This window comes from Diaporthe citri (genome assembly GCF_014595645.1).
Source record: "Diaporthe citri strain NFHF-8-4 chromosome Unknown scaffold_5, whole genome shotgun sequence".
NCBI lineage: Eukaryota > Fungi > Ascomycota > Sordariomycetes > Diaporthales > Diaporthaceae > Diaporthe > Diaporthe citri.
Window position 1 is genome coordinate 4023672 of NW_025064850.1, and position 277424 is coordinate 4301095.

Genomic DNA, 277424 nt, shown 5'->3' on the forward strand with positions numbered 1-277424 from the left:
CGATAGGGTTAAATTAATTGCATTAAGATGGATTTTATCGTTAAAATATGGTTTTAAGGTATTATATGGGTAGCAGGGCGGATTTTAAATAAAACCGGCTTTTTCTTAATTAAAAATAAGAAATTTAAAATAATTATTATTAATTAATATTAATTTTTATTAATTCTTTTATATTAAATAAATATTAAAGTTAGCTAAAGTTAAATAAAGTTTAAAAAACTAATTATTTATTAATATTAATTATTTATTAATAATTTATATTAATAAAAAGTATATAAGTAATATTATATTTACTTATTATAATAAATAATTTAAATATTTTTAAATATTAATATAATATTAATTAAATATTAAAGAATTAAAATAACTTAAATATAACTTAAAGAAATTTTTATAATTAAGGAATTTTAAGCTTTTATATAAAAGAAATAAAAAAGGAAGTAATTAATAAATAAAATAATTAATAATATTAAAAAGTTAATTTGCGGTAAATTAATTAAATAATAATATAATAATTATAATAAGATTAGTTATAATATATAAACATATAAGAAAAATATAAAAGCCTTTGATTAATTATATTTTAAATAAATATAATTTTCTTTCATTTATTTAATATTAATTAATATTAATATATATAAAAGAGTAATTTATAATAAATTATATTTTTAATAATATAATTAGCATTAATTAATATTAAATGTATGTTTTTATTAAAGTTTAATTAATTAAATTTATTAAATATATTTATTAATTACTTTAAATTAATTAAATTATTTAAAAATAAAGAATTAAATATAATTAACATTAATTAATATTAAATTTAATTAATTCCTTTATATTAAATAAGTATTAATTATTAAGGTTAGCTAAAATTAATAAATATTATAAAAGTGCGCTACTTATTAATAAACTTTATTATATTAAATAAATAATTAATAAATTTATATATTTTTTTTTAAGTATTATTTATTTTTTATAATAAAAATAATATTTATAATAAAGGGTATATTAAAAGAAATAATTTATAATAAATTTATTATATAATATGGTTTATTAATAAATAATTAATATTAATAAATAACCAACTTTTCTAACTTTACTTAATTTTAATTAAGCTTAATACTTATTTAATATAAAGAAATTAATTAAATTTAATATTAATTAATATTAATAATAATTAACTTTTTAATTTTAATTAATTTTATTAATTTAAAAGGGTTAATAATATTATAATATAATTAAAAAATTAAGGTTTATATAAGTTAATCTTTTTAATATTAATTACGTTTTATTTTTTTATATTAATCTTGCTTTAATTTACTTATTTAAATATTTAATATATTAAAAATTAATAATTATAATATATATCTTTTATTAAAAAAAATAATTTTTTAATTATTTAAGTAATTAATAAATTTAAAAAAAAATAATATAAAACCTTTTAATATCCCTTAAATAATATAAATTTTTTATATTTTAAAATAAATTTTATATAAAAAGATAAATTAAAATTATTATAATAAATTAATAATTAATAATTATAAATTTAACTTAATTAAAAAATAAATATTTATTTAATATATTATTAATTAAGATAGTTAAGAATTATTTATATAACTTTTTAATATAAAAAATATATTTAATTTATTCTTAATATTATAAAATATAAAACTTATTAATAAATATTAAACTTAATGCTTTATAAATTTATAATTTAATTTAAAAATTAAGTTTAATTATTTTTATAATTATTAAAAATTAATTTATATTACTTTATAATATAATAATTAAGTATTAAATTATTAATAATAATTTTTAAAACTTTAATAAAATTAACTTTATAATAAATATAATAATTAAATTAATAATTATATTAATAATTATATTAATAATTATATTAATACTTATATTAATAATTATATTAATACTTTATATTAATAATTATATTAATACTTATATTAATAATTATATTAATAATTATATTAATACTTATATTAATAATTATATTAATAATTATATTAATAATTATATTAATAATTATATTAATAATTATATTAATAATTATATTAATAATTATATTAATAATTATTATATATATTAATAAATTTAAAAAGATTAAATTAATTTAATTTAATAATTAAAATAAATAATAATAATTATTAAATATATTAATATAAATAAATTATAAGTTTTATTATTTATAATTATTTAAAATACTTATTATTTTATTAATTAAGTAATAAAGTTAACTTTTTTAAATAATTAAATTATTTAATTTATTTTTAATAAATAAATAAATAATAAAATTAATTTAAAATAAATTTAATACTTTAATAAATATATTAAGTTAAAAAATATTAATTATTAAATAATAATTATAAATAATTATAAAAGTTTATATATTAATTAAGTTTAATTAATATTATAAAAATATATTATTAATATATTATTATATTTATTTTTAAAATATATATATAATAATAAAATTAATTTTTTTATTTAAGCTTTAATTAATTATATTATTAAGTTTAAATTTTTTTTTATATTTAAAATAGCTTATAATAAAATATTTATAATAAAAAATATTAAGTTTATATTTAAAGAAGTTATAATTTTTAAGCTTAATATTTACTTTTAAACTTTAATATAATTCCTTTTTATTTTTCTTTAAAAATAAAAGTTTTAAATATTATTAATTAATTAATAATAAGTATATAAGTAATAATATATTTATGTATTATAATAAGTAAATAAATTTATATATTTTAAAATATTAATATAATATTTATTAAATATTAAAGAATTAAAAAAACTTAAATATAGCTTAAAAAAATACTTATTATTAAGGAATTTTAAGCTTTTATTTAAGAAAGATAAAAGGGAAAGTAGCTAGCTAATAAAATAAGTAATAAGATAAAAGAGTTAATTTATAGTAAATTAATTAAATAATAATATAATAATTATAGCGAAATTAAGTATAATATAAAAACTTATAAAAAAGATGAAAAAAGGTTTAATTAATTAAATTTTAATTATATTATAATAAATTTAACTTAATTAATATTAATTAATATAAATATATTTATTTTAATAATGCATAATGCATTATATTTTTAATAATATAATTAATATTATTTAATGTTAAATATATTATTTTTATTAAAAGTTAATTAATTTAAATTAATATTATATACTTATTAACTACTTTAAATTAATTAAATTAATTAAAAATAAAGAGTTAATTATAATTAGCATTAATTAATGCTAAGTTTAATTAATTCCTTTGCATTAAGTAGGTATTAAGCTTGATTAAAGTTGGGTAAAGTTAGAAAAATCGGCCATTTATTAATATCAGCCACTTACTAGTAAACCACGTTATTATTATAAATATATTAATTATTTACAGCTTCCTTAACAGTAGATTTACCTTGAATTCCTGATTAAGAATTTACGATGAATTTATATAGAATTTACTAATAATAACAATAAACAGAATATTGCAATTCATTACATAAAACCTTAACATGAGCCTCGCGCCTGGGCTCCCGAGCCATCGGAGCTTTCCGTGGCTCTCTCAACGAATTCTTGGGCGCATCGCTGTTCTTTAGCATCGCCATGCTGGTTGCCGCCCTCTGCATGTCAGGTAAAGGAACAGCACAGCGGAGGTCACCGCTGGCCGGCGCACAGGTTCCCACAGATAGCGTGTTGTACGATATGATGCTCTCCATGCTGGCGGCGACTTTCTCCATCTTCCCCTTGACGATCCTGTACGCGATGCAGAGACGCGAGAGCGACTGCTCGTTCAAGAAGAGAGAGAACCAGGTCTGGGTCCGCAGGGCGGTGCTGGTACTCATATGGATGCTCGGTGCGGCCGAAGTCTACGCGTCCCTTCACGGGAATTTTGACTACGACCACAGAAACTACTACGACAGTGTTGACTAGAGGGAGAATTGCGACTGGAGAGGTTCTGTTCGCTACTGGGACGGGAGTAAGTCTTTTTCCATGTCCAGCAGGTCGACTATCCTAGAGATCCCTACCTAGGCAGCAAGCCCTCCTGACATATTCTCGTTCGCAAATTTCGCTGACGCAACTGGGTTTAGTGATAGCCACATGGTACCTCATTATCTGGGCCCCCGTGATATGGCTCATACTGACAGTCTTCGTACTCACTGGCTTCCGCATACCCGACATCCTTCACAAGCCGTGGATGATCCGTTGGCGGTCTTTCTGGCGCCTCGGGATCGCTTGGTTCAACTTGCTCGCTATGTGGGGAATACTAGGGTTTTTCACCTGGGTGAGGCACAAGATTGATGTGACGGTGGGCCATCTGAACGAGGCAAATAAATAAGCGCATTGAGCCTCAGCCTCAGCCTGAATAGGTTCTGACCTTGAATGACTTCAAAGCTCGAAATTCGGGTAGGTTCTTGCTCTGGCTACTTGGGCACCTGTCCTCTTCCAATTCATCTACACCTTCATATGTAGGTCTTTTGCTTATAAAAGGCCCTTCTGATAAATGCCTCATCTGCGCACGAGCTCGAGATCTGCCATTGACCAACTTCCAGGGGGCATTAAGGACGGTCTTGGGAAGAACGTACCTGCAGGTTATACAGTGCAACGAGCCGATCGGGCGCCCAGTAATCAACGTACAACCAGTGGAAAGGACAGATCGAACGACCCTCTAATGTCTAGATCCGAATTCGCAGAGGGCTCCCTAGACAGGGGATCTGAGCTCGAGATGGGGATTAGAGTACCGAACACAGGCTATCAGCCAGATTACCATGCGGCACAGGAGACGGAAGATGATAAACCCCAGCAACAAGCGATGGAGCAGTGGCACAGGACCGGCTGGTAGGCTATAGGTGTTGGACGGCACGGGTTCTACACATACTGCTAGAACTTTGATCTCGTACGACCTAAACCTTGGAAGCCTTGAAATTTTTGCCTGTTCAACAGCCGTCCGAAATGGGAATAGAAGCAGTGTTGTAAAGATCTGAAGTAATCGTGCTAGCTGGGACGCGAGTCTTTGATATTAAGAACCAAGTCGGCCGTCAAATGATTGCTGCTGGTTTTCGGGTACCAAACGCAAGAGATGCCGCTTTCGAGGGCGATACAGTGGAGATTACATAGCAGCCCCGCTATTTCAGATTGAACAATGCGCGTCGTGGGGTGGCGGCTAGCCAAAGGTGCGAGAGAGCCTTGGTGCCTGTCAATCGGGGTACTGCTAACATAACCAGCTAGAGTTCAAAGCTTTGCGGTAGTCGATCTCACTGTCGGGGCACGTTGACGGCCAGGGGACGTTGTAGATCCATGGGTTCCAGCTCAACGGCAAATATAAAGTGGGTGGCGATGGATAATATACTGCCGTGGTGTAGCTCGTGGAAATGGTTTGCCCTCAGCTGTCGATAGTATTGGTACCCGGAATGCGACCAAACAAATGCAAGCCGCTAGGAAAGCTTGCTCCGGATCCACTCTAGTGCCTCATCTGTAAAGGTGAAAGGGCTAGAGGGGTTAGAGAAGAGATACTGGGGTTTGTGCTCTGTTGATATTTGCATCAGTTCTACCACTCAGGCAGGGTGGGGAAGGGCATAGGAACGGCTAGAGAGAACTCCAAGGAAGGCTTCAAAGGATAAGATTGATGTCTTGGTAGTCTCATCCAAGGAAACCATAATTGTTGTTTCAGGATGGCCTCAGCACACAATCTTTGTCGACTTAGACCATTAGCCGGTTCAAGTAGCCCGGATAGGCAGCTCAAGTGGGGACGGGATCTGCATGGTTGCAGCGCGCCCGGCTCCCGAGAGGGTGACGTCTCTCACCCTCCAGGGTTCCGTGGTCGCCCAACGCCACCCCCGGATCCCAGAATCCCAGATATTCAGCCACAGTTCCCTGTTCATCGCTCGTCCCACCCCCCAAACACCGTCTTTACTCTCACGCGGTTTCCTCCCTCACCAACTTCCCGTTCCTGTCCTTACCATGTCAGTGTCACTGCGCGGCTGCAGAGCCAGAGAGAAGGAACCAGAAAAGTCATTCTGGCTCGAGTTCCAGGTCTGCAGCGACGCCCACTACGGCCACCAGGCGCCCCGGCCTGCTGCTGCGGCCGCGGCCGCCCCAGCCACATTCACATGCTTCGGTGACCTGCCCGTGGAGCTGCGGCTCAAGATCTGGGAGCACCTCCTGCAGCCGCGCGTCGTGATCGCGGCCTGCCTGGACGAGGAAAACGCCGCCGACAAGCGGGCACAGCTGGCCCGGCGGCCCAGCCTGCCCGCCACGCCGGTGCTGCTCCGCGTGTGCCACGAGGCGCGCGCCGTCGCCCTGCGGCGCTACGAGCGGGCCTTTGCGTGGCGCGTGCCGGCGATGCTGGTGCGGCCCCGCTCGGCCCCGGCGCGCGTGTGGTTCGACTTCTCGCGCGACACGCTGCTGCTGCTGGGCGAGCTGGAGCCCTACGACAGCAGCAACATCAACGCGCCCATGGTCTACTTCCTCGACCGGGCCGACGCGCGCCGCGTCAGGCACGTCGCCTGCGCCTTCGAGGAGCTGCGCTTCGGCGAGGTCGAGAGCGAGCAGATATTCGGCTGCCTGTTCCACGTGCTCGACTCCTTCACGGGCGCCGGGCGGCTGCTCATCACCAGCACCGACGACGACCTGCGGACGCACACCATGATCGGGTGCCTGCCGAGCTCTACCGACAATGTCGTGCAGAAGATCTGGTGGGCGTGGATCAACGGCACGAGTATTGTCACCAGCAGGATGAGGGACCGGCAAATTCTAATGGTGAGGGAGGACGGTCTTGCGGATTTCGTTGCCGAGCATATCTAAAGGTGTTCGGCGTTGCATCGAGTGGTCGGCCTGGGTTTCACATTGCTATCTAGCATAGATGGGAGCATCTGATGGCGTGCATATACTGTTTTTTTTTTGTTCTATCTGCCATAACAGCGCTTAGTGGATAGTGAGTGATGTGAGGGGATAGGGATGTCAAGCTTAGTCTATTTCCTTCACAAGGTTTGTACAGTGTTAATGGGTATGAGTGGCGTGAGAAAAGGAGTATCAATCATACAGGAAGAAAGGTTCCAGGGACCCCACCCCCGGACGCCGGCCATCCAAGCATCGCTTCTGTCATCTGCGCCGTTGCGGACGCTGCTCCTGATGTATCTCAAAGGCAGGACACCCCTCCCTCCCTCTCATGCCTCCAAGGAGCCAGTCAGTCAGGCCGACAAATTTTGCCCCGATGCCCCGGTCCCAGTCCCCTCCAGACTGGACGTGCTCGATCGTATGACTTAGCACCCTGCCTTCGCTGTCGAACTCGAAGATAAATAGGCCCCAGAACTCCTTGACCGCCTGCTCGCCGCCCAGCCGTAGCATGTCGCGGAAGGGCAGCCTCCACCCGATCCCCTTGCCCGTCGTCCTCCACCTCACCACCAGCTTCTCGCTGACGGCGCCCTGCCGTGTCCCTGGCTGCTTCACCATGCGCTCTGACATTATCTCGAGCTCGACGTCGCCGATGATGGGCAGGCGGTTCCACGCCACGGGTGCCGTCCACAAGGCGGCAATGTAGGCCACGCGACCGGACACGGTGGGGAGGTGTGGGTGGGTTGACGGAAAGAGGTGCAGGGAGATGTTGGGCGCGAGTATCTCTTGTGGGAGGGGAGACTGGAGGAGCGTCGGGAGTCGTTCTTGGAGGATGCGCAGAGCTGGGAGGCCTGGGTCAGCATCTCCGGGTTGGTAGCTATCTGTCGCATAGAACTGGGCGGTTCTGGGCTCACTTTTGCCTAACTTTGCTTTGCGATCATCTGGTGGTTTGCTGGGTCCTTGGCCCAGAGGTGGCGTGGTGTTTGCATAGGGGAAGGTCGGGTTGAACCATACTTCTGGCAGGTTCCGAGTGTTGGCTTCTTGGAGTGTGGTAAGAGACTTTGAGGTGCTGGAGGGGGGCACTGGAGCTGGTGCCGATGTTGCTTGCGACGCGGTGGGGAGGAAGCCTGCAAGAAAGGACCTCGACCGGCGGGCGGCGGCCCTTGTCACGACATTTTTGGGATGGGCTGAGGCGGTCCTCGAGAGTCGGGGAGCGGACATTTGGTGTTATTGCTACTACATGAATAGGGACAGCGGCCTAGTAGTAGCAGAGGTGTGGGGGTCCCGGTGGCCTGGCTGCCGCTGGGGTCGCTGTGATGGTGCAGAGCTCAGAGGTTTTGCTGCACAGGAGAAGGAAGCATTTGGTGGGCTTGGAGGAAATTCGGACGACGATGCAGATGGAGTTTCTGGTTGGATGCTGTTGAGGTGCAGCTCGGGGGAGACATGCACCCACCCATGGCTGTCTAAGCGAGCTCCAAAGCCCAACGGGGCGGACACTACAACCCTCCCTCTGCAAATCCGGCGATTCTGACAGGCCCCAAAACAGAACATGGGCACCCTGGAGCGCCCCGCATCTCCACTGCTTGATTGAATGAGATCTCCAGGTTCTTGGAAAGAAAACATGGGCCATGTCAATCCTCTACCGCTCTGCACAGCAGTGTCGGCTGGTGGGATGGTCTTTACAAGACCCGGAAACTGACCACTTGATCATCTACGATGAATCAACAGTATCATGAGCCGGTGCCGCCAGGCCGTGATGAAGTCTGCGCGAACTAGAATGGGCTTCGTCAAGACTGGGCCAAGTGAAGTGAGACAGACCATGGAGACTGACCTGCAGGATGCCCAACGTTCAGGCCTGAGGACTCGTAAAAAGAAGAGAGAAGTGTCCAGCATATATTGCAGGCTCAACGGACAGCGCAGGAAGTGCCCGGAATGGTTACGGCAGGGTTGCAGCTAACAACTGGCACCTTGCTCACGTCTAGTCCAGCCACTTCCAGGTAAGATAATTGGCTAGGTACCCAGTCACTTCTCTCTTCATCTGTGCTTGTCTCCTGTGGATGGGACGTGATAATCATCGTCGAAAACTGGTCTGGCTCAAGGAGATAGGCACAAAGACAGTAGCTGGCCTGCAGATGGTTGATCCCTAGCTGTCCAACGCTGGCTCTGGCTCGTCAGGATCGCATTCCAGCCAGGCCATTCACGTGAACCGCTCACAAAGCCCGAGGCAGGCCGGCCCCCACGTGGAGTGGCAACCGCAGTCAAGTGTCCAGTTGACAAAGAGTCCCAGGGTGTGGTGTGAGTGAGACACGCGGGATCATCAGCTGTACCCCTTGGCTCAGCCTGAGATATGATGCGGCAAGCGGGCCTTCTTTCGTCCTGTTTGCGTGCCTCTGCGAGCGCCATGCGGTCCCAGACAGCATATGCCACAGATAGTTATCCCACAGGAAGTTGTCCTATAGGAGTTTATCCTACATAGAGTCATCGCACTGAAGCTTATCCCCATGTATCAAGGGCAGACTTTCCGTGACGGAACCGTCGGGCTGTATGTACCCTGTAAGGTTGTCGTCACCACCCGGGCGTTTAGTTGTGTGGTGTGAGCAGTAGAGTGAAAGTAGAGCGGCAAGCAACAAGTTGAATGCGTGCATGGGGATTTGGACGAAGCTGCGACCATGCTATTGTTAGGAATGAGACACAGCTGCCGAAGACGATGTGTGAAAGACTGACTGTCACGCGTTACCAATGCACTCACTCACTCACTTAGGTTGTTATGTCTTCCTGCCCGTACTTGACCGGGCTGGCTGGCTGACGGACTGGCTGCAGCGATCGGTATGGGTACGTAGCCTTGCATCATCACGTGGAAAAGCGGGAATGTGGCCCGTGCCCAGGCGTGTACCGGTCTAGAGCAGCCTCCAAACAGTCAGTCAGTCAACCGACCTGCGGTTCCTGATGCAGCCTGTCCTGTCTGCCACCCTGCCCGTCGTCCTCCTCCATCAATCCATCAACCTTCCGCCATCCCCTTATCGCTGCAGTCCTCACTCCTCCATACCTACCTCAGTGCATACTCCAGAACCCACATTTGCCCAGCGCTCCGCAACACAGTCACCATGAATCCCGAGTGGTATGGCCTCCTGCCGACAACCTCCCGTCTCTGATGTCCTCGTGTGCTGACCGACTCCCAGAGCCTCTCCGCCCCGCCATCGTCCTTGCAACCTCAACAGGAATCACACGGGACCGACTTGACTATCATGAATGACTTTATTGACATGAACCAGATACGACTACCTCTTCAAGCTGCTCCTCATCGGAGACTCCGGTGTTGGAAAGTCCTGCTTGCTCCTGCGATTCGCCGACGACACTTACACCGAGTCCTATATTTCCACAATCGGTGTCGACTTCGTACGCTCTGGTCATCACCGCACCCAAGGCTCACCCCGCTGACGCTTTGGCAGAAAATCCGAACGATCGAGCTCGATGGCAAGACGGTAAAGCTGCAGATTGTGAGCCAGCCCAGGCCCATCCCCAACAACTGTAACGGCCGAGGGCCCAAGAGACAGCAGCTAATAAGGGCTCACCGCCACATAGTGGGACACCGCAGGGCAAGAGCGTTTCCGAACCATCACCTCCTCCTACTACCGAGGTGCCCACGGCATCTGCGTCGTCTACGATGTCACCGACATGGATTCGTTCAACAACGTGAAGCAATGGCTACAGGAGATCGACAGATACGCCACTGAGGGCGTCAACAAGCTCCTCGTCGGAAACAAGAGCGATATGGCGGACAAGAAGGTCGTGGACTACACAGTTGCCAAGGTGCGATTCCACCGTCAAGCCGCGACCGCTGCTGTGATGAGCACACATCATCACATGCTGGCGCTGCTATCTAATCGAGACTACCCCCGAGACCCACTTTACTAACTACAAAATAGGAGTTCGCCGACAGCCTGGGCATCCCCTTCCTCGAGACCTCGGCCAAGAACGCCAGCAACGTCGAGCAGGCTTTCCTGACCATGGCCCGGCAAATCAAGGAGCGCATGGGAACCACAGCCACCAACAACACCAAGCCAAACGTCCAGGTGGGCCCCGGCCATGGCGTGTCGCCCGGCTCCAGCAACAGCTGCTGCTAAGCGCCCGCGCCTCCCGTCTCGACAACTTTGTATAAGTACCGCGACCATCGCCAAAGCTTTTTTTGGGAGTCCAAACACTCACGACCGTCACGAGATGTGGGATATACGCGAGACGTGCAGGGTAGTCAGGAGTGCTGGTTGGCGGTCATTTTGGGATCCGGATTGCGACTTTGCCCCGTTTCGTGGTTTTCCCGCTGCTGTTTCTGCGCATAGATTGAAGTGATGGCTGGCAACTGGGGTTCTCTTCTACCGCCCGGGGCCCCTGTGCACGCAGCATAAGGCGTCATGATGGACGGGGAACCAGGTAGCTCCTAAGACGTACTGCTATGTCATGTCATCCTTGGACGGGCTGGTGCATGGAAGAGGAGGTCCGTTCCGAGTGGCGAATCATCACACATAATACATACACCACAGCTGGAGTTCTTTTTGTCGTTTTGTCTGTTGTGACTTTTTTTCTTTTTCTTTAATGCGTCGTTCTACCTGTTTCTAGGAGTGCTTTTACGACTTGGTCTTCGAGGATAGGATCATAGCAACGTTCAATGCGATTGGGCATCCCAGAGAAGTTTCGAAGAAAGCCTGCATGGCATCCGCATACTCAAGAGTCTGGGAAAAGGCCCGGGAATCCTCCTATGAGGCTCTTCAGAAAAGGTGGCAGGAGGCTCCGTAGAGCCCGTGCTTCGCCGGAGTCAAGGGTTGGTCCGACTGAACTGTTTGTCGTCGGTCCTTGTAGTTGCTGAATACATGAGACTGTGCGCAGTTGGGCCGGCCCAGAAGCCACTACCCACACTGCCACGGGAGATCAACATCCAGACACACGCGAACTCGCTCTCGTAGCTTCAAATCGATCTGGGCACGGAGCCATGCGGCCGGCACGTGCGTGGGGCCTCAACCTTCAGGAAAGCATATTGTAGACCGACAGTCGGTTGGAGAGGGGGGACGTGATTCGTTGACTGGAACGAAACGCATCTTGAGCCAACATCAACAAGGGAGCAGGCGAGGAGTAGACAGTTGGTGTCGTGACATCGGTTGACGGCCTGGACCGGGACTGTCACGGAATCAACAACGCGCGGGACCACGACTAGCGAGGCAAGGGATAAAGAAGTAGAGCACCAGGATAAATGATTATCATTGCCGCCGCGCCGACAGAGCCTCCTGGCCCTCCTCACCCAGCTCGCGGCTCATGTGGCGCGGGACCAATCCAGTCCACTCCATCTCTGTTCCTTAACACAGATGCTACCTTACTACCAGTACTAGTAGTACTACCACTAATACTACTACTATCACACAATACAATTACTAGTTAGATTGCTTTTCCCCTGTTGCAGGCGCAACATGAAGCAGTCAGGCGGCCAAAAGAGGGCGACGGTGCCGCCTTCTCTTGGGCCCGCCTGCATCATCGTGCACCCGAGCCTGTGTCCAGCTCCGCGGTCATTAGGTACAGTATTCGCGCAGCCAGTTGCAAATAGCTCCAAAAACACCATCTCAGGTTATCCAGATCTGACATTCCATGCGTTTGGTGCAACAAGCATGCGCAGGCAGAGCATCTCAAAAAACACGCCTTCCATCCAGTTCATATATGCAAGACGGGAGCAGACCAAACGTCAGCACCTAAAACCCAAAAATCAGTACTCCAAGAGTATTAAGCCATCCGGTTGTCTCAAGAGAAACATTTCGTCCCATCGATTGCATACAAACAGCCTTCTGCTGCCTCGCAGACGCCTTTTCCGTGCACGTCGTCTTCAGTTGGGGTGAGTCATTCCTTGCTGGGTGAGTAGTCGTCACTGTTGCTCGCCTCAACGGGCATTAGGCCAGTCGCTTTCTCTTTCGGTCATCGTCTCCTCGAAGGTCATCCCCGTCATCATTGTTCAAAATATGGGCCATGCTTCCGCGCCGAGTTGGTGGAGCTGAGCTGTCTTGAAAAATACTCCTTCGGCTCTGTGTCGCCGAGCCCCACTCCCAGTTCCTCAGCTTCTCAAACCCGTCACCATTCGGGAAGTTGGGTTGTGGCGGTGGTGGGCTCGATGGTCGAGAGTGGGACTGATGAGTTGCTGGGAAGGGATATTGTGAGAACGATTCACGACGTTCATCGGGTGGGCCAAGGTGACTAGGTGAAGACGGGAGATGGCTGGAGGGTGGCCCCGAGGAGAAAGGGGGCGGCTGGGGCTGCCATCCGTGAGCGCGTATATCTGCTGAGGTATGTCGCCGAGCGAGACTGCCCGGATGCTCTACAGCGGCGAGTGGGTGAGGCGCCGCAGGAGGGGGCGGAGGGGCTTGTGGACGTAGGGCAGACGGCGATTGCGCCGGCGGGGTGGAAACTTGGTTCATGGTGCTGCCGCCAATGGAGCCATACGGGCGACGTGTGGAAATAGAAAGATTGGAGGGGACTGATGGCCGGTAGTCGTACGGCGCACGACTTTGGCCTGGTGGAGCAAGACTCGACCTTCGCTGGTCGTCCTGTGGCAACTGCCGGGGCGAGACCGGCGCGTTCTCCACACTGCCGAGGTATGCACGGCTGGTCGAGTACGGTGCTTCGTGAGGATCTTCCAGACCACGGATGATCTCAACCTGACGCTGTATGTCTCCCCGTAATGCAAGGGCTTCAACAATGTCAGCTGCGTCTCCAAAGGCTCGACAGCGGTTGCGAAAGCTTACCGTCTCTGTGGATGGGGTTTTCGGGTGACACCAAGTTCATCAGAATCCGCGACTGTTCTTGATTAAAGGACAAGAGTCGGTTGACAGAGTCAAGGAGTGCCTGGTGTTTGACCTGCATGTAATGCGCGTTTGACTCGGAACGGTCAAGCCTTGCATAAAGATCCTGAACACTGCGCTCGATTCCAAAGAGCCTCGGGTCACCGCCAGCGTCTTGTATGGGCTGCATTGGCTCGGCGGGCGTCCCAGGCTGTGATGGCGGTGCCTTTTGGGTGACGAGGGCGTGGCGCGAAGCGCGCCGCTTGATCTCTCGCAGTCCGACCAAGTCGCCCCTCTTGAAACTGTTGTTTCCATGCTTGAACTCCCACAAGGGGTGCTCGGGGCTGCCATTGTGGAACACGTCGCTCACTGGGGCCCAATCAATTAGCTGTGATAGCGCCCCTCCTCTCAAGAGACAACGTACCCTTGTGAAAGCCATACATGTTTAGCTGGCGGACGAATGAAGAAATATTGGTGTGTTTGAAGTATTGCCTAGGGAGCTTCACGTCAGTGGGCGTGAACCCTGAGGAGTTGAGCGTCACAGGTCGACATACGCAAGAACCTTGGAGAATTCCGAGGTTGGCGACATGACAAAACTCTCTTCAGTGCCTGACCAAGATATGAGATGGGAAATGTTGCTGTCCTCGAGCATACTGTAAATAAGTCAGCATTGGCATGTTTGGGCGCCGGGAGGCAGGTAGAGAGGTGGCGCACTTATATAGCTTATGTATAAAAGCTGTCTGAACGATCTTGGGACCATGGACTGCTGCCGCTGCCGCTGTCGGCGCAGGCATTGTCATGGAGCCGCTTGCCCCTTGACCTTCTGACCGAGAGGGAGTACCATTGGTGTCTCGGTCCCTCTCCCGGTCGGGGCTCTTGGTGGCAGAGGCAGGCGCGGATGAGTTGGTAGGAGTTGTGATGTCCATGGGCTCGCTATCCGGGGCCGACATCTGGATGGTTGGCGTAAGAATAGGAACGGTTCGCGGGGCCATGGGGTCGTCTTTGCCATGCCCGTCCCCCAGTAGCGATCTATGCGGGCTATCCATCACCTGTGCCATCTGCGGGTAGAAAGGCAAGGCCGTCAGCATTTGGTCCAGAGCGGCGGGCGGGGAGCGGGAGGATGGGCGGTGATCGGCAGAGCGAAAGTGGACCGGAGGAGGCAACGAGGCTGCCCGGGGGTTCTCCTGGGCCACGAGACCTGGGGCCTGGAAGCTGGGAGAGGGAGGTGGGCTCTGCAAGGGACGAGGCTTAAACACACCGCATAGCTTCTCATATGGGGCTCGGAAGGTTAGGTGTTGGTTCAGGTCAAGGCCCGTTGAAGCGGCCCCTCTTTGTCTGCCAGAAAGACGGGCTTCCTGCCGCCTCCCGAATGACCTGGGAGCTTGATCCCGGGGCCCGTTTGAAGCAGCGGATTACCCAATGTGGAAATGCTGGGCTGGGCTGGGCCTCACAGGTATGCGCCGGTAGGTACTGCGTGTGTATGTGTGGTATATGTGCTGTATGGCTGGCGTGGGTGGGCAAGCTGTGGCCGACTGTCGAGCACACACGGGTGCGATCGGTCAATGCACCCCGGTCACAGGCTGGATGGAGGTGGGCACTGCAGGGCTGGTGGGTATCATGCCTTTCGAGCTTGGGCGTCGCAGCCTTCGCGGCCTTCGCAGCAGTCGCCGCAGCTGTGTCGGAGGGCGCGCGTGGTTCAAGTTGTAGCAAGAGGAGGCCAGGCTCGGCCTTGGCCCCACGGGCGCGTGTGTAGGTGGCAGAGTGCAGCGGAAAGGCGGTAGTATCTGGAGGGCGGGATGGCAGCCCAACCAGGCGTCGCGACAGAGGATGGGACTGGGAGTCGCAGGTCGAGGGCGACTTCGAGGGCGGAGGGCGAGAGGTCGGAAGTCGGAAGGGCGCTCTGGCTATGGCTCTTGCTCTGGTGGACTTGGTGCCTTCGTGTCGTCGAGTGCGTGGCAGGCAATTGGAGGGCGAGCTTGAGATTAGGTCGTCGAAAAGGAGCTGGACAATTTAGAGCAGGCCCGCTCGAGGTTATTAGGGGGGGGGGCCAAGGAAGCACGCCCAAGGATGGTGGTGGAGGGGGGGTAGGCACGTACCACATGGGCACATGCAGGAGAGGAGCACGGGGAGGAGCACTGGGCCAAGTCCAGAGTCGGCTCCCCACCCCGGCTGGGTTCAATGGTGGTTAAAAGCCCCGAGCAGAACTCTGAAGAGGCTGCTAGTGCTATATCTAGCATGCACGAGTGCCCACCTGTGGAGCTTGGGACAAGAGGGGAGGAGGGTACCTGGCCTCACCGCTTCATGACACGACGCTTGCAGGTAACTGGCTGGCGGGCTGGCAAGCTGACAGTGCTGTAACGGTACAAGCACGAGCAGGCCGGATACCCTCACCACATTAGGCGTTGCGCAAGAACGCCGTTGTCAACCAAGTACGCACTTACCTACAGCATGTAGACCATGTACGTGGTCGGCTACCCGAGTTACTATGTAGGTACTCGGGTCTGTAGTGTAGACTGCACACAGCACGCATGTGCCGTGCTGGTCTTTTCGTCTTCACCCACGCGCGTTTCCAATCCCAACCCGCGTTTTGCCTGATGAGGTGAGAAACAGCGGTGCTCTGGGCTGGGCTCCATTCCTGACCCGACGTTTGAGCCACCCACCAACCCACCCTTCCATTCAATCCATCCACCCAGCCCAGGCCAGCCAACCATCCAACCATCCAACCGTCCACCCAAGCAAGTATCCAACCCGTGGGGACGGGGCGGCAGGGCAGGGCAGGGCAGAGCAGGGGTTGCAGCTGATCGTCAACCCCACCTGCATCCCCCCAATCGAACATCTGGAAACTCGGGGTCTGGCCTTCCAGAAGCTGCGCAGGGACGAAGAAGCAGAGCGCCAGAGCGCCAGAACACCAGCTACCACCCACCCATCCACCCACACAGACACCCTGACACGGACGGTACTCAGTCTGCCTCTGCATCCGCATCTGCATCTGCTTCTGTCTCGTGCGGGAGGAGGAGGAGGAGGACGATGACGATTCCTTCACCACGTTCTCCCAACGCAAGCAAGTGGGCCAGATGGATTAGATGGACCAGACGGACCAGACGGACCAGACGGACCAGACGGACCAGACGGACCAGACGGACCAGACGAACCACCCACGGTACAACCACGCCACGAGATGCGATTTGAGCGATCTCGCTGCTCTTCATGCACTTGCTGCCTCGCAACCGTGTCAAACATCCACCTCCAACCTCGCCGCGACGGGATGATCTCGAGGGGACTCTGCCCGTCGGACTGCTGGCACGGCGTGGTCTCGTCTGTTGAGTTCTGAGGATTGAGGATCGGCCGGCCAGCCTCCCGCGCACCGTCACCTGCACACCACAGACTACACAGACTACGGTACCCGAGTAACTACTACGCGGTCGCACATGCCGTTTGACGCACCTTGGGCCTGGCAACTTCAGATTGTCCACCACCGGACGCACCCCAAGATACGATTCGCCATCACCTGCGCCTCGCTTCAGCTGCGACTCTGTGTCAAAATGACTTGCAGGAAACACGGGTGGAAGCATCAACGTCGCGATCGGCCCGCCCAACAGCACCCTCAAACTGCAAAGCACCGAAGGATGCGGTAGGTGTCACGAGCCGGCCGGCCCCCATTGTGTTACCGTCGCCTTCGCAATGCCTCAATTGCCCGTACAAGGACATCCATCCACCTAGCTACATCATCTCATCTTGCGAGTAAGGGACGGCCGGCCAGCCAGGACCGTTAAGTGTACATCCATATCTCACCTGCGGGTCTGGGAAGCCCGGGCCAAAAACCGACCCTGATGAACGCACCGGGGCAGGCCGCCGCACGGGCAGAGCTCGACCACTGCCAGGTGGCAATTGGACAGCTTCTCCGCCCGGGAACTAACCCGCCCGAACGAATCCAACACGCCCAACATCTGACATTCCCGGACAAGCCTGGCAAGCCAGAGCTCCCAGTCCGAATCAGGAAGCTTGGTGTTTCTGCTGGCCTGAAGGAGAACTAGCCTGCCTGTTGCTGTTCTGTATCCAGACCAGCCATGAAACCATGACCCCCCTGGTTGTCTCCCGTTTCTCAACGTCCAAACAACAACTTGGGGCACAGGCAGGCCACGCCAACCTTCACTCGGCCGACGGTATATTATATTGAACGAGCGGCATGCTGGCAAATATTGCATGTTTAAACTTTGGCGCCCGTACGATGTCGTGCAGCCCTGGTGGCCCCGGCCCAGCTGACTCTGACCAGCATGGGATGATGGATCAAGCTTCCCGGGCCCTCAGACAGAAATTTTCCCAACGGCAGTAGTAGCAATAATGGCAGCAGTCGCAGCAGCAGCAGCGCCACCAGCGCTGCACATCTTGAGCTTCTCGCGTCGAGTCCGACGACGCTGGCGCTGTGGCTGGGGTTCATTTCACCCTTCTGCATGTGCGACGCCGAGGTTTCGGGATGATCGTCTCCCTGACACACCGTTGAAAAGGCAGAAGCGAGGCAGCTCTCGGTGATATTCCACTAAAAGTTTCATATGTCATTGTCGAAACCTGGCATCTCGTCTCCCACGGGTTCGACCCGCCTCCGGGGGCTATCCTGGCGGCGATACTTGACCGTGTGTCACCTGAACCTGCACGCAAGAGTCCACATCCTGGCTGCAGTTCTCTGCATTCCCGAAACTCCCAATCTACTTCCTTTGATTGAACGTGACCGCTCTTTTCCACCGCGTTGTCATCAGCGAGGAGAAGTTGAAGGACGCAGCACCAGCATCGGCGCGCAGGATCGACGCGAGTGGTCGGCCTGGGGATGAATCCAGCCCGGTATCCGCGCTGCACACGCCTATGCGTAACATCATGCCAACAGGGCTGTCCTGAGGGCTCACAGACTATGCGTTTCCATGTCGTTGGCCGTCGATTGGGCGGAGCCTCAAACGCGCGAAAATAACCATGGGCAGCATGACCCAATACCACGGTAGATTCTCCCACCCTATAGCGCGTTCGGTATCTTCCGCCCGTCGTGTGCGCCTCAATCGGCCGTCCAGAAGGTTTCCAACTACAACGTTCCGTGACGAACTTGTTTCTGTTCTGTTCCTTGTGTGCGGGCGATCGCTCGTCCTGGTATGGCGCCCCTGGGTGGCTGATGATATGCACGACGATCGCCTTCCTTTTGCTTCTTCTCCTTCCGCCGCTACGTGTAGACTGCCGCACAACAACCCAGTCGTCCCCAGGCCCTCCCACTAATTCATCCTCGCTCCCCCGGCCGTCCTCCGCGATCGTCAGGGGCTAGAACGACGCCAAAGGCGCCGGACCCCTTCCCCCGCTCCCTTTAATCATGCCCGGCGACCTTTCCACGGTTTCTGGCAGCTGTCATAGCGCGCAAGATCGCCAGCAGATGGCCCATCTGGTTTCACGGTTAAAATGCACGATGCCTCCTGCATGCTCGTCTGTCAGGCCGGGACCCCTACCCGGCTGAGCCCATTCCAAATCCTGGCAAGATTAAACTACAAATACGATCTGCTGTCTGAGTGCCGTCAGCGGTGGGCCACGAATTAGGTTTGATGGTGTGTACACTCCCAGCTACGGCACCTTGGTGGGAGCCTCGACTGTGTTCATCGCGAGAGCCGTCTGTCATGACGAGTTTCATCGCAGTCATTGCCCATTGTGGCCTGTTCTCACTTCAGCAGACGCGCACTAAGAATCCGTGTGGCAGGAGCATGGGCAGGAGCATGGGCAGGAGCATGGGCACGCCCGGCTGTTTTCTAGCTGCCCGGTCACCTAGGTTCGTGCGGTCCAAAAGCTAAACCATACGTGGTGGGTATGTATGCCTCAGCATAAACAGTAGTACCGTCGTAGAGAGGCGCCACAGAAATCGTGCGTACGCCACCGTAGACTATATGTATGTCATCGAGTAGAGCAAACAATGCGCAGACCCGCCCTCCTGTCATTCCAGTGCCAGCAATGAGATAGTCCAAATTTGTCACCCAGTCACGCCTACGAGTCGTCGAAGTCCATCCCATTAGCCCTCTTGTCGCCGAGCTCCCTGATCTTCTCGCCCAGGATCGCCCTCCCGTACCTCTCGGCCACCTTGCCCGCGGCCTCGACCATCCTGCCCGTTCGGTCCCGCATGAGCTCCACCATCTCCAGCGCGCGCATGCCGCGCTCCTCGCCCTCGCGGCACTCGATCGCCAGCAGCTGCAGCAGCGCCTTGTCGATCTCGATCTCGAGCCGGGCCAGCGCCGTGCGCTGCGCGTGGCTGCCCGACGTCGACTCAACCAGATCCTGCACCTGCGCAGCCTGGATCCCACGCAGCATGAACTGCTGTTCGAGCCTGCGGGACTCGGAAGACTCCTCCTCGTCCGCCTTGAACGCGTCCTCGTCGTCGTCCTCCATGTCCTCGTCACCGTCGCCGGGCCTGGTCCTGGTCTTGGGCGGTGCCGAGGTGAGCGGTACGGAGAAGTCGAACTCGGAGAGGAGGGGTCGCGGGAAGTAAGGATACTGGTCCCCGCCCTTGAGGATGATGCAGTGGAACTTGTTGTCCGCCACCGCGATGGGAAAGTAGCTCTCGTTCTTGCGGCCCGAGGCCAGGCGCGGCAGGAGCTTGGTGTCCAGCAGAGGGGTCCATGATGCTCGTGACGGCTGGCGCCAGTGCAGGAGCGTCAGGAGTGTGCCTGTAGAGTCGTAGATGCATGGGTCCTTTGATTCTTGTCAGCTTGTCCGTGCACTTTGGCGGCTGGCCGTGACATGGCAACTTACCCCATTGTCAGAGAAGAAGACGCTCTTGACGGTGGCGCCCTCTGGTAGAGCAACCGTGTCTTCATTCTGACAGATTTCATCGCGTTTGACGTTCTCGATCGAGTAGAGAAGCCTTGTCCTACCATCGGCACCGCAAGGTCCGTTGCCTATGGTCAGAACATAGTCCCGCCAGCTGGCACACGTCACCATCGGAGTGCTTTTCGGCCGGTAAACTCGGTAGGGAATCCCGAACAAGGTGTAGACTCGCACGTAATTCGCCGACGTTGTCACTGTTATGAAGGAATCGCCCAAGGACATGGCCAGCACGGCCTCTCCCCTAGGAAGCTCTGTCCTCCAGTCATTACGCTGTGTCCATGTTTCATGCGGCCGATAGAAGATCGACGCTGGCGCATCGTCTTTTGGAGGGCATGCAAAAAGGGTTCCATGGTCGCTGAGGCATGCCTTGTCGTAGAGGAAAGTGTCTGTGAAATGGAAATCGCGGTGGAACTCATGATCATAGAACTCCACGGTCACTGTGTGGTGCGTGTCCTGGTCGACAGTCCAGACGAACCCGATCAAGTTCAGACAGAGGTACTTCCGGTTCCCACGCCAGGGAGTTGCGCCTGGTTGGAACGGCTCGTGAAACCGCGGCTGGAGGACATTGGCCCGCTTATTTGGATAGTCGCCGAAGATGTCATCGTCGTCAGCCGGCCTCTTGCGGCCTAGAGTGTATCCAGCGCCGTCGTCATCAATGACGAAGTTGTCGTCGTCTTCTCCAAAACCATCATCAAGCAAGGAGTCCAGATCGTCCGTCAACTCTGTCCGAGCTGCTTCCGGGCGGGTCTTCTGACCGTTCACTTGCGGTCTTCGGCCGTTGGCTGCTGTTTCGTCCAGAGGGTCGTGGATGAATGGTGCTGGCTGCCTTGACAATTTCAGAAGAATGGAGAATTGGCTTGAGATAAAATCAGGGCAGATATAGACCTCGCCGTCGGTGGTGGTCAGGGATAGTAAGTTATTTGTTGGATGCCACGCAATGTCGATGACATTCGGATATTCGTATCTTCCGATGACTGTCTGGTCCTTTGTCTGCCAGATGAGGACCTTCTTGTCCTTGGCTGCCGTTGCGAGCATGGCTCCGTTTGGTGACCAGGCGATGGCAGTAATGTCGCCTTCGTGCCCGTTCCTGAAAGATCGCTGGTTATCCCAGTCATTTTTGGAGACGACCTGGATGTCTCGAATTGGCGTGGGAACTGCGAATGCCCTCCCGTCCGGGTGCCAGGCGACGGAGGACGACGCGTCCTCATTTGTCTCCAACGACCCAATCGCCCCGTCGACCTTCCTTATCAGCTCGGGTTCTTCTGCCGTCATTGAGTAGACATAGACAACGCCGTCGGTACATGAGAGGGTGAGTATGCTGCCCTTTGGGTCAAAGGAAACATGCTTGGTCGGCTTCCCGTGCTCCTTCAGGTGGAATATCCTGGAGTTGTCGGCGGTTCCGACGACCTTGACGGTGAGCTCGTCGCTGGCCACAGCACACAGCTTCCCGTCCGGAGAGAGCGCAACATCACGCACAGGGAGCGTGCAGCGCGTCAGGAAGCGCTGGAATGTGTTGGTCTCCAAGGAGTACAGGCTCACAGTGCCGTCCTCGGAGCCGACTATGAAGAAGTCATCATTGGCGGCGACACTGACATTTTGCTCCTGGCACTCGTCGATGTTGGTCGGCTCTCCATCAAAGCCAGTCTTGTAGATGCGGATCGTGTTGTTGGATCCGACGGTGACCAGCTTCGATCCGTCTGGCGTGTATGCACAGCGAGTTGTGCCTTGTGTATGAGCCGGCCGAGGTCGAACACGTTGCGCAGCCGAAGCCATGATCAGAACTATTCAACCAATGAAGACCTCCTGCGCTGTTGTTGAACGGCGGCGACTTGGTCAAATGATGGATCTTCGAAACATTTGAAGTCCATGGGCTTGAACGCGCCCCGAGGGAGCGAGACGCGACGTGGGGCCCCAATTAAGGTCGTGTTGACAGGGGTGCCATGCTCCACGGCAGGGGTCTGCTTACTGCCCCACTGCAGGTCCTCATCGTGCGCTACAGCATTCACAAACAGTGATCTGGGACCCTCTCCAGAGCTAATAGCGACGACGTATTCCTGGCCTACCAGGTGTCGGAAAATCCCACATCTTCCTCGATATATCGGCTTGTTCCTCTCCGAGAAGCATCTCGCCATCAGCCAGGCTTTCTCTCCTTGTTCAAGGGGCGCTATTTGTCATCAGGAACTTGATCCGCCCAGGCTACAACGGCAGCGACACAAAAACGCCCTGCAGCTATCACCTACATTTCCAGCTTCCCCGGATTCAGAGGAGCACAGGTATTGCCACATACAAGCGGGATCCCTCGCCTCACCTGGACAGGCGCCTGCAATCGCGGCGCAGGTAGCAACACAAGATGAACTCATCGGATCCGAGGCACTTCTTTGAATCAGAGTGAGTATAACCACACAACCCAGCAGGCCGGTCTGTTGGAGAAATCAAGGAACAAAGGCCAAGAAATGCTGATCGGAATAACAGTGCCCAACGGAGCAAGAGAGAGCGGCGGGAGGCCAAGTCGAGCAACAAGTTCGGCAGACCTGTTGTTCTCAAATCGAAGATCGCGGCAGCCTGTGTGAACCCGCGCTCCTCCTCGAACAGCGTCTTCGTTGCTGAATCGGCAGGCTCTGTGAGAAGGGTCGACGTCGATGATCAAGACTCCAAGCCTGTACTCTACCGCGGCCCAGCCGCACCAATCACCTGCTTGACGGTGGGCGGCGCTCAGGACGGAACCTTGCTTGCCGGATCCTGGGACAGGAATGTGTGGTCGTGGGACGTCGAGACCCGTCAGCATGATCACAAGTACGTCGGCCATTCCGACTTCGTCAAGGCCGTCGCCTGCACCAAGGTTGGCGGCAAGGATGTGCTCATCAGCGGTGGTGCCGACAAGAAGATTATGGTGTGGGACATGGCCACGGGAAGCCGCCTGCACATCCTGCAAGACTCGGTGACGGCCATGCTCGCCGTGCAGTCGCTCGCCGTGGACCCTACACTGAGCTCCGGGGACGAGGCTGTGATTGTCAGCGCGGGCAGCGACCCCTTTGTACGGAGGTGGAAGGTCCAGTTGGACGGGTGGGAGCAGCTTGTGGATGCCGAACCGGGGGCTCAAAATGTCGAGCGGAGGTCGATCAAGGTGCACGAGACTGGTGTTTACAAGGTGCTCTTCGACACTTCAGGCGACGAGGCAGATCTATGGACGGCAAGTGCAGATGGCTCCTCGAAATGCTTGTCGCGTGGCAAGGGCTTCAGTACGGAAGACAGCTTCGAGCATGGCGACCACGTCCGCGCTGTGGTTGTCACAGACCATTGGGTGGTCACGGCGGGCAGGGATGAAGACATCAAGGTCTGGGATAGGGCATCTGGGAAGCTCTATTGCTCTCTGGAGGGCCACTACGATGAGGTGACGGATCTTGTGCTTCTTGATGGCGGTCATGGACAAGAGAAGAGACTGGCTAGTGTCAGCATCGATGGTACCGTCCGCACTTGGCCGCTTGACAAGGCTGGCATCGATACTGCAGTGAAGGAACAGCGAAAGGCTGTCACCAACGGGGCTGGAGGCGACCAGTCAAAGGAAGAGCCGGAGAAACTGCTCACCGCAGAAGAAGAAGCGGAGCTGGCGGAGCTCTTGGACGATGATTAGATCCCGGCAGCCTTGAATTTCACCTCAGCGGTATCACCTCGGCCTCTTCTAAGCACGGTCTCCTATTGATACAGGTTCAAGCGTATGCCAGACGATCCAATACCCGCAACAAAGCGCACCGCATTTGATGTGCGAAAAATTACGCCCAGGCGACTCCCCCTTAGGCAAGCATCATATGCCGAATTCAATCTTGACGCGCTGGTCGTCTATCGAAAAGGATCTTTGGCATTCGAGTCTGCAGGACTCGAAGTAATCTCAATTTCCGTGGAGCGGTCATGCATCGGCAGCTCGCATGCAACGGACACAAACTCGAGAAAGCCCTACGGTTGGTCTCTCAACCGGAACATATGAGATCAGACTGATCTCATCATTCTTTGCATCAAAAGCGTCAGAAAAGACAATGCGCCCTCCCCCCTTGCCACGAGTCCATTGTTGACCTGTCACTGGCTTTTGCAACAGGCGCAAACGGGCCCCGAGTGGAACCCAGTGTCCTGATGCCTTACCATCAATTAGTGAGCGTGCCTTTGACCACGACCCTGAAGGACGGACTTCAGCCCAGCGCAAAGCGGGCGAATGTCTCACAAGTACAGCACGGCAACCCGCAACCAATGCAGGAGAGCGCAGGGGTTCAGATTCTCGCAGATACTCCTTCTCCGCGCCACACAAAAACGAGAAGTCGGTAAATGATGGGTGGGAACCGGAGCCAAATTGCACATGTCTGCAGACACCAGTTTTGAGAGTTCCTGAGGGAAGGAGGGCTACACACGCTCTCATGGCAGCTGTCTAACGCGAGGATAATCAATCCGTGACCTAGGGCTCCCAATTGTGTGAGACGGGTCGGCCACCTGGTCGAAGATATATGGGAGATCCTCATGCAGATCCTCGTGGCGCTGGGTTTATCATCATCCCCGCTGTGCCACATTCCCACCACGGACAGTGCCTGCCTTTCAGCTCGCAAACTCATGACTGTTTGAAACGGTGCTTGGCAGTACACTCGTTACGCGCCAATGCAGTGTAAGACGCGCACCCACAAGGAAAGGCGACGGCAAAACCTGTTCGAATCAGTCTACTGCGTAAGAACACGAGTGCACCGTCCCTCAGCCTTCGGGTCTAGACATCCTGCCATTGGCCGACGGTAATTACGGCTCGCCACACATCAGACATGATTACCTAGTACTTCATCTCTCCGTGTGCGACCTGAGTTGCCTATTCTCTCTCACACCTCACTTCTGCGCTCCCAAATGAACGTCACCATGGCCACCCGCCCTTGTCTTCCTCCGCCTCCGACGTGGATTTGCCCTGTACAATATATGTACATTACACTGTACACCCCGTGTGACATAAGCCAACCTGGCAGCATAAGAGAGGGTCATGTACAGGAGTTGTTCTTCCTTTTGGGGGAGGGGGTTCCCCGGAGAATATCGTACCGGAGGTCATGATGCCACAGGAGATTAACCCACAGGGGGCATCCCACAGGAGGGTATCACACAGGCGGGTATCCCATAAGAGGTTGGGAAGCTGTCACAAGGAGGGCATTCCAAGGAGGGCATCCAAAAGAGGGTGTCCCAATCGCTTGTCGAGTCACAGGGTGCATCATCCTGGAGAACTTCCGCCTCGGACCCCTCGTCTGTCTCCTTGCAGCAAAACAGACGAGCTAGTTCAGAGGCAATGGACTAACCAACGAGGTATACTATTGATGATCACGCATCCGGCGCTTGCGTGAGAAGGGCTAGCACATTGCGGGAAGGGGACTGCAGCAGAACCAGCAAGCTAATGTCGTGCGTCATGAGGCTGCGGCTGCCATAGGCCACACCACATGTGGGCTTTTGCTAAGTGCAACCATCCCAGCGGCCCTGGCGGCCTGCGAACCAATTCCCAGCAGGCGTTCGTCGGAAGGCCTACGGACCTGGCGCTGGTACCTTGCTAGACGCCTTCCGGCAAGGTCGAATCTCGGACCACCCAGCGCCCAGTCCATCTCGCGTCTTTAGATCGATCTGAACGACTACTGACAACCTCTACCAATCCAACGCTCGGACGGATGTGAGCTGTGACCTGCATGCTGCCCTTCCTGTGCCTCACGAGCGCTCAGGCGCGGCCTGTCTCTTGCTCATTGGCTGTCGGCGAGAGCGATGTCGTCTCTAAGCTGTCCAAGGAGCCGGAGCCGGCCTGGCCTGGACCGTTTGCCGTTAAAGCTCGAGCCATGCTAGACCAACATGGTTGGCATGGGTGCGCTTCTGCATCATTGCCATAGTCATTCGCCCATCCTTCTCACGTTGAACGAGCGAAGCCACTGCCCGCCCATCTTTGTCCTCGGGAGGGACCTCGCTGTGGGCCACCCGCTCGCCGCCCAGGCTCAAGAGCCAGCCAGAAAAAGGAAGGGGTGGGAGGAGTAGGTAGGACAGGTGGGATTCTTGTCTTTCCTCGCGTCTTCTTTTCGTCTTCTCTGCCACCTTGTCTGGCCATCTGCGCTGCTCTCATGCAAGGTATTGAGTTTGTCGGCTCCCTGAGCATCAACTTGACCCTACGCATTCGGTCATCATTCACGTTGCATTCACCAATCTCACCTTGTTACTTCCTCGACCTGCGTGATTACGCCCGCTCCAGATGAACACATTGGGCACGGACTGAGTCAAGCTCCTCGTCACTCGCCACCCTTGATATCTTGATTTGGTCATTCACGAGCATTGCGCCCGGCGCTGTTATAAGCATAGAGCAAAAGTATATCACTTTCTAAAGGCACCAGCCTCCGCCAACACCCAGTACTCAGTCTTCCGCTCACCGAAAATCAAAGGACGACTCGGGCGACCCCTTGAGGCTTGGGGTAACCGACATGGAAAACCGAAATCATAGCTATGGGAGCTTGATAGCTCTCGAAGGGTCCCCCGATGCCGTATCAACACAGTTGCGGCTGCTGCCAGTGTCTTCTCAGCTTTTGGTCCTGCCCAGTCTCCAGGGCTACATGGGAGAGGCCAGTGATGGTCCAGTTAAAGCCCGCTCCTTGATCAAGCAAGTACACGATGCGGCTCAGAAGAGGCATGAAGCTGCCGTCCAATTCCTAAAAGACGCGAGTCCCACCAACAAAAGGCTTGTTTTCCTGAATGGGGGAACGGCAGGCGCCGTGACACACTGTATAGCAGCCATCAGCGAAAACCAGACGGCCGGAGACATCCACCAGGCAGAATTGATGTTCAGGAATATTGCTCTCGAAGGGCTTAGAGGCTTGGATCGTGAAGACAAACAATCGGACCAGGCGACACTGTGGATGTTGGGCAGGGAACAGACTTCTGGCGACTCAATCTTGGATAGTGAGGAGCCCGAGGATCCGATAACCAAGGCAATGAGGGCGGCTGATCTCCTCTACAAAGAGACCGATTCCCTGCAACCGATCGACTGTTATATAAGAACACGTCCACGGAGTCTGAGCCTGCCCATGTACGGATACTCGGATGGGATGGGCGAACCGTCGCCCTTCTTTGTTTTTGGACCGGCACCTCACGAAGAGACTCAATTTCACTCGGATGCCGACGACAAAGAGCCGGGAGGCCATCAGGGCATGGCAGAGGATGAGTTTGCGAAGCTTTGTGCGATCAAAATCCAGCCCGGCATTTCTGAAGACAATCCGCCTGTCCACGAGCATGCAGAAAGCTGTGCAGGCGAATCGTACAGCCACCGTATCGCAGAGGCAAGATCTTCAACGCGTAGATCGGATGCTTTTCTGTCGCCTCCTCCGACTCCTGATGGCGTTGTCTATGGCGAGGCACGGGTGGTGCAGATGCGGGCGTCAAAGACACAGGTGACATTGAGAGAGACTCGGTCACTAGACGACCTGGAGTTGGAGCAGACTCGATCCCGTCGTACTGACTTCGACGTGGCCTCGATAACGGAGCAGGTGGCACCACTCGCCGATAACCCAGAAGCCAAAAGCCGGCACTTGTCCATCGCCGACAAGCCATCTTCAGCAAACGCCCTTCTTCATTTGCCTCAGGCCCGGTTTGTCAAAGCTCACACGACGACGATCCGAAGGTCTCCCACGTTTGTGAGGCGCCTGCCAAAGCCTGCGAGGGATTCTTACGTCCACCGAGGGACGGATGCAGCAGACTTTCGGGAAGAGAGACACGAGCTAGACGAGCCATTCCAACCTGTGCTGCCAGTCGTTGAGGACCTTGTGATCCACATGACTGACCAGACTCCTGATGCGATTCTGGGCATGGTGGTCCAGTACTTCAAGGCCGGGGCGTTTCCTGTCGTACCATTTCCTGCTTCATTGCAGACTGCGCCAACCGACTCCTGCCCTTCAACCCCCCGGACGGCAGACCTGTTCGATCTGGAAGATGTAGATGCAGGCTTATCTCCGGTGATTGAGCATCCAGGGGCCGAAGAGATAGGGGAGTACGACCCGTTTGCGGCGCGGGGACGCGACGTGCGAGCCTCTAGTCTTGCCCTTCAACCACCGAGCCCACCCCCTCCGGCAAATGTGCCACCGGATTCGCGTCAGCCACCCATCACAGCTCCGACATCTCCGCCGACACAAAGAGAGAAGGAATCCAGGTTTCATGACTTCTCGACAGCAGGACGACCGAACGCAGTCGCAACGCAGAACGCACTCAGGTCTGTGTTGGAGGTATACTTTCCTCCTCCGGCAGACAACGGGTGCGTCCACCATCTCGGCTTCCCAATGTTTCGCGACATTGGTAGCCTGTGGCGGCCAATTTTCGGGAACAAAGAAGTCTGTGATGGTGACCGTGATGAGAATGCGCCGGATATGATTCTGGCGATGGGACGCCAGAAAGGTGTAAAGAGGGAGTTCCTGTTCACCCTCACCGGCCAGGTTGAAAAGCTTGGCGCAACGTCAAGTGGCATGTCTCGAAGCGGCCGGTTGGATCTGAGGTATGGTATTTGCCAAGATAGATAGGATTGTGTGAGACTTGGTTGCTGATGCGGTCGCAGATATCTGATAGCCAACGCGATGCAGTCCCTTGCTGCCCAGCCACTGGCTCACCAAGCGCAGAATAACCGGTTCGACGACCACTACCTGCTGGCCGGCCTCATAATCCCTCACCTGGAGACGTTCCTGGCAGCGAACTATGGTACCCGCTTCCTCCTGCTCGACTATCCAGCCGAGCATTTAGCTACGGTCCTGGCTATTCAGAAATTGGTTGGCGCGGCGGTCTTCAAGGTCGCCGGTATAATTGACTCCGAGGCGACTTCTCCTTCCCCATCTGGCATCTCATCCCCGACCTCGAGCAGACACAGCTCTCACTCCGCCGCCCCGTACGGCAATGCAGACACCAATGGCCTGGACTCGTTCAACCTGCCGGGCTCCCCCTTCCCAGATGAAAGAATAAAGACATCACTAGCCCACCAGAGGAAGTGCTCTTTCTCCGAAGCCAACTACCTCCTCACCAGCTCGGCCACCGAGTCCGAGATTTCAGTCTTCATCGCGACCATCCTCAAGGACCTCACCGACGCCGACCCCTTCTACACGCCCGAGATCAGCATCCCTCCGCCCGCCCGGCCCGGCACAGCCAAATCCACAAAGACCGCCGCCGCCCCGGGCCTGCCAACCCTGATGAGCAAGTTCACCCTGCAGGGGCCCAACGGATCGCCCGCATACACGCACACCGCCGTCTTCGGCCCGCCAGCGAACCTGCCCGTGTCGCCCCCGTACACCAACGACGGGGACGGCGGGTCCGGGAGGAGCACGCCGCGTGTCGTCACGGCTCCTGGGGCCGCGGCAGCGGCGTACAACTTCCCCTTCCCGCCGCCTCCGGCCCCGCGGTCGCCCTCGCCGGCCCCATCTGCCGCCAGTTCCAGGTCCCGCGGGCCCGGCGCTGGGCCGCGGGCGCGGGCGCGGTCGCTGACCCGGAGAAGGCTGGGGAAACTAGGTAACGAGGGCGGCCCTGACGATGGGGCTAGCATGTACGCCGTCAGTGTCGTGGAGGACGGGGAGTTCTATGACGAGGAGGAGAAACGGCTGATGCCGCTGTATATGCGGCAGAGCGAGTTGAGGAAGGGTAATAGTCGAAAGGCTTTGAAGTGGCTTGGTTTGGCGTAATTTGATTTGGTGATATCCCTTTGCAACGAGCATTTGCTTTGTTTTGCATTCGATCTTTGCTGCTTCGAGCAATCTACCCAGGGGGCAAGGACGGACTCGATGAATGTTCACTGCGCGGCGATCACATGTATAACATAATTAGCCCTGTCGTTTGTTGTTGTACTATAACTATGGGGGAACCCGGCCAAGTGGCAAAGTAAATAGCGATTCAATGACAGAAGCAGCTGGTAGAAGTTGCATGAAGCGCGGATGATACCTACCTGCCTTTAGCTAGCACTCGACGGAACCATTCAACGGCAGAACTATCCAAGTTCTGCTGCTGAAGAGAGAACAAAAGCGTCCATTTTGACATCCATACCGTTGTGAGTGGATACGCGTGAGCACTACTCGCCAGACTGTGTTCTCTTCGCCCTCATTCCAGAGTCGAAGTGCTTAGGGGGCAGGTGAGGCTGGCCAAGTAGAATGATCTGAGCAGTATTTGGAAGGCGTCCCGGCTGCGTCACGCCAAGATTATTTGCTACTCCGCCTTACAGCTAGTGGCAATCGAACGGGCACATCTGTGAGGTCATCACATGGTGTTGACTGCAATGTTTTACACTGCTGCCCTCCATTCTGAAGTTTAAGGAATTACACATCTAGGATCTATTCCAACGGCGGACTGTTCAGACGGGAATTAATCCCAGGATAGTCAACATGGGACGAGTCCACTCATAGCTAGGTGCTCTCACTTTGGTCTGACTCCGATTAGTTACGTATTGAGGATATGAATTTCACTCTCGAGGTACCTCGGGCTTTCTGTATCAAGAACATTTGCATCATTCGGTGGTGAATTGGCCGAGATACGCTAGCAAACACGGGGTCGATTGCATAATATCAACCGCCGGCTTCTGAATATACATAATCTCTTTTCTGAGGTGTTCAAATTTGACACTGATCTATCATTTTCCTGCGTTATTAATTAAGCTGTATCTGTGAGAGTGATGTACTTGGTTTGTCGGAGACTATATCATGCTTATGTTCTCATACTTAAGCATATCAAGCAGGGTAGGCACGCACGTAGTGAACACCCATCGTGGCATGCTGATGTTATTGATACCGGTAGATATCGCAGATACTAAGCTGTCTGATAAGCATCCAGGGCAAGCTCCAGGTACCAATTAGTCTCGGGTTGGTAGTGATTGATCGGCCAGAAAGGTTCCTTCACAGATGTCTGGCATCCGCCACTGCCGGCAGTTGGCACGCCGTCGAACCTGGCGTTTATCCAGCCTAACCAGTCTCGCTGCGTCGCGAACAGCGTCGGCACATGGGTTGTTCCATTGACCAGCAGGTACTCGAGCACGCTGTCCGGATGGGCCGAGCAGGTCGCGTTGACCGTCGCTGTTGTCACCACCTCGGGGATAGACTGATCCGCCGTGCCCTGGATCACTAACACAGGCCCCGCGACGCCCCGACCGCCGACCGACGATGTCGTCAAGTAACCCTGCAAATACGAGTTGTCGTACCAGTCGTCACGCAGAAGGGGCGGCTGCGGCGTGCCGTCGCCCTGCAGCAGCGCCGTCGTCACCGCCTGGCAACCGGCAATCTCTGCCTGCAGCTCAAGGCGGGCCACCCCCAGCGGGGTGAGCACGTCGGACAGACGGAAGTCTGGGAACATGCTCCGCACCGCCCATGCCAGGAGGGTGGCCCCGGGGACCTCGGTTGCACCGAGCGACAGGGCAAAGTCCACGACTGCGGAGAAGTTCGCGGCCGGGCTCCCGGTTACGGTACCGAGGTACCCCGAGACGGGTTCCGTTACCTGTCGCTCTGCTGCCGCCCATGCCGCGCCGCCTCCCTCGCTGTGGCCCATGATGACGAACTCGTCGGACAGGCGTGACGGAAACGCCCGAAGGGCGGCCTCCCGGGCGTAGAACAGGTCGTTGGCAAGCGATGGGCTGCCCACGAGCGGGTGGTGGAGTGGTTTCCGTGCCCCCGGCTGTCCTGTCTCGCTGTCGAAATCGAGCGTGTAGTTTACACCCAGCCCTTGGTAGTCAGGCGCCACCACGGCGAAGCCCGCCAGGGCGAGAGCGTACGGCGCCTGGAACTGGTACAGAAGGGTGCGCATGTGGGACGGAGTGCAGTCACCAAACCCCCCTGACGCACCGTGGGCGAACACAACCGTCCTCGCCTTGTTTGACCCAGGCTGGAGGTTGGGGGAGAAGGGCCATAGTATGTACGCCGATGCCGGGACTACCGTCTTGTTGTGCGTTTCGGTAGTGAATAATATACGAGACAGTGCTAGATTGGGCGCGAGGGTGTAAAATGTGGTATTTGTCAAAGGCTCGACCTTGAGTAGGGTTCCGGGTGGTGTGCTGGATGTGAAGTTCTCTGGCACGGTATAGAAGACGTCCTCTGTGATGGAGCCGAAGGCCCAATTTGAGCGTTCATAGTTGAGCGCGACCTCGATATTGTTCGCCAAAACCGACGATAAGTTGGCCTTCGTGATTTGCTCAGCGCTCAGCCTGAAGCTGGAGTTGAATGTATTTGTCTGTGGCTCAATAAAACCCTGTCCACTTAACAACAAAGTGTGTAACATAAAGAGCGTGCTACAGATGTGTTTCAACATGACGGGCAACTTGTTCCCAAGTACCCGGTAAATGCAGGAGGAGAACCAGCCTCCTCAATCGAGGGGGTAGGAAGAGGTCAATACAACAGCGCCTTCATTTAGTCAGCTTCCCCGCATAATCAAGTAGGATTCCGACGGTTGCCCTGCCCTCAAAGCTAAATAGTGAGACCCCTGACATGCTTCATCAATTGCTCGAAGACCACTGCAAGCACTTGTGATCGATCGATCGCGCACTCGATGCCAAAGACCTCCGACGTCGTGCCTCTCCTAATGTGTGGTCATGTTGGGGGATATCGGAGCTTAGGATACATTAGCAGCGGCCTAGGCGATCAAATCACTCGAAGACGGGAAACGTTACGGAGCCCTTGAAAGGTTACACCCAAACCATTAGCAAACCATTAGCACTTTATGGGCAATGATCTTGTCCAAGATGAGCGACTGGCACCCACTGCCTGGTATCATGAGCTACCACCCGCAAACTCCAGGAATACTTTGCGGACGTGCTGATTTCCCGGGCCTCTGGTCCACAAGGAGACCGTGGTGAAGATCAAAGCCCCACAACAATGCTTTATGCCCTCACTCGACGAGCAAGCGAGGATCATCATCCTGAAATCGCAAGTAACGGCGAATGCAGCTGAGAAGCAAGCAAGCACATCGTTGAGAGAGAGGCACAGTGTTCAAGGCCGGCGGGACAGCCTAGCCCAGAGGACTCTGGGGTGGACTCGGAGGGTCATCAGAACGCACCCTTCCGTCTCTTGCTTTGATGATCTGGGCGATGACAAGGCGACTGCCAGTCAATCAGCATCAAGGTCAAAGTCCAAGGTTCCCGCAAACGTCCATCCCGAGGGATGTAATCACGATGTGATAAAGGAGTGAGAACACATGACCGCCGTTCCCGGTGAATTGAGATGCTTTGTAGGATGCTGCAGAACGGCTCACCATCAAGACATCGCGGGCTTAGGATCACGCGAACCTGTGCAACCCCCTCAACCCCTTCTTCTACCCCTTCCCAAGAGGCCAACAGTGTGCACACCCCAATGAACATCTCAAGAAATGCTCCCAGGGCCATTTCTCCCTGATAGACCACTGTTCCCAGGAAACAAACAGAAATCCGGCGGGGTTGTGGCACAATGGCTAGCGCGTCGGATTCCAGTCCCGAAGGCTGCCTGTTCGACTCGGGCCAACCTCATGAATACTTTTGCTCATCGTTTGTCTGTCTGCTTTGTCGGTAGCGGCAACCAGCACACCATCCAAGCAGCTTTCCTGCCCGATGCGGCATGCGGATGTGTGCAGCATGCGAAGGCGCCTTCATGTCCGTCCTTCATTCTCGAGCCAATGCACCCAGCCGGTCGCGGAGACAGTCGTGTTGTTGTTTGGTGTTTTGTGTCGTGGCCTTCGGACTCCGTCCTTGTTTTGCCTCAAGCTTCTGTGCTTCCACGGATAATACTTCCATCGCTCTCGTGACCTTGAACAAAGGGCCGTTGTATGGGGTGGAAAGGGACACTGTGCTGCTTGCAACCTTGCTCAAGAGGCTTCGCCCACCCTGTCCGTCCCACCTGCATTCGGCACGTATTCGCCTCTCAACATCCGTCCAGCACATCGTTTGATGTTGTGGATCATAGAACATCCAAACCCCCCCCCCCGGGCGCCAAAAAAAAAGAAGGCCTCTTGACGGCTTGACACCGGGCCGTATCTCATGGTGACAAGGCTGCAGGCTTTCAAAGCGCCGCAAGCCATACACTCAGTGGACCTCTCTCAATCAGCCCCTCCTTTCCTCCCCTTCTTCTTCCTACCCTTTCCAACCGCCGCGCTTCGCCCCTCTTCCTCATCACTGCTGTCCGGCTTGGCCCTGGCCCTCTTCTTCCGCGCTTCCTCCCTCTGCTCCAGTGCCCTCTTCCCCAGCAATTTGCCCTTCAGATCCCTCGTCTCAGCCGCCCTGGAATCGCCCGCCGCCTCCTCGCCAGAGGGCACGTGCCCTATGCCTGAGTTCAAGGGCGCTTCGTTGTCGTCGTCGCCATCCTTTTCCCTAACACGGGGCTGGGAGAACGTCTTGCGCTGCTGCTGCGATTTCTTTAGGCTGGTGTGAGGCGAGGGCTTGTTTGCGAGGGAAGAGAAGGAGAACCTGGGTTTCTCCGCTCCGTGGTCTTCCAGCTTTGGCTTGGCTGGTGACGAAGCACGGGGTTTTAAGAGGTGGCTTAGGTTGGCGCTGCGTTTGGAGAAGGCAAGATTGGCCTTGTTTATAAACTGGTCGATGTCTACGGCCTTCCAAGGGGGAATCTCATCTGTCTTTGGTTGAGTCATTTTGACTTTCGTCGGTGATGACTATCAAGGAATGCGAGACCATCAAATAGAGCAGAGAAAAGATGAATGCACGGCTTGAAGTCATGGAAGTGATAGACCCGAGGCGATAAGCAGTCCCACTGGCTTATCGAACTAGGAGCTCGGGCCACCGGCAGTCCATCAAGGTTTGCACTGTGTGTGGAAAACGAAACGCTTGCCCCCCCCCCCTTGTCATTTTGACTCACGCTCCCCCTTCTGCACAGAAAAAAAGGCCTTGGCGCGCGCGCCTGCGCAGCGTTAAGTCAAGCCCTCCTCTGCCTAAGCGCGCACACGTAGCGTTTTCGCGCCTTCTTCGCATATAATGCGCATCTTGCATTTCTCACCTTTTTCATAATTACTTACATTATTATGATAATTAAAAAAGCATAAAAAGGTATTGCTTTATATATATCTATAGTAATTATAAATATAAGCCTCTTCTTTTTACTATAATTAAGTTTTTTTTAAGAAGTGGAAAGTAGCGCAAACGCTGCGTAGTCGCGCGCTCTAAGGTCTTTTTTTTTTTTTTGCAGAGGGTCACTGTGAGTTCCGTCACACCAAGGACTGAAGTGGTAGTATTCAAATTTTCGTATACATTGATTCAGATCAGTCTACCAGTTGGTACTGGTGCTTCCAGCCTGCAATGGCGCTGTCATCCGCTATCGTGCTAGGCATGCACTGAAAACCGAATTACCAATTCACTCAAGCCATATCGCCCTTCTGAGCTTCGTGAAATGCCACCGGGACCCCTTCTCCCGGACAGCCCACGATCTCCGCCTTGTGATACTGCGCATACCAGTCGCCCCGGTACTCAACGCGATCGTATTTCTGTAGAATTCGCACCACTGGGACATGGTCGATCAGAAAAAAACGTCCAACAGGCGCATGTGGGAGGTTCAACTTACAAGCGAAAGCCATCTCGGTCATAGCAAAGTTTTGGCCTACGCAGATCCGCGGCCCACCATTAAAGGGGACATATTGCCAGGCCTTTGGCGTCCAGTGGTCCCACCTATCGGGACTGAACACGACCGGGTCGGCGAATTTCTCACTCTGCGGCGGATAGAGGTCTGCACGGCGTTGCATCGACAGGGTGCTGTAAATCACGATGTCTTTCTTCAGCACAGCAATGTCGGGCTGGCCTGGCTGTCCTGGTAGGGTCGTGTCCTCGAGAGCCGCGCGCAGGTTATACGGCACAGCTGGGTAGAGTCGCAAGGTCTCGTTGAGTGTGTGCGTCAGGTAGGTCATGTTTTTCAGGTCCTCGTATGTCGGTGCTCTGTTTTCTCCAACAGTCGAGAGAATCTCGTTGCGTAGCTTGGTATATATGGCCGGGTAGTGCGCAAGCTCATAGATGGTCCATGATAGTGTTGCGGCTGTCGTGTCACGGCCGGCCAGCAGGATAGCCATGATCTGGTCGCGGAGGACCTTTGGGTTCCTCGAGTAGCGGGCAATGCTGTGCAGGAATGTAGCGCTCTTGTCCGACTTGGAGAGCTTGTCGAGTTCGGATGGTGGGAGTGCCAGTGCCTGCTCGATGTAGGGCTTCATGAACCTCTCAAGCACCCGAATGCCCTTATTGTACCGCCGCTTGGGAACCAGCCATCGGAACGGGCTGTCACAGTCGAATCGTGTCAACCATCCATACTCTGCAGTTGAGGGGTTTTGACTTACGCGAGAATTGTGAGCATCATCTGGACCCGCTGGACTTCGGTAAACGCTTCAACAAACTCGTGCTTAGGGCTGAGACAGTCAGCTCGTATCCCACGTTGGCCAGTGCCTGAACTTACTTGTTCAGACTGTTCACGCTGGTCCCGAGCAGAAAATCGGTTGTAACATCAAGGGTCATTCGATAGAACAAGTCACAAATGTCAACCGTCTCCCCCGAGGAGGGTATCTTGGAAATCAAGGTCTGCGTCCACCTCTCGAAGATTTCAATGTCCCGGACCTTCTCCTTGATGAACATTGGGCGAATGAGGCCGCGGCTGTCTGACCACAACTGGCCATCGGTGGTGAAGATGCTGTCACCCAGGAACGGGCTCCACGTGTCGTGGAACCGCTCCCCCTTTCCAAAGTCCGAGAACTTGGTCGTCAGTATGGTCTTGACATGATCGGGGTCTCTGGTCATGATGAACCGATGCTGTGCCGAGATGGATATCTCGACGCAGTTGGGGCACCCCGGGGGTGACGACTTGTACAGCCCATCGTAGAATTCCAGCAGCTTATTCTGGCCCTGTTTGATGGCAGCATCGATGAAGAAGGGAAGTCCTATAAGCGGGTTCGTGGCCAGGACGGGTGACCTGACAGCCCCGAGCTTCCTGATCTGGTAGTCGACGTAGGCTGTCCTCAGGACATAGTAGGAGAAAATGACGAGAAAGACAAGCAGGCTCAGGTAGGCTGGCCCGAGGGCAAGGATCTCCCGAAACATGGTTACGATCGGGAATGGCTGGCTTGTGACAGTGAGGTTGCACGGTGCAAGATTCAGTTTGGCGGGTGTAGTCAGACAGGTTGGCGAACTCCGTCCGGCAGGTTTTCCAAAGAACTACTGCGGATGAGGGCCGGGCGAAAGAGGGGATGTAAGTCTTATAGCATGTGCCGTCTGATTTATCACGGGTCTCATACAAGCTCAGATGTTGACAAGCATCGCATTGAAACCTCGGCTGGATTTGCAGGCCATGCAAGAACAGTCGAGGCTGGGTGCTGCAAACCATACAAGGGCAGCCCATCCCCAGACTGCACCGCACCGCACAGCTGTGGGCTGGCGGCTTCGAAACACCCTTGGATGGACTGAGAGCACTAGTCGCCGTTGGTGAGATGAAGTGACGCCCACCAGCAGCCACTTGGCCCAATGGCGGCGACGCATGCATGGCCCATTGACCACTGCCGCAGCTTCGCAGTGCAGGCCAGCTCATCCGATAGATGGATGGCGGGACGAAACAGCCGCAAGGATATGCCAAAAGCGGAAATCGAAGAGAACGGGTGGGTGGGCATGGCAGGGGAGGCCGGTACAAGATGTTGCTTGGACGGGGTCCTGACGATGAAATGCTCCCCGAATTGGAGGGCAACCCCGCAAACTCAAAAGGCGAGATCGTCGATGTGACGGCGAGGGGTGTGCATGGCTCACATGGCCCTCACCTGACAGCACCCTACTGTTAATAAGTCGAGCGAGTGCTGCTGCTAGTAGCGCCGCGGTAGGATGGACTTGAAACGGCCATGAGGGAGCCCGAGGTTGCCCAGAGAGCTGCCCGTTGCTGGCCCGGCCTCGGGTTGCATGAGCAGGCAGTGGAGCTTAACGACGGGACGGTATTCACATGGTCGACGGTGAACTTTATTGATCTGTCAGCCAGTCCTGCCTCCAGTGCGTGGTGCTTGCCGACACCCAAGGTTTGGATGAGGTTGAGGCTTCCCAGACACCACGAGGGTCGAGGGTTCAGACTCGAGGGTCTAGGACATTGGCCCAGCAGGACCAAAACATGGGGCCACCCGAATGAGCATGAGTTTGACGGATCGGGAAGAACTGAAATCCCATCGATGAGGATGAGTACTTGTCCAGCTTGAGCGAGGTAAGCAAGGCAGGATGAGAGCACGTGAGAGAGACCGTGAGGTTGTGAGCTTCCTCAAAGACTCGAGCAAGATTGCGGCTTGGGTTGGGACATGCACAGCTACATGGTAGCCAAGTCGTCCAGACTGGACTAAATGCTTACCATACAAACAGGCGGGCAAAACAGCCAAGGTCGCCCAGCCAGCCGAGGTGTCGCCAGCTTAGCTCCAGGGTTCCTGTGTCATTGGGCCGGAAATTCCCGCTGCTGCAAAACGGTTTGCTGCGGCAGCTGGCAGCTGTTCTGAATCGTCACTCGCTGTCAGCAGCAGGTACAACTCGACCTCACCTGTGCTGGACCTGGCAACCTCGCGATTTTCGATCCTTCTCTTCACACCTCAGCCTTGCCTCGCCTTGCCTCGCCTTGCCTCCCCCTGCCCTGTCTCTATCCGGGAGCCACTCCGCACGCGCACACACACACACACACACACACACACTAGCCGTCAACATGTTCAGGCTCGCCCGCAGTCGAGCTGTGGCTTCGGCCTTTGCCGCGCCAAAGGTAAGTCTGCGCCGTTCTTATCACATCCCCCAAGAGACTTCTCGAGCTCTGAAACCGCGCTGCTCGGGACACATAGGCTGATATCAACCACCTGCAGGTGTCTCCCTCCGTCAGATTCCCCGGCCTGGCCCAGCAAAAACGGAACCTCTCCATCCACGAGTACCTGTCTGCCGACCTCCTGCGCCAGGTATGCCGCACCTGACAGAACCCACCCGTACCCATCAAACGCCTGCGCCGCGGTCCGAGCTAATAATAACCTCCCCTCCCAGTATGGCATCGGCGTCCCCAAGGGTTCCGTCGCGAAGACGGCTGCCGAGGCCGAGTCTGTCGCAAAGCAGATCGGCGGCGAGGACATGGTGATCAAGGCCCAGGTCCTTGCTGGTGGCCGTGGAAAGGGAACCTTCGACAACGGCCTCAAGGGTGGTGTTCGTGTCATCTACTCGCCCACCGAGGCCAAGATGTTCGCCGAGCAGATGATCGGCCACCACCTCATCACCAAGCAAACCGGTGCCGCGGGTCGGCTCTGCAACTCCGTCTACATCTGCGAGCGCAAGTTTGCCCGTCGCGAGTTCTACCTCGCCGTCCTCATGGACCGTGCGTCTCAGGGCCCTGTCATCGTCTCGTCCTCGCAGGGCGGCATGGACATCGAGGGCGTTGCCAAGGAGAACCCTGATGCTATCAACACCAACTACATCGACATCAACGTCGGCGTCACCGACGAGATCGCGACCGAGATCGCCACCAAGCTTGGTTTCAGCGAGCAGTGCGTCGACGAGGCCAAGGACATCATCAAGAAGCTGTACCAGATCTTCCTCGAGAAGGACTCCACCCAGATCGAGATCAACCCCCTGTCAGAGACCTCCGACCACAAGGTCATGTGCATGGACGCCAAGTTTGGCTTTGACGACAACGCCGACTACAGGCAGAAGGAGGTCTTCTCGTGGCGCGACACCACCCAGGAGGACCCCGACGAGGTCCGTGCCGCCGAGTCCGGCCTCAACTTCATCAAGCTGGACGGCGACATCGGCTGCCTCGTCAACGGTGCTGGTCTTGCCATGGCCACCATGGACATTATCAAGCTGAACGGTGGCCAGCCTGCCAACTTCCTGGACGTCGGTGGTGGTGCCACCCCGGCGGCCATCAAGGAGGCCTTCGAGCTCATCACCAGCGACCCTAAGGTCTCTGCCATCTTCGTCAACATCTTCGGTGGCATCGTGCGATGCGACGCCATTGCCCACGGTCTTATCAACACCGTCAAGGCCCTGGACCTCAAGATCCCCATCATTGCCCGTCTGCAGGGCACAAACATGGAGCAGGCTCACGCTCTGATCAACGATTCCGGAATGAAGATTTTCTCTATTGATGACCTGCAAAGTGCTGCTGAGAGGGCTGTGCAGCTCTCCAAGGTCGTGAAGATGGGTAAGTTGGAGGCTACAGCCGCCCGCCGGCCCCCGGATTCCCCGCCCCTTTTCCCACAAATCTGCGACAGTCAAGGCTAATATCTGCTAGCTCGTGACATTGACGTCGGTGTTGAGTTCACTCTGGGTATCTAAGGAATCGTGTCGTGGTGCTTCTTTCTCTGTATTATCTCACATCATGGGCGGTCGTCTTCCTACGCAAACCGCAACGTGACCGCGGAATGGATAGAGTTCACAACATAGCATCGTCTTTTTGTGCATAACACCGTGTTTCCTCAAAATTGTTCTACAAATGCCACTGCTCGCAGCACATGTGCGCATGAGTTTTTTCTCTTATGATGTATTGTGGTTGCTGCTACAGAACCCGTGTCCACTGCCTTCGTCTCGACCAGATTATACTTACTCGTCGAGGCCGTCGTTCTCACTAGGGGATAGTTCCAAATCAATTGCTAACGCTGCTCCCAAGGCCCAGATTGCTGCAGAGACCAGCGCGATAAGCACACCCCACAATATTGTCCAGACTGTACGAATTGGGGGCAAGCTAAGAGGGAAAGGCAGGGTAAATATAGTGATGTCTGCGGAGGATAAGGCCGTCGCTCCGTATGGTGGGCCCCGGATGCCATCTCCAACCGGACATACCCCCGGCTCAAGGAAGGCCATTCCGGTTACGGCTCTACTCATGTACTCTGGACGCAGCGTGTAGCTGACCAGGGCGGCCCGCGGCCATTTAATGCTCACGTCGAACGCCCAGGCCAGCACCTCCAGCAGCGCCACGAGGAACACCGCGAAGGCCCTGTGCACGGCCAAGGCGCGCAGGACGGTGGGGAGGCTAGTCCAAACGGCAAGCGCGGCGAGGAAGAGGAAGATGGCCCACCGCGTGGCCAACTGCACCAGGGGCCCGGCCACCTCGACCACCGCCAGCACGACGGCGTTGATGAAGCCCGCGACCGCGGCGACCACGGAGCGCACGTAGCCGAGGAGGTCTCCTCCTAGGTTGTAGATCGCGATCAGCGGCGGCACGTTCAGCTCGCGCGCTGTGCCTGCGTTGCCGTTCCGGCCGAGGAGGATCACGGGACGCTCTGCTCCTTGGTTCTGGCCCGGCTGCTCCCTGCCCGCTGGTGCTGGGGCCGCCGGGGGTGGAGGAACCGCACCGTTCCCGGTTGGAGGGGACGACGCCAGGTCCTCGCGGCACCGGTGGTGCCGGTGGTACTGGTTGTGCCGGTGGCGCTGGCTGTGCTGGCTGTGCTGGTGGCGGCGGCGGAGGAGCACCGTTCACGGGTGGAGGCGCGACATTGGGTCCTTGCGGTGGTGCCTGCGGCAGTCCAAGTGCACGCGCCTGGAACCGCACGTACTCCTGGTCCGCTTCGTAGGCGGTGGCCCTGTTTGGCCGGCGCTGTACGTTGATGTTCAGGCCCCACTGCCCGTCCCTTCGCAGGTTCCAGCGTGGCTCTCGGGGCTGTTGGTTGAAGACAAAGGGGGGGTTGATCCCCGCTGGTCTGTTTGCTCTGTTTGCCCTGTTTGCTCGGTTGAATGGATTCGGCCCGTAAGTTGGGGCCTGCTCAGGCTGAGGAGGTATTGGTGGATTGTTGTTCAGTCTGTCATTAGCGAAGGGGTTGAAATTGCCAAACGGCCTGTTTTGACCTGGGTTTGCCATCTTTCAATTCTCTTGGGATTCTGCTGGGTTATTATTAGTGATGAAATGACTTGGAACGGGGCAGAGTGGCGCTCTGTAATTTTCTGTGCGGAGGGTTGGGTTGCTTCTGTGCTACTTCTCAAACGCGGGCTTTCTCGCATGGACTGGTCCACAGTCTCACAATGCTTACTTTCCAGAAGTTGGCAATTAGGTTGTGAAATCTTGATGATGATTCTGCTTTGGAATTGCACAGGGGCCACAGCCGCCCCTTTAAACGGCGATTATCGACAATGTGAGCTGTGACGAATGGGATTTTCTTCCGCCAATGCCCTCGGGCGACCCCAAGAATAGGATCATCTTGGTACCATCTGGTAGACGGCTCGTGTAAAAGCAATCACAAGGATGTATTCCCGGGGCTCTATTGTCCTCGTCTCAGTGGGCGGCCCATGGCTTTGTGTCCATGGACGTTCAACCCTCCACGTGCCGCCTGCTTTTGTATTCTCTGGACACAATACAATTGCTCAACACGGCACGCTTTCTATTGCCTCGGAATAGCAAGCAAGCATGAGGTCGAAAGACTGTTCTATGAATAGGCCAATAGACCCTCTTTGATCGGGCGGTTAAACAGTCACATTAGGTTGTGATGGTGACAGCTGTGGATAGAAACTTCTTGCAATCTGCAACAAGCTACTGCGTGCAGCTCTCTACCTGGACCTCAAAAGAACAAGGCACGTATCCATTCATAGGTTGGGCAGTGTTTCAAATTTTCAAAGCAATGCTATACTTCATCGCTGTCTCTATACGACGAGGATTTCAAGTTATCCTTGCTTCAAAACCACCAGCGGACCAGTTTAGCTAGAGTTTATGCGTAGGGGCTTCGCTTTGTTCCTGTGTCTTCCGTCAGTAGTTTTGGATCTCGGCTTTCTCTCCAGCTACTGAGGCAAAGATCTTCCGCTATTGAAGCTTAGGCTGACTCCTTTGATATATTCTCACCTGTAAGATCGGGCTGTTCACGTCCAACACGATTAATTATCTCTGCGATAGTGCAGGCATGAGGACCGGAAAGAAGCAACAATTTGATATCACATCGGTAGGTGAATTTTACCACGAAAGAGGGATAAGAGCTGGAATTTTTGAAAATTGGGCTTTAAGAAATTTAATGCGAGGAGCATAGTGGAATGAAACCCATCTGTGTGGTATTTTGTGGAAGGCGATAGACTGTCAAGGCCAAGATCAAGTTGTCGTGGTTTTACGTTTGTCCTCAATTCTCCGTAGTCACTCCATTTGAGAGCATTTCGTTGTTGTTTTCAATAGCTGAGCGGAAGACCACCTGATGCTGCCATATCACTGACTTAGCCTGTGATGAGGAGGCATGTGGATTGAGAAGTGTGTGGAGGCGAGGTAGGATCGAAAATGACATGGACAACAACAAAATGGGAGTGCTGAAAAGACACGCTCGACATGCGTTGAAGTATGCTTTACTAACCCTTCGGGACCATGTATACCTGCAATGCTTCCTACATTGGCCAACAGGACCGGCCGTGAAATGTTCCATAACATTACCTCTCGGGTGAATCTGGATATGCCCGGTATTGAACGTCATGTACGTCATTTTGCCTGACCACCAAGTCCCTAGGCTCAGATGCAAACCAGTCCCTCTCGGAAAATTAGCCGTTGTCTGTTTTACTCTAAGAGGCGTCATCGTACGCTAACTTCAAAACCCACGCCTGGTTGTGTCACACAAGACCTTCCTCAGTCCAATTATTAACTCTCCGAAGCCGTCGACTCGTCGTCCGCTGGGTCCGGAACAGGTTTCGGCTTTCTACCGAAGGGCAGTGCCCTCGGCGCGGGCATCTCCTCATTTTCATCATCAGCCGCAACTACGGGGGACTTGCCGCGCAGGTTTGAGCTGGGCGGCTTGTTAGACTTCGTGGTAGCCTTGGATGCTGAGGGCGAAGAGCCTTGCCCAGCCTTCTTGCCGGCCGATGAGCGAGAAGGATTCTTAGACTTCGGCTTGGGCTCGGGCTCAGGCTCACTGGCCGTCTCCTCGTCTTCAGTCGTCTGCTCAACATCAGACAGCTCCTCGCCCGGACTGACCGACTGCTCGTCGACGTCCATCTCGTCAATGTCATCGTCGTCGGTGTCGTCAGCGGCAGACTCAGCCTTCCGCTTGCCCTTTCTGGAAGACCCAACAGCATCCGGATGCCTCGAGGCGACTTCCGATTTGTCTGATCTCGCCTTGGCCTTGAGGGCTGCAAGCTTCGCCTCATCTACGCGTGCTGTGGACAAGATCTGTTCCTGTGTGCGAATTTTTAGTTTCTTCTCGTTCAAGAGATCCCTGAAGAATGAGTCGTGCTCTGACTCAAACTGAGTTCTAGTACGCTCGAGCGCTTTGAAGTGCGCCGTCTCCTCGGTAACGCGCCTCTCGAGCTTGTCATGATTGAGCTTCAGCGCGGCCAGCTCCTCGGCCAGCTGAGCCTGCCGCAGCACGGCCTCATTGGCCCAGTCGAACATATCTGCATTCTTGGTGCCAGACTTGCTGAGTCTCAGAACAAGAGTGCCGGCGATAACCTGTGGGAAAGGGCTCGCGTGAGTTTTGGTCTGTTCTCGAAGGTTTGGTGGGGACCAGGGGCATTTGTGAGGCGAGGTCCAAGCGGGAGATAGCAACGTACCGTGGCTCCGGAAACTCTGTTCCCAATCTCGATTCCCAGATTTTCGTCAGTGAACTGCGCGGCAACGTGAAAATTGGCGATCGGCTGGGTTCCCAGGAGCAGGGACGTCAGGCAGGACTCCCATTCCTCGTCTGTCGTGTCCTCGGTCTTGTAGCGTGAGATCTTGCCGTGTTGCACTACCAAGGAGTTAGAAGCTGAAGATGCCCAAAATTAGACACCCGCCCCAGAGTGGTGGAATGGTGGCCGCATCTGGAGTTGCAGTTTCGCAGGTCCTGGTGCGGGCCGCGGAGGCTGAACGGGGTGGCACATGGGGTGAGGCTGCAGGATGATGACGGCCCGCATGGAGGCCGAGATGCAGGCCCGGATGCGGCCCACCGGGCCAGATTGGCGGGGGCCACCGGCAAAGAATAGACGATGACAGGTGTGGGTGTGAGGGTCCGGACTCACGTGGGAGCACAAAGGCGCGCACATCGTCTGTGGCCCTCAACTCGAGGTCTAGGGGGCGCGACTTGGTGGAAGATCTGGCCGTCACGCGAACAAGGACAGGGCCTTGCGGGTGCGGCACCCTGAAGAAAATTGGCAGTGGAGACATTTGGCAGTGGCTTGTCGGCCCTGGAGATCGAGGGCAAAAGGCAGGAGGCAGGAGGCAGGAGGCAGGATACAGGCGGCGCTACGAGACGGTGGTGTTGGATTAGCAGAAGCCCCCGTACGAGTCGCGAGGTGACATCAATGGGCGCAGGGTCCAGATGGAAGGTGGTTGGGTCGAGGTGAATTACGTATGAACGGCCAGATGGCGCGGCGTGTTGGGCCACAGCAGGCCTCACCTGGCACCACGGCAGGAAAAATCTAGATACCTTGCCCGCTGTCACAGTAACAGCATCGATTCAGGGTCAAGACCCTGGGCGCAGGAACGGGTCCCGTATGGTGCAATTTTATGAGATGAAATGAGACAAGAGACAATACAGGAGTGCGAGGGAGACGGATGGCCGATGGCCGATCAGAGTGTGGTCGAGGTCCGCCGTCCTGCTGGTGACGTCCCTCGGTGAGGCGCTGCAATGATGCAATGGGGGAGCAGTGCGGTTGTGCGGTGGCACCGTGTGTATGTGTGCGAGATGAGAGGTGAGAAATGAGATGCCTGGCTGCTTGGTTGCCCGGACAGAAGTTTGAATTTTATGCAGTCAATCTCACCATCCTGTGACCTCGCAAGCAGGCAGTTAATGGCTTCCCCGTCAGGCTCCCGTGGGGATCCTCTCCTAGGCAGCAAGGCGGGCTGGGTGCGACACCTTTCCCGAGGAACGAGGCCTGCCGTCGCCTTCACCTACCAAGTCAAGCTCTCCGTCTGGAAATGGGAATATGGATGTGAGGGGTGATTGCTCCCCTTAGAGTTTTACAAATTCAAAAAAATCTTGACGAGTTACGAGGTCGCCTGCAGCGCCGCTTCTTCGTGTTCCTCGTCCCCATTTGCCACAGCAACGGGTTTGACCTGACGGCAACCGGGAACGGGGCAGAGTCCGCGACGCGCATGGACGGAAGCTCTTTGTCTCTTACAAGCGGAACCAAAAGGACAGTGGTGATGTTGGTGGTGGTGGCGGTACACAAAAGTACGTAATGGTCCTCACCACACAGCCAGACAGCTTGCAGGGGTCCAAGCGGCCTACCGGACAGCCGGACTGCCAGGCACCCATCTGGCATCTGTACTTCAAGTGGAAAGGGACCAGGGAAATCCACGCCCGGATACAGGTATCAACGGATCATCTCACCTGTTTCAAGAGGTCATCCCATTCCGCTGGAGATTTGTGCCACTGCAGGTCAAGTTACACGCAGACATTTTGCACCCTTGTAAGTTGTAAAAAGCTGTACACGGTGGGTGGTGCTGCTTGCGAACTTCGGATTCTTGTTGGGGGTGCGCCGGTCCATTTGTTCCGAGAGTGCCGGAAATGACTGTGGCGAGAATCGGCAGATGGCTCGGTCATCTCTGTCTTCTTCACGCATCATGATAATCAAGGAAGCTTGGAAGCCTGGGCGACACATATCTTCCTTGCTCCTTTTTGATAATGATCACCAGCGGCAGAGTACCGCACACTAAGTCACCTATATCCATATCCAAGGTCGAGAGGCGTTGACATGGGTCCCGGCTGGTCCGTTCGATCATTCCACCATCTAGCCTGGTGTTTCGGCCCTCTGAGGTTCCTGAGCTGGACTGTGTAGTAAACACGATGAAACAACAGTCCAAGAAGTGCCTGGACACACTGACCACCAGGCACGCGTCTTCGGCACGCCTTGCACGCGTCGCACTGGCATCCTAGCTCCCTCGGCCACCAGCTGTGATTGGCCAGGGGGGGCTTACCCCGGGATCCACTCGACCGACCTTTGGTCACGCTCGGGCCACACGTACAAACCACAGGGTCCAGGAGGCCAGAAGGCCAGGAGGGAGGGAGTGAGGGAGGGAGTGAGGGAGGGAAGGTGGGCCCAGACGGAGCTTCCTCCCTGTGGGCTCTCGCTTTCCTCCAAAGCGGCAGAGCGGCTGGGGAGCCATACACACTGCTCCGTCCCTTGGCAGGTGTGCGTGCAGGTACCTCGTACCTGCCCCCAAAAGCCTGCAAGCCCACCTCGGGGCCAGCTCGGGCCACCTGGGCCTCTGTGCTTCCTCGCGCTCCCCTGTCCCAGCCTCTCACTGCTCCTCTCACCACGCACCTGCCGCGTCCTGCATGGCCCGCCCATGCCCCATTCCCACTCTGCCTCGTCTGCAGGTTCAGGTTTCCTCCACTCAACACCCGACGACCTGCTCTAGTGTCACCCTCACCACCACCCACCACCCCTCGTCTCTCCTCTCACATCCAATTTTTCAACCTCCCCGTTCATCGTCGCCCCATAGCGCCCCCCCCCAATACATTCTCTTTCTTACACCGTTTCTGAACATAGGAATCGCATATTTCCAGAAGACTTCCATTTGTTTACCTGTCGATCACCTGGGTTGGACTGGACTGGACTGGATTGGACTGGCAACGCACTGGACAACCCACAGCTGGAAATAAACCCTGGCCCCGAGTCCCAGAACAGATACAGACTGCTCCACTTGGCTGGTGGCCTCCGTCGAATATCTCACTCAATCCATCGCATCTATCCACCTTGTTTCCCAGCCAGCCGCGCCCCTCCACCGAATTGACGTGCATTACGCAACCTTTTCTACGAATTCCCACTCTCCACCCCCCGATTCAGATCCAGGGACCCGACTGCCATTTCTCGTGGAATCAGTCACAGACATCACGTCCAATTTCGCCTCTTTCACCACCTTCTGCAAATCTCGTCACCCTCCAGCGTCACTCATATCCACATTCCCCGAGAAAGATCAGCCTAATTCCATCTGGACATTGCATCATCCGAGCATCCGTCCCCGAAATCATGTTCTGAAGGCACGCGAATTATCGCTATCTATGATCATGCTCTGTGATCAATCGCCCTGTATCCAATCTCGCCAAACTTCACTGTGCTCCCGCCAGTGACGTTCCCCACAGATTATCCCTTTGTGTCCTTCTCGTTCACCATCTATGAAGGCTGCCCAGGCACAATCGCATCATGGAGACGTTAAGGCTGAAACCGCGGAAACCGGTCGAAGACGATGTTGAAAACTGGGACGATGACGACTTTTTAATTGATGGCGACGATCTCGCCCTTCGAAATCCTTCCGCCATGGTCAATGCGCCCCCGCATCGACGAGACAGCCTGTCGTCACATGTCTCCGTGCGGTCGGAACTAGAGTCGGTCCAAGGGGAAGAGGAAAGAGTGGTTCACCTTCCCGGCGAGGATGAGAAGTCCACCTCGCATGCTATCGCAGTCGCCGCAACCGCCGGCATCCCGATACCAAGCAGCGTGCCCTCGACAGCCCTGGCCGGCACCATTAAGAGACTCGGCGGCCGGAAAGTTAGGAAAATATTGCAGGAAGACTGGGGAGACGACCTCGAATTACCTGACGGATGCGAGACCCTGCGCATCAAGACGCAGGATCCCAATAATTTCCCACAGGCTCTGAGGCAGGTCAGCTCGTCATACCTGAGCCCAGCCAAGCCGCTCAATTCACCACCGGTGCTGCAGCCAGGACAGTCCAGCAAGACTCCCGTGCAAACCCTTGGCGCGCCCATCAACCTGGAAAGATTCAAAGACAGAGACGACGACGACGACTTGTTCGGGGACGGCAGTGAGACGATCAAGGTGTCTAAGACTCGCCAACCACTCAAGCCCGCACTGCCGAGAGTACCAGCAAAAATGCCCGAATCACGCGGCCAGGCGGACAACGACTATGAACAGGACCTGGAATTGCCCTCGGACGGGACGTTGAAGCTGTCATCCCGCCGCGACATACCGAAGACCCCAGTCAGCGCTCACGATGATTTCGATTGGGGAGAAGGAAGTCTTGGAACCCGCTTCGGAGGCACGCGGAGAGACGGCCGGTCCAACCGGAGCTCTTCTGCCTCGGCATTCAGCCCGAGCATCTCGAGCTCTATCACGGCCGAGAGCGAAGATGAGGCACAGCTGGATGGCATTGAGCTTCCCCATGGACCGCTGGATTTGAAGGAGAGGCTGAGGAGGAAGCGCCAGAACCGCTCCCCGGAGCGCACCATTGAAGAGGAGCCCGCGCCGCCACCAAGGTCTGTACCACAGCCCGATGCCGATACCAAGGACTTCTTCCTTGATTTGAACGTGGGCGATGGTTCTGTCTTCGACTCGGGGAAGCTGAAGCTCCACACCAATGTGAAGCTGAAGTCCGCGCGGCCTACGAGCCCCGTGCGCCCGAAAACAGCTGTATCGCTGACGTTCACGAATAAGCCCGTGCAGACGACATCGCGTCTACCGCGGCCGACGAGCAGCCACCACGAGAGGACTCATACTCAGTCGTCTCTAGAGCCTGTCTCGGAGAGCGGAGGCCCAATTGTTTCTCGCCCGACGAGGAGGTCCCAATCCCGGCTTGGCCACATGTCACAGTCCTCACAATCATCCACCGCGAGCGGCAATACTCCTGTCACCCCTTCCGCACCAAGCTTCTCTGGACCCACGACACCGCAGAAAAGACAGATCGGCCAGAAAAGCTCGACCGCCTCCCTTCGAAACGAGCCGACCACCACCAATGCTCAGCTTCTACGGCTGAAGCGGTCGCTGCCGGCCATGAGGCCGTCTGGGTCCCCGGCAAGGCCGATGACGGTAAGAGGCGCCGAGCGCCCTCCATCAAGAACGGAACCGGCCTCTCGGCCTACGTCTGGCATCAGGCCCAAGACTCCCGTCGATCGAACCCGTCACTCTTTCGGAGAAAACTCGGCCGCACAGGCGAGAAAGCCGTTCTTGCCCGCAGGCGGCTCAAGCCTGCAGTCGTACAATGTCAACGCCAAGAGGCAACTCCGCCGTCATGATTCAGACCTTTCGAACGACACAAGACCGACTTCGCGCGCGTGTCGCGGTCGACTGTGAGATCGCCCAGTCCAGTCAAGCGGGATCGGAAACTCGAGAAACTCGCCCGTGCAGGAGTGCGGTTGCCGCTGAGTCTCCCGAAGCGCCCCAGGCACTTCGGGGACGGTCACGAACTTGACGCGTTTGACGACTTGCCGACGTCTGCGAAGACGGAATCTGAGTTTGTCAAGCAGCCCAAATACCCCAGCCCGCAATACCCAACGCAGTTCCGGAACAAGGTTATGCAGCATTTGTTGCCGGGGAGGACGAACTCCCCTGCACCGTCCTCGCCCCACTCACCTGCAAGGCCCGACTACCAGCCCCGGTTTGCACGTGACACGGCGTCGAGCAGGATCGCCAGGGAGACAAATCTTGCGCATCGAGTTCCCTCCTCAGGTCCGCTCGCTCCTCTAACGTCGCAACGCGTTGCACAGCTTTCCACGAGAAGCAACTTGCACCAGCCACAACCCAGCGTCAAGCCGAAGAGGGCCGCTAAAAAGCAGCCCCAGCTTAAGCCACATCTGATCGCCAATCTCAATTCCAACAACGAGTCAAAAAGTAGGTCCGACCCCTGCACGCAAACCGTGCACGTATGCTAACGCTGCACAGTGGTCAATGGCATGTTTTACAACCCCGAGACTTACCAATGGGAGGGCAATGACAACGTACTGAACTCTTTTGACGTACCTGCATCGTCGCCGTCGACGGTGTCGGTGCCACCCTTCTCAGTCCGGGAGAAGGAGAATGCCACGCCCAGACCTGCACTTATCACTAATATTAGTACCACGAAGGGGGTGCAGGTCGTCGGAGGCATGGTCTTCGACCCCCAGAACATGTGCTGGCTCAAGCTCGGGCCACAATCAGCCCAGTCGGAGATCACGGACCCCCTTGAGGGGTTCAATGCCATTGATGACGAGGACGATGTGTTCAAAGACATCCCCGATCTTGACGACAATACTGCTGACACGACTGAGACTGGCCGCGTGAGCGAAGTCAAGGATGACTGGCTCGTCGGCGAAGAGTTTGACGTTGGCCCCGAGTTCATCAGAAGACAACGCGAAGAAGAGGACAGATGGCGGAAGAAGTGCGAAAGGTGGCTCGGTCTAGGTAACCGGGATCGCGAGGCCTGGCGATGGACCATTCGTGGTGTGATCACCGAGGCCACCGAGCGGTAATGGCTCACCGCCATTTCATTTGATCTGGCTGGTTGGGCGGGTGGCGTTAAAAGGGTTATCACTTTTCATGATCTTCGTTTTCTGCTTCTATTACCTGTTTTGTTTTACCATGTTTAGAACGTTTTATTGTTTTCATGACGAATTGTATAACGAACGACGCAAAGACAAAAGTTTACGGAAGCGACCCGAGCCGGAGGTGGCTGGCTTACGAACCAAAAGGAGGGGAAGGGAGGACGACTCACCCAAGGTGGACGACAGGACGCTCCACGAAACAACATACAGACGGTCAACGGCATGTTAGACCAGATTGGGCTCTTGCACCTGGCGGGCAAGTGATCTGGATACCACGATCAGGGTGTTACCTGCTGATCCAGGAGCTGACCTGAACACGGATGGTCACGGGCTCCAGGGGCTCTCATAACATGTTACGGATGGATGGAATGGGTTTGGCTCAACAATTGAAACTAACGACGGAACGACTATGACCAGAGATATCATTGATGACAATTAACGATGGGCGTTTGTTTTTGATCACTTATTTCTTGTCACTTGTGCATCATGACGGTGGGACGTGCTTGGCTTGTTCCGAGGACGAGTCACATTCGACGAAGAGGAAGGAAATCAAAAAATGAACAAAATATGAATCAAAAACCAGATGAATCCAGTGCCAGAGACTGGTTGAGCACGGCGAGCAAGACGATCAAAGTCGGGCTCGGGAAGTCATGAAGTGGGGGCGGTCGATAGTGTTTGAGGCATGGTTTCCGAGTAACACGCATGTAAGACGAGAGACAGAGGGAGGAGGAGACTCTGCTACGGGACTAAAGGAAAAAGCAACGGGTGTTCACAACGCTGTGGCCTTTTTTGTTGCCGTGATATGATTTGATGAAGACGAAATAATGTTTTCATGACTTTGATGTCCGTACAAAGCACAATAATCATGACAATCACGACTAAATGAGGCTTGCTCGGCTTTTCCTCTTCCACACCTCCCCTGTACCAGACGTCAACGAGTTCTAGATAATCCTAATGCAACATAATATTACGACTACCGCTCAGCCAAAATGAATCTTATCTACCCTGTCCCTATTTGGACGTCTTTTTGGATTTAGACTTGGTCTTGTTCTTGGCTGGGGCGGGAGCAGCAGAAGCAGCATTGGCGTCAGAGTCAGTGCCGGTATCAGCACCAGCAGCGGTATCCTTCTTCTCCTTGTTCTTGTTCTTGTTGAGCGCCTTGGGGTCTAGACCCCTCCTCCTCATGGCGTTCCTCTTGGCACGCTCCATGATCTTCTCATCCTCGTCCTCGTCGAACCCGCCGAAATCATCATCCACCTCTTCCTCGTCGTGGCCGATGGGCGTCTTGTCAACGACCTCCTCGTCCTCATCGTGCTGCTGCTGCTGCTGCTGCTTGCCGCCGTTGGCCCTCTCCTTGGCTGTGCCGCTTCGGTCCGCGAGCACGGCATTGACCGGGGTGGGCCCAATCTTCTTGAACTTTGCGACGAAAAAGCCGTCTACATTGTACGTGTGCGGGTAGTAGCGGCGGGAGAGCTTTAGCGAGGGGTGGAACGTCTTGCCGCGGTAGGACACGAACCCTTCGTTCCCGAACGGCAGGTTGGTGTCGACGAGCTTGACGTTGGGGCGTTTGGCCAGGGCATACGCGACCACCTGCTCGTTCTCTTCTACTGAGACGGAACTGTGATGGTACCCAAGTCAGTCTGAGGGAACCCGAAAGGGAGTCAAGTGTCCTCAAATGTGTGTCCCGGACTTACCATGTAGAATAGACAATATAACCGCCCGTCTTGCTATGATGGTTCACCGAGTCGATGGCAGCAAGCAGAAGCTGCTTCTGAGTGTGCGGGATGGCCATGAAGTCCTTCTCCGTCTTGTTGGTCTTGACGCTGGCATCCTTGGCAATGACACCGGTACCGGTGCAGGGCGCGTCGAGCAGGACGCGGTCGAAGCCGCCGATGGGCTTGGGGAATTCCCTCGCGTCATAGTTGCAGACTACCACGTTTCTGCAGCCCAGACGGTGGATATTTCCAATCAGACCCTTGGCACGGGACTTGCTCATATCGTTCGCAAAGATGCATCCTGTGTTGCGCATCAGGGCCGCCATGTGTGTCGTTTTACCACCGGGCGCAGCGGACATGTCGAGCACTCGCTCGTTCTCTTGGGGCGCAAGAGCCATGACGGGGAGGAAAGAGGACGCTGCTTGGATGATGTAGTGGCCCGCGAGGTACTCTGGTGTTGCTCCGAGGGGCACGTTGCTCTCGAATATTTGCAGGCCGACCTTTGACCATTTTCCAACGGGCTCGAGGGTGACACCACGGTTGATGAGAGCACTCGCCAAATCCCTTCGATTGGTCCTCAGGGTGTTTGTCCTGATGACCATTGGCCGAGCGCTCTCGTTGGCCTCGAAGAAGTCGAATGCCTCTGACGGGCTGAAGAGGTGATAGAGCTTCTCGGCCATGTATTCTGAGTAGCCGTAGTAGGCGCAAATGTCCTTGATGAGCTGTGCGGTGTATTCAGCCCTTGATCTTCCTTCCTCGGCCAGTTTTGAAAAGTCCTCGAGTATGCGAATGTTTTCCGTTATCCTGTTCCTCAGGAGCTGCAAGTCGGGTGCCAGCAAAGCCTTGTTCTTCGCGTCCGTTGCCTCTTCCTCCTCTTCATCGAGCACCTTAAGCGGGTCGCCACCGATGTTTGTCTGTAGCGCAGCCTCCTCCAGCTCTGCTTGTGCATCGGCAGCTTCCTCTTCCATTTGCTTGTCGAGCTTCCTCGACAAGCCCTCAATGTTGGCAGCCGTCAGTTGCTCCTCCGCGTCCGAATCGCCCTCGTCCTCAGAGAAGACGAACTCCTCCTTTTTTCTGTCATTGTCGGAGTCGTACACCGAGTCGCCCGAGTCGGATCCCAAGAAATCGTCCCCCAGCTTTACAGGCTCGTCATCATCTGAATCCGACAGGTCCTTTCCTTCCAGGTCCGAGTCGCCAAACTCGTCGTCGATCTCGATATCAGAGTATCCTTCGGGTTCCGGCACGGCAGCCTTCTTTGACCTGGAGGGTTGCCTGTTGCTCTCCTTGCCCTTGAGCTTGGGGCCGTTCTGTTGCCGGGCAGATGGCTTCGCAGCCGTGGCAGCCTTCTTCGCCCCGTTCGATTTTGGGGCAGAGTCGGCCTTGTTCGTCCTTCGCTTCTTGGTTGGGGCTTCTTCTGGGGTGTCGGCTGGGAGGCCCTTCTTGCGCTTCAGCTTCGCGAAATGTTCTTCGGACAGGCGCTCAGGAGGGCCCTGCTTCTTCATGCGACGACCGGTTCCCATTTTGGATTGATGACCGTTTGTTTACGGCACGAGCAGTAGTAACGGGGGTATAAATCCTGCAGGTCGGGTCGCAGATATTTACCAGGCCGCGCGCAAGGGTTTGGGGAGAGGGACGGGACCAAAAAATTTGGGCTTATCTTATCGCCTTACAAGGAGGATGGAGCAAGAAGGAAGAGCATTCCGGGCCTGGAGTGGGGCACGCCTATGGGCGCTACGTAACGGCGACTTGGAGCATGCGTCCCAGCTCGAGCAGTACCAAGCACCACTAGCCAAGCTGCAAATCACCGCCTCGTCTCTCGTACAGCCGTGCTTTTCTCCCTCCTTGTCCCCTAGAGCCCCAGATCACCATGACAGAAGTTATCTTCGCCAGATCCTTCCTGACAGCGCTGGACTCGCGTCCGCAGAAGCTGTCAGCCGACCATGTCGAGGACCCAAAGAGCTACCCGGCCCGGCCGCCTGTAGGTCTCTCCACCTCCAGGCGCCCTGCCATGCCACCATGAAGCCGCTGCCGAAGCTGACACCGGCCGTCTAGTACATCCTGCCCCGGATGCCCAAGCCTATGTCCAAGGCGGTCTCGCTCGCGCCGGGCCAGGAGCGCAGCATAACGGTGCGCATCAAGTCGCTGCGCAACCCGCCCCTCGACATCAGGCTCAGCTCCCAGCCGCTCAACACCTCCATCCTTGACGTCAAGACGTCCGTGTCGACCGAGACCACCATCCCCGTCGACAAGATCAAGGTCCTGCACAAGAAGAAGCCCGTCGCCGACAGCAAGGTGCTCAAGGACCTGCTGGGAGAGGACGAGACCAGCGTCGAGTTCTCCGTCATGGTGCTCGGCGGTGCCGCGGCCGCAGCATCACCGGCCCCCAACAACGAGGACGGTCCAGCCGCCGCCGCCGCCGATGCTGCCTCGACGGCGCAGGGGACGAGCGGGGAGGCGGTGTTGCAGACGGACGCGTTCTGGACGGACCTGAGGGGTTTCCTGTCCCAGAGGATACGTGATGAGAAGATCACCGAGGAGCTTTTTGGCAAGTTCCTCTCGAGTTGGGAGTCAGGGCGGTAGCGCGGGCGGTAAGAGGGCGGGCTGTGGAATGGGAGAGATAGCCACGTAATCTTATACGCGAAATTGCATTCATCGCGCGGGCCAGACACCAGCAAAACATGTGCCTGCCTCCTATGTCACGAGAGAGAAGATCCATCAAAGAAGATCACATCAAATAATTGCGGATGTGCACGTCAAGATTGTGGGTGGGCCGTTGGGAACATTTGGAAGACGCCCGGACAACCGGTTGATTTGCTATGGTAAAGCAACGCCGACATCGACCACCTAGGATCGCCTCATGTTCTCCATCATGGACAAAGACGCGCAAAACTGTCCCTCCCATGCATGATATTTCCGCGGTCCCTTCCTGTGGTCGGAGCCTTGACTCTATTGACGCAACGCAAGCTTGTGATGCTATCTCTACGGGCTCGCTTAGCCGGCCATGCCCTTGCTGACCTTGGCCAGGATGGAGTCGTGCTCGATGTCGTCGGCGTCGTTGGCTTGGATCTCGACGGCGATGCCGCTCAGTGCCCGCTTCAGGGCGTCCTTGGACGAGGCGTACACCATCTTGGACTGGGAGAGGGTCAGTCGTGACACGTTCGAGGGGGCAGACTGGAGGTTCCGGGCTCACCTTGATTCCGGCATCGTCAGGAGACCAGGCAATGAAGGTCAGCTTGTTCCTGCAAGATCGTCAGCGCCGGTGGTCCTTGGTTTCTTGTAGGAGGGGGATATGCATGGCACGCACCGGTCACCCTCACCAGACGAGAGGCTGTACTCGAAGTCGTAGACAGCGTATCGGGGGCCGATGCCCTCCTGGCCCTATATTCGAAGGCTTTGGTTAGTCGCGCGAGCATAACAGTCTGAAGGGACAGCCGAAATCGTACGGTCTTGGAAACAGTCTTGGCGTTGACGAGTCTGTTGCGGAACTCCTCCCAGTCCTTGTTGTCGCTCGTGTGCTCGACGACAATCTCCTTAAGGTCGTCCGACAGCTTGAAGATGATGTACTTGTGCTTCTTGCTGAGCTTGAGGTCGTTCCAGGTGGAGACGCACTCCTCGTTGACGGTTGCTCTGCCCGAGGTCTCTTGTCAGTCTCTGGCCTCTTGCGGGCGGTCGAGCCTCGTCATTGCCTTGACCCATCGCACGCCGGATGGGTCGAAAGGGGCAGCCGTGGCGTCAACTGTGATAAGGGGGGGGGGGAGAAACCAACCCGGATTGCGACTAGAAAATCAATGGATTAGTACAAGCCCTGCAGACATGTCATCGAGATTGGAACTCACCATTGTGGCTGTAGTGTGTTGGTTATCGGCTTGGGGTCGATGTGTGGAGCGTCAAGTGCTCGACAGATAGGTAGGCTGTCAACGGTGAGGGGTCGTCAGCAAAGGGGCACGGTCAAGAAGATGACGTGACTCGAAGAAGCTGAAGCTTCAATAGCAGCAGCGGCAGCGAGGTGGGAAGGGAGAGGAAGCATACCAGCAAAGGGGGGTTGTTTGGTCAAAGGACGAACGAACGCTAAGATGGAGGTATTACAATGGGAGAGTGAACAAGGCCAGATGAGTGCACAGAGCAAGGTAGGTGGATGAGGAATCGGCGGGCAGAAGTTTCCAAGGTTACCTGGAAGTTGACAGCATTTGGGTCCATCCAACCGGGGTGGAGAGGGGGGTTTGTTTGGTGGGGCACAATCAGATTGACGCCTGCATTGGTTGTGCTAGCGACCGCAGATTGGGGGGGGAGGGGTGGGAGCGGGATGAGTGTGGTGCAGGCCGAGGACAATCACCAATCCTTGTTCGTCAACTTCCTGTTTATCTCTAATGCCGAGCATCCCAGAGCACGCCGAGGGTTTTTGACAGAATTGAGAAAGACTCGAAACGACTCACCTGGGCCGAGGCGTTACTCTCTATTACCCAGCAGCTGTCTCAGAAGCTTATCCTACGCGCGGTCATGCCACAGGACAGTACCCCACGGAAGGCTATCCTTTGCCCACCGGGGATCCCAGGAGTATACTTATACTGCCCAGGTGCAACACATACCCAAGGCATTTGGGATCGCTTCGAGCTGTAAGAGAGTAGATAGATAGGTTATTCCGTACACCATGACATGTGTGCACACGCGTCCGGCTTGGTTGATACTCGATGCCTAATGCTCAAGCGTCTGCCTGGCCTGGTACGGCATGTTGGTTTTGGCGCCACCATGCCCCAAGACCTCGATATCTTGGGGGCCTGGACAGGTATTGATGCCTGATTCTGACCTTGAGCATTCATGATCACCGGCGGCGTATTCTACACACATCAAGGCAGCAGGAAAAGCGCAACCAATTTGTCAGTGCAGCGTTAGAATTTCTCTCCGTCGCTCTATCTCGGTGTGGCCCAAGAGGTAGTGTAATGTACAGGCCCAGGAGCTGATCCCAGGGTATCGCGTGCAATATGCGAGGTGAGATAGAGGGGAGATGCTACACATGACCGCCATGATTCCGCCTTCAACACCGGAACCCAATATGCCCAAATAAGTCCGAACCGCTTGAATACAAGGAAGCTTTTAACTTTGCCCTTCAGAAACGTCTCACATCATCCCTCCCATTCCCCCCATCCCGCCCATCCCCCCCATACCACCTGGAGGTCCGGCGGGCTTCTCTTCAGGTGCCTCGACGATGGCAACCTCGGTGGTGCCAAGCAGGGAGGCCACGCCGCTGGCATCGATCAGGCCGGTCCGGACAACCTTGAAGGGGTCCAGGATACCGGCCTTGATCATGTCGACGTACTCACCCTTGGAGCTGTCGAAGCCCTTGTGGAAGTCGCTGCCGTACTCGTCCGTCAGCTTGCCGACCACAACGGAACCCTCGAGGCCAGCGTTCTCGACGATTGTGCGGGCGGGGCGAGTGATGGCGTTCTTCACGATGCTGATGCCGAGCTGCTGGTCAAAGTTCTGCGACTTGACGTTGCCGAGGGCCTGGCTGGAGGCCTTCAGCAGGGCCGTACCACCACCAGGCAGGATACCTTCCTCGACTGCGGCGCGGGTGGCGTTCAGGGCGTCGACGAAGCGGTCCTTCTTCTCGCCGACCTCGACCTCGGAAGAACCGCCGACCTTGATGACGGCGACACCGCCAGACAGCTTGGCAAGACGCTCCTGGAGTTTCTCCTTCTCGTAGTCTGAGGTGGTGGGGTCAGAAACGACGCCACGGATCTGCTCGCATCGCTGCGAGATGGCGTCCTTGGTACCCTCGCCGTTCAGCATGATGGTATCCTCCTTGGTGATGGTGATGGAGCCGGTGGAGCCAAGCATGTCGGCAGTGGCCTTCTCGAGCTTCACATCGAGCTCGTCCGTGAAGACGGTGCCGTTGGTTAGGACGGCGATGTCACCAAGGATGGACTTGCGGTTGTCGCCGAAGCCTGGGGCCTTGACGGCAGCCACCTGGAGCTGGCCGCGAAGCTTGTTCAGGATGCAGACAGCCAGGGCCTCGCCCTCAATGTCTTCAGCAATGATGACGAGAGGTCGGCGGCTCTGGGTGGAGATCTCGAGGGCGGGGATGATGTCTTGGACAGCGGAGATCTTCTTCTCGGACAGAAGGATGAGAGGGTTCTCGAACTCGACCTTTTGGGACTTGGTGTCGGTGATGAAGTAGGGAGAAATGAATCCGCGGTCGAACCGCATACCCTCGGTCACCTCGAGCTCGTCGCTCATGGTCTTGCCCTCCTTGACAGTGATAACGCCCTCCTTGCCAACCTTCTCCATGGCATTGGCAATCAGCTTGCCAATGTGTGTGTCGCCGTTGGCGCTGATTGTGGCAACCTGGGCGATCTCCTCGCTGGTGGTAATGTCCCTCTTGTTCTTCTGCAGGTACTCGACGACAGCCTCGACAGCGGCCTGGGTACCGCGGCGCAGGTCCATAGGGTTGCACCCAGCAGCAACGTTCTTGACGGTCTCGGAGAAGATGGCTCGGGCAAGCACGGTGGCGGTTGTGGTACCGTCGCCAGCGACCTCGTTGGTCTTGGAGGCTACGTCTTGTAGCAGCTTGGCACCGAGGTTTTCGAACTTGTCCTGCAGGGAAATAGCCCGGGCGACAGTCACACCGTCTGGAAATGTCACACGTCAGCATTTGATCCAGGAGCGTGGGTGGCAGAATATCACAAACCCTTGGTGATCTTGGGCGAGCCATAGCTGGACTCGATCAGGACGTTCCGACCCTTGGGGCCCAGTGTGGTAGCGACTGCTTTGGCGAGAGTGTCAACGCCAGCCAGAAGAGCGGCGCGGCCCTCCACGCCAAACTTGAGCTCCTTTTTTGCTTGCTGTCAGCTTTGTGACCGGGGGATTCTGGCCTGTGCGCCAGCGTTGTTTGGCGGAGGGTGCAACAAACCTTGTGGGCGAAGCGAAGCTGTTGTGTGAGAGCACCGCTTGAACGGAATCTGGAGGCGGCCGAGGGGGACAGGACCGAGGCGGCCGTCCGACTTGTCAATGCTCGCTGCATGTTGGGTAATTGGATAGCTGTACTGGACTGAACACACGAGGACAAAGGAGACTCGTCAAAGGGTATCTATCAGGCCGTCCGTCGGAAAAGCTGGGAGAGGAGAGGAGAAAGTGGTTGCCAAGGTCGCGGATGAAGTCAAATAGTGATGCGGACCTGGAGCTCAAAAAAAATTGGAGTTGCCGCCCCAGCGACGAGAAGAGCCGGCACGGGGCAAGCTTTATGCACTAGGCCACGGCTGGTATAAGTCATTGGTTCCACGCCTTTCTGTGCCCCACAATAGAACCTGCACCCGGACTGTAGGAGACATTTGGCCCGTCGGCCTGCTCATCGCATGGACGTCGCCGGTAGGCCGCCTTACTCAGGTGCTGCCCGACAGCAGCAAGATCCACCGAAGTTTGTAAGTAGGCCTATTTGCCCACGCGGTTGACATTCACCTCATCGCTTCGTTGCTCCTGGCCGTCACCATGCAGCCACAGCCTCCCAGAAACACCAAGCCCTGAGCAGACAAGATTGAGGAAGGGACTGAGGAAGTCCACCCACGCGAGGTCCTCCTGACCGCTAATGCCGTCCATGCAAATTTTTCCAAAACGCTACATTGCGATAGAATGGATCAAAGGCATTACTGCTTCATCCTGCACAAATCACGGTTGGGAGGCGAGAGAGCGAGAGTACGGCGTGAGGACAATGGGATTATGTGACTATCTGGTCCCAAGTGGTGGAGCAGAAGTCAAGCCGTTGCTTGGACGAGCCGAGGTTTCCCCGGCCTTCGACGACGCCAGACTTGGTCCTCTCGTACCGGCATCACACAGTTCATCATCACAGCATCGAGCATGGGCACATTGCGAAGAACCAGTGCTTGATCAACGTGTTGTGTTCCAGGAGTTGACTCGCTCTCAAACTCGTGACTCGGGTCTGCCGAAAGGAAATCAACAAATTAGGTGCCTCTCCGCGTGAAGACCATCAGTAATGCAATCCTTCTCCCCCAAGTCTGCCCGAACTTTTGACAGCCTGTCATCCTTTCCCACCCTTTCCCCCTTACTTCAGAGCTATGCCTCAGTCGTGCTTGATGTCGCCGTGCAGTTCCAAGTAGGCATCACTCCAGAAGAAAACCAGGTTGTGATGGTGAAGCCAGTGGCGCCCATCAGGCGGGAGTGTCGCCGCCATCGTCTGTGTTGCATAGTCAGCATGGCCGTACTCGTACCGGATCGGGACATCGGTCGCGGCAATTGGGTGCTGTGGTAGATGATGCACGTTGGTCGCGGGGTCGACGAAACCGTAGAAGCCCTCGGTCGGGGGCGGCAACAGCACCTGGTGAGCAAATACCACGGGTGCCGCGCCGTCCTCTCTTCGAGACTCCGAGACCAGTAGTACATCATCGTTGTTCTCGCCATCATGCTTGGCACCGTCGGGTGTCCTCACGAGCGTGTCGGCCGCGGGAGCCGCGGTTGGGGGATTGTTCGGGTCAATAATGTACGAACCGTTAGGGGTGTTGGTCGACTCCTCCAGCTTGGCCTCCTCCTTGATGTCAAGCTTCATGTCCTCCTCCTCGTCGACATCGTAGCCGGGAGCAGCCATCTTGCGCTTCTTGCTGGCCGGAGTGGCACGGTTGCTGGCGTTCTTGCGACCAGTGGCAGGCGTCTTCGGGGTGGCTGGGGTGCTTGGGCCAGAAGCACCAGCAGAGTTGGCACCGCCTCCGTTGGACTTCTCGATGCCATGAGCCTTCATGAGACGCTCGTACCGCTTGGCACTGTTTGTTTGCCAGTCAACAAGGGGAGTCTTGGCAAAAAGGTAGACTTCAATGCTTACGCGGCGCCCTTGGTGACGATGCTCAGCTCCTCAGCGACTTTGCCAAAATCAACCTGCCATTACTGTTGTTTAGTGACGGCAACAAATGGAGTCACCTGGGAATACCCACCTTGCCAGCATTAGTGTGCTTGATGCAAGCGATGAGGAACTTGAACTGAGACTCGGTGTCGATCGGGGCCATGATGGAAGGTGGATGAGAATGACGAAATCAGATGGGTTTGGCTGTCAGGCGGGCGGAAGCTGTCAGCGTTATGTGACAGGTACGTTGGGCAGCCAACGGCCGTGCTGGAAGCAAAGGGAAAGACACGACCAGGATTCGAGCCGTCCGGGGTAACTGGGCCATACGGATGATTTTGGAGGCTTGCTTACCTTGACGAGGAGATGTTCGGACCTGCAGTGCCGGATGTGATGTCTTGTGAGGTGGCTTGTCAATATCCTACTTGCTGAGGTAACTGAGGGAAAAGGTTGGGTCGGTGGGCTTGGGACTGGACTGCAGTTCTATGGCAAAGGGAGACGGTTTTGTGGACCACAGGACAGGACGTCAAGCAGCTAGGACTGAGCAGACGCCAATGGTCTGCTGGCAGCATCGCCGGGTCTCTGTCTGTCCAGTGGGCTCCAACCAGAAGGGGACAGGGGACAGCAAAATATATGGATTTGTCCCAAGAACGTCTTCATCTGGTCAGGGGCAAAGCTGCCTGGTTTTGCATTCAGTCTTTACTCTATTATTAATGACATTGCATATGCTCCATTTGTCTCTTCTATCCGATCTTCCAGAGTCCTGACAAGGCCATGGGCCCATACATCAGACAGTCTGATGCAGACTTCGATCTACATCTTCATTCAGTCCACACATAAATGGTACAGGCATAGTCAGTCAGGTGGGAACTCTCATTGCCTTAGAGTGTTGTCTGAAAGACAAAGGCACATGGGCAAGCTTGAATAATCCAGAACAATGCTGGCCAATGAGTTGATATGGAGACCTCGGCTGCTTCCCCCTTTGATCCCTTCCCTGATACGGTCATCTGTCCCGTCTAAGCATCAGGTGCTTAGCTCTGACTGACTGGGTCGGGGTACTATTTTGTTCCTACCAGAAACCAATCTCAAGCCTTTGATGTTGCTTGGAAGTCAGGATTGAAAAGGAGAAGGGAATCTTGTCTTCTTCCCAGGAAGCAAATCCACTATGAAACTGCGGCCCATCGTTTTGAATTTTCAAGGACGTACTTTGCGTTTCTGCTCGAGAAAAAGCCATCAGACGAAAATGCAAAAATCATTCAACAACACTTTGCGTAGACAGATCATTCCGTGCCTTCTTCAGCGCTTTTAACTTCTGCAAATTCCACCCGTCGCCGTCTTTTCCTTCTGTCCTTCACAGCCTAACACCGACAGCATTTCACGATACTACTTGTCTTGGATTCGTGACCCCCTCAACCAACTATCTTCGACCACCAAGTTCACCTTCAAGCATTCACGTGTAAGTTGATGCCTTCCAAACAAGTCCTTTTGTTTCGTAGCCATTCATGCTCATGACGCATGCCAACACGGTCATGAGGTATCTGCCCGGCCGAAGCAACCGCGATAGCTTGCTAACCGTTGACAGATCAAACTGACTCGCCATCATCAACCATGTCTGACCCAATCGATTCTCCTGAGACCCCCAAAAAGGGCCAGTTGAACGAGAAGCAGACCAAGCTCCTCGCCGCCATGACCCAGAATACCATCGGCAAGGTTGAGTACAACGTGAGCCTGACAGAACCGCCCGATATACCTTGGTCCGCATCCTAACCTGGCTTTGACGTCTTCACAGTGGGAGAAAATTGCCATCGACACGGGCTACAAGAACGTGGCCAGCGCGAAGAGTACCTACTCCCGCCTCTGCTCCCAGCTGAACGGCGGCGGCAGCAAGAGCTCTACCGATAAGGGCGACACCCCCGTCTCTGGCGGCCCCAAGACCCCGACCAAGGTCTCCAAGCGCACCGGAAAGGTCGGCAGCTCCTCGACCAAGAAGCCCCGTGGCAAGAAGGGCGCGGCTGCGGCTGCGGCTGCGGCTGCGGCTGACGCCGGCAAGGATGGTTCTCAGAAGGAAGAGCAGATTGAGGTAAAGGGCGAGCCCGAGGATGAGGACGAGGTTGACGCTATGATGAGCGGTGCGCTCTAAACCAGGCAAACATGGTTTCCTTGAATGTTCTCGGGGTAGTGCGGAAGAACTCTGGATGATTGGATGCTTCGCCAGCTGGGAGTTGCACGAGGACAATGGGCCAGTACATACGTTGATTATGCTAGCCTACAATACCGATCAACTTCAATCATGACATCTCACGATGCATTGAGATTTTCTCTTTCTACGATAATATCATTTCTTCAGCTGGAATTACGACCTCAGGTGTTTGCATAAAGTGCCTCCAACCTTTGGGGATTCAGGATCAGTAGCCCTCTTGAGCTGGCCGCTGAATACAACTCAAGCGTAGGCACATCACGGTCAGCAGCGTTGCCAAGCAGAGAGTTCTAGGTCAAACCATCAGTGATTTGTATCTGGGATGTCCACGTTTGATGTTACAAAGCCCTGCATCTAGCTAGCATGGCCACCGGGCAGGCAGCAACCAGTACCGATGTCAGGGGCGACTGAAGCTTATTTTGCTTCCCAGTGTGTAGACATCCCTTTTCTCATCCCCCCCCCCCCGAAGATCAGAAGCCGACCTGCAAATTCCTTCCCCAAGCATAGTGTCCAAGACTCCTCCAACAGAAAGATCATTCCATCCCTGGGTTAGGCGCAATCGTGAGAAGCAGCTATGGTGACCTTGTCGAGATGCTGTCGGTGTTGAGCCCTGTAGATGCGGGATGTTGTGGGCTTAGATGCCGTCGTGCTCCCTGTGATTGATACTTGTAAGTCCAGGAACTCGATTGTAGCAAGGGAAGATACTTACTCCTCCTCGTTCTTGAGCTGCAGCTCGACGCCCTCGTCGTCATCATGGTCGTCTGACTGACCAGAAGCGGCCTTGTTGGGCGCCTTGCGCTGCTTCTTCTTCTTCGGGGACTCGTCATCGTCACCCTCAGTGGCGGACTTGGTGCGCTTGTTGGAGGTGGTTGTCTTCTTTGGGGCTCCGCCTCCCTCCTTGCGCTTCAACTTTTGAAGGTGCTGACTAAAGGAGAAATTAGCAGAAGTACAATAGACCCAGGCAGTGTTAGTCTCGTGACTGCGTGTAGGCTGATGAGATCAACTTTAGGCTCCCCACTTGGAGAAGTGATTGCGGTGAAAAGTCTTGTGGAGTAATGATTACAGTCTGTGAGAGGCAGCCTTCTTGGTGAAGCGCTCTCCGAAGTTCTCCTCGAGGATTTCCATGGCCTTCACCAAGGTGGCACCCTTCGGCTCGTCAGCCGCGACGAGACAAGCAGCGAAGAGATCGCGCTCTGAAGCAGGATCCCACTTGAAGGCAGGGCCCTTGGTAGGAGTACCCATGATGATGGTGACAGGGTTTTTGGAAGTGGTTAAAGTGGGAGAATGTTGAAGAATGTGATGGAAATGTTACGGTGTAGAGGGTTGGGGCTGGAGGTTGAAGATTCGTGTGTTGTACAAGGGAGCTTCTTGTAGGAAGGCGGTAGGACCCGATGAGTTGGGTGGAAAGCGCATACAGAGCAGCCGAGAGGGTGTAAGTGTAGCCCTTGGCTCGCAGCTCGGGCAGGATCTTACTGTCCCAGTCTAAGTTGGAGATTGCGATGTGATTGAGAATCGCAAGCAGCAGGTCCACATGGGCCTTCTCGCCCCAGGTAGTGCGGTCAGACATCTTGGAGGTGGAATGTAGGGAAGAGCCTTGGAATCAAGGAATGTGGGTGCTTGTTGAAGAAGGTGCAAGGAGTGCGTCGAAGGAGTAGTGAGTGGGTGGAAATGGAGTGTAAAGGACAACGGTCAGGCATAGAAGGGCGAGTGAGCAGGAAAGAGAAGGGTGGAAGAGACCAGGCACCGCTTGGAAACTTTGGATGGGGAAATTCCTCCACACTCTAACATGCACCCTCGGTGAACTGCCAGCCTCCCATGGCCTTCGCTTTGTTGGCAATCTGCAGTATGTCCTGCTTTGATGGGTTGAGGTGATTGACCGTTGCAGCGAGCAGGTCCTCAACGAGTCCAGGCTCGTCCCAATTTTGGGTGTTCTTGGGACTCATTTTGGATGCCTTGATGATGTTATAATGGAGCAGTTGTGGTTTGAAGGTAGGAACCAGAATGAAAAGACACGTCGAGGCCAAAGCGGTTGAAGTTGGGAATGAGAAGGTGTTCGGGCAGGGGAAAATAATCAGGCGAGGCTGTCAGCTTTGCTGGACTTGAAAAGCAACTGACATACCGAATCTTGTCCCAAGACATAGAATCGTAGCCACGCTTCTGCATGAAGGCTACTACTTCCTCCTTCTGCGCACCACTTACGTCTGAAAGGACAGAAGTAGCGGTAATGAATGCGACCAATAGGTCACTCATCATGGTGCTATCCCAAGTTTTTGATTGAGACATGTCGCCAGGGAGTTGGGTGGTAGATAGATGAGTGAAGGTTGAGGGCATCAAGGAAAAGGCGTGAGTGGATTTCGGGATCGAGATGTGTCAAGGGGAAGGTAGCTACTTGGTACGACTGTCAGGGCAGCTTACCAGATACCCTCCCAAGTCGCGTCGGTGTGACCGCGACTGTGCATGAACGCGACAATGCCTTCGCGGTCTGCAGCCGGTATCTGGGTCAACGGCGGCGAAAAAGCGAGCACCGCCTGGAAAAGGCCGGCCTCAGCCCCGGCATTCCAGGCCACACCCATACTGCTTGATCAGTCGTGACATGGGTCGTGATGTGGGTGGTTAGGGGTTTGGTATTTTGAAGACGTAGGTAGTGGCAGGCAGACGCAGACACAATGCCACTGGGCAAGGGCCTGGGATCTCGCAAATGTGTATCTTACCGAATGGCGTTCCACGTGAGGTTCTGATAGCCTCGCTGCTTCATTCCCGCAGCAACAGCATCCTTGTCCTCTTGGGACAGCGGCTGGCGGGAGGACAGTACAAGGTAAATCTCCTCGAGCAGATCTCGCTCGCGGGCGTCATCCCACACGGCAGGCATTTTGAGGTGTTTGGGGTTGCGACGGTCAATGCTTGCTCGGTGCCTGTAGGGCTGGTTGTCGCTTGTTTTTGTTTTGCTTTTTGCGGCGCAGGTGCTGGAAAAGTGGGAAACGCACGGTGTAGGGGAATGACTGCTGCTTTTCTTGGATTGTTCTTGAGGGACATGAGGGGAGAATGGAAGCAAAGTTTGGTGGGTTGGTTCTGAATGATCAGACAAATAAAATAGATTGACCTTACCGAATGCCCTCCTTGGAGAACTGCTGGCCTCGCTCTGCCAGACTCTCGACCATAAGGTCAAGATGAGCCCGCCACTTCGTGTCAGCGGAGTCCATGACATCCAAGAGGGTACCGATGAGGGCCCGGTGGGCCTCCTCGTTCCATTTTGTGTTGGCAGTCTTTGGGCTGCCGGGGCTGCTGGTGACACCGGCGACAACAGCCGCCTTAGAGGTGGCTCCGGCCATGGTGAGGAAGGGTACGATATCTTGAGAAGGCGTGACTTCAAGAAGCGCAGTTGATCTTTGCGCTGTTGTTGAGTGTGGACGGTGAGATGTAGTGGGCTTGGCAATTGGTATCAGGGTGGGAAGATTTGGGTATTTAGGACTCAACTGGACTCACGTTGCCTTAAAAACGGACATTCGGGCCTGGAGAGATGAACCACCCTGCCCAGGCAGGACTCACAGAGTTGGATGACTGGCAATGCACAAATCTAGCCGGTTCGTCCATGGACAATCCACTCAGAAGCCAGGGTGACTGAACAAGCACATGGGCAAGGCACGTGGGTAGATAGCTCGCCAGTTTGTAGCGGCACATAGGCAGTCATGATATCCCAGGATAGCCTTGAACGTATCCCAGGACAGGTCAAACGCAAAAGCAGGACGTATAAAATTATGTGACTTAGAAGTGGGATTGCGTCGATTCCAACGAGTCTTCGCCTGGACACAGGAGCTCCGTTCTCCTAGTTAACATAGTCCGGATTCCCAAGCCAGATCGGGCTTATAACGCTGGTGGCACTGGCCACGTCCAAAGCCGAGGGCATCCTGAATGACAAAAGATACCAGAACACCAAGAGAAATTGAAGCTAACACACCACCGTAACACCAAAGCAACGCCAATGAGCTCAACGCCGGGCAGCCCGGACTTGTCGTAGCCAAGACTCAACACTCTTGTGTCCATGTCCTTGTGGTGCCATCAGGCCTCTCCGTAAAAACTTCCACACTGTCAGCAAAGGCTGCAAGGGGCGCACCTGGCATGGAAGATGCTTACTCTGGATTGTAGTGGTCCACACCTGGGCTGGTGTGGGCCGCCAGCGCGCTCAGGATGGCCTCGTCGTTGAGGGCAGGATCGTGGTTCTCTTCGAGTTTAGGACGCTTAGCAGCATGCTCATCAGGCTCCTCACTCGCACCCTCGAAAGACACACCCTCTGGCTGCAGGACCATGGGCTGCGGCGGCTGCGGCTGCGGCGGCTGCGGGACCGGGTCCTGGTCCTGTGTGGGCGCAGCATCCATCATGGGGGTCGGTGCAGGGCCAATCGTGGGATCCATAGGCGGCTGGGGTTGCATCGATTGTTCCAGATCCAGTGGTTGTGCCTGCGATGGTTGCTGCTGCTGCTGAATGTGGGATTGAGACGGCGAGGAGGGACTGGCGCTCTCGGAACCCTGAGCATCCGCAGAGGCACCGCCAACAGACTTCCTGGGCCGTCCTCGTCCGGGGCCCGGCCGTCGGGTGATGGGATTGAGGGTAGGGTCGACCTTCCTGGGGTTGTCGCCCAAGGCGCCATTTGCCTCAGCCTTTTGCTGTGCTCGGCGGAGACCTTGGAAGTGTTGGCTAGCACTGCTGTCAGCCGTATTCTTTAGAGCGAATCGAGAATCCCACAGAAATACAGGCCCGGCAGAGAACACGGTTCCTGGAAAGAAGGAGCTGGGACGACGAGGCGTTTTCATATTCACATCATCAAGTTGGAGAGGTCCGGGCGAGGATGGGGGATGGGACACGAGAGATGAGGGGGGTGGATTGGCACGAAAGAAGACATGGCAAGGCCGAATGGCTGCTCGGGACGAGGACCGCGTTGAATCAAGCAGAATCAAGCTTACCGGCAGCCTTCATTTGTGAAACCATATCCGAGAGACCGCATATGGTTTCCAATGGTGGTCCATTCCGAGCCACTTATGACACCAATGTTCTTGACGGAGAGTATCGTGAAGAACAGATCCTTATCGGCTTCTGGAAAGACACGATATCAGTGGAACGCCTGACAGTGCTGATGGCGGCAGCGGCAGCGGCGGAATTCATGTTCACATGACGATAAGGAAAGAGCAGCAGCAGCAGCAGCAGCAGCAACAACAACAACAACATCATCATCATCATCATCATCATCATCATCATCAGACGCCACAGGGCCGTTCGGTTGGCAAGCCGGGCACAAGAGCTAGAAGAGGGACAGAGGAGAGAAACACGGAGAATGACAGGATTGAGCAGGCAGGAAAGGTACTGACTGTCGCCCCAGTTTTTGCTGTTCATCCTCGCGGGCTCCAGGAAACAGGCGCGGGCCTAATTGCGAATAGCCTCAAAAGGCGTGGACGACTATGGACCGATGGATGGTTGGAGCGAATGGGTCTGGTTGATCTGATTGACCGGATCGAGATGGGCAATAATTGTTAGACCGGTACCTGGGAGCCTCTGGCAGAAGGGAGGAAAGAAACGACCTGTTGATAGCTGGCTATCTGGGGACTTTGCAAGCGGAGGGAGGAGCTTGGTAAGAAATGCGCGAGCGGAGCTGCCAGCCAGTCACCGTTGGGGCAGACGGAGGGGAGCTGGAGAATGTGGGGAGGGGGCGGGTAGTGAGCTGTGCTTGCCTCTCCGTCCCCACCCCAGGCCGTCTGTGCAGATGGACGCAGGCTGGGCAGGACGGCAAGAGGCAGACCAGCCGCCCGGCCGTCACGTGCACTCGTGAGCCATTTCGCGTTTCCAGTCCGCACTGTCCTGTCGGCCAAGCCCCGCTTTCCAGGATCCAGCGCGCAACTTTGCAGCTCGGACGCGTAGCTCGGCACCTCTCTGGCCAATCGAGGTGCCAGTTCGGCGCAAGCCCCAGACAAAGTTCCCAGACGGAGGCTCCAGTGTCTTGCGTCTCCCTCTGAACCAGAGTCATCCATGAGTCGCTCGGTCCTATGGCACGCAGCAGCCCTGCCTTGCTCATTTCCCACTGCACAGCTCTGCAGCCCCCATGCCGCATTCGTCGCCGTCGCCATCGCCATCGCCATCGCCATCGCCATCGCCATCGCCATCGCTGGCAAAGCAACGCCATCGAGCGGCGCCTCGAGCTTCGTCTGGTGGTAGGCTCAAGCTTGGTGATACAAGGCGGGCAACTAACAAGCACCAAAGTCTTTGCCACCGCATCAGCACACCTCCAAGTCGGGCGGAGGATCGTCCAACGGTTCGCATCCTCGGGCTCCCTGCAGCCTGGACTGGCCTTGCCCCCACCGCCATTCGTCAATCCGACAAGATAATAAAAAAAAAGTCGTCCGTCTTGGCCCATCCAGAACCTGGTGGCAAGGCAAGGACAGAAAAGTAAATCTTGCAGTGCTTCGTCGTGACTTGGCCCGGCTGTTCCTGGCCTGGTTCGGCATGGGTGTGGTGCCCACCGGGGAAGAGACGTTTCCCGTCGCGCATTGCATCGTGTTCCAATTAAGATCCCTGAACCGACAAACGACCCTGTCTCGTGCGATAACTATGACTCACAGTCTTGTCTTGCCTGCGTCTAGGGTGCCACCAGCTGTTGGCTTCCTTCGCTCTGCCCCTTGGCCCCTCGTTCTCATCGATGCAGCCTCGACATCTCGGCTGACTTCGACCTGGGTCGCTCGTCGGAACTCTCGAAGGAGGGTCCGGGGAACTTACGACATTGGGAGATCAGATCAAACGACAGCATGCCCCCACCCCCCGGATTCTCCCATCATTGCCAGCGTCAGCTTGCAAACGGTCACTTTCTTGTGGTAGTGTACCGTGTAGAGGCACAAGGCAGGGGCAGGGGTCAGGGCGGGATGCCAGATGCACGTTGCAACCTCGCTGTTCCGGAATGCCACTTTACGCGAGTCCTCCGCGAGATCACGTTGAACCCACACCACCCTCGTGTTGGACCTTTGATTTGTTGGGCTTCCTAGCTGACCAGGCAACCACAGGCATCATTCTCGCGGATGACTTTACCAATACAGACAAGCCCCAGTCAAAAAGCAAGAAGTCCCGAGAAAATGAGCTCAGAGCCCCTCTGCATTCCTTTACTTCTCGGCTTTGTCAGCCCCTCTGCTCAAACAAGAGCAATCAGTCTTTCATGCAGAGGCCTTCCCTTTGGTCATTGTTACGAACTTTTCAAGCATCTCCGTGGCCGATCATCAGCACATTGTTGCTGAGATCCTATGTGCTTAGCCGGCTTGCTGCCGACTGTGCCCAACCCAGGAGTTCTGGCTATCAGAGGGTTGCTGGCCCTGAGCAGCCACTTGATCTCAACTCCAATCGCCTAGGCTGCACTATCAAGCCATCCCTCCCCAATGGTACATGGTGGCATCGTCTGGCAGCCCAGACTTATAAGACTACCCTCTTAAGCTTTGCCTCACTGATCTTCACACACCCACTAAGTGACTCACCCCACACCCTCCACCCTACACCGAACATCTTCCACTATTCAAACTGTGTGAGATCCTGGGCAGGCGGCCCTTCCAGCGGAGCTAGCAGTACACCGTGAAGCTCAAATTGGACCAGAGCCCCCTTCTCCTCCACTGTGGGCAAATCTTGCCGTTCCTCTTTGGTTGGCCCTTCAACGGACTCGTCCGAGCACTCGCCGTTGACATTGTCATCATGTCTTCCAACAATGACAATATCATGGCTCGATTCCTCTTCGCGATACTGCAGCAGAAAAACCTCAAAGATGTAAGGGCACCCCGGGGACATTGAGGTGGACCTCAAAGACCCAGGCCGCTGACCCTGATCAGATTGACTGGAATGCTGTTGCCCACAACCCAATATTGGCCCAGGAGATCACAAACGGCCATGCTGCCCGAATGAGGTACTCCCGATTCCGTAATTCCCTGCTGAATATTGAGCCTCAACGACGAAACCGAGCGGGCGCCAACAAGTCGAAGATCACCAAATCCAAGAAGGAAAAGACAAAGAAGGAGAATGATCAGCCCATCAAGCACGATCCGAGCGCATCACCGGACACACAACAGCAAGAGTCCAAAGCGCCGTCACCAAAGGTCAAGGGCGAGGCTTTGGTCAAGAGAGAAATCCAACAGACGCCCTCCGAGGCTTGCATCGCTCCAGCCGAAATGCCACCCAACTCCCTCCCCGACACCCATATGGAATTCCACAACCGGCTCCTAACGCCTTGCAGCGATACCGACCTCTTCGCCATGTCTCACGGGTATGCCACTAGCCCTGCGAGCGATGTGCTCCACCAAGAACCAGGACACTACGACTACACGGGGGCGACTGCTCACTGCGGCCACGACACAGCGTCCTGGCAGCCAAGCCCGTCCTACTCGCCCTTTGCGATGCCGTCGTACGACATGGACAGCTACAATGCTCCCGCTTCTGCGTTCTGTGAGCATCATCACACTACTCATCCAGACGGCTTCGGAATCGCCCCGAGTGTCATGATGGCACCTGACCAGTCTCATGCTCTTGTGAAGCATGAGGAGTGGGACAGCCGCTTTCACTAAGGAAACGACTTTGTTCCATCAGCCCGGCCTCACATACCATCAGGAATACAAAGATAGATCCTGAGAGGACGCAGTGCTCAAAAAGTAGCATCGACTGCCATAATTTCATTCTGTTATTCTGGAATTGGTCTCGATTTATTGGTCTGTCGGGTACGAGTCTGGTTGTGCTTTGGAAAATCTCACGTTGAACGTTGTATCTTGTGGTTTCGGATCTTCATAGAATGTATTACTCCCCGCTGTCTTTTGTGTTGGAATGAGTTATGATAGGTTGTTGTGGGCATCTTTCCTCTTCCTCTTTGCTTCCTTTGAACACGGTTCAGGACCTACACACGCAGCTAGACTGACTTGCTGGAAAAGGGGATCGATGGTTTCTCGAAAAGCAGCAACGAGCATCCGATTGCTGTACATCATAAATATTGGTGCCATGCCTACTTATCGCAGTGACCAGTTTATCCCCTCTGTCATTCTAAATGCCCTTCAAACTCAGCATTATTTCGCCTCATCAGATACCCTCAACCCTGCGACCAGCCCGAGTGGGAATATCTCCTTTCCTAAGCCTGCCGGCCTGTGACTATCAGGCGACATTGATTATCCCCCGGCCTGCTCCGGTTTGACACATAAATACACACGCAGAGTACCTACTTCGTGCAGACACGCACATTTATATCACTTAAAAGACTCATCTCAGTCACCAGAAGTTTGGACCTGGCTCATAAACTAGATAATCTCTCTAGTGTGTCATTAAGGGTATCGAAGCCCTCCTCCGATTCAGTCGGCGATGAGCATATTCCCCTTCCGTCCATCAAAAACGTTTTCCATCCAATCGTACATCGCATTGAGACCATGAAAAAGTACTGAGTGATCCTGAAAGCTCACTGCAGTCAAATCAAGTCCCTAGGCCACCGCAGATCAGCCTTCAAATCGCTCCTTCTCACCTTTGTCGACCGATTGCTATGACCCGTCCTCGATACGTATCTGTCTGTTGCAAAGTGGACTGATGAGGTGTTTCAGCATTGAATAGCCTTGTGTGGAAGGCGAAGTATCCTCTTCACCAAGTCAGGTAGTCTCCATCAATAGTACTCGGCCATCTTAAATCTCCTCGAGCTTGAGCTTGCCCTCGTGCTCGTGGTTGAACTCATCTCCCTCCTCATGCTCGTCCTCCTCCTTGGCCTCTGGTGTGACCTTTCTCTTGACTTCAGCGCTCTCAACGTCCCACTCGTCCTGGCCATCGACATCATGGCCGAGATGTGCTTGGTCGAAGAAAGTGCCGCCTCCGTTATAGATGTCGGCTGGATACTGCTCGCTGAATTGCATCTGGGTCATGTGACCAAAGGGAACATTACCACCAGGCATGTCTATGCCACGCATGTGGTAAGGGGACATCTGCATGAACTCGAAACGGTTGAACTGCTGCGCCTGAGCCTCCAGCATTAGCTGGTGCCGCTGCCGCTGCTCGGCGGTCATCTGCTGTGGCTGCATCTGAGGAGTACGGGGCGCCTGCAACGCGGCCAGTTGGTTTGGGTTTAACGGTTGGGGAAAGGCGAAAGAACGGTTGCCATCGATGGAGTTAGGGAACATGCCGGGTTGGCGGAGCTGGAGCTGCATCATCTGGGCCTCGCCCATGTTGGATGGAAGAGCGGTCTGATGATAGCCTGGGACCCCGAGATGGGCACCACCAGCGCTGAATCCTTGGGGAGCCTGGCTGCGGGAATACTCCTGAGGGCTTGCGCTGTCGGTGCCGTCAATGCCACCTGCCACACCGTCATCGTTGGGCAGTGGCATGATTTTACTGCCAGGTTCAGACGACTCTGTCTTTGAATCCTTGATCTCGGTCTCGGGGTCAGTCTTGGGCGCTGAGGCAGGAGATCCGACGATGCTATCGGCAATTGCCTCCTCATCGTCCTGCTCATCTTCGGATTTGACGCCCAGCTTCTGTCTCTTGCCACGCCCACAGCCGGCGCGAGCAGATCGCTTGCGCACACTCGCCTTCGCGGCGACGGGGCTGGGATTGTAAGAGGATTCGCCGTCCTCATCGTCATCTAAACCGTCAGACTTCGGCGCAGCCTTTCGCTTCTGAGCCTGGGATCGAGGGGTCTCAGGGGCCTGGTCCATCAGGTCATGTTTTTTGAGTATTTGACGAAAGCGAACCTGTTTATAAATGAGAAGAATGAACTATAGATTAGATACGGGTGAGAGGGCATTAAAAAAAATACCTTCGCACTCGCAGCGTTCTTCAGGTTGGAATGAGAAGCTACCAAATTCCAATCGATCTTGTCATGGTTGCCGTTGAAGCGTCTAGTATGCGTCAATCATCTGCTACAGGTCCCAAAGTGATGCATTCTGGAACATTCCAAAACATAAGAGACGAGGGGGGGGGACCACAAGAGGAGAAGAACAGTGCTTACACCATGTTGAAGAAGAGCAGGGACTCGATGGGAGTCAGCTCGATCTGGGTCATGTTCTTTCTACCCTTCTCAGCACTGGTAGGAGTCTTGGGGCCGCTGTCCTTGGTGATGCCATCCTTGGTGCCACCTTTCTTGGGACCGCCACTCTTGGGCAATGCGCGGGGGGTTTTGTTGTCTCCGTTATCAGACATCATCAAGACTGAGGAAGGGTCAGACGTGCGAGAGAGTTGAAGAGTCTACAAGCGAGACTTACTTGTGATTTGGTTGGACTGGAGCGTTTTGAAAGAGAATTGGCTGATGCGATGAGCTGAGAGGAAGATTAGGATCAGACGGAAACTCAAGTAAAAAGCGCTGCTGCGATCCAGTTGAAGTATCAGGTGCGGGAAGCATGAAGGAGGAAGGAAGAACCTGGACAATGACAGGTCGCAGCACGACCCTGGGATGGTGTAGGATGGGATAAATGGAGAGGTTGCTGTAAGTACACTTTGCAAGGCCATCCTGGCATGTGTGCATGGAGCTTACCTACCGACAGCCTGGGACAGATCAGGAGATCGACTGGTGTGAACTAACACGGCCGTATGCTTGAGCACGCCAGAACAGTATGTCGAGGATTGAATTCGAGATCCCACTTGCTAGTGGAAGGAGTGAGCAAGGGGAAGGGGGTGTGAAGGAACGTATCAAGTGCGTGGTGTTGATGGCTACATGGGGTGGAAGGGGAACAGCGCAGAAAGAGATTAGGCGGTACTGTTGCTTGTTTCTCATCTGGCCGAGTTGTCTTACCTGAATATGTACTTGGTGGACGGACAGGACAGTGGTCTGTTTCTGGTGACGTGTGAAGTAGGCGTCGATGGTCTGGACTGGGCAAGTTCTGGACGAAGTCGAATGTGTTGCCCTGCCCAGAATAGCTGTAGATGAGTCCCAGAGGAAGATGGACGCGTAGGGGAGAGCTGGGGGAAGGACAGACTCCCGATGAAGTATGGAAAGGTAGAGAGAGAGAGAGAGAGAGAGAGTGTGTGTGTGTGTGTGTGTGTGTGAGTGAGAGGTGGAAGGAGGGAGAGCTCTGGGGCCTTCATGCCCATGTGGAAGATTGACACGGCTGTGCAGTCTTTCGCCCTACAAGTCTTGGACACGGTCACCATAACAACATGACACTTCGCAAGCAACACCCAGTGCCTCTGAACACAGAGCATGGTATTACTGCCTGGGGGACGTCTACTACTTAGGCACTCCATCCTGCCCCTCTTACTCTTTCCATTACCAACTTTCCCTACCCCCAACATCACAGCGAAAGCAGCTTCCACCCACCTCAACCAGAGGGACCTCATACCACTCAGCCATTCAGCAACATCAGCTACACTTTCTTCGACATCTTGCCCATCATGAACACCAACAAGAAGTGTATGTTCCCTTCCTCTTCCCCATCCCGTGCAAAAACGAGGCCCCCTTGCCGCACGGTGGCAGTCTGCGGTGGAATGCATCACACGCCCGCCAGGGCTCACCTTCCTTTGTGGTACTTAACGTGATGCTGACGCGTTCATTAGGGGACGATACCTCTCAGAAGGATCTCGTTTTCGCTATGCTGATGTCAACGGGTGACGGCAACATCAAGGCAGACTGGCAAAAGGTTGACAAGATCATAAGCAGCTGGGGTTACAACTTCACCATCGGCGCAATGTGTAAGTCCTCCTGCCTTGACGTGCCCACCTGTGGTTCCCTATCTTTCCACGCTCTGTCGCGTACGCGTCGATTGGGTCTTTGGTCTTTCACGCGCCGCCCCCGCGTACCATCGATTGAGGCGATCCGGCACCATACCGTAATGTCCACATGAGATTCGCTCCAACAACACCCCTATGTGGTATTCCATTACCCCAAGCATCGGAACTAACGCCACTGCACACAGCCCAGCATTGGTCCAAGACCATCCTGAAGGCCTTCAAGGAGCGCCACCCGGACAACGCGAAGGATGGAGACAACACCGACCCCGCCACCCCTTCGAAGGCCGGCACTGGCCCTCGCACTCCCAAGACCCCGGCGTCCACAAAGGGCAGTGGAAAGGGCAGGAAGCGCCCTGCTTCAGATGCCGAGACGTCTCCCGAGAGCGGTGGTATGAAGAAGACTACCCGCACCTCCGCGAAGAAGATGAAGTACTCCGAGGACCCTGACGAGGATGACGAGGAGCCGGCCGTGTTCAAGGGCGAGACCGTGGACGAAGACTACGATCACGCCATCTAGGCTTGCCGGGTGGTCTATTCGCTTGTCGACCTTGTCGTCAATATCCTCACGTGGGGGGATTGAGACAGGAGGGGGAGAAATGGTGTGGAGTGAATGATCCGTCAGTCCTGAATCACTGGCATTGTCTGTTGGTGCTCGAGCTTTCTTCAACGTCGGGCTTGCACATCTTTGCAAGCAATACCGCCTTGCCGACGCTTGGTAGGACCCGACTTTCGCGTCGCGTTCTGGGTTACTTGATCCTCATTTTGGACGGTTCAGATTCCATAGGAAATCTTCTCTAGGAGTCAGAGAGGATCACCCAGGATAGAATCATCAATACCCGCACACCCTGATACTATACTCGCGTGACATGCGAAACGTGAACACAATTTTCATAAACCTGTCTTGTCCTGTCTGCCGTAAGGTTGCACCCCGCAACGCCCTTGCCCTGAACCGAAACGCCTGGCTGTCCACGAGCCTTGAGGACCAAAGAAAGAAATCACGTCTACTGGACACTCTTGCCGTCCAAACGATGACCGACTTCAGGTTTCTTCACGACTTCTGGCTTCTCCTCGACCTCGGCCTTCTTCTTGACTCCTCCCCTCAGCGTTTGGCCCTGGCCTGCAAAATGGGGTTTCTGTGAACCTTCAATCTCCTTCTCCTTCTGCTCCTTCGACTTGTAAGGCGTGATCTCGTAACCCAGGAACAGCTTATTCGGGGGCAGCCGTAGCGGCAGCGGCCCGTTCGTCCGTCTGCGAGGTGCGCCAGAGTCCTTGTCCGCCGGAACTCCCGGGACGGGTGTGGCTGGCTTCGGGGTGGGGGCCTTACCGCCCTTCTTAGCGCCGATACGGTTGCCCTCGCCGTGGAAGTTTGTCGCCTGCGCCGCGGCGGAAGAGGGCGCGATGGAGTCGTAGTTGATGGCCTGAGCCATGGTGCCCTGGTTGTGCAACAATCCTCCAGCTGGCAGGCCGCGGGTGCTTCTCGGCGTGCTGGTGCCGCTTCCCGATGACTTCGTCGGCTCCACGTATCCCACTGGAGGGGCAAACTCCACCGACACGTCCGTCTCGATCATGCAGACGCCCATCTTCTCCGTCTCGGGCTTCACGTCCAACACTGCCACATCGTAGACTGTGTCGTTGTACTCAAAATTGAAGACGTCGCCCTTGGTAACGGCAGCGAAGTTCCGGAAAGCACGCTCAAGGACCGCCTTGGGATCGCTGATTTCGAGGAAGTTCACAGACTGGGGCTGGAGCTTAACCAGCCTGGCGAGCTCGAGGGAGGTTGTCTTGATCTGGATCATGTCGCCGACATCCAGGAGCAGGGTTTGCATCATCCACTGCGGGAGGTATGCCCTTCCCTCCTCGGCCACGAACTCGAGCACACCAGCATGAGAGTGCCTCTCCTTCTCGCCGTTGATGAGTTCCATCAGCAGAGGCCACTGCACGTGAAGCTTGGACACCTTGTCGAGTGCCGACGGAGGCAGCAGGATCTTGGAGCCATAGTTCAGCTCGCTGCGCTCGGGACCGGGATGCATCACCATGGGGTAGCAGCGGTAGTACTCGTCGAATCGTTGGGTGACGGGCCGGCGCATCGACCGCGCCATGTTGAGGAAGTCTTGCGGGTTGGCCGGGTCCATTCCGTATCCAGGGGCGAACTACAGGTTGTCAGAGCCAAGTGTCAGCGTTGGAGGTCTCGTTTTCGTTGAGTCACGACTTGGACCACATGTGAGTGAGGCCGGGAAGAGAGGGAATAGAAAGAAGCTCGGTGTCGATCGGTACGGGCGTGACTTACCATGTTCGGCTTCTGCGTGCCAAATGAGAGAGGTGTTGCGATCGATGCTTGCCACCAGAAAGAAGAAATGGCAGATCCGGGGGGTGGGAACCTTTTGGTAGGAAACGGAGTGCGAGGGTGTCCAGAAGGAAAAGAATGGATGCTCGTCTAAATAACGTGGGGAAAGCTCCAGCTCCAGAGCGAACGGACGTTGAAGCTGTTAAGTATCCGGCAGCGGCAGGCAGCCTGAATGACGAAAGTGGGTGACTTGCCTCCATCCCCAAGCACTCCCCCAATTCAAGATTAGATAAGCTCATGCAGTTGGACCCAGCAGCCTACCTAGGTACCTAGGTATTCTGGGTGCCTGGAAACATGTAACAGTATCCCCACCAGACAGACAATGTTCGCCCTCACCCCACAAGCAAAAGAGAGGTAGTCGTGCCTGGAGACAATCTTCTTTGAACACCATTTTTGAAGCTCCCAGACTTGTGCAGAATTCCTATTGAATTATCACAGGCTATTTGCAGTGTGCCGTGCCCGCTACGTGCAACCAAGAAATTAAACAGACAAAGTCCAGGGTATCTCTAATAGTGCTCCAGCAACCATGGTCAATCTTTCAGAAGCCTCTAAAGCAAGTCCGGAATTGTGGCAAACACACAGATCTTGTATGATTCCGTCACACCTCTCATTTTTATCCCAGTGCACGCAAGACGGCGAGGTACCAGGGCACCAAACCGTTCAATCCCACGGCAGAGCGTTCCATACAGAAAAGAGGAAAAACGAAAACTCTCGCGTGCAGGCCATTATGGATGGACGTAGCCATTGCCATAGCCATTCACGCCATTCTGGCCCTCGATTCTTGCCCGCTTGTCATGATGGCCGGGGAATTTTTCCTCGGGACCCAGGCCTCGTTTAGGTGCCTTGGCGATATCGTCGCAGACGGACTGCATTCCCATGGACAGGTTCTTGCGCTGCTCGCCATCTTCTTGGACGAGTTTCTCCACGTCTGACAGCCTCTCCTGGAAATGCCGTATCTCAGGCACGAGCTGGGCGGGCTGGAGTCTACTGAGCTGCTCCAGGATGGCATGAGCCATTTGGGTAGTGCTCGTGTTGTTCCACTGACTACTCAGGCTTTCGACCATCGTTTCCAGAGCTCCGTAACGCCGGTCCGCCTGGCTTCCGAGTGCGTTGATGCTGTCCTGCGAACCAGCCACGATTTTCTGCACCTCGGTCACAGTCTCCTGTAAAGCTGTGACCTTCAAGTCGATAGCGACGGTCTTGGACTCAACTTCCGTCAGGCGAGATTCCGCGGACGTCACACCAGACGCAACGGCTTCTGACTCCGGGGCGAGACTTGTGCTGATTCTGGGAGTCGACGCCGTCGCAGGGCGGCTGGCTTGTGCCACGGCAACGGTACCCGTGGCCGACTTGGAATCCTGCAGGCTCTTGATTTGCGCCGTGTGTTCATCCAGTTTTGTTGCGAAAACCTGCATAAACCTATCAGACCATGCCCTGAAACTCGCAGGGAGATCCGCGGGCATCTTCTGAGGAATCCTCGCAAGGCATTCGGCCACGGATCGCTTGGCACCTTCAATGACCATATCCTGAGCGTCAGCTCGGCTTTTCAGCGCAGCGTAGTCCGCCATTGTCTCATCGAGATTCTCGACATCGATGTTTGCTAGCAGAGCCTCGTGGTCCTTCACACCCGTGTCCAGGGCCGCAATCCGTTCAGTGTGGCTGGTTGATGTGTCCTTCAGATTCTCGATCTCTCGACTCAGCTCGCCACACTTCTGTCCTAGATCCGCCATGTCCTGGAGCAAACTCCCGTTCTGGACTGCGCTCGGCTTGTCCTGCGTTGTCTTGGCAGTCGAATCGAGTCTCACTTCCTCCACGATCTTGCTGAGTTCGGCTTTGAGCTCGCCTATTTGTTTGTCAACGTATGCCCGGAACGATTCGGTCGGTTCGACCGCCCCGAGGCGCTGGGCCAGGCTTGTGACTTCGGATCTCAAAGAAGTCACCTGCGCCCTCAGCTGTTCGTTCTCTTTCGCCAAATCTGCACGCAGTATATCTTTTTCCCTATGCGCGGCCAATTCGGACGCCTGCTTGTCTTGAGTTTCCTTCAGCGAAGCAATCTGCTTCTTCCATGTCTCCTCGAAGCCAGCCTGTCGCTGATCTAACTTCTTGAGTCGTTCTTCTTGGGCTGACTGCGATGATGTGGTGACTAGGCCCAGCTCTCCTTTGGAAGCTTCCAAAATCTGGCGGATCTTGATCTCGTCGAATGGCAAAGCCCTCACGAGCGTCTGGGCGTACTTGTCGAAAGCGACAGTCTCCTTTGAGGCTAGCACGGCAAGTTCCTTATCAATGCCTGCCAGAGTCTGTTTGTGGTGGTTCTGGCTCCCCTGGAAGGCGTCATGCACAGCCGGAAACTGCACGGGTTTTGAGATCTGGCAGTCGTAGTCTTGTTTTCTCTTGTGATATGCCTTGAGCTCGGCGTCCCTCTTGAGCGAGAGCTGGGTCCTCTGGGTCATGAGGTCGGTGACTTGATGGAGCGCCTTTGCCAGCTCGGCCGAGGCCCGGTCCGGGTCCATCTTGGCTGGCTGGTCTTGTGGTGTGTGGATGGTGCGGGCCAAGTCTAGGTCGCGGTCGCGGTCGTTCCTCCGATCGCGATCGCGGGGTTCGCGCTCGTGGTGTCGATCTCGGTCACGCTCTCGATCACGGTCCCTCACATGGTCCCCTGAGGCAATGCGAGAAGGACCTGGCCTAGAAAACCGGTCGCGGGAGCGGGAACGGTTTCGCCGGTAGTTGGCAAAAGGAGCGTTGAAGTCCCGTGAAGAAGACATGTCGAGGCAAGGTGTGCGGTGCAGTGTGGCACCTGCTCAAGTAGCTAGACGATTCAGAGACATATGGCGTCAAGGAGGTCAGGACGGGAAAGAGCAGGTGCTGCACTGATTAGACTGAGGGGCTGCAGCAAAGCTGGGTTGATGGGGAAAGTACGGGGTATGGCAGACACAGTGGGTATGTGTCTCCTGCTGTTCTCTTAGCAGATGCCCATCCCATACATCATACATACATACATACATGCATACCTAACTTGGTAGCGCGTACTGCTTGGGCACATGCGCGTATGTATGCAAGAGGTAGCAGCATAACCCGGGCGTGCAGCAACGATGGAGGCTGTGCACTGTGCCGTCTGAAGTGTCTTGGGTTCCCCGCCAAACCAAACACGCCTGGACTTCGTGTTGTTGGTGTAACTCCAAGCTGTATGTCGAAGGTGGAAAACAGTAAGGGGGCAGGGGTCTCGCGCTAAGGCGGGCGCGTAAAGTGCTTTTCTAAGGTTTTTTTTTTCTCTCTCCCTCTCTTCTTCTTTTGGGGTCCCCTCAGTAGGTACCCACTGTGATGCTTTTCGTCCGTCCGTGCACAGTTGTTTATTGCGGATTGTAGATACCTAGGTAGGTGCTCTCGAGGTGCTGTTTGACTGTCGGGCAGCAAGCATTCGAGAGGGGAGGAAAACCCCATTTGGGCATGGTCCACACGTATGTAAGACAGGGCACGCCTTAGCAGGGTAAACCCAACAAGAACCTTGAAGGTGATGTTAAGGCCGAGGAGGAGAGCACGGAGAGTACGCAATACTTGGGGGCCCCTGCCCTGTCTCTCTGACCGTTTCTGCCTCCCATGGCTGCAGGGCTGTCAGTCTACTAGTGCTGAGCAAAACGGCGGCAGCACTCACTGACCGTTCGTCCTACTCCGTATCTGACCTTGGTAGAAAAGCTACCACCCTACAGGAGCATACCTCTCTGCACGTCGCGCAAACAACCATAGCCGCTCGTTTTGTGTCTCCGTCGCGACCCGCCTCATTCAATTGCCTTCAGCAAGTCGAGACCATGGCTGCGGTATGTACTTCAGCTTGCTTGCCCCCATCTCCCCCTTGGCTGTCCGGCTCTCCTAACGCGGTCGATCGCACATAGCCCGTCGTCACAGTCTCTGAGAGCAAGGAGCTCCGGGGCATCAGCCTCATAGCTGCCCACTCGCACGTCCGCGGCCTCGGCGTCGATGCAGACACCTTGGAGCCTCGCGCCGCCTCTCAGGGCCTCGTTGGCCAGCAAAAGGCACGCAAGGCCGCCGCCGTCATACTCGAGATGATCAAGCAGGGCAAGATTGCCGGTCGCGCCTGTCTGATTGCCGGCCCACCAAGGTAAGTCGGCGTGGACACCTCACGGACCCTTTCTTTCGCGCGCCGCTGACGCACACGGCCTACCAACCAGCACAGGAAAGACGGCCATCGCCATGGCAATGGCCCAGTCCCTCGGCCCCGACGTCCCCTTTACATCGCTGTCGTCTTCCGAGATCTTCTCCCTCGAGATGTCCAAGACCGAGGCGCTCACCCAGGCCTTCCGGAAATCCATCGGCGTACGGATCAAGGAGGAGAGCGAGATAATGGAGGGCGAGGTGGTTGAGATCCAGATCGACCGGAGTGTCACCGGCGGTGCCAAGCAGGGCAAGCTGACCATCAAGACCACCGACATGGAGGCCATCTACGACATGGGCGCCAAGATGATCGACGCAATGACAAAGGAGCGCGTCATGGCTGGCGACATCATCTCGATAGACAAGTCGTCCGGAAAGATCACCAAGCTCGGCCGATCCTACGCGCGGTCACGCGACTACGATGCCATGGGCGTCGACACGAAGTTCTTACAATGCCCCGACGGAGAACTGCAGAAGCGCAAGGAGGTTGTCCACACCGTCACACTGCACGAGATCGATGTCATCAACTCGAGAACACAAGGCTTCCTGGCTCTTTTCTCGGGAGACACGGGTGAGATCCGTAGCGAGATCAGAGACCAAATCAACACCAAGGTCGGCGAGTGGAAAGAGGAGGGCAAGGCCGAGATCGTGCCTGGCGTGCTCTTCATCGACGAGGTTCACATGCTCGACATCGAGTGCTTCTCGTACGTCAACCGCGCCCTGGAGGACGACCTGGCTCCCGTTGTCATCATGGCGAGCAATCGCGGCCAGTCGCGTATCCGCGGCACCGACTACAAGAGCCCCCACGGTCTGCCGCTGGACTTTCTCGACCGGGTGTCAATCATCCAGACACAGCCCTACAGCGCAGACGAGATCAAGCAAATCATCTCCATCCGAGCCACGGAGGAGGAGGTCGACCTGTCTCCCGACGCCTTGGCGCTGCTGGCTAAGATTGGCCAGGAGGCTGGTCTGCGGTATGCCAGCAATCTCATCACGACGTCACAACTGGTCGCTGCGAAGCGACGGCAAAAGCAGGTCAGCGTGGATGACGTACAACGTAGCTTCAAGCTCTTCTACGATTCTTCGAGAAGCGTCAGCTTCGTGGCGGCATCTGAGAAACGACTCATCGGAAACGATGGCGCGGTGGATTTCTCGAATGGCAACGGGGATCAGGCTGGCGGGGAAAGAATGGATACGAGCTGAGGGGACAGTAATGGAGCTGGGTGAAGGCGTTCCGGTCGTAGAACAATGTCACGATGACACGAACGGGAAAATTGCGGTAGATGCTTTGTGTGGGAATTTCGGACGGCGTCATATGGATATCCAAAACATCCTTGCTGGTTTGAAGAGCTTCATCAAACTCGTTCCATTGCCATTGCCCTAGGTATGCTGCATTTTAGGCGCCTTTGGTTCGTCTTGTGGCGAGAGCTGAGTCCAATATGGAAGAGACTCCGAAATAAGACGGAAGCGACCTGATCAGCACGCCGGAATATATATGCCGCTTAAATCGAGGCTGTGACTGCCCATTCACGCCGACCTCCATTTAGCCGGAGCGCATCTGGGAGTCCACAAAAAGCCATCTCTGTATCTGCCGAATCCATAGTAGAGTCTCTTAATATTCGACCAGCACAACCTACCTGTGCGGGATGAGTATGCTTGTATTTGTATATAAATGCTTAGAGTCTGCCATGCCTCCTACCTCCCTGTCTTGAGAGACTCATCCTCGCGACCTGTTCGCCCACATCCTTGAATGCCCCATTATGATGTTTCTCAAGGCTCTTATCGCCGGGTTGCTGGCCTCACCGGCTACTCTGGCTGCTCAGCTTACCAAGGTCAACTATCCCAACGATGCGATGTCAAAAGTAGATATGTACATTTATGTTCCCGATAAGGTCGTTGCCAACCCACCTCTCGTCGTCGTCATCCACTCTTGTCAGTCCTCCGCGCAGGCCTACTTCCAGAACAGCCTGATCCCCTGGCACCGCGGCTCCGATAATAAGGGGTACATCACCGTGTGGCCGAGCAGTCCTCACAGCGGGACGTGTTGGGATGTGTCTAGCAAGGCGACCTTGACACACGGAGGCGGGGGTGATACCCAGGCTATCTCTAACATGATCACGTATGCGATCTCGCAGTACAAGGTGGATGCGAGCAGGGTGTTCGTGACGGGAGGAAGCTCCGGAGGTAAACATCAAAGTCCTGTTTGGGCCCCAAAACAAGAGATGAGGGGAGGGTTTTCCCCCCGGTGTGTCGAGACCGCATCGGTGGCCTTTGGCTAACAGTTATCCCGGTATCCAGCTATGATGTCCAACGTTTTAGCGGCGACATATCCCGAGCAGATCAAAGCACTTTCGCTGTACTCTGGGGTGCCAGCTGGCTGCTTCTTGTCGTCCTCCGGGGGCGTGGACCAGTGGAACTCCTCTTGCGCATCAGGCCAAGTCAGCGCCACGGCAGAGGCTTGGGGAAATGTTGCAAGGAACATGTACCCGGGGTATAATGGGACCCGTCCAAAAATGCAGATATGGCACGGTTCTGCGGATGGGACGCTGAACCCACAGAATTACAAGGAGGAAATCAAGGTAAGAAAAGCCAGGAACCCAGACCCGCACTTCCAGTTCGCTACGGAGGCACGTGAACACACTCTAGTTTGCCCAGCCAGGGCATCCGAAGCAGGCTCTGTGAGAGCAGCAAGTGCCCTGGGGCTTCCCCTACTGAGTGTGAAAAGCGTTTCATGATTTCTGACCCGGGACAATTCAGCAATGGACGAATGTCTTTGGCGTTAGCCAAACGCCCACTTCCTCGGTCAAGAACTACCCACAGTCAAACTATCAGACTGATAACTACGGCCCAAACGTTCAAGGCATCTATGCCACGGGGGTCGGGCACAGTGTGCCATCTAACTTGACCGCGAGCGAGGAGTGGTTCGGTCTCTAGGGACCTGTTCGTATCCGCGGCTATAGAACAGCAAAGTCAGTGATGGTATTTGAAGACAAGCTTCAAGCTCAGCGAGAAGTTTATGCTGGACAGAGTTGGTGCGAGGCATCTGTTGAAATGAAGCGCCACGCGAAATGAAAAGCCATCTCTCGACTACTTACCATAGCCAATAACAATATATATTATCGTGAGGCCTTGTAGCCCAAGGCTTAGGTTTAGGCTTAGGCTTAGTAGCAAATAAATGGCTACACGCGTGTGCCGCACGCGCATTGCGGGCATTTCAAACATACGGGGGCGTAAGATACTCAGGAGAGCTCGGATCCTGGGGTTCCGCGTTCCTGGCCAACGGCACCCAGCCTCCCTCTTCCTTGTTATATGCAACCTCCTGGCCCTGGTTGTTGACCATGGTGAATTTCCGCAGGTCTGGATTTGGGTGCTGCATGATCTGGTCAACCTCGGCCGGCTCCCAAGCGTGATTGCCTCTGATCAGCTTGGCGAGTTCGACCTTGTCGTGTATGGACATGGCAGCCCGCGGGACGCTGAGGAGCGGTTGCCACTCGGGGCCCAGGTGATCGATGATGTCTTGAATACTCCTATCCCCGATTCCTAACATCCACCAGACACCTTCGACCATTTTGAGGAAGGAGAGGTAATGAGCCAGGATGACCAGGGCTCGTGGGCGTCGTTTCCTGCCGAGCTCTATGAAAGGGTTTTGGGAGGAATGTGAACCAGGTGATGATGCGCATGCTCAACACGGGGCTGAAGCCGGTCTCCAGCTCGAGGTACAGGCCGCCGAGGAACTTGAGGGTGCTGTAGTAGGCCTCGACGTAGGGGTAGTCCTCGTCGTCCTCCTTGATCGATGTGATCATGAAAAAGAGGTTGTTCGGGATATGTAGGGCAGTCTGATTGAGATTGAAGGCCGGGCGTGAGAAGAGCTTCTCCAGGCCGGATGAGACAAGTATCTCGATGGGGATAATATCCATTATGAGGCCGATGCCGCGCCAGAGCACCATCCAGTCTATGATGTATAATGGCTTCATATCCGGCTCTCGGAACGCCTCGGAGGAAAGCATGCACAGCAAAAGGGAACAGGCGAGGAGAGCTGGGAAGTCTTTTGGGTCAGCCCTCTCGATGGCCCTGCGATAGCCGGAAAAGGCCCGTGCCCTGTAGGTGATTGCCTTGGACACGGGTACCGTCATGTGCAAAGATTGCATGTGCAGCGCAGAGAGCCCCAGTATGCAGTCCATCAGGAAGGGGCTCTGGAAGGCGAAAGTGATGATGTGAGACTTCAGGATCTTGTCGATGAAGGGTATCCGGCCGGCCTCGATGGAAAACGAGGCATAAGTCTCTGTAGAGTAGAACCACAACAGCTTCATGTCGTACTCGTCAGTACCTGCAAGCTTGACTGGAGGCTCGTCGACGATGATGAGCTCGGTGCTTCCGCTGCTGTTGGAGGCGTCATCTTGGGAACCGCGGCGACAGTCAGAGGGCGGGCCTGGGGAGTAGTGCTGGTAGGGCAGGGCCGGGGAGGCGGCCGTGCGTACCGAGAGCGGCGAGCCGTATGCGAACCGGACCGAGGTGGAAGCCGCAGATGCGGACGACGAGGGCTGGACCGGGAGAGGAGCCGGGGGTGGGGCAGCGGCGATGCCGGACGAGGACGAGGGCTGAGCTGCGGGAGCCGCGTTTTGGGGGGTTGGATAGTTGCATGTGTCCTTTCTCAGGCTGCAGGTCCCACAGCTCGGTTTGGCCTCATCGCATTTGACCTTGCGAGCCTTGCAGTTCCGGCAGCCTAGGCGAGACTTGCGATGAGGCCTTTTGGCATGGTATGGTCGCTCCTCGGGAGGCGGCGGAGGGGGTGGAGGAGCAAGCGGTGCACCAGGAGGACGTAGTGCTGGTGGCGGCGGCGGTGGTGATCCGTCAGAGTGCCCCAGAGTGCCCATTGTGGGGGCCAAGGGCGATGATCCCAAGGGTGGTTATCCCAAGGGTGGTTGTCCCACTGGATGACTATCCCAGGACACTGGGGCGATTATTTCATTGGATGACTACCCAGAGCGAGGTTGTTCAAAGGGCAGTCGTCCCAAGAGTCGTGAATCTGCAGTGTCGCCTTGGATGCATGTGAGATGGTGTGTGCAGCCTGGTTGGGTTGGCGGCGCTGGCGACAAGTCCAGGACGGGGAAACTGGAGACTCACTCGGGGTTGAGAGTTTCATTAAAGGGGGCCAAGGCGTGGCAGGAACAGGAACAGGAACAGGAACAGGAACAGGAACAGGAACAGGGAAAGGGCCATCGGCTGAGCCATCAAATAGACACGTTAACGGAGGGCATGTGTGTCTCGTGAGAATCGGACGGGAGGTGAGAGGTCAGAGGTGAGAGGTCAGAGGTGAGAGGTCAGAGGTGAGAGGTCAGAGGTGAGAGGTGAGAGCGAGAGGTGTCGATGACGCTACACCTGGTGGTGGTGGTGGTGGCAGGCAGCCAAGGGAAGGGGACGATGAGAGGCTGGGCGAGAGGCTGCTGCAAGGTGGTGTGGCAGGTTGACGCGTTGCGAGGAGATAGCCTAGAGCATATTCTATCTAAGCAACGAGGGTGTTGTCGCGAAGACCTCAATGACACTCCCACTGCGACGGCGGCGCCAGGCGTGGGCGGGGCGAGACGAGACAGAGACAGACACAGACGTTGGACTGCAATCACTGGCCAAGCTGACCCAGACGGAGCGGCCCTCCCAGCTTGAGGTATCCCTGTACATGCACTCCTGGCCATGTACAGATGGCACCTGGGGGATCGCGGCATCATGGATCGAGCAAGATCCCGAGCCAGCCAATTCTGGACAAGCCTATTCCCGTTTGCATCGCCCAAGCTGTCCCTGCAATCGCGTCCCCTGGCGGACCTGGTACTTGATAGAGCCTCGTGCTGTCCCACCCTGGCAGCCCTGCATGTGGCCCCCCGAATAGACCATTTGGTGTGATGGTGCTTAGCCCGCCAAACGGAGGCTTCATTGCATAATCCTAAGGTACCTAGGAAGACAGACCCCTTGCTAAAAGTACGGTAACAGTATGCATGTGTCCACGGGCACGACCTGAATGCAGGTCCTCCGTCTCTGTCCCCTCTCCCTGGGAAGGCCTGGCCAGGATGATGCAGTGGCAGTGGCAGCGGCAGTGGCAGCGGCAGTGGGCCGCTGTCCTTGTTGCGCGGGAGTGCAACCATGTGAGTTCCCGAGCGCCCGCAGACCTGGCCCCACAGGCAGGTGCACGTTAGCAATAGAAGGCATTCAACGACGGCACAGTCTTTCGAAGCAAGGTCCTCCTTGCTCAAAGAGGAGAAATGCGGCAGAGAGTGACTGACTATAACAAATCGATCGACCATGCTATATACTACCTAGGCATTAATTTGCATTTTTGGCCGCCAATCTCGCAAACAAAACCCTAACCCTGTGGTCAGGCGCCAGACACACCCTCCCCCACCGACAACCTCGGGCGCGTCTTGCTCGGTTCTCACGCGTCTCGCTCAGCCTAAGGTGATATCCCATGGGCAAACCAACCGCCCACTTGGTGTGACATGACAAGAAAAGACATGCCATGACAAGAGCCATACACTGCACATAAAAACTCGCAATCATGGCCCAGCTCCCAGACGAACTCGTTTTGTCAATCCTTGACCAAAGGTTCCCCTGCCGGCAGCGGCAAATCCGCGCTCTGACGACCTTGATATCCGTGAGTCTCAGCAACCGGCTTAGCATCACTTCCATTCTCTCCCTCAGATCCCTGCTGACCTTCGCCCAGCCAGACGTAGCACCATGTCGGAACTGTATTGTCTATGGCACCGAAGCCAGTGGGAAAAGTGCCATTACTGAGGCTCTGCTCCAACGGCTTGGAGACACTCAGCCCACCGCCCTTGCAGACTCGCCCGCATTTCAGTATGCCATCGTCAACTCGGGCGAGTGCGTCACAGGACGACATCTCTTTGAGACGACCGTCCGGAAAGTCTCCAGCGCTCTTGACTTCCATGACTTCGCTACGCGTTGCGAGAGCCTGGCGCAGCTGAATTTTGAATTATCCAGGATGCTCAAACAGGTCGTCCAGCCCGAGCGCCGGCATTTTGTGCTCGTCTTCGACGCCATCGATCGTCAGAAGGAAGCCCCGCCCACTCTCCTCCCTGCCTTGGCAAGGCTCTCTGAGATGGTAAGTCTCGCCCTGTGGCATGGTCATGCGCGGCCCATGTGCTAACTGCATCACACCCAGATCCCCAGCCTGACCACGGTCTTCATCATGACCAGCCCGCCACCAGGCTGTCTCCGTACTTCCCAGGTTGCCCATATCCACTTTCCTAACTACACCAAGACAGACTTTGTCAGAATCCTCTCCGCCACACCGCCAAAGCCCCTCCCCAACACCACAGCAGCGGAGACAGCCGACCTCTGGGCGCGCTTCTGCGGCGCCGTCCACGACGCCCTGACCAAATCCGCGGCGCGCACATTACCAGCATTCCGCGGCGCCTGCGACTCGCTCTGGCCGCGCTTCACAGTTCCCCTCCGCGAGGGTAATCTCCGGCCAAAGGACTTCACCAAGATGCTCATCGCCGCCCGCGTGCACTTCCAGGATGAGAGCCTCCTTGACCCGGGCATCATAGGGCGTCCTCCCCACGAACATGCTGCTGCCAAACTCCCCATCCAGTCCGGGGAGACGAACGTCAAGGCACCCGCCCAAGGCAACATCGCGCCCGCAACGCCAACGACAAGCCTTGCCGCGCTCCTCCCCACGACGGCCCGCGTCCTCCTCATCGCGGCATACCTCGCCTCGCACAACACCGTGCGGCACGACCTGACTTTGTTCTCGACGCACCACCACGGGAGGCGCCGGCGCCGGGGCGGCGCCTCGTCCGTCGTCGCCGGTCAGAGGAGCAAGCACCGTAAGATCGCCCGGAAGCTGCTGGGCGCGCACGCCTTCGTCCTGGAGCGCATGATGGCCATCTTCACCACCGTGCGCCACGAGTGGGGCATCGGCGTGCGCGGCGGCGACCCCTTGGACCCCAACGCGGGTGCGGATGCGGACGTCAGCATGGCGCTCGCGACGTTGTCATCCCTGCGCCTGTTGGTCCGTGTCGGCGCCGGCGGGGATCCTCTGGATCACGGCGGCAAGTGGAGGGTCAACGTCGGGTGGGAGGTCATCAGGAGCCTGGGGCGGAGCATGCATGTTGAGGTCGAGGAATGGCTCATCGAGTAAGCCACCAAGAGTGCAGTGTTTAGTATCTAAGTGAGAAATGTGTATCATTAGCCCAACTTGGGCAGAAACGTGTTGCCACAATAGTATCAGAGTTCGCACATTTTCTGTCTCTGTACTAGGTCATTTTTTTGCAGGTAAATGACCCGTCAACGGGTTACAGATAGGTTTGCATGACAATCGTGCGAGTGTTCTTTAGTTACGAAACCTGGGCAGGATCACAGGGACCACACACGAGCTCAGCTGAAGGCGGTCAACCATGCACGCCTTGGGCGGTCATGGGCACGGCACTCCGAAGTGCATGCAAAATAAATGGTTCGAAGAAAACACCTGTGGAGCAGAGATAGCTCCATGAGATGATTGTGTTTGTACATAATGCTTACACCTGTAAAGACCCTTATCCAATGAACGCCAGTCCTGTTATAGTTCGTCACCATATCCCATGTCTATTTCCTCGCTAGCCATATGTACAACCGACACATTGCCTCATGTCCCCACTGTGCTGGCCGAAGAGTGAGAGTTACCTGACCTGCAGTCTTTGAAAGCCTCCGAACACGCAGACAACAATCCTCGTCAAATCACGCCGGGCGACGAGTATCCTGATCACCCAGCCGCCAAGTCTCTTCCTGCCTCGTTCCCGGCGGCAACCACTGCGCGTTGCTCTGGGCTCTTGTCCGTGCAGTGCCAGGGTCATCCGACTTCTTACTGTCGTCACTGTTACCATTGCTGTAGGAATAGCCGTTTGTGTAGGGATGCGCGGTAGGGTTTGGTGTGATAGACACAGGGCTCTCGAAGACGGTGGCGGGCTGGCTCACTCGCAGCCCATCTGCCGTGTTGAGAGGTAACAAGGGGGTCACCTTGCTTTCGGTCATATTGCGGGCCCTGCGGTCCGCCTTGTTCTTCTCGCTGCTCCTGTCGTAGAGGTAGAGGCCAAAGAAGGTGAGCGCGATGCCCACAGCCTGGAGCGTAGTTGTCGGGCTCCGAAACCATAGGATGGCAATGACAATGACAAACACTCGCTTGAGGAGACTCGCGACCGAGTATGTCACAGGTGACACCATCGAGAGGAGGACGAAGGCCAGTATGTTCTGGCCGAAATGGAAGGTGCCATTGAAGACGTACTCAACGAACAGGCGGCCATGGTCGAAAGTGTTGGGTCCCTCCTCGAGATCGACAGCGCCGTCATGGAGGAAGTCGCCGATGATGCCGATCCCTTCGCTCCAGAACCAGATTGGCGCGGTCAAGACAAAGGCAAGGCCGGAGGAGTAGCACAAGAGGTTCAACTTGTCGAGCTTTCGTGTCGTTGCTGTCAGCCCCTCGGCCTCGGCCCGGGCGGCCTCGTTGAAGAGACGTTTGGAGAATATGTTCTGGGTCACGAAGATGAGGGTGGCCAGGAGCGCATAGACGATTCCAAGGATCTGTCCGCCGAAGTTGGAGTGTTTCCCAGAGCATGCAAGCATGACGCCGGCGGTGAGGGGAATCAATGACAGGTAGGTGGCGGACGGGTACCTGATGTCGTAGATGAAGCGGTAAGCCAGGACGGTGAACAGAGGCGAAAGCCCCTTGATTGTATGGACAAGGGACACGGGTATCAGCGTGGTCGCGTTGGAGCTCAACAGATGGCCTCCTATCTGGAAGAGGGCCAACGGCATGGTTGAGCGGATGACATCCATGCTCGGCGGGCGGATGCCATACTTCAATGCCGGCACGGCTGACCTGACTGTTGAGGACGAAGCCGCGAGCCATGAGAACAGCAGGCAGTAAGCGGATACGAAAAGGAACTGGATCATGGTCAAGGTAGCGGGTTTGGCGAAGGCGTTGAGGATGGATTTGGCCGAAGTATTGGTGAGCGCAGATGACGCGTACCACATGATGCACAGAATCTACAGATACAAATCAGCACAAAGGCACATGCTGCAGGCGCCCCCCGGGGGAGGCATCGGCATGGGAAGGGCATACGATGAGTCTCGGAGAGACAGGGGCCTTAAGGGCGCCGGCGATCTCGTGGGCGTTCTGGCTGACACTGCCGCCTCGAGCCCGAATATTCCTAACAGCTTCGGTGATGCTCTTTTGTCGGCCGTGGCCGCGCGCCGGTGTGCCCGTGGCACCCCACTTGACACCCCGCGCTGAACTGTCTTTCCTAGGGGTCCATCGCTCGCCGCTGGACAGTGCCGAGCTGCCGTTTGAGTAGCCATTCTGCCTGCTGCCGGGGCGCGCTTGGGCGAGGGCAGGGCCGGAGCCGGAGGTGTAGAAGCCGGAGGACGAGTCGAAGTCGGGGAACTTCTCGGTGGTGGCTTCGCGGGAGTCAACGCTTGCGTCTCGGTGGCCCTTGGAACGGTTCTGCGAGTGGTCGCGCCGCTCCGACGCGGAAGACGTCGAATGCGGCATCAGGTGAGGTTGGCCCAAGAGCTGAGGCGATGCAAGGCGAGGCGAGCAAGAGAGAGAGGGCGGATGATTGTGGTAAAACGAGTGACTGGAGAGGCAAAACGAGGTGTCGTTGTCTCTACCGGATCATTGCGTTGACAGCAGATGCCATGGATCGTTGCGCTGGTTTGGGCCGGTGTCGAGGTGCACGCGTGTGCCTTGCTGTCGACTGAGGGGGGGCACAAGGCGCAGGCTTCGGCTTCGCAAGCAGCGATGATGCGATCTTGGAGTGTGTTGGATTGACGGGGAGGGAAGCTGATGTTAGACAGAGTGGAATTGCCCATCCAGTCTACTCGATACTTAGATAAGATACAGCAGCATCACTAGAGTGGGCTAAGTACCAGTATCCAGAAAAAAAATCCCGGCAGGGGCTGGTGCACGCAGGGTGGTTCCGCAGCTTGCAGGCTTGGCATCTCGCTCCATGTACCGCTGCGGGTCTGCTTGCTGCAAAGATACATCCTTGTGGCCCTTGGGTGCTCTGGTCCATCCCTTGCCGCTAAGCACCCGGCCCAGAGCGATACAGTACCACAGTGCCTACAGCAGTAAGTCAGGTACCTGGGTACCTAGGAACCTAGGTAGGTAGGTGGTCTGGCTTGGAGCCACTCCACGCCCGATTTGCTTGAGGCTAACAGCAAATCCACCCGCGTCCTTGGCGCGAACTTTCCAGCCGAAGCTCATCGACATCCTGCACTCAAACTGCCACCACGCGCCTGGCCGGGCTTGACTCTCCCAGCGCAATCCTCTCTCGCTCGAAAGGTCAGGCTTGTCGCCACAGACAGACACCCAGTCCCTCAAGATGGCGGCCCCAAAGATGAGCAAGAATCAGATGCGCCGCGCCAAAAAGAAGGAGCAGAAGAAGGCACAGCCCGCGGTCAGCATCCAGAATACTCCCCAGTTTCCCGTTTCCCCAGGCGCTGACCATATATCACAGTCAGCCACAGAGCCCGTTGAGAGCAGCGAGGCACCCGCGAATGGACAGGAGAATTCCAGCAGCGAGGACGCCCCTGCCAAGGCAGACGACTTGGAAGTGAAGACAGACCATGACGCGCGAGACGCCGCTCCGTCCGATGGACCCGTCGATGTCGCCTTCGATGACGAAGACCCAGCTTTTGCCGAGTACAAGGATATTTTCCAAAAGTTCGGACCGGCGCTGGATGAGACCGAGGTTCAGCGAGAGGCGAATGCCGGCAATAAGGGCGATGTCTTCTTCGACCAGGACGACGACATACCCAGCGAGGAGGAGCAGAGCGGGCAACAAAAGATGTCCAAGAAGAAGAGGAAGAAGCTTCACAAGCTCTCTATCGCCGAGTTGAAAGCTCTTGTTAGGAATCCTGAGGTTGTCGAGTGGCAGGACCCGTCGTCCTCTGATCCGCGGCTACTAGTCCAAATCAAGGCGCAACGAAATGTCGTGCCCGTTCCTGGTCACTGGTCCCTGAAGCGGGAGTATCTTTCGAGCAAGAGGGGGATCGAGAAGCCTCCCTTCAAGCTGCCCAAGTTCATTTCCGACACTGGCATCACCGAGATGCGGGACGCGGTCCTTGAGAAACAGTCCGAGCAGACAATGAAGCAGAAACAACGAGAACGGGTGCAGGGCAAGATGGGAAAACTCGATATCGATTACCAGAAACTCTACGACGCCTTCTTTCGGTTCCAGACAAAGCCAGATTTGACGCGCTTCGGAGATCTGTACCACGAAGGCAAGGAGTGGGAGGCTGATTACAGGTACTTCAAACCGGGTGAGGTCAGCGACTCTCTGCGGGACGCCCTAGGGATGCAGCCAGGGTTCCCACCACCATGGCTCTTGCAGCAACAGCGAGTGGGCCCTCCTCCATCATATCCCCTACTCAAAATACCAGGCCTCAACGCTCCCCTACCAGCTGGGGCATCTTGGGGTTTCGGTCCCGGTCAGTGGGGCAAGCCGCCTGTTGACGAGTACAACCGGCCGATCTACGGTGGTGATATCTTCGGCGTCACGGCCGGCAACCCCGGGGCTCAAGCACAAATGCAAGCCGCGCAGCCACAAGCAGAGCCTATCGACCGCACACTCTGGGGTGAGCTCAAGCCACCGGAGGAGTCTGAAGAAGAGGAGGAGTCCGACGAGGAGGAGTCCGACGAGGATGAGGATGAGGATGCTGATGTTCCGGGTGGCCTTCAAACGCCCGGGGGATTAGAGACTCCTGGCGGTCTGAACAGTTCCGTACCAACGGATTACGGTGGGCCTGGTGGCGTTGAGAGCAGCATGGCGGGCGAATTCGACCTGAGGAAGCAGCGCCGTGGTTATGAGACGGAAGAGAGTGCCGGGCCACGATCAGCATACCAAGTCGTTCCCGAAAGACAGGCCCGGGCCGAGGGCTTCTTTGGAAGCGATAGAGTGTACGACCTGTCCAAGAATAAGACCGGCGTGCCTATCCTTGGCCAGGATGATGAGAGTCGCAAACGAAAGAAGCCAGGCGATGTGGACGTTGCTCTTGACCCAGAGGCCTTGGCAAGCCATGATGGCATTAGCAAGGATGAGCTGCGCAGGAGGTTTGAGGAGGGCCGCAAGGAGGATGCGATCGGCAAGCAGTGGCAGTATGATGACGACCTCAGCGAAATGATCGCGCAGGAGAGTCGCAAGAGGGTCAAGCGGGATGAGGAGAAGCGCGGCGGTGGTGACAAGAAGAAGGAGACGAAGTACCGCTTTTAGATTTGTGGTAAACTGTCAACTCTTTCAGAAAGCAATCGCATTGGGGACGTGGAGAATTGTGTCAGCCCATTCCGTCCGTATTGGCGATGAAAGTGTAACACGTTTCCGTTCAAAGTAAATTCGCGGGTTAAGGAACAAACAGCACCCGAGGAAACGGTCGCTTGGGCAGCCATAATAGTGGTGACCAAAATTGACATCGGTGGCTTCGCACACAGGAGGATCGCCATGGTACCTGGACTCGTTGCAGCAAGACCCGGCAGGGTAGCCACGGAGCAAGCCATGCTAGCAGTAGTTTCCGGGATTTTGACATCCGAGTGCACGAGAGGAAGTATTTCAGAGAACAATCAAGTACTCGTTGTTAAGTTGTCGACGACATACATATGCTGTAGTGAGATGCTGGTAATGCCGCAGGATGTGGAAAGTCACAACGTCCTTCTTCGGCCCGGTGGTTGACGTCCAATCCTGCGATATGTCTGTCACAAGGCCGTGGACTTTACGTTGTCCGCTGCACAATTATGCACGCAAGAACCATTCTGCGAGCGCTGCACGATCTACCTAGATTGTTCACGGGGCCCTTGTAACAGCCAACAGGTGCAGACTACAATATGGTTAGGCGTGCACGCATGATAAAAAGAGACAGTTCATTGGACCAGCAGGAATGGGTCATCTACTCAACTATTTCCATGGTCGTAAAAAGACTCATTGCTGCTCAGGATCCAGGGAAGACTGTCCTTGCGCAACAGACGGCGGTGCTTGTGAACTCTGAGCACCTTGGAGACCAGCTTCAACACACTAGTACGACAGTATCTCTGACGAATATGTCGAGAACGCGAAGTCAGGCTTGATTTCCAGGTCGGCGAAAGGAGCCGGGGCAGTATCCAGAGACATGGGAGGCTTTGTGGCATACGGTTGCACATGGAATTTGGAACACATCGATATCGGAGATATATCACGCGACAAATTAATAACACGGTCACACTTGCATAGTTTTGCCACAACCTGGGGATTCAGATGCTGCGACAATCTCATTTTCGAGCTCGAATTTGACTTTGCCGAATTGTGCTGCCTCAGACAAGGGTATGCTGGCCAAGTAGACGTGATTGAAAAGCTCTGAGAATATTCGCCTTGCAACACTCCTTGCCCGATTGAAACACTCATGATTTGTAGCTCCCTTGTGTTAACATAGGAGCGAACGAGCGCACGCCCGGGAACATCCAGTGTCCCCTCATAGATGACCTTGGGAATCGCACCCGTTCAGGCCGGCTATTAAATATGACGCAGGCTCTGAATCCAGGATCCCTTACAACGGAGTGGAGCGCGAATCGGAGAAAAGAACTCAATAATTCTACTTGACACACTGTCTTTCTTCCTCGTACTTTCTCTGTGGGTTTTCTGTTTTTCTCGCCTTCCCTTTCACCCCATCCACACACGTTGTTTCAAAGTGCCTGTACTCGTAGCATGGTCACTGTAGCAGTGCATCTCTGGAGTTGAGCATTCTTGGATAACAACTTCCATAGTGACGATGTTGACTTATTAATTGTTGATGCACCATAGGAAACTCGGGTCAAGAGGACAAGGCCAGCCGTTTTCACAGAACAATTTCAATTTTGTGGTAGTAAATGGGGGTCACAGTTAAGTGGGAGGGGAGGGGGATTGTACATCTTTAGATGACATGCTCTCTGGCCCTTCTGCACTCAGAACCTGGCCATATGTCCTCTTCGAATCGCGCATTCTGCCAGACTTATGGTGCCTTCCACAATTTCGGACTCTGTTGAGTGGTTCGTTTGTGCTTCTTCTGGTTATCTCCACGTTGTAGCGGGAATGAAACTTTGAGGGAAACACAAGTCTCAGTCCAATCATATTTAGTTCCGTCTTACTTTACTCACATCCCTTTCAGTACAAAAGCATGTTATATCCAGTTCTGTCATTGTTTTGGAAGTCTCGGGTTAATAGAAGCCAAGGGCACTGCAGTGTATCTACTCATAGATGCAATGGTTTCGGGCCGGTATTATTCGAAAGAAGTGATAGGATAAAGCCACTCTCTATTCTCCTCTTGCACGAACAGGGAGCTTGCTTGAAGAAGTGAAACGGCTTCACGCATTGTGGAAACAGATCCCCGAGTCCGTATTTCCTGGGCTATAAATTGTTGCACCTAACTTCCAAGATCACTCCCAGAAAGCGGGATTTCTAAAACAACTTCGTTCCAATAACGTCGATATAGAGTTCCGTGTGCACACAACTCTCGCGCACTGTTCAAGCCGGATTGCCAACCAGGATGACTATCGGGAATCAAAAACAACTAGAGACAACAATTGAGATTGGTTGAGGTGGTGTGTGATTTCTTATGAAAGGATATTGTACGCGTAATTTCTCGCTACCTTAACATGCTATAACCACGAGTCCCGTAGGGACTTTCCTAGAGGTCTGTTGCCGTCCTGACTAGGCGATTAAATAGCGTGATGAAAGTATCACTAGACACCGAATTCGCCATAGATGAGCTTCGATGCAGCCATGAACGACGATAAGGCACAGTCGGATCTGCATACATGGCTTGCTCTGGCCGTCCGTGCGTATGGGGGAATGAGGAAGTGAGCTCTAGGTAACCCCCGGACCAGCGGTGTGCAAGCGGTTCAAGATCAGGAGTGAAGCTAGACCGGTTGGCAGATTAAGCGGTTCGAATTCCTGAGCGGGTTAGACCGATCTAAACGGTTTGAACAGTCAAGCGTCTAGGGGGAAGGAACAGGGGGAAGCAGAAGACCAATCCAGAGGGCCTTCGACATGAACTGGAAAGAATCAGATTCTGAGCTGGAACCATGTTCTGGAGATCCCTTCTGAAGTTCCTTTTAGGAGCTCTTTTCCCTTCCCTTTCCCAGCCCGGCCGGTCGACTTAGTGATACTCTGTACGGAAGGAGCGACTTCCTCTTGAGTGTGTGTTGAACCGCGCTAAACCTGAACACCAGCTTTAAACCGCTTAGGCATTCTAAATCGCTTCATCTTGTGAGCGGTCCAACTTCCTCTCTCAATTACCCGCGCTTTATATCCCCGCCCAAACGGTGACTACACCGCTCAACCACCGATTAAAGGAACCACCAAGCCTCGGTATCAAGCGCGAATATATCGACATGGCCAAGTAGACAGGACATGCTATGCCCCTTGCGTCCACCAGTGCACCGTGTTCCACCACAGATGCTGCACCCAAACGACACAGGAGAGACTCGCAACGTCCCGATTCAAGATCATGTCTTGCATTGAGTAATCTCGAGCAACGAATATGGTGCGCAACTTATATTCGACCTGACCTGGACAAACCCAGACAACTTTAGAAGAGATGCTCCGCACATGCTGCCGATATGAGGTGTATTATCATTGACTAGTAGGTTTGATGCTATCGCAACTGTAAGGTGAAGATGCTTTTACAGATCAGGCTGTCTCAGACGCCATGGAGACCAGACACCACCGGGGTGGGAGCCGCTTCTCTCGACTTTCCCACATCTCGCTCGCAGGGTTCGTGTGTGTGGATGGTGTGATCTTGTAGATCACCTATGCGAAATGTCTGTTGCCACTGTGCTCAATGTTGCAATCTTCAACGGGAAAGTATGCTGTCTGCTGCCCACCAAAGCTGCAGAACCTGTGTCCTCCAGGACATATCGGCAATGGAAAGGCTCATTTGACTCCATCTGTCAAAGCTATGGCCTTCCCGGGCTCTCATTTCTCGAATTGAGCTGCTTCTGATCAGGCTGGGGGAGTGCGGACCAAGCGTCTTCGCCAGCTTGAGCGTCCACGCAATCCAAGCCTGGCGAATTGCTCCATCGTGCCGAAACTCGCTGCAGCGGATGTGGTGATCACGCTTCCTGAAGCATCATGCCTAGACCACTCAACTCCCATAGCCAGCCTGCGAAGATGCGCATTCATTACATCGCCAATCTTGGTGCTCAACTGGAATCTGCGCCTTGTCCTTGACGCAGTCCTCGTGATACAGAGGTTTCTTGCAGTCCTGTGGATTTTGCAATTAGCCAACGCTGACATTGCCTTCTAAAGGATTCGTAACTTACCTCGTTCGAGCAGATAAGCAACTGCGGGCCGCGAACATTCCGCCCACAGACCGCGCATCCCTTGGAGCTACGGTGTTGGCCCTCCTTAGGAGGCTGCTGCGAAGACACTTGTTCTGTCTCTGGCGGCTTCTGACTCCGGGCTTCTTGTATGCGAGATTGTACCTGCCTGACGGTGTCATCATCTAGACCCCTTGCGATGAGGACCGTGAGATGTTTGCCGAATTCCTGTATACGAGATTGCGAGCTGAGAAGCCACTGCATCTTCTCATTCACGAATTCAAGCACCGCGCGTGAAATGAAGGCATCCGAGCTTATGTGTCTCTTGTGGATGAACGCGTCCCACTGCTTGATGTAGTCTTTCTCGGCAGCATCGACGTCAATGAAATCCTGGACAATATCTCGATGCTTCTGAATGAGCCACGTATCATCGGCTACAGACTGTCGAACCTCTGTACCAGGTATCAATTTGGCCTTGCTCAGAGAGTCAAACAGCGGCTGCTTGGTTTCTGGAACAAGAACCTTCTTCTCCTTTCGACGGCCTCCAGATCTCTGCAACTGTGTCAGTATTGAGTCCTCGTGCAGGTGGCTTCGTGGGGCCCTTCTTCCTCTTCCACGCTTACCTGTGATGGCCTCACCTGGCCCGTCCTTGTCTGTGACGCTTTGTGGGCCGGCACGACTGGCCCATCGTCGTTATGCGGCCCTAAGCGGGATTTGACCCAAGAGTCGTCACCCTCCACGTACTTGTCTAAATCGAAAGCTTTGGTCGGCTTGCCCAGCTGGTATATCGTGGGCCGCAGTAAAGGGCCCCCGTTGACGGGTACACAAGACACGTCCACTGGGCCTCCCGTCTTCACAGACGAAAGACTGACCTCAAATTTATATTGCGGATGGCTGGGAAGATGTGCGCGAAGCTGAGCCAATGACTGGTGCGAGGCGTGACAGAAGCAGCAAGCGAAACCTAGTACGAGAACTTCCTTGACCGGCCCGGATTCTCTGGGAAGATGGTAGAGAATGCGATCTGCGTCAGCCCTCCTCGCTTCCGCCTTTGCCAGCCGATTGCGGCCTTTTCTCCCCTGTGCTCGGTTGCTGAGGTCTTTGAGGTTATAATTTTTATTCCCCCTTATCCTGAGCGAGCGGCTAGGTGTCAATTCACCTTCCGCTTCCTCCTCCATGTCATCCTCGACAAGGCTGGGGTGCCCATTCGTCAGGTTCCCGTTCAACAGGTTCCCGTCGACTTGGGCTCCGTTGACATGACCATTTGTGACTGGCGGGGGCTCATCTTGCTGATCTGCAAGGGCTGCAGAGTAGGGGGAAATCCTCTCCCGATTGTTCCACAAAGGCCGCTCTGGGAGTGCTGTCGTCGCTCTCACATCAATGTCCAGAACAAAATCGGTTCTGGCACCTTGACCAGCTCCCTTATGTAGCCTCAAGAATCCCGACCTCCGACCTCCATCAATGATCTTTGGGATCTCGGCCGCAAGCGTCCAGTGACGTGATGTTGTGGAGTGGGCAAGAAACACGTCTTCGTCGGAGTTTGTGTTCACCAGGTTCAAAGGTGGCCAATTGCGGTCACCGGCTGATTCAAGTTCCAAAAACATTGAGTACTGGTCCGCAAGGTCGAAGACTGCGTCGTCGTCGCGCTCCACGTAGATCTTCTCTTCGGGAATGTGAAATGGCTGAGGCAGGTAGACTCTGGCCATCTGGGACAAACCAGCCAGATTCTGAAAAGTTTTGATGGTGCATATTTGGCTGTCACAATAGAGGCTGCGAACCTCACCAGGCGTGTGCCTCGCGGTGGTGATTGTGATTTTGCAACGGGCTCTGATGCTTGTGGCATCCTTGGTAGCAGGAGGAATGGTTCCATTCAGAGCTGGGTTCAGCCTTGGGTGAGCCAAGTCCTTGTGGGCAATCTTGAGGACCTCGATCCGAACTGCGCGTTGAATCTCGCCTGGCTCACTGGGCAGCAGGAGGCTGTCAATATCCTGGCCTATGCCGGAGTCCGGAGAACTCTCAGCAAAACGACGTCGCTTTGCGGGGCGCGCGTAATGATCGTCATGGCCGTTTGTTAACTTGGAGTGACTGTCGTCGGACTTGAATCCTACAGTTGCGGACTGTAGATAGTTGATGGCGATAATCCAGTTCCTGTGAAGAAAGGGAAGACTTCGGGTGCGTGCGACAGACTTCGTCATGGTCGCGCTGAGGCATGCGAGCCGCAGGGCCGAGGCTGTGAGGGCCGATCTAGGATCTTGAGACCAGATGAGTGGTCTCGCGTCTATTTCGTGAGTGGGAGCCTCGTTGGTGTCAGACTGGGAGTCTGCGAGGCAAATTGCGACGCGTCGCGCTTGCTGTCCCGGAGAAGTAAAAGAAGGATGTCCGCAGACGGCACGCTATGCAGCCCCAATACTTTGATGGACGAGCAAGGGCCGAAATGGACAGGTCCGGGTGAAGACCGGCTGGATACCAAATTTGACGCTGACGATGTTTTTGCAGGGGCCGGGAGCGACGGGCGACGGGCGACGGGCGACGGGCGACACAGCCGGCTGCGAGTGGCGGGTGGATGACAGCTGGCAGGGCTGTAGAGGGAACAGATGATGAGGCAAGATGGCTGGCTGGTGATTTGCGGCTTGGGAGGGTGGTGGTAGAGAAGAGGCCGGGCCAACCTGAGATTGAGGTCTATTGACAGACTGCCTCTGGGGATCCCATCCTCAGTGCAGGGCGACCCGTGTTCGTGTTTGTGCCTGGGCCTGGGTCTGGGTATCAGTGTGGCGCGGGAGTGACCAGAACAACAAGGCCCAGGGCAGCAGCGGAGACGGGACCAGTGGCGAGGCGACCTGTCTGAAGCGTTGAGGCTGGCGATCAATTCATCGAGGCGCGACGCGTGTCTGATCTTTCACTCTCACGCACTCGCTCTCTCACTCAACTCGCTCACTGCGGCGCGGTAGGGAAACAGCCTGGAAGAACCCATCGCGATTGCTACTGCTACTGCTGGAAATGGGCTGACCCTTGTCATGCTTGGTGGCCAGTGCTCCGGCCAATTGCAGCCCACGAAACAGGGTGGGTCTCCAGATAGTAGACTACCTGTGCTCCCGCCAAGAGGGAATGAGGAACCTATGTCCTTCGCTAACTTGCTGGCCCCCCAAACAGCCTGGCCCAAAGGGAAACCTGGGCTGGAGAAGCCCGAGGCAGCAGAGGAGTGTGAGTTGTCCAAGCAAGCAGGCGGCAGTAAGAAAACAGTTGACCGGATGCTTATGCCTGTCCTGTTCAGCCTTTGTTCTTACATTGAAACACGCTTCTGCCTGGCGCAATCGCCCGCCAAATTGCGCGGGATTTCACAAGAAAAGGCCAGGGCTGGAGCCTTGCTAAAGCCGTCCAACTCGCGCAACACTCGGCATCTAGCCGTGCGGGATTCAAAGTATAAGTATAGTCATGTTGGATCAATCGCATCTGGAGGCCAAGCAATTGATACGATCCGTGTCGAATAGAAATAGAGCGGGTGGTTGCGATGTCTTCTATCCTTTTGCTACGGGCGCTGACTTCAAGGATCCCGGCCCAGGCAGAAGCACAACAGTAACCCGGGTTGATCCCACTGACTGCAACGCAGACCTCTTTGTCACAGCGTGCACCCAAATTCCTGCAACAGGTGACCGGAAGGTCGTTGGGAAGGCAGGAAGGCGATGCGATTCTGACTGCTGGGAATGGCCTTGTCTGCGCCAAGAACGGGGCCAGAAAAGCTAAAGGCTACAGTTCTCCAGCCTTGCTTGAATGCCGATAGAGCAAGCTCCTCTTCGGCACGTACCACTACCTGTGGAATACTATTTATGCTCAAGTTGGTCTTTTTCGTTTGTTTTTGAAAAACACCCAGTCCAGGCGGCGACGTGAGGAACATTTCAAACTAGCTGTCCATGCCGACCAAACACTAGCGACTATTTTCGCCAGCCTTGTGCACAGGTGCTGGGAGATTTGGGAATAGAACTGTACAGTGATCTTCAACGCTCAATCGAGCGGTGTACCAGGCGCACAATTTTTTTTTTTTTCAAAAAAATAAAATATGGCAATGCATGATTAGATTGATCGGTAATTTGATGATGTATTGGTCCGCTGCCACTTCTGTGAGAATAGAAAGCTAAAGCAAATCTGAGCCAAATCTCCAACCCCCTAGGTAGTAGACTTCTTGGTGTTGATCTCCGAAGCCGACAATTCTCCCAACGGCTTTGTTTGAGCAGCGAGGCGTGCTGCTTTCTTCCGCGCATACCTCTCACGACGCCTAGCTTTCAGCCTCTCGTGTTGCTCTGTACTCATATTCTCAACACGTTGTGAGGCATTCTTCTTTTCATGTTGCTCCATACTCAGATTGTCAATGCGATGCCTATCCTTCACCTTGTCATGTTGCTCCGTTCTCATATTCTCAACACGTTGTGAGGCATTCTTCTTTTCGTGTTGCTCCGTACTCAGATTGTTGATACGACGCCTATCCTTCACCTTGTCATGTTGCTCCGTACTCAGATTCTCGACACGATTTCCAGCTTTCTTCCTGTCGTGTTGCTCCGTACTCATATTCTCGACACGATCTCTAGCTTTCTTCCTGTCGTAGACCTCAGTGCTCAGATTTTCGACACGTTGTGAGGCCTTCTTCCTTTCGTGTTGCTCCGTACTGAGATTCTCGACACGGGCTCTAGCCTTGTTCTTCTCATGTTGTTCCGGACTTAGATTCTCGACAAGTCTTTTGGCATTTCGTAGTTCAGGAGTTGAAACTCCAGTGATGGTCTCAGCCCATGCCGGTCTGCTGCAGGCTCCTTTCCAAGACGGATTCGTGGACCATATCGGAAAATTCCAGTAGTCTGCCTTGTGTCCGGAGGTGCACATTGTAAGGAGTACCTCAGCCAGGATCGTCAGGACGCGGAAGTGAAGGAGTTCTTGGACGTCGTCCAACTCTGTTATTGGTACCATCTTGTGAACACCATCCACGATCTTGGGAACCAAGATCTCCAACTTGGAGGCTTGAGCCCACTGAACAGGCTTATCTTGCTTCTTCGCCTCCTTGATGATCGCCAACAGAGTGTTAGTCGAGTTGCGAGAAGTGTTCCGGTCGTTTTGGCGTGCAAGACCTCCCGAACTTGAAGGAGAAGAACCCAGGCGGGTCCCTGATCCGCCGTAAAAGTCATCACCAGCTAGGCAAAGGTAGACGCTGAATGAGGCAGAAAGTTCTTGGACTTCAATGGCGTGCAGGTTCTGTGGAGTTTCTCCGGACTCAAGCCAGGTGACGACTACTGGTAAGACGTAATGATAGATCTCCGCGGCCCAGTGAAGTGAAGGAGAGCTGGTAAGAATATGGGTGTTTAGCTCATTGGAAATCTTGTCTCCCCTGTTGATAAGAATATTGACGAGAAACGTAAAATGCTGGACAAGCTTTGGTGGATGTTCCAGGATCTTGGAGTCATGGACGCGGGCTTTGAAGATGACTGGGTTTGCGTTAATGTAGGCCTTGATGTAAGGAAGTTGAGCTGGCGTCGGGTCGGTAGTGAAAGAGATTGGATGGTTCTGGATGTCGACAATCAGTTTGCCGTCAACGGACGACTAATCCGAAGACGGCTCCATGATCAACGCCAGGGTTCGAACGCAGATGAGTGCCGTGATGATGCGTCTGAGTTGCCAAGTTGGGGGCTGAATGCTGAAAAGAGTGGGGCTTTGGCTGCAGGCAGCGGCGGAGCGGAGTTATTCCTTCCCGGCCCGCTCTTTCCTTCATTCTCACCAAAGGACTGGCAGCACGAGAGCACCTAGCAATGTGCGCTATAATTTTGTTAGTTCGGCAGCAAAGTGGATTTAATATAGCTCTCCAACCTGCAGGTACCTTTACACCATAACCACACCCAACAAGTACTTACTGCAATGGGGATGCGTTTTAACACTTAAAAGAAATTATAATTTTCCTTAATTATATAAATAATATTAATAAAGGAGTCATTGAGGATTAAGGTGTGTTTTTTTGCATTACCAGCTAAATTTTAATGTAAGAGGGGAGAGCTGATCTAAACGACAGGGGGGGCATCACTTCATTTTCCACACACAGCGGAGAAACGTCAGTATCCTTCCCGTCTCTCCTCGAATGTATGTGCGATATCTACGGGCACAGGCACTGGCGAAGGCGAAGGCGAAGGCGCAGTCACTGCGGTGTGAGGGCCTCTGTTCGCCAGGGCTGCGACCACCGTTTGGTGCATGGCTACGCCCTACCCAGGCTCGTCCTGTGTCCAGCAAACCCAATGGCCCAGGTTCGCCCGACAAGCCGGGAGGGAAAGAAGGCGAGGAAGGAGAAGACAATAGCGAACAGGCACAACCACCCGGCGTATCCGACACGAGCGAGACCAAGCGACAGCAGCTGTTCTCCCCACTCCCCTCCGGCAGAGGACGTGCGACCAACTCCGCGACGAGCAACGGGCTCCCTCCACTCAATCTTCCCCGCTGGTTCCTGGACGATCATGTACACATCTCGGATTCGAAGGACGCAACGGGAGATCGACTGTGGGACAGCCTTTGGCGCTACTTCCGATCCGAACGCCCTGTGTCCAGCCCTGGGCAGGAGCTCGGCGGTATTTGGGCGTCCGCCTCCCAAGAAGCGAGCGCACCGTCTGCTGAGCGGGCCATCGGCCGTGAGCTCGTATCGACCATCTCTGCCGAGCTGGGCGCAAAACCTGCCCCAACAAGGGCTACCAAGGAACCCAAAAAGCGCCCTATCTCGCTACTGTACGTGCACAATTACAAGGGCAGCCGGGTCGCGAATGACATTGTCGGGCATGTTGCTACGGAGTTGTCCGCCGATGTCATACATCTGGACGCCGCAAGATTGGCTAGTATTGTTGGGGCATACCTTGGGTCAACTCTGTACTTTGGACGCAGCCAAATTTCGATGCTGGGCTATGCCGCAGCTGAAGCGAATGGCAGATCCTTCACCACGCCCTCGACGTCGGAGGGTGACGACGATATCCTAGCCAAGGGGATGAGCGTTGTGAAGCTGCTATCGCCAGCCAGAGACGACCGCGCCACCTGGGATGATCTGAAATCAACACACGCCCTCAAAGAGATTGTTGGCTCGGCTGCTGCCAAGAGGAGGCTGGGCGGGCAGTTGGACAAGCCGGAGCGGCTCATCGTACATGTGCATAACTATGTCGAGCTCATGATGACTACGGAGGGTGCATCAATCCTCGAGAAATTGAGGACCGTTGTCGACCGTCTCTGGCAGGACGGATCCAGCGTCGTCATCGTCGGCTCTGTTTCCAATGACATGAATGCCTCCAAGCAGTGGCACAGCAAAGTCAAAGAGTTGAGCAGCGGTGACTGTTACCCTATCGTCTTCTCTTCCAGCACTGACGAGCTTCCAGAGCTCAAGACATGGGAACAGCAGGACAATGTCCTCGACAATCTGAGTAACATCAATTGGATGCTGGAATGCCTCAGAGGTGAGCAGGCACATATACTGCTGCTCAATGGCTCGGAGTCTGACTCTAACGAGGCTGTACGCGAGCTTGTCATCCATCTTTCTAGCGGCATCTACTCAAACCACTGGATATATCGAATTTGTACTCAAGCCATTGGTTTGGAAAGATTGACTGGCATTCTTGATGCCTCGACGCTTGCAGAGGCTCTCAAACAGATGAAACTGGTAGATCGGGCGCGCTCCAATATGTTCGGAGACCTCGCAAAGTGCTCCGCCGTTCCTACACTGGCCCCAAGCTCCCCAATTCAGGATCTCATATCCTTGGGCAACAGCATCACTTCTGAGGCCACATCTTCATCCGGCCGACGGAAAGGCCCCCCCGGGGATCTTGACGATGAGGAGAAGAAGCTCCTCTCAGGCATTGTCAACGTGGACGAGATACATACGACGTTTGACGAGGTGATTGTGCCTCCAGAGATCCGCGAATCTCTGATGGCCCTTACGACCCTCTCCATCCAGCACCCCAAGGCATTCTCATATGGAGTACTCGCACGTGAGCGCATCCATGGATGTCTGTTGTATGGCCCGCCCGGCACCGGCAAGACCCTGATGGCCAAAGCAGTCGCAAAAGGCTCCGGGGCAAACATGCTCGAAATTAGCGCAGCTTCTATTAACGACATGTGGGTTGGAAACAGCGAGAAGAACGTGCGAGCCGTTTTCTCTCTTGCTCGAAAACTGTCGCCCGTGGTCGTCTTCCTTGATGAGGCGGACTCACTCCTCGGCTCGAGGGGGCGCCAGCCCAACAGGGGCGGATACAGGTAGGCTTCCAGATGTCCTTCTCCGAATTGTAGAAGCCTCGTGAGAGGGCATGGCGAGGAGCAATCGACTGACAACCTTCTCACAGAGAAACAATCAATCAGTTCCTGCGAGAGTGGGATGGCCTGACCAATGCACTAAACACAGCAGATATTCGTTCTAGTCAGCACCAACGCCCCACAAGACCCTTGACGAGGCTGTACTGAGACGACTTCCAAGGAGGATACTACTGGATCTTCCGTTGAGAGCCTCGAGGCTGGCGATCCTTCAATCGCTGCTCAGGGATGAAATGCTGGACCCTGCTGTCTCACTCGAACAGCTCGCGTCCGACACAGAACTCTACAGCGGCTCGGACCTGAAGAACCTCGCCGTAGCGGCAGCTATGGAGGCAGCCAAGGAGGAGCTCGCGGCGAAGGAGGTAGACGTAGCGTACGAGTTCCCAGTAAAGCGTATCCTGACCAAGGCGCACTTCGAAAAGGCGTCCAAGGACATTAGCGCCTCCATCTCAGAGGACATGCAGAGTCTCAAGGCTCTTCGCAAGTTCGACGAACAGTACGGGGACGCCAGGCGGAAAAAGAAGAGAAGTCGGATGGGTTTCGAGGTTGTACCCCAGGTTACCAAGTCCGAGGACGCAATGATTAGAAAGTAATGGGTCGGATTCCCGAATCATTTACTTGTAAATACAAGATAGACTTCGTGTATAAAGGACTTCACGGTGGCTTACTGCTTGCTGGATATCGCGGCATCATCTACTGGGCAAGGACCAAATGGCCCCGGTGTGCTGCTTCGGGGGCGCTTCTGTATTGATATTCTCCCCTCTCAGCAGTGGTACACTACTCCAGTCAATCAGGGTTAGTTGAGCCTCCAAGGGGATGGTAGCCAAATAGTGTCTTGTTTTTAGGAAAGACTCCCCCCCCCGGGGCTTTGTTCTCATCATCATACCTCATCACTCGTCACGTACCGAGCCCATTTACTCACCCGCGCCCATATAACCCTTACTATTTCGCGAGCAATCCTCACACACTCGCCCATAATGGTCACGGCCAACCAGCTCAGCGTTACAGGAGGGAACGCCACCAGACGGGTCGGCTGGTCTTTAATGCAGCATAATTCGCAATGGTTGCCTCATCTGGCGCATGGGGACACTCATCACTGGCTATTGGCAGGCGTGGTCATCGTTACTCAACGTCGACGCCTGGAACAGAGAGCCGGTGCGCTACATTTATCAGGAAACGAGAACTCAATGAAACTTCTAGAATGCAGCTCGAGTTACATGACACCAAGAGGTTTAACAGATGCTTACTTGCTGGGCCTGGTGATAGCCCTTAGTGGGTACAGCATTTTCTAGGTTAATCAGAACGGAACTAAGTGCGGCTAGTTGATAACCTCCATTTTCACGCTACGCTCTACCAAGGCCGAAACCCTCCTATTACAGTATTTTCTGTTCCGAGTCGGGCCAGAGTTTGTTCGCTCTTTGCTGTGTAGATCTGGCGCATGTGTTGTCTGTTATCGAGCGGTTATATGCTCAAGGTGTCATGCCAGCTCTGTTATGCTTTAGATGCTGACCTAGCCCCGGTTTGATTTGAGGTTGGAAGGCAGATGCCCTCCTTAGAAGTGGTCGCCCACAGCCTACATCAACCAAGCTTGCAGCACATGTTATTCTGACCCGGCAAATCCTTGGATTACTTTGATTGTCTTGGTGGTACACGTACACGGCTCACAAAGGAGAAAAGATTGATTGAGCTACGATGACATTTCCGTGAACTCGATCCGCGCATCTACACACGGGGCCCAACTCTCCCATGCAATGCCCACTTTATTCTACATCGCACCAGCCTCCTTACGAGCTCTTCTCCAGATCAGCCAGAATCTGCTCACCCTTTGCCCGGGCGGAAGCGAAGTCGCCAACCATGTAGAAGGCACCCTCAGGCAGGTCGTCACCCTCACCGCCGAGGATGGCCTTGAAGGAGGAGATGGTGTCCTTCAGGTCGACGAGCTTGCCCTCGATACCAGTGAAGACCTGGGCGACGGTGAAGGGCTGCGACAGGAAACGCTGGATCTTACGGGCACGCTCGACAGTGAGCTTGTCGGCCTCGGAAAGTTCGTCCATACCCAGAATGGCAATGATATCCTGGAGAGACTTGTACTCCTGGAGGATCTGCTGCACACGGGTGGCGGTGTCGTAGTGCTCCTGACCGACGACACGGGGGTCGAGCATACGGGACTTGGAGTCGAGAGGGTCGACAGCGGGGTAGATGCCCAGCTCAGAGATACCACGAGACAGCACAGTGGTGGCGTCCAAGTGAGCGAAGGTGGTGGCGGGGGCGGGATCAGTCAGATCGTCAGCAGGCACGTAGACGGCCTGGACGGAGGTGATGGAACCCTTCTTGGTGGTGGTGATACGCTCCTGCATACCACCCATGTCGATGGCGAGGGTGGGCTGGTAACCGACGGCAGAGGGGATACGACCCAGCAGGGCAGACACCTCAGAACCGGCCTGGGTGAAACGGAAGATGTTGTCGATGAAGAGAAGCACTGTGGGACTGTGTCAGCTAGGCGCGCGCGCGTTAATCGCTCCGAGGTATGGGATGACGTACCATCCTGACCCTCCTGGTCACGGAAGTACTCGGCAACGGTGAGACCAGTCAGGGCAACACGGGCACGAGCTCCTGGGGGCTCGTTCATCTGACCGAAGACCAGGGCGACCTTGGACTCGCCCTCAAGCTGGATGACGGAGGTCTCCTGCATTTCGTGGTACAGATCGTTGCCCTCACGGGTACGCTCGCCGACACCAGTGAAGACAGAGTAACCACCGTGGGCCTTGGCGATGTTGTTGATCAACTCCTGGATGAAGACGGTCTTGCCGACACCAGCACCACCGAACAGACCAATCTTACCACCACGAGCGTAGGGGGCGAGCAGATCGACGACCTTGATACCGGTGACCAGGATCTCAGCGGTGGTGGATTGCTCGGTGAACTCGGGAGGGTCGGCGTGGATGGGGAGGAACTTGTCGGTCTTGAGGGGTCCACGCTCGTCGATGGGGTCACCAGTGACGTTCATGATACGTCCCAGGGTAGCAGGGCCGACGGGAATGGTGATGGGAGCGCCGGTGTCGGTGGCCTTGGCGCCACGGACGAGACCCTCGGTACCTAGGCGGCGATTAGCAACAAGACGACACATGTCCGGGCTGCTCGCGACTTACCGTCCATGGCAATGCAACGGACGACATTCTCACCGAGATGTTGCTACAGGCAGGGTTAGCTTCGGGGGCGTTGTCGGGAGCTACCGAGGTGGGCGCCGACGTACCGAGACCTCGAGGACAAGCTTGTTGCCCTGGTTGTCTGTCTGGAGGGCGTTGAGAATTGGGGGGAGCTTGGCCGTGTCGAATTTCACTGCGACGGGAATCAGCGACTCGTTCTCGCCAACGAGGAAGCCCGGGTAGAGCTTGGTGATGCGGTTGACTGACCGTCGACGACGGCGCCGATGACCTGTTGAGGTATTTTGTTAGCCTTGGGCGGGAAGCCGGGGCGGGACGGGGCGCGTCGCAGGAGGGCGCGGGTGTGCGTGCGGGTGAGCGTACCTGGTAGATCTTTCCATCGCCAACGCTGGATGTGCTGGCGAAGCGGCTGGTGATGGGGAACTTGAAGGGAGAGGCACCGGCGCGCCTGGTGGCAGCGGCCGCGAAGGAAGGTCTCGCGCGGGCGAAGTTCCTGATGCCGCTGTGGTGCAGGAATGCTGGTCAGCTTTCGGACGACGTCAACCGCCCGCCGAGGCCACCTGCAGCTCAATTGGGCTCAATTGGCCGCTGGGGGCATCGTGGACTGTGGGAAGGAGTAGCTGCTAACCTCTTGAACATCTTGCCAGATATCTAAGAACGACTTCTGATGGGAGTGGAGTTGGGTAGTGATGGAGGCTGGAGGAAAAGATTGAGTTGACGCGGGAAAAGTCGTTTAGCTAGAAGCTGGAGATCCGAGCTGCTCCACCCCCTTCCCTTCCTGCACGTGACCTGTGCCTTCCGTTCCTCGGGCTGGTCAAACCGGACCAAAACGCAGCCAGCCGCAGCGAGAGAGGCAACTCACTCTTTCTTTTGAACTCACTCCCACGCCCCGATGGACCGATGCAAATTGCAAGAGACTACTGATTGATGACCGCGATTTGCAGACGATTTGTGCACGTCTCATCAGTCTCTGTTGAATGAGGAGCACCGGACAGGCCTGTCGAAGCTGCTTGCTGGAGCACTCATCCGCCCGCTGGTCCCTCACTCCCGGTCACCCGGGTTGATCGGACGGCTACCTGGAACCATCTCACCTAACCCGGTCCCCGGCATGCAGAATATCAGAAATCCAGAGCTTTACGACTTGACAAAGGCTCTTCGTTCCGTTGGGAAGACTGTTGACTCATTTTTCTACACGACGCACGACCCACCGGGCGACAGGAAATTCATGCCCTGCCTGGTAGACCAGATGGAATGGGTGGTTGGACTGCTCACTCTCGTTGATACGACTGGATCTGGGGACGGCCTAAAATTTTACAGACAAATTAGTCCCCAATTACTGCGTCTGCACAGCAAACTTGTACATTTGTTTTTCTCTATTCAGCCTCAATCTTCAACTGCGCAAAGTTGTGGATAAGCCCCCGTCAATGCCCCGTGAACGTTACAGGCTCAACCGTGTTAGGTATCAGCTGACAAGGCGAGCCGCTCGTTTCCTGCATACCGATCACTATGGCGCTGCTAGGCGGTCGATTCCAGGGCAAGGACCTGTGCAAAAGTGTCAATCTTCAAGGTGTCATCTTGTTAGATGAGGGCCGAGCAACTTACAATGGCGCTCCGCGACGGAATATAGACATGCGTCCAGTTCTTGCGGTTGTTCCACTCCAGTGGAGTAGTACTTGCCCGGTATTAGCACCTGCTTCTCAGAGAGGGCTATTAACAGCAATAGTCGACTTACAAGAATCTGGTGTTTGCGTCGATCGAGTTGAACCCACCCACGTCCTTGTCGTCTGTGTTCAGGACGATCTTGTAGGTCCCTTCAACATCGACCCCAATCCGGTAGTCGGTATAGCTGTTCGTCGGGTGGAAGTTGAATACAAAGACCAGACCGGCACGTTCAAACACAACTACCTTGTCCCCGTCGTGCTTTAGAGAGATGTATGCCTGCGGAGAGTGCAGCCACCCGTACTTCGCTTCGCAGAGGTTCATGAGTCTGTCGAAGTGGTCGAGGAACTGGTACCTCAACAAATGGTCATCCGTGAGGTTAAGCTGTCGTCGGGCGTACCAGAATGAATTCTGGTTGCCCTCGCGGGGAAAGTCGAGCCACTCGGGGTGGCCAAACTCATTGCCCTCAAAGTTGAGATAGCCTTCGCCACCCAGGGAGTTTGTGAGCAGTCGGATCATCTTGTGCAGGGCCATTCCTCGCGCAATGACGGGTGTCAGGGGAGTGAGCGTCGACATGTTTGTGTACATCTCTGCGTCGCAGAGGTGGAAAATCAAGGTCTTGTCTCCGACCAGACTGTCTCAGCGTCAGCAAAACATGTGCCCCGGTGTGGCCGTGAATAGAGGTCCTGAAAACCTACGCCTGGTCATGACTCTCGCAGTAAGCGATGCATTTCTCTCCGTGTCGCCTGTTTGTCAGCGTGAAGCAGATGTTGGCCAGGTCCCAATCCTCGTCTTTCTTTTCCTTCAAGAGCTTGATCCACATGTCAGGGACGGCCATGGCCAGACGATAATCAAACCCCACACCTCCCAAGGACAGTGGCACGCCCAGAGCTGGCATACCCGACACATCCTCGGCAATAGTGATGCACTCGGGGTAGAGCTCGTGGAGCATTTCGTTGGCAAGCATGAGATAAACCACCGCCTCCTCGTCGACATCCGAGCCAAAATATTCGTGATATCCGCCGGAAAACCCACTTTGGAATATCATGTTAGCCCAGCCCGCATCGAGTCAGAAACGCCGGAATGGTGAACTCACGTCCCCAAGCCATGGTGGAGATAGAGCATGCTTGTCACGCCATCGAATCTAAAACCATCGAACTGGTACTCGTCCATCCAGAACCGGAGATTGCTTAGGAGGAAACGCATGACTTCGTGATGCCCATAGTTGAACAGTCGGCTGTCCCACTGGTCATGCTTTCCCCTGGGGCCCCCGTGGAAGTACTGATGATCGGTGCCATCAAACTCGTTCAGTCCATCGAGTACATTCTTTGAGGCGTGGCTGTGAACAACGTCCAGCAAAACAACGAGGCCCAGGCTGTGGGCAGTGTCGATCAGCTCCTTGAGGTCCTCAGGAGGGCCATACCTGCTGCTGGCGGCGAAGAAGTTGTTGACTTGATAGCCAAAACTTGCATAATAGGCATGCTCCATGACGGCCATGAGCTGTATGACATTGTAGCCCAGCGACTTGATCCTCGGGAGCATGTTCTTGGTGAACTCCTTGTATGTGGCAACCCTGAGCTCAGGTGACGATATGCCGACGTGTGCCTCGTACACGCGAGCACTTAGAGGCTTCTTTGGCCTGGGGTGCTTAAAGACGTACTTCTCCTCCTGGGGAGGGTTCCAGAACCTGGCATCGTATGCAGGTGACACTGAGAGATCCTGTGTGACATACTTGATCCAAGCCGGGAGACGATCGATCCTGTTGCCGTCTGGAAGCACCAGTGAGATCTTGTGGGCATGGTCAGCCAGACGCACGCTGGAAGAAATAGGCGGGGTGGTAAGTCACCTTGATCTTGGAATTATGAGGAATTGCGACTTGGCCGTGCTCGTTGGGAGCAACTGTGATCTCGAAAACCCCAAAGGCATTCTTCTTCATGGGATGAGAGTCACGGTTCCAACCGTCTACACAGCGTTAGCACGGGGCGACGATGCTGGTCAAGCACGGGGTGTTCAGCCCTTACTGAAATCCCCTATGAGGAAAGCCTGTTGGGCGTTGGGAGCCCACTCTCGATAGACAACATTGTTATCCTTATCAACATTGAGACCGAATATATCAGTTCCCTACAGAGTGCAGTCAGTATGAATGTGTTCCCTCGAGAGTACCGCGTGCGTGGCGTTTGGAAGCAGCGTGCCTTGGTGAACTTGGTCAGGCCACCTTCTGTCTCGTCAATCTTCTTGATCCAATCCTTGGCTCGGGAGACTCTTCGCTTCAGCACGTCCTGGAAGGGCGAGAGCCAGGGATCAACCTGCAGGACACCTGGGAGCAGGTCAGCTGTGTCATGGGAAGTGCTGGCGTGGCCGCAAATGTCCCCACCTAGGTCTTGAGCGGAATCGGTGCCGGGAGCAGCCTGCCCACCGTCTTGGACCAACGTGTTGGATGCATGCTCGGCGGTGTCGGCCATGGTCACGCTGTCTGTGTGCAACAAGCAGGAGCCGGGCGTATCGCAGCTGGACGAAGCAATCGGGATGTGGTGGCGAGGCTAATACCTGGGGGGCGGGAGAATGTATGAACGGACTGGACTGGGATGAGCTTCTACGAGAGCTGCCTGTGCACGGTGATGAAAAGTAAACAGGCCTGACAGGGAGCCGAGGAATTGATCAGGACCAGTGAAGGGCAAGCGGACAAAACAAATCCTGCGATGGGGTTGCTTCTTTTATGTGCCGCACTTTGTACGGAAGGCCTTGTGTGACCTGTGATGCAGAGCATGCGTAGAGCTCCGTGGAAGAGGAGCCGAATGGTAGCGTGATGAAGCACCAAGTCGACCGCTTATGTATGTATTATGACGTCGGGCAGCAGCGACGAATTCAACGAAAAAAAGACCCAGACGCAGTGCCCGCTGTAAATACAGCACCCTACCGCAACCTATCTGGGGACTACATGCCTGGCAGGTAGGTAGGTAAGGCCCTGGGCATCTCTGAAAACCCAGCACAATCCCGCCGATACACGCAAGCCATGCCTGCATGGCCTCAACAATGGCTCGGGGCGGCCGGGTCATGTAGGGCGTCTCCAACGATCCTGTTGAACATACAAATTAGATACCATCAACCCATTTAACCTAGCTTTGATCTGTCTGGCAGTAGACTGCACGCTCCCACTATGGTCCTCAACCTTGGGGTTGGGGAAGAGGGATGGGCAGTGATCAGTGTCCAGGATGTGCTGGTTTGCCATTTCCCCAGACCCCAGACCCGGAAGAGCCCCTGTGAGCCGCTGCAGTGGCAGAGTGGCAGAAGTGGGCGGCTTGGGGTAGGAGCTTGGGGTTAGGACGAGCAGAAAGGCGGGCACCCAGGATCATTAGGTAAGGTCAACCCCGCCATTGTTTCAATGGTACTTGGTAGGAGCATGCAGGCGGGCCGACGCCGCTCTCGCCAACGCCACGCCTACGCCTACCTATCTGCCTGTGTTACCCCCGGACAGAGCTACGGACGGCCGCGCCGTGGAAGACTGCTTGCGTAACGCCCTCTTCTCTCACGACCATCAGGGCCCCAAGCGCCGCCACATACAATCGGCTGGACCATCCCCATCTTCTAGTCCTTCTGTTGAACCAATAGACTGTACCAAAGATCCTCCATCGTAACCTCAAAGAGCACAGAATAACCCCAGGCACGGGTCATTCTTAGCATGTTGTGCAGTTCATGGACATGATCATGGCTGCCTTGAGGTGGTCGCGATTGCAGCTGTTGCCACTTTCCCACGCCCGCCGAAAAGTCCCAGCCCCGACCCCCTCTCGCCCGCAAGCGCCCTTGCAGTGCTCTGGCTCTGGATATCGGGCCTTCTCTGTGTCCACGCCATCCCGAACCGCGAGGAGACCACACAGCTTCAACTCGGGCTTCACCAGTTCCTATGACCCCACCGATGTGCCCGACCGCGGGCCCATGTTCGCCAACCCGACCTTTGGGGTCCCACAATTCTACCCCCGCGATCTCAAGAGCCGCGTCGACGAGTACGTCGTGGGCCAGGAAAGGGCCAAAAAGACCATATGCTCCGCCATCTTCAATCACTACCAGAACCTCAGGAGGCGGAGGCACGACCAGGACCAGGATAACAAACACCGGGAGAAGCTGCAACGCCAAAACCGCACGCGGGAGAGAGACCGCCTCGAGCCGTATCGTGACCCACACCCGGTCGAAGGTCAGCCCTTTCAGCCCGGTCCACGGCGTCCATATATCGTGTACTGATGGCAGATACCCAGACGAGTTCCCTGGCCACTACGAGTCTATACACCAGAGCCATCAAGTCACAGATGTCGACGCCGCTGCCAACGCCGCCGCCGATTTCTACATCCCCGAAGACCCGACCATTCCTCACCACACCAGAATAGACAAAAGTAATCTGCTGTTAATAGGCCCCACGGGTGTTGGAAAGACATATATCCTCGAGTATGTCTCATTGCCCTAGCCATCTCCTGCGCCTTCCACCGGGTATACTAAGAGGCGCTCTAGGACCCTGAGCAAGAAGCTCAACGTCCCCTTCACAATATCAGACTGCAACTCCTTTACGCAAGCCGGCTACATAGGTCAGGATGTCGAGAGCTGCATCGAGAGACTCTTGATCGAATCGGGCTACGACACGAGAGCGACCGAGAACGGGATTGTAGTCCTGGATGAGTTTGACAAGATCGCGCGAAGAGAAACATCCAACGGCCGGGACGTCGGTGGGGAGGGTGTCCAACAGGCCCTCCTGAAGCTCGTGGAGGGAACAAAAGTAACAATAAACGTCAAGGACAACAAGTCGCCGCGATCTGCCGCCCCTATAACGAGCAACTACGGGTCGGGCAGCTCGGGCTTGGCTCCTCCCACTCCTCCCACCTCCGGCAGGACAGACCAGTTCACCATCGACACAAGGAACATTCTCTTTGTCTTCTGCGGGGCTTTCGTTGGCCTTGAAAAACACGTTCTGGCGAGAGTTTCGAAACCGTCGCTTGGATTCGGGGCTGAAATCGGTGATGGCCGGTCGTCAAAGAAGGGCAACAAGACTGTCCTGCCGCGGGAAATGTACTCCCACCTGCCGCATCAACCCCTAGCAGCGTCAGCGGATGAGCCTGGAAGCACTAGCTTCACACCAAGTTAGTCGTCTCGGGTGGCACACCGAATGAGGCCTCGCAGGACATGAAAGAGACTGACGTGAGCCCCTCACAGTGGACCTGACCACGCCCGATGACCTGCAGGCTTTCGGTTTCATCCCGGAGCTCATTGGTCGGCTGCATAACATCATCGCACTGTCACCACTGTCACAAGATGAACTTTTTCGGATCTTGACAGTCCCCCGTAACGGGCTTGTCGCACAGTATAGAGCATTATTCGAGACTTATCCTTCCAAGCTGTACTTCACCAATCGTGCCCTCCTGGCTATTGCCGAGCGAGCCCTCGAGAACGGCACTGGTGCCCGAGGGCTGAAGATGGAAATGGAGAGAGTGCTTGCTGAACCGATGTACGAGGCCCCCGTGCAACACGTTCTCATCACGGAAGCTTGCGTGAGAGGGCGGGAGAAGGCTGGCTACTGGGGCAGAGACGGGTGGTTGGAAGTTGAGAGGCGTATCAGGGCAGAAGATCAGCCCCAAGAAGTGGATGAGGCTGCTGTGTCGACATTTGAGCAGTACAGAGAGGCAGGGCAAAGCGGCGAATAGCGCACGGCGCAAGTGCAGCTGGTGAGAGACAGCCACAAGGACGACGCTTGGGGGCGTGGGTAAGTCGAATCACGGACTGGCGCATCGGCATCTTCAGCATTGCATGGATTAGCACACATAACCCCCACATACGTAATGGAAGCACATCGTCCGGCTTCGACAGACAGCGGGAAATGCGAAGCGATGTAAAACCCCATGCACTTGCAGCATCGTTTCTTGTCTGATGGTAGGTCGGTACGTCTTGTCCTGTGCCGAACGGATGTTCGGCATTGTCGGTTCGTCCAACGAATTGGGCCAGTCGGGTGGATCTGGAACTCTGACAAGACCTGGAGTCGATTCTGGGTGGGCTGGGGTCATAGGCTCGCAAAACCGGTGCTGTTGAAGGATCTTGGGATTCTCGTACACATATTTACATCCACGTATAAAATCACCACATCCAACCATGCCGCCACACCAATGCTCTCTCTTTCTCTAGACATCATTTCGTACATGGAGGTGAGGCCAAGAGGCAATGATGATATTGTTCCCGTTCCTGCTGCTTTTGTTTCTGCCTCTTCTACTAACAAAGGAGAAGACCTCTTCCATCCGTTGCCTGAGCGGCTTAAGCCTTCGCGGGCGGCGACTGGACCTGTCCCTGGCCCTTGTAGTCGGGCGAGGCGACGCCGGTGAAAGGGTCGGCTTTTTGCTCCTATTTGTGTGATGGCCTCAGTCAGCATGCGAGACGTACCCGTGCGGAATACAGAGCTTTGGCGGACCTTGAGGTACTCGTTGGAAGCCTCCTGCCACTCGCGCGTCATGGTGTGTGGTGGGGGCTTGGCGAACATGCGCATGGTAGCGAAGATGGTCAGGGAGGCACCGAGGCCGGCGAGGACGTAGAGTATGACCTTCTTGTTCTCGTCGGCGGGGGCCTGCGCACGTGGGCCGTGAGGGCCGAAAGCAATCCAGTAGGCTATGAGGCATCTGTGTCAGCGTCTGTCGGCTGGAGCGTGTTCATGCCGCATCAAGGACTCGGGCGCGACAGGCAGGGGCCAATTGGGCCCGACGGGCACGGAAGCACCTGTCTGAAGCCCGATGGGGCCCCTACAGGTGCGCCTGGGTTGCCCGGCGGAAGTGACGATGCTGCGTTGGGGCTCGGGTGGTGTGCACTCACCGGCCTTCTTCTCCTGGAGGGTCAGGTCGGCCCAGTTCTCCTTCATGCGGTCGCGCAGAGCCATCCACAGCTCAGCCTGCTCCTGCAGAGGCATGCCCTCCCATCTCTTCTCAATGTTGGCCAGGGTAGGATTGGAGATGGCGTGGGTGGAGGCGGCAGCCCGGGTGACCATGGCGGAAGAGGTGGTGGCCTGGCGGCCGGCCCTGGTGACAGTGGCGCGCAGGGCGGCTGATGTCGGGAGGCGCATCATTGTGAATGCTTGCGGAGAGGAAGTGGTGTACTGGTGATGGGGGTGAGGCGTGGCCGGTCGGGAAAGGATCGTGGATGGATGGGATCAGAGAAGTTGGTGGAAGGGTCGCTGGGGAAGAGTGGAGATGGAACCCAATTGCTAAGGTCGTGACCGTCAAACGTTGCTCTTGTTAGCCTCGAGAGTTTTGGAGCGTCCCGGCTTGAATTCTTCGGATTCCCACCAGCTTCCTGCTGCAGCAGAAATCAGGCCACCCACAGCTGTCACGCTTACATAAGCGCCAGCAGCCAATCAGTCCTTATCAGAAGGTCAACTGGTTTTCTGATTCATCATAGTCCAACAAGCAACAACAACACTGCTTGGTTCCCCGTGCAGCCAGTTCTGTGGGGATTGTATATACACAGCACTGTATCATCCATCACTGCCTACCTAGGTACCTAGGTACCTACGTGATTATGCAATGCTGCCAGTCTCCAAGGCATGGCAATCAAGCAATCAGCTGCCATCCAACAGTTTGCAGCTCGACCGGGGTTGGGATATATTATGGGACTAGTAGAAAGCCTTGCAGCAACTACAGAGGCAATAAAAACGATCATTAACTCATATATTATCTATATAATTATATATATATATATAAGTATTAACTTAATTTATTAATTTTAAATATTTACAAATCTAAATTTAAAAATATAACATTTTAAATATTATAATTTTATTTTTTACAAGTTTAAACATAATTTAAATTATAATAGTATATAAAGAGGTTTATATAACAATGATTTAAGAGGGCCTTAAGACTTAACGATTCTACTTCTAGCAATGAAAGGCCCCTTTTCTGACATCTGGCCCATCATCTGACCATGATATCGTGGATGACAAGCTGTGGTCAACCTCGGCTGGGCTGAACTTTCCAAGGGAGACCATCAAATAGAGAGGGGACTGCCCAAGACTTAACGGCTTGCTCCACCTCGGGCGTTGCCCAGCCCCAGGTCAACGTTGTCAAGGCAAAGGAGACACGATCGGCGGGGAAGAAAGAACTTGTCAATGCGTTCAAAGCGGTGGACGTGGAGATACGCCGACACATGCGCGGACGCTGTCGTGCACGCAGTATTGAATATTCTCGCTTCTTATTTCCCTTGTCCTTGGCCTTGCCCTTGACGATTTGGTGGCTGATTTTTCAAGTCGTGCTGGCCCATGTTGATACTGTCCGTGGCACTGCACAGTTTTGCTTCACTGCTTCAGGTCAACAAGAGGCCCGAGGGTGAGCACTTGTGCAGAAACAACATACCCCGGATTTCGCCAGAATTCACTCTGTTCCTGAAGAGTTGGCTTGAATATGTAGACTCCTGTGGGGTTCCTCAGCACTTGGTGTATCCTGTCTTTGTAACACGGAGAAAGCGAACCTGTGATGACGCCGATACCCACCGAGAAACCAAGAGCAGTGAGGTTGCGAGCAGACATCTTGCATACAGGCCGTGTTTCAGACAGTGACAGTAAATCGACAATGTCTGGTGGTCATTGAAACGCTCCACAAAGTTGCCGCTTCCTCAATTTTGAATACATGTACAGCCGCGGGCATGATAAGCTAAGTAGTTCCTGACCTACGAAGGGTCTGTGCGTACACTGTCCACAACGACCCTGGGGCTGCAATTCAACGGAATGATCTCGTAACAGCGCCCCACCTCCATCCCTCAACGCGTCTCGTTGATTCACCGTAGACCGAGCGCGTCTCCCTAGGCGTGACCTGGGATTCACTTGACCGTGGTGTACGTAAGCACAGAAACTCAGACATGGCAACCTGATCCAGTGACGACCCTTTCAAAGACTGAAACTCGGTTCGTCGAGCTCTACAATGCATTCGAGCTCTCATGGGGAACTGGAAGGAACTGGGTGTAGTCCCCGACTCGGACGACGAAGGCTTCGACTCTGAGGACTCCTTGCCTCCACCAGCACGATACAGTCCGCCCAAGCCACCGCTCGAAAAACGGCACGACGACATCTGGGAATTTTCAGGCTCGTCAGGGCCCGTCGATTCTCAACAGGAGACCACAACTGCTAATCTGCTGCATGAGAGAACCCTCGACAAGCCCAGTGAACCACCGTCAACTGCCTCGGAGGATCTTGGAACAGAGGCTCAACATGCATCCTATCGGGGACGGCGAGATGCACCCAGCAGCAGCCTTACGGCTGGAGGCGATGTGCCTGATCATATGACACGCGGCAAAATCCCCCAAAACAAGCTTGAAAGCAGCTCTGCGGTCCAGAGCTTACCCACCACGATCCCACCCGAGAGAGACGAGATATCATCCAGCGTTGTCCAGATACTTGCGCCTTCCGCCAATCCCTTCCCTGGCAGCTCCCTCAAACCCGGTCCCGAGGCACGATTCCCGGGAGTACATCGCGAGGCCAATCACAATAGTCAGCCGCCAAACCAGCCTCAGAGTACGCATATTCGGCGAGACAGGCCTGTGGAGTCCTCGCCACGAGCTGGTCGATCCCTACGACCTCGGAAGCCGATTCAAGAACATCCATATCTCCTCGAGAATGCCCAGTACAGTCGTTTCATGAAATCCCATGGCGTCAAGCCTATTCATATTGCTCTACAGGAGCAGAATCTCAGCAAAAGCCTCGACAAAAATGTGTCGCAAGAGCAGGACTACACAGGCGGAGAGAGCCAGCCAACTTCAGTTGGTCCAGGTGAAGAATCGCAGGGCCTTCGAACGAACACCTTCAGTTATTCCTTAGATGATGATGTGGATGAATTGGCCTTGTCGCCATCGCCACGAACTTCATCGTCTCATCGTCAGCCACAGACGAGCAGTGAGCACGGTCGCAGCCAACAGACGGACGACACAAGTATCAATGGAGAGGAGTTCCCAGACATCAAAGACCTTGCTCTAAAACCGACGAAACCCATCAAACCGTCAAAACGAACAACGCCGTCTAGGTCAACCACGTCGAGGAAGCGACTGAAAAGCAGGCATGAGATGCTCGAGCAGCTACCGCAGCCCGTACACGTGGATGACGATTGGGACATTCCGCCTTCGCCTGGTCCCCTGCGGGTGGACCCGGCGTTGGCCAACTCCCCAACTCCTGATTCCTCACCTCGGCCGTTCTTTCAGTCAATAGATGATACTTTTGCATCCACATCTCTTCAGCGACGGAGCAATGGTGCTGACGTCGAAAACTGGTCCGAGCTGGTCGACCTTACCAATGATTTGGAGGGTGGCGAGGACGAAGATGCTTCGGAACTAGAAGACCGCTCCTCAGGCAGCGATTCCGATATCATACAGAGGACCGGAAAGAGGATAAAAGGTGTGCTGCCTGCTTCATGGCTCAGGTTGGATCAGCAAACCAACAAGACTGTGCAGAAAGGCGCTCTCAAGAGGCCAACATCTCCGCGCTCTCCAGACGGGCGGCAGCGTGGAGTGGCCACGGTGAGGCACGCAACAGCCATGGTAACTAGCAATTTCCTCCAGGACTTTGACGACGACGACGAAGTAGAAGAAGAAAGAGAAGAAGACGCGCCGGGACAGACGGTTGACCTCCTGAGTCACGGCCTTGGGCACGAGTTAAGCTCTCCTAGCAACGGACTGGAGGGTATTGACGATAACTTGTCAGTAATCGAGGAAGACTACGTTGACTGGATGCTACCGGGAGGCAAACGGAATCGCACATCAAGAGGCATCCCGAACAAGAAGAGGAAGAATACACAGCAAAGGTTGTTCAAAGGAGAACAGCGCTATCGACAACCCAAGATCTCAAATTCTTTGCATTGTGCAAATCGCTCATCAAGCGGCGCCGTCAAGACCTGGCACCCCAAGACCAATGCCAAAAAGAAAACTCAAAAGACACGAGCTGCATCGCCACCGGCCCTGGGCATTACAGATGTTGTCGAGCCCAGTGCACCGAGGTTCATCAGGATCGCTGCAAGAGCTGCCAGCAGGCGTCAAGATCTGGGCAGATCGAAACCCAACAACAAGGCCATCAATCTCGGAACTCGCAAGGACAACGTCGAGGTTCACTCGATTCTTAGAGACTGGACAATGGGCAACATCAAGCAGAAAGCGTTACGCCGGCAACCGACCTCGGGCCTTTCGCGAACTGGGCAAGACGCGCGAAGGCCAAGACGACCTCTTGGGCAGCTATCGTCGAATATCACAAAACATTCTAGACCCCGTGCCGGCGTATCCTTCAGAAAACCTTCAAAGGTGACGAGACAAGTAAGCCTGAACAACTTCGTGATCACCAGTAAAGCGGCCGCGGAAGAACCTCGCCCGGAGCATGATTCCACCCGACGGACAGCTCCTGGAAGGACCCAATCGCACAACCTGGGTGACGACTACCTTAGCAGGCCAGCGCAGCTTGAGGCTGATATATTGCATGGCGGGGAAAACACAGCCTTCATTGCGAGGAAGAAGATGCTGGATCTCGTCTTTCGCAAAACCAGAAAAGAGATCTTAGCTCCAACTTTCCATTTCCAGAGATGCCCGTCGGACGAAGCACAGCCCGTGAAGAACCAGAACGAAGTTGCCTGCTCCGAGCACAGTATTCTTGGCCTCGGGCAGCACAATGGCCGGATATCCAAAACTACGAAAGCCCGCTTTCGCAAGCAGATTGCACCGAAGCGTCTTGACCTAGATGCGCCCCAATTCAGACATGCGAATGACCCACTCCTGCCATACGAAGCTCCCGTCAACGAAGAATGTCTCGAAGCACCACGTCAAGAGCAGAGTAAGATTGTGGGGCTGGGACCCTACGGCACACAGTATACACACCATTTCGATATCTTCCCCCTGCAAGAAGATGTCTTCTTTCATCACAGCACCCTCATTGGAAATGGCACGTTGAAAAAAGCTCTAGACTGCCAGTTCCTTGACGACATTACTCGGCCTCGATCTGTAACTTCTTTCAATCTGGCGGATCACTATTTTCACTGGGGGCTCTGGACCGATACAACGTCTTCCGAACTTGGACTACTTTTTGATCTGCTCTCAGAACAGCTGTCAACGACCAATGTGACAGATGCTGAGCAGAGCTGTTCTCAAGCTGTCAACTGTGCTGATCACGTCCTCCACTATATACTGCACTCGGTCTGCGTCGAAGATGGGACACACCTCAGTTCATGCGCTCAGAGGCTCTCGGAGCTGTTGTCTGCCTTCTCCGTTCTCGCTCAATCCTTTGCACCTGAACGTCAATCTCGTACTTTTGTCGAGGTCAGTACGAGGTTTGTCATCTGTGCCCTGGTACTTCTACGAATTTGCCAGAGTAACGTCGAGCTGTCGAGCACGGCTCTCCAAGTCGAGGAGTCAATGAAGCATTTGTCAAGGGCGATCATTAGGAGACTTTTTGAAATCGGCACCTCGGCAATCCGAGCGACATACGATGATCTGCAGCACCTTTCTGCCAGGGAGCGAGGAATAAGAAGTGACAATTCCACCATGGTTTGTTGGGTGGTTGTTATCAAAGTGCTGGACTCAGCCCACATTCCAAGGGCTGGCTTCTGGGACTTGACATACTCCCTTATGGGGACACCTGACCTCCTCGAAAGCTGCAACGCTCAACAATTTGAGAGTCTATGGAGGGACATCTTCACTCTGGTACCGCTTCAGGATTTTGACGACGCTGGCATAGTTGATAAAAGCTTGCGACACACCGATCTCGGTCAAGGATCGCAAGGATGGGGCTTACCACAAAAACTGCTCAAACGGGTCTTCGAGCCCTGTCAAAATAATCCGAAGCAGTCTCCCAGCTTCAACGAATACTGCCGCGCTCTGTTGGCTCGCTGCCACCGCCTTATCGATCAATGGGGGTGGTATAAGTGCAGCGGCGTTGTCGGCACTATATTTGACTTCTTTGGCCAGCAAAATCTCTCGAATCTGAGGAACGAGGAAGTTAACAAGTCGCCACAATTTCTAGAGAACCTTGGTGGCAGGACATCTTTATCTGTTGACGCCGAGGATCGATGTTTTCACATCTTCCTCAAGATGTTGGCACTAGCGATCCAGACCATGAGAAAACGGGGCCTCTCCAACGACATCCGAAATCTCATCGCCCGGACTCTCCCCAACCATGACCGCCAGTACTCAAAGGAGCAGACGATTCACGCCCATGATCTTGCTGCCTTGAGAAACCACCACGACTTATTGTGTACTCTCTTCTGGGCCGCCCCTCCTGAGGAACGGCCTGCTGTCCACTTGATCGAGAAACTGGTCTCCCCTGGAAGTTCTCATAAAGAAGCAGTCCTTGTCAACCTCCGGGCATGGAGACAGCTTGCGACCTTCGTCGTGTCTTCGGGTGCCACAGTTGACGTCTACGGCCCACTCATGAAATGGCAGAATCACGTCTTTGAGCAGGTCCTCGAACAATATCATTTGGCAGCCGGCGAAATTCAGCGCCAGTTCATGTCCATGCCCTCGGAAACCAAGAAAGACATTGGTCAGCAAGTGGTCGACAGCTTCGTCTCTGCAAATCAGACCGCGGCAAAGGATGTGTTGCACTTCAGTGTGATGGCGTCACTGGCAGTCATGAAGAACTCTCCTTCGTTGGCTTCTGCCATGTTCTCTTTCAACACAGTCCAGTTGAGAAAAGCGCTTACCAATGCCAGCACTGATGGCAAAGACCTGGATTGTGGTGTTCTGCAAGGTTGTTTTGAGACGGTCGAGCTCTTTCTGGAACGTTTGGAGAAGCTTGGCGATGTGCTCAAGGAGGAATCCGATGACTCTCTCTCATCATCAAGTGACAACCGCGAGTACGCCGATGCTGTCGAGTTACTAGATGAAAAAGTTGTCCAAGGATTCTTCATCGCCGTTCGTCAGGTGCTTTCCTCTTCTGTGTCCGTAAGAGGCTCCTATCACGATGCAGTCTCCATCATCCGGGAGAAAGCCATCACCCTCTCGGGTAGAATTGCGAGCATGCTCATCAGTGGTGGGAAGAGATCACTGAAGCATTTCTTCTCCATTGGGAAGTATGGCTTGTTTGAGAACGCCCCCCAAAATCTCAGCTTGGACAACAGAATATACCTGCCTCTTTTCGTGGCCACCTTACTGAAGAATCACGTCTTCGATTTCTCCAGCATCGGCTGCAGCCACTTCGACATCTGGCTGTTGTCACTGGTCAAACCTTTCCACGCCCTCAAGTATGAGATGCACCTCGCCGAGACGCTCAAGATGTTAGACTTGGGTTACATGAGGAGAGCTGCTGTCATCGACGGAATGCGCCCCAACTACCGTACGAACCGCGACTTCTTTGCCTGCGCGGTCTCTCATATGCGAAAGGAAATACAACAAAGCGACCCTTCGCGGCGGATGCCTCTGCGTGCCAAGTACGAGAAACTTCTCAAGTTGGTAATGCAGCAGATGAGGTTAGACATCACATCCTTGGACTTGAACTCGGACCAGCACAAGGATTACACAAGCTTCGTCCGCGAGATTGTGGCGCTTATTCAGTCTCATGGCACAGGAATCAGTCTAGTCGACTCGTTTTACCTCCAGGCCAGTGCGGAGTTCAGCCCTGCCACAGAGGATCCTAAGCTACACTCGGCCGTCATCGTTGGGTATGGGCTCAGGCTGGGAGAAGGCGACACGACAGCGGGTCCCCAGCTGTTCTCCTTCTTGTACAACCACTTCAAGCGTTTCATGGCCGACGGCCAACTCGACGCAGAGAGCAAAATTATCGAAAACGGCATGACCAATGACAATATACTGGCATTTGCTCTCGGCCGCATGATGCCCGCCATCATCCAGACGGCGTGCAAAAACCCTGAAGTCTGGCCACTTTTAGGGGTTTATTCGAAGGCCTTGGGTGGTCTCTTCGGTAGGTCGCCCTTGCCCAGAGAAATCCCTGAAAAGTCTATCGACCACTCTATCTCCCTGCTGGAGACCATCTTGGGCTATCTGGGGAGCCTCAAGGAGCAAAGCACGCCCGAGACAGCGATGAGTCCACCGCAGGTGCAATTGTTCGCGCAAATGATGGAAGTCTGCCATGCCATTCGCCCGAGGTTGATCTGCTGGCTGCTACAACCCTCGCTGGATCCGACGAAGAGGCTGCAGGGATGTATTGACAAGATTAGTCTAATCAGTAGGCAAGCAAATGCCTACCTCGATGGTCTGCGTGGCTCGCAAGGCCGAGAGATGCCGCTGCCACGGGTCATCGTCGGACAGCTCCTCGCTGGCCTTGCAGACACTGCCACGAGTGATTCCGTGTTGTCCGGCGCGGACGGGCAAGTGATCAACTTCGCGCAACGTCTCCAGCACGAGATGCAAAGCTGTTGGACCATTACAGACGTGGCCAACACAGCCACGGTGGCCGCCACCTCCTCGACGCAACTAGGCAGTCAGCCGGGGCAGAGGATTAGGTATGACTTGGACGCGAGGGCTGGGGAGCTTTTATCAGAGTTGCATGATCAGCTGAAGAAATGGACACAAGCGATGGGTGCATATGAAGAAGACGGGCGTGGTCGTCGGTTTAGGCAGGCCAGTAGACCTGGGCGAGCTGGAAAAGGGCAGAGGGGCCGGTCCTGGTGCAGCACGGCTTTCGTGTGATGTGGTCCTGGCCGCTGAGCAGACTTGCAAACTACTATATAGCTGTGGCAAAAAGCAGCCAATCGAAAAAGAATCCTTCAGAGCATTTTGATACCAGGAGAAGTCGTGTCATGGGACCATGGATGTATGTCATTGGGATGTGGCACTGAACGAACAGCAAATTGCCACCCTCCCTCCTCCGTGCCGAGTCGAAATATCACTGGCCGCGCATCATGGTCTCACACGAACTCTGCTAATCGATCCCAGGTGTCCTCGCCCACTGCGCGGAACTCGACACCCTCGAAGTAGCCTGCGTCTTGCCAGGCCTTCATCGTCGGGCCGTCGTAGGGTCCCTGGACCGACTCGCCGTCCCGGCCGTCGGTCCATCGATATTCCCACATGTTGGCTGCGCCCGCAGTGCTGCCGCCCGCCGCTGGTGGTCGCCTCGGCAGTAGGCGTGGGCTCCCTCCACCGCTCGCCCGCCTCGTCCTGCCACTCCCTCACGAGCAGCTCCCTCTCCGTCTCGTAAACATCTGCGTACTCCCTGGCGAGCAGCTTGTCTGCCGCCTCGGTGATGACGTTGATGGCCTCCTTGATCCGGGCCTGCGCAGGGTCTTCGGGCTCCTTGCCGTGGTCCACGTCCATGGCGTCCGCGTCGCCGCCGTCCTTGCTCTCCCTGCCCTTGAGCTTTTTCCGCTTCCACTTGGGCACCTTCTTCGGCTCGCTCTTCCGCGCCCGGCCCAGCCGGGCCAGCGCCTCGATGGGCGTCTCGCCCCTCTCGAGGTGCAGGACCAGCGACCGCAGCAGATCCTGAGTGAGAAGGCTGTCGTCCTCCTTCCTCGCGGCCCGCAGCTCCGCCTCGCGCTTCTCGTGGGCCTCGCGGGCCCTCTTCATCTCCTTCTTGGACACCCCATCCAGCCAGCGGTCGTGCACGGCGTCCGGGTCGACGGCCTTGCGGATGAAGTTTCCGGCCTCGTCGAAGGCGCCCTCCTCCTGCTCGTTCTTCATGTTGAAGGCGTCGATCTTGGGGGCGTTGCGCTTCAGGCCCCCCATGCCGATCTCCTCGTCGACGCCCTCCTCCTGGATGGCCAGCTCGACGTCCTCCTCGTCGTCGCTGCTGGCGTTCTGCTCGTCGAGGTGGATGTGCCCGCCGCTCTTGCTCGTGCTCTCCTGGCCCTCGATCTTTTGCGCGTCCAGGAAGCGGACCTCCTTGCCCTTCTTGCCCCTGGACGTGGTGCGCGGTGCGGCCGGGTCGTTGGTGTCCTGCTCGTCCGCGTCGTCGTCATCAGCGGCGAACATGTCCTCGTCCTCGTCCTCGTCTCCGTCGCCCCCGTTCCCTGGCCCTTGCGCACCCGCGTCCCCGTTGCGTAGATTCCTGTCGTAGTTGTCCAGCTTGTCCGCAATGTCGACGTCGCCGCCGCCGTTGGCACCCCTAGCGCCCCTCCGCTCGGCGCGGTCGTCAAAGGTCTCGTTCTCGGAGTCGCTGTCGTAGCCGTCAATGTTGACAGCGCCGCGCTTTGTGGCGCCGGGGCCCTTGCCGATAACGTCGGCGTCGAGGACCGCGGCATCGTCGGCGTCGGCGTCATCGTTGTCGCGGGAATCGGGGGCGAGAGCAGAGGGGTTCCGCACGTCGAACTTGACCCGCTTGGAAGACGAAGGCCCGTCGTGGTCGTCGTCTGGGCCGCCGGCGCGCTGCTCGCCGTGGTGGGCGCGCGCAAAGGACTCGCCCGCGCGCTTAGGGCGGGCAGCTGCGTATCTGGAGGACATGGTGATGGAAACGAAAGAGAAGTGGCCTGCCTGGTGGCGCGTTGCAAAGGGGAAAGGGCTCCCGAATTTCGGGGGTGGTGGATGCGGGGCGTGTGGCGATGCCCCGCCAGCCCTGCAAACGGGACGGGAGCTCGCGAAGCTTGCTACCTAGTCCGTGGGCTAAGCCTGTGTACCTGCGTGTGAGGCGAAAATGACCATTACTGTGCAGGTATCCAGGTACACCAGAATCCCTGAGCCCCCCGCGAGGGCTGGAGCTTTCAGCAGCTTCCCCAGCACCCTTGACCCCTGGCCGGGGACCTACGTCAGCGGGGCGCCTCTCAGCCCGCGCAGTTGGCTCTTTTTTCACTATGACAATTTTGTCTCATTGGAATACCTGTGTCAATCACAAGGACGCGCCGTTCCTCAGCGTCGTCGGGATATCATAATGGGCAGCCATTTCCAGCTCCAGCGACGCCGTTCTCCCTGAGCCCGCTCTCTTTTTCTGCCCTCCCCCCTATGGAAACCCCTCTCTCCCGACCCCTTCATCAGCAAAGTACAGCATACCTAGGTAGTAACCCAGCAAATCTCATGCATTGGACAGTTGTCTGCGAGTCCAGCAAGTCTCACGGCCCAGCAGGCGCGGACCCCAGCTGCGCCTCTTGCTGCCGCCACGGTCCATGTCTTGGCCGCTTGTACTGTTCGCATCCGTCGCGGACCTGTCCTGTGTCGTCCCGTCCACTTTTTTCTACAACCCTCTTCCCCTCTTCTACCATCTCTGGCGCTCTATGAGGTAAGGACGGTTCTCGCCCGCCTGCTTGCTATACACCTTCGTTGGGCACGACCACCTCGGCACGCCAGTTGACATGCTCGCGCTCTGCGAACCGCGCAAGGACCAAGAGCGCATCAGATGCTGCCTTGTGAGGCGTCGTCCAGTTTCCCATGGTGGGCGTCCTCAGGCTCTTGTCCGACACCTTGCCCCGGAGGTCGTTGGCCTCGGTCCATATCCTCGGGTTATTCTTCATGGCCTGGAACACAGCCATGTGCTGGTCTTTTCCGAGTTTGAGCTGCTCACCGCCATGCAGTCCCATCGAGGCAAACGCCCTGATGAGCTCGTTGATCACGATGCCGTGAAGCTGGTATGCGAGCGCCTGGAGTGAGGTCGTATGTCGCGCCATCTGCTTCAGCTCCCGCAGGTGAGGCTCCAGCGTGAGCCACGAAGTCATCTCCATCGCCGCCCCTGAGATCTCCGACCTCTGGTTGAGCGAGCGGAAAGCAATCATGTACGCCAGGATCATCTCGATCGTGAGCATCGCCCGGCGGTAGTCTCTCGACTGCGCCCCCGCGTTGGGCCCCGCCCCGGGCGCCGGGAATTCTTTGTCGCGCTTGTGCTTCAGTCTCTTCCCGATCTTGCAAAACTCGTCCCATCGCCTCCTAAGTGTTTCTTTGGCGGCGCCTTCACGGCCTGTCTGCGCCGCGTCTCCAGCACCCGGCGTCTGGGCAACCCTGCCCCCAGGCGTCTGCGTCTGCGTCTGCGAGCCCCCGGGGGCAGAGAGGCTGTTGGTAGTGGGGGGCTCGGGTGGTGTGTACGGCGCCTTGCTCCCGGTCGGCTCGGGTGCTCTCGGCCGTTTCGTAGCAACCGAATTCGCTGCCGGCTTTGCAATTGGCTCGGTGGCACGTGGGCGTTTGCTCGCAGGTGGTGGTGTGTCCTCAGCGCTGAGCGACCGCTCCTTCGGCCAGGGCCTCGAAGGCAGCGCGAGGAGACCCTGTACCCTCTTGCGGAGGCCTTTCTTGTATTTAATTGTTACAATCTTGGTTGGCCGAGCATCCGCATCAAAGTTGTCCGCTGGCGGTCGTGTCTTGCGCGCGCTCGCTGGCGCGTCCGAAGACTGGCCCGGCGGATCTTTCGATTCCTCTTTCACCTGCGTCTTCTGTATTCGAGCTAGTGCTTCCTCGACCTGGGGAGGCAACGTGGGCGAAAGAATGGGTGGCAACTCGGGCGTCGGGGCCTTTTTCTTCACTGTCACTTCTGGCCTCGATGGTTTGGTTTGTGACTTTCCGGTCGTGTGGCTGTCCACTGGCTTCTTCTTTGGGCTCCAGGTCTCCAGGTCGTCCTCAAACGCTAGCTTTAGAGGTGAGAGAATTGGAGGAACAAGGTGTTTTCCAGAAGTGTCTGGTTTTGGGGGTAGCGTATTGCGAGACGCAGAGCTCTGAGACTTTGTGCCGTTGACCGTGACCTTTGGCGAGACTGCGCGAGAAGGCTGGTCCTTTGAGCTTGGCGGCGCGACGCGGCCGCTTGGGTTCGACTGAGACACTCCTGTTCTGCCATCTTTACTAGCAGACCTGACATGTTCCCTGCTGACCGGGGTCTCTGGCCGCAGGGGTTTGCGCAGCACCTCTGACGGTTGAGGCTCGCTCGATTTCGTCTTCTTGTGTGGCCTCATGCTATCGTCCTGCTCCAATGGCCGCTTCTTGCCCTCGGACGACGGGCTCGGCGCATCTCGCGATGCGATTTTTGAGAGTGAGCTCTTAGACCTGCCACAGAGTATCAGATTTAGCACATCACCAACACTACATGTACAGGATCGGACGTACCTCTCCATGTCCCCATTACCCCGGGCGTCCGGGCCCTTGCTATCCCGTTGTGTGCCAGCCTGCTTTACCTTGTCCTGCTCTTTGCGCGGTACGTCCTTGTCGGGTCCATTCGCAGGCGCCCGCTGTTTCTTGTCGTCCACCTTGGCCCCCAAGACTCCGTTTTCCGTCGGCGAGGTTGCCACCTTCTTGCTCTTCCAAACCTCCAGGGTCATCTTGTTCCCGGCCTTCTTGACACCAGCTAGGGGAGTGGACTGGCGGGTGGGCAAGGGGGCTTCAGGCTCGTCGCATATGTCGTAGTACGGTCGTGTCAGAAGGAGGCCGCGATCGGCATCTGATAGGAAGGTGGAGTACTGTAGGGGGGACTGGTGGTCCCAGAAGTTTGGAGGAACTGGATATTTGCGGCCGAGTGAAAGGGCCAGATGGTGTGGCCTCTCGGGCAGTAGTTTCTTAACGGATCTGATTCTCTCCGCCGCAACCTCCATTTTCCACGTTGCTTCATGAAAGAAGCCTTGTCCCGGCGGCAAGTCGCGAGGAGAGGCGGCGCGGCGTTTCCAGCTCGTAGTCGGTTGGTGTCGGGGTGAGTGTCGGTGTCAGGACGGGAATCGAATGCGCGGTGGTAGCGCAATCGGGAGAAAGGTGTGGTGATTCAAGACGAGGTTTCTTCGGAGGCAATGACCTTTGACAAAGCACGGGGGGCTCGGGCTTCTGGCGAGCTCCTCGTTGGGCTTGACGGACGTCGAAGATGGCGGACGGGACAGGAACTGAGGCGGCCGTGTAGCTCCGTGGCCGCGCGACCGCAAGCACGGCGCCAATAGCGGTGTTGGTTGATTGTGGTAGTAGTTAGTGATGGTGGTGGTGGTGGTGGCGGCAAGGGGAAGCTGGGTGCTGCAATCACGTCAACAAAGCCAGTTGCGATGGGGGTTGGTCCGCGGCAGAGGGTCTCGGCGCAGGGGGACAAAGCATGGGGTCGACTCACTGCTGGCAATAGACGGGCCCGATTGGCACGATGGCGCGGTGCAGCGGGTTGTTGGGCCAAGTAATGGGTTGGGATACGGGGTGCAGGTTGTGGGATATCGGCGTGTCGTGGGTGTCGTGCGTGTTGTGCCGTGTCGTGGTGTCGTGGCTTGCAGACCGACAGCGACGGGACACCATACCATGCCTACCTAGGTATGCGTGCAGCAGACATCCACATCAAAACCCACATCCACACAGCACCCATCCATCGATCAATCAGTCAATCAATCAGTCAATCAGTCAATCAGCCCGTCCGTCCTTCACCCAGTCAGTCGGTCGCGGCGGATCGAGTCGTATCGTGTCGGGGGTTCGCCTGTCTCCACCACGCAGCGCGCCGCAGCCTCAAGTCTCCACCCGGTGGCCTGGCCCACCTATCGTTGCCGCGCTGCTGTGTTGCCGTGTTGCTGCGCTGCTGCAGCTGCGCCGTCGCCGTCGCCTTCGCCTGGGCCGTGGGAGATGGGCCGGAGCTGGACGAACACGCGCCGAGTGGACGATCCCTGGGCGTGCCCGGGGAGGATTATTCACCGATCCTGTATTTTATGAATTGGTTGTCAGGGGGGGAGATGACCGCTGACTGCTGCATGCGACAAGAGGATGAGGTATGATAATGTGGAAGGGGGGGGGGCGAGGCGGGACTGGGGAGAGGATGTGGCTGAGGACTAGGGAATGTAGTGCAGGATGCCCGGCAAAGCGAAGGATACCATGTGCGGGTGGGCAGCTACCTGGCTACCGGGTGCTACTACCTACCTAATGTGATCAAGGTAGGGGTGACGAGACCTGCACGCCTGGGCAGTAGCCCACCCACGCGGAGGCTGCCCTCAGCTCAGCGCTGCCCAGCTCGCGCGCAGTGCAGGGTTACACCTGGCCGGAGCCGGAGCCGGACCACGTCTAGGACTCGCCGCTGCAGCCAGGACGGCAGACACCACATTGTACGACTAACCTCAGGCTGTACGTGGTCCATGGTTTCTGATTTGCAGAGAAATATCTTATTTCCGGGATGGGAAAGGGGGGCGTGGCGGAGAGTAAGGAAATAAAAGAAGGCCAGGTCATACACTCACTCTCTAGCCTTGACTCGACCTGCCAAAGCTCCCGCGACGCAATCCATTACCGGTAATTCTGCAGCTGGGAGGAATAATGCAGTGCGTGGGGAGTGTTCTGCTAGACATTTTAATGAAAGGCCTGCCTGGCTGACTATCCGGGTGCGAAGCTATCTACACTTTCTACGTGCCGCACGCGACTCACTGACTCAGAATGCCCTTGCACTCGACACACTCACTGCCAATCCACATTTCTGTAGGCAACTCGCAATCAACGAGACCGCAGGAAACTCTGCCTTGACACAAACCTCAACTTCCACGCCGATCCCCTCAGCCATACCCGGTCAGTCCTCCCTACACAACTCGCCCTCTCGAAGGGTCCCTCGACGCCACTCCAGGACCGAAACCAAAACGAATTGAAAAGCAATGTGCGATGAGGTGCAGTGACTTGACGTCTTTGCCGTCTAGGGTATCCGTCAACCAACGCCGTGTCCATTTGCCGAGGTCCTTCCCGCCCGATCCGATAAGAAAGCTTTGCTGGTTCGATACAGCCAGCTTCACCCCGGTCTGATGCCGCACCATCCTATCCATTACCAGGCATACACATCCGAATCGTCGTCTCTGTCGCGGTCCGAGGTCCATTCGTCGTCATCCGACTCGTGCTCCTGATCGTCGAGGAAGTCCTCCATGCCAAGCTGGAATTCCCGAGGCTTCTGATTGTCGAATCGAATGTTGACCACGTCACACAGGCCATGCACGAACGGCACATCCCCGTCTGGTGATGCCGGCGACTCTGGTGGACTCGACGGCAGTGAGGGTTCCTGAGGTTCCTCTTCCTCACTCTCTTCGGGCTCAAGCAGATCAAGGTCTTCGTCCGTGTCAGGGTCTCTGTACGAGATAGCAGCTCGCTTCGGCCTCCTGAGGTCTCGCGCTGAGCTAGCACTTCGCTTTCTCTTGCGCTTGTTGTCTACCTTGGTCTCGACAGCGAGTGGAGCAGGAGCTGCGATATGAGTTGCAATGCGAGTGCTACGCCGAATAGGCGTGTTCTCTGTACCACCTCCTACGTCCGCGGTCCCCCCTTGTACGCCAAGTCCTCCCTTGAGCATTGACCACTGAATCAAGGAATGGTATGGCTGAGGCTTCGTCTGCTTCCGCAAGAAGACCCTCCTCAGTCTGCTAACCCACCTGTCACGGAATTCGCAGCGTTGACGCCATGGGACATCCAGCATGGCCTTGACGGCCAGGCATCTCAGTCTGGGCATGTTTGGCGCCTGGTCAACGAAGCTCTGGAAGAACATCTCCGCGGTAGCAGCATCCCATTTGGCGAGCTGCTCCAAGTCGATAACCTCGATCCTCTCAGGCCAGGCGGGGACATCGGTGACGGTGAGCAGCGTTTCGTAGAAGGGATCCGAATCCTTGTAGTATTCGTGGTGGGCGTAGTAGGTTAGATTCATGCTGAGTTCGCGCAGCTGCGGGCAGGAACCACCCAAGGTTGGCAAGAACGCCAGGCTGAGGGACTGGTTGTGATGCAGTGTCAGCCTGCGAATACTGCGACCGTGCGTCAACAGGTACTCGGCCAGCATTTCGGCCGTCAGTTCCCAGCAATTGACGATCTCAAGGTGCTCGACCGTTTTGGGTAGCAGAGAAAGGAACTGGCCATCGACGGCTGTCGACGACTCCATCTTTAAATGCTTTAGGCTTTCCAGGGGCTCCAAAGACTCGGAAATGCAGCTGATGAAGTCCTTGTCGGCTTCAAACACTTCGGGATCGGTGGGGTCTTTGTTCTCCTTCAGGGACGGGACCTGGAAATTGACCAACGTAACTTCGCGCAGCTGCGAGAAGGTCGGCCACTGGTGAATGCCCCTCATCTGTTGGGGCGGAACCACGTCGCGGTCCATCATCCTCTCGCTCCACCTCCACGACTTGAGCCTCATGTGAGCATCCGAGTCACCCGCCGACTTGAGTGCGTTGAGCAGCGCCTGGGAGTATGTCCACTTCCTGCGCTTGAGATCGAGTTGCCGATAGGGCGGCAGATCAAACTCATGATAGAGCTCCAGGTGAGACAGGCTGGGGAGGATCTGGATCAGCTCCGCGAGATCGAAGGGCCGCGACGTCGAAAGAGAGGTGACGCTGACGACAAGAGATTCGACCATGGTGCGCCTGTGATCCTCTCGCTCCCTGGCCGCGGCATGGTTCACAGCAAGGTTGTGCATGAGGGCGGCGAATTTGGTGGCCATGTTCATGGACATGATAGGCATTGGACGCCTGTACAAGGCTTTGAGCGCGGGGCCGAGGAAGAGCTTGCAAGTAAGGCCAGCTGAGAGAAGCCAGCGGGCACCCTCCTTGGATTCCAGCGAGGATGAAGCGTACTCGAGTATCTGGACGAGGATGGTCCATTCCAGGTGCTGCCACGGCGGGCGTACTTTTGAAGAGGGCCATTCTGGCTCATTGCTGGCGGAACGGGAGACGTTGAGTTTCTTTCTTGTGCTGCCCGTCTTGGACTGAGGATCCGGATTCCTTGCAGGTCTGGAAGGCGTCCTTGACGGCGGGTTGGATTGAGCGCGACGCGGGCGCGAGCTCGTTGGGGCGGTGGCTTGAGTGTGCTGGGAGCCCCGTGTGCCAGGACGGTGGTGGGCGATGGTCTGCAGACGTACAGACTGGCGGGCCTGGTTCCCCAAGGCGCGACGCGGGCGAGGGGCAGGTGTGTCGGTGGCGGATGAATCATCGTCAAGGTCACTGGAATCGCTTGAGGGCGAGGGCAGTCTTGTGGCGCTGCGTGTTACACGGCCGCTCGGGTTTCGCGGGCGACTGGGTGCTCGCGTGGTCGACCGCCGAGGGTTGCGGCGGACCCCTGCAGGCGCGGGTTGACTCATGGTGTCAGCGACAAGCAGAGAGAACCATTTGGGCCGGGCCAGCACTGTTGATGTGGGGAGGAAGTGCTGCACAGGGTGGGGGGATTTGACTGGCTGGGCAGACAAAAGAACAGGTTGGAATGAGAGTGCGGCCGGTGGTGGCCTGCGACGCCCCTGCAGTGAAGAGGCAACAAGGGGCAAGTCGAAGTGAGATGAGGTGAGTTGAAGTCAAGTGAGACGGGTTGGGGTGAGGTGATGCGGTCGGGCAACGGAGTCGGCTACCCCGGCGGCAGGTCAGTGAAGGCCGAGTCTCGACTGCGGGACAAGGTCTGAAGCCGCAGCGTTCGTCGTGGAGCCTCAAGCTGTGGGAGCGGGCCCGTGCGCCGTGGGCGGGCTCTCGTCCCTATAGCATGCATTCGGATGACTGGAAGGAGGCGTTGACCCTAGTGACCATCTCGAGTCGTTGGGCAGGGTCGAGATTGATCCGTCAACAATGACCGAGCTACAGGTTCCTTCGGCGTAGAGATGTCGCTGGAGTTGGCGCAATCGGAGGCAGAGAATTCGGACTGTCGTCTTCGAGGCCGTTTCTTTCGATGTCTTTGTCAGCCGGACAGGCGGGGGACCCCTGCTCCGACGCCATGCTTAGGTCCCTACTAGTCTAGTCTATCTGCCTACAAGTACCTAGGTAGGTAGGTATTTGCCTTTCCAAGTGCCCAGGTACTGCGTAGGTGGTACTCCGGACGTGAGATACATTACTTGGACACACCAGTGCCTGAGTAATATATACACGAGATGGGTCTGTGGCAGCAACTCCATCACCATTACATTTCCCCACTTGAGACAACATTAAAGGACTCGCAAAAAGCAGTGTAATAAGGAGAACGGATATTTGCACCCGCAAAAACAGAGGGTACACCCACACAACACCAGCACTAAACCAATACCCACGCCTAATTCGCATACCCAATTCATACACTCAATTCATACACCTAACACCTATATAAATTAGGTATATAAGTATAAAGTATATAAGTATTGGGTATGTAGGCATTAGGTGTATAAGTGTTAATTATATGGATATTAGGTGTATACGTATTAGGTGTGGGTATTGGGTGTGTGGGTGATGGGTGTTGGGTGCGTTACCGTGTGTGAGTGTGTAAATAGGCCTGGGTGATATGCTCTGGTTGGCTACAGCTGCAGCGCGAGTGATGAACGGGTGTATCCGTTTTTACGGGTGCAAATATCCGTTCTCATAGGAAAACCTAAGGGGGGGGGGGGCGGGTGCGGATTTTGTGGGAGCGATGCTCGCTGAATGTTGGCACGCATCAAAATGGCTCCTCTGGCCCGAAACTCCCACAATGATGAATTACAATTCAACCAACCACGCACTATGGCCATCACGTCCTGGCGCCTACTCGAACGAATTGTACCCACGTGGCCGACTTGTTGATCCTCTCGATCCCTCTGTAGGTGTGATTATACCTAACATCATCGCTCTGCTTGTACGCGAGCTTCTGGGATGTCTCTTCTGATTGAACGCCTGCCTACCTCGATCGTGGTCGCTTTGTTCTACTTTTGTACACAACCTTACAAGGCCGTCGGACGACTGTGGGATCCCACCCTCAGTCGTTCTCCGTTGATAAGGTGATGCCCTCTTGTTCTAGTGCTGCCTTGTATAGGCTCTCCGCTTTCGCCAGAGCTGCCATGGACGGGCCTAGTAGCGTCATGACAGCAGCCCGGCCACCGCCGACCGAGTCCGCCTTGAAACGTTGCTTGATTCGAGTTTTCTGGTAGTGTTCCCTGATCTTCTTCCTCTCCTCTTCGATCAGCTTGTTCCTCAGTTGCTCAGCCTCGTCCGCTATTGCTGTGATGCGCGTCATTGACCTCCTCAGCGAGTCCACGTGATATCCCAGCTCTTGGGCCCGGTCTGGGTCTCCCGACAGGAATGCGTTCCAGAACTGCTTCAGAAACTCATTAGTGGTCGCATTCGTGAGTTTGCACTTGTCCTTGAGGTCTTTTGGTATTCCCATAGGTGTGTTCTCGTCCGAACTGTGACCGTACTGCTCCGCCCGGCTCTGGGCCAATCCCGTGAGCACCTGCTTCTGCGCTGCTTTTCTTGCTGCCCGCGATCCTACGTGTGAGCTTTTGGGCGTCTCATCATCGCTATCGCTGTCCTCATCTATGCCGATGCTTCCATGCAGATCAACTCCGCCAGATGGATCTCCCTGTAAGAGATCAATGTCCGAGGAGACTTGCGCTATGACAACCGAGGGCACCTGTTTCTCATAAACCATGTCATTGACAGAGGTGGACGGGTTGTGCTCTGCGAAAAAACGGCCTTGTTCCTTGACTTTGAGAATGATCCTGTTCTCTTCATTGTCCGCTCTCAGGTCACGGAGCGCCAGCTCCCGCCACGTTGTGTCCTCGGCAGCCGGCGCGTCCCCTGGGCCTCCATCTGTCGGGGCCACATTGGAGAGGAGCTTCTCGCTGGTCGCGTTCAGAACCTGGATGATGGGTATGTTCCTCTTGGGCTGCATCTCGATGTCCTTGCGGTTGCCGCTCTTGACACTGCCCGTGTTCTCCTCGTTCCCCTCGACATCAATGATGTGAGGGACATGTGCCGCTAGGATCTTGCTCGTATACGCACTGCGGTCCTCGGAGGCATCATATTTGTCAAAGACAGGGTCGCGCCTGTCCGTGTCCGACACTCGCTCGCCTTTGAGCTGCTTGCAAAGTCTGGACAGGAAGAACCTGGACCAGAACTCGCCGTCGTTCAGCTTGGGGACGTTCTCGTTGTATGCCCTCTTGACTATTGGATGCTGGTTGAAGATCTGGAGGATCTCAGCCTGGTGAAGATTGAGTTCCACCCTCTCCTGGCCCGTCTCGGCATCCTGTATGGTCTTGGTCTTGAAAGTGGGCAAGATGTTGTAAGAGCCTCGCTTCTGATTGACGTCGATAGCGAAAGCGCGGAGAAGGTTGGTGCGGGTGGACCAGAACTGGTTGTTGAAGGCGGCGTCGCCGATGCTATCCGGCTTGGTTGCTCTGGCATCCATGTAGGTCTTGTGCAGCTCGCCATCCTTCCTCAGCAGGGCCTGCTGCAGTTCGATGTCCAGTTTCAGGTGGTTGTCATCGAAAAGGTAAGCGGCAGTCGCCTTGGGATCCGGAGCGTTGACAGGCGCGCCGTTGGTTGGAGCCGGAGTAGCAGGCTTTGGCACCGAAGGATCGGTATTGCGGACCTCAGTGATCAGCCTGGACAAGATGTCCTTGATCACATTGGCCTCGGCCCTGGGATCATCTGGAGAATTGAAGTGGAAAGTATAAGGCACCGGGTCGCCGCCCGTATTTGGGTCCTTCACAAATATCTTTAGCATCACCTTAGGAGCACTGTCCGGAGTCTTCTGAAGATCTTTGGGAGCCGCATGTCAGCAACTCTGCGGGTGAAACCAGTACGGGACGCTGCCCAGGGCTTACTTGTGATGTTGAAGATGGACAGAGAGACGGTCAGAGTGCCAGTGCCAGGCAGAGGGGTCCAGGTGACGGAAGCCTGGTCGTCGGTGATGGTGATGATGCCATCTTTCTTTTTGTAGACCACCTTACACCTCGGGGCAGCCATGGTGGGTGGGACGTGATGATGAGGGAAGAGAAGGCGCAGATGTTGTTGCGCTGGGTCGTGCTGTGTTTATTGGTGTATTGTGTCGTGTTGCGCGTTGAGCCTCCCCCAGGCGTGCCGCCCTCGATGGTCAGGACTGTCGAGGTGAGCTCATCCCGCTTCAGCACGTAAGCGTGTGGACTGCCTGTGTAGCCCTGGATTACACAGGCTGGGTCCTCTGTATCTTCTGGTGCACCCTAGGACATACAAAAGTGAGAGGAACGCAGTCCTTCTGGATCAGACCGTCGTGAGCGATATATTTGTTGTGTGAGCAGCCCAGCTCGCCGCCAGCATTGAGCATCACCAAGTGGCACTCACCAGAGTGGTTTGAGGGCCTAGAAAAGACATACGGCACATGTGCCTTGTACCTGTGCTAGTGGGCACACTGTCTAGGTACCTGACTAAACTAACTGTATGTGTGCAATAGAGGGTTCGGGTTTGTGTGAACTTTCCACCACACCCAACCAGGCCCTTCCCTCTCCCCCCCCTAGCTCTCCCCACCCCGGGCTGGGAAGAAACTTTGCAAGGCTCGGCAGCTCCGTGCCTTGACCGTTCAGAGGCTCGGAGGCTCGGGGGGCGAACTGCCTAGGTACCTAAGTTGGCACCTAGCAGAGTGCTGCGCTGGCCATCGCCTGGGCCCCTTTTGCATTCAGCCGGTCAAGGCACTTGCGAATGGAGGCAGCGGACAGGCCAATATGCCAGCCGGCTACGGTGAGCACCTGGCCCCGGGAGATGCGATGGACCACACACCACCAGGGCCACATGGCCGCCGTCTGTGCTGTCAGGGGGGGAGGGGGGAAGGGGTAAAGCAGGGGATGAACCAAGTGACATGCTGTGCTGTACACCACCTTGATAAAGGAGAGGGGGCTCGGACGGAGATGCAGGTCCGCACGCCCAGGTCTGCTCTGCAACTGCATCCAGCATCTGTAACGACAAGCGTGTGAGCAGCTTCTCTGGCAGACGGGAGTGGTGGGGAGCAGGGGAGGGGCGACAGAGGCTGAGATGGCTGGGCGGATGGATGGATGGATGGTTGGATGGATGCAGGCCAGCAGACAATGTACACATGCACACCTCTGGTCTAAGTATAGTCTTGTGTCGTTTCCTGCGTCATCTGCTGCTGGCCACTGCCGTCTCGAACTCCTCGAGGAACAAAAAAAAAACAACTCACCTGGCTCCTGGCCGGCTCCTGCAGCATCCCACACCTGTCCAGCTTCGTTCCTCGACATCGCCAGCAACGGCAGCCGCAAGGGGGCCACTTTTCTTATTCAGAGCTTCATCATAGCCGCTCCTGCTCCCAGTCTGCTCTTCTTGTCACCGGGCGTGGCGGGAACATCCGGCCCGGCTGAGTACTGCCTTCCTCGGGTACCGCACTGAGTCCTCGTGCGGCTGGTCTGCGCTCTCACTACCCGTAGTGCCGTAGTAACGAGTAACGAGCCATCAATAATACAAAGCCGGATTTTCCAATACCCAGCTGCTTGACTCCATTCGCACCCACCTTTCCGACACCTACCTAGCTCCTGCAAGCTACCTCATCGCCGTTTTCCTCCCCTTCCCTTTTCTTTCCTTTTTTGTCCTTTTCCTCCCCTCCTATTCTCCCCTCCTCCTCCACGCCCAGAGACTCCTTGTCTGCCGCCCATCATGCAGCGACTCTGTAGGGCAAGCAGCGCCGCCCTGCGTGCGACTCGCTCGCAATGTCTTTCAAAACCCTCATCCTCCCTCTGCGCCTCCCGCCGCCCTCTCGCCCTCTTGACTCAGAAGCGATACAAGAGCGCTCTCTTCAACGCCCCTGACCCCAACGACAACTTCCTCCAAGGCGAGAATGCGAACTATATCGACGAGATGTACGTGCAGTACAAGCAGGACCCAAAGAGCGTCCACGTCTCATGGCAGGTCTACTTCAAGAACATCGAGAGCGGCAACATGCCCATCTCGCAGGCTTTCCAGCCGCCCCCGAACCTGGTCCCCAGCTCCTCCGCCGCCGTCACCGGCCTGGCCGCCGGTGCAGGCGTTGGCATCGGCGAGGGCTCCGACATCGACAACCACCTCAAGGTCCAGCTGCTGGTGCGCGCGTATCAGGCAAGAGGGCACCACAAGGCGAGAATTGACCCCCTCGGCATCCGTCAGGAGCAGAAGGGCTTCGGAAACATCAAGCCCAAGGAGCTGGAGCTGGACTACTACCAGTTCACCGAGAAGGACCTGGACACCGAGTACACCCTGGGGCCCGGCATCCTGCCCCGCTTCAAGAGGGACGGCCGTGAGAAGATGACTCTGCGCGAGATCATCGATGCTTGCGAGAGGATCTACTGTGGCTCCTTCGGTGCAGAGTTTATACACATCCCGGACAGGGAGAAGTGCGACTGGCTGAGGGAGCGCATCGAAGTCCCCAAGCCATTCACCTATTCCCACGACGAGAAGAGGCGCATCCTGGACCGCCTCATCTGGAGCTCGAGCTTCGAGTCCTTCCTAGCCACCAAGTACCCCAACGACAAGCGGTTCGGTCTTGAAGGCTGTGAGACCCTGGTTCCCGGAATGAAGGCCCTCATCGACCGTAGTGTCGACTACGGCGTCAAGGACATAATTATTGGAATGCCCCACCGTGGGCGTCTGAATGTGCTCAGCAACGTCGTCCGCAAGCCCAACGAGTCCATTTTCAGCGAATTCGCAGGTACTTCGGCTGCCGAGGACGAGGGCTCTGGCGATGTCAAGTACCACCTGGGTATGAACTTCGAGAGGCCCACCCCGTCTGGAAAGCGCGTCCAGTTGTCTCTGGTTGCCAACCCGTCTCATCTGGAGGCCGAGGACCCCGTCGTCCTGGGCAAGGCTCGCGCCATTCAGCACTACAACAACGATGAGAAGACGCACCGTACTGCGATGGGCGTCCTCCTCCACGGTGACGCTGCCTTCGCCGCCCAGGGCGTCGTCTACGAATGTCTCGGATTCCAGTCTCTGCCTGCCTACTCGACGGGTGGCACCATCCATATCGTCGTCAACAACCAGATCGGCTTCACCACCGACCCTCGTTTTGCCCGCTCGACCGCCTACTGTACTGATATCGCCAAGGCTATCGACGCCCCCGTCTTCCACGTCAACGCCGACGACGTCGAGGCCGTCAACTTTGTCTCTCAGCTTGCTGCTGACTGGAGGGCTGAGTTCCAGTCGGATGTCGTCATTGACTTGGTGTGCTACCGCAAGCACGGTCACAACGAGACAGACCAGCCCTCTTTCACGCAGCCGCTCATGTACAAGAGGATCCAGTCGCATGACCCACAAATTGACATTTACGTGGACAAGCTGCTCAAGGACGGTACGTTCACCAAGGAGGACATCGAAGAGCACAAGAAATGGGTCTGGGGGATGCTCGAAGAGAGCTTCTCAAAGTCCAAGGACTACCAGCCCACGTCCAAGGAGTGGACCACGTCCGCATGGAACGGGTTCAAGTCCCCCAAGGAGCTCGCAACCGAGGTTCTGCCTCATCTCCCCACCGCTGTGAGGAAGGATACGCTGGATCACATCGGTGAGATGATCGGTGGCGCTCCCGAAGGCTTCAACATCCACCGCAACCTGAAGCGAATCCTGTCCAACAGGACCAAGACCGTGCTTGAGGGCAAGAACATTGACTGGTCGACCGCCGAGGCTCTTGCGTTTGGATCGCTCGTGTCTGAAGGACACCATGTCCGTGTCGCCGGGCAGGACGTTGAGCGCGGAACTTTCTCTCAGCGTCATGCAGTGTTCCACGACCAGGAGAGCGAAGACACCTACACCCCTCTGCAGCACATCAGCAAGGACCAGGGCAAGTTTGTCATCTCAAACTCCTCGTTGAGCGAGTATGGTGCCATGGGCTTCGAGTACGGCTACTCTCTATCTTCGCCAAATGCTTTGGTCATGTGGGAGGCTCAGTTTGGTGACTTCGCAAACAACGCACAGTGTGTCATCGACCAGTTCATCGCCTCTGGCGAGGTGAAGTGGATGCAGAGAACTGGCCTTGTCCTATCCCTCCCCCATGGATACGATGGACAAGGACCCGAGCACTCCTCCGGCCGTATCGAGCGATACCTGCAACTCTGCAACGAGGACCCTCGCATCTTCCCATCAGAGGACAAGCTGCAGCGCCAGCACCAGGACTGCAACATGCAGATTGCATACATGACAACGCCTGCCAATTTGTTCCACGTTCTGCGGCGCCAGATGAACAGGCAGTTCCGAAAGCGTGAGTCGAGAACATCGCAGTTGGAGCCTTTAGATCCCTGCTAACATTTGACAGCCTTGATCATCTTCTTCTCCAAGTCCCTTCTCCGCCACCCGATAGCCCGCTCCAACATCGAGGATTTCACTGGTGACTCCCAGTTCCAGTGGATCATCGAGGACCCAGCCCACGAGGCCGGCGACATCAAACCCCGCGAGGAAGTCGACCGTGTCGTGATCTGCAGCGGACAGGTGTACACGGCGTTGCACAAGTACCGCGCCGACAACGGCATCAAAGATGTGGCTATCACACGTATCGAGCAACTCAACCCATTCCCTTGGCAGCAACTCAAGGAGAACTTGGACAGCTACCCCAACGCTAAGACGATCGTCTGGGCGCAGGAGGAACCGCTGAATGCTGGCGCGTGGAGCTTCACGCAACCGCGTATCGAGACGCTGCTCAACGAGACACAGCACCACGACCACAAGCATGTCATGTACGCGGGCCGCAACCCAAGCGCATCGGTGGCGACGGGCCTGAAAGCAAACCATGTCAAGGAGGAACAGGAGCTGCTTGAGGTTGCATTTACGGTGACGCAGGACAAGTTGAAGGGAGAATAAGCGGGTGGTGTGCCCGGCATAAAATAAGACATCAGAGAACCTGTAGGAATCCCGGAAGGTAGCCGGCGGTCAACATTTATGTCGTATTGAGGAAGGACGCCGCGTCCAGGGCGGGAGTGTTCCCTTTGTAAAAGTAGTCCTTCCGGTGCTGTACAGGTTGCAGGAGTAACCATTGGGATGGGTCAATGCATATTCGCGCGTTTTGACTTGATCCGGCTAAATTCGGTTTTCTCAATAAGAGCTGCGGCTGTAGGAGTAGACACCACCTCCTCCTTAGTTTGGCCGTGTGTAGTGTCTATCAGGCGCTGGCCAACCATCCTTCTGTGACCAATCCAGGGTGAGCATTCACATAGGTCTGAAAATAGGGCTTGATGTGTGAGGTTTGTATGCCGCCTGCGCGCGACGCCAGAAATCTTGGGTATATTGAACAGTGGCGTCGGCTATGTGCGAAACGGCGCTTCGCACGGAGCTCTATGGATTAAGAGCCCAGCCTGCGCGACCCCTTTTGGGTCATCCGTTATTTGTCATGGCTCTAAGAGGCAATCACCTGCCATGGCTTGACCACTCCGTTGTCACCTGTAGTGACCAGCATTTCCTCCACACCACGGTTTTCGGTCCCAGAGTCGAACCTGCGGCACCAGGTGACATGATTGATCTCGTAGGGCCCATGGCCATTCTCCACACTGCCCACGACGCGCCACCTTGGGGGCTCGGAGCTGTCCTTGGCGGCGGCGGCCTCGCCGTTCTCAGCATGTTCTGAAGGCCCTGTCCCATCCGTCGTAGGCTCCGAACCGCGGCCGGGGGCCGAGTCATCCTCCTTGTAGACAGCGATGATCCCGTCGCTTCCTGTACTGGCAATGAGGCCGGACGCGGCACTCCATGCCGCAGAATACACGTCCCTCTTGTGCACAGCGGGAAGCACAGCTGTGCATTCCCAGTCCTCCCTGAGAGAGCGGCGCATCGTGCTGGGGATGCCGCCCAGACCAGGGCGGAACATGGGATTCTTCCCATCGCCGCTGTCCTCCTCCTCGTCGTCCTCCTTGAGAGTCCAGATCCTGATCGTCTTGTCCGCCGAGAAGCTCATCAACCGCGGAAATGCTTTTCTGTCCGGATCGGCCTCCCACTGTACACCCCACACGGTGCCGTCGTGACCCTCCAGAACAGCCACGCATACCCACTCCCCGTCGCCGTCCTCGCGCCAGATTCTCACGGTGTTGTCGTAACTACTGCTCGCCAAGACGTCGGCGCCATATTTGCCCTTGGCGGAGCGGCCGGGCACGTCGGGGCACCAGGCGACGGACTTGACGTCACCCTCGTGCTCGTTGAGGACGGCGACCGTCTCCCACTCATCATCAGCCTCGTTAGCGCCGACGTCCTCCCATATCCACACGGTCTTATCGCGGCTGCAGGTGGCCAGGTACTGGGCGGAGGGGGAGAAGGCGACCGACTTGACCTCAGAGTCGTGGCCCTCGAGGACGAGGGAGAACTCCCAGTCGTCGTCATCCTTGTCAGAGGCGCCGGAATCTCTCGGGGGGGACCGGGTGGCTATCGCGGCGGTGACATCGACCTCGAGGCTGGTGGGATGGGAAGGGCCAGGGTCGGACGGCAGGGCCAGGGGGAGGCTGTCGCCGTCCCAGCGCCACAGGGCGGCGGTTGAGTCGAAGCTGGCGGTGACGAGGCAGAGCTTGTGTGGGGGCATGGCGGGCTTCCAGGCGGCGGTGCGGACGGAGCGGGCATGGCCGCCAGTCAGAGTGCTGTGCGAGGAGAGCGAGGAGAGTGAGTAGATGGTGACGGCCTTGGAGTGGCAGGTGGCCAGGAGTGGCAGGGTTGGATGCGGTATCGAGGCCCAGGAGCGCTGGTAGAGCTCTGGGCTCAGAGCCGGCAGGGCCTCGAGCTTGATCCCGCCATCGCCTGGTGAAGCCATCAAGGGCAGCCTCGCAGTTGGGTATGTCGTTGGTACCGTCAATGTCTTTCTTTTTGGTCGAGGGGAAGGGGGTCGGGGGCGCTTCCCCACGGAGGCCGTGGACTTTTCCCCCCTTCTTTATGGCTGGACACAAGAGCGTGAGTGAAGCCTTGATTCCGTTATACTGTACTCCAGCCGAGGCTATGCCACAATTGGAGCCGGTTCCATAAAGAGAGGTCACCACGAGTTGTTGGAGTGTCTGGTTGTTGTTTGGTTGTCGCTATTGGTGGGTGGGTGTACTCTTTATTTTTTTGGGTGGTTTTTTTTTTGCTCTTTGCCGTCCCCGATGCCATGACGCAGTACCAGTACTATCATCCGTTGATAACGGAGGGGTGTGTTTGCCGAGGAGAGATAAGATTACGGGTACCTGGGTACCTAGACTACTTGGTCCATTGCTGTGTTTGGCGTTGGGGAACTGGGGGCTGGCCAATATCTCCTCACAGCCAGCCCAAATCGCAGCAGAGTCGAAGATCAAAACTACAGAGGTAGGAACACAATGGCATTCAACGACAGATGAGGCAGCACACCCTTCTGTGGCCTTCAGCCAGAATGCCACAACTGGCTGGCAAAGCCAGCCCCTCCCCCCTTCCCCCCTGGGACAGGGGATGGGACTGGAGCTGCACCTTAACCTTGCAAGGCCCGGCCAAATGCTTGTCTTCTCCATGCAAGTCAGTCAGTCCACCATCTGTCACGGACTGTCATCAGACTGTCAGTCACAATCTCTCTCTGCATTTCCACTGCATATTCTCTGGGCCCACCACCACCACCAATACACACCAGGCTCGTTTGGGCGTTCCGATGCGTGCTCAGGCACAGGCACAGGCACAAGGCATAGGCACAGGCACAGGCCTTCACACCCACGCCGTCGCACACCCTAGCGTCGAGTGACGGCACCGCCAGGAACAACTCGCAGCCAATCCGCGGCCGGAGCAGATATTGCTGCCTCCCTTGAATCATCAGAAGCAAGTGGTCTGGGCCACCGCCGTGTCATCCCGGGGATTCGCGTCACGACAATTGGCCCAAGGCCCGGCAGCGACAGGATCAAAAGCACAGTCGACAACAACTTGCCAGTCTCCTGGATGGCTCTTGGGAGACCCCAGGCCGCCAGGCCGCCAGGCCTGGCTGGCTGGGTCGAGATGAGGGTGGCTTGCCACGGCGCCCGCCAGACCAATTTCTGGACAACCACGTCCTGCTGGGCCTGCCTCTCTGTTGTCACCGCTCGACTCGACGACGCACGGCATATGCTCAGCAGGGTTCCCCCTGCCCTGTTGTCTCTCCTCACCCCAGTTCATGCACCTGCAAGAGCTTGCCGGTCGATCATCTCATCTCCAGGGATCGCTACCGCGGCGATGTGACCAAGATCATCTGCCCAGATCTGTCAGGTTCGGCTGCGACGCCGAACGCCTGTGTGATCCGAGACGTCCTCGACTGCGTCAACCAGTCGAAGCTTTGACCTCGACTCCCCCGCCCCAAGACACAGCCCTTCCTTTTTTCCATGTCTCGTTCGGGTCCAACAGTCTTTCGCTCTTTTGTTTCCCCCCGGCGCGGCCGCACCGCTGCTCCCTTCCCACGGCCCGAATCCATGTCCAGAGACAATGGGAAAATGGGAAGTGGAAAGTGGAACGTCAAACGTGGAACGTGGAAGACACCGCCGCCGCCTCTGTACGGCCAGTGCCGCCCAGGTTTGGTTAGGTTGCTGGTCTGGGTCCAATGTGTGAGCCGACGTGCCAGCGTGCCTCGTGGGTTAGAAGCCCAGGAATTAATTCCAAAGAGGCTCACCACTAGGGACGGACTGGTCGATGACTGTGCGCGGCATTCGAGTCCCTCCTGGCCTGGTCGTAATCACACTCCCGATCGACAAGACAGGCCGAGTCCGCACGGTTAGCGCCGCCTGCTTGGGCCTCGGGGCATGCGTTCATCGACAAACGCCAGAACGCACAAGAAACTACTAGTGCCTCTTGAACTGAATCACTGCACGACAGCCATCTCTTGCTGGCCCGTATCCGCTGGCCACTTGCGGATCTTGCCATCCACGGCAGCGCTGTCTCGATGTCTTACTCTGCGGTCCCCCACAGGACGGTCGACTTGGCCCTAGGACGGCTCGTTTCGGACCTTGTGCAGAAGTCCTCCTGCCCTGCATGCCTCCCGGTTCGCTCCTCTCCAGGCAATCCCCAGAGCGCATCTGGGTATATCTGTGTCCGCTCCCGCTCCCTAGCATGTACCTACCTCGTGGCGGCGGAGCGCGCGATTCCCTTGACTAAAACGTCTGCCTCCAGGCCATGACCAAGAGGCACTATTATAGGTCCTCGTGGGCTTCTGACAGACACCATTTCTCCCGCCGTCTCCCCACAGACCTCGCTCTTGGGCTTTCTCAGTAACGCGCCCTCCGCTAGGTGCTCCGGCTAGTCCACGTTTCTGGGGCCAAGCATCCTGAGCCCAGCAGTCTGGATCTCTGTCTCCGCGGTAGGCACGACACCACAGCCCCTGGATCCGATATTCCACTGCTGGCCCACCTCAGAGAGGGTGTCTATGCGCCGCCCTGTCGCCAAAACCGAACGTCGCCACTCCCGATCGAGATTCCGTATGCCGGGTCTTATGCTGTACGTTTGGACCTGTTGGAAAATCTCACAAGACCCGGCTGTGGGCCGGACCAGGTCGTCGCTCAAGAGCAGCTCGTCATATATACAGGACGCATCCCGACCCAGAGCTCTGTCCCAGGGGTTCCCCGTGTGCACACGCCCTTGATCTTTGCGTGCTACTGCTGTCAAATTCCAGAAACACAGCACCGCCCTGGCGCACCTCAGAAGACACACCCCATCTCCATATCTGAGGACACAGGAACCATGTCTCTAAACTCGACAGATAATGAGTTGCTCTTTGAGCAGTGGAGGGACCAGATTGTGCCACGGTCCTTCAACGCGGGCTTTGTGACGTTGAGCTATGTGGTCAGTCTGATTGGGGCGGCGTCAACATTAGAGTTGATCAACCGGAGGACAGCCCCCAAGGGGAAAATCAACCAGTACGTTGCCTAGCCACCTCGAGAGCCGTGACGGGACCAGTTCTGACTTTGTGTCGCCGGAAAGCTTGTTGCTCATCAGTGCGGCTGTCACAATGGGTGGCATCGCTATCTGGTGCATGCATTTTATCGGGAATCGAGCTATCCAGATGGCGGGCGGGGAGGCACCGCTTCAGATTGCTTATTCCAGTGGTTTCACGGCCTTTTCGTTCTTTATGCCGATTCTTGTCCTGGTCGCCGCCTTTGTGGCCATCGGAACCAACGACAAGGTCTCGTGGTGGCGTGTTGCCATCGGGGGCACACTCGCTGGCGCTGCCATTTGCGGCATGCATTACCTGGGCAACGCCTCCATCAATAACTACGTGTGTATTTACAACATTGCCAACGTCGTAGGGGCGGCTTTGATTGCGGTGGCTGCTAGTATCATCGCCCTCTCGCTGTTCTTCGTCTTTCGGGCGGGGTGGACCAGCTCGTGGTGGAAGCGCATCATATCGGCTGTGCTGTTGGCTGGTGCTGTGTCGGGTATGCACTGGTGTGCTTCGACGGGCACATCCTACAAGTTGATCGCGCTCGCCGGGGACAACAACCAACTTTCGAGGAACGAAACCGTCATTGTCGTTATATGTCTGGTAAGTCGCGCAACGCAACCCGACTCTCGAGACGATCTGGGCCAAGCTGACGCGGGGGAAACACCAGTCTGTGGGGGCCTGTCTCGTCATGGCAAGCTTTGCCATGTACACCGCTCGCATAATGCAGCGTTATGCCAGCAAGGCACAGCAGGTCGTGCTGGCAGCAGCCGTGTTCGACAAGCACGGACGTGTGCTTGTCAGCCCGGACGGGTTGCTGCCCAGCGAGAAGATCACTGACTCCTTCCTGGAGAAGACGCCACAGGACTCGTTTACGGTGGCCCACCCGCTCTTCCACTGGATGTTCCAGGCCTCGAGGAACTGGTCCAGCATCACCAGCATCATCAACGGGATTTCGAATCACCTGTCCCACCTTCCACACAACGGGCGCGACAATTCCAGGGGCGGCATCAAGCTCATCACAGACCATGGTGAGCTCATCGAGAACTACGACGTCATCTTCCGCGAGCTGTTCTGCGCAGCCGCCGCGGGGCTGGCAGACAAAATGAAGACGCAGCTGACCAACGTCGGGATCTTGTGGGACGAGATCCTACCGACCGGCGCGGGCGGGCGGGCTCAAGCTCAAGCCCGCCAGAACCAGCAGGGCGCCGAGAACGCGGCCGGCGGCGAGGGCCAGGCGCAGCGTGGGGCAGATGGCATCCACGGCGCGAGCCTCGAGGACCTTGCGGAGAAGGGTGTGGTCCGCCAGCCGTACCAGGAGTTTGGGCGAGGCAGCCTCATGTTCCTGGTGCGGCGTGTCGAGAACACGCGTGACATGGAGAGCCTGGCCGCCGCGGGCTACCGGTTCGCCGAGCTGCACCAGGTCAGCGGCATCATCGGGTCAACGATGCAGATTAAGACGCGTAGCATCGAGAACAAGCTGCGAACCATGTCAGCGTTCGCGGAGAACAACGCGATGCTGGAGCCCGGGGTGCACGTGGGGTTCTTTGGAGTCCAGGCGCGGGTGAACAACGCATACGGGTTCGACGTGCTGGCGCGGCGAAACGCGCGCAACCTACTGCCGTCGGTGCAGATGCCGCTGGCACGGCTGGACGCGTGGCAGATGAACTTCCTCCGGCAGTTTGAGCGGATGACACCACACCACATCGCGAGGCGGCTGGCTGGGCTGAAGAACATCTCGCACAAGGAGATGATGTTCGCATCGCAGCTGACAGACAGCATCGAGTCGCTGCGTGGGTGGGTCGAGGACGCCATCTTCGACGAGGCGGTGCTTTGCTCCAAGACCGTCGAGGTGCCGTGCCGGCCGGTGTCGGCGGGCTCATCACCTGGCACCTGCACGGTGATCTCGTTCAGGATCGTGGTGCCGATCCACCTAAACGTGGAGAGTCCCAAGTGCGAATTCGTGCCGCTCAACATGTTCAAGGTGCACCAGCTCGTGTACCAGGACTCGCCGAACCACCTCGCATTCACGCGGTCGGTGCATCGCGAGCTGGCGCCCATCATCAACGCCGTGCCGGCCGGGGTGGCGACGAGGTCGGGCAGGACGGCAGGGGCGGCGACGTCGCACTCGAGGCGGGCGTCGCTGCGGGACGCGAGGATGGCGAGCCGGCTGTTTAGGAGCGGACGGCCGCAGACGTCGGGCAGCGAGCGGGGCGGGGCCGTGGACGGGGACGGCGTGCCGATCCCGACGACGCTGCACCGTGGGTCGTCGTGGGGGGCGGGGTCGGGCAAGTCGAGCTCGACGTTGAAGCTGTGGAACGGCAGGCCGAGTAACGGGGGCGAGACAAGCCCCGGGGTGGGGTCGGTGGACTCGGCGTCGGAGGCGGTGCTCCACGGGCTGGCGCCGCCGGCGTACGCGATGGAGGAGCTACACTCGCCCATGTCGCCGGCGCCGCCGCCTCACACGCCAGGCGCGCTGCCGTCACCGTCGCCGGCGCCGCACGCCATGTCCGGGCCGCCACAGCAAGCATCATCGTTTGGCGGGATCATGGTGTCGCAGGAGATCACGGTCAACGTGCAGCGGGCAGGCGAGGTAAACGAGGGGTCCGGGGGCAGCCAGTATAGTGGGCATGGGCGGCAGTCGTTCTCTCGGGCGGGCTCGTCGCTGCTGCGGAGAAGGGCGAGCGAGAGCGGCGGGCACGGTGATCTGGGGCGAGCGTGGCGGCGGGTGTGGGCATGACTTGTAGCGGTGGCGGGGCAGGGCCCGGGGCCGGGGCGGCAGAGGCCAGGAGCCACCGCGGGATTGAGATGAGGCCGATCGGTGGTCACGGCAACGACCGATCGAGCGTGCACATTGGGTCCGGGGTGCAGGTTTCAAACGTGGAGGCGGAGAAGCTGACGGAAGCGCCGACGTTTGTGGATGAGCTGTTTGGGTTCTGCGTGGAAGGGAGGTGAGGAGACGTCCTGCTGCTGTTGCTGTTGTTGTCGTCGTGTCACGGATTGAGTGCAAGAGACGTGTGGCCAACTGCCTGTGTCAGTGTCCTGCATGTGTATGTATGTATGTATGTCTATGTGTGTCTGTAATGTGTGTGTGGTCCTGTCTATATATCCACAACATTATGAAGTCTATAGACTATTTGTATTCTTTAATTGCCTCTAGTTAGCTACAATGATATTGTTTATCCTAGTAGGATAAGAGATAATATAGGTTGTAGGTAATTGCAGTTAATTTCGCTATGCGAGGCTTTTAATAGTGATTATTCAACCTTCTGCAAAACAGTGTTGTGTTGGATGCCGCTAATTTGCACCAAAAGTCTTAGTTAGTGTCAGGCCGTGCCTATTTGTGCTGGCGCTGTTGACAAGCTCTATTTTAGGTGTTGAGGACGAAGCCATCTCAACCTGGTATGACACGGTCAAGCACTATGTTTGAGTACCTTGGCCCTGTGACTCAGGCAAATTGCCCAAAATGGACAATATAAAGCTGCAGTCCCCCAGACCAATCACAGCCTTGCTCCCCTGCACAAGACCATTCGAAGACAAAGGCCTAAAGTTGATCACAAGTCTGACGGAGAACGTGAGTGTGCGCTGGGCAGGAGTGTCTGTGTATTGAGACTGAGGTCGTGCGTGGACGTGCTGAATGAGACGGGTGGTAGGATGAGCTTGATTGGAGGAAAAACTGCAAGCTGGGCCTGCGGCCAGGGGGCGTCGAACGTACCTGGAACCCGGTATTGCACCCTCGGGAGCTGGAGGGGCTGAGGGGATGGAGCACTCCAGGCTGGGGATGAGATGGGGTGCCGGGGTCGGGGTTGAGGTTGGGGGCTGTCCAGATCGGGGAATCCGAGCCCACCCTCATCTCATGCCTTTTTGAGTCCTCAGCTCAGCCTCTATCCCCATGCAGCCTAACGCCGATGGCCCTGCATTTGCGTTGTGCGACCCCGGGAGAGAAACAGAGAGGGATGCGACAGCACCGCAACGCAGCGCAGCGCAGCGCAGCGCATCGCATCGCACCGAACCGCAACACCGACGATGCTCCCGTAGCCGGGCTGGCGGCCAGACCAGGACCCAAGCAACACACAAGCAAGGCAGTCAGTCAAGCACTGGCAAGGCAGGACAGGCTCACAGAACTCCGCCTCGACGCCCGAGTCCCGCCGCCCAACGTCATCATTTGGTCGACAGGCCCCACGCATCGTGCTGGCCTCAGGTCGACTTCCAGCCACAACCACAAGCCCTGACACAGCTTCACTTCCCTTTGCCTCATCAGCAGCCCACCATTGTTGGGCAGGCCAGTGATTGATCCCAGCCGCCAGTCCCACTATGATCGTAATCTTGCCCTTCTCCTAAGCCTACATAACATCATTACCGCATCGGCCCCGGTCTCCACGACGCCCTCTTGCCTGTGAGCATCTGTCTCCTTCACACAGACAGCACTGTCTGTCCCCAGCTATGCTACTCGAAACTCTAATTCTCACTCCTCACCCCCTTCCCTGATTCCCTACTCCGCCCTCACTCCCTTTTTCTTTTTTTTTTTTTCCCCTTCCCTCCCGTCTCACCCTGCCCAGCTCCAGAGCCATCTTCACTGCTGCAGTCGACCTCGACGACTGGCTGACTGATTGATTGACTGGCTGACCTCGCGGTGCTTGTCGCAGTAATAGATACACCACATACCCATCCGTCCTGCTGCTGGAGACTCTCGGAGCCATCGTCACTGCTTGACCAGCTCCCTGGCTCCTAATTGACCTCGTCGACTTCCCCCACCCGCTCTCCTGTTGCTTCGAATCTGCCGCATCGCCAAGCCGCCCTAGCTCAAAAGCCTCTCCTGCCTGCCGTCGCGCACGCCCAAACCTCGGCCCCCCGTCGCCTCCTCCCAGCCAGCTGCCAGTCGCAATGTCTGGCTTCACAAGAGCGCGCCCCGGCCTGCTCCGCCGGCTGGCCCTGCCCGTCGGTCTTGCCACCGCCGGTGGAGGGCTGCTCTTTTACGTATACCGGCCCCGCAACATCCCCGGCCACGGCGCCGCCGCCGTGCCCCCGCCCATCTACGGCGCAGACGGCACCTTCAAGCTGCCCAAATTCCCCCGCGTCAAGTCCCGCCTCGAGCAGATAGCAGACCTCAAGAAGAGCGCCAGCCCCGCCGCCGACAACTCGGACGAGTACGACATGCTCGTCATCGGCGGCGGCGCCACCGGGACCGGCGTCGCCGTCGACGCTGCCACCCGCGGCCTCAGGGTCGCCGTCGTCGAGCGCGACGACTTCAGCTCCGGCACCAGCAGCAAGAGCACCAAGCTGGTCCACGGCGGCGTTCGCTACCTGGAGAAGGCCGTCTGGAACCTCGACTACAACCAGTACCAGCTGGTCAGGGAGGCCCTCAAGGAGCGCAAGTACTTCCTCCAGACCGCGCCCCACCTCAGCTCCTGGCTGCCCATCATGCTGCCCCTCGACAAGTGGTGGAAGGCCCCCTACTACTGGGCCGGCACCAAGTTCTACGACTTCCTGGCCGGCAGCGAGGGCATCGAGAGCTCCTACTTCCTCACCAAGAGCAAGGCCATCGAGGCCTTCCCCATGCTCAAGAGGACCGACCTGGTCGGCGCCCTGGTCTACTACGACGGCGCCCACAACGACTCCCGCATGAACGTGTCCATCGCCATGACCGCCGCCCTCTACGGTGCCACCGTTGTTAACCACGTCGAGGTCACCGGCCTGGACAAGGACGCCAACGGCAGGCTCTCGGGCGCGAGGCTGAGGGACCTGGTCCCCGAGAGGGACGGCAAGGCCGCCGACGAGTTCCACGTCAAGGCAAAGTGCATCATCAACTGCACCGGGCCCTTCGCCGACGGCATCCGGAAGCTCGACGAGCAGGACTGCAAGGAGATCGTCGCCCCGGCCTCGGGCGTCCACGTCATCCTGCCCGGGTACTACAGCCCCGCCAAGATGGGCCTGATCGACCCGTCCACCTCGGACGGCCGTGTCATCTTCTTCCTGCCCTGGCAGGGCAACACCATCGCCGGCACCACCGACAAGCCGGCCAAGGTCACCAAGGACCCCATGCCCGACGAGGAGTCCATCCAGTGGATCCTCAAGGAGGTCAGCAACTACCTCTCGCCCGACATCGTCGTGCGCCGCGGTGACGTCCTGGCTGCCTGGTCCGGCCTGCGCCCGCTCGTCAAGGACCCCAAGGCCAAGAACACCGAGTCCCTCGTGCGCAACCACCTGATCGACATCTCCGAGTCCGGCCTCGTCACATGCGCCGGCGGCAAGTGGACCACCTATCGGCAGATGGCTGAGGAGTGCGTCGACGCGGCCGTCAGTGAGTTCGGCCTGCAGACCCGGCCCGTCCCCAACGCCCCCCGCGTGAGCGGCACCGATGCCATTGACGACGGCGCGATCCTGGACGGCTCATGCCAGTCCCACAGGGTCAGGCTGATTGGCGCCCACGGCTGGAGCCGCACGCTTTTCATCAACCTGATCCAACACTACGGCGTCGAGACCGAGGTTGCGAAGCACCTCTGCGAGAACTATGGTGATCGCGCCTGGGTGGTTGCCGCCCTGTGCCGGCCCACGGACAAGCGCTTCCCTGCGCGGGGCGAGCGCGTCTCTCAGCTGTACCCCTTTGTGGACGGCGAGATCCGGTATGCCGTCCGCCACGAGTACGCCCAGACCGCCGTTGATGTCCTGGCCCGGAGGACGAGGCTGGCGTTCCTCAACGCTCAGGCAGCCCTCGAGTGTCTGCCCCAGGTGATTGACATCATGGCCTCGGAGCTGTCATGGGACAAGAGGCGGCAGGAAGTCGAATGGAAAGACAGTAAGCACCCAGGCCCCAGATACAATCAAATTCCCCGGCAACCCCCTTCCCTCCTCCAAACTCCTCCCGCAAACTCTTCCCGCAGCCGCCACCGTATCAATTCGCGTCGTACTAACCTGTCGCGTCTCCCACAGCTGTTGCCTTCCTGGAATCGATGGGACTGCCCAAGCCCATGTTGAGCGCGACGCGGAGCCAGGTCGAGCAAGGAAAGCTCGACTTCCGCACGGGGCTGGAGTACAAGATGTACTCGAGGCACGACAAGCCCGCAGACGAGGAATAGACAGACAATCCCTTTCCCTCCGTATGCAAGAACACGGCTTTTGGGTTTGGGTTCCGGGTTTGGACAGCTGGCAGCATTGGAGTCGGCGTTTGGATAGAAGGCGCCCCCAGATGGAAGGGGACTGTTACATGAGCGGCACATTTCCTTCCACTAGCCTGCGCTCGTTGGGACGATCACAACATAAGCTAGCATCATTGGAGGTTCTTTGATCTGTCTAGGGCGAGTATCTATTTTTACGTGCATGAGTGTAGGTGTTTATTGTGTGTAAATAAGCGTCTCTCTGTCTGTCTCTCTGTCTGTCTCTCTGTCTGTCTCTCTGTCTGTCTCTCTGTCTGTCTCTCTGTCTGTCTCTCTGTCTGTCTCTCTGTCTGTCTCTCTGTCTGTCTCTCTGTCTGTCTGTCTCTCTCTCTCTGTGTGTGTGTGTGTGTGCGCGCGCACGCTTCCTTCTGGTAGAGGAGCGAGAGATAGGGATAGGGGAAAATGGCACGCTTGCGTATGAGGTACTCTCACGTCTGACCGACAAATTCAAACGCTGTGTATTGCCTCACCTGGGTCAAGTCACGATCACTCTTCAAGGTCTCAGAGCTTATCTATGTATATGGACCCTGAGACATGGCTTGTTCCGAGACACAGCCACATCTACCTGCTCGCGGTAGCTTTGTCCCGTACCTGTGCTCGTATTCTCACGCTCGGTGAATCGGTGAGGGACCAAACTGATCTGTTCGTTCGATGCCTGTGGTTGGTAAAATGCTCCGGATGGATGTCTTTGCACACAACGCCGCCGTGAAACCTACACAAGAATGCCGTCCGAGCAGGCCCCACATCATTGCCCGCCGCATCCGGAAGCCTCCAAGGCAGTCGCTATGAGAGCAGCTATAAGTTGGTGTCAACATCAAAATGGCTGGTATACCCACCGCGTCTGAGAAGCCTGGCGACCACTGTGGACCAGTGACGGCGGAATCCCTTCTCTGTGATTGCTGTTGATGATGAACTATCTTCCGGCAGTCTGTCCGTCTGCTCTCCAGCCGCCGTACTGGCCACGCGGTCGCCTTGTCCGCACGACCGGGCTTCGCTCATCGTGTCCCTCAGATGCCAGTCCAATGACGTTGTGGCATCGTGTCTCATGCGAACGACCTGTGTCTCGGACACACGCGACGATGCTCACCAATGGTGAAATGGACCCAACAGCGGCCGGCTACCTTGATGTGTCCTCTGATGAGTGAGGCTACACCATCCCCGCGTTTCTTGACACTCTTGAACGGAGACAAGGCATTTTGTGAAATCTGTTGGTCGGTCGACCTGCGAGGCAGCTAGCTTACCGAGTGTACATGGCGGCCGAGCAACCTGGGCCAGCCAGTCGTCACGGTTTCCCACGTCTCCAGCAATATACATGATTCTAGTCCCCGTTCCCCCTGCAGAAATCAGAGGGCGTGGTGCGTGTCACGGCCTTGCATGCGGAGGTACTACTCGATCCAGCTCATTCATTCCTGTCCGAGGATCCAGGTAAAGCGGTGGGAAAGGAACACGGCAAGCGATGGTACGTTCACAGTGATCAAAAAGACTAGGGCGGGATCACATGGGCAACGGTAATTGGCTGGTTTGCTGTCTGCGAGCCAAGATATAGTGCTTCTGTCCACGAGGTAAACATGAATATTAGCTGAGGCAGATTTGCCAAACTATCTCGAGGAAGTCCAGTTCATCAGTGAGTGAATGTATCATGTTCCATTCATTGCGTCCGCCATCTACAGAGGCCCAGCCAGAATGCCATCCCTGATCTTTGTGGCGCCGCTGCTAAATGCTTCATTTTCACGTCTTTTCGTCCATCCCTCGTCTGTGCTGCCCAATTGGTTGTCCTTGAGTGATTTCAAATGCCCTAAGAATAATACTCCAGTGATGCAACGCGAGGCCAAAACGGGACGTGGCCCAGCGGTGTTATGCATGGCTCTTTGCTGGGTGCGGTGGATGGTTTTGCTACTCAATGGCAGAGCCCAAAACCAACAAAAGCCACAATCATAAAAACAGGAAAACCAAACAAGATATTAACACCAGGAGAGAAGGAAACAGAAACTTAAAAAACCTGCCAAAGATCGAGACCTGATCAAAACACCCTGTTGAACGCCTCGCATGTGAATGGCATTTGTCCGTCTATTTTGTTGTCCTGATATGCATGCTTCGTCCATGGCGCCAAACGCAAATTCAAGAAAATGATCCATCGTGAGGGGAAAGGTGGGGGGGGGGGGGAAGCACGTTAAGTTGTAGTCTGATGACCAGATTCCCTCTGCTCGCACGATAGCTAGGGTGCTTCATCGTCGGCCATGGAGTAGGGACCTGCCGCAGAGTCCGAGGGGTGGATCCCGTGTCGACAGCCCGCTAGTGCTCAGAACGCGCTGCAGCAGGCTGCGCTTGGATCTGCTGCCGCGTCTCTGTTGAGACTCGGAGGCCGAGTTCTCGAACGGATTCGTGAACTTGGTGTCCAAAACAGCGTCCCAGCCGTACGGATCTTCACCAGGGGTTCTGACAGAGTAGGAATCGGCGTCCGAGCCCAGGGCGAAGGAGCTATGGTCGGGGTCTTCAATATCCATGCAATCGCCAAGATAGTTTGAGAAATCGGTGAATTGGAGACCTTGGGCAGGAGAGCTCTGGAAGCATGATCTTGTCCCAGTAGGAGGCGAGACCATGGTCGTGTCGCTCTCAGTATCAGTCAAGTCGGTGGAAGATCCGTCCAGCTCGTGCGTCATTGCTTCCATGATTGGAGCTTTCTGGATGATGCTGCCTTCATAAACGTCTGCCCGGGGCCGTGGCAGCGGGGCCGTATGTATCTCCGGCCTCGCGTCATGGCTCGAGCAGGTTATGATAAGCTGCGCAGGCAGGTTCCGCCCTCGGCCGTACCCGTGCCCGTACCGGTACCCATGCCTCCCAGCGTCGGATGATCGGCGGGTAGGATCGAAACCCATGCAGCGTGGCCTCTGGCCTTTTGCGGCCATGCCACCCCTTTCGTCCCCAATATACGTAACCCATTCGGTCGGCGTGTCAGCCGGGCAGGACAAGCGTCGACCAGGGTGCGGCTCTTCCCATTCTTGCAATGTGACTTCGTCAGGAGGCGCTGCGACTGTTTCAAGGTGGGTGATGAGTGATGAGGAGGTAGGTGGTGACATGGCCTGTCGTTCTCATAAGCTTTGATCGGCCGCAATGTTCGGTCTCGCGGCGCTCGTGCTCGACGTCCCGCGGTGGCCGGACCGGCCCTTCCTCCCCAAGCCCAGCTTCGCGCCCACCTTCTTCCAGCCGTTGCTGTGCGCATTGATGGCCTTGTGAAGGGTCCCGGGAGAAGTACCACTGAAGGCCCAGTCTGTTGTGGGCGGCGTCGTCGGCGGAGTCATGGGGTCGCAGGCGGGAGGTGAGTTGGTCCCGCTGTCGTCCGTCAGGTCCTCTGCGGGCTCGCTCGACGATGACACATAGCGGCTGTTCAGGTCACTCTTGCGGCTTATACTCAGGTGAGGCAGGAACGACGTCTTTGGGGACCGGCTGGGGTCGTCGCTGGGTGACAGTGTGTCCTTGGAAGACCTTGTTCGTGTACGTGACCTGCCGTGTCTTGACCTCGACTCCGTAAATTTCTCGTCGAGGTGGATGTCTCCCACGGGGTTCGAGAGAGACTCCAGGAAAGGGACCAGGACCGAGTCGCTCATCAGCTCGTAGACAATCCTGACTGCCTCTTCCAGTTCTGCCGGGTCCGGCGGAGCGGGTCCACACGAAAGGCTCAACAAGCGGTCCCGGACATGCGACGGCAGGTTGACCTCCCGTGAGCCATAAGGCTGGATGTACACCTGGATGAGCTTCTGCCACAACTCACAGACATGTTCGCCACTGTCCATGAAGGTGTGCTGGGACTGCGAGTGGGCCAGCTTGTAGCGGTCGGCTTCCATGGTGAACTCGAGCGTCTCGAGGCAGTGGTTCTGAGACAAGTAGGCCATGAAGGCTCCGAGGGTGTATGGATAGGGTGCAGAGTCAGCAAGGATCTCTTCCAGGGTGGGCAGGCGGATGCCCGTTGAGGGCGCCAGACTGACTGGCCGGGACGTAGACATGGTGGGCCCACCGCCGCGGTCGTCGTCTGGTGCTGGTTCTGGCGACAGGTCCCGGGGCGACGGGCTTGGAGACAGATAAGCGGGCGCGTAGCTTCGTATCCTCGAGTGTCTCATGTCTTCGCCGTGGAGAGCCAGGTAAGGGATGGCCAGGAGGAGTAACCGAGAGCCCAGCAAGACTGGGTCAGGTCACCTGCTACAGCCGGGAAGCATCCGCCCAGTACTTGTGCCGTGTCCGAAGGAGCGGGTCGAACGACCAAGCAGGGAGGCGGGCGTGCTAAGGCGAGGATGGATGAGTGGACCTGGATCGCGGAGCAGGCGCCAGGGCCATGCAATGCAGCGACCTTGGTCTAGGCTGGCTGAGCAGGCAAATGCCGAGCGAGTTGCAGGCAGATGGAGTGGTAAATGCGGTGTGAGGAGTGCTGGTGCGGGTCTCGGGAGCGGGCAGGTGTCGGGGAGGGTCGTTTGCCGCTGTTGTCGTCGTGGTCGATGTCCTGGGCCAGGAGGAGCAGGACTGATGCGACTTATGCAGGTCGGCTTGCCTCGAAGTCGAAGGCCTTGTCCTGAGCAATGGGTGAAGAACGACGACAAGAATCCTCGAGCGGGTCGAACGAGTGTTGGTTGGACGTCGCGGGCGGCGGAGTAATTGCGACAGGCCAAGGCGGAACGACGAGATATGCAGTGGTGCGTTGGGGCCCGAGTTCTGGCTACTGTTGTGCTGCTGTGGTGCCGAAGAAGAGATGAGGTAGAATGGCAAGTGAGTGAGTTGAGTGAGTGAAGGGAATCGGATGGGAATCGAAATCGAATCTGAGTCTGAGCTCGAAGTCGAGAGGCCGGATCCGGATCTTGGTCTGGGTCTGGGTCTGGGTCTGGGTTTGTGGGAGCGGAAGTGGAGGTGGATTTGGATTTGGATTTGGACTCTGGAGGTGGGATGAGGATTGAACGGAACGGACAAGACAAGAAAGATCCGGAGGTTGTCAGATCAAGTTGAGCAAGCCCAGGCAATGAATGCAAGGCAAGAGCGAACGAGCAAGACAAGGCCGACAGGGCAGGCCACGCCAGGATGGGGCAGGGCAGTGGCAGCCCCAAATAGGGAGAGATTCTGGAAGGCGCGTGGAAGACTCTGCTGACAGGGGATGCCCTGCACGAGGGTGGCGGGGATTGGTGCAGGGTGGAGGGGGGGAGGGAGCGGGCAGGGGGGCCCTCTCGCAGGGGGCAGACGGCCGATGGAAGACGGGTGATTGGAACGTGCTGGCGCGTTGCTGCGTCGGGGTTGTGTTTTGTCGCGGCTTTGGCCGGCGCAGAGGTCAACAGGTCACAGTGGTCAGGACGGCAGAAACGGGTGGAAATGATGTTGCAACACGCCAGGCAAAGCACAAGGCAGGCGGCAAAGCAGACGGCCAGACAGCTGAGGTGGGATCCCGGCAAGCAGACGCAGGCCCTCTCACACACAGCAGTCACAGAGGCAGAGAGGCTGCAGGACTGGCCAGGGGCCAACAGGACTGGTCCTTGGATGCTGGGTGCAGGGTGCTGGGTGCTTGGAGATGGGGTTGGAGGAGAGGGGGGAGGGAGGGATGCTGCATGCAGGTTCAAGGGTGCAAGCGACCCAATAGGCCGAGTGCAGGCGAAATGCCGGGATCGACAGAGCGAGGAGAGACAAAGACAACCCAACCCAACCCAGCCAGCCCGTGTCTGGTCCAGAGTGGAGCGGAGGAGGGAAGAAAGGTGGAGTGGAAGGTGGAGGTGGTGTGCCCTGCTGCTACCGTACTATGGACTGACTGTACAGTACATGCTGCACTTTCCAATCTGCACAATCACTGCTCCTGACTGACTGGTTATTGACTATTGATTACTGATTTATTACACCAGCCGAGGTGTCGAGCTTCACGGTACCGATTGGCCACGGTATTGGCTGGCCTTTCCTGGCAGGGTGCAACAGCAACGGCAGCCCGTGTCTCATGTGTCTCGTGAGTCCGCTGCCAGAAAACCACCGTCAGGAATGCCCGTTTCAAGAGGAGGATGGGCGACAGGGATGTCTGCCCGCCCCAGGGCTGGGTCGGCCAGGTCGGCCTGATGTTGCTGTTTGGGGGGGAGGGGTTGGCTGGCGCGGAGGGGCCGGTGCTGTCCAAGGATGGCAAACTCCAATCCGGTCCCAGACCCAGACCGGCAGCGGGTCCTCTCAGGGGCTTTGCGGTCACACGCCCCAGCGACCAGGGAGCACGGCGTAAAAATAAAATGAAGAAGAAAAAAAAAAAACACGGTAGTCAGTTCCCCCCTCTGCTGCTCGGGCTGGGGATGCTAACTTGACAATGCTGACTGACAGCGGTGCTGGTGTTGCTGTTGTTATCGTCCTGATATGGATGGATGCTGATGTTGAATGCCCATGCCCATGTCGTCGACATCGTCACTGCCCACGCGCTTGGCAGTGAGCTCCAGCACCCGACACCAACGGTGGGACATTGCCTCTCTGGCCCCTGTGTCCGCCTGCTGTGCTCGTGCTCGTGCTCAGGTTTGTGTTTGTGTTTGTGCTTGTACTTGTGTTTGTGTTTGCAAGGGACGCAGCCAACCGTGTCAGCTGTGCGAGTGCGACAAGGGCAGTGGAATACCAGCCTGCCAGCCGGCGTGCGGCATCGACGTCGGAAGGAGGGGGTGGGCAGACGGGGCAAAGCAGTCAGAAGGCCAAAACCTGCGACAGCCCAGCCCCAGCTCGTCGGGTTCGAGATGAGAAACAACGGGCCTGTTGTGACGACGTCGGCCGGGTTCACGAGCCTTGGGACCGGGGCAACAGTCAATGCGACTCGTCAGCTGGGGCGGAGCGGAGACGGCGACGGTGACGGCGAGCGGCGATGGCCAGGCAGGAGAAGGCCATCCGAGCAGGGAGGCGAGTAATAGCAGTTGCCAGCCAGACAGCTGGAAGCCAGGCAGAGGCGGTTGACCAGGTATTGACTGGTGCGCACTCCGGTCCGCAGTGGGGACGGGCGTTTGCAGTTGATGGGCGAGGCAGGGCTCAGGGTTTGCACCTGCCTGCGCGAGTGCTTGCGGTCTCAGCCTCGTGCTCGACTGTGAGACCACCCTACTATTTACCTCCCTTTTACCCAGGTGACGGTAGGTCGTGGATTAGGTAGTTCCGTCCATGTCTCAGACCACCACGGGAAGGACACTCTCTTCTCCCCCTTGTCCCTCGTCTGTCCTGCTAATCCAATCCTAACGGTAGGTAATATAAACATCGTAAGCAACCTTCCTTCTTTCGCTGGGCACTCGCTGGCACTGACTGGCAGCAGCAGCACACAGCAGCAGCAGCAGCAGCAGCCAAGCCGCCATGGCCGGTCGGCCAGGACCATGCCGGTTTCGAAGGTTCCAGCCAGCCTGCATGTCCATCTCCATCCCGATCCCGAGGCCCTGCCCTCGCTGCCGTCGTACTGTGTGCTGCCGTGCCATTCATCAGCATGGCCAGCATGGCTGGCTGCGTGGCCGTGATGGAGGGTGGCCGGGGCCATGGGAAGAGCACTAGAAGTTTTGTGGAAGGCCGCTAGAATTCTTCCATGCAGGCAGAGAGAAGGACAGGCAGGACGAGATGCGGGACACGCTGCCCGCATCTGCGCCCATCGGCCCATGGCTTTCCTCATCGGTTCCCCCATTTCGCCACCCGCCCGCCCTAACGACGGTGGTGGCATGCACCACAAAAGTCTGTTGACCGTCGCCGACCTTCGTCATCATGCCGATGCGGGTGGCCCTGGATGACGGCTATGACTGGATGACAGCACCATCAGACAGACTACTGTGCGCTGGTCTGATGCAGGCCGGTGTGGTGTCGTCGTCCATGGTTGCACCGCATTGTTAGTTATCAGTCTCCCTCGCTCGTCTGGACCTCCGCCGTGACGATCCCGCGCTCCCCCTCTCGTGTCCTTTGTCTGCTGTCTGCCAACTGACGCACTCGCGCGGTCATAATCGTCACATCCCCAACGGCACATCAGTCCATCAACATGCCCGGCTGATGGGCCGTCTCTTCAATTCATCTAGTTGATCTGTCAAGACGCCACGCCCGCACCCAGCCTGCCCCATCACACCATAGAACAAAGGTTCGGGCGCCGGTAGTGATGTTCGCAAAAGGCCAAGCGCACGTCGCAGATACCCATGCATCCAGCTGTCAAAGGATAGGGCTGCTGTCTGTCCCGTGGGCCCCGTGGAGCAAAACCCACCCAGAGGTTGGAGTTTCGTCATGATCCCCTTTGTCCCCCCGGCGTCACTCGGATCGTGTCTCAGTCTCGCGCTTCGATGCAACCGCTTCATCACTGTTGAGCCGTCATTTGCGTGCAACCTCGATGCCAGACAATCTGGCAGCATGCAGCGTGCGGTAGGCAGTAGGCAGTAGGCAGTAGGCAGTAGTCCACGTGTTGCACAGTACACTACGACACAGCAGCGATGGGCAGGGGCAGGGCCTCCGCGCACACCTCGGTGCTGCCAACGTCACCTCCGGTTTCGTCTGCCATCGTTGTCGTTGTCGTTGTCGGTGTCGGCGTCGGCGTCGGTATCAACCTCCATGTCTGTCCGTGGTCGACCCGACCGAGAGCACAGACTTCGGTCCCCTTCCCCATCCGTCCCACGCCGGTCGCGCGCATCGTCCCTGTACAACCCACTCCTACCCCAGCGTGCCTGTGGTGCCAACCCCAGTCCTCGTTTCAAGAGGGCACTGGAGCAGCGGGCAGCGGCAGCGGGCAGCGGCAGGGGCAGCGGCAGCGGCATCGAGCCCATGATCCCTGGCGCTCATGCATGCGCACAAGCTTTCCCGCCATACTTCCCATCTGCAGCCGGGTGCTGACAATTCCCTTCTGGATGGATATTCCCAGCTGTCGCGAGAGGGAGTGTGTGCGTGTTTGTATGAGTGCATGCGGCCAGTCAAGATCATGCCGGCCACTCGCTTCTATTTCCTGTCCTCCGAGCTCTCGTTCTGCTCGCCTGCGGGAATAAGCTCCCGTCGGGCTGCCCGGTCTTAACGCCCCGGAAGGACAAACCAAGAGATTCTCCATTCCTGCCGGCTCCCCAGACACATGGTCCTGCTGAGATACTGCCCTGATTCCCATGAGCTTTGAAGCTGTGGGCCGAGTGCGTTGCGACGACCCCCTCAGGAAGCGGCCCCAGGCAGACCCGCCGGCCTATGTATTGCAAGTGTCATACTGTAATTGATATATGTAGTCGCTGTTCCACCATTGCTAAATCTGTGCACGACAGGCTGGCCCTTGTCAGCCTCTTGCCCGGATCTTCATCGACGATCGGCAGGGGGGAGCCTGGGATGACGATCAGCTCACCTCTTCTTTTCATCCGTCCTCTCATGTGTCATGTACCGCCTGCTCCGCTCCCTGACAGCCTTCAGGGCCAGTACTCCCGGCGCCCGGCGGGCATGGGGATGGGGATGGGGATGGCGATGGCGATGGAAAGCCTAAACCACAGCACCGGGGCCGCACAAGGTGAGTTCCGGGTTCTGTTGATGTCTAGCACCTGTAGGCCAAAAGCATAACAGTCCCATTCTGTTGAGGACAAGGCTGAACTTGTCATGCCCGTCCTGGCCAACAGGATGTATGTAGCCGCGTCGCTGCTAAATGCATCCAGTCATTCCACCTCGGCCACCGACGCCGCGCCTTGGATGACTCGAGCTGCTGCAGCACGCCTGGGAACTCGGCCCTCAGCCGCATTTCTCGGCCTAATGGCTGTTTTTTCGGGCATCGCCCCCGCCGTACGATTATGCCGAGCGGATCCGAAATTTACGAGCAATTTTCCCCCGTTTTCTTTTTTCTTCCCGCCGTTCTGCCTTCTGCCGGCTCAAAAGTACCGATAGAACTTCTCTGTGCGCGTCGGACAGGCATGTGTGAGCCAGAAAAGAAGGATATACGCCAAGAGCCTATCTGGCGTTGAGGCACAAATTTGCCCGCGGCCTCGGTCAGAACCGGATACCTCCTACCGCTATGCTCGCCGAGATGCGCCGCCACATGGATCACTCTGGGGCTCTGCAAGCAGTCGGTCCAGCTCAGGCAGACAAGACGTCAGGGACTGGGATAGTGATGTTGCCGGAGGATTGCGCCCCTGGAGATGGTCGCTGAGAAAACATGGCTCTTGCCACCAGATTGCGCCGGCGCGTGACAGAGTTGGCGAGACTCAGCATCGTGATCAGGGCACAGGTCATCCGGCGCGCGTATACTAGAAGCTGGATAATGGATTACTGCCGAGCTCCGGGGGGGGGGGGGGGGCGGTGGGTCCCGTTGCCACAGCGGTAATATGGCCCTGCCTTCGTGGATCGTATGTCGACAATTCTATGGGCACCTCCGTCGTACCCAACCACTCCCTCCAATCTCTGCTCAGGGACCCTCGAATACCACCTTTGTGTTTGGTCCTTCACCCTTGGTATCCTCACCACCGCAAACCAGTGATCTTGTACGTTTTTACTTCGTGCGCAGATTTGTTTGGGGGAGGGGGGATGCTGAGGTGGGGCCATGTCTGGATCGCCTCATAGACGGTTCCGTGCCTGGGGCATTGGGCAACGATCGGGAGTCTGACTCGCCAGAGAGACGCCAGAGAGACGCCAGAGAGACGCCAGAGAGACGCCAGAGAGACGCCAGAGAGACGCCAGAGAGACGCCAGAGAGACGCCAGAGAGACGCCAGAGAGACGCCAGAGAGACGCCAGATCGCTTGCCGAACGGCGCTGCAGCTCCCCGGGGGGAGAAGGCTACACGAGTGACGGCAAAGGAAATGCCTTCGAGCTGTCGATCGCCATTAGCTGCACAGGCCGTACAAATGGGGGTAGGGACCCGAAATAACGAAACCGACCTTGAAATTGTTCCAGTCAATCTTCAAAAGACACTGCAGACGACAGGGACCTGTATGCCAAGGTGTGGATAGGTATAGGGAGTGAGAAACAGATACAGCACAGACGCTTTGGAGCGGTCGAAACCTAGCGCGCTGTATTTATTTGGCTTGACGACTTCCTTCTCTCATGTCTCGTCCTAAGAAAGTCGGAAGGCCTCTTCTTTTGTTGGGTTTTTGGTTGGGGCGGAGGGGGGGGCCTCCGACTCTCCATACGCATGATACCTTGATACCTCCGTGCTCGGGCATGTGCGGTTCCGCTCCGCCGCGAGGGCGAATGATATGAATGTCTAGTCGTCGTCAGGGTCTGAGTGCTTAGGTACTCATGTAGTGTTTGCGACAATGTGCGACAATGAAATAGATTGAGCCAGAACAGCGATGGGCAATCCACGAGTGTCTCGTTCTCAGCGGCCGTTGGGCAAGCCACTGCTGTATGGCCATGATGTTGGTGGAAGTTATCGCCCCAGCTGACGCGGGACAGATGTATTCTAAATATGCATACAGATTTCGGGGACCACGCATTGTGGTTGTGTCCACGTCCCTTAGAAATGATGGCATATCTGTTAAAGCTCTTGACGTAGAAGATTTGGGATGGTGGAAATATAAGCATTTGCGCAGTTGATGGCCTGCCTAGGAGATCAGTGCTGCGACTAGGGGCGAGCACTCATCTCGCAGGTGAGAGGCCCTGTAGTACAAGAGGGCGGATCGGAACACCCTACGGAACCCGGGGGAAAGAACGGCAGGCCCTTCTGCGCCCTGCCTGCATGCCCAAGCATTGATCGACCCGAAGGTGTCGCTGTGCGACATACGGCGTAGTAAATGTGGTAAGCCTCAACATAGGTCTGGATGGGAACACCTGGATGTCAGAGGTGTGAAGGACGGTTTAAATTGACCCCCTTTCGATTGCCTACTTGAAAGAGCGTCAAAGTGTGCTCTCTAATCAAATACACAGTTGCTTTGTCCAACACATCCTTTCCTTTTCCACTTTGAAAACAGCCAACTCCAGACTCCAAATCCTCATCCCTTGCATCGTCGTAACGATGCTGGGAATATGCAAATGTGCAAACCGTTCTTGAAACCTCGGTAAAAACACTGGTGCCTGCTCTGTCCAGGATGCAGAAAGTAATCTCCCGCCATACTCGAAACATGTTAAAAACAACCAGGCAAACAAACACCCATGATTACTCTGCGCAAGGACGCAAAACCTTGACACCCACCCATCCTCGAAACACGTAGAAACAATGCAGCCTTTCCTGCTTCCTTGTGGTGCGGAACACTGATCTGCGCCCATGCCATGAACATGCAGAACGCTGGAAGTCATTCTGCTTTGAAATGTGGGATGCTGACCACCGCACTCGATCAAACTTCGAAACACTGCAAAACATACTCTGAAAATGTAGACCACTGACCACTGCCCTTTATCGGAATATGTAAAAGGGAAAGCAGATGCTACCCTGTTCAAAAGTGCGGAACACTAAAAGCCGTCCAGGCTCAAGTCTCCCTTGAAGCCATCATTCAGCAGAACTGCAGCGATGTGAAGTCGCTGCAGGTTCATGTCGTCAGCTGAGTAGGACATAGGGTCGACGTGCATGGCAACACATATGCCGTTCGTGATGGTGTGTACGCCGCAGTCGTCAAAGTTGCGTTGACGGGGCGACGGGATGGTTGTGGTGGTCCATTCGGATGGGACAAATCGGTCCTCGAGGACCATTTTGACCCACTTCATCGCATTTGTTATCAAGGCTGGGTTGCCAGCTCCGTTCAGGGAATCGAAGTGGTGTGCCTGTCGGTACTTCGGACGGACTACGACGAGGGTCCAGTGAGCACCGCGGCAGATGGGTATGAGGACCGCCTCGATGTCCAGGAAGGTATCCTTTCGGATACCGGTGCGCCGCATCTGGCGCTCAGTGCCCTCACCTCCATTCTCGTAGATCTTCTTGCCGAAAAAGGAGTTGAACACCTGGACCTTTGGGGTTTGAGCACGGGTATTCTTAATACCAGCCTTCTGGTTGATGTAATTGGCCAAGTGAAGAAGTGTACCATTAATGATTTCATCGTTGAGCCACTGATTCGGGGTGACCACGGTTTCAAAGTCCTTGCGGGTAAGTGGAGTACCCTCAGGGGTTCTAGCCAGCTCTGCATTGAGGCGAGCATCCAGTGTGCTCTGGGCCCTTGACGTCCACTCGTCGCTGAGTGGGGGCACCACTGGGTTGCGTGGCTGGCGTAGCCCACCGACCTCTTCAACACGCCTCAGCTCTTCCTCCTCGGCGCGACAACGCTCTTCCTCTGCTTTTCGGCGCGCTTCTTCAGCAGCAAGGCGCTCCTCCTCGGCCCTTTTCCTCTCCTCGGCCCTCGCCTCGGCCCGGGACTGGTGGGCAGCGTCGGCAATGAGCTGCTTGCGCGTGTCGAAGTCGTCACGTTTCTCACGGCTGAGCTCGAGCCGGTACTTGTCCTTGTTCAATTTCTCGAAGCCGAGGGGGTCATCGTCGAAGAACTCGGCCAGGGTCTTGGCTTGCTTGAAGAGCGGCTTTTCCGCCTTGCGGGAGTCCACGATGCTGAACACGGAGTCATCTTTCTCTCTGACGCGTCGTGTGGTGTCATCGACAGATTCTTTCTCCGGTTCAAAGGGCACCTGCTTTTCCTCTGCGCGGGGCTGACTATCTTGGGGATACACGCGCTTCACCGGCTCGTTGTCCGATGGCATGTACCAGTGTGGTGGCGATTGCTTGAACCGAGCTGTCTTCTTGGGCCGAGCCAAGAGAAAGCGGTTCCTGAGAGCGCCCTTTCGCGGCTTTGGGGATCCCCTTTGATCAAAGTAGATGGGATTCTTTTGAATTAAGTTGCGCGGAGGGGTGTTGTAGGTCTCGAACTTGCGAGGGCTTGGATATTGGTGTTCGTAAAGTCGGGTTGCTTCGAATTTGTCCGCGGCGATGCTCTCAAAGAGGAGAGATTCCATCTCGGCATCAGGGAAGGCACCAGGCACGCGCTCGTATTTACCTGGCCAATCCACATAGCTGGGAGGGGCCTCGTCCTTGTGGAGGGCGTCAAAGTCGACGATAATACCAGCAATGGTCTGGACTGGACACATCTGGTTGAACGCGGCACGTTGAGTGAGGATGTACTGTAAGAAGACGACACATTCGTAGTAGACCAGTCTCTCTTGGTGGGAGAGCAGGCCGTTTTTGCCCTCAGACTCGAGGTGGTCGTATGGCTTGAAGCCCAGTTCCTTGAGGAAGGGAACGCGGCCCTGCCCGTTATAGACGAGTCGGTAGATCTTGGCAAGCTTGTTAAGCTTGTCGAAGAAGGTCTTGCCGGCTTGAACAAAATCTTTCGGGCCACGCTCTTGGGTGGTGTCGATGTAGTAGTTGTGTACCAAGATGGAAAGGGTTGGATCGTTACCGCTTGCCTGGAGCCTGTCGAGGACGAAGGCGGGGACATTGAGCGGGTCGATGGCGTAGTCGATGCCCAGGTAGTCTTCGACTCTCTCCGAGCGGACTATGAACATGAGGTTGGAGAAGAAGGCGTCGACGAGGAGGTGGTTCTGGACGCCGAGGTACTCCCTGACCCTATTCGTCCAACAGTACTGGCCGTCTGGGAGAGCTTTCAGGTAGGTGACGGGGAGCGTATTTTGGAGGATGGCCGTGGTGAAGGCCTTCTTGGGGTCGAGGGGCAGGCGCTTGAAGCGCTTTATAGAGAGGCCATCTGCAGTTGTATGGCGCATCTCGACCATGCTGTGCATGAATCGGTCGCGACGGGCGAAAAGGGAGCCGGCCGCACGCGTGCAGGCGCCCTTGACGGCCTCGACGACGCCATTTCGAATGTTGGCGCCAAAGCTGACGAGTCGCGAGTAGCATGTCTTTTGCTCAACGGCGTCGTCGTCGGCCACGTCGCGCATGACGACGTCCTCGATCTCCGGCTCAGCCTCAGCCTTGCGCTTCTGTGGGAACGACATAATGTGAGTTATGGCAGGTGCAAGTGGCAAGGTGGGACTGAATGAGGCAGGCGCGACTGTGGCGACTGCGAGATTGCAGGTCTTGTAGATGACGCGGCAATGCGATTGCTATGAGTGAGTCTTGGTTGATGAATTGATGAATTGATGGGGGAATGGACGGATGGATGGATGACGGTGCGGATGGGAAGTCTCGACTGCTCGCGATGCGATGCTGCGATAAAAGATGACGCCGCGATTGCGCGGTTGCGGGACGGTGTGAATTCGTTGTTTTGATTGACGGTGACGAGAAGACTCGACTTTCCGCGATGCGATGCGATGCGATGCAGAGCAGAGCAGAGCAGTGCTACGGTGTGATGCGATGCGACGCGATGCAAGCGTTGTGGAGGAGGAGGAGAGGGCGAGGGAGACAGATGCGTGTTGACGGGTGCTGATTAAAACAAGGTGGTGCGCATGGGGACGCGTGCACAGTGCCCAGGTACAAATCGACCTGCGCCAGTCTACGGTTGATCCGACAACGTTGACCTAAAAGTGTTTCGCGCCTCCAGAAAGACAGACCGATTGATGGCCCTGAAAGCAGGGCACATGTACGTACCGTAGGTCGAGCAAGCTCCTGGGCCTCGACACCGCGTGGGTTCCCTTTTGGCCCTTCCAGTTCACGTCCGCCTCGGCTTGCACTCGCACTTGCGCTTCTATATGCACTTCCACTTCCACTGGCGCTCCCACTGGCACTTGTGGCGAGATCCTTGCTGACAGTCAGTACCAGGTAGAAGGCCAGGCACTTGCGATGCGATATCGTCCACGGCCTGGACTGGGAATGGGTCTCTTCTCTTCTTGAAGAATTTACATACCGGGGCACTCACTTCCATCGCCAGCCAGCAGACTTTCACTCGTCAAGGACGAGCCTCAGGGTCGGCTGCAGACACTCGCTCGTCACATGCGCGGGAGAGCCGCTATGCTCTTCAAAGGCACAAAAGTATCTAGCGATGAGGAGATGGATGCCTCATATTTGGGCTCTGAGCTGATTACTTCCGGCGGGAGCGAGGTAGCAGGGGTGCTTGTGCTGTGAAGAAGGCAGGTGCAGGCCCCTGCAGCAAGGCATGAAGTTGTTCTCAAGGGATTCCACCGACGGGTTTTTAGCCGCCCAGACGCCAGAGCCGCCAGAGCCGCCGCAGACGCCATGCCAAGCCCTGAGCTGCAGGGACAAGGACAATCTCAGTTGGCCGTGTTAGCTCCGGTCACACAATCAGCCATGCGCATTGTTCAGGTACAAAAGACTGTGCATCATCATGGGCTAAGGCGTTGAAATTGGAGAACAAGTGCCAGAAGGGGAGATACGCAGAACTGAGTAGATGCATACGGCTACAGGGTGGATGGCGGTCTGCAACTTTGCCATTTTGGCACGCTGTGCTGCTTATATAAGCGCAGACACACGCTGGCACACCAGCAACATGGGAACTCTGGCGCAGGTAAGTGGGATTTCTGCAGCTATCAGAAGTATTGCAGGCGTCTATGTTGACGATCTCGATGGCTGGTGACTGATAAAATCGTACGGGTTGTAACCACCTGGCATTCGGATGCAGACCAAAAGGTCTTCAGACAAGCGTGGTAAGTGCAGAGTCGTGGCAGATGGAAAGCGCTCGGCACGAAAGCCGTTGAGATGTTGGCTCTTTAGGCTGCGCAGGTAGTCATTCAATTGAGATGCGTTGCTATGAGGTAGAGATGAGATGCACATGTAGGCTTGGCTTCAAATCTTGACCTCAAATCCTGACCTCGGAAGTGGGCGCCGCGCTCATACGTCGAAACCATCGGCCTGTGTGTGAGACCAAGTAGCACAGCTCGGTCGGGAGACAAGTTTTCCGGAGTCGGAGACATGATCGGGGCACCAGCAGACCCATTGGGTTGAGTATTATCTGGGCAGTCACGACTGTGCCTCGTGGCTTCATCCATCACAATGCAGCGTAGAGACTGGGCAAGACTTCTCGCCTCACACAGACGTGAGAGATCCTGTCAGTTGAGCAAGGAAGCTGGCTTCGAGTATCTATAATATGCACAACGGCTCTGGCAATGGTCTTTCAAAAAGAAAAAGAAGAAGCAACGGCTCTTACAGCTGAGACACCGCAGCCCCCAGCGGTCTCGTGCAGAAAGTTCCAAAATAGTGGTTCAGGGCATCCACGGTCCCACTGCCCTCCACGAGCGACACCACGATGCCAACGTATCCGTCAGGCCGGACCACCACGACGCCGCCCCTTTCCTCGTCCAGCCCCATCTTGGCATGCGCAGCCGCCTTCGCCTCCGGCACGCGTCGGTCCCACCGGTCATCCGCGTACACATGGTCCCGATAGCGTCCCAACAGCTCGGGGGTGTCGCGACTGATCTCGATGCTGCTGCGAGCGCCGGCAAACACGGTACAGATGGTGAAGAACAAGCTGTGGGGGTTGTCTTGCTCGTGATGCGACACGCTCTGCATGTCGGGTCGCTGGTACGCCGTGTAGAAAGAGCCCCGGCGGCTGAGATTGCTTGCAAAATCCTCCAGAGCCCTAGTCGTGACAGAGGGCTTACCGGCAAAGACAAAAAGTCGGAAGGAGCCGTTCAGCGGGATCTCTTGTTCGAGGTGCACCACATTGGCATCGACGACACGGGTCACATCGGCGTTGATCAGAAGCCGCCCTGTCCTCAGCTTGGTGCCCCTGGGGTGGACCAACGGCGACTGCACTGGGTGCTCGGATGACCAGTTGAGCGCGTTGGGCCCGTACGCAACTCCGTACCCACTGGTGAACTCGCAGGACTCCTTGAACGTCTTCACAAACTCGCTCTCCTCAAAAGAATTGCTGCTGCCCGTCCCGGAGGCGGCCTCCACCGTGCTTGCGGGCGGCGGCCGCGCCGAGAACAGCTTTGCGTACCGGTTGTCAAATGACAGCAGTGTCTCTGCAACCTCCTTGCGCTCTGGCTCGTACGTCTTGAGAATACCCCGGTCCGCGAACCCACCCTCGACCGCGTGGATCTTCCAGGCGAGGTTCTGGGCGTCGAGGAAGGCCGTGTTCATCCCCTGGCCTGCTTTGGGCTGCGGAGCGGTCTGTCAGTCACAGTTGCAAGGATCCGGGGGCATGGTGGGATCAACTCACGCTGTGCGTGTGGCAGGCGTCTCCGCCGAGGAAGACGCGGTGGTCCAGGGTGTACCGATCAGAAATACCCTGACCGATAGGATATACCGAGTACCACTCAACAGTCTCCCATTCTATTGAGTACGGTTGCAAGATCTTCTTGGCTGATTCCTGGACCTCTGCAGCAGTCGCCGTCTTGCGCGGGTTCCAATCTGGATCCGTCGAGGACGCAATTTGGATGTACAGTCGCACCATGTTGGCCTCGCGTGGGATGACCATAATTGAACCGTGCTCGGAGTGTATTGTGCATTTCATCTTGGGGCGGATCAGTCATCTCAACAAGACACAAGCTGCACGGGGATCACTATCTTACCTTGATGTCAGGGAAATCGGTCTTCACAACGCCATCCATGACACCCCATACGTGGGCTATTGGATCCTTGTGTGTGATTCCTATCTTCAACTGATCCCGCACAAAGGACCTTGCACCTTCACCTCCAAACAAGTACTTGGCCCGCACACTCTCACGCATCGTACCGTCCACGTGCTCGAGCTCGACCTCCACAGGATACTCGGGGTTGGTCTTCTCGTCGACGCTGAACCCCTTGATCGTCCAGGGCCGCTGCACCTGCGAGTTGTTCTTCTCCAGGTCGGCGATGAAGACGCGCTCAATGAGGCCCTGGTGCAAAAGGGTGGTGAAGGGGTATCTCGCATCGATGAAGCTGGGGCAGCTCGCCCAAGTCCCTGTCCGAGCGATGCCCTTTCCATTCCGGGGAGGATCCCAGAACGCCACTTCGTAGACCCTTGCTGGCTTGTGCGCCATGATGGCGGACTTGAGGCCCATGTTTCGGAGCAGGTCCAGAGAGCGAGTTGTATACCATCGGCACGGCCTGTTGGTGTTGGTTCTGCTCGATTGTCGATGTGCTTGATCTTATAGCCCCACCTTGCCAGGCATGTCGAGAGCATGAGCCCTACAGGGCCGGCCCCGACGATGACTGCAATACACGAATAATCAGCAAGAGGCTCTCAAGACACTTAAAAATGCACTGTCGCCTCACCAATATCATAATATGGCTCAGACGCCTGTTTCGCTGGTTGAGTTTCCATGACTTCCCTCTCGACAGGAATAATGCTGAACTCAGGCCTAGGAAGCTGAACGAGTGGGGTTCGTGAGGTCTGGCGCGGGGGGGGGGGGCCGGTGGGTGGTGGCGGACTCTCGGTGATATCAGGTCAAGCTAGGGTTTCATAAACGGTGTATGCCAGACCAAAAGCCAAGGGCACAGATGAGCTTTTTAAGCTGAGGCGAAGCGGTATGGCGGATGAGATACCCAAGGTGCCGAAGAGTGAGCCGTCCTCAGCTGTGGAAATAACTAGGTTTATGATGTGGTAGATATAGGGAGTCACTAAGGAGGCGGAAGGAATGGTTGCAGTGGACATTTGGCAGACTTTATTGCGCAGCGGCAAGATAGTTCGGCAAGACGACCCGCGTCATAGCCCTTCCAAGAAAGGAGGCGAGCTAGCTGTATCCCCGACGCCCACGGGCGCGGCTGTCACGAACGGCATCGTGCGAAACCCGCCTCCACTAGACGCCAAAGACGCCGAGGCGGATGGGCCAGTTGGGCCCGTTGTGAGATGAAGACTGGAGGCATGGTGGTCGGCGACGGCCAATCGGATCCTGCGGGGGTCGAGCGATGGCACGTTTCTTGCCAGGCCCAGAAGACTAAGACCCCGAGGCTTCCCAACCGGTTGGCAGCGGTTCCCAGGCCGGGCTGCGCGACAGCAGGAGTCGATTGCGAGGAGGGCATGACTCCCAATCCAGGCCTCGGAAAGGCAAATCGGTAATTGGAACAGCGGGGAACCCACAGCGCGGCTGAAGAGCACGGGAAGGGATGAGTGGGACCCTCCAGGGTCTGCCCACGGCCGCCAAGAGTTGCGGAGAAATGACAGTACACTATCTCGGCCTCAGTCGCCGTCTCGCCCGCATTGGCCGGCCGGCCGGCTGCCCAGGCACGATGGCTCCACCACCAAGACAGCAGCACACTGAGCCCCCAGAGACTTGACTTTTTCGGGCCAAGCCGTTCGCGACTTCGCTCCATCATCGTTGTCCGAAGTGGAACCGAGCCTCGAGCCCGACCCGGGCTGCTGGAGCTGGCGAGGATGTGTCTGTTGAGCCGCAGCCGGTTGAGGGCCTGCACAAGTTGAGCGCGGCTGGATCGTCTCTTCTCCCGGCCTCTCGAGCGCATCTAGGCAGGGATGTGACATTGGTCACCAAGACATGATGGGACGGGGCGGGCGACCCTGCAAGGCGTCGATGTGCTGTCAAACAGGGTGAGCCTCCTGTGGTATAAGCTGTCACCTCGTCGCGGGCTCTCGTGGAGCCTCTGTTCAGGTCACACCCTCGTGATTTCTGGAGAACCCAACCAGGGCATCTTCACTCAACCACCTGGTGTGTCCACAATCCACACACGAGGCTGGAAGCGTCTGTCCGCGGCGAGATGACGGCAGGTGTTGCAGGTGGGGCCAGGCTGTTGGCACCGGTTGTTGTCCATGCCATACTCTGGGATCAGACATGTCGGCGACGGCAAGGCGTCCACTCGGTGGCTTGGTCGCAGAGTCAAGCCCAGAAGACCGGGTAACTTCTTGGATCGTGACCCAGGGATCTCGAGCAGGGACGGGTCATGAGCCAATAATCAGGGCGGTGTTCCATAAGAAGGTAAAGGGGGATTGGAAGGGGGTTGGCCGAGTGGAGGAGAAGGAGGAGAAGGAGAGGGGGGGGGGGCTTCGGTTCGTGCAGCGGCTATGAGGTGAGCAGCTTGGTCGTGTGAGGTTCCCTACCGGCGAGGTGCAAGAATATTCAAGTATCGCGGTTCGGGTGACTGGGAGCTGGGGGAGCTGGTTGTCTGTAAACACTGGTTGGTGCCTTGACGGCAACCAGCGTGCAGCCCTGGGATGTTTACTTCTGCACCAACGACAACCCACTGCTGCTACCGCAGCGCTCCTCGACTCGATCGCATCGCGCTCCATCTCCATCTGGCCTGCCGCACCAGCTTCCATCACCACATGGATCCGTCCGAGCAAGCACCCACCGCGATCAGGGGAAACTTTATCTCTGTCTCTGGTTCACCTAGTCGCCAACACGCTGCTTCATCACCTAGTTGCCGACGCGCTGACGTCGGCGTCCACATCCACCTGAACCTCACCGATTCGCAGATGGATCGGCTTGCTTCCTCGTATGTCACTTGCCCACCGGCTCCTGGCTCCATTCGTCGACATGCCATGACAAACTGACAGCATGCTTGCAGTCTTCCCGGCCATGAGTCGCCTGGGAAGAGACCTCGAGACGCGTCCGAGATGATCCAGATTGGCATATCGCCCCGCCGCAACAACACGGGAGGGTCCCGTGACAGAGACAGAGATAGAGACACTTCGCCCACGCGGGCCCGCACATCTGGCAGCGATAGTCACCGCAGTCGTCACGCTGCGCGCCAGGATGACGTCGCCAACGAGTCCTTCTCGTCCAGAAGCCGCCCTTCTCTCTCGCTCCCCAGGCAAGCGGTCTGAATCCCCGGTCAAAGCCTCGACAATGACACGCGCCATGGTCGACGACGACCGCAACCTGCCCGATCGCAGGCAAAAGTTCCGTCCGCCCCCAATCGATGTTGAGTCAGCCCGCCAGTATGGCTTCGTGTCCAAGAAGGCTGTTGTCGTCCAAGGACACCCCCACACCCAGTCTCTGCATGCCGTTGTCAACCCGCCTGTCACTCCCCCTCTCCGGCGCATGCCCAAGTTGACGAGTCCTCGCCGCGAAGCCGACAGCATCTCCCCGGCCTCGTCATACTACTCCGAAGACGAGGTGGGACAGGCCCGCCCCTCCTACATCAGCCCTCTTCGGGTTCGCAAGGACCTTGAGAGCGACCGCAGTGTTCTACGACGCCACGACCCCCAGAACCGGTCTCCTTGTCCCGACCGTACCAAGTACGATCTCTCTCCGGTCCGCCGCTCATCTCTCCGCCGCGGCTTGCAAAAGACCGCCACCACGGGCGACCTGCGCGAGCTTCAATCAGACGAGACTTGTCCCCAGCGCACCTACTCTCCTCTGTCTGACTACCTTTCAGCCCAGGCCAAGCCCATCCGGAAGCAGCTTGTCGGAGCCCATGGCTGGCTGGAGCGTACCACTGGCGCCTCTGACAAGCAGCACATTTCCGACCAAAAGCCCATTCCCAAAACAACTCCTCAGAAAAAGGTCGGGTTTCTTGACAGCCTCAGAAAGATGGCCAAGGAAATGACTACCTCCGCCAAGGATATCACGTCTTCGGCTTCTCGAAAGTCACGCGACAATGAAAAGCGCCGATCCCGACTCACGGTCTCTCTAGACCCACGAGAGCAGAGTCTGCTCTACTGCGAGCTCGAGTTCCTGCTGACTACTGCTCTTGACGGCTATATCAGCAGCCAGTTCAACGCGGGTCGCCTCGAGGCCGACAAGTACAAGAAGATCGTGGACGGCTGGCAGCAGCGTGGACGCCCCAAGGTCATCGGCTTCCGCTACGACCTCGAGACCCAGTTGGACCTGATCCTCCTTCACAGCGAGGACTTCCGATTCTACGGCAAGCGCGCTGGCCTCATCGCGGCTGTCAACGGGGTGCTTGACATGATGCGTGTTGACGCTCGCGCCATGCGCATCCGCACATTCTGCCAACCCGACACCGTAATTGCTAAGCAACTCCTGGATTCTCAGTCTCTGTTCAACCTCGTGGGCTGCTGTGAGCAGCAGCAGATCCAACTGGCCGAGGTCATCCAGTTCTTCAAAGTCATCTTGGAGCGGGAGCAGAACTTTCGACAGCACCAGAACGAGGGCGGCACGGGGCAAGCAGACCCAGGCGAGGCCCGCGGGAGTGTCGGATCCGGCACTGGTTCTCAGTCCAGACAGAAGCAATTTCTTGATTAAGAAGTATGCTGAACTGCGTCATTGGTTCATCTGGTGGGCCTTGTCTTCGCTCCGAGCTCTTACCAGTCGACCGAGTAGGTTCGGAAGAAGGTTGGGCGGAGGGGGTTCATGGACAAAATTCCCGCCGAGGTCAGCTGCCGGAGCTGTTGGGTCCTGACCACATATTTGAGTGCTCTTGGGGACCATCCCTCGAGGGCCATCACTGAATCTCTGCGCACAAGCTACCGGCCATAATCGCTGGTTCAAATCGAGGCTTCTGCTGCCCTGCCTCATTGTTTCTTGGTTGTACTCGGCTGCGAGCACAGATGCTGTTGCACTAGAAGACTCCGTCACAGTCTTCGCTGTACGTTAATCAGCATGGGAAACCGTAATCACGACACTACTTTGTAAAATGGTTTGATTGGAACTTAATTCAGCCAGGACAGGCACATCTCTCTCGGACTTGTGATCGAGCAGCCGGCCTCTCCAGCCTCGAGTACGATGAGGGCTCGCTGGAGCAAGCCACTCAGTCTAGCTGCTCAATTAATGCTCTTGTATCAATGTCTCGGATCTCCTCGTATGCAAACAAATGAGACACTGAATGTGTAGACTGGATGTGACATGACAAAACCGTGGCTCATTAAAACACCCCGTTTGCTCAAGCGTAGCCCCCACAAGTAGGGCGGAGTGAGAGCCAGTGCAGTCTCGAGGTAGATGAGGGCCCTCACGTGTACAGATTTCGAATGCTTCGAACTCGGCCTTGAAGCTTTTACAGACGATTGACGAGACCAGTCAGTGCCCATGTGGACCCAGAGTTGGGCTGCCATCTGGTGGTTGGCTTCATCGTGCGGATCTGCCGTAGAAGTCGCCACCATCGGGCCCGTGGTCATCATAGTATATCCCGCTGGACCTCCGGCGGCCCCTCCGGCGGCCCCTGTCTTCTTCGGGGCCGTCGCGAACGTCTGCCCTGGAACACGGCCCCCATTTCCTTTCCCATGCCTCCTGCTTCTCCGCGTTTCTGACCTTGGCGACCTCCATCCTCTTCTCGAAGGCGTTCGCGGCCAGCCCGGCCACGGCCGCGCCAACAAGGGTGGGGAGCAGCGGCGACCTGTGGTCGGCGCCGCGACGGCCGTGGCTCCGCGCCCTGGACTTTGTGCCGCTGGCGCCAGTTGCCTCGTGGGCAATGAGGCCGCCGGCGAGAGCGCCGAGCACGCCGATGCCCAGGCCCGAGTTTGAGTTGGAGAATGTGTTGTTGATCAGGTGGCGGGCGTCTTGGATGGGGCTGCGTGGGCCGTCGTCGGGTCCGGCGGGCGAGTGGTCCTCGGCACTGCGGCGGCTCTTGCGTCGCGCTGGAGGCGGGAGCGATCGAGGACGGCGACGGCGGGGCGAGGCTTGGCGGGCGTCAGGGTGGAGGCTCGGGACGGAAGCATTAGGGGTTGCGTATGGATAGAGAGGCGACGAGTGCGGCTGGTACGGCAGCCGGGCGTTGGGCGGCACGGGAATGGCGCCAGAAGCGTAGGGCCCCGGGGCCCCGCCTGAGTAGTAGTAGTCTGGGGAAGGGGCCGCAGTGGCGCGCGGCCGGGGGTCATGATCATCACCGTAATACGCGGGCATAATGGCAAGCCAGGCAACGCCAGACAAAGGGCGGAGCGGACGGTCACGGCGAGATAAGAGGGGTATGTGGTGGGTGACGTAGTGCTTGGGTTGGCAGCGGCCGGGTCAGGTCAGCAACGGGAGGTGTGAGATGGGAGATGGAAAGTGGGAATGTGGGAATGTTGGAAACGGGAAAGCGACAAAAGAGGGACACCAGTCTCTCTCTCTCACTCTCACATATCCTCCACATGGACTGGACCGAGGCGGTCACTTGAGTGACAGGACCAGCAGGCTGTGAGGCTGTCAGCTGCATGCTTAATGCTTGCCGGCACACCTGGGAGACTGGAAGAGCGCGAGCGTGAGCGTGAGCGGCAGCGTGAGCTTGAGTGGTGGGTGCTGAGCGTGAGTGTGAGTGTGAGTGTGCGCACATATTACCCAGGTAGACTAGTGTGTGTGTGTATATGCGGGTGTTATGTGAGTGGTCAAGGGGCCCCCGTCCTGCACCAATCAATGCTGTACTGTACCCTGCCACAAACACGCACCTGTCAGCCCGTCTGTCTGTATGTATGTACGCTGCAAGCGGCTGAGGTTGCATCGCAGCAGGCCTATTTCATGCGAACCACAACATTCTAGCCAACTGCCAGAGCTGCCTGACGCCGCCTCGTCTGCGAAGCATATCTCGTGCGAAACCATAATCTCCTCCTGCGAAGCTCTGCTGCTTCAGCTGCTTCAGCGATGGCCAATTAAGCCCCCCAGCCAGCTTTGTCCTACCAGTTCCAGGCTATGGTCGTCACCATTGCCGGTTGCCTTCTTCGGAACCGCCTGTCAGATCTACTGCACAGTGCCTGGTTGGCTGCTGGGCCGGTCGGACAGCGATCGCCCGACACACACTCTCTCATGTGGTCGTGCTGTATGAGTTCGTGCCCCAGCCTGGTGGGTCCAGCTGTCGTCATGGCACAATCCCATAAGATCTATCTGACCCCCCCCCGTCTGCAGCCTGTACAACATTTAGCCCATGTCCGGCATTGGCTCCAGTAGACACGGCCGGATTGCCGATTCTGGCGAGGCAAGGCGAGGTCTCACGGGACACATGATACCGCCAAGGCTAAACTCCAGCTAACTTTCCAGCGCCGTGACGGCCCGGTCCCTATTGATCAGCTCGAGCAGCCTCGGCGAGCTCCCCGGCGAGCCTGAGCATGTAGAACTGCCTGGCCTCCACGGGAGCCCCATCGAATGCCTTCGAGATGCGAGCAATCTCCTGCCGGCCCTTCTCGTAAGCCGCAAGGTCCCTGTTCCCGTACACGTCGCGTCCGGCAGAATAGCCAGACTCCAGGTTGCGGAAGAAGACGTTGACCGCAACACTGGCGTTGCTAGTGGGCGTGGCCGTGTGCAACCAGAGAGGCGGCAAGAACAGCACATCGCCTGCGTTCAGGTTTGCCTCCCACGGATGAGTGCCGCCAAGAGCCAGGGAGCCAAGACAGCTGAACACATCGGTGCTCGAGCTTGAGGATCCCGGCGCAAAGGACATTTTGACCACGTCTGCAGGCGGGAAGAGAATCATCCTCTTCGACCCGCTGACCTGGCAGTAGACGTTTGCCTGGACATCATAATGCAGCCACATATCCACCTGTTGTCCAGTATGCCAAGTCAGCAATCGAATCCCGCCTGTGGGGACCATGTGAGAGATGGTGGCCCCCCCAAATGACGGTTGCGGACGGCGTGGTCGCAACAGAGAAAAGGAGAGCCCAGGCAGAGCGCGACAAGGCTGACACGTGTATCAACGTCGTGTGGAAATGTGGGGATGGTGCTGGGAGGCTCACCTGGCCAGAAACTCGAAGTACGGAGCTGTGCATGTTCTCCAAGCACATATTCAGCGCCTCGGGAAGCCTGAAGTCAGCAGCCAGCGAAGGAAAGTCGTGGGCCAGATTTGCGGGTTGGTTGGCGGGAGCATCAGCAGATAAAGCTCTCAGATAGACACGTGCGCCGTTGCGAACCTCTCTGGCGAAGTCACCAAATGCCATCGAGGTGTACCGGAAGTTTTTTGCGCTGAAATCCATATTTCGAACGTTGCAATCATGCACAACAACCTGGACGTGCGAGATATCAGCGTTGATAGTAATAAATTGCCGCTGGTTTTGCACCCCCAACGTACCTGGCGTTCTCCCACCTGTTCCGCGAGATAGTCCAGTGTCCACTTGCTGCGGCAAACGCCAATGTCCAACCCCTCCATCAAGACGGGTGATCCTTGCTGGACAATGTGCTCAAACGACTCCTTCGACGAAACATTGACACGGGGGATTGGCCTGACTTCAGCCGGTTGGCTGTCCAAGCCCCGGTCTGGGGCGATCGAGGGCCGCGGGTCTATCTCACCAATGCCCGAAAACTCCCAACCTGTTCGGCGTGGCAAAGGGCGAGGCGACATGCCACGGCTTAAGCTCTTAACAGATAGGGTGTACGAGCCCCTGGTCCCTTTGGAGAGAACAATCAAGTTAGTCTCTGTCAACAAGGCCAGTAACGGTAGTAGAACTGATCAACTCTGCCGGAACGCCGTCCTCTGGGTCACTCCGGCGTGCCGGGGTGAGAACGGTCCCTGCACTCTGCACTTGATGTGACAAAAGAAACCATGACACGGGCTCACATACAGAATGATCCCATAGAGAAACACGTCGCACCACCGCCAAGGATGACGATTTGCCCATTCTGCGGGGACACAACGGATGATCCCACGATCAGTGGTCTGGGGATCTCCTGGCCCTCCCCGGCATCCGAGAGAGGAATGCACCCTGTGACCTGTATTTTGGAGCCAAACATAGAGCACAGCAGTACTTCCTGTGTCTGTGGAATTACTCCATCCTGGCCGACGCCGCCCAGGACAACCAAGCAGTCTTCTTGTTGGACGCATGTGGCACCGAAGCGAGGCAGGAGTGTGGAAGAGGCCTCATCTGTCTCGACCGGCTTGAAAGTAATTGAAGGGGCCTATCCGCGTCAGAGATGTCGCGATACTCCTGTGGCATCTTCCACCTACCTCGTGATCACTCAGGACAAGATCCCAGGCCAATATCTGGCTCTGTATAACACCATCCGACACACCCCCGATGAGGAAACCATGGAAAGTGGGTATGCCCTCTTGCTCACGCCCAGAGCACGTGAGCATGGCGCCAAAGACCGGCCGTGGTGCAGGTGAGCCGTTGACTGCACACGTCACCCAGCCCTTGTCTGGGTCGAACACCATGACCGCGCTGGAGATAGTCGTCGCCCCTGACTTTCCTCCTATCAGGAGGGCAACGGCAGATCCCGGAAGTCTGCATACAGCATGACGATATAATGGAATTGGTAGGTCCCAAGTCCGCTCCCACTGGTGTGAATCCTTACTGAACAACCAGCAATCATTCTTGGCCCGAGAAGGGGAATTTCGCCCTCCCGCAAGGAGAGTACCGTGTGTGCCAAGATAAGTCATTGAGTGGCACATACGGCTCGAGGGCCCTGTAGGCTTCGCCCTGATGTCGACGCCGGAGCCGTAAAGCTTATAGATGTCGTACGACGGAAGACGAGTGGTGGGGCCAAGACCCATGCAGTTCAAGATGGACGTTCTGCCAAGGGTATCGCTCGCGATCAAGGCTGCGCCAAATCGACGAAGACCAAGATGGCCGGTGAGTGGCTTGTAAGTCGTAGTGGCCTCGATGCTCAGGGGCTCAGGAGAGCTGTCTGCTGAACACGGCCTCACGCGCTCCTTGCCATAGTTTGCGGCGTGCAGAATGAGATAGTGACTAGCGAAGAGACAGAACTCTTCCCACTCGTCAAACGGCTCGACTTCATCCAGCTTCCGCCGGTCATCTGCAGACAGGAAAAGATCATCATTCCAGGCCGACCATAAAGATTGAGCCTTGACGTCTGACCAACCCCTGCCCGCGAACCGCGCGCACTGGGTAGGCACATCCGGGTAGGTAGCCACTGACTTGATGGGCGTTGAGAGCTTATTGAAATCTAAACCATCAAATTAACCATTTTCATCCCCGAAGCTGAGGAGAAGGGCAAGGAAGCAACAATATAGAAGAAGAGAAGGGCGTTCTTGGCGAATACCGAGGACTAGGAGGTTTTCACTCAATGAAGAGCAGTGCTCCAGCGTGGCATGAGAGCCCATGAGACAGCATTACAAAGGGGAGGTGACGATTATGGGGCGAACTTACGATCCATCATAGTACGAGCAAAGGGATGGCCGGGTCCGTCGGGAAGTATCTGTTCGAGTAGACAGAATTCAGCTGGACGAAGATCAGCCGGACGACGGAAATACTTGTTGATCTGGTGGGTTTACCTTGGCCGAGGCTGCTCGCCCATTGTATCAAAGCGTCTGCCGAAATCTTCTCCATATACGTGATCGACACTTCCGCAATAAATAGGAAAATGCACTTTTTAGGGTCTAAAACCGAACTCAGCGCTTGCTGCAGCTCGGCGCTTCGCCGAAGATCGCAGCCCACGAGGTGATAGCACTTGCTCCGCAGCAACAAGTTTGGATAAAGCGTGTCTTCCCCGGCCTGAACTTCTGACAGCTGCGAGGCAAGCTCCGGCGTCTCAAGGATAACCTGACGCTTCCGCCGGGCCAGTTCGTTGAAGTCCACGTCGAAAAAGACGGCCTGGGATGAACTGCAATGCTCGGGGTAGCGAGTCCAGCACTGCCAGGGAACAACATCACTAAGTTTCCATTAGCTTTTCGGGAAGGGCAGAACACACGAAGGTCATGACCAGTATCCCACTTCACCCACTGTTTGCCCAGAAATGCCTCAGAGTCTGCGGCGTCTTTGCCCAGCAATGAATCAGAGATCCGGCAGGCAGTCGACAGCATGTGTTAGTGTGTGGTGACGACGGAGTCAGGGTTGGATCTCCGCAGCCGTAAGGTGACGGATCGTACCAGTATGTGTATGTAGGGATGTGCGTATGGGTGTGTGTGGGAGTGGGCGAGACAGACAGGAGGAAAGCCCTCACCTCCCGCAGCCTAGGTTCACGATGACCTTTCTCTTTTCCGAGGGCTGACGCAGAAAGTCACGCAAGGTCACGTCGATGACATGAAGCCTACCAAAAGTTGAAGTCCCGTTAGCGATGGCCAACAAAGCATATCCCGTGCTCGCAGGAAAGTTGGATGCCGTTGCATACGTCGGCAGCAGACCAAAGACGCCAAAGATGGCGAACTCCAACGCGAAGACATTAACGGTGACCAGCGTAAAAGTCTTGGACGCAAGGGCCATGAATTTCAGCGCGATCCTCCTCCACCGACGCTGGTCCGACGCACCTCAGATGGTAGCCTCTGTTGATGAGCGGGGCTCTACGCTGGAATTTGCGGACGAAGTATCGGAAAAAATGCGGTTCATCTGGGTAGTAGAGACGCTCAACACTTCGTTTTGAGACAATACTGCTATTGTTGGTCTGGTAAGAACGGCACGGTCAGTCAGGCAGATATTTCACATTTGAACTTACGTATATCAGCATGTACGCATATTGTGATGATGGGGGGATCAAGGTGCACGGGGCAGAGGGCAGAATGCAGAAGCTGGGGGGCTGACATTCATCACGAGGTCATCCTGGGCAGTCGCTCGTGGGAGATGGAGGCCGTTCGTGGCCGAGCTGTGGCCGTTGTCGATGCGGGCACCCATGCTTCAAGGATGAGTCGTGGAAGCCAAATGGTGGCAGGCGAAGACGGAGGAGAGACACCACGGGTGGTTTTACGTGCACAGCAGAGATTATCCAGGCTCGGATCCGAACATGGGCAGGCCCGTCGGGTTTGTGCCCTTCGAGCACAAGCAAGACCCATCAGCGCAGTAAACCAGGCACTCGAGCAAATTTAGGACCGCTACCTAGGTACCTGGTATGTAGTGAGGTACGAACAACCCTTGGGATCTTCACCTACTCTATGGGCCACGTTTAATAGCTACATGGACTCATTGAAGCCTCTCCGGAACGCGCAGCAGGACGTACTGCACAGCTCGGATGGTGATAAGGCGATAAGCAAGTACACATGGTAGACTATCTACGGAGCTCCTCACAAACTTGGAAGTCCTCAGTGACTGGGCCCCGCCTGGCCCAAGCTTCTGGAGCTTCCCCTAGCAAGGGTACCTCTGGCCAAGTTCATTCACAGCACTGCAAACGTGCGGGTGTACATTCTTGATGCGTACCTGGTGGTCTTCACGTACGTACAGGTCAGGTCTTTTGCATGGGTCAGGTGCGTCTGCCAGCAGCCCCTGTCCCTCCCTCCCTCACCGTCGTCGTGACAGTTGACTGGCGACAGCTCCTCACCACCTAGCATCCCTTTTGGCCTTCTGCTTCTGGCTCCTCTGCACCGGCTGAGGCTCATCAGCACACCTTCCTCTCCAGCCCCTTCCCGACCTCCACAGCTACCCAGCCGAGCCAGCTGCTCGTCCGTTGTTGCTTACCTGGCTATAGCTGTCGGCGCCGGCTGAGCTCTTCCCTCGCACCCGAGGCCCAACCTCGTGCCATCAATCCGCCGCTCGGGACACTGCCCCGACTTCTTCAACGCCCTTCTCTCCTGGAGGAGCTCAATCTCAGCACCTGTCTTTCTCCCCCCCCCCCCTGACACAGCCTCGCTTGCTCCGGTGCCTCAGCTCCAGGGCCGGCATGTCGCGGTCTCGGTCTCGGTCCTGGTCCTGGTCCTGGTCCTGAATAGCTCCGCATCCCCAGCTTGCCTCGCCCAGAGACGGCTTCCAACCTCTCGCAACCCGATGCCACAATGGCTTCCGCAAACCTCAACTTCATCACCTTCAACCAGGATCACAGCTGCCTGGCTGTCGGTCAGTGCCGGGCCCCCTTGCCACCTCTACCCTACTCATGTAGCTGACGTCCCTCGGCACAGGCACCTCTAAAGGCTTCCGAATCTATCATACAGACCCCTTCTCCAAGATCTTCAGCAGCGACGACGGCAATGTCTCCATCATCGAAATGCTCTTCTCCACCTCCCTCGTCGCTCTGGTCCTGTCTCCGCGACATCTTATCATCCAGAACACCAAGGTGCTTGGGACCTCTCCTCCTCTTCATACGACGAGTCTGGCTGACTGTGCTCGTAGAGGGCTTCCGTGATATGCGAACTTACCTTCCGCTCTGCCGTTCTTGCCGTGCGTCTGAACCGCCGACGCCTGGCCGTCATCCTCGAGGAGGAGATCTACCTGTACGACATCGCCAACATGACCTTGCTCTACGTCATCACAACCTCTCCGAACCCGACCGCCATTTGCGCGCTCTCGCCCTCGTCTGAAAACTGCTACATCGCCTATCCCTTGCCGAAACCCAGGGAAGACACGGGCGAGAGGCGCCCAGCCCACGCGCCTCCCCTTTCCACCTACGTGCCTCCCACCTCCGGCGAGGTTTTGATCTTTGACACGATAACGCTCAAGGCCGTCAATGTCATTGAGGCTCACCGGTCCCCCCTCTCCTGCATCGCCCTCAACAGCGACGGGACCTTGTTGGCCACCGCATCCGAGACGGGCACCATCATCCGTGTTTTCTCGGTACCCCGTGGCCAGAAGCTGTACCAGTTCCGCCGTGGCACCTACCCGTCCACAATCTACAGCATGTCGTTCAATTTGAGCTCTACCTTGCTCTGTGTCTCCTCGACATCTGATACTGTCCACATATTCCGGCTATCCAGTCCAGGTCCGCATGGCGGCGCTGGTGCAAGCGGATCTACGAGCGCGGCAGAAGCTGCAGAACAGACGCCATCGCCCCGCGCGGATCGGTGGTCTCGGTCGCGGTCCCGCAGCTACGACAGTGGAAACGACTCTCCTGGCAGCGCGACAGGGTCGCCGCGCAGCGATGCTGCTGAGCTTGCAGGTTCTCCTGCCAACAATGGCGCGGGCGCGACCAGCAGCCCGGCAAACCGGCGGCAGAGTGGCTCATTCAGTAGCATGTTGCGGCGGTCTTCCCAGCTGATGGGCCGTAGTGTGGCCGGTGTCGTTGGATCATATCTCCCGCAGACTGTGACAGAGATGTGGGAACCCCTGCGTGATTTCGCTTACATCAAGTTGCCCAAGGTGTCCTCGGCTACATCCCCCAACAAGGCGCCGGCCAACACCGGGCCTGCGGGGCTGATGTTTCCCAACGGGCCCTTGCGGAGTGTTGTGGCAATGCAGCAGCAGCCCACAGGTCATGGTTGTGACTAGTGATGGCGGGTTCTATGTTTTCAATATCGACATGGAGCACGGCGGTGAAGGATACCTTGTCCGCCAATTTTCGTAAGTTGCCCAGCCCAACCCAGCTCAACGCGCCCCCTCGCCCCTCCGACTTGGGGGGCTTCATCGGTCGGTTGGGCCCAGTGTGGATGAACTTCCTCCCAAGTCCCGAGAGTCCATTCGTCGATCACACCGCTGACATTTTCGGCCTTGGCCCAGAGTCCTCGAGGGGGACGACAAGCTAGACGCGTCCTTCAACCCGTGAGTTTCTCCACGATGAGTTCATTGACGCGGTGGCGTCTGTTCTGATGCAGACGACGTGATTTCCGACCTATTTTACAGCATCCAGCAAAGTGGCCCCCTTTGAACTTTCAGGGGCCGGCGTCGTAGGCAAGGCGGTGGGACAAAGGCGTTACTCAAGGTCGCTGTTTCAGAGATACTCCCTCACCAATCTGTGCTGTTCTATGTTTTTTCCTACCGGCGCACTTCGCGACGGTGACGGCGCAGCTGAACATATCGTCCGGTGCGCTGCACATGCCATCAGGCTCGCAAGTTCAGGCAGCCAGTTAGCTAATGAAATGTTGCTAAAATGGGTGCACGTAATGATGCTGCGCAACTTTCGGTCACGAGGATGGCACACAGAAAAGGTCCAATAAGGCATCACCTGAGTGACAGCAGTTCCAACGCTAGAAAGACCGTCCAACGTATGGACGAGATGATACCACGATATACGTCGGCCCATGTACTCCAGTGCCCACATCAAGACCCCTGCCCGAACCCGGTGTAGTCGATTCTGACCATTGCCGTCTGGTAATCCTCAAATGGCGTTTCAACTGCACAGTAGTTGGACCGGTTCGCCCATAACGTTCCTCTCCCACCGGTGAATTCCGTGAAATGAACCTGGGCGCGGGGACATTCCCCTGCGACCCGAAATGGAGAGACGAGGCAGAGAAAAGAAAGAACGGGGGTGAGAAGAGACGAAGAAATCAGAAAAACAAAAAGCCGTGACCCCGAGCCGTCTGTGTGCTTTTCAAGCAAAGATGGTGAAATTATCCCCCAGTTTCCTTCGTAAATCGTCAAAATCGTTTCCAAAATCTGCTTTCTGTCATGCCAAGTGGCTGAGAAACCTCGTCTCATCTAGCGTACGGCCTATTCATCAAGGCAATCTCCCTCGCGATCTCGGCCCACTCAAGCTCTCGCTTGATGCCCAAACGCGCGGCGGGTGCCCCTTTGTTTGCATTCTTCCTCCGCTGTAGTGTCTCCTCCCATTTGAGCAATTCGTAGGCGAACCTCAAATGTGGCTGTATAATGACATTGAGTCGCCGAGCCCGAACAAAGCAGTATGCCCGTGGGAACGAGAGATCCATCGCTCGCATGACCTCTGCAATACAGATTGTTGCGCTCCGAGACACACCGACCCTGCAGTGTACAAGTGTCGCCGTTCCCTCCCTTCGGCCTCGATCTATCAAGCTCTCGTCAGCTGGTTTCCGTGGCGCTCATCGCAGCTCGCACCATGGAGGCCACAAACTTACCGATGAATTCGAGGCATCTTTCGAACTCCTCCGTCAGGGGGTCTATCCCATTGTCCTGGACGCCTTGAACTACGCACACATTCTCAGGCCCCCATTTATCCAGCTCGCCATCCCGCCACATGGTCGTCTCCCCAACGCTAAGGATTTGCTTGATGCCCAAGGCTTTCAGTAGGTCGGGGTTGTTTGCGTGACCAAGATTTCCCAGGTACATGTAGTCCAACACACGGCTCGGGAATGAGCCGTCGATCCCGGGTAGCCAGTCGGGTTCTTCCGCGGCCAGGGACTGTATCTCGGATGGGCTTTTGTCGGCGAGAGCAGGCGATTGGGATAGCAGGCGGGGGGCGATGGCTGTGAGCAGGGAGACGTCGGCGGGGTATGCGAAGAAGTTGCGACCGAGTGTAGTGTGCAGGTTCAGCCACGCGTCCGGGACAGGACGGCCGGTGCTGTAGCTGTAGTAGGCGATGCCGAGCATGGTCGACTCGGTGTACCCATCCCCGCAGTGGATGAGGACCTTCTGGGGAGGCACCTGGTAAGGGGATGATAGCGCGTCCCCAGACATGACGGCGTCTCCGTCGTCGTCGTGGCCGGCTGTCGCTGGGTAAGTTCCATGGGCCAGGTGATAGATCCACTTGCACGTCTCGATGATGCCGTCGGCCTCGGCATGGGACCACGAGGACGGCAGGATGCTGCCCGAGGAGGGGAAGTCGAGGCAGTGCTGCCCCGCTGGAGCAGCCGAGCCCTCAGCGACGGCCTGGAGCGCAGCGGGGTGAAGGCGGCCCATGTCGCTGCACTCGATCTGGATGTCGAACGAGCCGTCGTCGTCAGACCCCCGATCCAGGGTGGGGCCCATCCAGACGTTGTGGGAGATGGGGGTGGGCTTGGTCATGGCGAACATCTCCTTGCGCTCCTGGTGGACAAAGTCGATGACGCTGCCCGTCAAGAGGCCGGCCGAGTCGACGGCGACCAAGTCCGGGTGGCTTTCCTCGAAGTCTTCGAAGGGGCTCACGCAGACGAAGGTGTTGTAGGCGGGGATGGGGTGGCCCTGGGCCTCGTGCCTCTCGCGCCACCGGAGCTGGGCCGCAGCAATGTCGCATGCCATCTTGCGGGTGGCCAGGGGATCGTCGCCGTAGACGATGATGTCCGAGGTCATGGCAGATTTGGCGGCCTGGATCTGGAAATTCCTCACGGAGAAGCCCTCCTTGGGGTCGACGTCGTGGAACTCGGGTGAGGCGGAGGCACATTGCAGAAACTCGTGGGGGGATATGGCGCCCTTGAGGCGCGAGACAGCCAGATCGCCATCGGCCTTGACCACGGTAACGCCGCGCAGGCAGCAAGGGGTTTTGCGCAGGGAGCGGCTCCGGGCCGTGAAGAAGGACTGCTGCAGGTGGTTGAGGGGGTGCAGGCCGTGGAACCAGGGGAAGACCTGCGAGGGCTCGGGAAGGGGCTGGCGGGAGGCGTAGTCGAGAGCACGGGCGACGTCGGCGACAGACAGCTCATACAGGGTCAGCGGGCCTGACTCCAGGCGGACGAAGTGGGCCGGGGGGTGGAGGACAGACTGGGCACAGTCGTCCTGCTTGCCCGGGGGAGTGAGGTGGGGTGCTGGGTTCCGGGCGGGGCACGGGCCCGGGCGGGCACACAGGAATGTGCTTGTTAGGGACAGCGGGCGGACATTGCTCGGACTGGGGGTTGAGCGTGTCGATGGTCAACGGGGACGCCAGCGAGGCAATGGCGGTCGACGACGAGCGGTGGGGGGGCAGAGGTCGAGGGAGCGCAATGGTGGCCATCATCAATCACACGGCAAGGCGGCAGGGAGAGGCACGCAGTGTCGTCGACGAGCAGCCCGGCGAGCCTGGCGAGGGCCTGAGGGGAAAGGACCTCACGAGGGCGATGTGAGGATTGTGATGAACTGTCCCGGATGGCCGTCTGGTAGGCCAGGCACGGCACTAGATCAGATCAGATCAGATCAGATCAGATCGTCAAAGGCGGCCGGGTGGAAGCAGTCGAGGCAATCTCATGCCCCGGGCCTCCGTGCGGGGGGGGGGGGGAGAGGGGCAGCGTAAGGCCAGGCCTGGATCGAACAAGAGGTGGACGGGCGGCGGCGGGAGCGCGGCGAGAGCGCCGCGAGACACAGGCCAGGGGGCTGGACGGGCTAGGTAGTCATGATATTCATCGGGGAGAGGCCGAGGGCGGCGAGGGCGGCGACGGGTGCCAGGATGGTGACCTGACGGCGTCGAAGCAGTCGAGGGCGGTTGCACGGGCACGTGGAGTGGAGCAAGGGCTCAGGAACGAGGAGCAAGATGTGAGATACGAGATGCGAATTGTGAGATGCGAGATGCGAGATGCAAGATGCGAGGAGGCAGGAGCAAAGACCAGGACAGAGGGCAAGGGATGCGGAGTAGGTATGCAGGAGGAGGAGGAGGGAGAAAGAGGAGGAGGAGGAGGAGGAGGAGTAGCAGCAGCAGCAGCAAGTGGTGTAGTGTTGTTGAAGTTTCAAGAGGCACCTGGGCAGGGCAGGGAAGGGCAGCCAAGGGGAGAACAATGCAGGGCAGCCAGCTGTGGGGCGGGCACACCTTGGCGGCTAACCACCTACCGACCGCTGGGATTAATTGCTGGGCTGCTGGGCTTGCTGGCTGGTTGACCGAGGGGATCAAAGATTGATTGACAAAGTTGACGTGTTGATTGATTGACTGACTGACTGACTGATCCATGGACAGACTGGCAGAGTGGACGACTGATTGCCTGTCTGACCATATGGTTGAAGCTGCCGCAGCCGCAGCCGCAGGGGAGGGGGCGGGGACGGAGGGGCGGAGGGGACCCACGGTTTACACTGTACCGGTCGAGCCCCCAGGTATCTGGGTACAATCCGTCCTGAGCCTGCGTAGACCACAGAACGGGCCCACTCGCCCATGGTGCTAGGCCGTTGGCGTTACAGTCGACGGTAGAAGGGGCCTAGGGCCTGAGGGGACGGCCCCAAGATATGCTGATTGTGCATGCATGGCTGGTCGCTTGGTCTTTGAAGGCTGCCAATAGGGAGCCAGGCTGCCGCCGTGGGGGGGGGGGGCATTCCAGTCGGCATGGTTGGCAGTCGACGATAAGGAGGGCCATGACCAGTCTGTCTGTCTGTCTGTCTGTCTGTCTGTCTGTCTGTCTGTCTGTCTGCCTGCCGGCCAGCCTGCCACTCCCCACTTGAAGTACCTAGGTTCGTACCTGCTGTGTCCTACAATCCACAATGAAACCTGGGGAAATGGGTCCTTGAGGTTGAGACAACGGTGGCGGGCGGGGCCATCAAAACGGGTCTGGGGGCCTGGAGGGGAGACCCCAGCAACAGTGGTGGCCCGTGTGCTGCTCCAGGGTCCACCTGCCATTCCCCACAGGGGTCGCCTATCTCAACCTTGACTCCTTTGCACTACAGTACTAAGCAACCAGTCAGGCAATTAGATACTGCCCAAGTACCTAGGAGGGTAATCAGGTAATCGATGCCACTACCTACCTAGGTGGTCTACTAGTTAGCCAGGTAGTAATTAGGCATACGTTGCAAGTCTTGTCCACATGTCAGCCCAAAAAAGAAAATGTCCGTTCATGTCCACAGTCCACCAGGCTGGGCCCACTCTAGCTTCAATGGCGGGACGGGACGGCGGGGACCGTACCTACTGTGCTGTGTGCCAGTGCCTCGATACAAGTAGACCGTGGGCTGCACCTGGTTCATGCTCAGCTCACGCATGGAACGTACAGGGCGACCCGAAAAAGAAGCCTAATTCGTGACTTTAGTAGCGTTGGCGAGGGGTCCCTTAACTCTCCTGTCTTATCTATATATACCATAATAATAATACCAGCTTTTTAAGGCAAAATTAAGTATTAAAAAAATAGCTTTTTTATAGCAATACATCCTAAATTCGCTATAATAATATAAATTTAATTATAAAAAGGATAAATTAAAAATTATAATTGGTTAGATTTGGTTACATTCTTTCCAGGGAGTTGTAGCAACATGGATAATCTTTTTTAGGTCACCCTGTATAGAACGTATGAATATAATGCACACCCCCATCCCACCTAGATGTTCTGGTACGGTTAAGCCTAGCTTGTCTGTAGAGTGGGTGCCTGTCTGGGTAGGTATTTGAAGTACCTGGACCCGGGAAGCTGACGTCATCCCCAGTGCTCGTGCTGGGTCCTGCGGACGAAATGCTGAGCACCTTGTTGACACTGACCTTGTTCAGCAAGACACACCCACCCGCCCAACACTCTACTTCTACATATCCTTGGGGCCACCAGGAAACCGGACCGCCGCATACTTTTTGCTGCCGGCTGCACTGCGCTCTACCTGCCAAACAGCATACCGGGCCGCGGTCGCGGTCTAGCGAGGGCGGGGCGCGACGCGTTGCGCCCAACTTTCCGACACAACATCACGACACTCCCCCCAGCCTGCCCGACCTGGCCTCCCATCTGACATCTCATCCTCCCGACATCGCATCTGGCCTCGTTACTTGCCCTCTTGTTACTCGTGTCTGCACCATGTCTCTGCGGTAGCACCTAGCCTCCAGCACCAAGGCCTCCAAGCAGATGTGGATCATGCGTAGGCCACCCCTTCCCGCCGCCTCCTCGGGCCTGCACCATCGAATCCGCATCTCTCGCGGACGCTGACGCTCCTTCCCGGTACCAAGACTAGTTTCACAACCACCTCGCCCTCGCCATGGAGACTGCCCACTCACAGCACCATACCTACGGCCCCAACTGTCGCCTCGCTCCCGTGATCGAGCCCAGCCCCGAAGGCCCCCTCCTGGCTGGCATCCCCCCTATAAACGCCCAGTTCTTCTATCACAGCCTCGTGCCAATCGATGACCCCCTCTCCACCGCCACCTCCGCCACTACAGCTGACGGGCGGCCCGCAAAGGGCGTCCTGAGGCCCTTCTCCCACGCCGACAACAATGCTCTGGAAGCCGCCTGGCTGAGTCTCGCCGTCGACGACCACAGGAACAACCACGATGCCTCCCTCAAGAGCCGCCGCCCCGGCCCCGCCCTGGCTGCCAACAACGCCAGGAAGCTGGACGCCATCGTCGACCATCTCATCCGTACCCACAAGGAGAAGCACTCCCAGGACACACGTGCCCCTCCTCTAGAGCCCCCTCTGGAGCCCCTGGCAGGCGCAGGCCTGAGTGTGTGCTGTCAAGAGCTCCTCATCGATGCCTCAAACAGGCTCCGCGAGGTCTTCTGCGAGGTGTCGAGGGAGAGCCAGCCATCGCTGAGCCAGAAGCATGTCGTCGCCAAGGTCATGTCTGCGATGGAGGATGGCCGGCCCAATCCTGCTGCCACCGCTGTTATGCCGATTACGGCCCCCGCCATGCCCGCCTCCTCTCCCCGGACCGATGCATTCGTCTCTCCCGCCTTGTCTACCTCGGCAAGGGGCCGCGCTTCGTCCCTTGCCTCCAACCCGGCCGCCAGCCGCTCAGCGTCTATTGGGAGTGCCGCCAGACTGGCCCCCTTCGGCACCCCGCCCCAGCTCGAGAAGTCCGCCCTCAGGCCGCGTCCCGCTTATCCCCAGGTGACCGACGGCATATCCGGGCGGCCTTTCGTGAGGGTGGGAGACCCTGATGGCGAGGTAGCCCCAGAACCTGGCCAGCTTCGTGACTCCCGCCCTGACCTCCCTAGAGACAATGCCACAGGCGAGCAACATTTCGGCGCCAGCGAGGTCCCGTCGGACACCGTGCCTACTCCTACAGGCGGAATGGGCATTTCCGAACTTGAGCCCCGCGTCGTTGAGGTCTCGGTAGGCCTGTCGAGGCTGCATGAGGTATCTCTGCCCGTCCTACAGATGAAGCCCATATACTGGTCTCCCGTCAACGACATTGCAATTGTCTCCAGATCGACTTGGTTCTACCGGTACGTTGCTCCCTGTTGATTTCGGACGGCTTTGACCTGCGGACGGTCCACGACGATTCATGCTTCTCTGAGACTGCCTGATACGATGCTGTCTTTGGAACTGTTACACCCGGCCTTGTGGCCTTGAATGACTGTCGTTCAATCCTTCTATCGTGCCAGGTTTTTCAGCAGCGCTACTTGGTCAGGCATTCTCCTGGGGCTTGCTTGCAGGTGCATTGAGATCCCTACTTCATGCAATTCAGGTGCCCGTGCCGGCGCAAAAGGTCGATCTGGTACGCCGTCCACTGCATGAAAATTGACGTAACTAACCCATGCATTGTCCCCCAGCGATACCATGGTGCCTGTCGAGCCCAGCATCGCAAATCAGTTGGAGGCGGGCTATCGAGAGTTGCGAGTATTCAGCCAGGAATGGCAAGAGGAGCTTCGTTGCGCAGTCGAAGTCGGTCCTTTGGGTGAGGAGAAGGTGTCATTCCCGCTGTGGCCTGGAACGACCACTCCCGTTGATGCAAAGGAACAAGATCAAAGAATATCCATCGCATCCGACCCGTTCTGTGCCGCCCGGTGTTTCCGGGGCGAAGCGGCCGCCGAAGGAACTCTCGAGCCTGTGAAGGCCAGACAGGGCGAGTCTACTGGGAATCCGGCGCAGGGGCGAAGCTACCAGTTTCATCACGTTCTTTACAGAAATGAGAGAGCGGCATTCCTACTAAAACCAAGCCTCAAACCGTCTGCCTACTACGGGAGGCGGCCTCTCCAAAAGATAATGAAGGGGTTGACTGTTGGCATTCCAGTCATCAGAGGCTTCGATCGAGACAGTTGGGGTGAGCTGCATGAGAAGAAGAAACAGGTCCGCAAAGAGGAACCTCGGAAGTCTGTCGAGACCGAAGCTTCACGGCCGGGAAATTGCCCTGGCTGCAAGGCAGAGGAAGACCGTGGACAGGTCACAGACCTTGTCCTTGTCGCCCATGGAATTGGGCAGAAGTTTGCCGAACGGGTGGAAAGCTTCCATTTTACCCATGCTATCACCGCATTTCGTCGCTCGATAAACATCGAGCTTCGAAACCCCGGGGTCAAGTCAGTTCTGCGCGAGGGACACAGCGGGATCATGGTCCTTCCTGTGAATTGGAGGCTTTCCTTCGAAGACGGGGGCCCTTTGACCGACGCGGACAAGGCGACCTCGGCTTCCGACAACTTTGGTCTGAAGGACATCGAGCCGAACACGATCCCGGCGGTGAGGAGCCTGATATCAGATGTCATGTTCGATATTCCATTCTACATGTCCCATCACAAACCCAAGATGATATCCGCACTCGTCACAGAGGCAAACCGCGTTTATCGGTTGTGGTGCCGCAACAATCCAGACTTCAACCGCAAAGGAAGGGTCCACCTTATCGCTCACTCCCTTGGGAGCGTCATGGTAATGTTCACCCTTCTCTCCCGTCTCCCTTCCGCTTTGAGCAGCTGCCAGCGGGCCCGGAGAGCACTTGCCTTGCCCAGGCATATGGACACGAAATGCTCCAGCTGTACTCTGTGCCAAAATCTCCAGATCAAGCGATCCTTGAGTACCGCCTCTTACAGGCCCCGTGGCGACGGTCACAAGGTCCCTCGAGCAACACGTGAGCAGACTACTTACTAATTGAGGGGGATGCAGGCACTCGACGTACTATCCCGGCAGCCGAACATTCCACCAGCGTTGGACTTGGATACCCCAGTGCCTGAGTCACGGTTCTTTGAGTTTGACACGACTAACCTGTTCCTTCTGGGAAGCCCGGCTGGCTTTTTCTTCTTCTCGAGCGTGGTAGTCTAACGCCTCGCAAGGGTCGGGAAAAGCCAGGGGCAGAAGTAGCCGTGAGTCTTTTCGATGTCTTGACCCACTGTGCTGCTCTCTTCAATCGCTTTTGAGTCCACAAGACCGCGTTGCTGCCCAGTGGAGAATCACACATCACAGTCTCCTACTCGAGTCTCTGTGCTCATGCCGTTACCACAACCCATGCTATTCCCGGGACAACCTATCCGTCTTGTCTCCCAGCATCTGGACAGCATATGACTAACCTTGAGCTTCACAGGATACGGTTGCGAAAGACGTGGTGCGCGAGGAGGGTGTATTTGGCTGTCTCGCAGTCAACAACATCTACAACGTCTTAGCCAAAGAAGACCCTATAGCTTACCTTCTGAACGGAACCATCGATCCGATGTATGCCGAGAGCTTGAAGCTCGCCCATGTACCAAGCACGGCGATCTCGTGGTTCTCATCGATCCGCGGCCTTGTGAAACCCGTCGGCTCGCCCCCGACATCCGAACTGCCACCGGCGCTTGTGAAGCCCCCAACAAGCCGGCTGCCTTCTCAGCTTGAGTTGGAAGTGCACGACTTCACACGCGAGGAAGTCGCAGAGAAGAAGGCATTCTTGCTCAATGATAACGGCCAGGTTGATTATTACCTGCGCTCCGGAACAGGCCCCTTGGAGATTCAGTATCTCAACATGCTCAGTGCGCACACTAGCTACTGGGCGAACAACGACCTGATCCGTTTGCTGTGCATGGAGATTGGTCGGGAGCCTGGAAGAGAAAATACGTTGCCGGCGTTAAGGGCTGTCAAATTGACAAGGAGAGATCGCCTCAAGAAGTAGTAGACGAAGTTACAGCCACCTTCTCCCGCATGACACGACACAATTGTAGACGGGCAGCGTAGATAGATATCTAGATTTGAAGTTTGTTTTGGGGTTCGGGGGGAGAGACTGGGGGGCGACACATCCGAAGACGCTGATTGATTTGATCTTGCCGTGTTTGGTTGGAGGCTGGACTCGTCATATGTGTGGCCAGGTGTGCCTGAGAAATGCCCTAATGGCAATGCACGCGGAGTAGCCGGGTGTATCTGGCAGAGCTGGCAGTGATAGATACCGAGATGAGCCTCGATCGCCCGCCCGCCTGCTACACAACCCCCATACTAGGTGATCCAGTTAAATCTCGTTGTCGAGCTCCATCATGCCATCGTCCATGTCATCATCCATATAGTTGTCGGAATCGCCTTCCGCCCGTATATCCCGAGGCAGCGCGCTGTTCCCGTTGGCCTGCGCGTCCTGTAGTTCCTGTATACGCTGCTCGTCCAAGTCCTCCTGATGCTTTTTGAGGTCGGCAAGGCTCCACGTACTAATACCCTCCTGGTCCTTTGCCCTGAAAGGTTGGGCCATGCCCCTCAGGAACCGTCTTGCGCTGCTGACGGCCATGTCTGTACTCAGATTACTATCAGCACCGAGAAGCGCCTGGTTGATCCACTTGGGGAGCTGCGTGCGCTTCTTCTGAAACCGTCTGTCTGCTAAAACCATGATACCATAATCATCCTTGCCTCGGAGCACTCGTCCCAGACACTGAGCAGCATGGCGCATGGCGTCGAAAGAAAGAAAGTCATTCTCGCGTATGCGGTACGTCTCCCTGAGGAACTCGAGACGTGCCTTGAGGATACGAGATTCTGTGTACTGGAACGGGACACCAACGCACAGCACAGTGCGTCCGTACTGGTGGTCGAAGTCGATCCCTTCCGAGACTTTGCCTCGGGCGACGCAAAGTAAAACGGCGCCACGGCCATTGCAGCATGCGGTCCGGTAGGTCTCGAGGGCCAGGGAGGTCTCCTGAGCATCGGGCGTCTCAACAAGAATGAGTTTGTACTTCCACACCTCGTTGAGGATTCCCATGCCCTGCCACATGCTGATGATGGACTCCATGTACAGGTAAGAAGGGAAGAAGACGACCAGGCCGTCTGGCGTGATTTTTGCGAATTCGGTCAGGAGGTTGCCGTAGTTGCGCACTACGCTCGGCTCGTTGCGCACTTGGAAGCTCGTGGAAATGGCAGCCTGGTCGCTGCCACGCGTGACGATCATGGGCAGGAACGACTTCCGCGCCAGGGTCATGCTGTAGGACTCTTGCACCACGGTGGAGAAACCGAGCATTTTGGGGTATATCTCAAGGGGCGAGATGGTGCCAGATGTGATGATGACAGAGGAAAAGCGCTCAAAGACCGGCTTGATAGCGATGGCTGCGTCCAGGCACGTGAAGTGGAGGATGGGATTGGGCACTTCAGCCGTGTCAGACTCGTACGGCTCTAGAATGAGGAGGAATCCCTTCTCGTAAGTGGCGACCAAGGTCGCAAATGTGGCCACCTCCTGCAGAGGTTGATAGTCCTCGATGTTGGTGAGCTCGAGCGTCCGCACCAGGGATGTCAGACGTTCGGCACAGAACCTCAGTGGCTTCTTCTCGATGAAAGTGTACTCCTTGAGGTGTGACAGGAAGGAAGGCGGCGTTTCCGAGATGACTTGCCGGACCTTCATGCGTGTCTTGAGGTATTCGATGAAGCGCTTCAAGAATGCCACAAAGTGCTCCGCCCTCCTAATGTTTCCCGGGACCGCCTCCTTGAGCAAGTCCTCTGGAAGCACCGGGTTCGCCATAAGGGAGCCTTCGTCGCGGGCCTCGTCCGCATCCCTCAAGCCTTTTACAAGCTTCTCATACTCGTTCTCGAGCGCCTTCTGATCGGTCTCTCGCATCTCGGTGATCTTCCTCTCGAGGTTCTGCGCTCCGCGCGTAGCCTTCCTCAGCGAGTCCTCGGTGATGTCAGTGCTGAGGGATTCGATGCAGACGTTGTCGATGTTGTGGGCCTCGTCAAACACGACAATACAGTCCTTGGACAGGTCCTTTGAGACGCGCTCGGCAATCTTGGGATCCAACAGATAGTGATACGAGTAGATGATGACGTTGCAAAATTGCATCTGGAATCAAGTTGGTCAGGATCACTTCACACAGAGGGTTCGGGGAGCGGACCATGCTGGGGACTCACCATGCGACGAGCTGTGAAATAGGGGCATTGCTTGTGTTGCTCGCCATAGCGGAGGAGGCCCTCAAATGTCCAGACGCCATTCGGTATCAGGTTGTGGGCCTCGAGAAGGTCCAGATTCTACGGGTGTCAGCACCCTGGGGACCACAACGTGAGATTGAGGGCGGGGGAGGGAGCAACACTACATCATGATAGACGCAAAGGTCCACATCTTCACCACGTTCCTTCTTCTCCTTGACAAAGCCCGCGGTCAAGCTGCGGCACCGGGCGTCGACGACGGCGCCGCTCTTCTCACGCTTGACCGAGGGGTGGAGACAAAGGTTCTTCCGACTTGACAAGCCGACTGCCCTGAACTCCTCCTCATAGCCCAGCTGCTCGGTGCGGTACTTCATCAGAGCCTTCAATTCGGCCAGTGCCTTCTCGATCTCGGACATAGTACCTAGCCAAGACGACCGCTGTCAGGAGAGCGGGCGGGTGCTGCGAGAGCGAGGAGCCGAGGAGGAAGAAGAGTGCTTACGGGAGCAGTATATCAGCTTCCGACTCTCTGGATAATACTGTTGGTAGGCAACGATGAGCGACAGCAGCGAGACGGTCTTGCCGGTGCCCGAGGGCATCTCCAAGACCGAGTGACCACCAGCATCGAGGGTTTCTGTCCAGGGGTCAGCAGGGGTTACTGGTTGGGCCGGGGCGGGCTCAGAGGAAGTGGTGCCTACTTTTTAGATCACACATGTAGCTACAGGCAAGCACGGGAGGTCAGCGCTGCGACAAATGACTGCAGAACCGATGGCGATGATGCAGTGGGGGCCGACTCACGCATATTGCTCTGCCAGGTGCAAGTCAGTCGAGGGTGACGGATGGGTGAGAGCAGGGGCACATACCGGGATAGATGCGAGGGTACGGGAAGAGAACGGGCAGATCACTACAATGTCCCGTCAGTGGGGAGGCCCAGACCGGAGTGGACGGGCTTTGAAGCTGAGAGGCAAGCTCCCGTGGGGCTGCGTGCGTACTCGATGTTAAACCTCATGGCGGGCGGGCTGGTGAGCCACGAGGGCCTTTTGGGCGAGCCCGAGCAAAGAAGAAGAAGAAGAAAAGTAACCGAGCGTGGGCAGGGGGAGGGACCGGCTGTTGTGTGTCGTCCCTGCAGCTTGGGCTTGGGGGCTGGGCGAAGGCGACGGCCCGCGTGTTCGATCTCAGTCTGCCTGATTCAAGGCGACGGACGACGCGAGAAAGAAGCCAGAGTGCAGCGGGACTCGAAAGGCCATGGACCAGAGGCCTTTGGTAACGGTGCCAGTCGATCTGCGTTCACAGCTGATGTTTATCTGGATATTTGATGCTGATGTTGACATTGAGGGTGACGTTGGAATGTCGTGACCGACGCCGACGAGGTCGTTTGCGCTGCAGGCAGGTACTACCTAGGTAGCTACTGCAAGTGCATTTGAAATGTCACTGTCCGTCTTCGACGCCTCCCGCGCGCCCTGTCACGTGCATGGAGCCGTCCAACCTGCAACCCAGCACAGTCACAGTCATAGTACGTCGCCTTGTCCAGTGCACCCGGCGCCGATCCAATTCCGTGTTTCTGCCACCATTCTTTGCCCATCCCCTCCCCGCAAGCCCGGCGGGTACTTTTATGCAGCTCGTTGGTTCCTTGGTTCTATAATAAGACTGGCGACCCCAACGGACTGCGGCCAGCTGTGAACTACCCAACTACCAACGGCCAACGGCCAACGGCCAACGACCAACTGCCAACTGCCAACTGGATTACCATTTTTGTCATGCAGGGAGGGTGTCATCGGCTCTTCTCGCGCGCAGCAGGTTTCCATCGAAAGGAGCCATTGCAACTCGAGTATCCCTTTCAAGCAGCGTGTCGGCTGCACGCACCAACATCATCATGGCACTGGCGAATGCTGCAGTTATTTTCAACTCTTGCGACGAGGCTGTTCTCCGCCTCCTTCGCCTCCTTGACCTCACCCACAAGCGCCTTCTGCCGCCCGGCCCGCCCTGCTCCTGGCCACAGCAGCATCGCCATCAACGATAAAGTTCTGACCGGATACCGCTAGCTGGACCTGCCTGCACTGACTGGCCGGAAGGATGATGCCTGCGAGGCTGTCTTCACCTCCCTCCTTCACCCTCCCTCCCCCCCCTCACTCCGAATCTCATCCCCGGCAGTCCCCGGTTGTCCACGCGTGGTCTGGCCGCATGAGCCGTTGGTTGCTTGCATCTGGCGATCGGACCCATGTGTCTCGAGCCGCCACTCGATGGAGATGAGCGGCTGCGTGTCTAGGACCGTCACCTTGCTGCACTACGCGCGGTGCGGTGTGATGCGGCGCGGCGCGGCACGGCGCGGCTGCAGGTCTGAATCTGCGGACTCCACAGTAGTATGCTGAAGAGAGAAGCCTCGGCAGTGAACGCAAGTGACGCACTTGTCCATCTTTCGACTATGTCGGTAGATACTTCTGTTCTCCCCTACCGGTATTGACCCTGTATGTCTGCGCTCTCCTGTGCTGTGTTGTGATGCGATGCAATTTGCGCGGGACCTGAAGGATTCCTGCCTCTCATGCGGCCCAACATTCTTGCAATCCCGATCACTCCGCAACACAGAGCCCTACTGTGCAGTCCAACTAGCGAGCCAAGGGTGTACCGCACCCGACATTGAGACGCAACACAGTCGTTAGCAGGCAAGCGAGCACTTTGACAGGCGGCCCTTCCTCAACACGGAGCAAACCAAGACTAGATCTCGCCGGTCTCCAGGGCGCCCCTGTACTTTTTTCCGTCCAACAGCTCTTGTGAGGGGTGCACACTGTGCTTAACAGGCAGACTAGGATGTGCGGGCGTCAGAGCAAGACTAATATCTGCTAGGTAATAATCTACCATGGCTCGACGGGTACTGTGCGGTCAACATTCGCGTGATCCACCCGGCTGCGTTGCCGCGGCCCTCGATAAAATCATAGGCCACGCAGCGTCGACGCTGGTTGGCTCTTGAACGGCCCAGCCAACAGCCGTGGATAATGACCAACATGTCCATCCTGACACGCTTTTCATTTACCAGCCCGCCGGTTCTCTATCATTATTCGCCGCGCCCTGACTCGGTGGCGACCTCATCTCTCCCTGCAGAGGTACTTTTGAGCGCGATGGAACCCGAGCGCGCCTGAGTTATGGGCAGTTAGTCAGAGCCCACGCCGCCGTCGTCGCGATCTGAGGACATGTTCGCTGGCTTCTGCAATACTCGTGGCTTCACCCGGCAACAATGTTCGGGGTCGTACCGTATCATGGATGGCAGAGGCTTGCCCGACTCCCCTGTTGGCCCGCTATTTCCGTAGGATGACCCATTTCATCAGCCTTCCTCCGTCGCTTCTCCATCAACAATACCACGGGCCGTTGGCACTATATCTACTAGACCAGATGGCCCGCAGCCACGACAGGCAAGTAGCCAAGCATGCCACTACTTGTGCTGGACATACGCTGCACTCATAGACTACTTGGTAGACTACATGCTTCCTGGTAGCGACACAGCGTGTCGTCTGCTCGTTTACCTCTGACGACACTAGACCGACAGATGATCGCAACTCTACGACTGGTGTGCCACCCCCCTTGCATGCCACAGTAAACGGTCGTTCTGTGTGGTCTGCAGCACTGCGCACAGCACATTCCGTCCCTTGTGCCTGGTGCTATGCCCTATTGCGCGGGCTAGGCCTGGTTCGGGAACGGTGTTTGTTGCCGCTGGGGTCAAATGCAACAGCGTTTCATTTTAGATGGAATCCTTTCAGTCGTCTACGCTGTGTAGCCCGCAAAAGATCCCTGCAAGAGCGTGTGCGGGTTGCTCGAAATAGTCGCCAGAGCTTCTCAGCTCGCCCTTGGCCCCACCATCGCAGTGACTGCGTCGCCAGTCTTACCCGCATCCGATGCGCCTGTGCTGTGCTGCGCTGACCGTTGACAGACTGTTTAGGGCCCCGTCGCCCAATTTGGGCATGTCGAGAAACAAGACATCCACCGTGTCATAGGGCTACTTTTAGCCCAGGCGTGCTTCGGCTTAGGCTTCAGCTTCTGCGTCTGCGCCTGCGTCTGCAGCAGATGCTGCAGGTGCAGGTGCAGGTGCAGGTGCAGGTGCAGGTGCAGGTGCAGATGCAGATACACCCGCACTCGGCGTCTGCGAGTGCAACCACTCCAGCCTGCTTCCGTCCCGCGTGCGTTCCGACTTGTCTACAGACGCCCGGCCCAGGAATGCACCTGGTGCCTGCTCTTAGCAGGTATCTGTCTGTATGTCTGCCTGCCTGTCTGCATGTCTGCATGTCTTGTCCTCTGCCGAGGTACCGGTTTGCGCAAGCTGAGTCACAGACCAGCCAGCTCGTTGGTGCTTACGTCTTGGAGCGCACGCGGAACCCAAGAGCCGCGACATACCTAGATGCAGAGGCGGGCATCCACTGCCAAGGCCAGTTGGGGGCATGCGGGCTCTGAGTCTCGGTCTATCTCCTCGGCCCATGGGCCAGATGAGGCTCTGCCTCAATTGTGCCGTCATCCGTGAGCGTGTCGGTACCCACGCGGACGCAGCAGCAACCACCGACATCACAAGCCCACCACCCATGCGCACTTATCTCGGGGCCCCAAGAAGGATCTGCGCATTTGGCCACTGCCATCGGAGGTTGCATTGCACATGGGGGTTTGTAGCCGTGTGTGGCCTTTGATATCATGTTGCGGCCCCCAGACTCAGAGTCAGAGTGCCCCTGGCCCCCATCTGCCTGTGTCTGTTGGTTCTACCCCGGCGCCCTCCTCAGCCCACTCAGCCCGCACCCTTGTCCATGTCCATGTCCACATCCTTCCTCTTCTCTTTTCGTGTGTGTTGGTGTTGGTGATGGGGTGTTGGTTGATGGGCCATGTCCGCCTGCCTCTCCTCTGCCCTGCTGCCCTGCAGCCAGCACCGCACCATGCGGCGTGGTCAAGGACTGGACAGCCCATCCTGTCCGTCCCCCGTCCCCCTCCAGGCAGGAAATCTGGCTCGCGGACGGGACCAGCCCTCCACTCCAAGCTTGCAACCCGATCGCATCATTCTCCATCCGCAGGGCTCTGCGTCAAGCAACTATAAACAAACCGGTGGGATCCATCAGTTGCAGCCCGGCCCAGCCCTCCTCCTTGGCGCCGGTATATCTGCACCCCAGTCTGCCCTACCACGAGTGACAGGCATACCTGCCCATCCTTGCCCTCAGTCTGACTCCCATTCCAACCGCATATGTTGGCGGCTTACCTCCTACCAGACGTATAAACTGCTGCTTGTAACTACTTAAAATATCCAGTCTCACCCGCGCCGCCTCCGCCTTCTTGATCACACCCACACGCCCTCAATCACACCCACAACTCGCCAGCCCCCCCCCCTTCCTTTTTTGTTTTCATTCTCCCGCGGCCTCGCAAGCCAACGATAAACGTCGGCCGTCATCTCTTGGGCGACCCCTTCAAGTTTGCTTGTATACGCACATCTGTTTGATCTCCCCCTTGCTGAGTGTTCGCCGTGTTGACCAACGTTACCTACGCGGGCCTCAACTCGGACAGCCTTGTCCAACACTTGCGTACGCATCGACCCACAAAGGATCTGGCCGGTCGAGGATACTGCCTGCTATAACGTACCCCGGGGCTCATCGGAGACTCTGCTTGGCGAGCCAACCGGTCTTCGAACGCATCAATAACACTTGGGCCCTGTCTCGTCGCCTCGAGCCATGGACCTCACGCCGCCCCTGACCCGATCACCTGCTTCGACCCCGAAAACGTACTGCCCGTCGGAAACATCGTCTTCGGACTACCCCTCGCCTGGCCTGGTGGAGCAGCACTACAGGATCTCGTCCATGTATGAGTCTGACGCCCCCTGCTCCATGGCACCAGAGAACTCACTCCCTCCGCTCGACGGTCTGGCTCAGGGCGAGTGGAACCCCGCTGCGGCCCTGCACCCATCTCTGACTACTGCGTCCATGTCCAGCGTGCTGAGCGCTGAGTATGACCCCTTCGCCGCGTACGGGGGCCCTATGCCTGGATCCTACTCCCACGACATGTACGGCAGCAACCCGCACACCCCACCCCATACCATGGCTGTGTCGCGCTCTCCAGATCCATCCCTACGAAGAGCCTCGCTGGCTTACCCACCCGTGCCAGCTTCTTCAAATCCGACGACGCCGAGAATAAAGGCGGAGACACCATCCGAGTACGACAACACGGAGGGCTCGCAGTACCCGTCCCCGCGCATCACAAATGCACCGTACCCGGCTAGCATGAGCCCGTACCCCCCGCTACCCTCGCTTGGACAGCCGGCCATGCAGACAAGTAGCGGATACGCATCAGAGGGCCCCATGGCAGCCTGGGCCAAGCCAGAACAGTATCCTGTGGAGCCCGACCATTTTTATCTGACCGCAGGCAGCCAGTCGCCAGCTGCTGTGTTCGGACAGCAAGATGCGAGGAGACCGGGCCGGATCGGCACCCGGTCGAAACGGACGCCGAGGAAGCTCACGACCAAGGAGGAAGCCAATTTCCAGTGCGATGTGAAAGGGTGTGGCAAGTTGTTCAGCCGCAGCTACAACTTCAAGGCGCACATGGAGACACACGATGAGAGGCGGGAGTACCACTTCCCTTGCCAGGTCGACGCCTGCACCAAGAAGTTCGTGCGCAAGACGGACCTCCAAAGGCATCACCAGAGCGTGCACGTGAAGGAGCGCAATCACAAGTGCGACTACTGTGCGCGCATGTTTGCCCGCAAGGATACGTTACGAAGGTATGCTCATGACGCACCAGGCCTGCGCCGAAGCTTACGCTAACCCTTTTCTCGTTGTGCAGACACATGGATGATGGTTGCTCTAAAAGATTTGATATCGGCACGTTAGACTTGCGTGCCGCCGACGAGGATAGCGACTCTCGCATCCTGCCCCCTCTCGCCATGCCGCCCCTGAACCGGAGTTCGTCTGATATGAATCCGAACTACTCATGGGGAAGGTGAAGGCGAAGGGGGGGGGGGACGTTGTCCTACTGGTAGGACATCCGTGTATAACAGCAGCCCACCTATCCATGTCAGTCAGTCGTCACGACTGGCGGCACACCGGCATGGGCTTTGTACAATACGGCACCGAGGTCCCAGTACCCGGGCAAGGATCTCGCAGCGTGGTGCCATTTGACGGTGTGAAGGTCAAGTGACGTGGTAACCACGGCCTGGAAGGCGGCCGTGGTCTGGCAAAGTGCCCTGTCAGGGGCCCCACTTGCGGATGCAATGGATGCCAAATTGATTCCTGTCCGAGGTAATCAATATGTAGATTTAGCTCTATTGCAACGGAACAGATATGAGTATCTACAACAATAATGAATAAGCCGTGTGCCCACGGAGAAAAGACTGGTCGCAAACACATTTTGACGCCAGTCTGCCAAACCTCCACAACAGCGTCTGTGATGTTGAGTACAGGCCGGTCGGAATCGCTGGTGCAATTCAGGGGCACGACGGCTGCGCTGGAGGCCAAGCGACTCAACATCAACCCCGCCAGGGCTGGCCTGATGAGGATTTGTTCCGGAAAATGAGAATGAGACGCTTTTGCTTGTCACCATTTTGTCGGGTTGAACGGGTCAATCTGAGTCCCAGTTGGGACATGGACCACTCCTGTAGGCAGTCGTGAACCAGCAGCTGTCAGCCTTGTGTGATCACGTCCCAAAAACACAAAACCTCTCTGGACAGCCATACTCTCTGTACTGTCGGCACGCCCACGTCACATTTGGTTGAGTGTGACTGGTTTCTCAGCCCAGTCTTCTAAGAAAAGGCGACGTGCTGCAGGAAGGAAGGATTCGACCCGGCAGGACACAACTTTGGATTCGGACCCACTCATTGGCCAAGAAGCGCCCGTTGGAACAGGGGTATCAGGCCCCCATTGCAGCCAACATGCACTTCCGTTGTCTGCCCTGTCCATTGCTCGACCAGCGACCAAAACAGGAAACCACCATCCACAGCCCCTCCCACCGACTAGAGCTAGATCGATCAGGGACAGGGACACATACACACCCTCTCTCTCTCTCTTTCTTCCTGAGCCAAGCGGACATGCTCGGGTCGTTCGCGTCCGTTGTTGCCGACCTACACAAAATATCCAAGCAATTTGGGGCACCGGCCATGTGGTGGTCCCGAGATGCGTAGGTGGACGACGCAGTGCAGTATTCGAACGCCCCGACAACGGGAGAATCGTCATGGGGACGGCGAACAGGAGAGTGAGGCAGTCAACAAGCAAGACTAAGCTAGGTTTCCTTGTACTCGGGTTTCGTCGTGCCGAGAACTTGTATGGATTTGCCATTTCTCTATGTCCAATAATCGGTTATCACCACTTGAACATGTCCCCACGCTTCGGCGTCAGTTGTGCTGCGATTTGAATGTCACCGGCGGATAAATAGAATGCATGGTGAGGGCTTCAATTCGAAACGCTTACTGCAATGCCTGCGTTGGAATACAGGGCGACAAAGTCCTCTGATCTGATACCAGCATCTTCGTGAAGCGGCTTGAAAACCCGACCCTCAGTACGGTCACCTCTCCCGGGCCTTTCCTCTCAGAAACGACGAGGGCTCTCCGTGGACGCTGCAAATATTCTGCTTCTAACTAAACCGCACTTATTGAATCCTCATGCAGTCTGACTGTGGCCCAACACAGTCCCATTCCTCAGATAGCGAGACATGCTCCAAAGACGCGCAAGGGCGGTAGGCTGCCAGGTCTCCGAGGACTGCCGAGGCACGAATTGTATCATGCCAGCAACGTCTGCCCCCTTTCATGATTCGGAAGGTGTGCGGCATATCTGGTGCTAGGTAGCCAGCTCATTCTGGCTCTTGGGTGCACAATAAGAGACACGAAGTGTTCGGGAGAGAAGTATGGCGCACCCCGGGACGCGTTAGCCCACAGCTCCCGTGGCACTGCTCCGGCGATGAGCGGACATTCGCTCCCTCAGACAAAGTCGACTGGCTACATGCGCAGAAGCTCATGGGCATTCTCATAGAAGAAGAACAAGAAGCTGACTTGAAACAGAAACAGGCCATTGATGCAAGCCTGCTCAGCGTCCTTCTAGGCCATACTCCTCGCCTGGGACCAGAAGTTCTCCATCTTCGACCGGGCGAGAATGTCACGCGCTTCGCCATCCGTCTCGGCAACCTTGGAAGTCCAGCGCTTGAAAGCCCTGGCCTTGACCTCGCCCTCAAAGACGAGTTTGCAGTAATTGAGGGTCATGTCCCTGAGGGTGCCCTTCTCGTCTTCGGCCATGAGCCACGATTTCTGTTGTGCTGGCTGGACATCTCGGGAAGGAGTGTTCTCTGTCCATTCGATACGATTGCACATGAGCTTCTTGTACTTGTTGATACTCCATTGACCACCCTCTACCACGACCAGGTTGAATTTTGGGTGCATGACGCAGACTCCTGTGAGGGCCAGCTGCTCGGCATTCTTGTGGATCTTGAAGCGGTGTTGGCCGTTGGCCAAACTTCCAATCTTGAAGACGAGGATGTGGAGGCCCTTGGCCGCGTCCTGTTCTTGGTTTGCTGCGAGTTTTTCGTGTTGTTGTTCCTTGGTCAACTTTCGCTCCTCATTAGTCTGCAAGTGCTTTTGGTGTCTCTCAGCAATCTGCTGGTTCACCATCGCCTCGACGGCGGTAGGGTCCTTGACAGCCTCCTCGCCCAACACGCGCATGAGATTGCCCTTCTTGACCTTTGGGGGAGGGGCGGGAACAAGGCCTAGTCTGATCTTTGCCTGCTCTTCCTTGAGCTCTGCCATTCTGCGCTGTCGTCGGAGCTTGGCCTGTTCCTTGGACGTGAGATACATGGGCTTCGGGGCTGGGGTGTTCTTTTCCTGCGGGGGTTCCAGCGCCACAGGATGCTGGATCAAGTTTGTCACAATGCTGTCCTCGGTGCCGGCTTTGATCGAGGAGGGGTCATCCAACACGTTGTACGAGGAAACCAGCGCCTCGTCCCACCATTCGATTTCTGGAGGGGCCTCTACGACAAAATTCTTCTCGCCGAGGTCCTCGTCTATACCTGCCTTCCTAGTCTGCTCTGCGATCCTCTTCTTCATTGCTTCGAGGGCAGCTTGCCTTCGGAGGGCGTTCGCCTGTTGAATGTATTTGCCTTTTTGGTTGAAGAGGAGCTGGCGGGGCATCCTCTGCTTCCCGGCCGGGACGGTCGAGTCGGCCGGTGGTAGATAGGGGTTGACTCCGGAGCCTCCAGCTTGCGCGTTCCGTAGGGAAGTGTTCTTCTTGTTCATGGAGAGCCTTGCTTGTTCGGACTGGAGCCGTGATGGCGGGCCAGCGCCCGGCTTTTGGTCGGCCGACGTGGAAAGGGATGGTCTCCATTGGCCCAGGTCTTCCAGCGCCGGATGGAGACCTACATTGAGACCTCCCTTGGCCTTGCTGCCGTCGATGGCAGCAGCCACTCGTGCCTTGAGGGCAGCCATTCTGTCGGCCGCGGACTCTGGTTTCTGGATGCGTGAGGAGGCGTCATGGCGCGGCCCGAGGCCGTTGGCTGGTGGAGTCTGGTTCCTGTCCATGATGGAGAATCCGCCACCGAAACCAAGGGGAGCGCGATGCACAAATATGTCGGGCGAGGCGCAGAAGCCGTAGTGTAGGGGGCAGAGAGGTAAAACGCCGGTGGGCCACGATGAATGGAGCTCAGGGCTGGAGACAGACAGACGTGCAGTCAGACGGGCGGGTCGCAAGCGTGACTGGTCTGAGGAGCCACGCGGTGCCGTTTGCAGCGAGCTTCAGGTTCGACGGCTTGGGGTGTGATTGGTAGTCGAGTCTGCTGTGCGATGGGCTGCGCACCTGCCAGCTGCAGCAGTGACAGAAGATGGACGAGGGCGATGGCGACGGCGGCTTGGGTTGGGCTGGGCTGGCAAGACAGAGGTCGACTATGCCTGTGGAACTAGGCAGGTCTTCCCCGTTCGCAGGAATCCGGCACCTTGTAGTCAGATGCTGGGACGGGACGGCAGCTTATCGATAAGCGTCTGCCACAGTATCTAACCTTGCCCAGGTACCAAGATACCTAGTTTGACAGTGTACACAGTATTGCCGCCCCTCGCCGCCAAATTTTTTCTTGCTCCGTCTGGTCTCGACGGCGGTCGGCCAAGGGAAAATTTCACGGCGGCTATCATCCCAGTCCGCTGGCTGCATTCCAACCCGTCTGCTCACCACCTCACCAGCTTGCCCGCCGCTTCTTGCAAGGTACCGGCTGTTTCAACCTCGACGGTGGTGCTGTGCCAGCCTGATAGTAACACCCACTGCAGATCGCAACCCTCGGGTACTAAGCATCTCGTCACAGCTGGCCCACAGGGTCTTCACGGCGCAGCGGTGACGCCAGTGCCGTCACATCCCCATACCATCATGAACATCTCGCAGCCCGTGTCGTCCTCGGTCGACCGAGTCGAGTTCACATTCCTCACAAAGGAAGAGATCCATGCTGTGTCGGTCAAAAAGATTGAGAATGACACCACCTTCGATACCCTGCTGAATCCCGTCCGTGGCGGCCTGTACGATCCTGCCCTTGGATCATGGGGCGATTCAATGTACGTGACCGATGCGATCCCGCCGCTCCTCCCGGCCCTCTGTCTTTTCCACCCAATCTTTGTCCTCAGACATACCGTATCCAAGCATAAGCTCACACACTGCGTCTACTCCCCAGCTGTACGACGTGCAATCTTGGCCAGCAATCCTGTCCCGGCCATGCAGGCCACATCGACCTCCCAGTTCCAGTCTACCACCCGACCTTCATGGACCAAGTCCTTCGCCTGATACGCGCTCAATGCGTCTACTGTGATCGCCTGCGCCTAGCAAGGCGAGAGATCCACCGCTATGTCTGCATCTTTCGCCTGCTACAATATGGCCTCCTCAAGGAGGCAGGCATGGTTGATGCCATAGGAGAGAACTTCCACGGCCTGGCTATGCCCGACGTTCCCCAAGCCGACACAGCCGACTCCGACTCTGAGGATGAAGCCGGTGCTGCTGACGGCGTCATGCGAGCGCGTGATGCCTATGTCCGCCGGGTCCTGCAGGACCACCGAGCTGCCCTGGGTCGCCGGAAGCACGAGGGTGCTGCTGAGCTACGCACCGCCTTAGTTGGCGAATTCTTCAAAGATATCGTCAAAACAAGGGTGTGTGCATCATGCCGTGGAGTTTCCCCGACCTACCGCAAGGATCGATCTGTAAAAATTTTCGAGAAAGCCCTGTCACCCAAGGAGCAGGCCAAAATGGCACAGGCTGGCTTTAAGCGAAACGAAGGTATTCCGAGTCAAGCATGGAAGAAGAACGGCAGAAGGAGCGGATATGGTTCTGATGAAGGCGTCGCCGATCTGTCGTCGGACGAAGGGAATGCCTCAGACGAGGGAAGCGGTGACGCGCTGGATGAGGACGGCGAGGTTGTCCCGCGCAAATCCACTCGAAAGAAGTCCGCGGAACAGGCAGGAGTTGCCCAGCGATACCTCTCACCGGCCGAGGTACGGTACAGACTGGCGACCCTATTCGAAAAGGAGCAAGAAGTATTGGCCCTGGTGTACTGCAGACAACCACGCGCCAAAACGACTCCGCTGCTTGCCTCAAATATGTTTTTCTTGGAGACCATCCTCGTACCGCCAAACCGTTTCCGCCCCGAAGCTCGCACCGGGGACTCTCAGATCGCTGAGGCCCAGCAGAACAGCCTCTACAAGAACATCATTAGGGCGTCTGCGCAACTAGCATCCATATACAGGCAGATACAAGATCAGTCGAGAGGGGTAGTCGATCCGAGAGGAGAAAGAAGCATGACAGCGCTCCATGAGGCCTGGACCGAACTTCAGGATTCGGTGAACGCTCTGATCGATCGCAATCTCAACCCGGTGCAAGGAGCAGCTGCGAAGCGAAACGAGGAGGGCATCAAGCAGAAGCTCGAAAAAAAGGAGGGTCTCTTCCGAAAGAATATGATGGGAAAGCGAGTCAACTATGCCGCCCGAAGTGTCATCTCCCCAGATCCCAACATCGAGACCAATGAAATCGGTGTTCCTCCAGTCTTCGCCCGGAAGCTGACCTTCCCCGAGCCTGTGACAAGTCACAACTTCAAAGACATGCAGCAGGCTGTCATCAACGGCGTTGAGAAATGGCCGGGCGCATCGGCCATCGAGAACGAGAACGGCCAAACGATCAACCTTCGGAACAAGTCCTTGGAGGACCGTATCGCGCTTGCCAACCAGCTGCTTGCCCCGACCAACAACACCTCTAGCGGACTGAGGAACAAAAAAGTGCATCGTCACTTGGCGAACGGTGACGTGGTGCTGATGAACCGCCAGCCGACACTGCACAAGCCCTCCATCATGGGCCATCGGGTCAGGGTTCTGCCTGGCGAGAAGACCATCCGCATGCACTACGCCAACTGCAACACGTACAATGCCGATTTCGATGGTGATGAGATGAACATGCACTTCCCTCAGAACGAAGTGGCGCGCGCGGAGGCGCTGCAGCTGGCCGACACAGACCATCAATACATCTCAGGGACAGCAGGGAAGCCGCTGCGTGGTCTTATTCAAGACCACTTGTCGGTTTCGGTTGCGCTCTGTGACAAGGATACCTTGTTTGACAGGCAGGCCTATCAACAGCTGATATACGGTGCTCTCCGTCCGGAGAGTGGCCACATCCTCGGGGAGAGGGTTGAAATGGTGCCCCCGGCGATTCTGAAGCCCTACGCGCGATGGACAGGCAAACAAGTCATCACAACAATCTTGAAGAATATCAGGCCGCCGAACTGCGGTGATTTGTGGATGAGTAGCAAGACCCAGATCCCAGCCGCACGGTGGGGCCCAGACTCAGAAGAAGGCGCTGTTCTGTTTCAAGACGGCGAGTTCATTTGCGGCATTCTGGACAAGTCCCAGCTCGGGCCGAGCTCTGGTGGCTTCATCCACTCCGTTCATGAAGTCTACGGACCTGCCGTTGCTGGCAAACTACTCAGCAGCATGGGCCGTCTCCTGACCAGATATCTCAATATGAGGGCGTTCACCTGCGGAATGGACGACCTGAGGCTGACTAGAGAAGGAGAGGAGAAGCGGAGGAACACGCTGGCGGACGCACCTCACATTGGTCTGCGGGTTGCTGCCAAGTACGTGACGCTTGACGACCAGCAACCCGGGCCATCAGACCCCGAGCTTCTCAGCCGCCTGGAGGAAGTTATGCGAGATGACACGAAACAGGAGGGTCTCGATGTGCTGATGAACAAGGGTTCGTCTGATCTGTCCAGTGCTGTGACACAAGCGTGTCTGCCCAACGGCCTCGAGAAGCACTTTCCCAAGAACCAAATGCAGTCCATGACAACTTCGGGTGCCAAAGGCTCTCTGGTCAATGCCAACTTGATTTCATGTAATCTTGGTCAGCAAATTTTGGAGGGTCGCCGAGTCCCACTCATGGTCAGCGGTAAATCACTGCCCAGTTTCCGACCATATGACACAAACATCCGGGCCGGCGGGTATATTGTGAACAGATTCTTGACGGGCATAAGGCCACAGGAATACTACTTCCATCACATGGCTGGCCGCGAAGGTTTGATCGATACAGCTGTCAAGACGTCTCGTTCGGGTTACCTTCAAAGGTGTCTCATCAAGGGCATGGAGGGCCTCGTAGTTGGCTACGACAGTTCAGTGCGAGACTCGGACGGGACGCTGGTCCAATTCCTGTACGGGGAGGACGGGCTCGACATCGCGAAGCAAAAGTACTTGACAAACTTTGGTTTCGTGCTCCGCAACTTTGAATCGCAGCTGGCGCAGACTAACGAGGCCACCGCGCTGGGCTTATTCGATCACAAAGATGAGTTCCTCAAGAGGAACAAGATGGCAGTGAAAAAGGCCAGGGCCAACGTGGTCAATGCTGAGGAGCCTGTCAACTGTGCCGTTGCTTCAGCACGGCATGCGTTCGCCACCTCTGAGAAATTCTACGCGGCCATGGCGGAGTACATGAAGACCAACCCAGACGCCCTGATCAGAGACAAGAAGGACAAGGATGAGGGCAAGCGATCGGTAGGAGCCGAGCCCCTTCCTCGGAAACAGGTGGAGAAAATCCTAGCGGCCAAGTATCTAAGGTCTCTCGTGGAGCCCGGCGAGGCGGTTGGCATTGTCGCCGGGCAATCGGTCGGAGAACCATCCACACAGATGACGTTGAACACGTTCCATTTGGCTGGCCACTCGGCTAAGAACGTCACGCTTGGTATTCCTCGACTGCGTGAAATCTTGATGACCGCCAGTGCGAACATCTCGACACCGGCCATGACACTTGTGCTCAACGAGGAGCTGTCAGCGGATGATGGTGAAAGGTTCGCCAAGGCTATCAGTGTGTTGCCTCTATCTCATGTCTTAGACAAGGTGGCCGTCAGCGAACAAGTCGGAAAAGGTATTGGCTACGCTTTGGCAAAAATATTCCGCATACGCCTCAGGTTTTTCCCTTCGCATGAATACACGGAAGCATACAACATTGGCATCTCCGATGTGCTAGACACGGTGGAGAAAAAGTTCTTGCCACAGCTGCACCAGGTCATCAAGAAGGAAATCAAGAAGAAGAGCAGTGGTGTCACCTCGGCGACGCCAGAAGTCGGCATCAAGTCCGGCACCATCGAAATGGCCGACCCATCGCGCGAGGTGGGCGGCCCTGCGGATGGCGACAACGAAAATGGCGATGACGACGACGATGATGATGACGGCGGCGACGATGATGCTACGAATGCAAAACAGCGAGCCAACCGCGGTGAAGAGGCGTCGTACGGTCCCAACGACGACGAAGATGACGCAATTCAGCAGCGGCTGGACAGGGAAGCGGAAGTGGATAGTGAGGACGAGGATGAAGGCTTCGGAGGAAGCCCGCCTGCAGAAAAGGCGGGCGGCCCGGCGGGTGAGCACGGCACGTCGGCAAATGACTCTGATACGGAGGGCACCTCGCGCGAGGGTCGTGTCAAAGAGAAGATTTCAAACGTCACCAAGTTCCGGTGCGACGAGTCACACGGCGAGTGGTGCGACTTCGTTTTGGAGTACGACGTCAACGTGCCCAAGATCCTCATGTTGAACCTGGTGGAGGTTGCGGTACGAAAGACGCTCATCCAGCAGATACCCGGCGTGGGCCAGTGCACCTTCGTCGCCAAGGACAAGGTCTTTGACGTTCGGACCGGTGGGGAGGTGGAGGCGTCAGTGGTCCATACGGCCGGCGCCAATCTGCAAGCCATGCAGAAGTATAGCGACTACATCAACCCAAACAAGATCTCGACAAACGACATCGCCGCCGTCCTTGCTGTCTATGGCGTCGAAGCTGCCCGGAACAACATCATACGGGAACTGAGCAATGTGTTTGGCGGCCACGGCATCAGCGTAGACAACAGGCACCTGAACTTGATTGGAGACCACATGACAAGGAACGGCGGCTTCTCGCCGTTCAACCGGATGGGTCTCCGGGGCAATGTGAGCCCGTTTACCAAGATGAGTTTCGAAACAACGCTGGCCGTCCTGAAGGATGCGCTGCTAGATGGTGACTGGGACGACCTGAGCACGCCAAGTGGCAGACTGGTCTTGGGGAGGCTAGGGAAGGCTGGCACGGGATCGTTCGATGTATATACCGCCGCGCCTATGAGGCACTTCGATCCGATGCGAGCAGATGCGATGGAGGAGTAAGGTGGGTCGATATAATGTTGGAGACGGGCTGGCAGCCCGAAACCGTCCGGGCTTTGAGCATGGATTTCAATGAAAGGAATGAATATGAGTTTTCCAAATGCTGTCTACGCGTACGTTGCATTGACTGACATGTCCTTAATCTGCCTCCAGATGACTGCGAGCAGGTTGACCTAATGCCCGGTTCGGACCACTTCGCGGGCACTTGGCTCCTTTAAGGGCGCGTTGACGCCTCGCTCATGCCTGGTTCTTCGGAATACACAGCCAACGGGGCACTAGACTGCAGCGTCCAAGAGTCAGCGCGGTTACTCAATCGTGGACTGGCAGTCGAGTATGACGGGAGCAGATGAGACGAACCATACCTGGACGACAACATCTTCACTACTAGCGATCTAAATGAGGCAGCAAGGAGACAATTGTTATGAACAGAGGAATGTTCTTGTGGCCACAACTAGCTACGCTGTCAAGCCTTGTTCGCCGACGCGCAGTTCTTGTCACACAGGAATGCGATGGTGCTATAGCGACGGCCGAGAAAGTGCGAGGCCGCAGGATGGGCGAGAACATCTATGCTCACCCCATTCATGCATGCACTCGCGCTCAATGCGTCAGGCTATTAGGACAGGGCACACCCACCCTCGGGAGCCAACTCGATCGGTAATGTCTGTTGACAGGTCGGGTCAAGTCGCGGCGCGTCACGCTCGCTGCACGGCTCGTGCGGGCAAGCACAAGTAAAGGCAACAAAAGGCAACATGGAGCGAACGCGAGATGTAGTTTGTTGATCATGAATTCCCCTGTTCAATATCGGGCGGCGGCAGCGTCCCATTAGCTGCGTATTCTAATGTACAACCCGCCCAAGAAAGCATCGCAACTGAACGCCATGGATCCCCTTTCCCTGTGGATATGACCATCGTCAACCGAGCATTGCTGTTAAAAAATCATCGTGTCCGTCCCAAAAACCAACCCATCAAGAAATCCCATTGCAGAATAGGCTAGAAAACCTAGTTGCGCTCACCACGGAGGCGGCGGGCGAGCTGGATGTCCTTCTGTGTGGTTGTTAGCGTGTGTCCCAAGGCGCGTCGAGCGTGTCGCGTGTGGGTCATGGGGTGTGTAACATACCGACTGGATGGTGACGCGCTTGGCGTGGATGGCGCACAGGTTGGTGTCCTCGAAGAGGGAGACGAGGTAAGACTCGACCGACTCCTGCAGGGCACCGATGGCGGAAGACTGGAAGCGGAGGTCGGACTTGAAGTCCTGGGCGATCTCACGGACCTGTTGGAGGCGGCGATGGTCAGCGGGGTTCGGTGACGCGCATTCTGAGGGGTGCAACATACCAGACGCTGGAAGGGGAGCTTGCGGATCAGCAGCTCGGTGCTCTTCTGGTAGCGACGGATCTCACGCAGAGCGACGGTACCAGGCTTGTAGCGGTGAGGCTTCTTGACACCTCCCGGTGGAGGGCGCGGACTTGCGGGCGGCCTTGGAGGCGAGCTGCTTGCGGGGAGCCTTGCCACCGGTGGACTTACGGGCGGTCTGCTTGGTGCGGGCCATTGTGATGATGGAAAGTGATGTTTTCTGAGTGTTTGATTGATGACGCGACAAGACGCGATGCAGCTGTTGATGGAAGGAGTTGGTTGGCTGGGTGGGGTGGAGAGTGGTGGATGGATGCAGAGGGAAGAAAGCGGGAGAGGAGATGGGTGGGGGAGTTGAGATTTAAGTAGGTGGCGGCAGCTGGGTCGGGGGCGCTGGCTGATTCGGGGTGCAAGGGGCCGGGTGTGTGGGTGCAGTGTGGGTGTGGTCTGTGCTTTCCCGGTTTGGGGCAGGTTGGGTTTTGATGGGCCGTCAGAGGAAGGAAAAAAAAAAAAAAAGGCGGCAGAGCGATGGAAAACAAAGGGTGTTTTTTGGAGGGCGAAAGCGAGCCTGTTTGGCAGGGAAAGTGTGGCAGCGTTTCTGGTGGGAGATTTGGGGTGTGCATACAGGGATCACGACAGCGCCGATTTTCGATTGGATGCAGCGCTGCCCCGCCCACGACACCTTTCCGTTTCGAGACAGCGGTGCTGTCCAACTTGTCGCTTCCAACTTGTCAGCCGGCGGCGCCCTCCTGTTGTGTGTCAGCAGTCGTCACTCGTCACTTTCCCTGGGACGGTCACAACTGCCAAACCTCTTGTGGCATTTCCTACTCCTTGCTCCCAGGCCCGGCCAACCTCATACTGGTGTGCTCGATGCCGGGCGGGCGGGGACCTGCAGACAAAGGGCCAACCTTAATAATTGTGGGCAAAGGTGAAGGCGCGCCTGACGAGTGAGTACACTAGTAGACCAGATTATCCTATCCTCCTGTCCAACGGCCAAGGGACATCATCCGTCGATGGTTGCCTGGATGCCTGGCCTGCGACATCTACTCTGCCCTCTACACGTATCACAGTACATATGTAGCAATCTAAACCACACCGCTCGCACTAGACCCATCGTCGCTGCCAGGCTCTCCTTCGCAGATACGCAGAAGTCTCACAGCGCAAGGCATGGTGATATCGACTTTGCCACTACAGCTTGCCCGGGTGCTTGGTCAAGGGTCATCAACAAGCAGCATCGTAGGCTCGTTGCTGGCACCTAGACATGCGGAATTTTCGATCTTCAGTCTCCCTACTCTACGGTAGTAGACCAGCAGATACATGCGTGCACGCCATGTGCCCATGTACATAGATGCAACGCAGCCATGCGGATATCGGCGCAAGCAGGGGCTGCATCTCGGGTCCATAAACAGGCAAACGACTGAGTGACTGAATGGTTGAATGACTGAAAGTGCGCAGGCGACAGATTTGGCTTAGTACGGAGTTTGCTGGCCAATCACAAAATTCGCCCGTCCTGCCTCTCGACATTTTGATGGGCCCCTGTAACTCCAAGGCTGTGTGTGGGCTGCGACCTGCCCGCTGCCTGGGACTGGCCTAGCGTGCTGATCTGAGGTTTCGCTTCCTCCCTCCTGGCGGCCTGGCTGATTCGCCGCGCCCCAGTTCCAGCTCCTGCAGGCCCCGACCCTTACTTAAAACCTCCCGCTTCCCCGCGTCACATCTCTGTCGCGATTGTTTGTTCCCCATCTTGATCCCACCCATTCAATCAACTACCACTCAATACAGCATCTTTGTCTGTCATACCCGTTGCGGTACCTCATCAATCAACCTTCAACAATCCACACTTTTCTACCCCTCCAATCAACATGACTGGACGTGAGTACTCTCCTTCCCCATCCACACACATGGCCCTTGGTGTCGCGTTGGTTGCGACGCGTCCTCCTGTTGCCCTCTCCCCTGCTCGCCGCGCATGTCGGCTGACCAGACTCTCGAACAGGTGGCAAGGGCGGCAAGGGCCTCGGCAAGGGAGGTGCCAAGCGTCACCGCAAGATTCTTCGTGACAACATCCAGGGTATCACCAAGCCCGCTATCCGACGTCTCGCCCGTCGTGGTGGTGTCAAGCGTATTTCTGCCAGTAAGTCTCTACCCGTGGCCCGCACGTCTCGCCGTGGCAGCTGGCTGACCACACCCTCCCGCAGTGATCTACGAGGAGACCCGCTCCGTCCTCAAGTCCTTCCTCGAGGGCGTCATCCGTGACGCTGTCACCTACACCGAGCACGCCAAGCGCAAGACCGTCACATCTCTGGACGTTGTCTACGCCCTGAAGCGACAAGGCCGCACCCTGTACGGCTTCGGTGGTTAAACATCTCACGACTGTAGGCATTGTTTTTCTGTTTGAGGCGGGGTCGGCATCGGCACTAGGGCTGGTTTGGATTGTGCCTACTATGATGATTATGGGATTCGGTTTCTGCTTTGGGTTCTCTGTACCATACGGGCAAACGGTGTTCTGAGTGGATAACATAATTGATACCTCCATGCTTCAGGAGGGCGGTACTTGATGAAAGCAAAATCTACCTGGCACGCTCCGTACAACCGCGTCTCTGCACCTGACTTTGTCATGTTTGTGGCATCACCAAGAACCGTCGGCGTAGGGTCGTGCAGGTGGGTCTGAGCTCCTGCCAGCGCGACGGCATGTGCGACAATGCCTGTGTCCGGGCTGCTCACCCTACCTGCTAGGCATCCAAACTGGAGTGTCAAATACCTATCAGGTGGGCTGGCACTTGTGAGCTCCAGCCTCTGCCTCTTCATGGACGGTGCCGCCTGGGGACATGTAAGGTGACCGAAGCCCGAGCGCCGAAGGCCGTCGTATGGCCTCAATGCAAGCACACTACTCAGGGTTTTCCTTCTTGCTGCGGATGTGAAGATACATACACTGGGTGATCGCGACGCGGCACAAGTGGCAGCTGTTGAAACTGCAAGGTCTCGCGTATTGGGGCAGGTTCTGTAGGTCCCCAGTCAGTCAAGGCAAGTGGGACGTTGCACGGATCCGCTCTCTTTAGCCAGGAGTTTACAAAAGCCATCTCTCATCCTGGCGAGAATTCGACCCTTCTTCCCTTCGCCATTGACGGACAGTGTCTGATTTGCGCCATGTCCTCCGAGTCAGTTGACCCGCCTCTCTATGGCCCATATGGTAAACAGATTGAGTGCCGGGTTTGGCTGTCCACTTCCGGGGAAACGAAGGTGTTGTGCCTGTGTGTTGCTAAAATGAATCTTGTGCAAGCCTGTGGTGATTAGGTCAGGCTCGTTGAGGAAGATGCGTCAAGGAGCAGCACGTATGCGGAAATCACTCAAGCGGAGCCAAGTCAACCTCGACAATCTCAGACTTACGGGCTTCGATCACTGATGCTGAGAGGAGCACCAAACCCCCCTTTTATTTCCACGGGCTTTGGGTCGATAACTGGCACAATCAGCAACTCGCCCGTTACCGGCAGTAGTTCTGACGCTCCTCCTTTTCCTCACAGCAGGTACGGCTTCCTCGTCGTATCCGCGATCTTATTGCCCGAGCGCGTTGAATTTCGGCAGCTACCTTGACTTCAGCCAACAAGCCGCTGCTCAATCCTTTTCCCTTGATTCAAGCCTGGCCTTGGATGCGTACACAAGACGGGGGCCGAGCAAGTCCGCGGGCACGATATATGGACGGGACCGTCCACTCGGTAATAACGTATGTGTTTCTCAGTGGTTAAATCACTATGGGGAAACTTGGACGGGAGGTTGCAGCAGATGTCCCGGCCGATGGGCCAGACCTGCCCAGTCACGAATCTACTACTGCTAGCAAATAGACCGCTCGGCCAAAAGACCAGTAATTTCCAATCGCTATTGGAAATACCCAGCAGTATACAAGACCCGTGCCGTCACATGCCCCAGTGCTGCTGTGCCCGCGGCTTCCGGGTTTCAATAGGCCTGGTATGGCTGCGGGCCCGGCTACAAAGGGAAATACTTAGGAAGGGATTTAAATAATTATAATGGCATTTTCATTTTTTAATACTTAAGTTAGTTATTAAATAATGTTTATAATATATTACAAATATTACGTAAAATAATTTACATTTATAAAGATATAAGTAATATATAATACTTTTTTTATTAAAAGTATTCTTTAAGCTTATATATAAGCAATAAATATTTATAAGCATAACCTTAAAAAAGTAATATTTATAGCTTAATTAAAGTTTAAGGCTTAAAAAGTATTTTAAAAAAATAATATATATATTAATAATTAATATAATTTATAAAGTAAAGAAAAATAATTAAAATTTAATTGTTTTTTAATATAAAAATAATTAATAAGTTTAAATTATAATTATTAAGTTATCTTTAATTAATTTATATTATTATATTATATATAAGATAAGGTAAAATTGAGTAATAAAAAAAGAAATAAAAATTTAAAAAGCTTATATTTTTAAAGATTATTATATAAGTAATTAAATAAAGGTTTATTGGAAAATAAAATAAAAAAGGGGAAAAAAATATAATTAGTAATATAAGTTAAAAAGTAAGAATTAATAATAAGTAAAAAAAATATTATATTAAGCTTTTTATTAATTAATAAATTAAATATTAAAAAATAATTTAACTAAATTAAAAAAGTATTACTTTTTATATTAAAAAGTAAATAATAAGTTTTATAAAAAGTTTTTATAATTATAAGCATATTATAAAAAGATAATAATATTAAGCATAATAAGCATTATAAGTAATTAACATTAAAGCATTAATAAGTAAGGATTATATATAGCAGCATGTAATTATCCTTAAATAATTTATAATTAAAGGAAAGTTTTATAACTTATAATTATAATCTTTTTTCTTTATATATAATTAATTTAAATATAATTAAGTTTATTATTAAGAAATATATATTAATTTAATTAATATTAATTAATAATTACTTATAAATAATTATAAAAATAATAAAGTAAATAAAAAAATAAATTTATATTATTATTAATTAAAATAATAATTATTAATAATAATTATTTTAATTAAAATTATAATATTTATATTAAATAATTAATATTAATATTATAAAGATAAATAATTATTAATAATAAAATTTTATTTAATTAAGTATTAATAATTATATTATAATTTAAACTAATAAAAATAAATTAATAATGCTTTAATCTTTTTATTAAAATAATTTAACTTATTAATTAATAAGCTTTTATTAATACCGTAAATTTATTAATTATATAATGCATTTTATTATAATTAATATTAAAAATGCTTATAATTACTTTATTTTAATATAAATAATACTTTATATTTACTTAAATTAATAAATATATAAATTATTTAAATATTTAAATATTTAAATAACTTAATAAAATAGCTAAATTTAATAATAATATTAACAAAATACTTAAAAATATTAATAATGCTTTTATATAAAAACTTTAATTACTTTTTAATTTAAATAAAAAGTTTTAAAATTAATAAATTAATCTTAATTATTAAAATAAATTAATAATAAAAGTAAATAATACAATTAATTAAATATATATTATTATTTATAAATATATAAAGAAAATATTAAAATATTAAAATATAAATAATAATTTACTTTAATGCTTTATAAAATATTTTATTTTTTAAAGTATAATAATATTTAAAAAGTTAATAATTATTTAAAACTTTAAGAAATTCCTTTAAAAAAAAGAAATTAATATTAAAGAAAGCATTAATAAGTAATATATTAACTTAAAAATATTACTTTATATATAATAAATTAAAGTAATATATAATAAATATTTTTTATAATAAAAAAAAGAATTATATAAAGTAATTAATATATATAAACTTTTTAAATTTTATATTTAATAACTTTAATCGTAAAAATTAAAAATAATAAATACTTAAAAAATATTTATTATTTAAAAAATTTAAAAAACTTTAGCTTTTAATATAATTTTATTATTTATAGCTTTTTCTTTTTCTTAAAACTTAAAGTAATTATTTTTTTTTATTAAAAATAATAAAAAAATTTAAAAACTTTAATCTTTTTATCCTTAATTATATATAAAATTAAAATAAAACTTTATTTAATTAACTTTTTTATAATAAATATTATAATTATTATCTTATAAAAAGAAAATCCTTATTTAATTAAATATAAGGGCTTTTTTAAAATATAAGAAATATTATTTTAATAAAGATTAAATTTATTAAAACATTTAAAAACTTTTTAATTTAAAGGATAATTTATAAGTATTTTTTTAAAAGAATTAATAAAAACTTTATATTTAATATTTATGGGAATAATACGTATGGGCGTGGCGTGCCCACGCAGTGGGTGCGCACACGCAATGCATAGATTTAAAGGTGCAAGGTTTAGACTAGTCTTATTAATAGCAGCTACCAGCTAGTGCTAGCCGGCTGCTAGCTGGCGGTCACGTATCCTATGCACAGACCACTATAGCTAGCCTATAGCTAAACAAGGGAAGGCTGTAGCTTCGCTATAACCTACCCTTTATATATTATAGCTAATTTAAATATAACTAGTTTATTATTAACTAATATATATTAACCTAATTAATATTAATTAATGCTTACTTAATAAGTATAAATAGTTAAATATTAAAAAGATAAATTTTATTTCTTAAAAGCTTATTTGCTTATAATAATTTTATTAAGGGACTTTATATTAATAATAATGCTATAAGCTATTAAAAAGCTTAATTAAGCATTAAAAACTAATTTATAATAATAATATTTAATTTTTAATTATATTTATTAATATAAATTATTAATAATAATAATAATAATTATAAAAAGCCTTAATTAAAAAGCTTTTCTTAATATACTTTTAAATAATTATAACCTTTCTTAATTATTAAAAGCCTTTTTATAATATTCTTAATTATTAAATAAATTGATAATAAGCTTTACTTAATCTTATTTAATTTATAATAAATACCTAACTTTTAAGTAAAATTAATTAATTTATAATAAATACTTAATTTTTAATTATATTATCATTATACTCTTAGCTCTTTTTATAATACCCTTAAAAAGCCCTTGCTTAATACCTTTAAGAAACCCTTACTTAGCATCTTTAAGAAGCCCTTACTTAACACCCTTAAGAAGCCTTTACTTAATACCTTTAAAGAAAGCCCTTATTTATAACTAATGCCCTTAAGGTATTAATATAATACCCTTAAGGCTTATAATCCTTTAAAAAACCCTTAAATATTTAATAAAATTAAAACTTTAAAGTATTAATAAATAATATTTCTTTTAAGCAATTTATATACTTAATTAATATATTTAATTAAATATTTTAAAATATTAATTAATAAAAATAAGTAATTAATATAACCATTTTATTTATTTAACTAACTTAAAATTATTAAAAAGATTAATTAAAATTTATTATTAATTTAATTATATAAATAACTTAATTAAATCTTTAAAATATTTACTTTTTAATAATAATTAATATTTAATTAATAAGCATAACATTCTTTTTTCTTAATATCTTTCTTATTAATACTTTTTAATAAAATCTTAAGTATAAATTACCTTAAAGCTAATAAAGATTAATTTATTAAATAATAATAATATTTAAGCGCTATTATTTATAAGTAAATAATTTAAAAGCTAATTATTAATTTATAAGTATAATATAAAAATATTCTTTCCTTTCCTTTTATCTTATAATTAACTATTATAAGATTTACTTAATAGCAATAATCTTTATATTAATAATAGCCCCTTTTTTTAATAAAGAGGAAGTTATTAATATAATTAAAAGCTTTAAAAGTTATTTAAGCTATAATAAAGATTTTTTTAATAAATTTTAATATAAGTTTTATAAATAAATAAAGAAATATTTTTAAAAAATTAATTAAAGGCTTTTTTATAAGCTTAAATAAATATTTTATTATTATAAAATATATATAAAATATAATTATATATTAATAATAAAAGCATTAATTATTTTAATTTAATTAAATAATTAAAAATTATTTTAATAGCTTTAAAAAGAATTTATAGCAATAACTTTTTACTTATAATTAAAAGCATATAAATATTAAAAAAAGCCTAAGCTAATTAAAATAAAGCTAATTATTATAAAGTTAACTATTAAAAAGTTAACATCTTCTTTTTCTTTTTATTAATTATAACCTCCTTCTTAGCCGGCAATGCCCTTAACGCAAGCCTCATAGCAATAGCCTCTTCCACGACAACAACCTCCTCCTCACTGGGAGACTATGGGAATAGTACGTATGGGCGTGGCGTGCCCACGCAGTGGGTGCGCACACGCAATGCACAGATTTGGAGGTGCAAGGTCTAGACTAGTCTTATCAATAGCAGCTGCCAGCCGGTGCCAGCCGGTGCCAGCCGGCTGCCAGCTGGAGGTCACGTGCCCCGCGCACGGACCACCATAGCTAGCCTATAGCCAGACGGGGGAAGGCTGCAGCTTCGCTGCAACCTACCCTCCACACACCATAGCCGATTCAAATACAACCAGTCTGCTATTAACCAACGTACGTTAACCCAACCAATAATATTATTATTTATTATAATATTAAAATGTTTATAACTATATAATTTATATTAAAACTTATTTTTTAAAAAATAATAAATAATCTTTTTAATATTAATAATAATATATAATTTAATAAAATATTTAAAAAAAACTTAAAGTAATAAATTATATAATTTATTAAATAATAAAATAAAAGTTTTTTTTAATATTTATTATATTAATATAAGCTTTTTTATTTATAATATATATTTAAAGCTTAAAGCTTACTTTAATATAAAGATTAATTATTAATAATACTTTTATAATTAAACCTTAATTATATTTAATAAAATATATATTAACTTAAAAAATATTAATAATATTAGCTAAGTTAATATACATTAATTAATAATAAATTAATTATATTTAAATTAGCTATATAAAAGGAAAGAAAGGTGCAGCTATAAGCTGCAAAACCTTCCTTTAGCTATAAATTATTTAAGGATAATTATATATTACTATATATAATCCTTACTTACCAGTGCTTTAATAATAATTACTTATAATGCTTATTAAGCTTAGTATTATTATTTTCTTATAACATGCTTATAATTATATTAATAATCTTTAATTAAGTAATTAATATATATCTTTAAAAAATATTAAAAAAAGTTAAATTAAACTTAAAATTATTAACTTTAAAGTATTAATTAATTAAATTAATTAAAAGTAATTAAAGATATATATTTATTTAATTATATTAAATGCTTACAAAAGGCAAGTATATTAAATAACTTAAGTTATTATTAAGAAGTTAAAAATTAATTACTTTATTAAAGTATATAATTAATAATTATAAGTTTTTTTAATATAAATATATATTAAAATATATTAATTATATTAATTATATTAATTTATAAAGCATAAGTTATTATACTTTTTATATAAATATTTTATTTATAATATATTTTATAAACTTATGCTTTTATTACTTATATTTTTATTACTTATAATATTTAAATTAAATAAAGATTAATTAATTATTAAAAAAAGTTAAATATAAAAAATTATTAAGAAATTATTTAACATTAATTAAGTTAATAAATAAAAATATATATAAAATTAATATATAAGCATTAAATTATAAAATTTAATTAAAGATATATATTAAATATAAGCTAGCAATTTAAATATTTATAAAGAAAATAACTTATATTATTATTTTTAAGAGTAAATTTTTTAATATATAAGCATAATTATTAAAATCTTAAATATAAAATATTATCCTTAAAAAAGATATAATTAAAAGTTAGCTAATTATATTATTTTATAAAATAATTTATAAGTAATTAATTAAAAAAAACTAAACTTTTATTATTTTAATATATTTTTATTAATAATTATAAAAACTTAATTACCTTAATAATCTTTTCTTTATAATATTATTATAATTAAGTTAACTTATTATATTTTCTTTTTACTTAAATAAATAATTACTTTTAATTAATATAGCCTTATATTTTAATTATAATTTTATATATACTTATAAATTATTTAAAAGTTTTATTTAATATTCTTTTATAAAGATATTTACTAAATAATATTTATTAACAATTTATTAAATTTTAAAAATCTTATACCTTTTATATAATTATTAAAATATTATTAAGTTAATTATAAGATATTTCTTTTTAATTATATTAAGCTTAATTAAATATTTATATAATAAATATAAATATATAATAAAGAAAATAATATTAATATTAAAATAAATAATAATTTAACATAAAGTATATATTAAAATAATGCTTATATTAAAATTAAAAATTATATTATAAATTTTAAAAGTAAAAATACTTTAAATAACTTTTTTATATATAATAAAAAATTAATAAATAATATTAATAAATATTTTTAATTTTATAATATTTTTATCTTAAGTTTTATTAATTAAAGTAATAATAAATATAGTTATGAATGTATTATAAGGGGATAGCAGCACTAAGCATAATAAGCATTATAAGTAATTAGCATTAAAGTATTGGCAAGCAAGGGTTACATGCAGCAGCATATAACCACCTTTAAATAATTTATAGTTAAAGGAAGGTTTTGCAGCCTATAGCTGCAACCCTCCTTCCTTTTATATAGCCAATTTAAATATAATTAATTTACTATTAATTAATATATATTAACCTTGCTAATATTAATTAATAATTACTTATAAATAGTTATAAATAATAAGGTAAGCAAGTAATAAATTTATATTATTATTAATTAAGTAATAACTATTAATAATAAGAATTATTATAATTAAATTGCAATATTTATATTAAATAATTAATATTAATATTATAAAGGTAAGTAATTATTAATAATAAAATCTTACTTAATTAAGTATTAATAGCTATGCTATAATTAAAACTAATAAAAAGAAATTAATAATATCTTAACTTTTTTATTATAAAGATTTAACTTATTAATTAATAAGTTCTTAATAATACCTTAAATTTATTAATTATATAATGCATTTTATTACGCAATTAACGTTAAAAGTACTTATAATTACTTTACTTTAATATAAATAATAACTTATATTTATTTAAGTTAATAAATATTCTTTAATAAATACTTTTTTATTATATAATTAATACTTTTTTTTTATACTTTAAAATAACCTTATTATATTCCCTTAATTACCCTCTTTTTTTTCCCTTATATATAAATTACTTAAATATTTTAATAATTTAATAAGATAGCTAAATTTAATAATAATATTAAAGAAATACCCTTAAATATTAATAATGCTTTTATATAAGAACTTTAATTACTTTTTAACGTTAATAAAAAGTTTTAAAGTTAATAAAGTAATTTTAGCTATTAAAATAAATTAATAATAAAAGCAAATAATATAATTAATTAAGTAAATATTATTATTTTTAAGTTTATAAAAGAAATAATAAAATATTAAGATATAAATAATAATTTATTTTAATGCTTTATAAAAAACTTTACTTTTTAAGATATAATAATATTTAAGAAATTAATTATTATTTAAAACTTTAAGAAATTCCATTAAAAAAAAAGTTAATATTTAAAAAAGCGTTAATAAGCAATATATTAATTTAAAAGTATTACTTATATATAATAAGTATTCTTTATAATAAGAAAAGAAATTATATAAGGCGGTTAATATATATAAACTCTTTAAGTTTTATACTTAATAGCTTTAATCTTAAAAGCTAAAGATAAAAAATACTTAAGAAATACTTATTATTTAAAAAATTTAAAAAACCTTAGCTTTTAATATAATTCCATTATTTATAGCTTTTACTTTTTTTTATTAAAACTTAAAGTAATTAATTTTCTTTATTAAAAATAATAAAAAATCTTAAAAATTATAATTTTTTTATTTTTAATTATTTATAAAATTAAGATAAAACTTTATTTAATTAACTTCCTTATAATAAGTATTATAATTATTATTATATAAAAAGGAAATCTTTAATTAATTAAATATAAAGACTTTCTTAAGATATTAAAAAATATTATCTTAATAAAGATTAAATTTATTAAAATACTTAAAAACTTTATAACTTAAGAAATAATTTATAAGCATTTTCCTTAAGAAATTAATAAAAACTTTATATTTAATATTACTATTTATTATAATATTAAAATTTTTATAATTATATAATTTATATTAAAACTTATTTTTTTAAAAAATAATAAATAATCTTTTTAATATTAATAGCAATATATAATTTAATAAAATATAAAATAAAAATAAAAATTAAAGTAATAAACTATATAATTTATTAAATAATAAAATAAAGATTTTCCTTAATATTTGCTAAATAATAAATATTAAACTTAAATAATTTTATATAATATTTCCTTTAATTTTTAAAGATTATGCTAAGATTTATTATATTTATTATATTAATATAAGATTCTTTATTTATAATATATACTTAAAGCTTAAAGCTTACTTTAATATAAAGATTAACTATTAATAATACTTTTATAATTAAACTTTAATTATATTTAATAAAATATATATTAACTTAAAGAATATTAATAAATATGCTTAAAATATTTTTATTATAATATTTAATAAATTATAATAATATTAATAAGTACTTAATATACTTTATTAAAGAAATAACTTTTTATAAATAATAATTATTTATATTTATATAAGTATATTAAAATTATAATATGCATTCTTTAATTTTAAGTACTTATATAAATTATTATTCTTAAGATTAAAATCTTTTTTTAAACTTAATTTTTAATATAATATTAATTAATATTATAATAAAAATAATTAAAGTATTAATAATAAGGGAAATAAAGCATATTATATTAATTATTAATATTAAAATAATAAGTTATTAAGCTATAATAATTTTAATTAAAATAACTTTAATTAAGATAACTTTAATAATAATAGCTTTTATTTTTAATATAACTTTTATTATAATAATTAATAAAATACTTTAAGAAATAAGAAGTATTATATTTATAATAAGATTAATTATTAATTTTTAAATTACTTATTAATAAAGCATTAATAATATTATAATTAATATCTTATATAAGTAAAATATATTAATTATAAGGTTATTAATATTAATTATGCTATATTTTTTATTAAATATAAGAAACTTAATATAAAAATTACCTTTAATAAGAAAAAAAATAATTATAAAAATAATATAATATATTATTAAATTATTATAAATAATGCCTTTCTTTATAATTTCTTTTTAAAAAATATAATTATTAAAAAGAATAATATTAATAAAGATAAAAAAAATATAATATTTACTTTTATTTTTTAATTTAGTTTAATTAAGAAATATACTTATACTTAATTTTAAGATATTATCCTTAATATAAGTATTAGAATCTTTTTTATAGCAAAATATAAATAATACCTTGCTTTTTAATATAAAAACCCTTTTATTTAATTTAATACTTTATAAATAAAAAAAGCGCTTATTAAATTTAATAAGGAATTAAAGGCTTTATCTTTAGGAATAATAATAATAAAGGTTATAATTAATTTAATTACCTTTTATATTATTAAAAAATATATTCCTTTCTTACTTTATATAAGTAATATAAATAAGTTATATGTTTATTTATAAAATATAATAAATAAATTAATTTAATAATAATTAAATAACTTTAAAAAAATATTTTTAATTACTTATAAATAAGAATATTTATAATATCTTTTATATATTCTTATTATATTTTTTATAAAAAAGGAATTATATTAATAATATTAATATTTTAAATATTTATTAATTAAATATTTTAATTACTTATTAAAAAACATTAAATATAATATAAAGGCAGAAACTTTAAAAATTATTATAAAGTTTTGCTATTATTATTAACTTTATAATTTTACTTTATAAAGATTTAGGTTTACTTTAAAAAATAATTATAACTTTAATTATAAAATTATTATTAATATTATATATCTTTTTAAAAATAAGCTTATTCTTTATATTATTAATTTAATAATAATATTTTAAGTAGCTTAATTTCTTAAGTTATTTTTAATTAAAGATATATAAAAAGCACTTTATAAGTATTAAATTAATACTTATCTTAGCCCTTATTATGGTTTAAGCTTTGCTTATTATAATTAGTTAATGAGCTTTAGCTTTATAAGAATAGGCTTTAACGCGGATATAAATAGGGAGCGAACCTTTTCCTTTGCACTTTAAATATAAACCCCTATTTAGGCACCTTATAATAAATAACCCAAGGCTAGCCCATAATATATATTTAAAGTTCTCTTACATTATAAACCCATAATATAACTATATAAAACTTAATATAATAAGACTTAAAAAGAATAATAATAGCCCGTTAAGCCCTTTCTTATCCTAAGGAACTCTTATCTTAAGAATACTTAGTAACTTAATTAATAGAGATAAGGGCTAAGTTTATAATAAATAAGGAGGCAATTAATGCTAAAAGGGCTTAATTCTTTTATATATTTAATTAACTAAAAACTCTTTATAATTAATTTTTACCCTATATTAATTTTATAAAGATATTTAAAGGGCAGCCAGAAAGCTTTTTAAAAAAGGTTTGCCTTATGCTTAAAAACCCTTTTAAATAAAAGTATATTAAGCTTAGCTTAATTACGCTATAATAATGCTATAAAGAAGGGATAATAAAATTTCTTGCTTAATTTAATTAATTAACTTATATAGCAAAGACTTAAAGTTAACTAAATAAATATAAAATATTATTAATAGTTAATAACTTAACCTTTATAATAAAAGCTTAATTTAATTATAAAAAATAGCTAAATATATTTAAGGCTTTTTGCTTTGCCTTATAATAATATAAGGGCGTTTTTAACGCCATAATAAGGAAGGATAATACTTAACCTTAAAATAATAAAGTAATAAATATTAATATTATAATAATCTTAATAAGTAAAGTTAAGTATTTTATATATAGCTAACTTAGTTATTATAAGTATAATTGCTTAAATTGCTGCGAGAGAATAAGGGTATAGCTTTTATTAACTAAGGCTAGTAAAGGAAAGGAGTTTATTTAAGGGGGTGTAAAATTTTTTTTATAAGGTAGGGCTTAAAAGCGTTGCTAGCTTAGTATTAGTTTGGGCTTAAAGTAGGTTAGCTATATGCTAATTAGTTTAGCGCTATAAAAATGCTTAAAATTTAAGAAATTCTTATTAATAAAGTAAATTGCTTATAATTAAGCATTAATTAATTATAAATTATATAATAAATTTATAATTTTAAGGTTTTAAGTAAGGGAGCTTATATAAAAAGCTTGCATTAAAGGATAATAAAAATGCTATTAATTTAGCTATTAGCTTATATTTAAATAATTATTTTTTATTAGCTTGCTTTAATTAATATATTAAATTATAAGGGCTAAGGTATATTAATTATAGATAATAAGCTAGGCCCTTAATATAGTTAAGAGGCGCTAAGGTATAATTAAATAGCTAAGTAAAGAGTAATATTTAATTTGTAATTAAACTATAATGTTCTTTATTTTTTATTATATAGCTACCCTTTAGGGCTTGCCATAAGGACTTAGAAAAGGAGGATATATTATGGTTTGGGCTTTACTTATTGTGATTAGTTAATAGGCTTTAGCCTTATAAGAATAGGCTTTGGCGCAAATGCAAATGGGGAGCGAACCTTTTCTTTTGCACTTTAAATATAAACCCCCATTTAAGCACCTTACGGCAGACAACCCAAGGCCAGCCCATAACAGCCCCCTTAATTAAATTCTTTATAATACTAATATAAACTTTATATTTATTAAGTTTTAAAAAATAATATAAGTAATAAGAATTACTTATAAATAAATTTTAATAAAAGCTTATTAATTTATTAATAAGGTTAAATATTATTATACTTTTCTTTAATAAGCATTTAATATCTTATATATTAAGTTAATTATTACTTATATAAAAAAGGCTATTTTTTAAATAATAATAAAGGCTATTAATAATACTTATTGCCCTTAAGGCATTATATTTATATTGCTTATTTTTAAGGCTTATTTATATCTTATAAAAAACTTAACTTTAACTTTTTTAATATAAAAATAAGTTAAAGCCATTAAAATAGCTATAAAGTCTTTAAAAAAATATTAAATAATAAGTAAATATAACTCTTAATACTTATAATGAACTTAATATTATAAAGATTCTTAATTTATTATTATAAAATAATAAAAAAGTATAATAAAAAAAGGATAAATAGCAAGGCTTATATAAACTTTTTATTATTAATAATTATAACCTTATTTTAAATTTTTTAAATAACTTAATAATCTTTTAACTTATAATAATATAGCTATATTATTATAATAAAATAAAAAATATTATAATTTAAACTTTATAGCTAAATAATAATTTATAATATATTATATACTTTAAGTTAAATCCTTTAAATATATACTTAAATCCATTAAAACTAAAGTAATAAAAATAACTTTTAAAAGTAAAAAATAAGCCAAAAACTCTTATTAAGGCGTTTTTAATATAAATATTTATTATTTAAATATTTCTTAATTAAATATTCATTACTTAATATAAAAAAGATAATTATAAACTTATATTAAAGCTTTAATAAAATAATATAATTACTATACTTAAAGATTTATTTAAAAAATTTAATTATAAGAAAGTATTAAACTTAATTAAATATAATATCTTTAAGTTTATACTTTATAATAAAAAGATATATAGCAATATATAACTCTTTAAGTTTTAAATAATATATAAAATTAAAAGCAAAATTAAAAAGCTTTATAAAAAGTTACGCCTTATAATAGCTAATTATAATAATTATAATAAAAAAGAAATTCTTACTTAATCCCTTATTATTTAATAATTAAGCTAATAACTTTTAATTACTTTAATATTATCTTTTCTTTAATAAAATATATATATTAAGCTTTAAAATATTATTTAAGCCTATTTATAATTAAAGTTAAAGCTTAAATATATAATATTTATAAAGTTATTACTTAAGATTTATAATAAGTATCCTCTTAACATTATTATATATATTATTAAACCTTTATATAATATTATTAAGTTTAATATATATTAATAAATAATATATTATAAACATTATTATAAGGAATTAAGCATAATTATCTTTGCTTATAACTTATGCTTTCTTATCTTAAATAATAATGTAAATAATTTTAATATTATAGCTATATAAATAAATAATACCTTTTTTATAATTACTTTAACATTTTTAATAATAAAAAAAAAAGATTAAAAAGATAAATATTTAATATAAGCTAAAAATAATACTTACCCTTAAGATAATACTAAACTTTAATAATATAAAGATTATTATTATAAAGAATGGTATTATTAATATATATTAAAAGGGCTAAGGCATAAAGATTACTCTTATTTAAACTACCTTTCTTAATTAAAAATAATAATATACTAAGCAATAAGCTTATAATGCTTACTTAGCTTTTATTTATTAACTAAAAGCTATATTTAACTTATTTATAGCTACTTAAATTATTAATTTAAGCAAAGAAAACTATATTAAGCTTAATAAAAAGTTTTAATAATAAGCTAATTATCTTAAATGCAGTATATAATATATGCTACTTAACTTAATTATGGCTAAACTACTTATCTTTATTAATAATTCTTTTGCTAATAATTAAGATCTTAGCTCTTAAATAGGCTTTATTATTATTTTTATTAATAAAACTTAAGGCAATAGCTTTATGGAATTAAATATTTATAGCAATATTATTTATTAATCCTTTATTAAGTATAAAAGAGTTATTAAAAGCGTTTTAGCTTTTAAGATTTATAATATAATTTATGGATTTAATATAAGTATTATTTTAATAGTTATATTATATTAAATTACTATTTATCTTAGCATTAATATTATTCCTTTTATAATTTATATAAATTTATACTCTTTATATAAGTATTTAATTAAGCTTAGCATAATTAAAGAAAAACGCTTTATAATTAACTTAATAATACTTTAATAATTATATAAAAGATATAAGATTTTTAAAATTTAATAAATTATTAGTAATTATAATTTAGCTAATGCTTTTATAAAGAATATGCTAAATAAAACTCTTAAGCAATTTATAATTATTAATAAGATTATAATTAAGGTATAGGAATATATTAATTAAAAATAGTTATTTACTTAAGTAAAAGGAAAAAATATATTAAGGCTTAATAAACTACTTATTATTAAGGAAAACATTTAAATAAAAGTTAATAAAAGTTAATAAGTTAAGTTAATTATAAATAAAGTTGCAAAAAAAAGATTATTAAAATAACTTAATCTTTACTTTTATTTAATAAAAATATATAAAACTAGCAAAAGTTTAAATCTTCCTTTTATTAATTAACTATAAATTACCTTAAGAAATAGTATAATATAGCCTATATTTAAAATTACTTCCCTTTTAAGAGTAAACCTTATAGCTAAGATTTTTATAATAATGCTTATATATTAAGGGTTTAAGTAATAAGGGTTATCATTATCTTAGCTTATATTTAATAAGCATCTTTAATTAAATTTTACGGTTTAATACTTATATATTAATTTTATATATGTTTTTATTTATTAACTTAATTAATATTCAATAATTTCTTAATAATCCCTTATACTTAACTTCTTTCCTTTATTTAAATACTTTATTTACTAACCTTTATAACTTATCCTACTTATCCTTTTTCTATAGCTAATTAATCTTTATTTAATTATAAAGATTAAGCATAGTTAAGCTTAAGCTAAATTAAATTAAAGTATATTATAAGTTAAAGATTAAATAATAATGTTATTAATTTAAAGGTTTGGTTTAATCCTTATTTAACTTAAGCATTATAAGCAGTAAAAGCATAAGTTTATAAAATGCATTATAAATAAAATATTTATATAATAAAAGCAATAATTTATACTTTATTAATTAACATAATTAAAGCAATTTATTATGCATAATTATTAAAATAACCTTTATTTATTAATTATATACTTTAATAAAATAATTAACCTTTAATTTCTTAATAATAACTTAAGCCTTTTTATATACTTACCTTTTATAAATACTTAATATAATTAAATAAGCATATATTTTTAATTAATTTAATTAATTAATAAATTTAAACTTAGCGGTTTTAAGTTTAATTTAACTTCTTTTTCTTATATACTTTTTAAAGATATACATTAACTACTTAATTAAAGATTGCTAATATAGTTATAAACGTGCTATAAGGGGATAACAGCACTAAGCATAATAAGTACTATAAGTAATTAGCACTAAAGCATTGGCAGGCAAGGGTTACGTATAATAACATGTAACCACCCTTAGATAGTTTATAGCTAAAGGAAGGTTTTATAGCCTATGGCCGCAACCCTCCTTCCTTCTATATAGCCAATTTAAATACAACCAGTCTGCTATCAACCAATATATGTTAACCCAGCCAATAATAAAGTTAATTTATAAGTTAAGATCTTAATTATTAATAAAAGAATTATTAATAAAAATAAGTACATTATAGGTTTTAAGAATAAGTTTTGGGAATTTAATTAAATTAAATAAGAAGTATAAATAATAAAAAGGAAAATTAAAACCTCCCTTAGCAAATGCCTTGAAACTAAGCCTAAGTATAAGAATTCCGAGTTATATAACTTAAATAACTATTTATTAAATATATTTATTACATTACCCCTTAATTAAACTTAATCCCATTAAGCCTTTTAACTAATTAATAATTATTAAAAATTTATATTAACTTTATAAAAATTATTTTACTTAATATATAAATATAATTTATAAATATTATATTATTGCTCTTAGTTTTTATTTAATTTATATTAATTAATAAATTTAACTTAATTCGCTTTAATTAACATTTTAAATTACTTTAAGGCCGCTAGCAAGGGCGAATTGCTATTTTATAATATTTCGATCTTATTTAATGCGGAATTTATATTTATTTCATTATATTTTACTTTTTTCCACTCCCCTTTATTTATTTCCTTTTTTAATTAATTTACCATGGTAATTAATAACGATTATATAGCTGCTGCCTTTAATTCCTTATAAAATTAAGTAATATGCTTTTGCTTAATATATTTAAAGTAAGGTCTTAATATAAGCGTTTTTATTTATAATTATATAAAGTTAATTTCCATTAAGTTAGCAACCTAAAAGAAAGACTTAAATTTTATTAATAATGCGCTAAATAACTTTTATAAAAAAATATAAAAGGTATTATAATTATTAAGTTAATCTTTTATTTTTAAATATTTCTTTATTAACTTATTTAAAGTTATAATTAATAATATTATTTTAGCATTTAAAGGCTAAGCTTTATCTTTCGCTTTAAATAAGGCGGAATTAAACTTATATAAAAAGGCATTTATTAAGTTTAATTATTATATATTAACTAAGCGTTAATATGCTTTCTTTAATTTATTTAAGTCTTTATATATAGTTTTTATAATAAAAATTAAGAAAGTTATGCTATATTCTTTATATTTTGCTTATTTAAAGTTCTTTACTTAAGTTAAAAATATGTAAAAAATATTAATTAATTTAATATTATTAGGTTTTAATGTTAATTAGCTATATATATAATATAATTAAGTATATTTTAACTTAATTAAATTAACATTTACTTAAACCTTAGCTTGCATTTTAATTTATTAAATATTAAGGTTTTAAGTACCTTATAAAGGAAGTATGTTTAATAAGTAAGCATATAAAAAGTATGGGAATTTAGTTATATTAATATAAAAATTAAAAAAAAAATCATACTTTCCTAAATTAGCTAGGTAAAGAAGAGGATTATTAATAATCTTATAGATTTTAAGAATAAGTTTTAGGAATTTAATTAAATTAAATAGGAAATATAAATAATAAAGAGGAAGATTAAGACCTCTTTTAGTAAATGCCTTAAAATTAAGCCTAAGTATAAGGATTTTAAGTTATATAACTTAAATAATTATTTATTAGGTATACTTATTATAAAGTAGCTTAATTATAGCTAAGTTAAATAATATATATTATATATTGCGCTTAAGATTATTAATTTATTATTAAAATCTTTTATTTAGCTTAATCCTTATTATTTAAATTAATAATTTAAATAATTATAAAGAACTTAAATATTACCTTTAATTAATAAATAAAAGCTAAATAAGCATTATATATTTATTGCTTAATTTATTATTATTTTTAATTAAGAAATATTATTAATATAAGGGCAATGTTTATACTTTATCCCTTTTAATATATATTAATATTATTATTATTTATAATAATAATCTTTATTTTATTAAAGTTAAGTATTATATTATAAATAAATATAATTTTTAAGTTATATTAAATATTTACTATTTTAATCTTTTCCTTTTTAATTATTAAATATATTAAAATAATAATAAAGAAAGTATTATTTATTTATATAATTATAATATTAAAATTATTTATATTATTATTTAAATTAAAAAAGCATAAATTATAAATAAAGATAATTATATTAAATTCTTTATAATAATATTTATAATATATTATTTAATAATATATATTAAATTTAATAATATTATATAAAGATTTAATAATATATATAATTATATTAAAATAATACTTATTATAAATCTTTAATAATAACTTTATAAATATTATATACTTAAGCTTTAACTTTAATTATAAATAAGCTTAAATAATACCTTAAAGCTTAATATATATTTCTTATTAAAGAAAAAATAATATTAAAATAGTTAAAAGTTATTAACTTAATTATTAAATAATAAAGAATTAAATAAAAATCCTTTTTTTATTATAATTATTAAAATTAATTATTATAAAGCATAGCTTTTTATAAGGTTTTTTAATTTTACTTTTAATTTTATATATTATTTAAAACTTAAAAAGTTATATATTACTATATATTTTCTTATTATAAAGTATAAATTTAAAATATTATATTTAATTAAATTTAATACTTTCTTATAATTAAAGTTTTTAAATAAATCTTTAAATATATTAATTACTTTATCTTATTAAAACTTTAATATAAGCTTATAATTACCTTTTTTATATTATATAATAAATATTTAATTAAGGAATATTTAAATAATAAATATTTATATTAAAAATATCTTAATAAAAGTTTTTAACTTATTTTTTACTTTTAAAAATTATCTTTAATATTTTAATTTTAAAGAGTTTAAATACATATTTAAAAAGTTTAGCTTTAAAATATATAATATATTATAAATTATTCTTTAATTATAAAGTTTAAATTATAATATTCTTTATTTTAATATAATAATATAGCTATATTATTAAAAATTAAGAATTATTAAGCTATTAAAAAGATTTAATATAAAGTTATAATTATTAATAATAAAAAGTTTATATAAGCTTTATTATTATTTTTTTTTATTATACTTTTATATTACTTTATAATAATAAATTAAGAATTTTTATAATATTAAATTTATTATAAGTATTAAAAGCTATATTTATTTATTATTTAATATTTATTTTTCTTAAGAACTTTATTATTAATTTAATAGCTTTAATTTATTTTTATATTAAAAAAATAAAAATTAAGATTTTTATAAGGTATAAATAAGCTTTAAAAATAAGTAATATAAATATAATTTCTTAAGAATTATAAATATTATTAATAATCTTTATTATTATTTAAAAAATAGCCTTTTTTATATAAATAATAATTAACTTAATATATAAAATATTAAATACTTATTAAAAAGAAATATAATAATATTTAATTTTATTAATAAATTAATAAGCTTTTATTAAAACTTATTTATAAGTAATTCCTATTATTTATATTATCCTTTAAAAGTTAATAAATATAAAGTTTATATTAATATTATAAAGAATTTAATTAAAAAGGCTAAAATAAGTATTAATTTAATATTTATAAAGTACTTTTTATATATTTTAAATTAAAAATAATTTAAAAAATTAAGCTATTTAAAATATTATTATTAAATTAATAATATAAAAAATAAACTTATTTTTAAAAAAATATGTAATATTAATAATAATTTTATAATTAAAGTTATAATTATCTTTTAAAATAAATTTAAATCTTTATAAAGTAAAATTATAAAGTTAATAATAATAATAAAACTTTATAATAATCTTTAAAGTTTTTACCTTTATATTATATTTAATATTTTTTAATAAGTAATTAAAATATTTAATTAATAAATATTTAAAATATTAATATAATTAATATAATTCCTTTTTTATAAAAAATATAATAAGGGTATATAAAAAGTATTATAAGTATTCTTATTTTTAAGTAATTAAAAATATTTTTTAAAGTTATTTAATTATTATTAAATTAATTTATTTATTATATTTTATAAATAAATATATAATTTATTTATATTTCTTATATAAAGTAAAAAAGGGGTATGATTTTTAATAATATAAAAGGTAATTAAATTAATTATAATCTTTATTATTATTATTTTTAAAAATAAAGGTTATAATTCTTTATTAAATTTAATAAATATTTTTATTTATTTATAAGGTATTAAGGTTAAATAATAAGGTTTTTATATTAAAAAGTAAAGTATTATTTATATTTTATTATAAAGAAAATTATAATATTTATATTAAGGATAATGCCTTAAAATTATATATAAATATATTTTTAAATTAAAATAAATTAAAATATAAATATAATTATTATATTTTCTTTATTTTTATTAATATTATTTTTTTAATAATTATATTTTTCATAAGAAATTATAAAGAAAGGCATTATTTATAATAATTTAATAATATATTATATTATTTTTATAATTATGTTTTTTATTAAAAGTAATTTTTATATTAAGTTTTTTATACTTTATAAAGAATATAATATATAATTAATATTAATAACTTTATAATTAATATACTTTGCTTATATAAGGTATTAATTATAATATTATTAATATTTTATTAATAAGTAATTTAAAAATTAATAATTAATTTTATTATAAATATAATACTTTTTATTTTTAAAAATCTTTTAATAATTACTAAAATAATAATTATTTTAAAGGTAAGAATTATTATTATTTAAATTATTATAATTAAAATTATTTTAATTAAAATTATTTTAATGAAAGTTATTATAATTAAAGCTTTTATAATTATAATTATTATAATATTAATAATTAATATAATATATATTATTTTCTTTATTATTAAGATTTTAATTATTTATATTATAATATTAATTAATATTATATTAAAAATTAAGTTTAAAAGAAAACTTTAATTTTAAGAATAATAATTTATATAAATACTTAAAATTAAAAAATATATATTAAAGTTTTAATATGCTTATATAAGTATAAATAATTATTATTTATAAAAAGTTATTTTTTATCATGGGCTAGCTTTGGGTTGTTTATTATAAGGTGCTTAAATAAGGTTTATATTTAAAGTGCAAAGGAAGAGATTTACTCCTTGTTTGCATTTACGTTAAAGCCTATTCTTATAGGGTTAAAGCCCGTTAATTAATTATAATAAGCAAAGCCTAAACCATAATATATCCTTCTTCTTTAGGTTCTTATAGTGGGCCTTAAAGGGCAGCTATATAATAAAAAATAAAGGATACCTTAATTTAATTGCAAATTAAATATTACTTTTTATTTAGCCATTTAATTATATCTTAAAGCTTTTTAAATTTATTAAAGGCCTAACTTATTTTCCATAATTAGCGCGCCTTTAGCCCTTATAATTTAATATGCTAGCTAAAGCAAGCTAATAAAAGATAATTATTTAAGCGTATACTAATGGCTAAATTAATAGCATTTTTATAATCCTTTAATGCAAGCCTTTTATATAAGCTTCTTTATTTAAAACCTTAGGACTGTAAATTTATTATATAATTTATAATTAATTAATGCTTAATTATAAATAATTTACTTTATTAGCGGGAATTTCCTAGATTTTAAGCGTTTTTATAACGTTAAACTAGCTAGCATATAGCTAGCTTGCTTTAAGCTTAGGCTGGTATTAAGCTAGCAATGCTTTTAAGCCCTATTTTATAAAAAAAATTTTACGCTCCCTTAAATAAACTCCTCTCCCTTATTAACCTTAATTAATAAAAATTACATCTTTATTCTTTTATAATAATTAAAGTAATTATGCTTATAATAATTAAGTTAGCTATATGCAAAATACTTAACTTTGCTTATTAAAATTATTATAATATTAATATTCATTACTTTGCTATTTTAAGGTTAAGTATTATCCTTTCTTATTATAGCGCTAAAAACGCCCTTATATCATTATAAGGTAAAGCAAAAAGCCTTAAATATATTTAATTATTTCTTATAATTAAGTTAAGTTCTTGTTATAAAGATTAAACTATTAGCTATTAATAATATTTTATACTTATTTAGCTAATTTTAAGTCTTTATTATATAAGTTAATTAATTAAATTAAGCAAGAAATTTTATTATTTTTTCTTTATACCGCTATTATAATGTAATTAAGCTAAGCTTAATATACCTTTGCTTAAAAGAATCCTTAAGCGCAAGGCAAACCCTTTTTAAAAAGCTTTTTAGCTACCCCTTAAATATCTTTATAAAACTAATATAGGGTAAAAATTAATTATGGAAAGTTTTTAGTTAATTAAATATATAAAAAAATTAAGCCTTTTTAGCATTAATTGCTTCCTTATTTATTATAAACTTAGCCCTTATCTTTAATAATTAAGTTATTAAGTATTCTTAAAATAAAAGTTTCTTAAAATAAGGAAGGGCTTAGCAAGTTATTATTATTCTTTTTAAGTTTTGCTATATTAGGTTTTATATAATTGCATTATAAGTTTATAATATAAGAGAAGTTTAAATATATATTATAAGCTAGCTTTAGGTTATTTGCTATAAGGTGCTTAAATAAGGTTTATATTTAAAGTATAAAGGAAGAGATTTACTTTTTGTTTGCATCTACGCTAAAGCCTATTCTTATAAGGCCAAAGCCTGCTAATTAATTATAATGGGCAAAGCTTAAACCATAATATTTTCTTAATAAAGTATATTAAGTGCTTATTAATATAATTATAATTTATTAAATATTATAATAAGAACCTTTTAAGGGTGCTTATTAATAATCTTTAAGTTAATATGCATTTTATTATATATAATTAAGATTTAATTATAAAAATATTATTAATAATTAATATTTATATTAAAGTAAGCTTTAAACTTTAAATATATATTATAAATAAAAGTGTTTATATTAATATAATAAATATAATAAATTTTAATATAATTCTTTAGAATTAAGGAAAATATTATATAAAATTATTTAAGTTTTATATTTATTATTTACTAAAAGTTAAAAAAAATCCTTATTATATTATTTAATATATTATATAGTTTATTACCTTAATTCTTATTTTTATTTTATATTTTATTAAATTATATATTATTATTAATATTTAAAAGATTATTTATTATTTTTTTAAAAAAATAAGTTTTTATATAAATTATATAATTATAAACGTTTTAATATTATAATAAATAATAATATTAAGTATAAAATCTTTATTAACTTTTTTAAGGGAATATTTATAAATTATTTCTTAAGTTATAAAGTTTTTAAGCATTTTAATAAACTTAATTTTTATTAAAATAATATTTTTTAATATTTTAAGAAAGCCCTTATATTTAATTAATTAAGGTTTTTTTATAATATAATAATTATAATACTTATTATAAAAGAATTAATTAAATAAAGTTTTATTTTAGTTTTATAAATAATTAAGGATATAAAGATTAAAGTTTTTAAAATTTTTTATTATTTTTAATAAAAAAAATAATTACTTTAGGTTTTAAGGAAAAGAGAAAGCTATAAATAATAAAATTATATTAAGAGCTAATATTTTTTAAACTTTTTAAATAATAAGTATTTTTAAAGTATTTATTATTTTTAATTTTTAAGATTAAAGCCATTAAGTATAAAACTTAAAGAATTTATATATATTAATTACCTTATATAGTTTCTTTTCTTATTATAAAGAATATTTATTATATATAAAGTAATACTTTTAAGTTAATATATTACTTATTAATATTTTCTTTAATATTAATTCCTTTTTTTAAAGGAATTTTTTAACGTTTTAAATAATTGTTAATATTTATTATAAGCTTGCCTTATGTTCTTAAAGCTAAAGGTGCTTAAATAAGGTTTATATTTAAAGTATAAAGGAAGAGGTTTACTCCCTATTTATACTTATATTACAGCTTATTTTTATAAGGCTAAAGCCTATTAATTAGTTATAATAAGTAAAGCTTAAACTATAATATATCCTCCTTTTCTAAGTTTTTATAATAAGCTTAAAAAGGTAGCTATTTAATAAAAAATAAAGAATATTATAATTTAATTATAAATTAAACCTTGCTTTTTACCTAGCTATTTAATTATACCTTAGCACCTTTTAAATATATTAAAGGCTTAACTTATTTTTTATAATTAATATGCTTTTAACCTTTATAATTTAATATATTAAGTAATAAAAGTAATTATTTAAATCTAAGCTAATTATTAAGCTAATAATATTTTTATAATCTTTTAATGCAAACTATTTATATATATTTCCTTACTTAAAGCTTTAAAATTATAAAGTTATTATATATTTTATAATTAATTAATATATAATATATTAATAATTTGCTTTTTTAATAGGGTATTCCTTAAGGTTAAAAGTACTTTATAATGTTATATTTATTAATATATAATTAATGCATTTTAAGCTTAAGCTAGCAATAAGCTAATTATACCTTAAACCTTACTTTATAAGAAAATTTTTATACTTTCTTAAATAAATTCCTTTCTTTTATTAACTTTAATTAATAAAAGCTATATCTTTATCTTTTTATAATAATTAAAATAATTATATTTATAATAACTAAACTAACTATACATAAAATACTTAACTTTATATATTAAAATTATTATAATATTAATATTTATTACTTTATTATTTTAAGATTAAGTATTATTTTCTCTTATTATAATATTAAAAATGCTTTTATATTATTATAAAGTAAAGCAAAAGGCTTTAAATATTTTTAGCTACTATTTATAATTAAGCTAAGCTTTTATTATAAAGATTAAGTTATTAATTATTAATAATATTTTATATTTATTTAATTAACTTTAAGTCATTATTATATAAGTTAATTAATTAAAGTATATATATAAAAGATTATTAATATGGGAATAGTATGTATAAGCATTACGTGCAGCGTGCTTATGTAATGGGTGCGCTGTAAGCAATATATAAATTTAAAGGTGCAAGGTTTAAATTAGTTTTATTAATAATGGCTGCTAGCTAGTGCTAATTGGCTGCTAGCTAGTAATTATGTGCTTTGCATATAAACTACTATAGCTAGCTTATAGTTAAATAAGAAAAGGTTGCAGCAAAGCTGCAACCTACCCTTTACATTATAGCTAAATTAATTATATACTTTATTTAGCCATTATTACAACCTTACCATATATACAGTACCCATTAATAATTATATATTAATATTATATAATTAAGTAATAAGTTTTTAATAATTATAAGGAATTTTAATAAATTTTATAGCTTTATTTAAATTAAATATTATATTTATTATAAAAAAGTTTAAAAAAGATAAAAAGGTTAAAAAGTATTAATTAATAATAATTAATTATAATAATATTAATATTTTAATTATTATTATGCTTTAAAATTAATATAATTTAAAACTTATATTATTATTATAATATTAAATTAATTAATTTAATATAATATTAATATAAAGTAATTATATTAAATATAATAAAAACGAGCCACTTAAATAAATGGGGGATAGGTTTTGCTAAACCCTTTTAAGGATAACTTAAGGAGGAGCTTTAATATAATAAAGAGGGAAGATAAGAATAAAAGGGAGCTAAAGAAAGGGAAAAAGGTAAATATTTTTAAAAGTTCTTAAAAATAAAAAAAGCTTAATTAAAGCATTAAATATATAAGAAAAGAAAAGAGTTAATTTCTTAAAAGAATATTTAAAATAAGCATAAAAGCTAGCTTTTTATAATTAGCTAAAATTTAATGTAATATTATTTCTTATGTATTTCCTTACCCTTGCTAATATATCCTTTTTTAAGTACTTTGCAATAAATATTATAAAAATCGCTAAAATAAAACCTTACTACCTTTAATTATGCCTTTAAGTTTTAAAATTTATTTTATTATAATTTTAATTATTATTGCTACTTTTAATTCCTTATTTATTTATTTTATTATAGCTTTTACTTTTTTATAAAAGCTTTAAATACTTTTAAAATTTGCTTAGTAATATATTTATTAATTATATTTTCTTAATTATTAAAGTTTAATTTAATAATTAGTATTAATATAGCTATTAAAAATTTAAATATTTTTATAAAATAAAAAGCAAATTTATTCTTTTTTTTAATTATTACATTAAGTATAATATGCTAACTTTATTAACTTTTGCTTTTACTTTTTATAAAGCTTTTGCTTTTAAATTTTATGCCTTATATTTAATTACTTAGCTAGCTTATTTATAGGCCTTTTAAATTATTTTTTAGCAAACTTAATTATTGCTTTTATTACTTAAAGTTAATTAATGTACTTTAAGTTTTGTTTATATTTATTATTAAAAGAAATAAGTGGAAAAGATCCTTATATATATTAAGGTAAGCATTTCTTATTAATTTTAAAATATTTTATAATATAATGCTTAAGCTAAAAGCTTATTTAATTAAAGTTTAGCTTAGCTAATTTTAAGTTATGCAAAAGTTTATGCTTTGCTATATATTAAATATTTAAAATTAAGTTATTAAATTAATTTATATTAAAGGTATTATTTTCCTTATGCCTTTCTTATAATTAATAGTAATCTTAATATATTGCAATTTAAATAGCTGTTATTAAATAATCTCCCTTTATAATAAAAGCTTATTTTTTATTTTAATTACTTTTATGTTATTAATCTTAATAAGGGGAATTAATATAAGCATTTAAATAACTTTATTAATCTTATTAAGCTTTAATTAAATAGTAAATATTTAAGTAATAATACTAGGAGTAGCTTTAAGTATTTTAAGGTATATAGTTTTAATTAAAGTAGTTTTAGCTTAATCTTATATTTTTTAATTATTCTTTCCTTAGTTTTCTTTAAAATAGTTTTTAATAAACTTAATAATATGCTATTTATAAAACACTTTATTAATTTATTTTAATCTTAATGCAAACTTTTTATTAAATTCTTATATTTTATTTTTTAAGGTAGCTATTAAATATTTATAAATGAGTATTTTAATATTTTTATTTATTTTATTATTTTTATTTATTAATATAAGATTATTTTATAATAAATAATAGCTATTAATCTTATTATAAATTATTATTATTTAATAATTAAGTATATAAATAAGCATAATAATAAATTTATAATTCTTTATTAATTTATATTATTAATATTTTATAAATAAGGTATAATTATAATATAAAGGTTTTTTAAGTAAAAATATAATATCTTAAAAATTAAAAAGTTATTAAGTTATAAGGGCTATAATATATTAAGTTTTTAATTCTTTATGTTTATAAAGTATCCCTTTTATATTAAAGAAATTAAAAGTAAAGAAGGTTTAATATTATTTTATTAAGTTTATTAACTTAGTTAATTTTTTTAGCTTAAAATAAAGATTAATATTTAAAAAGTATTCTTATATTATCTTTATAAGCTTATTATTAAATATTATTTATTTTATATTAAAGAATAATAAATAATTAATGGTTTAAATTTATTAAATATTATTTAAGTAAACTTTATTTATAATAATTCTTATTTTAAAAGGATCTTTAAAAAAGTTAATATTTACTTTTTAAGTAAAGTTTTATTAATTTTATATATTTATAATATTTAAAAATTATAATACTTTATTAAGTAAATTTTTAAAATTATTAAAGTAAGGAAGTTTTATAATTATTAATATAGAATTATTTTCTTTTAAAATGGTAGGTTTAATTATTAAAATTAAGGCATTAAGGTTTTAAGGTACTTTATAATATAAGAGTAATTAAAATTACTTTTTTATTTTATTTTTTTAATTAAAAAATATCTTAGCTTTTAATTATAAAAAAAAAAGGTAAAGGAAATAAATAATAAAGTAAAGAGTAAATAATAAAAGTTAAATAATAAAAAGGGGAGGTATAGTAATAAGAAGAGCCTTATACCCTTAGGGATTATTATATAAGTAATTAAGATAAAGAGGATTAAAAATAAAAAAGAAATGTAATTAATATTTAGCTATAGCTTAAAATAGCTTTTATAAATAATTATTGCTTATCCTTAAATAAGAATTAAGTAAAGAAAAGATTAATATATTAAAAATATACTTTTATTAAAATAACTAAATAATAGCTAACCTTTAACCTTTAATTAATAATTATATAAAGATAAAAAGAAAAAGAAAAGAAAGAAAGGTAAAAAAAGGGCTTAGTTATAAATAAATAAATATAGTAATATATATAAGCTTAAAGTAATAAAAGCTAGTAATTTACTGCCCTTAAGTTAAATAATTATATTAATTAAAAAAAGGAATAATAAGAAAGCTTATAAGTTATTATTAAAAGCCATTAATTTATTATTTTATTAATAATTAAAGTAAAAAGAATATATAGTTTTTTGTTTTTCTTAAATAGCAGTTAATTATAAAGTACTTCTTTTTTAATTTATAAGTTTATTAAGTATAAGCTAAAACGGGTTACTTAGCTAAAATTCCTATATAATAAAAAGATAAATAACTTTTTTATAAATAAGGAATTAAAAGTAAGTAATTCCTTTTATATAATAAATTAATCTTAATTAAAAGTAAGGTAATAAATTACTTTTTTTAATAATAAGGTGGCTTATTATTAGCATTATTTACCTTTTTTTATTATAATAACTTTATATATATAAATTTCTTTTCCTTTCTTAAATTCCTTCTTTTTCCTTTTTCTTTTTAATATTCTTTTAATTTTAATTAGCCTTTAAATTAAATTAAAATTAAAGTAAAATATTATAATTTTCTTATTCTTAAATATCTTTTTATAATAATATCTTTATTAATAAACCCTTTTTAATTAAGATTAAGAAGTTTAATATAAAAGGATTCCTTTTTTTGTTTTTAAGCTATTTATTATAACTTATAAGCTAAGTAAGTTTTAATTAAGGGCATTTATACCTTCTTTATATTAAAAAGCATTTTTAATAAAGATTAATTTATTAAGATTATTCTTTATAATACTTTTATAAAAGGTATTTATATATATAAAATTATTAATATTAAATAAAATTAATATCTTACTTAATAACTTATTAATTTTACTTTTTAAAAGGTAATTAAGGAATTATTTAATGGATTTCTTAATAAGCTATAAAAAAAATAGTTTTTAAATAATATTAAGAATTTAATTAAAAGCTATATAAATATTATTATTATTAAGGAAAGTAATAAGGCTTTTTATAAAAAGTATATAATAATAATATATAATTACTTTAATTATTATTAATAAAATAATATAGCTTAAAGAAATAATTAGCTTTAATATTATTTAAAATAAAGAAGCTAATATTATTTAAGGTTAATAATTATAACTTTATAATATAGAATTCTTATTATATTAATTATAGAAATAAGCTTTTAATAAGGTATAAATAATAATTAAGATTAAAAAAAAAAGTAAATTAAGTTATTAAAAAGAAAAAAAAAGTTTTTAATTTTAATAAGAAAATAATAAATAAGTATATAATAAATTTTATAATGCATTTTTTAAAAATATAATATTTCTTATTTAAACTTAAGACTAAATTTAATTAAGTTAATAAATATATATAAAAGAAATTCTATATTATAATAAATAATATATATGCATATAAAAGAAAAAACAACCCCCCCCCCTTAAATAAATACTTAAGCTAAAATTTAAAAGTATTATTAAGCTAGTTATATTAAAAATATTAAGGGTTATTTAATTAAAGCAAAGGAATATTAATAAATTATAAAGGCTTGTTTCTTAAGTTTCTTTGCTTTATATATAAGCATATTATAAGTTTAATATCTTAAATATTAAAGTTTAAAGAATTTAATAAATTTAAGCTTATAAATAATTAATATACTTAGGTAATAAATAAAAATATATTTAATTAATCTTAATAGTAATTAAAGTTAAGGTTAATTAAGATAAGGTTAAATAAATTAACATTTATTAAAATATTTAAAAAGAAGTTATTATTATTTATAATACTTATAAAGTTAGTTTCTTAAAGTAAAAATGCTTTAAATATTTTTTTTATATTTAATAAAAAAATAATAAATAATATTATTAAAAATATTTAGTTTTATAATATTTTATTTAAAGTTTTATTAATTATAATAATAATAAAGCTAATTTATAAGTTAAGATCTTAATTATTAATAAAAAATTATTAATAAAGATAAATAACTTAATTATAATTAAGTTAAGTAATATATATTATATATTATATTTAAAATTATTAATTTATTATTAAAACTATTTATTTAACTTAATATAATTCTTTTTATTTAAATTAATAATTTAAATAATTATAAAGAAATTAAATATTACTTTTAATTTATAAATAAAGATTAAATAAATATTATATATTTATTACTTAATATTTTATTATTTTTAATTAAAAGTTTTTATTTATATAAAGATAATTTTTATACTTTATTTCTTTTAAAATATATTAATATTATTATTATTTATAATAATAATCTTAATTTTATTAAAATTAAATATTATATTATAAATAAGTATAATTTTTAGCTTATATTAAATATTTATTATTTTAAGTTTTTCTTTTTTTATTATAAAAAATATTAAAATAATAAAAAAGAAAATATTATTTATTTATATAATTATAATAATAAAATTATTAATATTATTATTTAAAATAAAAAAATAAAAATAAAAATAATTATATTTAATTTATTATAATAATATTATTTATTAATATATATTAATTTTAATAATATTATTTAAAGATTTAATAATATATATAATTATATTAAAAGAATATTTATTATAAATATTTAATAATAACTTTATAAATATTATAATTTAAGCTTTAACTTTAATTATAAATAAGTTTAAATAATATTTTAAATCTTAATATATATATTTTTATTAAAAAAGAAATAATGCTAAAGTAATTAAAAATTATTAACTTAATTATTAAATAATAAAAAATTAAATAAGAATTTTTGTTTATTATAATTATTATAATTAATTATTATAAAATATAACTTTTTATAAGGCTTTTTAATTTTATTTTTAATTTTATATATTATTTAAAACTTAAAAAGCTATATATTATTATATATTTTCTTATTATAAATTATAAATTTAAAGATATTTTATTTAATTAAGTTTAATAATTCCTTATAATTAAAATTTTTAAATAAGTTTTTAAATATAATAATTATATTATATTATTAAGGCTTTAATATAAGTTTATAATTAATTTTTTTATATTATTTAATAAATACTTAATTAAAAAATATTTAAATAATAAATAATTATATTAAAAATATTTTAATAAAAGTTTTTAACTTATTCTTTATTTTAAAAATTATTTTTATTATCTTAATTTTAAAACTTTAAATATATATTTAAAAGATTTAACTTTAAATATATAATATATTATAAATTATTATTTAATTATAAAATTTAAATTATAATATTTTTTATTTTTTTATAATATTATAATTATATTATTATAAATTAAAAAATAATTAAGTTATTAATAAGATTTAATATAAAGTTATAATTATTAATAATAAAAAATTTATATAAGCATTATTTTTTTTATTATACTTTTATATTATTTTATAATAATAAATTAAAAAGTTTTATAATATTAAATTTATTATAAATATTAAGTATTATATTAATTTATTATTTAATAATTATTTATTTTAAAAACTTTATTATTATTTTAATAATTTTAACTTATTTTTATAATAAAAAATTAAAAGTTAAGTTTTTTATATAATATAAATAAACTTAAAAAATAAATAATATAAATATAATTCCTTAAAAGCTATAAATATTATTAATAATCTTTATTATTATTTAAAAGACAATTTTTTATATAAATAATAATTAATTTAATATATAAAATATTAAATATTTATTTAAAAAAAAGTATAATAATACTTTATTTTATTAATAAATTTATAAGCTTTTATTAAAATTTAATTATATATAATTTTTATTATTTAAATTATTTTATAAAATTTAATAAATATAAAGTTTATATTAATATTATAAAGAATTTAATTAAAAAAGTTAAAATAAATATTAATTTAATATTTATAAAGTATTTTTTATATATTTTTAATTAATAATAACTTAAAAAATTTAATTATTTAAAATATTATTATTAAATTAATAATATAAAAAATAAAATTATTTTTAGAAAATATATAATATTAATAATAATTTTATAATTAAAGTTATAATTATTTTCTAAAATAAACTTAAATTTTTATAAAATAAAATTATTAAGTTAATAATAATAATAAAACTTTATAATAATTTTTAAAGTTTTTATTTTTATATTATATTTAATATTTTTTTATAAATAATTAAAATATTTAATTAATAGATATTTAAAATATTAATATAATTATTATAATTCCTTTTTTTATAAAAAATATAATAAAAATATATAAAAAGTATTATTTAATTATTATATTTTATAAATTAATATATAATTTATTTTTATTTTTTATATAAAGTAAAAAAAGAATATATTTTTTAATAATATAAAAAGTAATTAAATTAATTATAACTTTTATTATTATTATTTTTAAAAATAAAACTTATAATTTTTTATTAAATTTAATAAATACTTTTTTTATTTATAAAATATTAAATTAAATAAAAAAATGTTTATATTAAAAAGTAAGGTATTATTTATATTTTATTAAAAATAAAATTATAATATTTATATTAAAAATAATACTTTAAAATTAAATATAAATATATTTTTTAATTAAAATAAATTAAAAAATAAAGATAAAAATTATATTTTTTTATTTTTATTAATATTAATAATTTTAATAATTATATTTTTTTAAAAAAGATTAATAAAAAAAATTTTATTTATAATAATTTAATAATATATTATATTATTATTATTATTTTTTTTTATAAATAATAATTTTTATATTAAATTCTTTATATTTTATAAGAAATATAATAATATTAATATTTTATTAATAAATAATTTAAAGATTAATAATTAATTTTATTATAAATATAATATTTTTTTACTTTTAAAAATATTTTAATAATTATTATTTTAAAAATAAAAGTTATTATTATTAAAATTATTTAAATTAAATATATTATAATTAAACCTTTCATATTTATAATTATAATATTTTAATAATTAATTATTATAATATTTTAATAATTAATTATTATAATATTAATAATTAATATAATATATATTATTCTTTTATTATTAATATTTTAATTATTTTTATTATAATATTAATTAATATTATATTAAAAATTAAATTTAAGAAAAAAGCTTAATTTTAAAAATAATAATTTATATAAATACTTAAAATTAAAGAATATATATTAAAATTTTAATATATTTATATAAATATAAATAATTATTATTTATAAAAAGTTATTTTCTTAATAAGGTATATTAAATATTTATTAATATAATTATAATTTATTAAATATTATAATAAAAACCTTTTAAGGATATTTATTAATATTTTTTAAGTTAATATATATTTTATTAAATATAATTGAAATTTAATTATAAAAATATTATTAATAATTAATTATTATATAAAAGTAAGCTTTAAGCTTTAAATATATATTATAAATAAAAAAGCTTATATTAATATAATAAATATAATAATTTTTAATATAATTTTTTAAAATTAAAGAAAATATTATATAAAATTATTTAAGTTTTATATTTATTAATTAATAAATATTAAAAAAGATTTTTATTTTATTATTTAATAAATTATATAATTTATTATTTTAATTTTTATTTTTATTTTATATTTTATTTAATTATACATTATTATTAATATAAAAAAATTATTTATTATATCTTAAAAAAATAAATTTTAATATAAATTATATAATTATAAATATTTTAATATTATAATAAATAATAATGTTAAATATAAGGTTTTTATTAACTTTTTTAAGAAAATGCTTATATATTATTCTTTAAGGTATAAAATTTTTAAATATTTTAATAAACTTAATTTTTATTAAAATAATATTTCTTAATATTTTAAAAAAGCCCTTATATTTAATTAATTATTAATTTCCTTTTTATAAAATAATAATTATAATACTTATTATAAGAAAGTTAATTAATTAAAGTTTTACTTTAATTTTATAAATAATTAAAAATAAAAAGATTATAATTTTTAAAATCCTTTATTATTTTTAATAAAAAAAATAATTATTTTAAGTTTTTTTAAAAAAAAGTAAAAGCTATAAATAGTGAAATTATATTAAAAGCTAAGATTTTTAAAAAATTTTAAATAATAAGTATTTTTTAAGTATTTATTATTTTTAATTTTTAAGATTAAAGTTATTAAGTATAAAATTTAAGAACTTTATATATATTAGCTATTTTATATAATTCCTCTTCTTATTATAAAAAATACTTATTATATATAAATAATATTTTTAAGTTAATATATTATTTATTAACGTTTTTTTTAATATTATTTTTTTTTAAAAGGAATTTTTTAAAGTTTTAAATAATAATTAATTTCTTAAATATTATTATATTTTAAAAAATAAAGTTTTTTATAAAGCATTAAAAGTAAATTATTATTTATATTTTAAAATTTTAATATTTCTTTTATAAATTTAAAAATAATAATATTTACTTAATTAATTATATTATTTATTTTTATTATTAATTTATCTTAATAATTAAGATTAATTTATTAACTTTAAAATTTTTTATTAAAATTAAAAAGTAATTAAAATTTTTATATAAAAGCACTATTAATATTTAAAGATATTCTTTTAACATTATTATTAAACTTAATTAATTTATTAAGCTATTAAAATATTTAAGTAATTTAAATATAAAGAAAAAGAAAGAAGGTAATAAAGAATATATATTAAGATTATTTTAAAGCATAAAAAGAAAGTATTAATTATATAATAAAAAAGCATTTATTAAAGAATATTTATTAAGTAAATATAAATTATTATTTATATTTATATAAAGTAATTATAAATATTTTTAATATTAATAATATAATTAAATATATTATATAATTAATAAATTAAATTTTTATAATAAAAAAGTTAAGGTATTATTAATTTCTTTTTATTAATTTTAATTATAATATAATTATTAATACTTAATTAAGTAAGATTTTATTATTAATAATTACTTATTATTATAATATTAATATTAATTATTTAATATAAATATTATAATTTAATTATAATATTTTTATTATTAATAATTATTATTTAATTAATAATAATATAAATTTATTACTTATTTACCTTATTATTTATAATTATTTATAAATAATTACTAATTAATATTAATTAAGTTAATATATATTAATTAATAATAAATTAATTATATTTAAATTCATTATATAAAAAATAAAAGGATTATAATTTTAAATTGCAAAATCTTTTTTTAGCTATAAATTATTTAAAAATAATTATATATTAATATATATAACCTTTATTTATTAATGCTTTGATATTAATTACTTATAATGCTTATTATACTTAATGCTATTATTTCTTTATAAATATATTTATAATTATACCTTTTAATATATAATTAAGTTTTTATTTTAATTTAATTTATTTAATAATATAAAAGATTTATATAAAAAAAACTTTTATTTTATAATTTAAGTACTTAATAATAAACTTAATAGCCTTAAATATAATTATTATATAAATATTTTAATTATTATTTATTAATAAAATAAAGTATAATAAATTACTTTATACCTTATTTTTAAGCTTAAAGATAATTATTTATATTAAAAGGTTTTATTAAGTAAATTAAAAGAAATAAAGCTTATAAAAAAGTAAAAAGGAAAATATTTTTTAAAATGCAAATTGCTTAAAAAATAATATAAAGAAAAGTTAATTATTTTAAAATAAAAGAAAAAAAAGGGGGCTATAAACTTATATATATTTATTTATTATTAATCTTAAATAATATATTATTATAATAATAATTTTAATGATAATAGCTTTTATGCTTAATAAAACTCTTATTATAATAATTAATAAAATACCTTAAAAAATAAAAAGTATTATATTTATAATAAGATTAATTATTAATCTTTAAATTATTTATTAATAAAATATTAATAATAAGCAAAATACTTTAGCTATAAAGCTATTAATATTAATTATATTATATTTTTTATAAAATATAAAAAATTAAATATAATAATTATTTAAAATTAAAATAAAAATAAAAATAATAATAATATAAAGCATTAATAAGCAATACATACTAGCAAGCAACGCACTTTTCCTAGAATTATTATAATGCATCTTATAACCGCGTTTTCTCACGTTATATTTTAAAATAAATAAAATAAAAAAGATAAGATTAAACTTATTATTTAATCCCTTTAAAATAACCTAAAATTAAGTAAATAATATATAGCCAATATTTACTAAGTCCCTAAGTTTACTCTTTGCTATAAAATAGCTAGCTAAATTGCATAATGCAATACTTACCTTAATAATAAGAGATTAATAAAAATAAAAGAGGAAGTGCTTATATAATATATACTTAACTGGGATTTTTAAGGATACTTGCTTATTTTTAAGGATATTAAAGATATAGTAAATTCCTTACTTTATAATTAAGGCGGCGGCGCTATTAGGATTAACTAAGTAAAAAGATTTATTATATTAAAACTAAGCTTTAAAATATATATTAATTATATTTATAATTATAAAAGAGCCTTATATAAAGATTTTAATATAATAAACGCATAGTTTAACCTTATGTTTAATATATATAATAAATATAGGATTTTTAAATGTAATATATATAACTTTAATAAGTTTAGGTTTATAATAAGCATTAATTTACTTAAAATAATAGTTATATATTTTAATTAACAAGAATAAGCAAAGTAAATATAGCTTAGGAATTAATAATAAGTAATAGCTATTAAATTTATTAATAAGAATAAATAATATAAATTACTATTCTTAATTATTAAGGTTAAAATGCATCTTACAAATTAATATATTAAGGGTAGCCTTTTTAATAATTAAGTTATTAATATAAGCTTAAATAAATAATTAATTAATTAAATTGCTATAAAATGGATTTAATACTTTAAAAAATATATTATACTATATATAAAGAGCATTTATTAGTTATTAATCCTTAATAAGCATAAAAGCTACCATTTTATGGATTTTAAGTAATATTACAAGGCAAAGAATATTATTACTTTTTATATGCTTCCTTATTTATCTTATTTATTTTAGCTACTTAATATTAAGTATTTTAGCTTATTAAAGTAAATATATAATATAGAAATAACTTAGTTTAGTAAGGCTTAAATTATTTATATTAATAAAATAAAGTTCTTCCTTGCCTTTTACGCTGCATATAAAAGGGTTTTTAAGCTAAAAATTATTAAGAAGGCTTTTAAAGGAGTAGGTTTAATCTTATTTAACTAGAAAGCTATACTTTTTAAGCTAAATATTAAGATTTAAATATTAATAGCAATATTAAGCTCCTCATCCTTATCCATACCTTAGGTTTCTTAAACGCTATATAACTTAATATAAGCGATTTCTTAATTAACTTTAATTAAGAATTAAATCTCTTATTATTAAGAAAGCTCTTTAATATTAATTTTATTTATAGTTAATTAATTATTAAAGGGTATATAATTATTAACCTATATAATATCCCTATTAACTTAGGAAAATAAAACTTTATAAAAGGCAAATATAATACTTTTAAAGCATTAAAAGGCTAAAAGAATATATATGCAAAATAAAGAAGCATTTAATATATAAGAGGCTAATTAATTAATTAATAAAAAGGAAAAGGGAAAGCAATTAACTAGTGAAATAAGTAGTAGCGCTAATAAGGTAGTTTGCGGCAAACCATTAAAAAGACAATATAGCAATTACGGCGAGATTAGGCATAATGCATAAACCTATGAAAAAGATATAAAATCGTTTATAAATTCCAATTCCAATTAAATTTAATTAATTTTTTTTTAATTATAGTGCTATAATTTATGTTATTGTGCTATTAATGCTAAAAAGTGCGTTGCTTGCTAATATATATTGCTTATTGGTGCTTTACGTTAATATAATATATTATTAAATTATTATTAATAATGCTTTTTAATAATTTTTTTATAAAAAGTATAAACTTTAATAAAATAAATATTAATAAAAAAATATAATTATTTTTACTTTTTAATTTATATTAATTAATAAATATTTTTATATATATAATTTTAAAAGATTATCCTTAATATAAATATTATATTTTTCTTAATAATAAAATATAAATAATATCTTACTTTTTAATAAATAAATCTTATTATATAACTTAATACCTTATAAATAAAAAAAGTATTTATTAAATTTAATAAAAAAACTTAATTAATATTATTAAAAATAATAATAATAAAAGTAATACTTAACTTAATTACTTTTTATATAATTAATAATTATATATAAATAATATAAATAAATTATATATTTATTTTTTAAATAAAATAAATAAAATAATTTAATATTAATATAATTATAAATATATTATAAAAGCATAGCAATATTAAGCATAACAAGCATTATAAGTAATTAGCATTAAAATATTAATAAGCAAAGATTATATATAGCGGCATATAATTACCTTTAAATAATTTATAGCTAAAGAAAGGTTTTATAGCTTATAGCTATAACCCTTCTTCCTTTTATATAACTAATTTAAATATAATTAATTTATTATTAATTAATATATATTAACTTAGCTTATAATTAACTTAATAACTTTTAAAAAACATTTTTAATTACTTAAAAATAAAAATACTTATAATACTTTTTATTTAAAGTAATTATATTAATTATATTATTATTTTAAATATTTATTAATTAAATATTAAAATTATTTATTAAAAATTATTAAATATAAAATAAAAATAAAAGTATTAAAAGTTATTATAAAGTTTTATTATTATTATTAAATAAATAATTTTAATTTTTAAAATTTAAATTTACTTTTAAAAAATAATTATAACTTTAATTATAAAATTATTAATAATATTATATATCTTTTTAATAATAAAATTATTTTTTATATTATTAATTTTAAAATAATGTTTTAAATAACTTACCTTTTAAAGTTATTTTTAATTAAAAATATATTAATAATACTTTAAATATATTTAATTAATATATAAATTAAACTTTTAAATTAAATTACTTATAATATTAATTTTATATTTTTAAAGTTTTAAAAAATAATATAAATAATAAATATTATTTATAAATAAATTTTAATAAAAGCTTATTAATTTATTAATAAAGTTAAATAATATTATACTTTTTTTAAAAAAGTAGTTTTTATTTTATATATTAAATTAACTTTTATTTATTTAAAAAATATTATTTTTTTAATAATAATTAAAGCTATTAATAATATTTATAATCTTTAAAAAATATTTTTATATTAATTATCTTTAAAATATATTTATATTTTATAAAAATTTTAACTTTAACCCCCTTAATATAAAAATAAGTTAAGATTATTAAAATAATTATAATAATATTAAAAAAAATAAATATTAAATAATAAATTAATATAACTTTTAATATTATAATAAATTAAATATTATAAAAGTTTTTAATTTATTTTTATAAAATAATATAAAGATATAATAAAAAATAAATAAATAATAAAGCTTATATTAGCTTTTTATTATTTATAATTATAATTTTATATAAAATATTTTTATTAATTTAATTATTTCTTAATTTAAATTAATATAATTATATTATTATAATAAAAAAATAAAACATTATTATTTTTACTTTATAATTAAATAATAACTTAAAGTATATAATTTAATTTAAGTTAAACTCCTTAAATTTATATTTAAATTCTTTATAATTATATTAATAAAGCTAGCTTTTAAAGTTTTAAATATTTATTATTTAAATATATATTTAAGGAGTTTAACTTAAATTAAATTATATGCTTTAAGTTATTATTTAATTATAAAGTAAAAATAATATAATTATTATACTTAATAATTTATTTAAAATATTTAATTATAAAAAAGTTTTAAACTTAATTAATTATAATATTATTAAGCTTATACTTTATAATAAGAATATATATAAAAATATATAGCTTTTTAAAGTTTAAATAATTTATAAAATTAAAATTAAGATAAAAAAATTATATAAAAAGTTATATTTTATAATAATTAAATATAATAATTATAATAAAAAAGATATTTTTATTTAATGCTTAATTATTTAATAATTAAGGTAATAATTTTTAATTATATTCTTTTTATAAAATAAAATATTATTTAAGCTTATTTTTAATTAAAATTTATGCTTAAATATATAATATATTTTACTTAATTTAATTATAATTAACTTATTTATCTTTTTTAATAATTCTTTTATTAATAATTATAATCTTAGCTTTTAAATTTATTTTATCATTATTTTTATTAATTAAATTTAAAATAAAAATAATATAAAATTAAACTTATATAATAATATTATTTATTAATTTTTTATTATATATAAAAATGTTATTTAAAGTATTTTTATTTTTATAATTTATAATAAAAGTTATAATTTTAATATAAAAACTATCTTAATAATTATTTTATATTAAATTATTATTAATTTTAATATTAATATTATTCTTTTTATAATTTAATTAAATTTATATTCTTTATATAAATATTTAATTAAGCTTAATATAATTTAAAAAAGGTATTTTATAATTAACTTAATAATATTTTAATAATTATAAAAAAGGTATAAAACTTTTAAAATTTAATAAATTATTAATAATTATAACTTAATAAATATCTTTATTAAAAAGATATTAAATAAAACCCTTATATAATTTATTAATATAAATAAAATTATAAATAAAATATAAAGCTATATTAATTAAAAATAATTATTTACTTAAATAAATAAAATATAATAAGTTAATTTAATTTTAATAAAATTATAAAAAAGAATTATTAAAGTAATTTAATTTTTATATTTATTAATAAAAATATAGTAAATTAATAAAAATTTAATTTCCTTTTATTAATTACTTATAAATTAATTTATAAAATAATATAATTAATTAACTTTTAATTATATTTCTTTTAAAAGCTATATTTTATATTTAAAACTTTTATAATAATATTTATATATTAAAAACTTTATTTTTAAAGATAATAATATAAGTTATTTTTTTATAAATATTTAAGTTATTAGCTTATATTTAAAAAGCATTTTTAATTAAACTTTTTAATTTAATACTTATATATTAATTCTTATATATATTTTTATTTATTAACTTAATTAATATTACGTAATTTCTTAATAATTTATTATATTTAACTTTCCTTTTTTATTTAAGTATTTTATTTATTAATCTTTATAACTTATTTTACTTATTTTTTCTTTATATATAATTAATTTTTACTTAATTTTAAATATTAAATATAATTAAGTTAAAGTTAAATTAAATTAAAATATATTAAAAGTTAGGAATTAAATAATTATATTATTAATTTAAGAATTTAATTTAAGCATTATAAATAATAAAAATATAAAAATATAAAATATATTATAAATAAATTATTTATATAATAATTTTAATAATTTATGCTTTATAAATTAATATAATTAAAATATTATAATTAAAATATTTTAATTATATACTTTAATAAAATAATTAACTTTTAACCTTATAATAATAATTTAAGCTATTTAATATATTTATCTTTTATAAATATTTAATATAATTAAATATATATATATATTTAATTAATTTAATTAATTAATACTTTTAATTTAATAATTTTAAGTTTAATTTAAATTTTTTTTTTATATATTATTTAAAAATATATATTAATTACTTAATTAATAATTATTAATATAATAATAAATATATTATAAAGAATTAATAATATTAAATATAATAAATATTATAAGTAATTAATATTAAAGCCTTAATAAGCAAGAGTATATATATTATAATATATAATTATTCTTAAATAATTTATAATTATAAAAAGGTTTTATAGCTTATAATTATAACTTTCCTTCTTCTTATATAATTAATTTAAATATTATTAATCTATTATTACTTATTAAATATATATTAACTTAATTAATAATTAACTTTTTTATAAATAAATAAAAGTTAACTTAATTTATTTTAATAATTAAAAATAAATAATTATTATTAAATATATTAATATAAATAAGTTATAAATTTATTATTTAAAATTATTTAATTATTTATTATTTTATTAATTAAGTAATAATATTAAATTTTTTAAATAGTTAAATTATTAAGCTTATTTAATAAAGAAATATATAATAAAATATATTAAATATTTTAATAAATTTATTAAATTAATTAAAAACTTAATTATAAAAGTTATATATAAATTATTTATTTTCTTTAATCTTTTTTATTAAGTTTAAATAATAATAATTATCTTAATAAAATATAAAATAATATAGGTTTTTAATAATTATAATTAAATTTATTATATAAGGCTTTAAATAATAATTATTTAATTTATTTTTATAAATTAATATTATATTAAATATTTTAATATTTAAATTATATTTATTTATATTTATAATATTAATAAGTTATTAAGCTTAATATTAAGCTAGTTTTTATTATTATAAATAAAGCTATCTTTAATTTAATATTATTAAGTATTATATTTAAGTGCCTTTATTATATAACTTAAGCTTTTAAATTGCTTAAAATAAATAATATAAAGCTATTATTTCTTAAATTGCATAGTATATGCATAAGATCTGTTTTTGCTTTTAGAAATGCATAATAATCTGCATTATAAAGCCTTGCTCCTTTGCATAAGACTATTTAAAGATAATTCTTTAGCCACGACCCTTTAAGAATAATTATTTGGCTTATTAAATTAACGAAGATTAAGATTATAAGTTAACTTAACCCACTGCATGCAATTGTTATTAAGCTAGTAAGATAACTATGCTCCATTATGTAAATAAAATGGGCTAATAAAATTGCAGCTGTAAAATAAACTTAAATGGTTAAGCCATAAAGGAGGCATGAGATTATTTAATATGGGAAAATAATAATAAGGTAATATTAACCTTTAAAGAAATTAATATACTTATAAAGGTTCTTAAAAGTTATAAGGACTTTTTTAATTAAATTTAATACTTAATTAATATAAAATTAAGATTAAAAAGTTTAAGTTAAAAGAAAAGAAAATATTTAAAAAAACTTTTAAGAAAATTAAAAAGATTAATTAAAATATTAATGAAATGCTAAGTTTTGCTTATAAATAGTTAGCAAAATAATTATAATTTAATAAAGATAATTAAAAAACATAATTATAAGTTTTTAATAACTTTTATATTTTAAAAAGGATAAAAGCTATATATTAATTAAATTTAATTAATATTATAAAAGTAATAAAATTATTATTATTAATATATTATTATATTTATTTTTAAAGTATATATATAATAATAAAATTAATTTCTTTATTATAACTTTAATTAATTATATTATTATATTTATCTTTTTTTTTATATTTAAAGTAATTTATTATAAAAAATGTTTAATTTAAAAAATTAAACTTATATTTAAAAAAGTTAAGATTTGTTTTTAAAATTTTAATTTTATAATTTTTAAGCATAATATTTATTTATAAACTATGGGAATAATACGTGTAGGTATTATATGTAGCGTGCTTATGCAGTGAGTGCGCTGTAAATAATGCATTGATTTAAAGGTGCAAGGTTTAAACTAGTCTTATTAATAGCAGCTGCTAGTTGGTGCTAGCTAGCTGCTAGCTAGTAGTTATATGCTCTATGCATAAATTACTGTAGCTAGCTTATAGCTAAATGGGAGAAGGCTGTAGCTTTGCTATAATTTACCTTTTATACTATAGCTTAATTAATTATATACTTTATTTATTTATTATTAATTATATAAAAGCTAAATTAATATTAATTAGTAATTGCTTATGGTGATTATAGATAGTTAAGTTCTTTAAAAGTTGTTTATAAGCATTTATGGGTGGCGTAATTTACGATCTTAAGAAAGCTGTTTATAGGCATTTATAGGTATAAAACTTTTATAGGAAAGCCGTTTATAAATATTTATAGGTGTAAAAGAATAACCTTTAACCCCTTTAATGGGCATGCTTAAAAACAATATATTAAAAAAGCCTTCCTTATAATACCTTTAATTCCTTATAACCTTCTTAAGCAAACGTAATTATATATTATTAAGAACCCTCTTTTTAAGCCATTTATAGGTATTTATAAAACCTTAAGTTACTTAATAAAGCCATTTATAAACATTTATAAGCGCATAGTAAAAAAAGATTATTTACAATTAATACATAGCCTTAAGAAGCCTAAGAAGCCCTCCTTGTAATACCCTTAAAAGCCCTTTATAAGGCACCTTAATTATTAACGCCCTTGCTTGCAATTAGCATAAAAAGTCCTTACTTAGCACCCTTAAAAAGCCCTTATTTATAATTAACGCCCCTTAGGGTACTTATATAATATCCCTAGGGCTTATAATCTTTTAAAAACCCCTTAAGCACTTAATAAAATGCAAGGCACTTTAAATACTTTAAAGTATTAATAAATAATATTTCTTTTAATTAATTTATATATTTAATTAGCATATTTAATTAAATACTTTAAAGAATATTAATAAAAATAAGCAATTAATGCAATTATCTTATTTATTTAATTAGCTTAAAATTATTAAGGGGAATAATTAATATTTATTACTAATTTAGCTATATAAATAACTTAATTAAATCTTTAAGATATTTACTTTTTAATAATAATTAATGTTTAATTAATAAGCATAACCTTCCTTCCTTATACCCTTTTTTTTCCTTTTCCTTATACTCTTATTACCTTCCCTCTTTTCCTTTCTTCTTAATAAATAATAATTTTTAATATTAAATACGCTTAAGAATTAATATAAGTTAATTTATTAAGTAATAATAATATTTAGGCGCCATTATTTATAAGTAAATAGTTTAAGAGCTAGTTATTAATTTAAAAGCATAGCAAAAGAGTGTTTTCCTCTTTCCCTTTACCTTATAATTAACTATTATAAGATTTACTTTAACGGCAGCAATGCTTACCATTAATTATAAGATTAATGCTTATTATTAACTATAAGAAAGTCTTTACTTTTTAGCTATTTAACCCTTTTTAAAACCCTTTAAAAGCAACTATATTTAAGCATTATTTATAAGTATTTATAAATCCTTAAGTTATTATAATAATAAAGTTATTTATAAAAGCCATAAGCATATAGCATAAGAATGCCATTTATTAATGATATAACTTAATATTTAAATTAAAGCATAAGCTAAAGGCATATATTTTTAATGCTTATTATAATAAGTTAATAAGCAATGCTAATAACGCTAATAATCTTAATATTCTTTCTTAGCTAATTCCTTCTTAATAGCCTTAAAAGTAATTACAGCCTTCTTTATAACTAGCTTATTCTTAATAAGTTACTTTTTATTAATCTTAACCTTCTTAGCTAACTCCTCCTTAATAACCTCCTTCCTTATAAAGCTATTAAATATATTAATAAGAATACCCCTTTATATTATTTAATTAATTACATTATGCATATAAAATACTAGAATTACTAAAGCTTTAATAATATTAGCAGCTATTGCTATTATTATAGCCTTAAGCAAAGTTAAGCATATAATTAACTCTATTATAAGCCTTAATAAATAATAATTGAAAATTATTAAGAGGATAAAGGGATAATTAAAAAGAAATTATTTAAAATAATAATTATTATATTTTTTATAAAGATAATTATAACTTAAAAAAGGAAAATAATTACTTAGCATTAAGTAACAACCCTAATAATATCTGCAATAATTGCTTTAATAAATGCTTTAATAATAATAACTAAGCTAATAATTATAATTTAAACTTTTAATTAATTAAAGTATAGCATTTAAATACTTTAAAGCTTTAAAGTATTAATAATTAAATAATTTAATTAAGGAATTTAAGCAACTTAAATACTTGCATTTAAATATTTACACTTAAATACTTACACTTAACTCATTAAAGCAATAACTATAAGGTACTTAACTTATTATAGCCCTTTAAAGGATAAGATATTTACATTAATTAAGCAATTTAATTAGCTAAGCAATAATTTAAAGGAAAAGCATGATTTTAAAGCATATATATATATATATATATATAAAAGACTGCTAGTATGGGAATAATACGTATAGATATTATATATAGCGTATCTATGCAATAAGTGCACTATAAATAATACATAGATTTAAAGATGCAAGGTTTAAATTAGTCTTATTAATAATAGCTGCTAATTAATATTAACTAGCTACTAGCTAGCAATTACATGCTTTACATATGGATTATTATAACTAGCCTATAGCTAAACGGGGGAAGGCTATAGCTTTACTGCAACCTACCCTCCATACCATAGCCAAATTAATTATATACTTTATTTATTTATCACCAATTATACGAAAGCTAAACTAACATAAACTTTAATATAATCCTTTAAAAATAAAAGTTTTAAATATTATTAAATATTTAATAAATTATTTAATAATTAAATTTTATTAAAAATAAGATTTTTATTTATTAAAGTAACTTTTCTATATTAATTTTAAAAACTATTAATTAAATAATATAAAGTATATAAATAATATAATATAAATTTATTATTTTAAAAAATTAAGTTTATATTTTAAAAAATATTAATATAATATTTATTAAATATAAAAAAGCTAAAAAAAAGCTAATTTTAACTTTAAAAGGTATTTATAATTAAGAAATCTTAAGCTTTTATATAAATAAATAAAAGGAAAAGTAATTAATTAATAAAATAAATAATAATATTAAAATAATAATTTATAATATATTACTTAAATAATAATATAATAATTATAATAAAATTAATATAATATATAAACTTATAAAAAAATATAAAGGCATTTAATTAATTAAATTTTAAATAAATTATAAATTTTTTAATTATATTAATATTAATTAATATAAATAAATATATTTAAGCAATTTATAATAAATTATATTTTTAATAATATAATTAATATTAATTAATATTAATTATAATTAATATTAATTATATATTTTTTATTAAATATTAATTATTTTAAATTAATATTATATTTATATTACTTACTTTAAATTAATAAAATTAATTAAAAATAAGGAATAAAAAGTAATTAGCATTAATTAATATTAAATTTAATTAATTTCTTTATATTAAGTGAATATTAAAGTTAATATAAATTAAGTAATATTATAAAAATGAATTATAAAGTAATATTAATTACTTATTAATAAATTATATTAAGGCTTTAAATAATAATTATTTAATTTACTATTATAAATTAATATTATATTAAAAGACATTAATTTATATTAAAAGTTTTAATATTAAGCTATATTTATTTAATATTAAGTTAATTTATTATAATTAAAGCTATTTTTAATTATTAACTTAATTTAATTTAATATTATTAAGCATTATATTTAAGTATTTTTATTATATAACTTAAGCTATATATAATATAAAGCGGTTATTTCTTAAAAAGATTTATCTTTGCTTTTATAAATATAAAATAATTATAAGCTTGCTTCTTTATATAAAACTATTTAAAGATAATTATTTAACTTATTAAATTCTTTATAAAACTTAAGATTATAAGATAATTTAACTTAATATATATAATTATTATTTATTAAGCATATTTATAATTAATATTAAAATAAATTAATAAAATAAATGTATTTAATTGCTTTAAGTTTTTATAAATAAATTAAGCTAATAAAGTTAATATAAATAACTATAAAGATAAATATTAAATATAATAAATAAACTTTTTTTAAAATAAAGGTAATTTTTAAAAAATATATTAATTTAAATTTATTATTATTTAAAAAGATTTAAATATTTATAATTATATTTAAAAGTTATAAGATTTATTTTAAAAAAATTAAATATTTTAAAAATATTAAATTAAAAGTAAATATATTTAAAGAAAAGATAAGAAAGGAGTTAAAAAAGCCTTTTTAAAAAGCGTAAAATATATAAAAAGGAATTAATAAAATCTTAAATTTTGCTTAAAAGTATTTAATAAAATAATTAATTTAATAAAAATAATTAAAAAGAATATAATTATAAGTTTTTAATTACCCTTATATTTAAAAAAAGAATTAATAATAATTATTATAAAAGTATTATTAATTTATATAATTATAATATAATATATTTATATTATAAATAAATATAAGGAAATATAAATTAAATATATATATTTTTAAAATTTAATAATTATAATAAAATTTATAATATATTATTTATTATTAATATAAATATAATTTATTAATAAAAAAATCTTTAGTAATAAATAACTTTTTATTATAATATTTCTTAATTTTTCCTTATTATTATTATAGTTTAAGCTTTGCTTATTATAATTAATTAATAAGCTTTAGCCTTATAAAAATAAGCTTTAATATAAATAAAAATAAGGAGTAAATTTCTTTTTTTATACTTTAAATATAAAATTTATTTAAGTACTTTATAATAAATAACTTAAAGCTAATTTATAATATATATTTAAAGTCCTTTTATATTATAAACTTATAATATATTTATATAAAACTTAATATAATAAAATTTAAAAAGAATAATAGCAGCTTATTAAGCTCTTTTTTATTTTAAAGAATTTTTATCTTAAGAATATTTAATAATTTAATTAATAAAAATAAGGGCTAAATTTATAATAAATAAAAAGGTAATTAATATTAAAAAAGCTTAATTTTTTTATATATTAAATTAATTAAGGGCTTTTTTATAATTAATTTTTACTTTATATTTATTTTATAAAAATATTTAAAAAATAATTAAAAAACTTTTTAAGAAAGGTTTACTTTATATTTAAAATTTTATTTAAATAAAGGTATATTATGTTTAATTTAATTATATTATAATAATATTATAAAAAAATAATAAATTTTTTTTATTTAATTTAATTAATTTATTTATATAATAAAAACTTAAAGTTAATTAAATAAATATAAAATACTATTAATAATTAATAATTTAATCTTTATAATAAAAGCTTAACTTAATTATAAAAAATAATTAAATATATTTAACGCTTTTTATTTTACTTTATAATAATATTAAGGTATTTTAAATATTATAATAAGAAAGGATAATACTTAACCATAAAATAATAAAGTAATAAATATTAATATTATAATAATTTTAATAAATAAAATTAAGTATTTTATATATAATTAGCTTAATTTTATAAATATAATTACTTTAATTATTATAAAAAAATAAAAATAAAGCTTTTATTAATTAAAATTAATAAAAAAAAAAGAGTTTATTTAAGGAAGTATAAAATCTTTTTATAAAATAAGGTTTAAAATATTATTAAATTAATATTAATTTAAGCTTAAAATAAACTAATTATATATTAATTAATTTAATATTATAAAATGCTTAAAATATAAAAATTCTTTATTAATAAAGTAAATTATTTATAATTAAGCATTAATTAATTATAAATTATATAATAAATTTATAATTTTAAGGTTTTAAATAAAAACGCTTATATAAAAGGCTTAAATTAAAAAATTATAAAAATATTATTAATTTAACTCTTAGCTTATATTTAAATAATTATTTTTTATTAACTTGCTTTAATTAATATATTAAATTATAAAAATTAAAAGTATATTAATTATAAAATAAGCTAAGCTTTTAATATATTTAAAAGGCATTAAAGTATAATTAAATAGTTAAGCAAAGGGCAATATTTAATTTATAATTAAATTATAATATTTTTTATTTTTTATTATATAGCTGCCCTTTAAAGCTTATTATAAAAACTTAATAAAAAGGAATATATTATAATTTAAGTTTTACTTATTATAATTAATTAACAAGCTTTAAGTTTATAATAATAAGCTTTAGCATAAATATAAATAAAGAGCGAACCTTTTCCTTTATACTTTAAATATAAACCTTATTTAAGCACCTTATAATAAACAACCCAAGGCCAGCTCGTAATAATTATAATACTTAATATAAAAAACTTAATTAACTTTAATATTAATAAATATTAATTACTTTAAATCTTTTACTTTTAATTAATTTAATTTATTTAAAGTAATAAATAAATATATAATATAATTAAAAATTAAAAAAATAAATTATTATTAATATTTTTAATATTTTTAATATTTTTAATATTTTTAATATTTTTAATATTTTTAATATTTTTAATATTTTTAATATTTTTAATATTTTTAATATTTTTAATATTTTTAATATTTTTAATATTTTTAATATTTTTAATATTTTTAATATTTTTAATATTTTTAATATTTTTAATATTTTTAATATTTTTAATATTTTTAATATTTTTAATATTTTAATATTTATATTAATTTTATATAAATTTACTTATATAAATATTTAATATATTAAAAATTAATAATTATAAATATATTCTTTATTAAAAGAAAATAAATTTTTTTTTTAATTATTTAAATAATTTAAATGCTTTAAAAAAATTATATAAAACTTTTAAAAATAATTAAAGCTATATAAATTATTAAGATTTTTAAAATTATATTATATTATAATATATATATATATATAATAATTTTATAAAGAATTATATATAAATTTAATATATTATTAATTAAAATATTTAAGTATTATTTTTATAATTATTTAATATAAAAATATAATTAACTTTTTATTAATATTATATAATATTAAATTTATTAATAAGCATTAAAGCTTAATACTTTATAAATATATAATTTAATCTTAAAATTAAATTTAATTATCTTTATAATTTTTTAAAAAGCCTTTTATAAAAAATTAAATTTTTTTATAAATTAATTTAATAATATTATTAATAATAATAATATTTTATATTATATTATTTAAGCTTAACTTAAAAATATAAATAAGTAATTTCCTTATTATAAGCTTATAAAAAATGCCTTAAAAGTTAAAAAAAACTTTTATACTTTACTTTTTTATAATTTTATAATAATATTATTATTACTTTATAAAAAATATTATTTATAATTATACTTTTAATAAATCTTTAAAAAAAAGGTTTTAAATATTAAGTTATTATAATTTTATTATAAGCCTTTATATTTATTAAAAGTTTATAATAAATAAAGTAAATATAATAATCTTTATATAATTTAAAAAACCTTTCTTTAAGTATAATTATTTAAAAAAGGTAATATAATTTTATTTATAAGGGTAGTTAAATTTTATTTTCTTAAATTTTTAAATCCTTATCTTTCTTAACGTTTCCTTTTCCTTTTTCTTTTCCCTTAACTTTTTAATTTTTAAATTAAATTCTTTTATTCTTTATTAATACCTTTATAATATCCTTTAAAATATTTTAATATTTAAGCTTGTTAAATTATTTATAAGCTTTTAATAAACTTATATTAATTTTATATTAACTTAATATAATAAAGTTATTATGCTTTATAATAAGGTTTATAAGGTATAAAAGCTTTTTAAGGTTAATATGGGAATAATATATATAGGCATTACATGCAGCATGCCTATGCAGTGAGTGCGCTGCAGGCAATGCATAGATTTGAAAATGCAAGGTT

General features: G+C 48.0%; 70 protein-coding genes and 1 non-coding gene across 71 annotated transcripts; 29 read left to right on the forward strand and 42 right to left on the reverse strand.

The window, feature by feature from the left end:
• Window positions 1-3618: 3618 nt before the first annotated feature.
• On the forward strand, window positions 3619-3945 carry INS49_011694 (uncharacterized protein; the record flags this gene model as incomplete). Its single annotated transcript, XM_043172405.1, has 2 exons — window positions 3619-3646; window positions 3701-3945. 2 exons carry the CDS (start codon window positions 3619-3621, stop codon window positions 3943-3945), a joined length of 273 nt encoding a protein of 90 aa, XP_043024150.1.
• A 2028-nt stretch (window positions 3946-5973) lies between these two features.
• Window positions 5974-6816, forward strand: INS49_011695 (uncharacterized protein; the record flags this gene model as incomplete). The annotated part of the gene is made up of 1 exon (XM_043172406.1): window positions 5974-6816. One exon carries the CDS (start codon window positions 5974-5976, stop codon window positions 6814-6816), a length of 843 nt encoding a protein of 280 aa, XP_043024151.1.
• A 297-nt stretch (window positions 6817-7113) lies between these two features.
• On the reverse strand, window positions 7114-8067 carry INS49_011696 (uncharacterized protein; the record flags this gene model as incomplete). The annotated part of the gene is made up of 2 exons (XM_043172407.1): window positions 7114-7688; window positions 7761-8067. The coding sequence occupies 2 exons, from the start codon at window positions 8065-8067 to the stop codon at window positions 7114-7116; spliced, it is 882 nt and encodes a 293-aa protein (XP_043024152.1).
• Window positions 8068-9950: 1883 nt separating this feature from the next.
• INS49_011697 (uncharacterized protein) lies at window positions 9951-10970 on the forward strand (the record flags this gene model as incomplete). The annotated part of the gene is made up of 6 exons (XM_043172408.1): window positions 9951-9964; window positions 10028-10045; window positions 10119-10242; window positions 10296-10343; window positions 10429-10656; window positions 10773-10970. The coding sequence occupies 6 exons, from the start codon at window positions 9951-9953 to the stop codon at window positions 10968-10970; spliced, it is 630 nt and encodes a 209-aa protein (XP_043024153.1).
• A 1803-nt stretch (window positions 10971-12773) lies between these two features.
• INS49_011698 (uncharacterized protein) lies at window positions 12774-14746 on the reverse strand (the record flags this gene model as incomplete). The annotated part of the gene is made up of 5 exons (XM_043172409.1): window positions 12774-13567; window positions 13623-14027; window positions 14083-14150; window positions 14213-14311; window positions 14373-14746. The coding sequence occupies 5 exons, from the start codon at window positions 14744-14746 to the stop codon at window positions 12774-12776; spliced, it is 1740 nt and encodes a 579-aa protein (XP_043024154.1).
• Window positions 14747-19664: 4918 nt separating this feature from the next.
• INS49_011699 (uncharacterized protein) lies at window positions 19665-22274 on the reverse strand (the record flags this gene model as incomplete). Its single annotated transcript, XM_043172410.1, has 2 exons — window positions 19665-20366; window positions 20427-22274. The coding sequence occupies 2 exons, from the start codon at window positions 22272-22274 to the stop codon at window positions 19665-19667; spliced, it is 2550 nt and encodes an 849-aa protein (XP_043024155.1).
• Window positions 22275-22851: 577 nt separating this feature from the next.
• On the forward strand, window positions 22852-24132 carry INS49_011700 (uncharacterized protein; the record flags this gene model as incomplete). Its single annotated transcript, XM_043172411.1, has 2 exons — window positions 22852-22889; window positions 22974-24132. The coding sequence occupies 2 exons, from the start codon at window positions 22852-22854 to the stop codon at window positions 24130-24132; spliced, it is 1197 nt and encodes a 398-aa protein (XP_043024156.1).
• Window positions 24133-28807: 4675 nt separating this feature from the next.
• Window positions 28808-30187, forward strand: INS49_011701 (uncharacterized protein; the record flags this gene model as incomplete). The annotated part of the gene is made up of 2 exons (XM_043172412.1): window positions 28808-29019; window positions 29080-30187. 2 exons carry the CDS (start codon window positions 28808-28810, stop codon window positions 30185-30187), a joined length of 1320 nt encoding a protein of 439 aa, XP_043024157.1.
• A 1114-nt stretch (window positions 30188-31301) lies between these two features.
• Window positions 31302-32789, reverse strand: INS49_011702 (uncharacterized protein; the record flags this gene model as incomplete). The annotated part of the gene is made up of 1 exon (XM_043172413.1): window positions 31302-32789. One exon carries the CDS (start codon window positions 32787-32789, stop codon window positions 31302-31304), a length of 1488 nt encoding a protein of 495 aa, XP_043024158.1.
• Window positions 32790-33905: 1116 nt separating this feature from the next.
• On the forward strand, window positions 33906-33978 carry INS49_011703. The gene has a single exon. It is a non-coding gene; the product is annotated as a tRNA-Trp (tRNA).
• A 566-nt stretch (window positions 33979-34544) lies between these two features.
• Window positions 34545-35090, reverse strand: INS49_011704 (uncharacterized protein; the record flags this gene model as incomplete). The annotated part of the gene is made up of 1 exon (XM_043172414.1): window positions 34545-35090. The coding sequence occupies one exon, from the start codon at window positions 35088-35090 to the stop codon at window positions 34545-34547; it is 546 nt and encodes a 181-aa protein (XP_043024159.1).
• A 720-nt stretch (window positions 35091-35810) lies between these two features.
• INS49_011705 (uncharacterized protein) lies at window positions 35811-37527 on the reverse strand (the record flags this gene model as incomplete). The annotated part of the gene is made up of 4 exons (XM_043172415.1): window positions 35811-35953; window positions 36014-36714; window positions 36774-36842; window positions 36890-37527. The coding sequence occupies 4 exons, from the start codon at window positions 37525-37527 to the stop codon at window positions 35811-35813; spliced, it is 1551 nt and encodes a 516-aa protein (XP_043024160.1).
• Window positions 37528-39145: 1618 nt separating this feature from the next.
• On the forward strand, window positions 39146-40752 carry INS49_011706 (uncharacterized protein; the record flags this gene model as incomplete). Its single annotated transcript, XM_043172416.1, has 4 exons — window positions 39146-39199; window positions 39297-39386; window positions 39469-40618; window positions 40709-40752. The coding sequence occupies 4 exons, from the start codon at window positions 39146-39148 to the stop codon at window positions 40750-40752; spliced, it is 1338 nt and encodes a 445-aa protein (XP_043024161.1).
• Window positions 40753-41066: 314 nt separating this feature from the next.
• INS49_011707 (uncharacterized protein) lies at window positions 41067-42271 on the reverse strand (the record flags this gene model as incomplete). The annotated part of the gene is made up of 3 exons (XM_043172417.1): window positions 41067-41093; window positions 41257-41857; window positions 41970-42271. 3 exons carry the CDS (start codon window positions 42269-42271, stop codon window positions 41067-41069), a joined length of 930 nt encoding a protein of 309 aa, XP_043024162.1.
• Window positions 42272-44014: 1743 nt separating this feature from the next.
• On the reverse strand, window positions 44015-45514 carry INS49_011708 (uncharacterized protein; the record flags this gene model as incomplete). The annotated part of the gene is made up of 3 exons (XM_043172418.1): window positions 44015-44821; window positions 44923-45098; window positions 45370-45514. 3 exons carry the CDS (start codon window positions 45512-45514, stop codon window positions 44015-44017), a joined length of 1128 nt encoding a protein of 375 aa, XP_043024163.1.
• A 2984-nt stretch (window positions 45515-48498) lies between these two features.
• INS49_011709 (uncharacterized protein) lies at window positions 48499-51536 on the forward strand (the record flags this gene model as incomplete). Its single annotated transcript, XM_043172419.1, has 4 exons — window positions 48499-50378; window positions 50474-50744; window positions 50796-50919; window positions 50971-51536. 4 exons carry the CDS (start codon window positions 48499-48501, stop codon window positions 51534-51536), a joined length of 2841 nt encoding a protein of 946 aa, XP_043024164.1.
• Window positions 51537-52619: 1083 nt separating this feature from the next.
• On the reverse strand, window positions 52620-54843 carry INS49_011710 (uncharacterized protein; the record flags this gene model as incomplete). Its single annotated transcript, XM_043172420.1, has 2 exons — window positions 52620-53226; window positions 53303-54843. 2 exons carry the CDS (start codon window positions 54841-54843, stop codon window positions 52620-52622), a joined length of 2148 nt encoding a protein of 715 aa, XP_043024165.1.
• A 347-nt stretch (window positions 54844-55190) lies between these two features.
• INS49_011711 (uncharacterized protein) lies at window positions 55191-55903 on the forward strand (the record flags this gene model as incomplete). The annotated part of the gene is made up of 2 exons (XM_043172421.1): window positions 55191-55301; window positions 55376-55903. 2 exons carry the CDS (start codon window positions 55191-55193, stop codon window positions 55901-55903), a joined length of 639 nt encoding a protein of 212 aa, XP_043024166.1.
• A 411-nt stretch (window positions 55904-56314) lies between these two features.
• On the reverse strand, window positions 56315-57162 carry INS49_011712 (uncharacterized protein; the record flags this gene model as incomplete). The annotated part of the gene is made up of 6 exons (XM_043172422.1): window positions 56315-56455; window positions 56514-56562; window positions 56628-56701; window positions 56767-56950; window positions 57090-57100; window positions 57160-57162. 6 exons carry the CDS (start codon window positions 57160-57162, stop codon window positions 56315-56317), a joined length of 462 nt encoding a protein of 153 aa, XP_043024167.1.
• Window positions 57163-58438: 1276 nt separating this feature from the next.
• On the reverse strand, window positions 58439-60341 carry INS49_011713 (uncharacterized protein; the record flags this gene model as incomplete). The annotated part of the gene is made up of 3 exons (XM_043172423.1): window positions 58439-59949; window positions 60009-60150; window positions 60231-60341. 3 exons carry the CDS (start codon window positions 60339-60341, stop codon window positions 58439-58441), a joined length of 1764 nt encoding a protein of 587 aa, XP_043024168.1.
• A 1053-nt stretch (window positions 60342-61394) lies between these two features.
• Window positions 61395-62328, reverse strand: INS49_011714 (uncharacterized protein; the record flags this gene model as incomplete). The annotated part of the gene is made up of 3 exons (XM_043172424.1): window positions 61395-62088; window positions 62148-62200; window positions 62257-62328. The coding sequence occupies 3 exons, from the start codon at window positions 62326-62328 to the stop codon at window positions 61395-61397; spliced, it is 819 nt and encodes a 272-aa protein (XP_043024169.1).
• A 1442-nt stretch (window positions 62329-63770) lies between these two features.
• INS49_011715 (uncharacterized protein) lies at window positions 63771-64302 on the forward strand (the record flags this gene model as incomplete). Its single annotated transcript, XM_043172425.1, has 2 exons — window positions 63771-63884; window positions 63952-64302. The coding sequence occupies 2 exons, from the start codon at window positions 63771-63773 to the stop codon at window positions 64300-64302; spliced, it is 465 nt and encodes a 154-aa protein (XP_043024170.1).
• A 762-nt stretch (window positions 64303-65064) lies between these two features.
• On the reverse strand, window positions 65065-65926 carry INS49_011716 (uncharacterized protein; the record flags this gene model as incomplete). The annotated part of the gene is made up of 3 exons (XM_043172426.1): window positions 65065-65284; window positions 65423-65583; window positions 65672-65926. The coding sequence occupies 3 exons, from the start codon at window positions 65924-65926 to the stop codon at window positions 65065-65067; spliced, it is 636 nt and encodes a 211-aa protein (XP_043024171.1).
• Window positions 65927-66140: 214 nt separating this feature from the next.
• On the reverse strand, window positions 66141-66609 carry INS49_011717 (uncharacterized protein; the record flags this gene model as incomplete). Its single annotated transcript, XM_043172427.1, has 2 exons — window positions 66141-66311; window positions 66475-66609. The coding sequence occupies 2 exons, from the start codon at window positions 66607-66609 to the stop codon at window positions 66141-66143; spliced, it is 306 nt and encodes a 101-aa protein (XP_043024172.1).
• A 457-nt stretch (window positions 66610-67066) lies between these two features.
• On the reverse strand, window positions 67067-67688 carry INS49_011718 (uncharacterized protein; the record flags this gene model as incomplete). Its single annotated transcript, XM_043172428.1, has 2 exons — window positions 67067-67271; window positions 67465-67688. The coding sequence occupies 2 exons, from the start codon at window positions 67686-67688 to the stop codon at window positions 67067-67069; spliced, it is 429 nt and encodes a 142-aa protein (XP_043024173.1).
• A 798-nt stretch (window positions 67689-68486) lies between these two features.
• INS49_011719 (uncharacterized protein) lies at window positions 68487-69744 on the reverse strand (the record flags this gene model as incomplete). The annotated part of the gene is made up of 3 exons (XM_043172429.1): window positions 68487-69051; window positions 69318-69447; window positions 69720-69744. 3 exons carry the CDS (start codon window positions 69742-69744, stop codon window positions 68487-68489), a joined length of 720 nt encoding a protein of 239 aa, XP_043024174.1.
• A 630-nt stretch (window positions 69745-70374) lies between these two features.
• On the forward strand, window positions 70375-70730 carry INS49_011720 (uncharacterized protein; the record flags this gene model as incomplete). Its single annotated transcript, XM_043172430.1, has 2 exons — window positions 70375-70556; window positions 70598-70730. 2 exons carry the CDS (start codon window positions 70375-70377, stop codon window positions 70728-70730), a joined length of 315 nt encoding a protein of 104 aa, XP_043024175.1.
• A 1342-nt stretch (window positions 70731-72072) lies between these two features.
• On the forward strand, window positions 72073-72935 carry INS49_011721 (uncharacterized protein; the record flags this gene model as incomplete). Its single annotated transcript, XM_043172431.1, has 2 exons — window positions 72073-72144; window positions 72207-72935. The coding sequence occupies 2 exons, from the start codon at window positions 72073-72075 to the stop codon at window positions 72933-72935; spliced, it is 801 nt and encodes a 266-aa protein (XP_043024176.1).
• A 1089-nt stretch (window positions 72936-74024) lies between these two features.
• On the reverse strand, window positions 74025-75531 carry INS49_011722 (uncharacterized protein; the record flags this gene model as incomplete). Its single annotated transcript, XM_043172432.1, has 3 exons — window positions 74025-75083; window positions 75149-75230; window positions 75341-75531. The coding sequence occupies 3 exons, from the start codon at window positions 75529-75531 to the stop codon at window positions 74025-74027; spliced, it is 1332 nt and encodes a 443-aa protein (XP_043024177.1).
• A 1188-nt stretch (window positions 75532-76719) lies between these two features.
• On the forward strand, window positions 76720-77572 carry INS49_011723 (uncharacterized protein; the record flags this gene model as incomplete). Its single annotated transcript, XM_043172433.1, has 3 exons — window positions 76720-76738; window positions 76882-77016; window positions 77241-77572. 3 exons carry the CDS (start codon window positions 76720-76722, stop codon window positions 77570-77572), a joined length of 486 nt encoding a protein of 161 aa, XP_043024178.1.
• Window positions 77573-78056: 484 nt separating this feature from the next.
• INS49_011724 (uncharacterized protein) lies at window positions 78057-79345 on the reverse strand (the record flags this gene model as incomplete). The annotated part of the gene is made up of 2 exons (XM_043172434.1): window positions 78057-79205; window positions 79343-79345. The coding sequence occupies 2 exons, from the start codon at window positions 79343-79345 to the stop codon at window positions 78057-78059; spliced, it is 1152 nt and encodes a 383-aa protein (XP_043024179.1).
• Window positions 79346-80124: 779 nt separating this feature from the next.
• On the reverse strand, window positions 80125-82161 carry INS49_011725 (uncharacterized protein; the record flags this gene model as incomplete). Its single annotated transcript, XM_043172435.1, has 1 exon — window positions 80125-82161. The coding sequence occupies one exon, from the start codon at window positions 82159-82161 to the stop codon at window positions 80125-80127; it is 2037 nt and encodes a 678-aa protein (XP_043024180.1).
• A 1041-nt stretch (window positions 82162-83202) lies between these two features.
• On the forward strand, window positions 83203-84769 carry INS49_011726 (uncharacterized protein; the record flags this gene model as incomplete). The annotated part of the gene is made up of 3 exons (XM_043172436.1): window positions 83203-83211; window positions 83287-83513; window positions 83584-84769. The coding sequence occupies 3 exons, from the start codon at window positions 83203-83205 to the stop codon at window positions 84767-84769; spliced, it is 1422 nt and encodes a 473-aa protein (XP_043024181.1).
• A 557-nt stretch (window positions 84770-85326) lies between these two features.
• On the forward strand, window positions 85327-86500 carry INS49_011727 (uncharacterized protein; the record flags this gene model as incomplete). Its single annotated transcript, XM_043172437.1, has 3 exons — window positions 85327-85750; window positions 85865-86145; window positions 86324-86500. 3 exons carry the CDS (start codon window positions 85327-85329, stop codon window positions 86498-86500), a joined length of 882 nt encoding a protein of 293 aa, XP_043024182.1.
• A 280-nt stretch (window positions 86501-86780) lies between these two features.
• INS49_011728 (uncharacterized protein) lies at window positions 86781-88440 on the reverse strand (the record flags this gene model as incomplete). Its single annotated transcript, XM_043172438.1, has 2 exons — window positions 86781-87189; window positions 87230-88440. The coding sequence occupies 2 exons, from the start codon at window positions 88438-88440 to the stop codon at window positions 86781-86783; spliced, it is 1620 nt and encodes a 539-aa protein (XP_043024183.1).
• Window positions 88441-90110: 1670 nt separating this feature from the next.
• Window positions 90111-91715, forward strand: INS49_011729 (uncharacterized protein; the record flags this gene model as incomplete). The annotated part of the gene is made up of 3 exons (XM_043172439.1): window positions 90111-90206; window positions 90276-90674; window positions 90735-91715. 3 exons carry the CDS (start codon window positions 90111-90113, stop codon window positions 91713-91715), a joined length of 1476 nt encoding a protein of 491 aa, XP_043024184.1.
• A 575-nt stretch (window positions 91716-92290) lies between these two features.
• INS49_011730 (uncharacterized protein) lies at window positions 92291-94100 on the reverse strand (the record flags this gene model as incomplete). Its single annotated transcript, XM_043172440.1, has 2 exons — window positions 92291-93595; window positions 93672-94100. The coding sequence occupies 2 exons, from the start codon at window positions 94098-94100 to the stop codon at window positions 92291-92293; spliced, it is 1734 nt and encodes a 577-aa protein (XP_043024185.1).
• An 832-nt stretch (window positions 94101-94932) lies between these two features.
• INS49_011731 (uncharacterized protein) lies at window positions 94933-96822 on the forward strand (the record flags this gene model as incomplete). The annotated part of the gene is made up of 2 exons (XM_043172441.1): window positions 94933-95007; window positions 95068-96822. The coding sequence occupies 2 exons, from the start codon at window positions 94933-94935 to the stop codon at window positions 96820-96822; spliced, it is 1830 nt and encodes a 609-aa protein (XP_043024186.1).
• Window positions 96823-100696: 3874 nt separating this feature from the next.
• INS49_011732 (uncharacterized protein) lies at window positions 100697-103063 on the reverse strand (the record flags this gene model as incomplete). Its single annotated transcript, XM_043172442.1, has 4 exons — window positions 100697-100816; window positions 100875-101423; window positions 101495-101619; window positions 102028-103063. The coding sequence occupies 4 exons, from the start codon at window positions 103061-103063 to the stop codon at window positions 100697-100699; spliced, it is 1830 nt and encodes a 609-aa protein (XP_043024187.1).
• Window positions 103064-105029: 1966 nt separating this feature from the next.
• Window positions 105030-107089, reverse strand: INS49_011733 (uncharacterized protein; the record flags this gene model as incomplete). Its single annotated transcript, XM_043172443.1, has 2 exons — window positions 105030-106448; window positions 107009-107089. 2 exons carry the CDS (start codon window positions 107087-107089, stop codon window positions 105030-105032), a joined length of 1500 nt encoding a protein of 499 aa, XP_043024188.1.
• Window positions 107090-107131: 42 nt separating this feature from the next.
• INS49_011734 (uncharacterized protein) lies at window positions 107132-109768 on the forward strand (the record flags this gene model as incomplete). Its single annotated transcript, XM_043172444.1, has 4 exons — window positions 107132-107140; window positions 107200-109121; window positions 109208-109281; window positions 109368-109768. The coding sequence occupies 4 exons, from the start codon at window positions 107132-107134 to the stop codon at window positions 109766-109768; spliced, it is 2406 nt and encodes an 801-aa protein (XP_043024189.1).
• A 1191-nt stretch (window positions 109769-110959) lies between these two features.
• INS49_011735 (uncharacterized protein) lies at window positions 110960-112978 on the reverse strand (the record flags this gene model as incomplete). The annotated part of the gene is made up of 7 exons (XM_043172445.1): window positions 110960-111654; window positions 111717-112271; window positions 112325-112367; window positions 112429-112514; window positions 112589-112610; window positions 112703-112841; window positions 112968-112978. 7 exons carry the CDS (start codon window positions 112976-112978, stop codon window positions 110960-110962), a joined length of 1551 nt encoding a protein of 516 aa, XP_043024190.1.
• Window positions 112979-113854: 876 nt separating this feature from the next.
• INS49_011736 (uncharacterized protein) lies at window positions 113855-116460 on the reverse strand (the record flags this gene model as incomplete). The annotated part of the gene is made up of 8 exons (XM_043172446.1): window positions 113855-113881; window positions 113942-114011; window positions 114072-114632; window positions 114697-115032; window positions 115095-115786; window positions 115845-115960; window positions 116124-116315; window positions 116373-116460. 8 exons carry the CDS (start codon window positions 116458-116460, stop codon window positions 113855-113857), a joined length of 2082 nt encoding a protein of 693 aa, XP_043024191.1.
• Window positions 116461-117931: 1471 nt separating this feature from the next.
• Window positions 117932-119682, forward strand: INS49_011737 (uncharacterized protein; the record flags this gene model as incomplete). The annotated part of the gene is made up of 4 exons (XM_043172447.1): window positions 117932-118187; window positions 118249-118435; window positions 118499-119121; window positions 119195-119682. 4 exons carry the CDS (start codon window positions 117932-117934, stop codon window positions 119680-119682), a joined length of 1554 nt encoding a protein of 517 aa, XP_043024192.1.
• Window positions 119683-120283: 601 nt separating this feature from the next.
• Window positions 120284-121082, reverse strand: INS49_011738 (uncharacterized protein; the record flags this gene model as incomplete). Its single annotated transcript, XM_043172448.1, has 3 exons — window positions 120284-120370; window positions 120438-120631; window positions 120833-121082. 3 exons carry the CDS (start codon window positions 121080-121082, stop codon window positions 120284-120286), a joined length of 531 nt encoding a protein of 176 aa, XP_043024193.1.
• A 1227-nt stretch (window positions 121083-122309) lies between these two features.
• INS49_011739 (uncharacterized protein) lies at window positions 122310-122540 on the reverse strand (the record flags this gene model as incomplete). Its single annotated transcript, XM_043172449.1, has 2 exons — window positions 122310-122425; window positions 122483-122540. The coding sequence occupies 2 exons, from the start codon at window positions 122538-122540 to the stop codon at window positions 122310-122312; spliced, it is 174 nt and encodes a 57-aa protein (XP_043024194.1).
• Window positions 122541-122947: 407 nt separating this feature from the next.
• INS49_011740 (uncharacterized protein) lies at window positions 122948-129622 on the forward strand (the record flags this gene model as incomplete). Its single annotated transcript, XM_043172450.1, has 3 exons — window positions 122948-125949; window positions 126907-129435; window positions 129607-129622. The coding sequence occupies 3 exons, from the start codon at window positions 122948-122950 to the stop codon at window positions 129620-129622; spliced, it is 5547 nt and encodes a 1848-aa protein (XP_043024195.1).
• Window positions 129623-129840: 218 nt separating this feature from the next.
• On the reverse strand, window positions 129841-131368 carry INS49_011741 (uncharacterized protein; the record flags this gene model as incomplete). Its single annotated transcript, XM_043172451.1, has 2 exons — window positions 129841-129954; window positions 130001-131368. The coding sequence occupies 2 exons, from the start codon at window positions 131366-131368 to the stop codon at window positions 129841-129843; spliced, it is 1482 nt and encodes a 493-aa protein (XP_043024196.1).
• A 797-nt stretch (window positions 131369-132165) lies between these two features.
• INS49_011742 (uncharacterized protein) lies at window positions 132166-134421 on the reverse strand (the record flags this gene model as incomplete). The annotated part of the gene is made up of 2 exons (XM_043172452.1): window positions 132166-133879; window positions 133940-134421. 2 exons carry the CDS (start codon window positions 134419-134421, stop codon window positions 132166-132168), a joined length of 2196 nt encoding a protein of 731 aa, XP_043024197.1.
• Window positions 134422-136580: 2159 nt separating this feature from the next.
• On the reverse strand, window positions 136581-138863 carry INS49_011743 (uncharacterized protein; the record flags this gene model as incomplete). Its single annotated transcript, XM_043172453.1, has 1 exon — window positions 136581-138863. The coding sequence occupies one exon, from the start codon at window positions 138861-138863 to the stop codon at window positions 136581-136583; it is 2283 nt and encodes a 760-aa protein (XP_043024198.1).
• A 1601-nt stretch (window positions 138864-140464) lies between these two features.
• On the reverse strand, window positions 140465-142455 carry INS49_011744 (uncharacterized protein; the record flags this gene model as incomplete). Its single annotated transcript, XM_043172454.1, has 2 exons — window positions 140465-142248; window positions 142314-142455. The coding sequence occupies 2 exons, from the start codon at window positions 142453-142455 to the stop codon at window positions 140465-140467; spliced, it is 1926 nt and encodes a 641-aa protein (XP_043024199.1).
• Window positions 142456-144129: 1674 nt separating this feature from the next.
• On the forward strand, window positions 144130-147294 carry INS49_011745 (uncharacterized protein; the record flags this gene model as incomplete). The annotated part of the gene is made up of 2 exons (XM_043172455.1): window positions 144130-146698; window positions 146753-147294. 2 exons carry the CDS (start codon window positions 144130-144132, stop codon window positions 147292-147294), a joined length of 3111 nt encoding a protein of 1036 aa, XP_043024200.1.
• A 532-nt stretch (window positions 147295-147826) lies between these two features.
• INS49_011746 (uncharacterized protein) lies at window positions 147827-149218 on the reverse strand (the record flags this gene model as incomplete). Its single annotated transcript, XM_043172456.1, has 1 exon — window positions 147827-149218. The coding sequence occupies one exon, from the start codon at window positions 149216-149218 to the stop codon at window positions 147827-147829; it is 1392 nt and encodes a 463-aa protein (XP_043024201.1).
• A 2882-nt stretch (window positions 149219-152100) lies between these two features.
• On the forward strand, window positions 152101-155254 carry INS49_011747 (uncharacterized protein; the record flags this gene model as incomplete). Its single annotated transcript, XM_043172457.1, has 4 exons — window positions 152101-152276; window positions 152341-152902; window positions 152970-155001; window positions 155061-155254. 4 exons carry the CDS (start codon window positions 152101-152103, stop codon window positions 155252-155254), a joined length of 2964 nt encoding a protein of 987 aa, XP_043024202.1.
• Window positions 155255-157183: 1929 nt separating this feature from the next.
• Window positions 157184-159375, forward strand: INS49_011748 (uncharacterized protein; the record flags this gene model as incomplete). Its single annotated transcript, XM_043172458.1, has 2 exons — window positions 157184-159095; window positions 159230-159375. The coding sequence occupies 2 exons, from the start codon at window positions 157184-157186 to the stop codon at window positions 159373-159375; spliced, it is 2058 nt and encodes a 685-aa protein (XP_043024203.1).
• A 2303-nt stretch (window positions 159376-161678) lies between these two features.
• Window positions 161679-162359, reverse strand: INS49_011749 (uncharacterized protein; the record flags this gene model as incomplete). Its single annotated transcript, XM_043172459.1, has 1 exon — window positions 161679-162359. The coding sequence occupies one exon, from the start codon at window positions 162357-162359 to the stop codon at window positions 161679-161681; it is 681 nt and encodes a 226-aa protein (XP_043024204.1).
• A 183-nt stretch (window positions 162360-162542) lies between these two features.
• Window positions 162543-163568, reverse strand: INS49_011750 (uncharacterized protein; the record flags this gene model as incomplete). The annotated part of the gene is made up of 1 exon (XM_043172460.1): window positions 162543-163568. The coding sequence occupies one exon, from the start codon at window positions 163566-163568 to the stop codon at window positions 162543-162545; it is 1026 nt and encodes a 341-aa protein (XP_043024205.1).
• Window positions 163569-171781: 8213 nt separating this feature from the next.
• INS49_011751 (uncharacterized protein) lies at window positions 171782-174259 on the reverse strand (the record flags this gene model as incomplete). The annotated part of the gene is made up of 1 exon (XM_043172461.1): window positions 171782-174259. One exon carries the CDS (start codon window positions 174257-174259, stop codon window positions 171782-171784), a length of 2478 nt encoding a protein of 825 aa, XP_043024206.1.
• A 2101-nt stretch (window positions 174260-176360) lies between these two features.
• INS49_011752 (uncharacterized protein) lies at window positions 176361-178204 on the reverse strand (the record flags this gene model as incomplete). Its single annotated transcript, XM_043172462.1, has 3 exons — window positions 176361-177320; window positions 177382-177675; window positions 177734-178204. 3 exons carry the CDS (start codon window positions 178202-178204, stop codon window positions 176361-176363), a joined length of 1725 nt encoding a protein of 574 aa, XP_043024207.1.
• A 2739-nt stretch (window positions 178205-180943) lies between these two features.
• INS49_011753 (uncharacterized protein) lies at window positions 180944-182305 on the forward strand (the record flags this gene model as incomplete). Its single annotated transcript, XM_043172463.1, has 1 exon — window positions 180944-182305. One exon carries the CDS (start codon window positions 180944-180946, stop codon window positions 182303-182305), a length of 1362 nt encoding a protein of 453 aa, XP_043024208.1.
• Window positions 182306-183124: 819 nt separating this feature from the next.
• On the reverse strand, window positions 183125-183898 carry INS49_011754 (uncharacterized protein; the record flags this gene model as incomplete). Its single annotated transcript, XM_043172464.1, has 1 exon — window positions 183125-183898. One exon carries the CDS (start codon window positions 183896-183898, stop codon window positions 183125-183127), a length of 774 nt encoding a protein of 257 aa, XP_043024209.1.
• A 1126-nt stretch (window positions 183899-185024) lies between these two features.
• INS49_011755 (uncharacterized protein) lies at window positions 185025-189358 on the reverse strand (the record flags this gene model as incomplete). Its single annotated transcript, XM_043172465.1, has 11 exons — window positions 185025-185504; window positions 185698-185964; window positions 186030-186346; window positions 186520-186853; window positions 186903-187147; window positions 187349-187861; window positions 188065-188136; window positions 188190-188566; window positions 188858-188944; window positions 189162-189295; window positions 189347-189358. The coding sequence occupies 11 exons, from the start codon at window positions 189356-189358 to the stop codon at window positions 185025-185027; spliced, it is 2838 nt and encodes a 945-aa protein (XP_043024210.1).
• A 1255-nt stretch (window positions 189359-190613) lies between these two features.
• Window positions 190614-192039, forward strand: INS49_011756 (uncharacterized protein; the record flags this gene model as incomplete). Its single annotated transcript, XM_043172466.1, has 3 exons — window positions 190614-190674; window positions 190737-190891; window positions 190948-192039. The coding sequence occupies 3 exons, from the start codon at window positions 190614-190616 to the stop codon at window positions 192037-192039; spliced, it is 1308 nt and encodes a 435-aa protein (XP_043024211.1).
• A 1474-nt stretch (window positions 192040-193513) lies between these two features.
• On the reverse strand, window positions 193514-195364 carry INS49_011757 (uncharacterized protein; the record flags this gene model as incomplete). Its single annotated transcript, XM_043172467.1, has 3 exons — window positions 193514-193518; window positions 193581-195150; window positions 195218-195364. 3 exons carry the CDS (start codon window positions 195362-195364, stop codon window positions 193514-193516), a joined length of 1722 nt encoding a protein of 573 aa, XP_043024212.1.
• Window positions 195365-198270: 2906 nt separating this feature from the next.
• On the forward strand, window positions 198271-202081 carry INS49_011758 (uncharacterized protein; the record flags this gene model as incomplete). The annotated part of the gene is made up of 3 exons (XM_043172468.1): window positions 198271-199457; window positions 199785-200871; window positions 201521-202081. The coding sequence occupies 3 exons, from the start codon at window positions 198271-198273 to the stop codon at window positions 202079-202081; spliced, it is 2835 nt and encodes a 944-aa protein (XP_043024213.1).
• Window positions 202082-202411: 330 nt separating this feature from the next.
• On the reverse strand, window positions 202412-205300 carry INS49_011759 (uncharacterized protein; the record flags this gene model as incomplete). The annotated part of the gene is made up of 8 exons (XM_043172469.1): window positions 202412-204211; window positions 204280-204396; window positions 204462-204715; window positions 204794-204925; window positions 204990-205009; window positions 205090-205099; window positions 205155-205195; window positions 205284-205300. The coding sequence occupies 8 exons, from the start codon at window positions 205298-205300 to the stop codon at window positions 202412-202414; spliced, it is 2391 nt and encodes a 796-aa protein (XP_043024214.1).
• A 4678-nt stretch (window positions 205301-209978) lies between these two features.
• On the forward strand, window positions 209979-211243 carry INS49_011760 (uncharacterized protein; the record flags this gene model as incomplete). Its single annotated transcript, XM_043172470.1, has 2 exons — window positions 209979-211021; window positions 211084-211243. The coding sequence occupies 2 exons, from the start codon at window positions 209979-209981 to the stop codon at window positions 211241-211243; spliced, it is 1203 nt and encodes a 400-aa protein (XP_043024215.1).
• A 2082-nt stretch (window positions 211244-213325) lies between these two features.
• INS49_011761 (uncharacterized protein) lies at window positions 213326-214795 on the reverse strand (the record flags this gene model as incomplete). Its single annotated transcript, XM_043172471.1, has 1 exon — window positions 213326-214795. One exon carries the CDS (start codon window positions 214793-214795, stop codon window positions 213326-213328), a length of 1470 nt encoding a protein of 489 aa, XP_043024216.1.
• Window positions 214796-215627: 832 nt separating this feature from the next.
• On the forward strand, window positions 215628-220909 carry INS49_011762 (uncharacterized protein; the record flags this gene model as incomplete). Its single annotated transcript, XM_043172472.1, has 2 exons — window positions 215628-215809; window positions 216079-220909. 2 exons carry the CDS (start codon window positions 215628-215630, stop codon window positions 220907-220909), a joined length of 5013 nt encoding a protein of 1670 aa, XP_043024217.1.
• A 995-nt stretch (window positions 220910-221904) lies between these two features.
• INS49_011763 (uncharacterized protein) lies at window positions 221905-223109 on the reverse strand (the record flags this gene model as incomplete). The annotated part of the gene is made up of 4 exons (XM_043172473.1): window positions 221905-221949; window positions 222023-222175; window positions 222238-222436; window positions 223081-223109. 4 exons carry the CDS (start codon window positions 223107-223109, stop codon window positions 221905-221907), a joined length of 426 nt encoding a protein of 141 aa, XP_043024218.1.
• A 1002-nt stretch (window positions 223110-224111) lies between these two features.
• On the forward strand, window positions 224112-224608 carry INS49_011764 (uncharacterized protein; the record flags this gene model as incomplete). Its single annotated transcript, XM_043172474.1, has 3 exons — window positions 224112-224121; window positions 224243-224380; window positions 224445-224608. The coding sequence occupies 3 exons, from the start codon at window positions 224112-224114 to the stop codon at window positions 224606-224608; spliced, it is 312 nt and encodes a 103-aa protein (XP_043024219.1).
• Between the last annotated feature and the right edge of the window lie 52816 nt (window positions 224609-277424).